The following is a 286,829-nucleotide window of genomic DNA, read 5'->3' as shown; positions in this document are numbered from 1 at the left end:
GAGCCCCCTGCTTCTTCCCAGATCTATCAGCTTTGGGAAGGCAGTGTCCTAAAGCGGGGAAGCTTGGCTGTGGGGCCCCCACTGGTCTCTGGGACCGGGAGGCAGCAGCTATCCAGCTGGCCGACGGCCTTCCCACACACCAGCTCCCTGATCGAGAGCGGGGCTGAGGCTGCCGTCTGAGCTGGGAATCCTAGGGACTCGAGAGGGAAAGGGCCAAGCAGCTTTATGAATCTGCTTAGGGGTTACTCAGGCCCCGCCCACTCATGACATCCCAAGAAGAGGGTGTCTCCCTGGGGAAGGCGGGGTGACATAGGGCCTGAAGTTGTCTGGCAGGCCTGGGGCAAGAGGTGGTGTGGTGGGGGCTGGGGATCCCACAGTGAAGGAAGGTTGTGTGTGTGTGTGTGTGCATGTGTCTGAGTATATTTATGTGTGTGTATACATGGGTGTATTTATGTGTATATGTGTACACGTGTGTATGCATGTGTGTGCACATGCATGTGCCGTGCAAGAGGAAGGGGAAAAGGAAAAAGGAAATGCTCTGTGATTTCCCCTTCCACCTCCCGGTTCTGCCGGAGCCTGGGGCTCCATACCTAACGACAGGGTTTCCTAAAAAACAGACTGGGATGGTGGATGGGGGCAAGCAAACAGAGCAGACTGGGAGATGGGGAAGGCCAGGGGAAGGGCCAGGGATGAAAAGGACCAGTGTGGGGGCAGCTAGGTGGTACAGTGGATAGAGCACCGGCCCTGGAGTCAGGAGGACCTGAGTTCAAATCCAGCCTCAGACACTTGACACTTACTAGCTGTGTGACCCTGGGCAAGTCACTTAACCCCAATTGCCTCACAAAAAAACCCCCCAAAAACCACACACAAAAAAAATCCCAAACTAAAAGGACTATCGGGGGACCCTCTACCACTACCCTGGTCTCCCACCCCAACTTGTCTCAGAGATTCCCAGAGCCTGCCAGACTGTCTGCACCACCAAAGGCCCTGTTGGATGGGATCTTCTCCCAAGAGCAGAGGAACCCTTTTGCTCCACACCAGGCCACCAGGGCAGGCTTGGGGGATAGAGAGTTGGAAAAGAGCTTAGAAGCCAATGAGGACACGAGCACACCACCAAAGGCCAAGGCCCAGTCTGGTCCCTAGAGTGTTCTCTGGTCCTCGGCAAGTCCCTTTCCTTCTCTGGGGCTCATTCCCATCTGGGATGCAGGGAAAATAGCCCCTGGGGTGTCCTTCCCTTGTCTCTGGGCTGGCTAATCACTGGATGAGAGAATGGAAGGGGAGGTACTGGTTCAGACCCTCCCAGGGGTCCTGGCACCACAGGGTCCTGTGTGCACCTCAAAGGGCCGGGTTTGAATGTAGGTACTGCTAGGAGGCTGTGTGCCTCTCTGTGTGTCTCCACTGCCCCCTCCTGGGAAGAGGGAGGAGAGCCAGGTCTGAAGAAAAATACAGAACCATTCAAACGTCAGAGCTGTAAGGACGCTTAGAACACAGCATGTCAGAGCTGGGAGGGTCCTCAGAACAGAGGATGTCAGGGTTGGGAAGGCCCTTAAGAATAAAGCAGAGGGGCAGCTAGGTGGCGCAGTGGATAAAGCACTGGCCCTGGATTCAGGAGGACCTGAGTTTGGATCCAGCCTCAGACATTTGACACTTACTAGCTGTGTGACCCTGGGCAAGTCACTTAACCCCAATTGCCTCAAAAAAAAAAAAAAAAGCCATGCAGGGGCAGCTATATGGCGCAGTGGATAAAGCACTGGCCCTGGATTCAGGAGGACCTGAGTTTGGATCCAGCCTCAGACATTTGACACTTACTAGCTGTGCAACCCTGGGCAGGTCACTTAACCCCCCATTGCCCTGCCCCTCCCCCCAATTAATTAATTAATTTAATTAAAAGAATAAAGCAGAGCATTTTTCCACTCTTGACTTCTTTTTGTCCGAGAAATTTTCATGTGACCTGGTGTACATAGGTATATAGGTAACCTTTTAGTGTTGCCAAATTTTTTATGACTTCCACATTCAGTTACCAGACCCACAGTTTAAGAAGCTTTGAAACAGAGGATTGTCAGAGCTAGGAGGGCCCTTAGAACAGAGGATGTCAGGGCTGGGAGGGCCCTTAGAACAGAGGGTGTCAGAGCTGAGAGAACCTTAGAACCCAGAGCATCCAAGCTGAGACCTTAGAAACTGTGTTGTCCAAACCCCTCCTTTTATAGCTGGGGAAGTTGAGGGTAGGCCTGAGGTAATTGACAGGCTGGACCACACACAGATGGCTCAGGAGCAAATCCCTGACTTACAAGCATCCTCACTTAGCCCTTGGGGGCCCTTAGAGCAACACATAAATGCTATTGTTATTGTCACTATAATTAATGCCCAGGACAGTCAATAGAACTGAAGGTTCCTGGATGCCAGTCCCCCACCCTCCCTCTGCCTCTTCAGGTTCACTATACCAGGTCAAGGGAGGTGTTCTATCTGGGAATTTTATCTCTTGGCCCTGGTGCAGAAGAGGTAAATAAGCCCTTGGTGTGCTTGACCAAGGGGTGGATGGAGGGCCCTGCTGGTGTGCACACAAAGGCCTATTGTCTGAATCAGGAAGAAGACTGGCCCAGCACCCGCCCTGTAGCCCTAAAGACTGGCGTGTAAAGAGAAACTTCAAGTGGGGATCCTGCTCCGTGCTGCAAAGCTTGGCACACAGGTAAGCCCAGGGCACCCCTGGGCACTGCGCCCCACTACCCTGCCGGGAATAAGAATGAGAATAAATGAGCATTGATACAGCTTCATCACATTTGCAAAGAGCCCTACTCATGCTATCTCATTTGATCTCCACAACAAGCCCGGAAGGTCCAGGATGTTATTATCCCCATTTGACAGATGAGGAAACTGAGGCCCACCACCAGGTAAGTGAGTTGCCCAGGGTCACACAGCTAAGTAGGTGTCTGAGGCTAGATTTTTTTTTTTTAGTGAGGCAATTGGGGTTAAGTGACTTGCCCAAGGTCACAGAGCTAGTAAGTGTTAAGTGTCTGAGGCCGGATTTGAACTCAGGTCCTCCTGAATCCAGGGTCGATGCTCTATCCACTGTGCCACCTAGCTGCCCCCTGAGGCTAGATTTAGAGTCAGACCTTTCTGACCATCTCCCAAGTCCATCGCTTTACCACCCACCCTGGCAGCCCTCCCAGGGGAGGATGCCCAAATGCCCGACTTGAGTGTGACCCCTGGTGCAGGTGGGAGGAGGCAGAACAGTAGCAGTCGGCTTGGTACCACATTCCATTCACTAAGTCATGTTTCTGGGCTGTGGCCAGCCGTGCTCCGATATCAGGCACTAACTCAAGAGAGGGAAAAGAAACCAAGGCTTTGGGGGAAATCCCGAGCCTTAGTATGCAAATTTCAGTGGAGGGCTTCTCCTTCTCACTAATCCTAGAAGAACCTTGGGTAATCCATCTGTTCTTCCCTCCGAGGCTCTTCCAATTCCTCCCCACCCACCCCCAAAGTGCTGCATATTTCTTTTGTCCTAGGTATGGCGGAACTCTTCTTCCTCAGTCCAGCCAGCAGGTTGGGAGCTCCTGGAGTCAGTGTCACCATGGTTTTTGCCTTTGTATCTCTAGACCAGCACAAAGTCTGCCATGCTTAGTAAATGACTATTGAATTGAATTGAATGTCTGAGCTGAGAGGGACTTCAGAGCACACGATGTCAGAGCTGGGAGGGCCCCTAGAACACAGGATGGCAGAGCTGAGAGGGACCTCAGAACAGGGAATGTCAGGGCTGGAAGAGGCCTTAGAAAATAGTGTCAGAGTTAGGAGGGGAGGGCCTTTAGAGTGTCAGAATGGGGGGAAACTTTAGAACATAGAATGTCAATGCTAGAAGGACCCTGAGAATCAAAGATGGCAGAACTGACAGGGCCCTTGGAACAGAGTGCAGATGACAGGAAGAATCTTAGAACAGAGAATGTCAAATCAAGGAAAATACTTAGACCATACAACATCAGAGCCAAGAGGGATCTTAGCACACAAACTGTCAGAATTTGGAGGGACTTTATCCCCCACCCTAATTCAACCCCTTCATCTTACATCAGATGAAACTGAGGCCCAAAGAGGAATTGTGACTCGCCAAGATCCCTGGAAAGAGTGCTTTAGCAGAAGTCTCCTCCTCAAATTGTCCCCACTGTAACAATCCTTCCTTGGCTTAGATGCAGTTCATCCTTGGGCAGGTGGAGGATGGGCATGGGGAAGGAGGTAGCCAATATCTCCCAGTCTTTTTCTGAGGTCCCTAACCTCTGCCCTCCAAGTCTCTGCTCACACCTTGTGGGGGTAGAGCCATCAACTCAAAGCTGGAAAGGTGCCTGCAAGGCCTGAACAGGGCTAGTGATGGACCAGGCTTGACTCTGGAGCCTCTTAACTCATCGGTCTAGATGAGGATAGGGCAAAGGGAGGGGCTAGCCAACTGGGAACCCAAAGCCCTGCCTGATGAGTGCCCCCCAGCATCTTGCCTGGCACCTCCCATGGTGGGCAGGCCAGCCAGCACAGAGTAGAGAGCAAAGAGGGCCGGTCAGCAGCTTCCCAAGGATCGGAGCCTCCCCTGAGACAGGCCAATGTCTAACACTGGAGGCAGGTAAAGGGGGCATGGGAAAGGCCAAACTGAGGATGAGGAATATAGACAGAGCTGGAAAGGCTCTTAGAAATCATCTGGCCCAAACTTGTCATTTTTCAGATAGGGAAACTGAGGCCCGAAGAGGGGAATCAACTGGACCTCAATGGAGACCAAGAACCCTAGGAGCCTTGGGGAAGCACAGAGCCCACAGGGACTGTCAAAGACCTGGCACATACTCCTGAGAGGTAGCCATGGATAGCTATTTCCTGCTCAACAGTAGGTCCTCCAGGAAGCTTTCCCAGATTGTAGGCAGGAGGTGATGTTTTATTTCAGTGACCCTAAGCTGTTTGGGCCAAACACAGAAGAGGGATCAGGAATGAATGAATGATAACTGTGAGCCTCCAAAAGCTCTTTTTTTTTTGGGGGGGGGGATCCCTGCAAGGGGAATGGAGGGGAATGGAGAGCAGGGCAAAAAGAACGATGGAGATGGGGCTAGAGGAACCGGGTAGAAACCCACCCTCTGCCGCTTACTTCCCAACAACACTGTGGTCTTCATCTCCCTGGGCCTCAGTTTCCTATCTGTAAATGAGGGGGTTGGACTAGATAAACTTTTAAACTCCCTTTGCGTTTAGTGTTGTAATTTTTTTTTTTTTTTGCGGGGTAATGGGGGTTAAGTGACTTGCCCAGGGTCACACAGCTAGTAAGTGTCAAGTGTCTGAGGCCGGATTTGAACTCAGGTCCTCCTGAATCCAGGGCCGGTGCTTTATCCACTGCGCCACCTAGCCACCCCCTAGCGTTGTAATGTTATGATTTTCCTTTCCATTTTAAAGATGAGGAAACTCATGACCCCAGAGAAGAGAAAGTCTTGATCCAAGGTCACAGAGTGAATTGTTGGCACAGCCCTGGCCTGGCTCCCTGGAAAGCTTCCTCTCCCTCCCTCTCCCCAGAGCACATGGAGGAAAAAGCTGAGCAATGCCCTCTGATGTGTGAGTTGCTTGCCCTGGGCACTGAGCCCAGGGGATTCTCTTCTATCTGTTGAGAGCAGTTTGGGAGGAGCTGCCAAGCCCTGGGGTATTGGACCAGTCTCTAAGAAGAGGCGAGGGATGTGGTTTTGGCTAACCCAGCTCCTCAATTCCTCCCTTCTGCCCTTCTCCCAGGTGGTGCCCACATGGATAAGGATGTATAAGGGAAGGTGAATGGACCACCCCAGGGCACACTGGGCTGTTCTGCCTCTCCTCCTCTGCTTAACTCTCTTCCCCCACTAGGAAGTGGTCTCAGATCAAGGAAAAAGGGTGATCAAGGAAGGAGAGAGAGAAAAGACTTGTAGGGAGCAAATCTGTCAAGATCAGTCAAAGCCTCATCTCAGGTAGGGCTCCTGGCTTTTCTTTTATAGCTTGTGCCCTGCCCTAAAACTCCCATTCATCAGAAATAGATTTTGACAGTTTTAAAGGCCTTTAAAACCCAGAGTGTCAGAACTGGGAGGGCCCTTAAGTGTCAGGATGTCAGAGATGGAAGGGCCCTTAGGACAATGGATGTCGGAGCTTTCCAGCTCTGTAAGTTAAAAACATTATTCTGAAAAGAAATCTGCCCAGAGACCTTTACCAGACGACCAAGTGTTCAGAACACTTCTTTCACCAACCTTCCTCCCGAGGTTTAGGATCTGGGAACCAACAGGGGATGGATTAACTGGGTTCTGGAATGAGGGACTTCGTGCTTGAAATTCCTCATGGAGTAAAGCCGATTTAATGGGACCAGAATCAGCCTCCTTTGGGTCCAGTTCCTGTTGGGTAAATATGTTCCAGCCTCTGATCTCTGCTTTCCATGCATGCCGCTTGGTCCCATGAGTCCAGGGACCTGTGTCCCTCCTAATTCCTCCCCATCCCCACCTCCAGCTGGACCTGGGCCTAGAAACACTTATTGTATCAGGAGGCTTTGTCTTGAAGGTGCCAACATTTCCCCAAGCTACCCCCTCCCGCAGTTTCTATGACATTCCCATTGTAGTGGGGAGCAAGCTGAGTTGGAATTGGAAGACCCAAGTTCAAATCCCACCTTATATGCTTATTATCTACTGTGATGCCAGACAAGTCTCTGGTTGTGTTTTTTTAAAATCCGTAAAATCGGGGTAGGATGCCCCCTGCTTCAGAGTTGTGAGCATTGAATGATCATCTATCATTTAACAAGCCTGTTATTATTTAAACTTTTTTTTTTCTAGTTATGAGCCTCCCCACACTTGGCTCCATCAGTCACCAGAAAACAGAACCCATGGTCCATCAAGAGGCCCATTTGCACAAGCTTGAATTTTGCTGAATGAGGACCTTGGCCAGACCAGCAGGTGCTTAATGGGAAATCACCTTGAACCCAGGGGTTCTGAGTTACAGTGAAAGTAGGGTACTAGGGCATAAATATGAGAGAGAGAAAGGAAGAAGGAAGGGACAAAGAATTTATGTAGAGATATATAGATGTATTATATATATATACACATCCATACATATTGTGTTATGTGTGCATAATATACGCATAAACATTATGTATATACACCATACCATGTATGTCTGCATCTATGTATATACACATACACATGCGTACATAATACACAATGTATATCTAGGCAACACACATGCACATGTATTCATACATGCATATATGTGTGTATCATAGGAATATTAGATAATGTAAAAATAGTGACATATATTTATGAGAATATAAATTGTATTCCTATTTACTATATAAAAAATGGAGACCTTCAGGGAAAATACCACTACTAATTGTTAGGTAGCATCCTCATTCCATAGGTGAAAGCAGTTGAGGTGGAGAAGTTCAATGATTTGCCTCAAGGTCCGCACAGGCAATCAGGAGCCCAGCAGAGACTGGACCCCTGGGTCTGACTTGATGCAGGATGCCATCCATAAGCTGCATGGATTATCCTTTTTTTTTTTTAATTTTATTTTTTTTAGTGAGGCAATTGGGGTTAAGTGACTTGCCCAGGGTCACAGCTAGTAAGTGTTAATTGTCTGAGGCAGGATTTGAACTCACGTACTCCTGACTCCAGGGCCGGTGCTCTATCCACTGCGCCACGGAGCTGCTCCGTGGCTTATCTTTCCATAGGGGATATTGTGAATGCACTCCCTGTCCTGCACACCCTCTGCGGTGATTCACGTAAGACTAGATCACATCCTCAAGGTTCTTCCTTTAGTTGGAAAGCTGGAGTGAGGAGTAAGGAATTCCTAGGAAGCCATGGGGACCCAAACAGGACCTAGAGATCAGAGGTCACAGCTGTCACTTGCTCTGGAATCAGCCAGAACCGTGGCCCTACAATGTGACTCTGTGGGTCATGGGTGGGCTGGTCAGGTCAGATAGATCATTCTCTTCTGGAATCCTTGCTGGTGACCAGTCAAGACCCCTTTCACTCACTCACTCACTCACACCTCAGTTCCTTTAGGGGTCAAAGGGCAGAAGCACTTGGGTTCACCTTTCAGTGGGAGGGTAAGATATCCTCAAGGACAGACCAAGGGACAGGTTTCAGGAGGTCAGTCTGGCCAGAGGAAAAGGCTGTGTCTGTGCCAGGTTGCGCTACAATGACACGGCTGGTATAGTAATGACTTACTTTTCTCACAATCATCTGTGAGGAAAGGATTGTCACGCCCATTTTATAGATGAGGAAACTGGGGTTGGTTGTGGAAGGGTCCACTCAAGATCACCCAAGGTCAGGATAGAAGTCAGTGTGGTGCACAATGCCACGCTGGATTCACAGATCTTGCTTCTGTCACTTACTGTGACCTTGGCTGGGTTTCAGCTTCTCAGAGTTGTAAAGTGAAGGGTTTTCGTATGTACAAAAACCCAAAACACTGGGGCAGCTAGGTGGTGCAGTGGATAAAGCACTGGCCCTGAATTCAGGAGGACCTAAGTTCAAATCCAGCCTCAGACACTTACCAGCTTAACCCCCATTGCACTGCCCCTAACAAAACAAATGTTAATAGGGGCTCTTTTTTGCGGTGAGTTAAAAGAACTGGAAACTAAGGGTGGCCGAACAAATTATGGCACATGAATGTCATGGTAAACTATTGTAAGGAATAAAAAAAAGGGGCGGTTTTTAGAGAAACACTTAAAGACTCACATGGACCAAGACAGAAGGAAGTGAGCAGAACCAGGAAAACAATTTACTCACTAACATTGTAAAGAACAACTGGGAGAGACTCCAGAGCTCTGTTTAAGGGGAAGAGGAGGGTGTAAACGTTTATTAAGCACCCACTATGTGCCCAAGGACCTCAATAAGCTCTTTGTGCTCCCTCACAAGCCTTGGGAGGGGGGGTTATCAACACAATGATTAACCAACAGTCTCGAATACAGGTATCACTACCAGAGCTCCTGATGGAGGTAGGGGCTTCAGAGCCAAACAGAAAATGTTTTGCTTTTTAAAAACAGAATGGTGTTTGCTTGACTATGTACTTTGTTAAAAAAGAGTTTTGTTTTTTCCAGTGAGGGGGAGGTGGAAGAGAAAATGGATTTTTATTGAAAACAAAAAAACACAACAATGTAGAGATTAGATGAGACTGTTTCTGAGGTCTTGGTCTAGTGGCAAGAGGATCCCGATTTACAGAGATCCCTCCTAGCTCTTAATCTATGGGGCTTTTGAAACCCAGGTGCCGGAGTATGAATCCAACACTGTTAGTTGCGTCCTGCTGTTTCCTACTGGCATGCCAGCGCTAAGGCCACAAGCTGGTTTCCCAGACCAGCTTTTACCAGTCCTGAGGGGACTGGAGAGGGCACCATAGGTTTGGTTTAAGTGCACTGATGAATGGCCCCAGAGAGAGCTGGTTCTGTCTTGCTGCAAACGGTTGAACTGGGACAATGGAAGGGCCTTTCGGTGCCCGGTGGAACCAATCATGGTACATGGAGATGGAATACCATAGTGAAGGGAAAAGAGAAAGGGAAAGGCTTATGAGTTAACCCAAAGGAAGGTGAGCAGAACCAGGACAATTTTGTCAATTTTGTCCACATTGTCATTCTTTGTGATTCCATTTGGGGCCTCCTTGGCAAAGAAACCTGGAGTATCAGCCACTCCCTCTTTCAGCTCATTTTATAGATGAGGTAACTGAGGCAAACAGGATAAGTGACTTGTCCAGGGTCACCCAGTCTTTGGAGAACTTCTAGCAAACGTTCTCTGACACTGCCCCTTCCTACCCACTTTTTTCAGCAATCTTCCTATTAGTAAAGCCTCTGAGGGTAATTCGTGACTATCACTTCTCCATTTTTTGGGTCAATCCTGGTCCTACACAGGGAGGACACACTGAGTTTAAGATTCCCTTCATTTCAAAGATGGGAGAAATACTCAAGCTCAAAGAATATGGTAAGAAAACCACTTGACAAAGGTAGTTTTTGAGACCCGAGAATACCATTCTGCAAGATCAAGACAGCCTTGGCATCTCTTCATGCCCACCTCTGCTCCCGGATTGGATGGTGGCACCATGAGCTCCAGAAACTCATTTGAGGAGGGGGTTGCTCTGCTTTAGGCCTACGGTTTAGAGTCATGCAGGTATTTGTACTCCCAGTGCTTAGCACAGTGCAGGGCACATAGTAGGTACCTAATAAACATGTATCTACCAAAAGCTGGCAAGGAAAGACGTCACCTGCCAAAGGCCACAGTCCTTACACTGGGGGCTGATCGTCCTGAGCTTTCCAGCAGGACTTCAAGATACAAGACCTGGCCAAGATAAGGGAAGGAGGGGACGTGGGGGAGGCTGTCTCCTGGGAGAATGCTCTGTGGAAGGCTTTGAGCAGAGCACGGCTTTCTGGCTCTCCATTTCCTCATCTAAAACACGGACCTCTGGGAGGGCTGGACTTGATTTTTTAGGGTTTCTCTCCATTCTGAATCGCACGAAGACTTGATTTCCCTCAGCTGAAGTAAAAGATCTTTTCCAAGCCTATTATTTCTTCACCTACTAAACAGGGAAGCTATAGCTACTCCGGCTACTTCACAGGGTTGTGAAGGGCTACAAAAATAAGAAAGTAGGACTAAGTCATCTGCCCTCTGGTAAGAAGCCTGCCTCCCCCGGTACCCCTTGAGACACTGTCTCCAGTTAACAATGTTCTAAATCACCAGTCTGCTCCAGGTTTCCAATCGGGAGATTTATTTAAACAGATGAATGCAACATGGGCCTCTTCATGTTTGCACTTAGAAGAAGGTGTTGGGCCTCTTGGTAGTGAAGCGTGGCTTGTGCTGGCGCCGCAGGACTCTGTGGGGCAGCGGGAACTTGATTTTGGAGTCCTGCAAACCAGAGAGATGGTTAGAGGCCGCTCTGCCTTGCCTGGCCCAGCCTCCCACCTCTTCAACCAAAATTTAGCAGCACCCTCCTGACCAGGGCCCTGGGGACTGTGATCCCCACACTGGGGTGAGCTCTCATCTTCTAGTTCTCTAGCAGTTTTTAAAGGGTTACAGAGCCTTACATAGTGTTTGGGCTGGGCCCCATCAACCACAAGTCTTCAGCTACACCCCGATTCTGGGAATCCTGGTTTTCTCGTCTATACAGCGAGTGTGATAATACCGACAATGCCTTCCCTCTCACAGGGCCACCATGAGTGTTCAATAGACTCACAGTGAGGAGCAACCTCAGGGAAATGCTCAACAAGACCCTGGAAATCACCTATTGCAAGCAAGAGGTGAGAAAGCTTAGGAACTACACTCTGGCCCCATCTTGCCCATATTGCAGATGAGGCCCGAGTTGGAAGGATCCAGTTCAGGGAAACCGGATATAACCCTAGATTTCACTCACGTGGAACTGCTTGACTGCAGGCCGGCGGCATTTGCTGGGCAGGAATTTCTTCCACTTTCATAATCTGGATGGAGTGGGCCCTGGCACGGTGACGGGCCCCCATATCTCGGTCTGCCAAGATAACCAGAAATGGGTTGAAAATGGGGACTGGGAATTCCCTAACCATCCTCCCACCAGACCAGCATGACATTAATTTTCTAAATGAAAAGGAGACATTCTCATTATATTTTTTGATAATTCCCTTTTAACCAGGTCCTAAAAGTAACCGAACCCTTGGGGGGAAAGAGTGGCGCCAGACCACAAAGATAGCTGTGCTCTGGGCCCCGTCCCAAAGTCAGATCATTTGACTGACTTCCTTATCTGCACTTATTTCTTTTGCCCCATTCCACCACTTGCTAACACACAGGACAGACTGGGTTTGATTTCCAACCTCTCTTATCACAGGGCCCTGTACACAGTAGGCGATTCCAGGGATTCTCAGCTGACCCGCAGGAAGGCTCTTTCCAGTTCTGATTTCATGGAGAAGGATGCTGGAAGCCTGACTGGACCTAACGCTGCCCAGGCCTGTGCCTGACAACCCTGGGATCAGCCCCAAAGAGCCATGGCCTCTTGGGAGTGTAGAACCCACAATTTCACTTTCTGGAGCACTTTCATCAGCTCCAGAAAGGCGACAAGGCCCATTTACTGTCTGCACCCAAGATAAGATCATTGTTAGAGAAAAACAAAGGTCTTTTGGGGTTTGGGTGCAATGTACAGGAGAAAGCCCAAGGTCTGTGCAATCAGCGGCAGCGTTAGAGAAAAGCCCTCAATCTACAGGGTCTAGTGTGAAGGATCTCAAGGGGATGGCACCTTCCTTTTGAGCCCCTCCCAGACATGTAACTGGACAAACCCAGCCTCTCTTCTCTCCATCATCTTACTCAAGGGAAAGCAGTGCTGGTAACCTGTTGGGCGTGGACAGGAGTAACTACTTCTAGATGCCTTCCTGCTATTTGAGGGCAGGGGGCTGCTTAGCGGATATTCCTCCTGCAGGATGTGGAAGGCTCAGAGCAGAACTGTGGGTGAGTGTGATTTATCGTTGGAAGCTGTGTCAGTTAAGCCCGGGTATGACCATTTGGAGGCTGACGTTTCCCCAGTGCACATTTTAAGTCTGTAAAGATAAACCTGTGAGAATGCAAACTATTGCACCCAGCCTGCCCTGACAACTGCCATCACAGATCAACAGTGACTTCATCAGCAGGTGTCCAGGTGAGCAAACACCTTCTGCAGAGACACTGAGTCAAGCACCAGAAGAATGCAGAACAGACACAGGGAAATAAGTCTGAAGCTAGCCCCAACACTTCGGGAAGAGAATGCCTGGGGCCTTTGCTATCCTGGTAGGCTTGTTTGTCCAACCAAAGGGAGGCCATTCGGGCCTCAGTTTCCTCATCAAGAGCTGGTGGTGCTCACCCAAGGGGCTGCCCTAAGAAGTGACCAGGACAAGCTTGAAGCATCCCTCGACTTGTCCCTCACTTTGGGAATCACCCTCCCAATGATCCAGCCACAAAACAATTCCCATCGGCTGGTATTGTCATTAACTTGGAAATCACGGCCTAAACGATAAAAAACAGAACCTGCCAGGTGAGCCAGTGACTGCTGGCACTTTAGAGGTGCCTGCCTTATCGCCTACACCTCAGTTGTCGAGCAATTACCAATTTTCTCCACAAAGGAAGACTTATTAGCAGGCCTGCTCTGAGCATCCACCCAGTGTCACAGATGGGGACACCCACTGGATCACTGAACAGGTGATGGCCCCAGACCTGGCCTCGCCTAAGCATTTCCCTTTAAGGGAAAAAGGTTCCCTTCCTGTTGGCACACAGTAGACAATTATGTTTTTTTTCATTCAACCTGACTGTTCTTGAAAGGCCCCAAACAAGAACCAGACGCTCCAGAAATCTGGGATAAAGCTAACGATAGTCCCAGGACATTTGGGAACATTAACTCTGTCCTTTAGCCTTAGACTTGACCAAGCAGGTCCAGCATTTTTGCAAGGTGCCTCCTTCCTCTCTCTTCAGTAAGTCTTCCTAACTGTGTAGGAGACTCTCTTATGATAAACACCAGCGCAGGCAAGCCTATAGCTTTTTGTGTTAAATGGACAATCTCAAATTGTTCTTTGCACAAATCCTTAAAGAACATGTCAAGGAGAGTGACCTAAGACGACCATGGTGTGACTGCTCTGTGAACTCAGGATTCTCCTCCTCTCCCACAGCACCATGACATGAGAAAAGACCCTGGGCATTCCCTGCCCTGGCTGCTCTGTCCCTCTCCTCCTCCCTGTCTGAAGATGCTTCTAACTGCCAGGGCCTTCCTTTGGGGGTGAGCTGATGTAACTTCCTGGAGCATCAAGGATCACCAAAAGCCCATCCCTTGGCAGAGGCTCCTGTTAAGGCCTCGTTTTCCTTCATATAGGGTGGTCTCCTAGCCTGCCCACCACTACCCAATAAGCCTCAGGAACCAGAAAACAAAACAGCTCAAATACCCTTTTGCATTAAAAAGTTATCAAGTCCCAGGAGCCATCTCTGGATGTAGCAATTCTAAGCTGCAGAAATCTGGTGGGGACCCTGGAATCCTAAGGTCTCAGAAGCACTCCAGGCAAGCATTTTTGTTTTACAGGAGGAAACAGAGGTGCTGGATGTAAAGAATGTCATTCAATAACCCTCAACAGAATAGGAAAGCTCTGCACATAATTTTCCACCCTTCCTGAAAGAGGCTAGTTTACCCTAGAAAAGCTCATTTATTTTCAAATAAGTTGACTAAAGTGTCACTTGGAACCACTGACTTCATTACAGGAATTATACCCTAGGGGAGTTATTAATAAAAAGACAATCCCCATGCACTTCAAAATTGTTTATAGCAGTCTTTTGAGGAAGCTGGCAAAAAAAAAAAATGTAAACAATGTGGTATATGAATGTAATGGGAACATTATTGTGCTGAATGCAGAGAAGCAGGGGAAGATCCATAAGAACTGATTTAGAGGGAAGGAAGCAGAGACAAGAGAACCATGTACACAGTGACTCAAGTGAATGCTGCTGAAAAGAGACAAGTAGTCACCATCGCCCTTCTGCAAAGGTACAAGGCTCAAATCTGCAAATACTGTCATACTTTCCAGAGTAATAATTGTACTGGATTGTTCCCCCCTTTTACATAACATGCCTCTTTGGTAGAGAGGAAGAGGGACCCAGTGGCAAGCAATAATCTAAAAAACATTCATTTATAGAACTGCTGTGAAATGCAGTCAACAAATGATAGGAAACCCCAATCCCCCCCACTGAGGATTTGATTACACTCCCTAGTAACACTAAGTCTTAGTTTCCCCCAAACCAGCCTCTCCTGACTTATGCCACACCTTCTCCCCCAAATCCAGCTGCAAAGATCCCCTGAAATATGGGTCGAGTGGAGTCAATATGGAATATGAATTTTTTCTCAGGGCACTGAGTTCCTCCTCTCCAATACCCACAATACAACTGGTTGCTAGATCCTCTACTGGAATCCTATTTGGCCTCTTCTGCCCCAAATCCTTCTTAATTGAACTAAGACAACTGCCAAATGGCACCCCTGCCCCAAATGTTTTCAGTTCAAGCTAATACCTCCCTAAGTAACAGTGTCTTCAAGGACATCATCTGTCCTCAACCTGCTAATGGAGTCATATAGTGGTCATTTCCTCATTTCCCCTGTGAGAAAAATAACTATTAATGGATTTCTGGGGGGATCCAGATCAGTTTCTCAGCCCCCCCCCCCAGTTCTCTGGGAGAAACCTAAGGGAACAAAAGAAATGGAAATACTCTTTTGTCTAGCCCAGTGAAGGCCGGTTGGGATCAAAACACACCTAGATAATGGACTTTGCTAAGCAACTCGAGGGAGGGTCTTTAAGCTCTCTCCCTGCTTTCTCTACCATGTGGCCTGAGACCATGAGAAGTCAGGGAGATTTGTGGTCAATCCTTTACACTTACCCAAAACTGATACAGCAATAGTAATTATTAAAAAATAAACAAACCAAACCACCTCTTTGCCCAAATCTTTTCTTTCACCTATCATAATTTCCAAGTTTCACCTCAAATGCTACCCCTACCACGAAGATAACTTGGATTATCATTTCATGTCTAACACTGGGCAATTAGGTGGCACAGAGGACAGAGCTCTGGACTTGGGATCAGATCCTGCCTCAGACTTCCTAGCCAAGTCAGCCTGTTACCTGTAAAACGTGGGATAATACCTACCTCTCCTCAGGTTTTTGTGTTGCAAATCCTAAAGCACTACCTAAGTCCTAGTGCTAGCTATGATTACAATCATCATTAGCCTGCGAACTCCTTGGATGAAGAGATTAGATCTGAGTGATCACTATTTCTCCACTTTACTTTTCAAGTATTAAGATTTGCGTATGAGAGCCTAGGCATTTAGCCTGAAGCCTAGATGTAATTATAACCAAATATAAAACCAACTGTACTGGGGCAACTAGGTGGCGCAGTAGATAGAGCACCGGCCCTGGATTCAGGAGGTCCTGAGTTCAAATCCGGCCTCAGACCCGTGACTAGCTGTATGACCCTGGGCAAGTCACTTAACCCCAATTGCCTCACCACCCCCCCAAACCACAAGTACCTAAAAAGCCGAATGTACCTAATTATACAGCCAAATCCACAAAGCCTGTACATATGGATCCATCCACATTTAGAATCTTTGATAGTCCTGGATCCACAGGAGACCTGGTTCTTTAGGGACAATGTCTTCCAAAAGGAAAAGACTCCCACTATCTGATCTTGGATTCATTTAAGTCCCTACCTCCCCCTTCCACCCGAAGAGGTGCAACCTGGCAAGGTGTCAAAGCTCTGCCAAGCCAAGCTAACGTCAGCTCGGTTTGGGTGCCCACTTAGCCTCCCAGTCCCAAAGACGAATGAGCTAAGAATGTCCTTACAGCACTGAGTGACAGCACCAGCAGTGGTCAGATCCCTGTACTCTCTGTACATGTTGTGGGTCCCACTCCTGGAATCGTAGCGCAGCCAGATGCCAAAGTTTTTCACCCGAAGAGGGGTCTTTTCAAAGACCTATCAAATGAAAATGAATAATACAAGAACAAGTCACCAGGAATCTTTAAGCACTGCTCACTTACCCCAGCACCAAACCTTCCCTGGAAGAATGTTCCACGGCAAAGTCAAAATGGGGAACCTGGGAGGGCAGGAGCGCCATCTACAGGGATGAGAAAGATGCTGCAATGGGCCCACCCACCCCACCCCAAGTGTCCCAGGGAGTTCAGGTACCTGTCCACAGTACACAATTTCTCCAGAAGACTTCTTCATCTTTTTCAGTTGGGAAACAAAGTACCAGAATCGGGACTTTGCTACGACATGATTAGGAGCAAAGATGCGCATCCGATAAAGAGGTGGCACTGGACTCTTGGGAGTAGGCAGGCATCTTCCAACTACCTTATACTCTCTCAGCTGAAATGACAGAAAATGCTACGGTGTAAAAGAGTTCCCACAATTGGAAAATCGCCGAGTTTTGGAGTCAAGGGGTTTACTTGCAAGGAATACTGTGGTGCAATGATAAGTGGGCATGTGAGATTCGTAAGATACAAAGACTGAACTAACCCATAAGTGCAAGCTATAGGTCATGACTTTTCCCAAAAGCTGTAGAGAAATTACAGGAGATGGCTTTGGATTTCAACTTTGCCCTTTCCTCCAGGGGAGCTACAGAAACACCAGCCTATGAGATGACACTCTAACATGACCTTCACAAGCTCTTGGCTTTCTCTACCCCTTAACTTCCTAATGGTTTTCTTTTGGGGAAATTAAACCCTAGTGCCTCTTTTCCCATCTTGTCCTATGGGAGCTTGAGTCAAAGTCCAGACCTCTCTGAGACGTACGCCCAGGAACACAGTGAAGGATCAAGGACTAATGTGGGGCTTCAATCCCAAGGGGAGCAGCAGCCCAGCCCAAGAGTGACAAGGGAAAAGATCTCCAGGAGCCTCTTCCTCCCTCGCCTGCTCTGCAGGCTCCACGCGGGGCAGCCATGTTGGCCCGCACCCCAGGAGCCCTCGTGCGCAAGCGCCACGAGAGCCAGGCCGAGGTTCCTGCAGCGCGTGTCGGCCCATCCAGCTCACCACAGGCCAGCTTGTCCGACCGACTGGCCTCCTAGGCAGTCTCCCTTCCCCCCTTTCCCTCTGGACCCGACCCTGGTCCCAGTCCCGGCGCAGAACGCTTACAGTGCCCGAGGCCTTCATGGTGCTGCCGCCTCACTCCCCGCCAACCCGCAAAAGGAAGTAATGCTCTGGCGTGCAGCGTCTCACCACCCTTTCGCTACAGGAAATCCCGCCCTCTCCGGGAGGAATACGAATATCCTTATTCTCATAGGTGAGAAAACCCGCCGCTCAAGACAATTACTCTTTTTATTGGATAAATCTTCGTAGTCCTCTTCTCCCCGCCCCTTTAGAAGAGACTACAATTCCCGTCATGCACCTTCATCCACGAGATTGCAACTATTCCCAGTAGGCAACAGGGCAATTACGGAAGGAAAACCCAGAGATTAATGGACTCCCATCCTCCAATCATCTCCTCTCTCGGCTCCCCCCCCCCCCCCAGCACCGGAAGGAGTGTAGCGCGAGATTGTATGGCATTCTGGGAGTAGTAGTCTTTCTTTCCTATTGCTTACCACACCACACACGTGGCTCTGCCTTCCCGACATGCACTTTCAACTTCCCAGAATTGTAACCCTACTAGGTGTTGTCAAAACTAGTGGGATTCTGTCGATTCCCGTAGACTTGGAGTTCCATGATTAAGACGGGAAAACTAAGGCTCAGGAACGCTACATCCGTTCCATTCTAGTCCACTAAGCAATGTCATTTCCGGATAAAATCTTCCGTTTTTGAGGTGGAACCATTCGACAGTGCCTAGGACTTTGGGGCAGTCATCTCCAGCGAGGCTGGTTCCCAGAATGATGGCTGGAAGCATCACTACTCCCAAGTCCCTTAGCTTCAGGGTCCTGGGCTGTCTCCATCACAGTGTGAAGAGAGATGGCAGTCCAGGTGGTGGTGGTTTGACTAACCTGGCCAATGCTGCCTCCTTTTTCTCCCTCAAAGTGCCCGGCTCCTCCAGCTTGTCTGGCTTGCCTGCCCCTCTAATTGAGTATCATTCCGAGGAGTTTGGACTTTCTCTTGTATATCGACACAGCATTTATTAAACACTAGCTGTATGCCGGGCACTCTGCTAAATTCGAGGGGTGCAAATCCAAACCAAAACAACAACAACAACAAAACCGAGCTGGTTTCTCCTCTCCTGTAGTTCATATTTCTAATAGTGGAAGACAAAAAAGGGGGGGGGGGACAAGGGAGGGAACCCATACAATCTTGTGAGCTGTGAGGAGTCCCGGAAAATGACTAAACAGGGAGGGAAGCATTAGGACTGGACTTTTTTTGGTTCAGGAAACCTTTGAAGAAGGGTTGGAGGAAGAGAGAGACTAGAGGTGGGGACAGTGGTTAGGCTTCCTTCCTTCTCCCACCAACCTGGTCCAGGGCTTGGAACTCTCCTCCCTCTTTGGAGTCACCTGTTAAGAGTCTGGGAGACACATCCAGATATTACGCAGGAGGTCTTCGGCATTCCCTAAAAATGAATGGAGGCTACCCGGCCCCTCCCCCCCCCCCCCGCCCCTAGGGGAAGCAGCCATCTCTTTTCTTTGCTCCTTCTGAGGCTTCTCATGCTCCACCCTCCTTGGGCAGCACCTCTGCCAGACAGTGAGTCTTGTTGTTCATCTGCCACCTGTTTCATTCCTTCAGAAACAAACCGACCCCCAAGCCCACTTCCCGACACTCATCCTCATCTTTCTCAACTCTAGGCTACCTCTGTCCCACTCCAATCCCGCCCATCCCATTTACTGTGCCCTTTGGGATTCCTGTTCTATAGTAAACAATCTTTTGCACCTTTTTCTTGCTCACATTCCTACCCAGTAACCCTCACCAAGACCCCTGGGACTGCTCGGTCCATGGACACTTTTCTCCCTTTCCAAACTGCGCCCTCTAGCGAGCCAATTCAACTCTACACTCTGCTCTTCAATCCCTTTACCCACTCATCCAATTGTCTAGTATTCCTTTCCTAACCTCAGCCCCACGTGGTTACTCCTCTCATTCACCTCCTCAGCTCTTGCTAGCTTGCTGCTAAACAGCCGGAGGAAGCATACAACCTTGCTAATGGGGGGACGTCATAAGTTAATGTTAGATAATTCCAATTCAACAAATTCAATTTAAATCATTCCAAATGGACCCGGATGGCAGCAAAGCTATCTTTTCCTCCCTTTCCTAATCCCCTCAGCTTCTAAACGGTTTGTATTTTCTTCTCTTTACAGGGTGTGTCCTGTATATACAATTAAGATTGTAAGCACCTTAAGATTGTTTCTGGGGACAGCTAGGTGGCGCAGTGGATAAAGAACCAGCCCTGGATTCAGGAGGACCTGAGTTCAAATCCGATCTCAGATACTTAACACCAGCTGTGTGACCCTGGGCAAGTCACTTAACCCTCATTGCCCCGCAAAACAAAAAAATTTAAAAAAAAAAAGATTGTTTCTGGTTTATATGTGTATCCTTGGGGCCTAGCACAATGCTAAGCACATAGTAGGTACTTAAGCAATGCCTGTTGATTGATTGACATAATAATGAACCTTTCACAATCTGGCTTTAGCCCATCTTTCTAGGTTCATTGCTTATTAATTTCCGTTCAGGCACTCTAGAACCCAGCCAAATTTGTCCACTTAATATTCTTGCAAAGCCCCCAATTCAGCCTAACATCCCTGTCTCCCGTGCCTTTTTTTTTTAACAGGCAATGTTTTATTTATTTAATGAAAAATAGCTTATTCTATCATGTGAAAAGGGTGTTCCTGAGTATAATTAGTAATTTATTTGTTATCCTGGTGTAAAAGAAAGCTTAGATTATTTTTTAAAATCTCAGTTCTAGTTCTTTCGATATATTGTATCAAACAACAAAGTATCTACAAATAGCCTGTGGTTCTGTCTGAGGTTAAAAGTGCTAGGTGGCAGAGTGGTATCAGTCCTGGATTCAGGAGGACCTGAGTTCAAATCCAACCTCAGACATTTGACACTTACTAGCTGTGTGACCCTGGACAAGTCACTTAACCCTCATGGCCCCACCAAAGAGAGAGAGAGAGAGAGAGAGAAGAGACAAACGGCAGGTTAGCTCCTTCATCTAATTCAGGACTTCATAGAATGTCCAGAAGCCTGCCGGTGACAGGGCAGGAGGCAGCCAACCTGAACTCCAGTTAATGGCCTGAAGCCTGTGAAAGCTATGAACTCTCTGGGGGAGCTTGAACCCAATCCCATTTCACAGAGCTTGACACATGTGGGTGCTCTGATGAGGGATGCACTGAGAGGCAGAAGTTAGGCAGAAGTGAGGACCTAAAGCCCATGGGACCTTGACACTGATCTGTTGGGGCAGCAGCAGGGGAAAAGCCAGCTTCTGTTGCTCACTACCCAGGAGAACAAGTTTAGGGTTTAAGGGGGAGTACACACCTCTGACAAGGTCAGTTTTACAACCAAGTACATATGCTGGGGGCTTTGTAGGTAACTTGAGCCAAGCAAGATCTCCAACAGTCATAGTGGGGGACAGAGCCAATTCTGGGTTGGAGATTGCATAAGGAAAAAGAGACAGATAGCAGTAAGGCTAACACTCAAATTGGGCCAACAGGAAGTAGGCAAAAGCCAGAGGTTTGGGCAAAAGGCAAGGCCCGGTGCCAGCCAATCCAGCCAGAACCGTAGCAATGTTTAGACTACAGAGGTCCCAGGGTCTACTCACTCCATCTAAGAGTGCAACTGTGGGGCAGCGTCTGGCCCAGCACAGTGTTCCAGTCCAGAAACTGAGGGTCTGAGGGTAGAAATAATGTATAAACAGAAAAAAAAAAACCTTAAACATAATGAAGAAATACTATGGGTTAAGAGAAGTCCAGGAGAGGGGCAGCTAGGTGGCACAGTGGATAGAGCACAGGCCCTGGAGTCAGGAGTACCTGAGTTCAAATCCGGCCTCAGACACTTAACACTTACTAGCTGTGTGACCCTGGGCAAGTCACTTAACCCCAATTGCCTCAGTAAAAAAAAAAAAAAATAGAGAGAAGTCCAGGAGAGGCAGCTAGATGGCGCAGTGGATAAAGCACTGGCCTTGGATTCAGGAGGACCTGAGTTCAAATCCAGCCTCAGACACTTGACACTTAACTAGCTGTGTGACTCTGGGCAAGTCACTTAACCCTCATTGTCCTGCAAAAAAAAAAAAAACCTAAAAAAAAAAAAAAGAGAAGTCCAGGAGGGGGGAAGCTAGGTGGCGCAGTGGATAAAGCACCAGCCTTGGATTCAGGAGTGCCTGAGTTCAAATCCAGCCTCAGACACTTGACACTTACTAGCTGTGTGACCCTGGGCAGGTCACTTGACCCCCATAGCCCCACAAAAAAAAAAAAAAGAGAGAAGCCCAGGAGGTAAACCCAGAAGAGAGCAACATCAAAAGTGTAAGGAAAGCTTCTGAGAAAGAATGGCTTGTCCTGTAAGAGAGGCTGTAATGAATGAGGAAAAACATTTAAATGAGAGCCCTGAAAAATAATCTGGAAGGAGAATAAATGGCTTACAATAGAAGATTAAAATCTTTTCCAAGTTATGAACTCCCTGAAAAACAGAATGGATTAAACAAAACTCAATCCATAAAACAACAAGAAATATAATGATGATAATGATAGGACTTTATGGTTTATAGATCACTTTAAGGTTTATTTATATATATATATATGTCGGGGCAGCTAGGTGGCACAGTGGATAAAGCACTGGCCCTGGATTCAGGAGGACCTGAGTTCAAATCAGGCCTCAGACACTTGACACTTACTAGCTGTGTGACCCTGGGCAAGTCACTTAACCCTCATTGTCCCGACCACAAAAAAGGAATTATCAGACTCTGTTGTAAGGCTTATTATAATATAACTACAGTGATTCATTTAATAATTATAATTTTGTAACTATAAATCCTATCCTTTTTCAATCTGTAGAGTATACATTAATCAATACTATTTACTATAGGCCATACATATGATATATACACATACGTATGTATATACATATTGTGGAAATTTATTTTGATTTGGGGACCCTACCTTTGGGCTGAGATTAAAAAGCCTTAGGACCTCAGGGTCTTTTCTGTGTGGGAGGTGCTGGTGCCCCTCCCCTTCTGCTTCAGCTGAGCCAAAAAGCCCCGTGGGCTGTACAAGACACCAGGTCAGACAGCTGGGAGGGGGCCCCAGCTCCCTCCACCCTGAGAGAATCTACCCCAGAGATCCTGGGCTCGTCCAGGCAGGGCTCTGGCATAGCCTGTGCCAAGGTCCCAGGTGCGCAGCAGGGGGTACAGGCCCCTGGAGCCCTGGGTATGGTACGCACGTGAGGTTCAAGCGCCCCCCCCCCCCAGCCACAGCCCTGGCTGGCGGATTAGTTTGGTGTGTATGGGGGTGAAAAAAGCCCTGAGATTTGAGTGGACAGAAGTAAGATATATAGAGAGACCTGGGAGTTAGATGGCAAGGGAGGCCAGCGGACAAAATTAAGGGGGGCTGATGAGATTAAGAGAGCAGAATGGCTGGAGCACTAAGAGACTAAGGGAAGGAGAAAAAGCTAAGAGCAAGAAGGAATGGTGGCCGAAGGACAAGATTAAGGAGGACTCTGGAGATTAGAGACAGCAAGGGGGCTGACAAGACGAATGGAACAGAGAAGGACACTGGAGCACTAGGAGAGGTCGGTGAGAGAGAAACATAGGAGTTCAGCAGAGGCAATAAGGGGAGGAAAGTTAGAAGCAGGGGGATAGACAAAGTGAAAGGGGCTTGGAGTTAGAAGAAAGGACCTGAGTAGTGAAAGTGGAACATACCCTAAGGCAAGAGGCTCAATGGCCCTTATTGTATTAAAAAAGTTCCAGGTGAAAAAGGTGGGAAGAGCAGGAATGCAGTCAGGTTGTACATTTTATTTCCCTGTATTCTTAATTTTAAATAGTATCTCATAAATAAACTCTGCTTTGATTATTTAGTTAAGAGGCTTCTTAATCCTTTGCTTATCAATTTGGGAGTGGAGCAGTGTGGTGGAACTTTATAAACGGCCCACATTGAAACAGTGGCAGTCAGATAGCCAGCCAGTCAAAAGTCCCCAGATTAGTACCCCAGTCAGATTAGTCCACTCAAATTAGGCCAGCAAGTCAGTCAAAATATTTTTACAATATTCAATCTATATGGTATTCCATATACACATATTCCACATATATAATATATTCACATTCCATATGTGTGTATACATATATACATACACATATGTGTCTATCTCTACCTATCCATCTATCTATCTATCTATCTATCTATCTATCTATCTATCTATCTATCTATCTATCTATCTATCTATCTATCTATCATCTATCTGGAAGCACATTTGCACAAAGCCACATTTATAAGTCTTCTATTAGGATTTTTGTGTATTAGAAGTTCACTCCCAAACCCTGTGGCCACTGCTCTTAGGATGGAAGTCCAAGCTTTTGGGATGGAAGTACAAATCACGCTAGTGTATTGGGTGGTACAGTGGCTAGAGTGCCAGGCTGGGACTTAGGAACACTCATCTTCTTGAGTTCAAATCTGGCCTCAATTACTTACAAGCTGGGTGACCCTGGGAAAGTCACTTAGCACTGTTTGCCTCAGTTTCCTCATCTGTAAAACGAGCTGGAGAAGGAAATGGCAAACATCTCCAGTCTTTTTGCCGAGAAAAGCCCAAATGGGGTCACAGAGAATCAGACAGGACTGAAAATGCCTGAACAACAACACAGTAGTAGCCCAGTGAGATTTGAAGGTCGTTGTAATCAGCTGTTGTATTTAGCCCAGCATTGATGCCCCAAGGAGCAAAGAGTGGCCATCTGGAATTCATGCTGAACTTGGTGCAACCAGTGCTATGTAGGAACTGAACTAAGTCAAACCTACTCTCCTCCAGAGACCAGAATGTTATAAGGAATTTATGTCCTCATTATACTTCTGTTCTTGCTATACAGTGTCCCAAAAGTCTTAGTATAGTTTTTACTGTATACCAAATTGTGTGGCACTAAGACTTTTGGGACACCCTGTATCTTTGAAGTAAATTTCCCTTTATAAAAGATACATGTGTCTGACTCTGGCTGATTGGACCAGTATGTACTTGGAAGGCTGTACCACAGGTCGGGCACAAGTAGTCCAGTTGGAAAGACTGTTCTCTGATCCTGACATAGTGATGTCATTTCGGTCTTCTCTGAAAATGGAGGACAATAACCAACCCTTTGTAAAAGCTTATTGATGGGGGCAGCTAGGTGACCCAGTGGTTAAAGCACCGGCCCTGGATTCAGGAGGACCTGAGTTCAAATCCAGCCTCAGACACTTGACACTTACTAGCTGTGTGACCCTGGACAAGTCACTTAACCTCCATTGCCTGCAAAAAAAAAAAAAAAGCTTATTGATGCTAAGTGGTCAAATAGACCTGGGGTGCTAGACAGAGGTCCCTAACAGTGCAGGGAACACAGCTGGTAGGGATAAGCTCAGTAGAGAAAAGATACCCCCCCCCCAAAAAAAAAACCTTTAGGAAGCCTGAGGGGTTGCAGCCTGGTTCTGTTAAATGAGGCCAAGGGAGATATACTGTACTTGCATCTGGTCTTAAATCACCTCAGACTGTTGGAAAAAATGAAAATGGAATTGGCCCAGAGAGCAAGGTCATAGATTACATAGCTGTTGAGAAGGACAAGTGGGCTTAGAGTCATGTGGTGCATATCATTAAGGGAGGATTCTTTTGCAAAGGGCATGGAGATATTAGAACTCTCCTCTGACCTGCTCTTGGCCTCATTTGGCCTGATCTGGTACATGAAGGAATTAGATCTTGGTCTGGCTAAATCTGCGTCCACACTAACCTGCTGCTCATGAACCCCAATCTGAAGCAGCTGAGTCAAAAACAATTGTGCATCAGCTTTGTGCCAAGTATAGCAAGGAATGTGACATACTCTGTAGGAACAATGAATGACAGGCTAAGACACAAATGTAGTGTGGAGTCTCCACTCAAAATTCTGATAGAGACAGACTTGCTTGAGATTGCCAAAACCTACAAATGTTCTGTGGCATTTAAAAAGTTCGAGAGACATAATTTCTGGGTAATTAGTCTTTTTATTAACAATGCTAGCATTTTAATAAGAGGTCAGTGACACTCTGGAATGTCAAAGACATTCATGGTGGTGGGCTCATGATTTGCCCTTGGAAGAGGGATGTTTCTGAGGGTGGCAATCAACTCTGATTGGTTAACAAGTAATGAGAGAGAATGAATATTCCAAAGTTCTAATGAACTTTGATTGTGTCAGTTATTTCTTTTTTTAATTTTTAAATTAAATTAAATTTTTTTGTGGGGCAATGAGGGTTAAGTGACTTGCCCAGGGTCACACAGCTGGTAAGTGTCAAGTGTCTGAGGCTGAATTTGAACTCAGGTCCTCCTGAATCCAGGGCTGGTGATTTATCCATTGCACCACCTAGCTGTATGTCAGTTACTTCTAAGTTATCCCCAGCCTTGGGTAATCTATTCAAAGAATTTATCCCCACCCAAACCTGAGTAGAGCAAAATGGGCTTCCCCACCTGGGGAACAAGATTATTTTTTGTTTGTTTGTTTGGTTTTTTGTTTTTATTTTTGTTTTGCAGGGGAATGGGGGTTAAGTGACTTGCCCAGGGTCACATAGCTAGTAAGTGTCAAATGTCTGAGGCAGGATTTGAACTCAGGTACTCCTGAATCCAGGGCCGGTGCTTTATCCACTGAGCCACCTAGCCTCCCCCCAGGGAAGAAGATTATTAAGAAAGTTAAGCCAATGTCATTATCAATAATGCCCTTCAAGAGACTGAATTTTGAAAATGAGGACTATAGAAAAAGGGAGAACTCTGGATCTCCCCAAGTTATTGGTTATTAATAATCATTTTTCTCTGTTCTTTATGAGCCTGACTCTGTGATCATGGCAGAAGCTCCTTGTGTAGCTGAGATTTTATTGATGTTGGATTTACAGATAATATGTGTGTGTGTGGGAAGATTGTCATGTCGACATCTTAAATTTTATACTAAGACAAACTCCACATGCTTGCATGACTTAGACGTAAAGGTGATAATCACAAACAAAAAGAGAAGCATAGAAGAAATTATCTTTAATTTTTGTTGTTCAGTTGTATCCTAGTCTTCGTGACCCCATTTGTGGTTTTCTTGGCAAAGATACTGGAGGGGTTTGCCATTTCCTTCTCCAGCTTATTTTATAGTTGAGGAAACTGAGACAAACAGAGTCACACAGTTAGTAAGCAGCTGAGGCCATATTTGAACTCAAGAAGATGAGTCTTCCTGACTCTAGGCCTGGTACTTTATCCACTGTACCACCTAGCTTCCCCAGAGTTCATTAGTAAACAAGAAATGAGAGAATCACTCGAGATCAGTGATTATGTAAAATTAAAAAGGTTTTGCACAAACAAATCTAATGTAGCTAAAAATTAAAAGGGAAAACCAGTAAATGAAAAAAAATATTTGCAACAAGTTTCTTTGATAAAAATATCATATACAAGATATATTTTAAAAACTTATTGATTTTACTCATCATAAACCATTCAAGAAACTCTCTCTCTCTCCTTTCCTAATAATATCCCAATAGATAAAGTGTCCATTTTAGCCCAAACAACCCCATGGTATAAGAACCTCTGTAGCCCTCTTATTAGTCAATCTTGAACAAATCAAATTCTTTTTTTTTAGTGAGGCAATTGGGGTTAAGTGACTTGCCCAGGGTCACACAGCTAGTAAGTGTTAAGTGTCTGAGGCTGGATTTGAACTCAGGTACTCCTGACTCCAGGGCCAGTGCTCTATCCACTGCGCCATATAGCTACCCCTGCAAATCAAATTCTTAAGACTAAGCCATTCCCTGATATCAAAGGATATGATCAGTTTCCAAGAAGAAATCCAAGCTATAAATACCTACCCAAAATGCTCTAAATTGCTAAATTGGAGAAATACAAATGAGCACCTTTGAGGTTCCTCTGCATACATCAGATATACATTCATCTATATACATTCATATGTACATTTGCACACATTCCATCTGCATGCACCAGACTGGTAAAGATGACAAAAGACTTAAGTGACAAATGCTGGTGGTACTGCTGGAAAATGGGCACACTAACGCACTGTTGGTGGGCTTCTGTAATGGTCTAGCCCTTCTAGAAAGCCATTTGGAACTATGTATAAAAAGTTACTAAACTGCATGTATACTTTTGACCCATGTATAACACTATAAATCTTATCTCAAAGAGATCAAAGAATGAGGAAAGGGACCTGCATGTACAAAAAATATTTATAGCAGCTCTTTTCGTGGTAGCCAAAAATTGGAGAAAAAGAAGACACTTCCGTTTGAGGAATGGCTGAACAAATTGTGGTATGTGAATGTAATAGAATATTATTAAGGGGGCAGCTAGGTGGCGCAGTGGATAAAGCACTGGCCCTGGATTCAGAAGGACCTGAGTTCAAATTGACCTCAGACACTTGACACTTACTAGCTGTGTGACGCTGGGCAAGTCACTTAACCCTCATTGCCCTGCAAAAAAACCCCCAAAAAACAAAACCCACAACCCAAACCAAACCAAACCAACAAACAACCCCCCCCCAATAGAATATTATTATACCATAAAAAATTGTAGAATGGACAATTTCAGAGGTTACTGGGAAGAACTCTGTGAACTGATGCAGAGTAAAGTGATTAGAACTAGAAGAAAAAATTATATGTCAACATTGAAGAGAAACAATTTTGAAAGACTTTAGTATTCCAAGGAATGCAATGATAAGCCAAATGTCCAGAAAACTGAACATGAAACATATGAATCACTTTTGGCTAGGGAAGTGATGGGCAGAGAGAATGCAGAGAGAAACATACATTTTGGGTATGGCCAATGTGGGAACTTGTTTTGTTGGACTATATATATTAATGATAAGAGTTTTCTCTTTCTTTGCTTGCTTTCTTTTCTTTCTCTCTCTCTCCTTCTGGAGTATGTGGGAGGGACAGATTATAAATGCATGTAAAATGTGTGTGTGTGTATATATTAACAAAAAAAAAGCTGGTCATAAAAGAGTCAGAGAAAGAGGTGGTAGGTTCATAGCACCAGTTGTTGAGTCTCAATGGAATAATATCTATACCTATTTTTATGCCCATGCCATTACCAAATTTTCCTTTCTTATAGCCAACTTTAAAGGGCCTATCAGATTTTGCCAATGGAGACTTATCAGCCCTTTTCCAACATCTATCCACCTCAGATACCAGCAAAACCTCCCCCAAGGTATGTTGATGATGTTAGTGCTAAGAACAATGTTCTTTTTGAACAGGTTGTTGTTTGTGGAACTAAGCCAGAATCTTCTGTAAGACCTTCCTTAAAAATTACTGATATCTTTGACTCTGTGTTGCCCAAGTTGCCATCTGTCCCAAATACACAACCAACCAAATGTACTGATGCCAACACCTCAGCATCTGAGAATATTGACTTTGATGATCTTTCCCAGAGATTTGAACAAAATGTAGATTTTTTTATCCATTCAATATATTTTTGTGTTTATTCATCTCTCTCTTTCTGTCTCTCTCTCTCCTCCTCCTCTTCCTCCTCCTCCTTCCCTCCCTCTCCCTCTCTCTGTTTATTTATTGGTACACAGCACCAGGATTTGGGAGTGAGAGTCATGAAGATCCCATTTCCTGTATTTACAAATGTTCTTTTCCTCCTAAACTCCCTTGCTGCTATGCCAAATTCTGCCAATTTTCAGCTCTTCATGACTACCAATGGAAATGGAAATCCTACAAGATCAAAACTGGAAATGGCTCATGCCGGGCATGGGGAGCTCCTTAAAATATGCTTTGTCTCCTGTGAGTGAAATGACACGTTTTGTTCTTGGCTGGTTTTTTTTTTTTGTTTGTTTGTTTGTTTTTGTGGGGCAATGAGGGTTAAGTGACTTGCCCAGGGTCACACAGCTAGTAAGTGTCAAGTGTCTGAGGCTGGATTTGAACTCAGGTCCTCCTGAATCCAGGGCTGGTGATTTATCCACTGTGCAACCCAGCTGTCCCTAAGGTGAATATTTCTTTTTCTTTTCTTTTCTTTCTTTTTTTTTTTTTTTTTGTGGTCGGGGCAATGAGGGTTAAGTGACTTGCCCAGGGTCATACAGCTAGTAAGTGTCAAGTGTCTGTAGCTGGATTTGAACTCAAGTCCTCCTGAATCCAAGGCGGGTGCTTTATCCACTGCGCCACTTAGCTGCCCCCCCCCCCTTTTTTTTTTCTTTTTGGTGAGGCAATTGGAGTTAAGTGACTTGCCCATGGTCACATAGCTATTAAGTGTCAAATGTCTGAGGCCGGATTTGAACTCAGGTACTCCTGACTCCAGGGCCGGTGCTCTATCCACTGGGCCACCTAGCTGCCCCCCCTTTTTTTTTTTAAAGGAATATTTCTTATTTTCTCCATATAAAGGATGGGGAGAGGTGAGACTCAGGAAGCTATAGTAATAGGAAGCTTTAGTAATAGTTGCTTGAAGCTGGGCACTTTCATCATCTATATCACTAGCTGTGAAAGGATATTGTATCTGGATCCGGTTACAAAGTTTTTGTGGAAGGCTGATGGACAGCCTCTTAATTCTACTGGATTCTCAGGGAGCCAGCCCTGTAGGATCCTTTACGGCTTTAGTTTGAATACTGTTTTTTCTTCCACTAGAGGGCAGCCTTAGACAGCTCCCTGCATTTCCTATAGCCTGCCCTGTTGGAAGCTGTCTTCATGTCCTTCACCACTGGGATCTGAATGAAGATTTGTAGATGAGACAGAAAATGCCCGTTCAAGGATTCTACCTGCCTCGATACAAACATTACAAACATCCAGTGTGAGCTGGAAATAAAAAGGGTATACATTTTTATTTGAATTCTTTAAGAGTATGTGGAGCCTTGGGGAGGCAGCTAGGTGGCGCAGTGGATAAAGCGTGAGCCCTGGAGTCAGGAGGACCTGAGTTCAAAGCTGGCCTCAGACACTTGACACTTACTAGCTGTGTGACCCTGGGCAAGTCACTTAACCCCCATTTCCTTGCCAAGAAAAAAAAAAGAGTATGTGGAGTCTTCAATAATTTAAATCTTAGATAACTTTGTTGGTGACCACATGAAGATGGTTGGTCTCTGCTTTCCCCAGACTGGAGCTTCTGACATTCTAATTCTTTTTTTTTTTTTTTTTGCAGGGTAATGAGGGTTAAGTGACTTGCCCAGGGTCACACAGCTAGTAAGCGTCAAGTGTCTAAGGCTGGATTTGAACTCAGGTCCTCCTGAATCCAAGGCCAGTGCTTTATCTACTACACCACCTAGCTGCCTCTGACATTCTAATTCTTACGTTCTACTTCATCCTAGTAGCCAGTGCTGCTTTCTCCATGTGGGAGAAAGATGGGACCATTCCCCTTTGTACACAAGATGTGTATTATAAGTTTCAAATAGCGTTTCTTGAGTTTTTGATGGTTTTAGTAATGCCTAAAAAGGGTAGGTTTTAAAAAAAATTTCATTCCTCCTTCCCTATGAAGTATGAGCATTTCATATGTAAACTCTAGAGGAGGTGGAGGGAAGCCTTATAAGCACCCCAGTACAGCATTTGAAAGAATAATCTATGGTCATCTGGCATTTGTCAAATAATTTAAGAGAACTCCATGGAAAAATTATGTCCATATCATTTTTGGGGGGGGCAGGGCAATGAGGGTTAAGTGACTTGCCCAAGGTCATACAGCTAGTAAGTGTCAAGTGTTTGAGGCCAGATTTGAACTCAGGTCCTCCTGAATCCAGGGCCAGTGCTTTATCCACTGCACCACCTGGCTGCCCCCTATCCATATCATTTTGTATGTATCCTCTAAGTATTAATTGTCCCTTGCTTTTTGCCTTTACTCCAAAAACCACTCAAAGAGGTCTCCTCTCTTTTCATAATAAAAACCCAATAGAGTGTCCACTTTGGCTCAAACAGCCCCGTAACAACTGCCATCAGAGATAAAAGACTCCTCACCCCCCTTGTTAGTCAACCTTGAGTAAATCAGGGAATCAGGGAACATTCCAGTCTCCTATGTCATCCCCTTCAGCCTGTTAGTATACTCAAAGATACCAAAGTGTAGATCTAAAAGCAGAGGTATCAGATAACCTTGCTTTCTATTTATTTATTTATTTTGGTGAGGCAATTGAGGTTAAGTGACTTGCCCAGGGTCACACAGCTAGTAAGTGTTAAGTGTCTGAGGCCAGATGTGAACCCAGGTACTCCTGACTCCAGGGCTGGTGCTCTATCCACTGCACCATCTAGCTGCCCCTGTTTGGTTTGTTTTAAAAGAGGAAATAAAAGAGAGGGAAAAAGAAATACTTCAAAGAATAAACGAGGAAGGGGAAGAAATTACTTTTCCCCATAATTGGGGTATACCAGAAGAAGAGTGTACAAAGAGGGAGGAAGGGGTCAGGGAAAGGGAACTAGATCTCATGAACTTTACACTTATGTGAGCTAGACAAATGAGAACTGAACACACAGGTGAGGTGAGAGAAGGGGAAATTCAAGAAGGAAAATAGAGATGGGGAGGAAATAGGCACAAGCAAAACAAATTATAACTGGGGGGTGACACATAAAGGGACTATTAAAGGGAGAGAAAGAAAGTATAAAAATCAGTGATAGAGTTTGGGTTAAGTGAAGAGAGGAGGTGCAGAAGAGAGGAAGCCAACCACTTTGATGATGATTTCATTTTTTTTTTTTTTTTACCTTCTTTGTAAAGAGAGGAATGGAGGACAAAGACAAGAAAAGCTATGAGTATAAGATGGAAGGAAATACATGATAAGCAACCAAATGTGAATGGGATGAACTCACCTATAAAATGGAGGAAGATATCAGAATGGATTAGAAATCAGAATCCAACAAGATGTTACTTAGAGAAAATATACTTGAAATAAAAACTCATACAGAGTTGATTTTTTTCCCCTCAAGAGCTCTATTTTCATTTAATCTAATCTCATTTCATTTTTTAAAAAATCTTTTGCTTCATTTCTTCAATGTACTCTGGAAGTCCTTGTATCCAGACAATTCTCTCCCCCCCCCCATGATCAATCTGAATTTCTTGTGGTGTTTCTCCCTTCTGGATTTACTTTTGGGACTTTTAAAAACTCCCTAGTATTTCTTCACTATATTTAAAATTTTCTTCTGTTTACACTTATCTCCAGGATCAGTGACTGAATTGGTACTTTTGTGCCAGATCTGGATTCCACCTCCAACTGTACTCTTTCATGGGGTAAGCAGGTCCTGACTCTTCCTGTGCCATCCACAGTCCGGATATCACTGCTATTGTGGTTGTTTATGACTTTTTATGACCCCATTTGGGGTTTTCTTGGCAAAGATACTGAAGTAGTTTGCCATTTCCTTCTCCAGCTCATTTTTTTTTTTTTTGCAGGCAATGGGGGTTAAGTGACTTGCCCAGGGTCACACAGCTAGTAAGTGTCAAGTGTCTGAGGCCGGATTTGAACTCAGGTACTCCTGAATTCAGGGCCAGTGCTTTAACCACTGCGCCATCTAGCTGCCCCTCCAGCTCATTTTTTAGATGAGGAAATGGAGACAAACATGGTTAAGTGACTTGCCCAGTGTAACATAGCCAGTAAGTGTCTGAGGCCAGATTTGAATTCCCCAAGATGAGTTTTCCTGACTCCAGACTGGCATTCTATCCACTGCACCACCTAGCTGATTTACCACTGCTATTACCCTTCCACAAATCTGCATGGGGTGTTTGGGACCAGGTCCTGGCTTCTACCTCTACCTCCTGGTGGTCTAATGAAGATATTGCCCTTGACTATACTGTTCTTTCTAGACTATCAACAGCCAGAAGTTCTCTCTTTCCCTCTCTCTCTCTCTGGGTCCTTAACTGGATAACTGGATATCAAGGATCATAATGGTTTCAGGCTTCCTGGGAAGTCCTCTACATCTTTGTATGAGTATCCCAGATGCTCTGCTATCTCATTTCCTGAGCAGTCAACTACTGGGAGCTAGCTGGCCCTAACTTCTTCTGTGTCTCTGAGAAACTACTGACTTTTTGGAACTCCCTGGAAGCATGAATCCACTGCCTGACCCTATTTCTCTGTGCAGAAGCTTACTGAGTCCATCTCTGATTGTGGCTTCTCAAGGCCAAGGCCAAGGTCCTGCTGGCTTGAAGCCTTATTTACATGATATTTGGCTGACTTGGGGCCCCATGGCCCATCCTTGCTCAGGCTTCTGGACATCTTTTGCAGCTCTTGACTATATAGAGGAACTTTCTGGAGTTCCCTTTGGTTTTCTTGATTATTGCCTCAACTGATATTCATTTAAGTTGTCATTGGGATGTTTAGCAGAGGAATTGGTCTTTACTAAGGCCTTTTATGTCACTATCTTTAACCAGAAGTCCCTGAACCTCATCTTTCTTAACAGAAGGCATCATATTTTTATTACTAGAAGATGAGAACATCATTGACTCTTACAGATATGTCAGTTGTGTGTTTACTTACTTTATACAAAGCATTAAAGGTTTGTTTAAAAAGTCCCAGGGGAATAAAGAATGACTCATTGTCAATTTGTTGATTATTCCACTGGGAAGCACCATAATAAACTGTATCCCATCTTTACTGACTATTGCAAAACTTTAATCTTAATTCTGCACTCATGACTATCTTTTCTTTTCTTTTTTTGTGTGTGTGTATGTGTGAGGCAATTGGGGTTAAGTGACTTGCCCAGGATCACACAGCTAGTAAGTGTTAAGTGTTTGAGGTTGGATTTGAACTCAGGTCCTCCTGAATCCAGGGCCAGTGCTTTATCCACTGCACCACCTAGCTGCCCTTCATGACTTTCTTAGTCACATATTCCAAATATATGTAACAGTGACCACTCTGGCTCCAAGTGTTTGAAGACCAAGTCTGTTACAGTTCACTCTTCTCCCAGGGTTCTCTGGTACCCTTAAGGGGTTTTGGGTTTATGGGGCATCCAGGGAGGACTAGCACCTCTGGTGTAAGGGTTGCTGAGCTCTTTTCAGGGCTGCTCATCCACCTTTGCTGTCCACCTTCACCAAACTCTCACCTGTGGCTCCAAGAAGCTGTAGCATGAGCAGTGGCCACACCCCAGTAAACCATCTTGGCAGATGGGTTAAACCAGACTGAGTGTAACCAAGGGGCCTCCAATCCATCAGTGAGTTAAGGGGTTGTTTACCCCAACCACGGGAATATTTCCCCTGGTGGAATGGGTGGATGAGAACAATTTGTTTCAAAAGCCATGAAGGCAGATGAAGCAGGTGCTGTGGAGCCTTAGAACTGTTCAGACATTGTAGACACCAAGGTCATCCATTGCATCTTGAGCCATCACCAGTCATCCTGACTTTTGTCTTGCCACTGGACTTTGATGACTCAGGAAGAGAGAGAGAGGCTGGCCACTTTGTGTAACTCTGCCTCCCTTAAATCCAATTCATTCACATGTCATTGGTTCTCTTAGAAAAGAGGATTTCAGGGACAGCTAGGTAGTGCAGTGGATAGAGCACTGGCCCTGGATTCAGGAGGACCTGAGTTCAAATCCAGCCTCAGACACTTGACACTTACTAGCTATGTGACCCTGGGCAAGTCACTTAACCCCAATTGCCTCACCAAAAAAAAAAAAAAGAAAGAAAAGAGGATTTCAGTTTGTCTAGTCTCTCTGCCATTGACTTAAGCCCCCACCAATGGTGTTCTCCCAATTTTAGAGGTCCTATACACACTAAACAGTCAGATTAGCTTTTACAAAGGCATATTTACATCAAAGGTACAATAATAGATATAAAATATCCCCTCTAATATATACGGGTATAATCCCTCTCCTTACCACCTTGGTCTCTAGGGAGGGAAGGGGAATTAGATTTGCAACTTAGCTTGGTTCCTCTATAGCATCAGGCCTACCAAATTTCCAAATCCAAAGCCCTAGGGCTCAGCTCCTGGCATCTGGGCTTCTCAAGACTTCCCTGTGGGGCTCTCAGTGACATCTAGCCTGGAATCCTGCCTCTTAGACTGGCATGGTTTGAGCCCCCATTGCCAGAGACTCCACTATAGGTGCCTAGAATTGAAAAGAATGAGTGAAGCATACCTAAACCCTAGACCCATTTCTCAGGGCTACAAGAAGTAAAAGGGGTGGAGGGGAGGTAGTCCTTCCCACTATCCAGCTTAGGTCATGGTGTTCATGCTATGGGTAAACAGGACCTGCATCCTTTGGATGCTGCTGGTAAGAGAGCGAGACTGTCCCAGGATGGTAGTTTGCAAAATGCAGCCTGTTCCAGCTAGGCAGCCAGTGGGAAATACTGCCCCCACTCATGAGATAAGGGGATGCCAAACATCTTCCAGAAGCAGGTTCCTGGTGTTTTCTACATGGTGCTTCTACCTTGGGAGATGTGAACATGTATGAAAGACCTTTTATATCTATAACATGGATTCAGGCATTCTGAGGATGCTAGCATGTTTTATATCTATTAATCACATTCTATTAATAAAAATGTACACAGATAACATTGAGTCCTATTACTCCACTGAAAAGCCACTTCTCTGATATCAAAATTTCATTTGGAATTCATAATTTTAAAATTAATACTGTACACTAAGGAGATATAGAGCTTGAAGGTCTTGAGGCCAAGCTGAACTAATGGATGATGGCAATACTTATAAATAGCTCATTCTTCTCCAGGCATGACAAATTGAATATAAGGCTATCAATGAGAAAACTGAGTCTGTGTCTGTTAAGAGACAGACTAGCAGCCTCAAGTCAAAGCCTAACACATTTAGAACAATTCGCACTCATGCAGGGGCAACTAGGTGGTACAGTGGATAGAGCACCAGCCCTAGAGTCAGTAGGATCTGAGTTCAAATCCAGCCACAGATACTCACTGTGTGTCCCTGGACAAGTCATTTAACCCTGATTACCTCTCAAAACAAAACAGTAACAACAACAGAAGTATCCATGCAATACTAGTTTTGACTTATACTTTTGGCCTAGTAAAAAGGTAAAAACTGATTTAGGAGTTGTCCAAATAAAACCTTTACAATGTTATAAAACACAGATCTACCCAATGCAGCTATGGAAAGATTAATACTTCCTTGTCAAAAAGGAAAAACAGTAAGAAATGTTTTCAGAGCACACTATAAACAGGTTAAAAATTTATAGAAACACATCTGGAGCAAAAATACTTCACAAAGGAAAAACAAAGGCTGACAACAGAGATACCACTGGATTTTTCTTTTTTAAAAAATGTAATTTTTAAAAAAAATTTTTTTTCCAATTACATGTAAAGACATTTTTTGAGTTCCAAATTTTTCTCCTACCCTTCCTTCCCTCCCCTCTCCCGAAGCCAGCAAGCAATCTGATATAGGTTATACATTACAATCATGTTAAACATATTTTCGCACTAGTCATGTTGTAAGAGAAGAATCAGAACAAAAGGGAAAAAATGCAAGAAAGAATAAACAACAACAACAACAACAAAAAAGCAACAACAAAAGTGAAATTAGTCTGCTTCAATCTGCATTCAGACTCCATAGTTCTTTTTCTGAATGTGGAGAGCATTTTCCACCATGAGTCTTTTGGCATTGTCTTGGATCATTGTACTTCTGAGAAGAGTTAAGTCTATCACAGCTGAACATAAGACAACGTTGCTGATACTGTGCACAATGTTTTCTTGGTTTTGCTCATTTCACTCAGCATCAATTAATGTAAGTCTCTCCAGGTTTTTCTTTCTTCCTTTCTTGTGGGGCAATGAGGGTTAGGAGACTTGCCCAGGGTCACACAGCTAGTAAGTGTCAAATGCCTTAGTCGGGTTTCGAACTCAGGTCCTCCTGAATACAGGGCCAGTGCTTTATTCACTGTACCACCTAGCTGTCCCCCTCCAGGTTTTTCTGAAATCCATCTGCTTATCATTTCTTACAGCACAATAGTATTTCATTACATTCATATATCACAACTTGTTTAGCCATTCCCCAGTTGATTTCCAATTCTTCACCACCACAAAAAGAACAGCTATAAATATTTTTGTAAATGTAGGTCCTTTCCCCTTTTTTATGATCTCTTTGGGCTATAGACCTAGTAGTGGTACTGCTGGGTCAAAGGGTATGCACAATTTTATAGCCTTTAGGGCATGGTTCCAAATTGCTTTTCAGAATGGTTGGATCAGTTCACAGCTCCACCAACGGTGCATCAATGTTTCAATTTTCCCATATCTTCTCCAACATTTATCATTTTCCTTTTTTTTCAGCCAATCTGAAAAGTGTGAGGTAGTACCTCAGAGTTGTTTTACTTTGTATTTCTCTAATCAGTAGTGATTGAGAACATTTTTTCATATGGTTGTAGATACATTTAATTTCTTCATCTGAAAACTGCCTATTCATATCCTTTGATGGATTTTTCTAATATAACTAAATATGTCTTTTTTCTTTAGAAAAACAGAGGATATCCAAGAGAGAAATCAAAGGATCCATCCCCATGAATCCCACCAATAACATATCAACAAAAATGTTGACCAAATGGCTAAGTCAGATCAATTTGTTTTTGTTTTTGCAGGTCGTGAGGGTTAAGTGACTTGCCCAGGGTCACACAGCTAGTAAATGTCTGAGGTTGGATTTGAACTCAGGTACTCCTGAATCCAAGGCTGGTGCCTAATCCACTATGCCACCTAGCCACCCCCAGATCAATTTGTGTTTAGAAGTAGATAGACTTCTGATATTGATTCAGGCTTAGATCATTGCCACCAAAAATTACAGAAAGTTTATCTTGTTCATTGATATGGATTTTGCAGTGAAATTGCCTGACTATGTAACGTAGCACTGCAAACTGCAAAAATGTAGCATCCACCAGATACTTAGAATGACGTGATAGATGGTCAGAATGATACACCAGAAGCTCACTATTCTTCCTAAACTAACAGACAACAAATTCCCTTGCTACAAATACAAACCCCCAGTATATCCTTGAGAATTTAATAGATAAACTCTACTGGAAGCCAGCTTCCTATAACAAATAGAACTAGTGCCCACAACTGCCCCAACATAACATTGATTCATAAAAATTTAAGAATGAAGTTTTTTAAAAATCGATTTCACTATGCTAAACATTCAAACTGTGAGGAATGACAAATATTCCAGATAGAGAGACCTAATCAAAGAAATTAGAGCCACAGGGAAACAAGACAGAGGATGTGTGATTCTTACCATCTTGTCTCCGACTGGAGTTGTCCCCAAATACTTTTGGTGAGAATACAGCAGATAAAAGTACATCATGATACTCTATTGAATTATAAAAGCCCGCCCTCTGCTTCAGTAGCCAACAGGACATTAAATATCGAAGAACAATAGCAGGTGAGTGACTTGGACCATTTCTCTCCTTACATATACAACCTCATTTGTTCTTCACAGCAACTCCAGGAAGCAAACAAGACAGTTATTTTCAGCCCTCTTTTGGGTGAGGAATCAGGTTCATAGGAATTAGTTGATACAGTGAATGCATCAGAAATGAGATGACATTTGACCAGCACATTCACTGGGATCTCCCAGAACTCTTACATTCCCTGTTCTAAGGTGCCTCTTCTGGTCCTGATTCTACCTTTTCTGCTCTGGAGTTAAAGGACCCAGGGGCAGCTAGGTGATGCAGTAGATAGAGCAGTGGCCCTGATGTTGGGAGGATCTGAGTTCAAATACGACTTCAGACACTTACCAGATGTGTGATCCTGGGCAAGTCACTTAACCCCAATTGCCTTAAACATCCCGGAGCCATCTCCAGCCATCCTGATATATATCTTGCCACTGGACCCATATGGCTCTGGAGGAGAGAGTGAGGTTGGTGACTTTGCATAGCCCTCCCTCACTTCAATCCAATTCACTGCAAGTCATGACATCACCCAGATGTCATAGTCCTCTTCCAGAAGGAAGGACAAACAACGACAAAATAAAGGACCCAGATTCAAATCCAATCTTTGACATTGAATATTTGTGTGACTTTAGGCAAGTCACATAAAATCTCTAAACCTTATCTTTCTCACCTGTAAAATAAGGAAGTAGAAACAGATCGCCTTGAGGTTCCATTCACCTCCGGATCTAAGATCCAGTTATACTTTTTCCCAAGTTCTCAAGTGGCAAAGCAGAATCCCGTGGACTCCCTTGGGTCCATAGTTTTCAGAGTTTTTATATCCATCTTTCTCCTATAATATGTAACTGCAAACCTTCCCTTCTCCTTAGTTTGCTTCTCTCCTCAGTAAATCTCTTCCTCATGGCTTCTCACCCTTTTCTGGAGGAACATTTGATTTGTTTTAATACAGGTGACCAGAGTCATCTTCTCATCTCTATTTTTGTTTTGTTTTGCAGGGTTAAGTGACTTGCCCAGGGTCACACAGCTAGTAAGTGTCAAGTGTCTGAGGCCGGATTTGAACTCAGGTCCTCCTGAATCCAGGGCTGGTGCTTTATCCACTGTGTCACCTAGCTGCTCTGCCCCCCACCCCCCAGAGTCATCTTCTCAAAGCCCATCTTAAATTCCATCTTCTCCAGTGCATATATCTCCCATAGCTTCCTCCCCCAAACCCTCTCCCCAACACTGGACATTCCACAGGGGAGAGTTCCAACTCCATAGATTCCCAATAAAGGTTGTTCATGACTAGCCCCCAATATGTCTTTCCAGTTCCCTGCTCAACTCTGTGCATCTTCTGTTCTGGCCAAATTGGAAGATTCACTTCCTTCTACAGATAGCTCACCTCTACCCCTTTATTCACATAGTTCCCTCTGCCCGGATCATCTTTCTTCTCAAACTGGGAAGCACTAAAATAATAGTGTATTGCCAGCCTTCCTTGGGGTCTCCTTTTCTTCTGCTTCCCATCACAGGGAGCTTAGCCTAACCTGAGCTCCTGGATACTGGCTTCCAGGGTCCAGCTGACTCCTGCCCTTTGATATTCTGCCTCTTATAATGCCCCAGGCCTCTGGAATTGGACAAATAATCTATTCCTTTTTTTTTTCCTGCAGCACCTAGCTTGACCCTTTATATAGAGCACATATCCAATTCCTGTTGATAGAATTCCATCCTAGAAGCCAAGATGCCTTAGTTCTGTTCTTCATTCCATCCCAGACTCACTCTGTCCTTGGGCAAGTACCTTCTCTGTGGGTCTCGGTTTCCCCCTCTGTCATTGAGGAGGTAGGATTAGCCTGTGTGTGGGATGCCTTCCGGCTTTGATGTTCTTGTGGTTCTCTGTGAATTCAGCTTCCTCTCAGACACCATCCCCCACCCCCTGCAGACTTTCTGTAAGGCAGGAAACCAAGTATCTGTGAGGGGGAAGGGGGAGTCCAGCTAGAGATTAAAGAAAAAGAGCCCATGGGGTTGGGGGGGGTTTCTTCTCACTCAATAAGAAAGCATCCACTGATCTATCCACAGCTGCCTGCTCCATAGAGATCAATTCCCTTCCAGGGAGCCTTCAGCCAGGTAGGTGCCCCAGGCCTGCCCTGTTGTGTGGTATAGGCAGGCTCGGGTTAGGGCCCCATGATGGGGATGGGAGGGGATGTTGTGCATAGCCCGGAGCAGGAAGACCCTGAAACCAAAAGCAAAAGTTATTCAGGTGGCAGTGGCTGTCCCTCAGCCTCGTGACCAGAGACTCCAAACCAAAGGGGATTGTAGGGGTCATGGAATTCAGCTCTCATTTTAGGGACGAAGAAACTGAGGTCTGAGAGCTTAAGGGATTTGCTTGATGTAACACAGGTTGGAAGTATCTGAAACAAGGTCCAAACTCACTTCTTCCTGCCTGCAAGTCCGGCCCCCTCCCCTACAATCTGCATTGCCTCAGTTTTACATCGAGTTTCAGGAAAAGGGGAATTCCTTATTCAACCTCACATCACAGTCTGCTCCCTCTGCCTCATTGCCAGCTAGATGGTGAGGTTCATGGGAGCAGGCACTGTGTACCCTAGCTAAACTGGATCTCTGGGGCCGAGCACATGTAAATTGTAGACTCCCTTCCCCTGCCCAAGGCCAGGCCATCTGGAGCATGTCCCGTCTTGTCCACAGTGAGAAGGTAAGAGGGTTGGGCCCCTTTAGTGTGGGGATGGGAGAGCACCTGGCAATACCAGGTACCCTAGGAGGCTTTGCCCCGGCAACTTCAATGATGCCAAACAGGTTGTGTTTCCTTTTCTGTAAAATGAGGGATGGGGCTAGCTGACCTCTCAGCTTCCTTATAGCTCTCGGTATGTGGTCCTCTGACCACAGCCAGTCCCACTCTGTTGACTTCCTACAGTTCAAACTCCTTCATCCTCCTTCTCCTCTCCCCCGCCCCACCCCCACCTATAGCGCTTGCCTCTTATGACCCTCACTGCCTCTCTTTATTCCTCTTTGGCCAGCCTAAAGCCTGGTAGAGTTGAATCCAGATCCTGGAAGCTTTCAATGTCAAGTGCAGGGCTTTAGACCTTGATGGGGAGTGTCATAGGAGGTGTCTGAATGAGCAGGGATCTGATCCCAGCCTCGACTTGACAGACCCAAAGATGTAGACACGGTGTCCCTGGGACAGTGAGTGACTCCTGGGTAGACAGGGGTGAGCACCGAGCTTGGTTCTCTGTGTTCTTGTTGCTTCCCAAATCCTCTGTCTTCTCACTTGCTGCCCAAGTCATCTGCCTGGGATGCTGTCTCCCTGGCCATGTTTTTCTTCCTAGATGTGTTCCTGAGGAGGACAGGGTCACCGTTGGCTCAGAGGAGTAGGGAAACTTAGAACCCTAGGCTCCACTGGCAACACAAAGCCCTGTGGCTGAAAACCTGGGGAGGGGTGCCCACAAAGTGAGAAGGAGGAGCTGTTGGCATACCTCCTGCCCACTGGGCATCACTGCCTCCCTGACTGGAGCTGTCAGAACACCACCTACCTACTGGGCATCACTGCCTCCCTGACTGAGGCTGGGGCAGAGGTTACCACCATGTTCTGCTCTCTCTTCTCCCAGGTTTGAGGCTATCATGGCCCCTCTGGGTGAGGACACGCCCCTGATTGAACAGCGGTCCTATAGCCTATCCTCCAGTGAGGCTGGCTCTCTGCAAGTGCTCCTGTGTCCCCGGAACCCCACATCCCCACAGGTCCTCACCTTCTCTTTTGGGGAATACTCTGCTGAAGAGCTCTGTGTCAAAGCTGCCAAGGCCTGTGGTGAGCAGAGGGTGGAGAATCAAGGTTGGGGGGCTGTTGATTACAAGCTTGGAACAGGATCAGATTTTATGAAAACTGTGATCCCCCTCAGTGAGTCCCCATATTTCTGTTGAGCCCCAATTTCCCTATTGGGTTCCTATCCCTTCAGTGAGACTTCATACCCCTAACTGAGTCTCCATCTCCCCACTGGAGGCTCTATAGGCCTATTCGGCTCCCATCCCCTTTGAGCTGAGGCCCCATCCCCTTCACTGAACTCTTTTCTCAATGAACCCCCATGATCTCACTGAGTCTTCATTCTCCTATTGAGCCCTGTGACTCCATCGAAGTCTTATAACCCTCATTCACGCTTTGTCCCCTCCCTGAGCTCCCATCTTCCTTACTGATGCCCCACCCCCTCACTGAGCCCCACTGAGTGTCCTACCCTTTCCTTGGGCTCTCTATTGCTCTGCAGCATCCCTATCCCATCACTGATGCTGTCCATCTCCCTCTGCCCAGCCCTGTATCCCTCTAAGATCCCCTTGAGCTGGAGGTAGGTCTCCCTTTCCTCTCTCCAGCATCCAGCCTGAGTGGACCAACCCTATGCCTCTTGCAGGGATCCTGCCTGTATGCCATGCTCTCTTTGCCCTGGCCACGGAAGACCTGTCCTGCTGGTTCCCACCCAACCACATCTTCACAGTGGAAGATTCTACCACTCAAATCCTCCTTTACAGGATCCGGTATGGGGGTGGGGTGGGGTGGGGCCAGAACAAATGAAGAGGAAGGGAGCTAGTGAGGGGAGGGGCTATGGTTTCCTCCAGATGTTATCTGCCCAGATGCCTCCATCACACGAGCTTTCCCGAGTTCTGGGTTGTTATCATTCATTTATAGATTATCATCTAGGCCAAAGCATCACCCACGAATTTATTTTTTTTATTCTTTTTTATTCTTTTTTTTTTTTTAGTGAGGCAATTGGGGTTAAGTGACTTGCCCAGGGTCACACAGCTAGTAAGTGTTAAGTGTCTGAGGCTGGATTTGAACTCAGGTACTCCTGACTCCAGGGCCGGTGCTCTATCCACTGTGCCACCTAGCTGCCAATCACCTACTAATTTAAATCATAAGATATGCACTGTCAAGTTGGGGGAGACTCGTAGTCAGAAAATATAATATCATAGCTGAGAGGGCTTTTAGAACACAATATCACAGCTAGGAAGGTCCTTAAAATACAGAATATTGGTGCTGGGAGGGCCCTTAGAACATAGAATGTCAGAGCTGGGAGGGCCCTTAGAACACAGAATGTCAGACCTGGGAAAGCCCTTAGAACACAGAACATAGAGTGTCCCACAGCTCTAGATGAGTCCTTTAAGCCTGGAATGTCTGAATTGGAAGGAACCTTAGGACATAGAATTTCAAAACTGGAAGGTCCTCTAGGGAGCATTAAGCTCCTTCATTTTATAGGCAGAGGCCCAGCGAGGAGAGGAGACTTGTCTAAGGTTATATAGTCTCAGCAAAGTTGAGTCTCTCAAGTCCCAGTGTAAGAGGAAACCTGGAGGGGCAGCTAGATGGTGCAGTGGATAGAGCACTGGCCCTGGATTCAGGAGGACCTGAGTTCAAATCCAGCCTCAGACACTTAACACTTACTAGCTGTGTGACCCTGGGCAAGTCACTTAACCCCAATTGCCTCACTAAAAAAAAAAAAAAAAGAGGGAACCTGGAATGGTGTTTCAGGAGGGACCTGGACACCTCTTCCTTCTCTAGCCCCCAATAAAGGATGTGGCCCCTCTTCTCTCCAAGGTAGGGGTCAGGTGCTCTGCAGGAGGCTGGAGGGGATAACTAGATGACCTTTGCCAGCCCCCTCAGATTGACTGTCCAGACAGAACAGGGCTCCGTCCTGTTCCTCTCTCCCTGCTGTGACTCAGGATTTATCTTGTTCTTCCATCAGCTTCTTTTTTCCAAACTGGTTTGGACTGGAGAAGTGTTACCGCTTTGGGCTGCAGAAGGACAGAGCCAATGCCATCCTCGACTTCCCGGTCCTTGAGTATCTCTTTGCGCAGGTTAGTTCGTTCTCCTCCCCAGGCCCTCCACCCTAGGACAGAAGGCCTCTACAGGCATTTCTCAGCGGAGGAGAGACATTACAACAAGCCATGCAAGCTTCTCCCACATCACCTTGTAGGCCTGGGCACCACTTTATGAGATAGCTCCGTTTTGGGCCAAGATCAGGGCCCAGCCTTTATTAGAGATATAATACTTGCATACGTGGTCTGACTTCTTAGTTCTACTAGGTTGTGACTGACATACTTAAAAGGAGTTCAGGGGGCAGCTAGGTGGTGCAGTGGATGAAGCACTAGCCTGGATTCAGGAAGACCTGAGTTCAAATTCAGCCTCAGACACTTGACACTTACTTGTATGAATCTTGGGCAAGTCACTTAATCCTCATTGCTCCACAAAAAAAAAAAAAAGGAGTTCATATATCAATGGGAAATCTATCAAAGAAAAAAATAAAATATGGGAGCTTGAACAATAACTATGAATCCTCCAGAATTCAGTTGTCTAGAGGTGGACTGAGAAACAAGAAGCCCAGTGGTTGTTATGGGGAAGCATTTGCCCTGATCTCAAGGGCAATGTGTGTACCCAACCCTAGCAGGCAGCCTTCTGAATTGGGCTTAGTCATACCAAGCCAGAGTTGGGTGGAGGAAAGGGTAGGGGGAACAGGAGGTGGAGTAAGACCTAGAAGAATGATGTAGATCACATAAGGGACTAGTAGGTAGCAACGGCAATCTCAAAGGTCATTTTAGGGCAAATCATGGGAAAGAAGCATACTCTACCATATGTCAGCGCCCTGGGACAAAGTCCTGGTTGCCCCACACGCTAATTATGCTTCTGATAGAAGTCTGGAAAGGCTAAAGTATCAGAATGCATTTCTGATGCAAGGACAGTTAGGCTCTTCCGTTTTCCTATCTGTAAAATGGGTGTTACAATAGTTGAAGCACCAACTTCATAAGCTCATTACTTGTTGCAAATCTTAAGAAATGTGAGTAATCATCATCATCATCTATCACAACAGAGCCAAGTCACCACCCTGGGTTCTAGGAAGCTTTTCAGGGCTCCCAGACCTTGATCACATTTTTCTTCCTAGCCCGGTTCCAGCATGCAGGGGAGAAGGAGTTTGTCTGCACCATTCCTTATAGCGCTCGGTGTGTGGTCCTCTGACCACAGCCAGTCCACATCATCAGATGTTACAGGGGATCGATACAGCCTTGGAAGCCAGTTAGGCTGCAGGGCGTGGCTGCCTCAGTGGTCTGGATGGTGGCATGGTTGTTAGAGATGGGTCATAGGGTAATAAGAAGCTTAAAATAAAAATAAGGAAGCTGAGATCATAGAACTCACCAGAGCGGGGGGTCTAGAGCTGAAAGGGGCCTCAGAGGACATCCAGTCCAACCTCCCCATTTCACAGATGAGGAAATAGAGGCCCTGGGAAGGGAATTAATTTGCCCCAAGGTCACATAGAGAAGTAAATGGCTCAGTTGGGGGAGGGGGGTGAGCCCAGGTTCCCTAACTCCAAGTCCAGAATCCTATGTGAAGGGGGAGTTCTTGAGGATATTGATCAGGACGGCTCCTGCCTCTTTCCCCTGTGGAGAGTAAAGGGGCTTCTTTTCGCAGTCCCGAAGTGACTTCATCAGTGGGAGGATGAATCTGACACTGAATCTTAAGGAGCAGGGAGAATGCCTGAGCCTGGCGGTGTTGGACCTGACTCGGATGGCCCGGGAACAGGGCCTGTGCCCCACGGAGATCCTCAGGAGCATCAGGTGAGGCACCCTCCCTCCTCAAGGGAGGCTGAGCCCCAGCCTGCCCTACCTTGTCCAGTCATCCATCCATGCCTCCTTCAAGAGTCAATTAGCCTCATGGGGCAGCTAGGTGGCACAGTGGATAAAGCATTGACCCTGGATTCAGGAGGACCTGGGTTCAAATCAGGCATCAGACACTTGACACTTACTAGCTGTGTGACCTTGGGCAAGTCACTTAACCCTCATTGCTCCCGGGGAAGAAAAGGAGTCCATTAGCCTCTCTCCACTGCTTGCCTGTTCACTGTCCCTCACTTCCCCCCACCTCCCATAAACTCCATAGAGGCTGAAGTAGAATAGAAGATAGAAGGAAGAAGAGATACAGATCCCCAGAGATTGAGGTGAGAGGTATGGTCCCCCATGGTCTTCAGGAAGCCTTTGGGAAAAGATAGGATAGCTGTAATGAATCAATCAACAAACATTTATTAGGCACTTGCTATGTGCCAGATACTTAGGAATACCAAGAAAGGCAAAGACACTGCCCCTGCCCTCAGGGAGCTCACATTTTAATGGGGGAGACAACACGCAAATTAACAAAATATGTACAAGATATATTCAGAATACATGGAAGGAAATCTCAGAGGGACAGCATTAGGAATGAGGGAGAAGGTGGAAGGTGGACCAGAAAGGCCTCCTGCAGAAGGTGCGATCCTGAGTCTTAAAGGAAGCCAGGGGAACTAAGAGGTAGAGGAGTGGAGGGAGAGAATTCCAGACATGGCGCACAGTCAGTGCAAAGCTGTGGAGGTGGGAGATGGAGTGTCATGTGTGAGGAATAGCAAGGAGCCCAGTGTAGCTGAATCATAGAATATGCAGAGGAGCATCAAGTATAATAATATTAGGTGGTACAGCGGATAAAACACTGGCTCTGGATTCAGGAGGACCTAAGTTCAAATCTGGCCTCAGACACTTGACACGTACTAGCTGTGTGACCTTGGACAAGTCACTTAATCTTCATTGCCCCCCCCCCCCATATTAGAAAGGTACAAAAGGACCAAATTATGAAGGAGCTTTATAAAGGACTTTTAAAAAAAAATCTTAGTGGTAATTCAAAGACACTGGACCTGTGTGTGTGTGTACGAGCTTTAGAAAAATCCCCTTGGCTGCTGAGCAGAGGATGGACTGATTTGAGGCAGGGAGACCCACCAGCAGGCTATTGCAGTGGTTCAGGCAGAAGGGGATGAGAGCATATACCAGGGTGGTGGCTATGTAAGTGGAGAGAAGAGTTTGTATAAAAGAGGAATCATAAAAGATTATGATCAGATAAAAGACTTTTGGCGTTTGTGAACATGAATCCTCATGGGCGATGGCAAGGTCAAAGGTGTTTCTGTAGGCAGCTGAGTTGGAATGGGTTCTTGGGAATAGAATGTGTGTGTGTACTCTCTCCTAGGCTGGGTGAGTAAGGGCTTACTTAGTTACTCCCCCTTGCTCTTAGACCCGCAGCATAAGCCCTCCCCAGATGCTTCCTTTGTCCTTGCCTTTGCTTGGGTCTTTCTCTTCAGTCGCTCCCTCAATCCCACCCTCTGCGGGAATGGTCTTCCTTTTGTTATGGGCCCAGAGCACCCCAGATATAGACCTGATACAAGAAGAAAATGGAGAGGAAGAATGACCAAGGCAGCGCCTCTCTCTCTCTCTCTCTCTCTCTCTCTCTCTCTTTCACCAGTTAAACATCTTGGAATGTGGAGGTCTACATTTTCTTTCTCCTTCCTCTGGGAAATCATAAAAATGAGTCACTCGTTCTTTTTTGTTCAGCCCAAGTTCTCAACCAGAGAGAAATCTTTCCAGTCAGTGTTGTATTGAAGTTTAAAACCCAACCCAATCCCCATTTCTGTCTGTCAAGGACACACACACACTGATCAGAGGCGTAATGGTTAACTACACTTATCTTAGAAAACAGGTTTTCAAACAAAAGAGGAATCAGAAAGCAAAGGATGCCTAAGAATGCAGATGGGTGAGAATAGGCACACCTCTCCCAGGGGGAGGAGCAGGAATGGGGGAGGATGGTGAGAAGTCCCCAGCTTGGACCTCAGCAGCTCAAAGACCTCAGCTAGCTCAGGAATTGCTCCATGATTATGACTCAGCGATGGGTCACAAGGTTCCTGTCCTATATCCCAGAAGGGCTGGAGTTTCCATAGACTCTGGTGTGTGTGTGTGTGTGTGTGTGTGTGTGTATGTGTATGTGTGCGTGTGTGTATGTATGTGTGGCTATGCATGTGTGTATGTGCGTATATGCGTGAGTGCGTGAGTACGTGTATGTGGCGGGGGTTGGGGGTATGTATGCAGCTGTTCCCCAACACAGCTGCTGGGGTTGGCGAGGGGTGTGTGTGGAGATTTCACTTCCCTTAGTGGTCCTGGGCTCCTGGGTGAGAGCTTACTCAGCTTGTTTAAGTTACTTTGGCTTATGTTTATGTTTAAGTTACTTTTGGTCATGCCATCAGCCCCTCTGCCTCCTTCCTGGTACTTCATGAGCCAAGTCTGTGTGTCCTTTCCTCTCGCCCTCCTCCTCCCTTAGAAATGAGAGATGATAGATTGTCAGTTCCTGGGGACAATAATTGGAGAGTCAAATCATGTCCTCAGGGGGTGTAGGTTAGGAAAGCTGTGGACTTTCCATGATCTGACAGGCTTCGGCCCCCAACTAACCTGTGTAGAAACTTTTTTTAATAAATATTCGATTTAGGATCATAGATTTAGAGCTGAAAGGGACCTTGGAAGCCATCTTGTCCACCCCTCCCCCCAACTTTACAGATGAGGAAACTATGCTACATGTACTTCTAGGTGCTCAACTTATCTAATGCTTGTGTGTGCACGTGTATGCACATGCAAAACTTCCAGCCCTGGTTCTGAGGTCATTCAGCTTTCCAGGCACAAAATCCTCCTTAAAGAGGATCCCAAGTGCCCGGGTCTTTTGCCTTCTCTGCTTTCCAAATCTCCAGTCCTTCAACCCCAACTCGGAGCGCCCAAACATCCTATCCTTGACTCCTGCACCTGGTCAGCTCTCTAGGTTCAAAGATGTCCCTCTCGGGGCAGCTAGGTGGCGCAGTGGATAGAGCACAGGCCCTGGAGTCAGGAGTACCTGGGTTCAAATCGGGCCTCAGACACTTAACACTTACTAGCTGTGTGATCCTGGGCAAGTCACTTGACCCCAATTGCCTCACTAAAAAAAAAAAATGTCCCTCTCCATCCTGAATCTCCTTTCCCCTCCTTGGGCTGCTACCGCCATGATTGTGTGCTCAGTTGTGTTGTCTTTTATTACCATCAGTTTGTTTTTTTTTTTTTTTTTTAGTGAGGCAATTGGGGTTAAGTGACTTGCCCAGGGTCACACAGCTAGTAAGTGTTAAGTGTCTGAGGCCAGATTTGAACTCAGGTACTCCTGACTCCAGGGCCAGTGCTCTATCCACTGCTCCACCTAGCCGTCCCCATTACCATCATTTTTTGTTTGTTTGTTTGGTTGGTTTTGAGCAGGGCAATGAGGGTTAAGTGACTTGCCTAGGGTCACACAGCTAGTAAGTTTCAAGTGTCTGAGGCTGGATTTGAACTCAGCCTCCTGAATCCAGGGCCAGTGCTCTATCCACTGTGCCACCTAGCTGCCCCTGTTATTACCATCATTATTGTTGCCCATTCCCTCTTTGCCTTGCCTTACCAAGCTTGGTGCTTGGCTAGGGTCTTTATTTATAAGGGGAAAGAGAAATTCAGTCCAGAAATAAGGCTCCAGAGGGAGGGACTTAGAGGCACGAGTCAAAGATTTCTACCAAAGACACGTGGTGAATCCTTAGCTATCTCCCCGTGACTCACAGAGTGGGGACAAGTCTTGCCTGTGCCTAAGATCCCACTTGGATGGTGAGTTCCCTGGCTGGATAATTCCCTGACCTGTTTTGAGGGGGTTTTTTTGTTTTTGTTTTTTTGGCTGGGGCAATGAGGGTTAAGTGACTTGCCCAGGGTCACACAGTTAGTAAGTGTCAAGTGTCTGAGGCCAGATTTGAACTCAGGTCCTCCTGAATCCAGGACCAGTGCTTTATCCACTGTGTCACCTAGCTGCTTCCTAAGTTTTGAGCTTTTAACACAAGCCCTGTGACCCATGAATCTCGGAATAACTTCCTGAAGGCTACGGAGAAACAGAATAAAAGCACGTGCCCCAAATGGCTAGGGTGTGGTGGCAGCTGGATGACTTGCCTCAGTCAGGAAGACCTGGACACAGTCCTGCCTCTTCTACATGCTAGTGGGCTATCCTGGGCAGCTGGCAACCTTTTCGAGCCCCAGGCAATTGTCTGGGATTTTAAGTTGCAGAATAGTTGTCCATTGGCTTTCGGGGGAGGGAGTTTCCAGTCAATTCACAACTGAGCTTCCAGGGAGGAAACCCCTTTTCTACCAAAGAAGATCTATCACTGCTCTGCCGTTGAGGGGCTTAGAAAGATGTCCAGGGGCACTGGGAAACTAAGATGTGCCCAGGATCATGTGGTCAATGTGTGGCAGACGACTGGAACCCAGGTCTTTTTGATTCCGGCTGTGCCATACTCTCACTGTCTCTAAATGTGTATATGTATATGTGCACACACATATACTGTATAATATATACATGCATGTATATTACATGGGTATGTATATATTGTATTATATACAACATATACAATGCATAATATAGGTTTACTATATAATCTGTGTATACAACATACTATATATGACATAATATATTATATATAGCACAAGTTATTTAACACATGATATGGGCACAACACAATATATTATGCATCACATATAATATATAAAGCATGTATGTAGCATGCTATTCATAACATAATTATATAATGTATAATGTATGTATATATGTGTATATTGTATTATACATAACATAAATTATATAATGTATAATATAGAATGTGTATGCTATATCTGTATAGATCCATATGAATATATTATATGCCACATATTCTATAATGTATGATATACAATATATGGTGTATGTATATCTATACTATATGTATATATTGTATTGTATACTCACATCTATATTGTATATATTATATACATGTGTATGCTGTATTATATATAACACATTCTATAATGTATGCTATATAATATGTATAATGTGTAATATACATGTATCTATTATATCTAATATATATTCTCTTATGTATAATGTACAACATGTATATGCGTATGTATGCATATATGTATATATTGCATTATATAACATAGCAATTTATTATATATAACGCAAATGATATAACATGCAATGTGCCTAATGCACAATATGTATATATTGTATTATATATAATATATGATGTATAATGTATATTATATTGTATAATATATATGCATATGTTATACAGTGTACAATCTATAATACATGTAAATGTTATATTATATATATTATACAATATATGTATATGTGTACACACAGGTTTGAAACATATCTACTATGTATGTGAATTTAAAGTAATATTAAAATCTTGGAATCTCCGAGTTGAAAAGGACTTCCCAAAGCATCCAGTCCAACCCAGACCTGACTAGGAAGCCCTTAAAGGACATGTCTCATCTTGTTGGCCTCAGGGATGGGGAAGTCAATATCCCTCTAAGGCAGCCCTTTCCAGGTTGGGAGGGCTCTATCCATTGGGAAGTGTTTGCTTCCCTTAAGCTAAAATGTTCAAGGATCTCCAAGTTAACCTCTGTAGAAATCTTTTACATGTGCATAGCTTAGAATCATGGATATAGAACCAGAATGGACTTTAGTGCTCATCTAGTCGGACCCCCCTCATTTTACAGGTGAGGAAGCTGAGATCAAAGGAAGTTAAGGGACTAGCCCAAGGTCACACAGGTACTAGGCAGGATTTGAACCCAGAGCCAGTGCTCTTTCCAATTTGAAAACAACTAACTCTCTTATTTTGTCCCACGTCTTCTATAGACTTAGTATCCTCCCCCTTTCCTTCAGTCCTGCCTTGTATGTTATGATTTCCAGGCTTTACCTCATCCTAGTCTCTGTCTGCTAGAAGTCTTCCAGTTTGTCAGCATACTCCCTAAAATGGAGAAACTGCAGATGGGGTCTGACAAGGGCAAATGACAGTAGGATCATCCCTTGCTAGGCTTCTTTTGCCTTCCTAACTACAATATCATTCTTTTGCCTTAAAAATTTTTTTTTCAATTAACAAGCATTCTTTTCCTTCCCTCTGCCTCCCTACCCCATTGGAAAAACACGACAAAAAACAAAGGAAATCCAAACCCTTGTAACAAATGCGCATATTCCAACAAAATAAATCCCTGCATTGGCTATATCCAAAAATGTAAGCCATATTTCTGCATCTTAGTCTATCATCTTTGTGTTAGGAGGCAGATGGCATTCTTCATCAATGGCCCTGTGGAATCATGGTTTGTCATTTTTGTTGTTACTATATAAATTGTTCTCCTGATTCTACTCACTTCACTTTGCATCAGGTCATACAGGTCTTCTCAGGTTTCTCTGAAACTATTCCCTTCATCATTCCTTACAGCACAATCGTATTAACATTCTTCCCTGATTTGTGGGCATTTATAGTTTCCAGTTCTTTGCAACTACAAAAAAAAAATAGCTGCTATAAATATTTCTGTACATATGGGTCCTTTTTTCTCCTTTTTAAAATCTCTGTAGTCACCAGTCAATAAGCATTTATTAGGTGTTGTGGATTCAAAAAGAGACAAAAGAAAGTCCCTGCCTGCAGGTAGCTCATAATCTAATGGGGAAGACAAAAGGCAAAGAAATATATACATACAGGTTATATACAGGATGTAGTTGTTCTTCATTTTCAAAGAGGACCAGTGACATCACAGGATGAAGTCTTGACTCATGAGTGAATTGGATTTAAGTGAGGCAGAGCTGTGCAGAGTTGTCAGCTTCCTTCGATGATTCTGGGGGGAGAGACAGAGAGACAGAGACAGACAGACAGAGACAGAGAGAGAGACACAGACAGACAGACAGAGACAGACAGAGACAGAGATGGAGAGAGACAGAGAGAGAGACACACACAGACAGACACAGGCAGAGACAGACAGATACAGAGATGGAGAGAGACAGGGAGACAGAGACAGAGAGAGACAGAGAGACAGACAGACACAGACAGACAGAGACAGAGAGAGAGAGACAGAGACGGAGACAGAGACAGAGAGACTGACAGAGAGAGAGACATACACACACACACACACACACACACACACAGAGGCTATATACAGGATAAATAGGAGATAATTCACAGAGGGAAGGCAGTGGAATTAAGATGGGGTGGGAAAGGCTTCCTACAGAAGATGGGATTTTAGTTGGAACTTAAAAGAGGCCAGGGTGGTCAGTAGACAGACATGAGGAGGGAGAGCATTCTGGGCATGGGGACACAATTCTGCTGGGTCAAAGGGTGTCCAATTAGTGATTGGGGGGGGCACAATTCCAAACTGATATCCAGAATGACCGTACCCATCACAGCTCCACCACCACCCACCCCTTACTGTCTTTGTCACAGGAACTGTTACCTAGCCAGTCCCTTCACACATTGTATCCCTTATGCTCCCCTGGGTTGTGAATGAAAAGGTGCCCTACCTTCCTCTCCTCTAAACTGTCAGCAGTCTGGCTTCTGTCCATTCCATTCTGTCCATTCCTCTCTCCAAAGTTTTCCCATGATCTCTTAGTTGTCACATCCAATGGCCTTTTCTCCATCCTCATTCTCCTTGGTCTCTCGGCAGCCTTGAACACTGTGGATCACTTTCTCCTCCTCAATATTCTCTTCTCTCTAGGTTTTTGGGACACCCCTTTCTCCTGGTTCTCCTCCTACCTCCCTGACTGCTCCTTCTCTAATTCCTCTGCTGGATCCTCCTCCACATGCCACCCTCTAACCATACATATCTCACGGGGCTCTGTCCCAGCCCTCTTCTCTCCCTCTTTATCACTTCACTGGGTGATCTCATTAGTGCCTGTGGATTTAATGACAATCCCTTTGCTCATAATTCTCAGATCTATTTATGCAGTCTTAGCCTCTTTGCTGACCTCCAGTCTCACGTCTCCAACTTGCTATTAGACCTTTTATGGTGGATATCCTGCAGACCTTTGAAACCCAAAGTCCTTAAAAATGGCCTCATTCTCTCTCTCTCTCTCTCTCTCTCTCTCTCTCTCTCTCTCTTTTGTGTGTGAGGCAATTGAGGTTAAGTGACTTGCCCAGGGTCACACAGCTAGTAAATGTTAAGTGTCTGAGGCTGGATTTGAACTCAGGTCCTCCTGAATCCAGGGCCAGTGCTCTGTCCACTGTACCACCTAGCTGCCCCTTCATTCTCTTTCCCTTAAAGCCCTTCTTCTTAACTTTCCCATACCTGTTGTAAGTACCACTATGCTCTTGTTCTCCCAGGCTTGAAACGCACATATCTGTTTCTCTCTCTCTCTCTCTCTCTCCCTCTCAACACCTCACCTCCTAGTATTGAATCCATTACTAAGATCTGTCAATTTTGCTTTTTGGAACATCTGAAATACATCTTTTCTCCTCTGACACCACCACCCCTCTGGTGCAGGCCTTTATCGCTTCACACCTGGATCATCGCTAGAACTGCTGGGGGGGTGGGGCTCGTTTGTCTCAAGTCTCTCCCCCCTCCCCCCTCCCCCCCCCAATCCAGTCCATTTTCTACTCAGCCAGTCAAACGATATTCCTGAAGAACAGTGGGAGAAAGGAAGCCTAAGGTCTAACCATATCATTTCCCTACTCCATAAACTCCACTGATTCCCTGTTACCTCCAGGATCGAAGCAATATAAAATCCTCTATTTGGCGTCAAAAGCCTTCCGTGACCTGGCTCCTTTTCTCCTTTCTAGGCTGACCCTTTACTGCCCTTTTCTACCCTCTGCCCACACTGGCCTCCTTGCCACTTCTCACCCGCGACACTCCATCTCTCAACTTTGTGCCTTTTCAATAGCCATCTGCCATATTTGAATTGTTTTCCTTTGCTCACCTCCACCTGCTGACGTCCCAGGCTTCCTTCAAGACTCAGCTCAAAAGTACCACTGGCTGCAAGAGGCCTTGAAATACCTCCCTCCGTGCTAGTGCCTTTTCTCTGAGATTATCTCTAATTTACTCTCTGTCTCTCCATCTCTGTCTCTGTCTGCCTCTCTCTCTATATATATATGTCTCTCCATCTCTCTGTCTCTGTCTCTCTCTATATATAATCTGTCTCTTTGTCTTCTCTGTCTCTGTGTCTCTGTGTCTGTTTCTGTCTCTCTGTCTCTCTCTCTCTCTATATGTCTCTCCATCTCTCTGTCTCTGTCTCTCTCTATATATAATCTGTCTCTTTGTCTTCTCTGTCTCTCTGTGTCTCTGTGTCTGTTTCTGTCTCTCTGTCTCTCTCTCTATCTATCTATATATCTGTCTCTCCATCTCTCTGTCTCTGTCTCTGTTTCCATATATAACCTGTCTCTTTGTCCTCTCTGTCTCTCTGTGTCTCCGCCTCTGTCTCTGTCTCTCTCTCTGTCTCTCTATCCCTCCCTCCCTCCCTCCTTCTTTCTCTCTCTCCTTCTCTCTATCTCTGTCTCTCTCAGCTTACTGCTGTTCTCCTCTGAGAAAGGGGATCCTGGATTTGAATTATATCTGTCTGCTCCCCTAAATATTACTGATCTAGGGGTACTCAAAGCTTCTAGGTTCGCTGATCACTATCCCTTAAAAGGAAGAGGCAACCCAAGGTGTAACCCTTAGCTTGACTCCTTGCTACCAAATGCTAGTTACATAAATGACTCTCACCAAGAGTGAATAAACAGTGAGCAAACCCCTTTATCTAAGCAAACAGCAAACAGAAATGGAAGAAGTTACACAGATTAAATTATACCAGAAAATATAGAGAGTGCATGAGTTGTCTCTCTGGGAGTCAGGTATCTCAGATCAACCAAAATGGAGGCCCCAGTCTCACCCAAAGGGAAATTCCTTGCAGTTTCTAGGGAGGCAGGCTGGAAACTGAGGACATGTTAAGGATCCAGATTCCTTTACAAGTCTACAAGAGATTCTCTTTCTCCTCCCTGGAGTTAGTCCCAAAGAGAGTCTGGAACCACATGTGTCTCTCAAAGAAGTGAAGCATCTTTCTCCTCCAAGGCTTTCACCCAATCACACAGCATCAAATCAGCTTGTTCTCTACCAATTAGGAGAGTCTCAGGTGAAATGTACCAGGCTGGGCTGGAGACTCAGATTACATATGTGGGAAATTATGCTAGCCAGTAGAGATACAAATAGAAATGCAATACGCTTTCTGCTCTCCTGGAGCTCACATTCTAATTGGGGGATACCAGGCATAGAAGAGGGTTCATCTGGAGGGTTGATGGAAAGGCTGGTGGTCTTTGGTGGGGAAGAAGACAAGTTGCAGGGGCCTTAGGGTGCATTGGCAAGTCAGGTGGCAATGCCCAGGGATCTGGAGGGCATAGTGTCAGGGCAGATGGTAGGGTCTGGTTTTACCAGTTGGTGACTCCCAGGCTCCTCTATGTGGGATGAACAGTGATGTCCATAGGAGGTAGAAGGGAGAAAGCCAGGGTTAGGATCCAGCTAAAAATAGGGGAAGGAGCAAGGAACCCTGGTAGAAAGGGTTAGATCCTGCCTTGCTCTCCCCAACCCCTGCCTCATATGACCCCTGGATATGGGGAAATGTATATATGAGATCAGTCCATGGCTTCTCCTCCCTCAGCTATAAAGCCTGTCTCCCGGGAAGCTTCCGACGCTTGATCCAGAGTCTCAGGTTCATGACTCGGAAACGTTACCGTAAGATGGTCCGCCGAGCCCTGCAAAGACTAGCTTCCTGTCAAGCAGATGTGCACTCCATCATGCTGAAATACCTCATGGACCTGGAGAGACTGAAACCCATCCGGGCTTCAGAGACCTTTGCAGGCCGGGCGCCAGGGGCTGCCTCCGGTCAGGACTCCAACTGTTTCATCCATGTGGCTGGAGACAACGGCATCTCCTGGACCCCAGCGGGCAGTGAGGTGCTGGTGTTGAGTCCCCATTTTCTTTGAGGGTGGAGTGGGGGATGGATAACCCGGATGAGGGGCCCCTCATCTGATCTCCCCTTGCCTTTCTCAATTTTTACTCTGGCCAGAGCCCACAGCCTTTCTGTGATTTCCCTGAGATCGTTGATATTGGCATCAAGCAGGCCTGCAGGGAAGGTCACCTCAGTGAAAACCGGCTGGTCACAGTTACCAAGACTGACAACAGGATCCTGGTGGGTACCCCAGAGGGCAGCGCTCCCCACTGCCTGAACTACAGGGCAGAAGTGGTTGGCTATAAAGTATGGACAGAAATGTAAAGGGGAGGGGACAGTATTATTACTTAGCTCTGCACCTCATTTTCCTTATCTGTAAGATGTCAGGGAAGAAGTTGAACTAGGTGGTCCCTTATGCCCTTTCCAGCCCTGGCATTCTCTGTTGTAAAGTCTCTCTCCACTCTTATATTCTCAGCTAATCTTATAGTACTTATTAAGCACCTACTGTATGTTAGGTACGAGGGCGGACAGTTAGAACATTTGTTTTGAAAACATGAATTTGTTCTAATGTAATTGATATGTTAAGGAATAATTTGAGCATAACATGAAATTTTGAGTTTGCTTATGCTCAGTTTTGTCAACAAGATATAGTTCATGGTTCATGGTTCAACTGTACCCAGCTGAACAGAACAGAAAACACACACACACACACACACACACACACACATGCACATGTAGACATATGCCTCAAATATACCAGTGAGATGACGCCACCTTACAGCAATTTACAATCTATAACCCTTTCCTCACCCACTTCCAGTTTTCGCAAGCAAGCTTAAGCTCTACTTCAAAGTCTATTTATTCTGGTGCAGTAGAAGCTGTGGGTAGATGAGTATGGCTGGTTCAAACCCACTCAGTCCACATTTTCTCCTCCTTACCATCTGCTATCTCTGCCCCTGCTTCCTGGCATTGCTGCCCACCAAGGGCACCCGGAGCCCCGTGGAACTGGGAGTGTAGACAGCATCAGCCCAAGGCTACTGGTATCACCACTATTTGTGTAGTGTTTATGCATTTCTTAATCATTTAATGTATATAATATATACTACCATTCCTATCTTCTTCATGTAGCAGCTAGGTGGCATCATAGTGAATAGAGCCCCAGGTCTGGAGTCAGGAAGACTCATCTTCCTGAGTTCAAATCCAGCCTCAAACACTTCCTAGCTGTGTGACCCCGGGCAAGTCACTTTACCCTGTTTGCTTCAGTTTCCTCATTTGTAAAATAAGCTGGAGAAGGAAATGGCAAACTCCTCCAGTATATCTGGCAAAAAACCTCAACTGGGGTTATGAAGAGTTGGACGTAACTGACTATATTTATGTGTCACTAATGAAGTTTTTAAATATTATGCTCCTAATGCCATTTTCCCCATAAACCCTGTGGTTTTCATTGCTCAATTTCACATAGCAAGACAATTTTTGGGAATTTGTATGTCAAATTAGAACAGAACAGGGCATACAAAGAAAGGCAAAAGACAATCCTGGCTCTTAGGGAGCTCACAGGTTAATCGAGAAAACATGCAAACAGCTATACACAAATGAAGTGAAGTTGGGGACAGTCTCAGAGGGAAGGCACTAAGATTAAGGAGGGCTACTTGGAGAAAGTGAGACTTCAACTGATGCTTGAAGGAGGCCAGAGAAGCCAGGAGGCAGAGATGTAGAGGAAGAGCATCCCGGGCCTGGGAAACAGCCAGTGAAAATGCTGAGTCAGGAGAGGGAGAGTCTTGTTCATGGAACAGCCAGGAGGCTGGTGGCACTGGATCATAGGTTTCATGGAAGGGAATAAGGTGTGAAAAGACTGGAAAGGTAGGAAAGGGCCAGGAGATTTTCAGTTGTTTTTGTTTTGGGTTTTTTTTTGTTTGTTTGTTTTTTGTGAGGCAGTTGGGGTTAAGTGACTTGCCCAGGGTCACACAGCTAGTAAGTGTCAAGTGTCTGAGGCTAGATTTGAACTCAGGTCCTCCTGACTCCAGGGCCTGTGCTTTATCCACTGCGCCACCTAGCTGCCCCACCAGGAGATTTTCTATTTGATCTTGAAAGTAACAGGGAGCCACTGGAGTTTATTGAAGGAGGAGGTCCATCATACCCCTCCCCAGCAGGGATGTGGTCAGAACTGCGATGTAGGAAAATCCCTTTGGTGGCTGAATGGAGAGAGGATGTTCTGAAGTGGGGAGAGTCTTGAGGCATATTTGAAACCTTGGTGGCTGATGAGATCACTAAGCAAAACAGTATAGGGAGGCAAGAGGAGAGGCCCCAGGGCAGAGCCTTTGGGAGACCCCTATTGTTAGCGGAATGGTTGGAGAGCCAAGGAAGGAGTCAGAGAAGGAGCGGTCAGAGAGGTAGGAGGAGAACCAGGAGATCTCAGTATCCTGAAAACCCAGACAGGATTGAGGATCAAGGACAAGAGAGAGTGATCCACAGAGTCAGAGGCTGCAGAGAGGCTGAGGGCAATGAGGACGGAGAAAAGGCCGAGATCATGGGTAACTCTGGAGAGAGCAGTTTTGGTGGGATGATATGGACAGAAGCCGGATTGTAAAGGGTTAAAAGGAGGGTGAGAGGAAAGGAAACAGAGGTATCTGTTATAGAAATCGCCTTCTCCAGCAGTGTAGCCACAAAAGGGAGGAGATGGGCATGGGGGAATGAGGCTTTTGAGGATGGAGGACACACAGGCATGTTTGTAGGTGGTAGGGAAGCAGCTATCAGACAAGGAGAGAGTGAAGATCTGTGAGAGAAAGGAGATGATAGAGGGGGAGAAGACAGGACAGATTTTGTGGCTGTAAGAATATTTTGTTAACTTGCTGGCCTAATTTGGGGACTAATTTGTCTGGACGACTAATCTGGGACTTTTGTCTAACTGGCTATCTGACTGCTATTAATTGAATATGGGCCATTTATAAAGTTTCACCACACTGCTCCACTCCCAAAACTGATAAGCAAAAGATTAAGAAGCCTCTTAACTAAGTAATCAAAGTAGGGGCAGCTAGATGGCGTAGTGGATAGAGCACTGGCCCTGGATTCAGGAGTACCTGAGTTCAGATCCGGCCTCAGACACTTGACACTTACTAGCTGTGTGACCCTGGGCAAGTCACTTAACCCCAATTGCCTTACTAAAAAAAAAAAAATCAAAGCAGTTTATTTATGAGATACTATTTAAACAAAAAAAATACAGGAAAATAAAATGTACAACCTGACTGAGTTCAGGTGCTTCTACCTGCTGCCCCTGGAACTTTTTTAATACAATAAGGGCTGTTGCTGCCTCTTGCCTTAGGGTATGTTCCACTTTCACTGCTCAGTTCCTTTCACTAGATCTCCCTGCTTCTAACTTTCCTCTCCTTACTGCCACCACTGAACCCCTGTGTTTCTCTCTCACCGACCTCTCCTTCCGTTCTCCTAGTGCTCCAGCCTTTCTGCTCTCTTAATCTTGTCAGCCTCCTTTAATCTTGTTCGTGGGCCCCCTGAGTCTAATTCCCAGGTCTATATATATATATATATATATTATCCTTTTCTCCACTCAAATCTCGGGGCTTTTTTTTTTGCCCCCACAGACCCCAAGCTAATCCACCAGTCAGGGCTGCAGCTGGGGCTGGGGGAACGCTTGAGCATCACATGCCTCAGCACGCCCTGGACAAGACCAGGATCTCTGGGATAGATCCGCTCAGGTCAGAGGGAGCTGGGGGCTTTTTTCCCCCCAGCTGTCTGACCTGTGTCTCATACAGCCCACGGGGCTTTTTGGCTCAGCTGAAACGGGGGGGGGGGGGAGGGGCACCAGCACCTCCCACACAGAAGAGACCCTGAGGACCTAAGGCTTTCTAATCTCAGCCCAAAGGCTTTCTAATCTCAGCCCCAAATCAAAATAAATTTCCACATAGCCAAAAGGCTGGTCCAGCTCAGATGTTTTACTTGCTGACCTCCCTTCTGGCTCTGATGCTCTGGGTTCTAAGGGCCCTCCCAACTCTGACATTCTGGGTTCTAAGGGCCCTCCCAGCCCTGACATTCTATGTTCTAAAGGCCCTCCCAGCTCTGACATTCTGTGTTCTAAGGGCCCTCCCAATTCTGACATTCTGGGTTCTAAGGACCCTCCCAGCTCTGACCTTCTGGATTCTAAGGGCCCTCCCAGCTCTGACATTCTGGGTTCTAAGGGCCCTCCCAGCTCTGACCTTCTGGGTTCTAACGTCCTTTCTTTCACTGACATATCTGTAGGAAGTTGAATTTCCAACTCTAAGAGAAGCGCTGTCCTTTATCTCTCTGGTTGATGGCTACTACCGACTCACCACTGATGCCCACCACTACTTCTGCAAAGAAGTGGCCCCACCCCAGCTCTTAGAGAACATCGAGAACCAATGCCATGGTCCAATCACGTGAGGAACAAACACCCCACCCCTTCCCCAATTCTCAACCCTCTCTTGGACAGTAAACACTTCAGGGATTACATAAACCTGTCAAAACCAAAAAAACCCCAAAAAACCCCACCAGGAACAGGCAGCCTCCCCTCTAGCCTAGAGGCATCCATGGGTCCAATGCTTTTGGACATGGAAATGAGGAACAATGACCTTGGGAAGGTCGACAGAGGCAATTACGTGGTCAAGGATGGTCCTGGGGCTTTGCATTTCTGGGTTCCGAAAAGCAGGCAGGGATGACGGTTGTATCACTGAGCTTGAACATGGTGGGGAGGCATGGTAGAGCAGCTAGAGCAGAAAAAATGCAAGTTAAGAAGTATGGGTTACGGGGCAGCTAGGTGGCACAGTGGATAAAGCACTGGCCTTGGATTCAGGAGTACCTGAGTTCAAATCCAGCCTCAGACACTTGACACTTAACTAGCTGTGTGACCCTGGGCAAGTCACTTAACCCTCATTGCCCTGCAAAAAAAAAAACAAAAAAAAAACCAAGAAGTATGGGTTAGAATGCCCTACTCCCATGTCTTTGTGACCTTGGACAAATCATCTCTCCTTTCTGTGCCTCAGTTTCTTCACCTGTAAAATGAGGGGGTTGGACTGCGTGACCTTTAAGATTGCTTCCAGCTTTAAATACTAGGGTCTTATTCTCGGAGGTGTGCAGAAGCAATGGGCTTTGAGCTGGTGAGATAGAGGGTTGGTCTTGGGCCTGGGCTCTAAGAGTCCCGGGGCTGGACAGGAAAATCCTGACCTTCACGCTCTTTCTGTCTCTGACTCTTTCCACCTGTTTTCTCCCCATTTCCCACTGCTTTTCTGCCTCTGTGGGGGTGTTTCTATCTCTGTAGGTCCGAGTTTGCTGTGAACAAGCTGAAGATGGCCGGGTCAGTTCCAGGATCTTATGTCCTTCGGCAAAGCCCCCAGGACTTTGACAACTTCCTTCTCACTGTCTGTATCCAGGTCAGGTCCAACAGTCAGGGCCCACTCTGTCCTTTGGCCCAGCAGGGAAGCTATGACTTGGGGGTGCCAGGGATCTTCTTATCCCTGTATCTTTCTCCACCTTCTCAGCTGTTTGTCCCACCCTGTGGAGCCATAGACAGCAGGCTTTATTGGGCTCACTACGCCCAAAGACATGGGCAGCTAAGTGGTGTGGTGAATAGAGTGCAGGGCCTGCAGTCAGGAAGACTCATCTTTCTGAGTTCAAATCCAGCCTTAGACACTTACTAGCTGGGTGACCCCGGGCAACTCACTTCACCCTGTTTGCCTCAGTTTCTTCATCTGTAGAATGAGCTGGAGAAGGAAATGGCAAACTACTCCAGTAGCTCTGACAAGAAAGCCCCAAATGGGTCATCCTGTAGAGTCAGACATGACTGAACCAACCAGGCAACAAAGCCCACAGACACCTCTCATAAAGGAGGACTTTGGGATCACAGATCTCATCGGCCTCCTGGGGCCCAGAGCCTCTGTCCCCTCTTGGCCAGTGAGCCCTACTAAAGGTCACTTCCTCCTGCCTGCCCTTCCAGACAGCCCTGGGCCCAGACTACAAGGGCTGTTTAATCCACCGGGACCTTTCAGGGAACCTCTTCCTGTCCGGGCTGAACCGGCCCCACAGTACCCTTTGCCAGCTTCTGGCATCCTCCAAGGGCTGCGGGCTCCTTGTGGATGGGACAGCTCTGAGCCTCAGTAGCTGCTGTCCCCCGAGGCCCAAAGGTGAGCAAATCCCTTAGCTCCTGATGGTCCTTGCTTCTCCGAAGTCTGAGGTTGGATTGGGGATGAGGGAGAGGAGGGAAGGGAAATTCACCTCATTTTAATCCCAACCCACAGAAAAGTCCAACTTGATCATAGTAAGGAGGGATTGCAACCAGTTGCCCCCATCGCCAGCCTTAAGCCCAGCCCAGGCCTGGCCTCAGCCCCAGCGCCAACTCAGCCAAATGATGTTCCACAAAATCCCTGCCAACAGCTTGGAGTGGGTAAGCAAAGAGGAGGGACAGGAACTGAGCAGGGCCGAGAAGAAAGCGGTGGAAAGGGTAGGGCGGACTAGTGGCAAGAGCCTTGACCTCTGAGGCTGTCCTGATTCTGTCACTGACTTGAGGAGTGAGTGACTTTGTACAAGTCTCTTCCCAAGCTGAACCTCCGTTTCCTTGTCTGGAAAATGGGAGTAGAAATGCCTTCCCAGGTTTGGGTGTAAGGACCAGATAGTGCCATGTACTCTAGGAAAGTCCTGCATTGAAGTGAGTCCTGTCCCCCCCAACCCCACTGGAGGCAAGCCCTGATCCCTGTTTCCCTCCCTCCGTCCTCCCAGCACGAGAACTTGGGCCACGGCTCCTTCACCAAGATCTACCGTGGGAGCCGCCTGGACAAGGTAGACGGGGAGACCCACAAGGTGGAGGTCTTGCTCAAAGTGATGGACAAGACGCACCAGAACTGCATTGAGGTGAGCGTCCTGGGCCCGGACCCTGCTCCCTCTTCCCCCTCCCACCCCAATGCCCACATCCACACCCACAAAGCGGCCTCTGTAGCCAGCTAGTCAGGGATTCCAGCGCCCCAGCATTCCTCACCCTTTGGGTGGCCAGTGACCTGTCAGGGCGTCTCCTCTGGGCTTCCTGCCAGGCCACACTCTTCCAGGAAGTATGGAAAACAAGGCCAGCATCCCTTTGACCTCCAAAAAGTGTGTGATGCTTGTACAAATGCCAAGGTCAAGGGGCTGCCCTCTGTTCTCACACAGCCTGCAGATCCCCTTCCCCTCCACTCTCTGGGTTATTGGGGAGGACCAAAAATCCCTGGGGGAGGGGAATGAAGGAAAGGCATCCAGATAGAAACAAAGAAGAGGTGGAGGCAGAGGGTCAGCTTGATCTGTCAGGAGGCTGGAGGATAGAATTCAGCCCAGAGGAGGCAGGGAAGAAAACCCCTGGACTCTTGGGGTTACACTTAGGATGGGAGCCTCTTCCTAGAGAGGGGAGAGTTGAGCCTCTTAGGGGGCAGCGGCTTCTTAGGCTTGGAGCAGAGGTGGTGTGAGGGGAGAGTGGTGAGGGGGAGGGGAGGCAAGGAGTGTGGGCGAGGCACCCCCTGCCAGGGGCTGCCAGGCCGGCCTGATGCTGTCTCAGGCCAGGCGCCTGGGACATCAAGCGAGCCATCCCACTCCCGTCAAACACGCTCAGCTCTGGCGATTTCCATGGGGCAGAAATGAGATGAGCTGGAAGCTGCAGTGCTGGAGAGCAGAGTCCCTATCCTGCACAGGTTGGACTAAATGGGTTGTGCAGCCCTTGCAACTGGGACATCAGGAAATCCTGGGCTCTTAGGTTCTCTGTGGGTCACCCCTCATTCATCCACCCTTTTGTCTTCCTTACTTTGGCTCCTAGGAGGAAGCAGAGGAGGGGCGTTGGGAGAAAGAGGACTGGCCTGATCATCCTGCCATTGGTGTTCTAGCCCCAACTCTGCCCTGACTGCTTATATAATCTTGGGCATATTGTTTCTTTCTTCCCTAGTTTCCTCCCTATAAAATGACAGAGCTGGACCAGAGTCTGTGAGGCCCTTTCCAGCTCTGATAGCCTATGTAGGGTTTTTTTGTTTGTTTGTTTGTTTGTTTTGGGGGGGGGCAATGAGGGTTAAGTGACTTGCCCAGGGTCACACAGCTAGGTGTCAAGCATCTGAGGCTGGATTTGAACTCAGGTCCTCCTGAATCCAGGGCCAGCCAGTGCTTTATCCACTGCGCCACCAGCTGCTCCCTGATAGCCTATGTTTTAAGGAAAAGGAAAGATATTGCATGTTCTAAGGGCCCTCCCAGCCCTGACATTCTGTGTTCTAAGGTTCCCTCTAGCTCTGCCATCCTGTATTCTAAGGGCCCTCCCAGCCCTGACACTCTGAGTTCTAAGGGACCTCCCAGCTCTGACATCCTGTGTTCTAAGGGTCCTTGACATTTTACATTCTAAAGTTCCTTCCATCTTTGATGTTCTCTATTCTAGAACTCCACAAGTGGGTGTCTAGAGTCCTCGTTTCACATGATGACTCATCACCCCCACCCTTCTTCTTTCTAAAAGCTCCTTTAAGACTATGCCCCATAAAGTTGGACTTCCAAGTGCATATCTAGACCTACAGAGGACTCAGAGGGCGATCCAGAGCATTACATTTCAGTATCTCCCAGGTTTCTCCAGGGAAGTTCTCTCACCTTAGGTCATGGCCTGATATAGCCTCTCAGCATATAGTCAGTCAACTTAGCTTCTGGGAATAAACATTCCACCCCCACCCACCCACCTTGAGGGCCCACATTCTGGGCTGATGACGGAAGGCCTCATGGATCCATTTCTGCCCAAACCCATGCCCCCTCCTCCCTCCTGATGATGCCTCCTTGCTGGGCCCAGACCCTTGGATCAGAATGGGGGGCAGGGGAAGGAGAGGATGCCTAGGAGGCTGGGGCATGCTTGTTTTCATACCTTCCTCCGTCTCAGTCCTTTCTGGAAGCTGCCAGCATCATGAGTCAAGTGTCCCACCAGCATCTGGTTCTGCTGCACGGTGTCTGCATGGTGGAAGACAGTGAGTATCTGGCCCAGGGCCCTGCCCCTTCCCCCATTCCCCAGCCCAGGGCCCTGTGCCTGCTCCCATTCCCCCAGCCCTGGTCAGAGTTTCTCTGACCCTTCCTTCCCCATCACTCCCTAGCTCTTCCTCCTCATAGCCCTCCCCTCTCCTTTCCCATTCTCTCTGCTCTCCTCTGCCCTCCTTGCTTTCATAACCCCTCTCCAGGTATCATGGTACAGGAGTTTGTGAGGTGGGGGGCCCTCGATACCCACTTACGGAAGTGTGGACCCCTGGTACCTGCCAGTTGGAAACTTCAAGTGGCCAAACAGCTTTCTTATGCTCTCAACTACCTGGTGAGCTTAAGGGGCAGGGGACGGGGGGACGGGGGGACGGGGGGCGGGCAAGCTGTCCCTCAGCCCTGGACATTTGGTGGCTCCCCCTGACACAACCTCTCTCGCTGTGGTGGGCACAGTCCTCCTTGCCCACCCTGGGAAGGAAGCTCCCTCCATTCCCCTCCCCCCAACCCCACCATCTTTGGTTTCCAGCGATGGGCAGTTACTTTATGGGGGTGTCCCTCCCCCAACATATTCATTGTCCTGGTCTTTGCCTCCCACACCTAGGAAGACAAAGGCATCGTCCACGGCAATATCTCCTCCAAGAAGGTCCTCCTAGCGAGGGAGGGGGCTGGGGGGAGCCCCCCCTTCATCAAGCTCAGTGACCCCGGGGTCAGTCCCACTGTGCTGACCAAAGAGAGTGAGTGTTCAGGAGGAGACTGTCCACCTCCGGCCTCTGATTGGCCACAGTCCTAATTCTGGCGTGCATTCAGGGACTGGCGATGGGGAGGTGTGGGGGTGGAGAATGGTTGGCCCCCGGGCACCACTGTGCTCCCCCCAACAATGTTGTCGTGATCCTTCCCCCTTAGTGCTCACTGACCGGATCCCCTGGGTGGCTCCCGAGTGTCTATGGGATGCCAAGCTACTGAGCCTGGAGTCTGACAGGTGGAGCTTTGGGGCGACCCTCTGGGAGATATTCAGTGGGGGCACCATGCCCCTAAGTGCCCTGGAACCCGCCAAGGTGAGGGCAGAGCCACAGGGAGGGAGGGAGGTAGAATGTTTCAGTTCTGATTCCAGCCCTGCTCTCGGTCAATCAGCTCTGGTCTTGGGCATCTCTTCCCCTCCCTCTGCTGCCTCAGTTTTCCCTTATCTAAAAGAAGAGAGGTGGATTCGAAGACAGGTTTTCAGTGCTGACACTTAGTGTTGTCAATATCCATTACTCTGTGCTTTGAAGGTCCCTCCCAGCTCTGATGCTCCTCAATCAATCCATGAAGCTTTATGAAGCTCCACTGTATGCAGACACCGTGCTAAGCAAAGGGAGGACAAAGACAGAAGTCAAATCATCCTTGCCTTTAGGGAGCTTGCATTCCATTAAGGGAGACAACGTGCAAATACTTAATTAGATAAAAAACACATAGAAAACACATCATTCTAGGCAGCTACACTCAGACACTACTAGCTGTGTGATCCTAAGCAAGTCACTTTACTTCTTTTTTTTTCTGATAAAAGTATTTTATTTTTTTCCAGTTACATGTAAAAATAGTTCTCAACATTTGTTTATATAAGCTTTCCAATTTCAGATTTTTCTCCCTTTCTTCCCTCCCTCCCCCCTCCTCTAGACAGCAGCTAATCTGATATAGGTTATATATATACATAATAACATTAAACATATTTCTGCATTAGTCATGTTATAAGAGAAGAATCAGAACAATGAGGAAAAACCTCAAAATAGAAAAGGTCACTTTACTTCTGCCTGCCTCAGTTTCCTCAACTGTAAAATGGGGGTAATAATAATACTTCCCATACAGCATTGCTGTGAGGAACAAATGAGATATTTGTAAAACACTTAGCACAGTGCTTGGCATATAGTGGGTACTTAATAAATGCTTTTTCCCTTCCCCTTTTTCTTCCATAATTTCATTCTAAGGGACCTTTTCTATGTTTTATGTTCTAACATCTATCCCAGCTCTTATACTCTGTGTCCTAACATCCTTTCTAACTCTGACATCCTGGGTTCTAAGGGCCCTACCAGCCCAGACATCCTGGGTTCTAAGGGCCCTCTCAGCTCTGACATCCTGGGTTCTAAGGGCCCTCTCAGCCCTGACATCCTGGGTTCTAAGGGCCCTACCAGCCCAGACATTCTGGGTTCTAAGGGCCCTCCCAGCCTTGACATCCTGGGTTCTAAGGGCCCTACCAGCCCAGACATCCTGGGTTCTAAGGGCCCTCTCAGCTCTGACATCCTGGGTTCTAAGGGCCCTACCAGCCCAGACATTCTGGGTTCTAAGGGCCCTCCCAGCCCTGACATCCTGGGTTCTAAGGGCCTTCTCAGCCCTGACATCCTGGGTTCTAAGGGCCCTACCAGCCCAGACATTCTGGGTTCTAAGGGCCCTCCCAGCCTTGACATCCTGGGTTCTAAGGGCCCTCCCAGTCCAGACATTCTGAGTTCTAAGGGCCCTCCCAACCCAGACATTCTGTACTACAAATATCCTCTTAGCTCTTATATTCTATGTTCTAAGCAGTCTCCCTTCTCTGACATTCTACCTGTGGCCTAAGATGTCCCTACCCCCACCTCTGGTGTCCTGTGCTCTCTAAAAAGCCTCTGATGAGAGTTATCAGTGGTTTAGGAAGCCAAGGTAGGGGCCCTAGCTTGGAGGTCCTGTCTCATCCCTCCCTTGCCCCTTCAGAAACTCCAGTTCTACAAGGAGAAACAGCAGCTGCCAGCCCTGAAATGGACAGAGCTAGCCACCCTGATCGGCCAATGCATGGAGTACAACCCTTACCTGCGGCCTTCCTTCCGGGCAATCATCCGGGATCTCAACAGCCTCATCACCTCAGGTGCCCACCCATGGGGAGCTGGAGGACACCGGACAGGCCCCAGGATGGGAGGGGACACACACAGAGCATCTGGTCAGAGTAGGGTGGGAAACTCAGGCCCAGTTGGACAGAATCAATCAATTAATTGGTGAGCAGTTGTGAATCTGGGGGCATTTGTGAATTAGGGGGCAGCTAGGTGGCACAGTGGATAGAGCACTGGCCCTGGAGTCAAGAGGACCTGAGTTTAAATCTCTTCTCAGACACTTACTAGTTGTATGACCCTGGACAAGTCACTTAACCCCAATTGCCTTATACATCCAGAACCATCTCCAGGCATCCTGATCTATATCTTGCCACTGAACCCAGATGGCTCTGGAGGAGAGAGTGACGTTAGTGACCTTGCACAGCCCTTCCTCACTGAAATCCAATTCAGTTCTAGTCATGACATTTCCAGTCTTGACATCACCCCAATGTCACAGTCCTCTTCAGAAACAAAGGACAAACAACAACAAACAATTTGTGAATCACCTATCAGGTGTCAGGCACTGCTAGGCAATCTGGCAAGGAAGCAGCCTCTACCTCCTGGACCTCCTCTGTTAACTGAAATAAAAAATACGAAGACTTACATTATGTTCCTGGGTGGGGGAGAGGGGCAAGAGTAAACGGTGAAGGACCCTACAGATGAGGACTCTTCCCCAGTGCCTAATGGTGACACTGAGTTACTGAGGACTCAGCCATGGGAACCTGAGTCCTGGCAGATTCTACCAACCCCAAAAGGCTTCAAATATGGGCCCAGGGATTGATTGCCTGGGCCTCCACCATGTGAGGATTGGCCTAGTTAAATGTAGAGGCTCGTGGAAAGGAAACGAGCATTTATTAAGCACTTGCTGTGTACCTGGCACAACGCCATCATAGCTGGGACTTTGATCATAGCAGTGCAAGAAGACCTTCTGGTTAGTGGAGGAAGTACCTCTATAGGAAATCCCACAGCCCTAAAGTAGGTGAGAGCTGGTTCCCAGGGGATTTGGGGTCAAGAGACCTGGGTTTCAAACTCTGTTCTCCTGGGTGACCTTGGACAAGTCACTTGACCTTCTGGGCCTGACTTTGTCTTGGGTTTTTTTGGTTTTGGTTTTTTTGTGAGGCAATTGGGTTTAAGTGATTTGCCCAGGGTCACACAGCTAGTAAGTATCAAGCATATAAGGCTAGATTTGAACTCAGATCCTCCTGAATCCAGGGCCAGTGCCCTATCTACTGTGCCATCTAACTGTCCCTGGGCCTGACTTTGTCTCTGACGCTCCTTTAAGCTCAAAATGCTGTGACCCAGTGAAGTAGGACCAGGGTAGGGATGTCAAAGGGTTTAAAGAAAGAACTCCCCAAACATCAGAGCTCTCCAATAGTGCACCCTGGCTTACAGTGGGGTATGAGTTCCCTATGGGCAGAAGGGCACCAAGTAGGAACTGATATGGAGGGAACAATTCATATTTCAGGTGGGGGGTTGGGATGGGTGACTCTGAGATTTCATCCAGCTCTAAGGTTCTGATCGAATGAGATGAGAGCATTTTGGAAAGTGTTTTGTGGACCTCAAAATGCTATCTAAATATTATAAAAGTATTTTTTCCAATTACATATAAAGATAGTTTTCAACATTTTGTGGTTTTTTTTTTGGTGGGGCAATGTTGGTTAAGTGACTTGTCCAAGGTCACACAGCTAGTAAGTGTCAAGTGTCTGAGGCCAATTTGAACTCAGGTCCTCCTGAATCTAGGGCTAGTGCTTTATCTATTGTACCACCTAGCTGCCCACATTTGTTTGGTTTTTTTGGAAGTGTGTTGTCTTTTTATTTAAAACATTTTTTATTTAAATTTTTTCAATCATAAAAGTATCTTATTATTTTCCAGTTACATGTAAAAATAGTTTTCAACGTTTGTTTTGATAAGATTTTTAGTTCCAAATTTTTCTCCCTCCCTCCCTTCCCTCCTATCCCTCCCCCCTCCCCAAGACAGCAAGCAATCTGATACAGGTTATATATGTACAATCACATTAAACATATTTTTGCCTTAGTCATGTTGTGAAAGAAGAATCAGAACACAAGGGGAAAAATTCAAAAAAGAAAAAAAGAAGCACACAAAAAAAGTAGAAACAGTATGGTTTAATCTGCATTCAGAATCCACAGTTCTTTTTTCTGGATGTGGAGAACATTTTCCATTATGAGTTCTTTGGAATTGTCTTGAGAAGAGCTAAGTCTATCACAGTTGATCATCACACAATGTTGCTGTTTCTGTGGACAATGTTCTCCTGGTTCTGCTCATTCAGCATCAGTCCACTTAAGTTTTTCCATGTTTTTCTGAAATCTGCCTGCTCCTCATTACTTACAGCACAGTAGTATTCCATTCCATTCATATACCACAACTTGTTTAGTCATTCCCCAATTGATGGGCATTCCCTGGATTTACAATTCTTTGCCACCACAAAGAGAGCTGCTATAAATATTTTTGTACATGTGGGTCCTTTTCCCTTTTCTATAATCTCTTTGGGATACAGACCTAGTAGTGGTATTGCTGGGTCAAAGGGTATACACAGTTTTATAGCCTTTTGGGCATATCAACTTTTTTTTTTTTTTTTTGCACGGGGCAATGAGGGTTAAGTGACTTGCCCAGAGTCACACAGCTAATAAGTGTCAAGTCTTTTGAGGCCAGACTTAAACTCAGGTCCTCCTGAATCCAGGGGCTGGTGTTTTACCCACTACGCCACTGAAGTGCCCTGGGACATATCAACTTTTGTTTTCATAAGATTTTTAGTTCCAAATTTTTCTCCCTTCCTCCCTCCCTTCTTCCCTCCCCAAGACAGAAAGCAATCTGATAGAGGTCGTATATGTACAATCACATTAAACACATTTCTACATTAGCGCCATATAAATATGAGTTAATGCTGTTATCATCCTGCTAGATTATGAGCTCCTCTCAGATCTCTCACCTAGCGCCATGGCAGCCCGGGATGGACTCTGGAGCAGCACTCACCTCATGGCTGGCCAGGACCCCACCCTCTTTGAGGAGAGACACCTTAAATATATCTCCCTGCTGGGCAAGGTGAGGCACATAATGGGATAGGGATGATACCTGATTTAGCCTATGCTCTGTCTTCCCTCTAGCTACTGCTTCCTTGGGCAGATACCACAGCGATACCCACAGCTTCCCGGACCTTGCTGCGTGCCCTGCAGCTGAGATTTCTCTTTACCTCCCTGGATAGTTTCACTTAGTAGTGCATCAGACTTTTAGACTGAGGGCTCAGGGTTCGAGATTCTGTTTTGGCAGAAGTTAATAGCTTGGTATAGTAAAAAGGGCAAATGAGGTTCTAGAGTCAGAAGACTTGGGTTTAAATCTGACCTCATGTGTGTCTTAATCTTCCTAGGTCTCAGTTTCCTTAACTGTGATAACTTGTGTGTGTCTTACACTTTCTAGGCCTCAGTTTCCTTACCTGTGAAAAATGATGGGGTGGGACAAATGGCATCTAAGGTCTCCCCACTTGTGGATCCATGATCTTATGAACCCTCTATTAGACTGTAAGCACCTAGAGAGCAGGGCTTGTCTTCTTTCTGTATGTATTCCCATCACTTAAGACATAGGAAGTACTTAAATCCTTTTTCTTTCATTTATTTGTTATCTTTTTTTTTTAATTTTTGCTGGGCAATGAGGGTTAAGTGACTTGCTCAAGGTCATGCAGCTGGTAAGTGTCAAGTGTCTGAGGCCAGATTTGAACGCAGGTCCTCCTAAATCCAAGGCCAGTACTTTATCCACTGCGCCACCTAGCTGCCCCTCATTATGTCTTTTTTAACATTTAAATATGTATATGTGTTGTTTCTCACCTACACTAGGAGATTATTGAGAGCAGGAAATGTTATGTTTTGTTTTGTTTTGTTTATCTCCCTAACACAGTGTCTGCACATTGCTGGCATTTAATAAATATTGGTTGATCTGAACCACAGGGCAACTTCGGCAGTGTGGAATTGTGCCGCTATGACCCACTGGGAGATAACACAGGCGCGCTGGTGGCTGTCAAGCAGCTGCAGAACAGTGGGCCCCAGCAGCTGCGGGACTTCCAGCGAGAAGTGCAGATTCTGAAAGCATTACACAGCGACTTCATCGTCAAATACCGAGGTGTCTGCTATGGCCCTGGTGAGCCCTGCTGGGAAAGGGGGGCCACAATGAGCAAGCAGTGATGCGGTTTTTCATCAGATATGGAGCTAGAAGGCCAGTCTAGCTTTCATTTTAAAAATGAAGAACTAGGGGCAGCTAGGTGGCGCAGTAGATAAAGCACTGGCCCTGGATTCAGGAGGAGCTGAGTTCAAATCTAGCCTCAGACACTTGACACTAGCTGTGTGACCCTGGGCAAGTCACTTAACCCCAGTTGCCTCACCAAAAAAAAAAAAAAGATGCCCAGAGAAGGGAAATTATTCATTCTCTCCAGGTCATGCCTTGGTAGAGTTGGCACTCCCACCCAGGGCTTCTGGTTCCTAATGTAGTGGTCTTTTCAATATATTGCTCTCATCGGGGCTTGAACTCTGGCCGGCCACTTGTCCAAATGTCCCAGAGAAGGTTCACCCAGCAGACAGCAGAGTAGAGCATGTGAGTTTAGAGAGGGACAGCAATTAGCTCAGGGTCACACAGCCCCAACACAAATCAGGAGATGCTGACATCAGGCCCTGTGCTCTCTCTCCCATCCCCCCCATTGACCTCCAAGACCCCTCTCAGTTCCTGATTCTGGGGTTCTCCAATTCTCTGGCCTTGGGGGTGGGGAGTGGGAGGATTACGAGCAGCTATTTTTCCCGCCCAGGCCGACAGAGTCTGCGCCTCGTTATGGAATACCTCCCCAATGGCTGCCTTCGGGACTACCTGCAGCGTCACCGTGCCCACTTAGACCCCTACTTCCTCCTCCTCTATGCTTCCCAGATCTGCAAGGTGCCAGGGCAGAGGGGCTGGGAGGAGAGTCTGTGAGGCAGGACCAGAGAGAGATCCCTGGGTATGGGAGTGGCTCCCATCCTCCTTTGAGTCACACGGGCCTGTACTTGAAGGCCAAGCCAGGAGACAGAGCTAGGGAAGGACATGGGGGGCAGAGGGAAGAACACTTGGGGCCATGGTGTTCCCTCTCCAGAACATACTCACAGGCCTTGACCGGTGGGGTCTGGAAAAGCAGCAGGGTCTGGGTCAAGGGAGAGAGGTTATGATTTAGAAAGGGGGCACAGACTGGCTCTAGAGATTTGGAGTTGGGGCCAGGGCTGCGGAGGGGGGAGGGTCATCACAATCAGCCTTGGGGTCTTCCCTGACCTTCAGCACTTTTTCCAGGGGATGGAGTACCTGGGATCTCAGCGATATGTTCACAGAGACTTAGCCAACAGGAACATCTTGGTGGAGAGTGAGAGTCATGTGAAGATTGGTGACTTTGGCCTGGCCAAACTTCTTCCCCAGGACAAAGAATACTATGTGGTCAGGGAGCCCGGCCAGAGCCCCATCTTCTGGTGGGTTCCTGAGGCCCCTGTCCCCTGCCTCTTGTGCAAGTGGTATAGGGTAGCCTCCTCCTCCCTATCCTTCATTCTGTTCTACTCCCTGGAGAGCCTGGTGTGGTCATGGGAAATGCCTGTAGCAAGTTGAGAGAGAGAGACAGAGAGAGAAAGAGAGACAGAGATATAGAGAGACAGAGACAGCGACAGGGAGACAGAGAAACAGAGATAGAGAGACAGAGAAAGACAAAGAGAGACAGAGAGAATGCATATATGTGTATATGTATGTGTTAACCCTATACTTCTGTCTCTGTGTCCCTCACAATACATTTCTCTTCCTCTCTTTCTCTCTCTGCCCCATTGGTCTTTCCCCAGAAGAAAGGAACAATCACACAATCACACCAAACATCTCCCAAGCACCTACTCTATGTCACAAAACCCTGGGCTCTGAGCTGGGTCCTTGTCCATACAGCATTCCCAGCCTCCTAGGGGCATCCAACACCAATACACAGCATTCAACTCAACAGGCAATTCATGAAGACTTACTTGGTGCCAGGCGCTAAGCAAGGCTGTGCAGAGAGGACTGTGAACTAGAGAGGCACAGGCAAACAACAGTTGGATTCTGAGCTTGAGCAGTCACTTGGGAGGACTGCCTGGAGGAGGAAGCATTGGAATTGTGTTTAAAGAATGGGTAGAAGGGGCAGCTAGGTGGCACAGTGAATAGAGCACTGGCCCTGGATTCAGGAGTACCTGAGTTCAAATCCAGCCTCAGACACTTAACACTTACTAGCTGTGTGACCTTGGGCAAATCACTTAACCCCAATTGCCTCACCAAAAACCAAAACCAAAACCAAAAAAAGAATGGGTAGAAATCCAGGGGGGGGGCGGAGTTTGTAGAGGGGAATAATAATTATAGAAGTAACATTGGTGAGGCTTTAGATGTTACTTCAATGTTTGCAAAGCACTTTACAAATATTATCTCATTTGATTTTCACATTATTATCTGCATTTTGCAGATGGGGAAACTGAGGCTGAAGGCAGTTAAGTGGCTTATCCAAAATCACAGAGACTGAGGCTGGATTTGAAGTTGGGTTTCCCTGACTCCAAGTCCAGCCCTCTGTCCACTAGGCCACCTAGGGGCGATAGCATTTCAAGGAACAAAGAAAGTCTAGATAAAGGTCCAGAGGCAGAGGAGTCATACATAACATAAAGCGAGTAGAATGGAGTAATGTGAGATGAGTCTAGAAAAGGATTACAGATTTAGCACCACAAGGTACCTCTGGGATCACCTGATCCTTTCATTTTACAGATGACAAATCTCAGGCCCAGAGAGGTGTTATTTTGCCCAACTTCACACAAGTTACAGAGTATGAAACAGTCAGAATTTGAACCCAGCTCCTTCTAACCCCAAACCTAGCCCTCCTTCCATGGAGCCACAATTTGCTTCCTGAGGGTGATTGTAGAAGACCTTGAAGGAGCAGGTGGAAGATTTCTAAATTTACCCAGGAGGCAATAGGGAGCCTTGGAAGATTTCTGACCTGGAGTCAGAAGGACCCGAGTTCAAATTCAGCCTCAGACACTTATTGGCTGTGTGACCCTAGGAAAGCCACTTAACCCCGTTGCCTCCAAAGAGGAAGATTTCTGACCCCAAAGAGGGACAGGTGTAGGCATCTGGGAGATGATTCTGGCAGCAGTGTGAAGTGGGGGAAGGGAGATCAGGAGTGGAAAGTTCTGGAAGGAGACCACAGCCTTGGCTCAGGGAGATGGTAATGAGGACCTATGCCAAGGGGGTGGTCTTGGGAAGGGGGAAGATGCATGAAAGAGCTGCTTCTGATAGGGTAGGATTTCTGGTCCCTATTTAGACTTGGAAGAGGCAGAACTCAAAGATAGCACCTGGGGCCCTGGTGGAGCCCTAGATAGAAATGACAGTCAATGGTCTGATTTGGAGGGGGTGGCTGAACATCCGGTGGACATATCTAGTAGGCACCCTGCTGGGGGAGGGCAAGAGGAAGAGGAAGAGACTGGGAGCATTTGATTGTAAGGATTTGACTAGGGTGGGGTAGAAGGATTGTTGAGGGAATCCAAGGGGTCAGCTGAGAGAATAGTTAACAATTTAGCATTCCTATGACTAGAATAAGTCATACTCACATAGAGCTGGAAGGCTTACAAAATGCAAGAGGAGACACCTAACTCTCTTAATTTCCTTTCCTTTTGTCTCCTATCTCTCTTCCCTTTGACAGCAGACCCTGTCCCCTTCTCTTACCTCTCCTCCCATTGCAGAGCCTTAGCTAGCAATTTTGGTACTTGTGGCAGATGGCCTCTGGGATTGAGGATTGGCTTATCTGTGCCGAGGTGGTGGTGGTGGTGGGGGGCTGTTCAGAGATACCACAAAGTAGGAGAAGGAAATATGTGCTCTGGCATGAACAGGAGAGGAAATTTATCCTGGGATAGTGCCATGAATGTTTCCACCCTGCGTCAGAGCCCCAGTGACCCTACCCTTGTTACAATGCTTCTCTCCTTCCTCTCTATACTTCTTTCTGCCTGGTCAGGTATGCCCCAGAGTCCCTCTCAGACAGCATCTTCTCCCGGGAGTCCGACGTCTGGAGTTTTGGCGTGGTCCTCTATGAGCTTTATACCTTCAGTGACAAGGCCCACAGCCCTTCAGAGGTAAGTACCTTTTCTCCTTCCCCACCTCATCCCCTGGCAGGCCAAGAGCCTCTCTGGGCATGGGGCTGCCCACCTCCACCCTAACCTTCCTCCAGCCCTCCTCTAGACCATATTTTGGTCCTTTCCTCTTCCATTTCTCTTCTTTCTTCTCTCCCTGGGGCCCTTTGGCACCGGCCTCTTGTCTGTCCCCTCAAGCTTGTCTCCAGCTCTTCCTTCTCATCTCAGATGTTGGCAAGAGGAAAAGATGCTGGCCTCAGTGTGAGAAAGTCCCTTCTGTGGCTTCAGACCCCAAAGGGCCGTTGGACAAGTCACCGGCTCCCTGGCCTTCTGTGTCCTTGAGTCTAAAATGAGGGGCTTGAAGGAAATGAGCATGACATCCCTTGCAGGACTAAATCTATGATTGTATGAGCTGCCCTTCCATTTACTAGCTGTGTGACCTTGGGCAGGTCACTTAGCCACTCTGTGCTTCACTTCCTTCATTTGTTTGTCTATTTATTTTTTTTTTGGTGAGGCAATTGGGGTTAAGTGACTTGCCCAGGGTCACACAGCTAGACTTCCTTCATTTGTAAAGGGGATATTAATGCCTGCCCTACTTACTTGTGTGCTGTGAGAATCAGATAAAGTCATAGCTATAGATCTGGAGAGAACCTAAGGGGCAAACTAGTCCAACCCTCTCATTTTACAGAAAGACCTGGATTCAAATCCCTCCTCTGACACATACTAGCTGTGTGATCCGGGGCAAGTCACTTAATCCTCAGTTTCCTCATCTGTAAAATGAGCTGGAGAAGGAAATGGCAAACCACTCCGATATCTCTGCCAAGAAAACCCCAAATGGGGTCACGAAGTCAGACACAATTGAAAAATGACTGAACATTAACAACCATCAGTCTATGGTTATAGACAGTCCTTTCTTTCCCATGACTCAGTTTCCCCATCTGTAAAATGAGAGACTGTGGAAACGTGGAAAAGGCACAGGATCTGAATGTAGTCTTTGCTACATGGCTTTGGGCAATTCACATAACCTATATGGGACTCAGTTTCTTTATCTGTAAAATGAAGCTGCTGTACCCCCCCAGGCTATCTTCACCCCACTGTAGGCCTTCTTAGCCTCTCTTTGTCTTATGGACCCCTTTGGTGGTCAGTTTGGTGAAGTCAATGGCCCTCTTCTTCATTCTTCATGCTGTTAAGTAATGAAAAGAAATTCTAAATTTCAGTTAGAGGTTAATGAAAATAAAGATGTCATATTTTCTCCATCCAAGTAGTTCAGGAACCTCCCCCCGCCAATCTCCTCCTGGCCACTGGTTAAGAACTCCGGCTCTCTTCTTATACACGTACAAACACAAACATGCATATACATGTATATATGTACATAGGTGTGTGTATGTGTACATGCACACACGTACATATATATGTATATTTAAAGTACCATTTATGTATGAAAGGCTGGCGCCTTGTGCTAGATGTAGGATGCCCCTTTCCTCAGCTGCTTCCTGCTCATACAGCCAGTCAGGACCCAGAACTTAAGCCCAGATCTCCTGACCTCCCCCCAGTTCCAGGCACTTGCTATCCTCCAAGATGCCACTGTGTCTGTGGCCTCATTCACGTGGACATCCCTTGAAGAGATGCAGCTCAGACCCTGCCTGACCCAGGAGGAGTGGGGAGGGCTATCTGCCCCATGTGTTGGGGGTTCTCCTCTCCTCCTCTTGACATGGCGTGATATGAACGGGGCACCCAGCTGTTCATTAAGGTCACTCCTTGATCTTGGTATCTCTCACTGATGCTTCCCTCTCACCCTGACATTTATGAAGGAAACCAAGGCTTAACTAGGTGACATTCATTTATTCAACAAGCATTTATTTAAGAGGCTGTAGGGGAGATAAGAAGCCAAATAAGTCAAGGCAGTATGGCAAGGAAAAGGGCCCTGCTTTTGGAGTTAGAAACCTTGGGTTCTCTGGAAAGTCCTGTCTCTGCTGCAGGCAATCTGTGCGACCTTGATGGAGTCACCTTCAGTACCTTAGTTCCCCCATATGTAAAATGAAGGTGTTACACAAAATCAGGGGTTCTTAACCTCTTTTTGGAGGGGTGCCATGGACCTCACTGGCATTGTAGTGAAACCTAAAGACCCTTTCTCGGAATGTTTTTATTTATTTATTTATTTTTGGCTGGGCAATGAGGGTTAAGTGACTTGCCCAAGGTCACAGCTAGTAAATGTCAAATGCCTGAGACCGGATTTGAACTCAGGTCCTCCTGAATCCAGAGCTGGTGCTTTATCCACTGTGCCACGTAGCTGCCCCCTCAGAATGTTTTTAAAAGCATCAAATAAGATACATAAGATTACAAGGAAAACCAGTCATTAGGAAACAGTTTTGTTTTTGCAGGGCAATGAGGGTTAAGTGACTTGCCCAGGGTCACACAGCTAGTTAAGTGTCAGGTATCTGGGGCTGGATATGAACTCAGGTCCTCCTGAATCCAAGGCCAGTCCTTTATCCACTGTGCCACCTAGCTGCCCCCAGGAAACAGTTTTGAAGCTGAATGAGGTGGTGTAAACCTGTAATCCTCATTCCTGGAAGGGAGGCTGATGCTGGTGAGCCAGGACTGTGAGTGGTCCCTGGGCTAGAAGGATGGGGGAGATAGAGAGGCCCAAACCCCTCCCCATCTTACAAAGAAATAGTCATCAAAATGTTTTGGTTTTTAAAAAAAAAATGTGTGTGTGTGTGGGGTGAGAGAGAGAGAGAGAGAGAGAGAGAGAGAGAGAGAGAGTGGGGCAATTGAGGTTAAGTGACTTGCCCAGGGTCACACAGCTTGTAAATATCAAGTGTCTGAGGCCGGATTTGAACTTAGATCCTCCAGGCTCCCAGGGGCAGTGCTCTATCACCTGTACCACCTAGCTGCCCCCATCAAAATGCTTTGAAAACAAGTTCATGGGCTCCAGGTTGACCAGTCTCCAAGATGACTTTCAGCTCAAAATTGAAATCCAAATAAATAAATCTCAGAAATAAATCTCTACAACTTTTTTTGGGGGGGGCGGGGCAATGAGGGTAAGTGACTTACCCAGGGTCACATAGCTAGCAAGTGTCAAGTGTCAGAGACCAAATTTGAACTCAGGTCCTCCTGAATCCAGGCCCGGTGCTTTATCCACTGAGCTACCTAGTTGCCCCTTCTGAAATAAATCTCAATGAGATCCTGTCCCCTCCCTGCTCATGGATTTCAAGGCCTCCCAGAGATGGGACTAGACCTGCAAAATCACTCTGTTCCAAATTTGAATATTAGCAAATAGGAGGTGCAGGAATGAGGGAGGGGTGTGTGGGCATCAGAGAAAGCTTCTTGGAGGAAGTGGCCTTGGAGGACAAATGAGATTGTGCTGCTCTGTGGGGAAGGAGGAGAGAGGGGGGGAAGGCTGCCTTCTTAGCCAGCCCTACTCATCTTGTTCTCCCCTGTCTTTTAAAGAAAACCCCTGGGAATTCCCCACCTCCACCCAGAGGTCTCAGCACTGCCCCAGGGGGAGGCCTCAGGATCTTGGCTTGTCTCCAGCCTGAAGCTTGTTCAGGGGCATGAATCTCAGTGTGGGGGAGTGGAATGGGGCTCTGTCTGTCTTTGAGACCTAAGAGCCCCCTCCCCTATATTCATCCATTCTTTCACCCCACCTCAGGGCCAGCCTGAGCCTCCTCTGACTTTTCAGTTGCTGAGAAGATGCCAATCTATATTGGTAGAAGGAGTTTCTTCACTTGGGAGTTTCCTATATGAACTGACAGGTTCTCACCAGATGTGAGACCTTCCCCCCTCCCCCTTGGGCTTCCCCTGAATGGGTATGCTGTCCTTGCCCACCCCCCACCTTCCCCCGGGCCCATCTGTCTAGGTTGTCTCTCCCCCTGAGTGTCTCCTTCCCTCACTCTACCAGGAGTTTTTCCGAATGATGGCTTCTGACCGCCCCATGCCCATCCTCTGTCACCTACTGGAGCTGCTAACAGAGGGCAAGAGGCTGCCCATTCCTCCTGGCTGCCCAGGAGAGGTAAGCTCCAATAGGGGATGGGCTGGAGTAGCTGGGAGAGTGTGAAACAGGGTGAGATTCATCATTGAGGGAAAGCCTGGGGAGGAACTGGGGGTGAGGGATGAGTTCCTCTTAGGGAGGTCTGTCTACAAGGCTAAGCCCACTCTCTTTTCCTTCCCATACAGGTTCGAGAGATCATGAGGAACTGTTGGGCTTACAACCCCAAGGACCGGCCTTCCTTCTGTGCCTTGGGCCCCCGGCTTGATGCTCTGTGGGCTGGGCGCAGAGGGTAGCAGCTGGTGGTGGGACAGGGGCATTGGAGAAAAGCCCCCCATTTAGGAATTGTCAGGCCTGGGTTCAAATCCTGACTTTGCTACAGATTTACTATGCTCCAGTTTCTCCACTGGTCTAGTTGATCCTTAAAGTTCTTTTCTAGCTCTCAAGTTCAATGATCTTAAAAAGACCTCCTTCCCTCTCTCCCTTTCATCTTTTTTTTTTTTTTTTTGGTGAGGCAATTGGGGTTAAGTGACTTGCTCAGGGTCACACAGCCAGTAAGTGTTAAGTGTCTGAAGCCGGATTTGAACTCAGGTCCTCCTGACTCCAGGGCTGTTGCTCTATCCACTGTGCCACCTAGCTGCCCCTCTCCCTTTCATCTTGCTGAAGGACAAGGCTGATTGTCCCTAACTTCCAAATGGAAAAAAGGGACACAGGAACCCAAGATGGAATGGCAATGGAAGATCAGGAAGAAATGGGGAGCACATATGGCTCCTCTTGGGGAGACTCTTTACTCTCTATTGGACCTGCAAGGAAGGGAAGGGGGACCTTCCTTTGTGTAGTCCCAGGCTCCACCCTACCCCACCTACCTTCCTCCAGGGCACTGCCACACCTGAGTCGACTTCCCTAAGTGAAGCAGCTTTGTCAATATTTAAGGAGACTAAAATGACAGTTAAATAGACTATAGAATTACTGGATTATAAAGTCTGGGTTTGCTTTGGAAACACTCCTATTCTGTCCTGGTCTTCTCATTTGTCCTTCATTACTGAAGAGGACCATGACACATGTCATGACTTGCAATGAATTGGATTTAAGTGAGGCAGGGCTGTGCAAAGTTGCCAGCTTCACTCTCTCCTCCAGAGCCATCTGGGTCCAGTGGCAAGATACACATCAGGACGACTGGAGATGGCCCTGGATGTTCAAGGCAATTGGGGTTTGTGGTAGCATGCACTCAACTCTCAAACGATTCAGCTAAAACTTCTGTTTTTTACCACAGGTTAAATGACTTGCCTGGGGTCACACAGCTAGTAAGTGTCAAATGTCTGAGGCCACATTTGAACTCACATCCTTCTGGCTCCCAGGGGCAGTGCTCTATTCACTGCATAGCCTAGCTGCTCTCCAATTCTGTCCACACATGTCTGGGTCATCAGCCCCCCTCACTTACTTGAGTTGATCTCTTGTTGATTGCCTACCACACATCTCCAGAGAATTTTCCGCCAGCCATGCTTGCCTTCAATACAACACCTAATACATTCCAGCCCCTCAAATTCCCTCCATGACTTTCCAGTCATGAGGGTAGATCTCTGTAGCTTGCTCAGGAGCCAAGCTGTTTCGAAGTAAGCTGCCTTGAGAGGTGGCATTCCCCATCAACGCAGGTCTCTTAAATGGCAGACAGACAGATGACAATGATATGTTTGGTAAGTTTTAGAGGACATTCGTTCTGTTAAGAGTTGGATTAAGTGATCTCTCAGGTGCCTCTGAGATCTTGTAAGACTGAAGAACACTTGCTGAGAAAGTCATAGACGGCCCCCTTTTTATATAACAGGGACCTTGCAGAGGGAGGTGTGTGTGTGTGTGTGTGTGTGTGTGTGTGTGTGTATGGGGTAGGGGGTGACTGGAGCCTTGGACTAGGAGAAGTCAGGAAGCTTGGATGTCAGTCCAAACTCCTGTGCTTACTTACTAGCCAAGTGATTTTCAACAGGTTAGTGCCCTTTCCAGAGATAATAAAAACTTGCCTCTTTTCTGGAGAAGGTACATTTTATCTCCTCTCTCCAGGACTTTGCACAGGTTGCCCCCCCTGCCTAGATTGCCCTCCTTTTCACTTGTTCCCCTCAATAAACCTCCAGATGATAGACCCTTGCCCTGCCTGCCTCACAAGGAGGTTATAAACCATGAAGTGCTACAGAAATGAGAGCTAATGACTGTTGTTTTATTCCTAACCTGCTATCTGGGGAGCATGGGCCCCAAGAAGAAGGAGACCCAGCTCCACAGTGCCGGATAGAGAGAGAGGGTCTCGCTCTGTGGTCCTGTGGATGGAAGGCAGTGAGAAAAGAATCCCCTTTCTAGGGATCTGGAGAAGAGACAGGAGGTGGCCATGTGGGGCATTGCCCCCTGTGGGATGTGCACCCCAGGTCTCTCCAGCAGGAGGAAGTACACCCCCCCCTCCCAGGGACTGAAGACAGAAGATACTAAACAAACATTGCCAGAGCCTCTAACAGGTCTGATGGGAGCTGTTCAAAGACCAGTGTGCATTGTGAGCGGATAAAGCCGGTTAAGAAGAAAAGCCTGAGCGAGATATTTCAGAAGGCTTTCTTTACCTTGGGAGGGAGCCACAGATGGAATTTCAATGACTAACAATAAGTGGAAGGTACAAGGGCATACAGCTCTGGAGAGATTCATGGGGGATCTGGAGGGAGGCTCTTTTTCTGCCCTTGCCTGGCTCAGAACCTTGGACACATCCCTTCCCCCAGTTCTATTCATTCCTTCCACCAAGCCACCCGACCCACATTACCCATCTGAAACACAGGAGGGAACATGACCGTCTGCGGTTTCCCAGGTCCCTCCCATGTGTGGGAAAGTACCTGAGGGAGTAGGAGTGTGTGGGGGGGTCATATTTCCAAATGAGATTATACCTGGAAACTTTTTTAGATTTATTTGTTTATTTAGCATTTTGTTTGCAAAAATCACTGTCATATGAAAGCACTTAAGGTAGTAGTTCAGAAATGTGTTGTTGCTTCTCCTGGGGGTTACATTCAAACAGAAACTCCAATGCATGTACAATGGACAGATATCACTCCCTCACCCCCCCCCCCCGAAAAAAAACCCCAAAAAACAACTTTCTGCAGGGTCCTAGTGCTCAGTGCAAGGATACAGAAGGGAGAAATGACAGTCCCATTCTTCAGGGATCTCAGTATTGTTTTTGTTTGTTTTGTTTTTGTTTTTGTAGGGCAACAAGGGTTAAGTGACTTGCCCAGGGTCACACAGCTAATAAGTGTCAAGTGTCTGAGGCCAGATTTGAACTCAAGTCCTTCTGAATCCAGGGCCGGTGCTTTATCCACTGCGCCACCTAGCTGCGCCCTCAGTATTATTATAATAAATGTGTGGACCACCTGGATTTGATGGAGCTGCCTTATTATCCAAAAGGATTTTATGAAACCCTGGATTAATAGGAGCAAAACGCCCTCTAATTGAACTCCCGCCTGAACCTAGATAGTTAGCAGCTAAGTCCCCAAAATAGTAAGTCCCTGTCTTGTAAAAAACATCTGGGCATCTTCATCCTTGCCAAACCCCCTTTCTTAGAAATTGTTAAACTGATTTGTATTACATCATCCATTCTTGTTATAGTATTTGTTTTGAGGTTGATTTGTATCATGCTAATGAAACTGATAACACCTTGTGAACAAAGTGAACAAAGAAACCTTATATACGCTCAGAAAGAGGGAGTCTTCAAGCTCCTTCTTTGAAAGGGGTCTCCGAATGATCCATGCCCGTTTGTTCTTGGGACACATAAACCAGTACTATGTTTTTCCTGTCTGATTTTTCCAGTAGGAGGCATTATGAAAAGAATATTTTCTCTGATCTGGTTTTTTTCTGTAGGAGACAGGCATAAAAAGAAAATTTGACAGAAATGGTGCCTGTGACTCAGATTTGATTGGAAATTGGAAATAGAATTTACCGTGGGACACAGGGCAGGTGCCTTGAAGAGGTTTTCTCCCAAATAAGCTATGGACTCTGACTTTGCAAGGTGAAAATTCCTTTCCAGTTTTCAACTCAAACCTAGAACTCTTTTTTTTTTTTTTCAGTGAGGCAATTGGGATTAAGTGACTTGTCCAGGGTCACACAGCTAATAAGTGAACTCAGGTACTCCTGAATCCAGGGCTGGTGCTCTATCCACTGCGCCACCTAGCTGCCCTCAAACCTAGAACTCTTGCTATTAGATGAGTTATTTTCCCATGAAGAAGCTCCAGAGCTCCCAGTAGAGGATAGCCATCATAAGCTATTTCTCAAAAGTAGGAATTCCTCGGGGTAAAAGCTTGGGACATACACATTTCAAATTATCTCATTTGGCCACGCCCTCTTATAGATCTGTTGTGCAGCAAATGGTTAAGAAACATGGTTCTGACGTGCAAAAAACGGTTGGAATTGAGTAAAGATAATGACAATTTAAATTGGCCTTTTGGAGTTCCTTTGGCCAGTCTAAATTAGGTTAAATCAAGTTAAGTTAAAGAAAAGTTAAAAGGCAAAGAAAGTTATCTCCTTTATCTACTTCTCTCCCTTCTCGTCTTCCCTGACAAGGGAGCATCAGTGGGGGATGGGAGAAGGAGTGAGAAAGGAAGCTTCCAGGAAATAAAAATTGTTTGGGATTGTGTTTCATGTGTATCTATGTGTCTGATGTGAGATTGTGTCTCACGTGTGTCTGATGTGGGATGATTGTCTCTTGTATGTGTTCAAGTTGCTGTTGAAAATGTAATTGTGTGCATGGAATTTAGAAGAAAAGATTTGCTTAATTGTTTGATAAAGCTACCCTCAAGCTGTGGCTAAGTTAAGGAAGTGGAAGAAACTTACTGCTCTGACAGTACCTTCCAAACTAATTAGAAACTTAATGTGGCATTAAAACACTAATGGAAGATGAAGGATTAGGGACAAATGGGGAGGTACCATGCACACTATACTGCAGAGGGGCAGTAGCCAGGTCATGTGATGTCAGCCCCCCACCCTCTTTAGATAGTTGTTAGGGCACTATTATGTCAGTTTTAGATGGTTTAAGCATGTTAAGGGGGCGTGAAGAAGTTTGACTTTGTTTTAAGTAGAAAGATTGAGAATGAAAATTTTGTAGTTTGATGTAAAAGTCAATAGACAACGTTTCAGGGGGCTAGGATCAAAATGGAGGATGCCACACCTAAGTCCTTCTCTTGTTACACAGTTTCTATTAAAAGGGAAAGGAAGAGGGCAACTAGGTGGCACAGTGGATAAAGCACCAGCCCTGAATTCAGGAAGATCTGAATTCAAATCTGGCCTAAGACACTTGACACATATTAGCTGTGTGACTTTGGACAAGTCACTTAACCCTCATTGCCCAGGGGAAAAAAAAAAGGGGAAAGGAGCAATCTGATTAGAACTGTTGCCTAAGTGTAATAGGATTTATTATAGTTAAAATCTGCTATATACTGTCACTTTTATAATCTTTTGTAGTGGAATAGCTGGGGGAAAAAAGGGGAAATATAACATGTTTGGTTCTTGTATGAAATAATACTAAGATGAAATTATCAATTGCAGTTCTATATGATATCATTTGGAAAACAGATCCAGGTATAATTGAATCAATTCTGGTCTCATATTAAGTTAAATTTATTATTATGAAACTATATCGGGGCAGCTAGGTGGCACACTGGCCATGGAGTCAAGAGGACCTGAGTTCAAATCTGGCCTCAGACGCTTGACACTTACTAGCTGTGTGACCCTGCGCAAGTCACTTAACCCCAATTGCCTCACCAAAAAAATGAAAAAAAAATGAAAAAAAAAGAAACTATATCAGGATATTTGTTAATTTTAAGCTGTTACCTCAGTTATGTGATTTGTAATATGTAAAAGATAAGTACCCAACAGTTTAATAGTTCATTGTATTAGAGATATTAGAATGCGAATTCTTAAAATTCTTTTGGGTTATGGATTTAATTGTTAAAAGACTGTTGTATATAGTAATAATGTGTTTGGTTTTTTGTGAAGTGGGCATAGCAAGAACCTTTTAAAATATCCTCATCTGTATTTGAAGGCTTTAAGATCTAGAAATATACTCAGTAAAGTAGAGCGATTCGGTTTTAGCTAAAAGGGAGAAATGAAAAGAAAAGATTTTTATTTAAAAAAAAAAATCAGTCTAACCAATCAACCATGCTATCCTAATAATGACTTTCAGCCTTTGTCTTCAGTTTCCAACTAGTCGTTAGATAATCATCTTCTTAATCACGTCAAACCACCTTTTAGGAGCAATCTCTAGGAAGACATTAAATCTAGTGTTACATAAATATTGGATATGGTAAAGATATTGGTTATTGGTTAATATTCTTATTATATTGTTATGGGGGGAAATGGGGTACAGGGTTTGGGGTAGGGGTTCTTAGGAATTCCTCTTTAAAGAATTATACCCTGGGGCAGTTAGATGGCGCAGTGGATAGAGCACTGGCCCTGGAGTGAAGAGGACCTGAGTTCAAATCCAGCCTCAGACACTTAACACTTACTAGCTGTGTGACCCTGGGCAAGTCACTTAACCCCAACTGCCTCACTAAAAAAAAAAAAAAAAAAAGAATTACACCCTCTTGCACACAAAAGCAGTTAGAATAAGATGGTATCTTGAATATATCCTTGTGCTATCCAAATTGAGAATTATTGAACTCCTGTGAAACAGGGCATACCTTGTCAACATTAAGTCCCTTTACCTGCAGACCACAAAAGCCTTAGGACAGAAAAGCCGCTGCAACAGAAGAAAAAAAGCCAGCATATTTTAACTTTAACTTGTTATATGATAAGTTTCAGGGGTCCTAGACTTAGAGAAAAGGAGGAAACACATTTTTACATAGCAGGGAAATCATCACTATGTGCCTTTCACAAAGGTATTGTAACGATTGGAATGATGCCACCTGCTGGAGAGCTGGAAAGCTCTGCCATGAGGAGAAGGCGCCTGAGGGCAAGCCATGTGGCTTTTCTTTGGTGTCAGGAAGTGATGTTTGCCGGTGGGAGGAAGAAGGGGCGAGGCTGGCTCTCTCACTCTTTTTTGCCAGGACTCTCCTGGAGAGTGGAGCAGGAGAATTGTACCTCCCTGAGAGAGATAAATTAATCTAGGCCTTTCTCTCTTCACCAAATTCTTATTCTCCTTAATAAATACTTAAAAGTCTAAATTCTTGCTAAAGCTTATAATTTATTGGTGACCACTCATTAGATATTTTAGACAGACTAGCTAGAATTTTAGCCCTTTACAGTATTATATGAATTTATAAATTATAATATTTCTCTTTTACAAAAGCAGAGTATTAGGCTGTAGAAATGAAAATGTTACCATAAATCCACAGTTGATTTTATATAAGTCAAAATCTGCCCTAAAGGAAATAACATGGTCTGAATGTATGCTCTTCTATCAGGATTATTATGGTGAGTTAAGACTTAACATGAAAAAGATTTGTTATTTGGCATTAAGAAATCTACTAGCACGGGGCAGCTAGGTGGTGCAGTGGATGAAGCACTGGCCCTGGATTCAGGAGGACCTGAGTTCAAATCCAGCCTCAGACACTTGACACTTAACTAGCTGTGTGACCCTGGGCAAGTCACTTAACCCTCATTGCCCTGCAAAAAAAACCCCACAAAACAAAACAAGAAATCTACTAGCTTTGTGACCCCAAGAAAGTTCTATCAGTCTCAGTTTACTTTTCTGTAAAGGGGATGATAATAGAACTTACCTCCCAGGATTGTTGTGAGGATCACATGATTGTAAAGTGTTTGGCATAGGGCAAATGTTATATAAATGATTTTCTGTGTGAGGTATAGAGCAAAAGCACATGCAACTAAATTAAGAAGACCTGATTGGTAATTAATTGGTTTTGTTTCAACTTTTAAAAATTCCTAATATTTTTTAAAGGTATTGTGTTTCTAAATTTTCTTATAGTGTATAATTTGGTAAACAATCATAGCAGCTATGTTTGAAAAGCAATTTCTCTTATAAACTAGATGTTGTTAGAAAAAAACTGTACTGTTAAAAAGAGAATGAATGGTTTAAGAAGCTGTTGGCCTGCTGACCTGTGTTCTGAAGTACTGTTAACTAAGCTATTTGAGGTTATTGTTTTAGTCAAGTATTTATATAGATTTTTTTTGTGTGAGGCAATTGGGGTTAAGTGACTTGCCCAGAGTCACACAGCTAGTAAGTGTTAAGTGTCTGAGGCTGGATTTGAACTCAGGTCCTCCTGAATCTGGGGCCAGTGCTTTATCCACTATGCCACCTACCTGCCCTTAAAGTTATCATCTATCATTTGTGAAGATTATATACATCTTGAAGTTATATACATTTTGAAGCAACTTAATGTTAACAAACTCCACCACTCCAAAAAGATTAATTTTGATTTAAAGGTGTATGTGAAATTCCCTTAGGGAGGGATGGATGTGTATATGTCAATCTTTTTCTAGGAATTTAAGTAAACTGTCTCGTACTCACTATGTGGATTCTGGAATGCAATCCATTTTCTTGATTCCTGGTGATCTGCAGGAGAGACATTAATTGAACAATGTTATTGGGTCTATTGGAAAAGTCCATAAAGACTCTCTTAAGTCCGGGTGGACAGGACCCTATCAAGTGGTGCTGATGACAACCCCTGCTCCTGAGAACTGAGTCCTGGATACATATCTTACACTTTGAAAAGGGTTGCTGAACTGTATTGAACTGCCCAACCTTGTGAACGTCTTTGGCTCCAGCTCACCCAAAGCCCTAAGCCAAGGACAGCTGCTGCAGACAACTTACCCTGGGTCCCCAAGGACGAGAAATAACTGACATCTAGAGGAGTCTGCATTCCCAAGACTCCAGATGAGGGCTCTGCCCCTTTACCCTCATTCTCTGTGTCTTATCCACCTCGTCAGGTCACTCTATGACTCTTGACCTTGTTGTTGTTTTCTCCTCCGGGTGAAATTGGTTTTGGTGTCTGTTGTTTGATTTGTGTGGGCTTTCTTCACGGCCAGCTCTGCCCACCATTCGACAATGCTCAGTCCCTCTCATGTCACTCCACACATGCTCAGTTCAAAGGGCTATAACCGAGGCAGCTAGGTGGTGCAGTGGATAGAACACTAGCCCTGGATTCAGGAGGACCTGAGTTCAAACCCAGCCTCAGACCCTTGACACTTACTAGCTGTGTGACCCTGGGCAAGTCACGTAACCACAATTGCCTCACTAAAAGAAAAAAAAAATACTGTGAGGCCACAGAGAGAATACCATAGGAGAAAAGGTATCTAAAATAGGGAGAGGAAAATGGTTATATTTATATTGAAAAAAAATGGGTTATCTCCTCATTATCTTAATCTCCTCCTTAAGGAGGTACGTGGGAGGTCATCCTAATTTGGACTTCCTGGGGTCCTAAGACCAACTCCAAGATGGGCACCTTTTTCCTGGAGGTGTGTTTTGGGGGTTTACATGTCATAAGGTGAACCTAAGGACACATATGGCCTTCTCTGCACATGTTCCTAAAGACATGCTTAAACTTGTCAGACCCACGGGGTCTCTATTTTTTGATATCTCTTTACTTAAGATCTGGTTTCTAGCTGTCCTGTCATCTAGGAACATTAATGGCTATTAATGGTTAATGGCCCCTAGTTACTGTCTCTGTTGATGGTGTTGGTTTATAGGCACTTGAACCCTCTTGGTTACAGTTCTGTTGATAAGAACACAAACCTTAGTTTCTCTATTAACCCTTTTAGACACTATTGATCTTAGGTTATCTATTAACCCCCTTTAGCTACAGTTGATAGGTTATCTATTAACCCCTTTTAGAGCTCAGGTCTTAGAGCTCAGATCTTAAGTTGTCTGTTAACCCTTTTTAGATTTCTCCATCAACACTAAGAAGATGTAAACATTTCTGGGAGTACAAGAAGAAAATTGACAGTTGGGGAAGGTAATAAGCATTTTCATTTTTATTTTTTGTGGGGCAATTGGGGTTAAGTGACTTGCCCAGGGTCACACAGCTAGTAAGTGTTAAGTGTCTGAGGCTGGATTTGAACTCAGGTACTCCTGAATCCAGGGCTGGTGCTTTATCCACTTCGCCACCTAGCTGCCCCTAGCAATATGGTTTTAAGAACAACTTCGAGCAACTAAGTAATTTTTACTATTGTACCCAAAGTAACTTCATTGGACCTATGAAGGAAGATGCTATCTGCATCCAGAGAAAGAACTGATAAGTAGAAGTAAGTATAGAATGATTTTAAATATATATGCATATTTATAGCTATCTTGAGGATGGGGGGATGGAAAGAAAAAAGAGGAAAAATAAATTTACACTATAACTTTATTAAATATTTAAAAGGAATAGCAAGTTGAATATAATAGGTTTGCAGTTTCATGTGCAATCATCTTTTAAAAATTTTTACTATGTTATGAAATGCTTATTTTATAAGTTAGAAATAAAATAAATAAAACTCTTTAAAAGAAGGATAAAGACTGAGGAAAGGTCAGCAGATTGGACAATTAAGAGATTATTTAAATCTGTAGGACAGTTAGACCATGCATACACACGCACTTTTTTCTTTTGAATTGGCACTTTTGTAATATATTTAACAGATCATCAACTTCCCACCACCAAAACATCCCCCAAAACTAGAGTTCCTTCTTTTTCCATATTGTGGGTAGTCACCGAAACAGTTGCTGACAAAGCTGAATGAAACACTTTCTTTTAAAAAAAAATAATTTCCCCCCAGTTACATGTAAAGATAAATTTTAGCATTCTTTTTTTAAATGTTGAGTTCCAAATTTTATCTCTCCCTTCCTGACCTTCCCCTTCCCTGAGCCAGTAAGAACTTTTTTTATACATTATACATATTCAGTTATGCAAAACATATTACCATACTAGTCATGTTGTGAAAGAAGACACAGACCAAAAGGGGGAATTTTTTTTTTAATTACTGAAAGTGAAAAGTAGTTTGTTTCAGTCTGTATTCAGACAACATTTCTCTGGAGGTGGATAGCATTTCTTATTATGAGTCCTTTGGAATTGTCTTAGATCATTGTATTACTGAGAAGAGCTAAGTCATTCACAGTTGACCAACATACAGTATGGCTGTTGCTGTGCACAATGTTCTCCTTGTTCTGCTCCCTTCACTTTCCATCAGTTCATTTAAGTCTTCCCAGGGAACAATCTCTTTCAAAAGATAATATGGCTTAGGGGCAGCTAGGTGGCACAGTATGTAAAGTACCGGCGCTGGATTCAGAAGGACCTGAGTTCAAATCCAGGCTCGGACACTTGACACTTACTGTGTGTCCCTGCACAAATCACTTAACCCTCATTGCCCCGGGGGTGGGGGGGAAGATAACATGGCTTAAAGTAAACATTTTTTTTTTCCCAACTAAAGGCAAAATGTCAGTCTATGTATTCTATAGATCACAACAATGGTTTGGACCCACTAAAGAAATGCTAGTGATATCTGACCACTGGGAAAGTGGGTTCAGAGGCTCCTCTTGTTTCTCTGCTTTGGCCTCCTGCCCAGTCTTTTTTTTTTTTTTATTGAGGCAATTGGGGTTAAGTGATTTGCCCAGGGTCACACAGCTAGTAAGTGTTAAGTGTCTGAGGCTGGATTTGAATTCAGGTACTCCTGACTCCAAGGCCAGTGCTCTATCCACTGCACCACCTAGCTGCCCCGCCTCCTGCCCAGTCTTGAAGATGAAATTTGGACTACTGTGAAGTAAGATCAAATGTTACGCAACATGGAAATATGGCTAACATCCCAGTAGAGGTCAAAGGGAAAATGAGACTGATTTTACAAGAAATGACACAGGAATTTGTGCTTGAGAGAGCAAGGGATGACGGTACCTCACAGTGGAAAGAGCCCCTGGGAACCACAGGTTCCAACTCTATTCATCAATCTGTTGAATATGGAACCCCAAATAGTTCAACTTATTCAACAAACATTTCTTAAATTCCTTTTATTTGCAGGGCCTGGGCTCACCCACTCACAAATGAATAAATGAATGATAAAGCATTTATTAGCCACTTACTGTGTTCTGAGCCAGATGCTAAGTGCTGGTATGTCTCTGCCCTCTGGGAGCTCACATTCTAATGAGGGGAGGGGGGAGATTCAACACATATGGGAGATTTTGGCTGTAAGTCACATGGAAAGGTCTCAATGAACCTTAGGATCCAGCGGCAAAGCAGATGGAAATAGATCATCTTTCATATCATTTTCACCTGTTTCTGATGCCAAGGACTTTGGTGGTAAGACCTTGAGGCTTCAGTAGCTATAGCTATGGAGGGGGCCAGGTGCTGTAGCCCCTGCCTATTGGTAGAAGTTGGTTGGTATTGGAGGTGATGGTCAAAGTGGTGGCAGTGACTTGACTTGTTAAATGTCACCACCTGGCTCTCTCTCTCTCTGTCTCTCTGTGTCTCTGTCTGTCTCTCTGTCTCTGTCTCTCTTTCTCTCTGTCTCTTTCTCTGTGTCTCTCTGTCTGTCTGTCTCTGTCTCTCATGCTGTGTTGCTCCAACTATCCTGGCCTGCCTGACTGCAAGTGTCAGTTTGGGGGTTTGATGGAGAAGGCTGGTCCTCTTCTCTGAACCATCCTTCTTTTTTTTTGTGTGTGTGTGTTTTTGTGGGGTGATGGGGGTTAAGTGACTTGCCCAGGGTCACACAGCTAGTAAGTGTCAAGTCTCTGAGGCCGGATTTGAACTCAGGTACTCCTGAATCCAGGGCCGGTTCTTTATCCACTGTACCACCTAGCTGCCCCTTGAACCATCCTTCTTGACCTCTCCAGTACCCGGCACCCAACCCACCCCAGGTTCTCATGACATTGCTCTCTTCTGTTTGCAAAGTATTTTTTATATATTATCTCACCAATTCCCTGCAACAACCCAGTGAGGTAGGGACTATTTTACAGATGAGGAAACTGAGGTGGAAAGAAGTTAAGTGACTTTGTCCAGTGTCACAAAGCTAGTAAGGGTCTGAGGTAGAGATCTGAACTCAGCTTTTCCTGAGTCCAGATCCAGTGTACTATCCACTGAACAATTTTTCTGCCCATAAGAAAAGAAGGTTCTTCTATCTGTCTATCAGCTCTTTTCCAGTCTCTTGCTGGAATGTCATCTCTTTTCCCACACTACTCTTAGATATCTCTGATAATACTGCTCTGGATCCTTTTCTCTCTATGTACCTTTTCTTGGTAGTTTCACCAATTCCCATGGGTTAAGTTATGATCTCAATGCAGATGACACCAAGATAACTTTCCTGAAAGGAAGCAAGGTGTAACTACTGGATGGAAAGTTGGCCTTGGAGCTAGAAGACCTGGGTTCAAATTTTTTCTCTGACACATACTGGCTATGTGACCCTACACAAATCATATAAACTCTCAGTGGTGTCAAACTCAAATAGAAATAATAGCAACTGGCCACATATTGACTTAGGAAACCACAAATTAACATTATCTGTGTTAGATTGTATTTTAATTTATTTTATTATATATTTTGTTATGTATTTATTTTTCTTGCTCAGTTGCCACACCCATTCGTTCATTCATTCACCCATTTATTTACTTATTTACTCATTTATTTATTTGGTTTTTTTATGTTGAGTATTTTCCAATTACATTTTAATCTGCTTCTGGCTTTACTTAGGAGTAGAGTGGACTGCACGAGGCTTGACTTCTCTGTTCTAGGCAATATTCTAGTTTATAAACTGAAAGGAAGTTGAAGACATTAGTTTCCGCACCTAGGAGTATCCCTATTCTAGTGAAATCCCAGGCCCAGCCCCTTTCCCTTTCTGAACTTACTTCCCGATTTCTGTCAAAGATACCATCATCCTTGCAACCACCTTGTTTCCAAACCTTGGAGAGAGAGAGAGAGAGAGAGAGAGAGAGAGAGAGAGAGAGAGAGAGAGAGAGAGAGAGAGAGAGAGAGAGAGAGAGAGAGAGAGAGAGAGAGAGAGAGAGAGAGAGAGAGAGAGAGAGAGAGAGAGAGAGAGAGAGAGAGAGAGAGAGAGAGAGAGAGAGAGAGAGAGAGAGAGAGAGAGAGAGAGAGAGAGAGAGAGAGAGAGAGAGAGAGAGAGAGAGAGAGAGAGAGAGAGAGTCTGATCAGGGACATCATCAACATCCCCTGGGGCTTTGGTTTTAGGGTAGAATTCCCCCCCCCCCCCCCGTGCGCCTCCGCCCCCACAGTATCAGGCTGATCCAGCTTTGGATTTGGAGTTAGGAAACCTGGGTATGAAATCTGCTCCTGCTGCTTCCTCACTGTGAGACCTTGACCAAGTCCCTTCCTCTCTCTCTGAGCCCTGTGTTTTTTTCCACTCATAGAACAAAGGTGGGGTAAAGTGATGCAAAGTGCCCTCTTCATGAGCTTTAGGGATGCTTCACAATTCTAAATCCTACGATTTAAAGGTTTTTCCTTCTGTGAGCCTTACCTAGGAAGGGACCCCAGGGAGAGTACTCAGAATCTGCTCCCAACACCCCAGGGACTGGGTCAGAGGGGTAACTGGGCAAAGAGGAACCATTCCTGAGGGAAAGGCCCCAGGAGGGTAGGTAAAGCTGAGGCTGGACATTCAACTTCCATCCCAGTCTGATAGCTGCCTGCCCCTCGCATCTGACACTTCTCCCGACTATGAGCATTTTCACTGGCTGGCCCCCTTCCCTGGAATTCTGTCCATCCTCATCTTCTCCTGGCTTTGCTGACTTCCTCCAGGTCCCAGCTTATCCCACCTCCTTACAAGAAGGCTTTCCCAGTCCTCCTTAGTCTCCATGACTCCCTCTGAGATTATTTCCGATTTATCCTGTTTGAACATTGCTCTTTCCTCCCATAGACTGAATTTCTTGAGGGCAGAGACTGTTTTAACTTTTTTTTTTTGTATCAATAGGATTTAGCACAGTGCCCAACTCATAGCAGGCACTTAATAAATGTTTGCTGACTGCCTGCTTGGCAGAAGGCATTAAAGCCTACAGGCTCCTGACAAAGGAAGCTTTGATCTGAGTCCTGATCAGAGGTGGGATGGTGGGGGGGAGTGGAAATCTGTTTCCCCTCATTTGCCTTTTTTCTCACCTGCTTGGTCCTCTCCCAGTAACCCATTACAGCCTCAGGGAGATCTGATTCTGGCCTTTGGTGGAGGGAATAGAGCATCCTGAGATTCCAAGGGAAAGGCTAGGAGGCCTGGGAGGTGGGGGTAAGCAGAGGAGTGACTAGCATGAAGACTAGGGAGAGAAGGCCCACTTTGTGAAGGGCACTATGTTCGATGTCCTCAGGCCTTATCACTGGATGTCATGGCCAACCATACTCAATGTTCTGAGCCTCAGCTGGGGAAGGCTGGGAATACTGCCCCTCCCCAAGTGGTTTTTGGCATCTCTCTAGTCACCCTGGCAGGTGGGGGGTTGGGGGGACTGAGACAATGAGAGGATCACAGGTGTGGCCAGGTAGTTAGGGACCTCTCCTTCCTACCCTCCCCCACCCTAGTCAACCACAGGTGGGGCCAATCTCTCTAGCTAAAGATTTGCCTATCTGAGACTGAATTTCCTTTCCCCACACCCCAAGGGCTCCCAAGTAGGCACCACTCAGTCCCATCTCTTTCTGTTTATCTTGGCCAGACAAAGGCTGCTCAGTTTGCAGTGGTCACGCAGTCTGAGAACAAGATATGGTCCCTCCCTTTTATTTTTTGAGGGGAGATGGGGGAGGGGTTCAGGGCTATATTTCTTCTTCAATAGCTCCTTGATCTCTCTAGTATTCTTACATTGTCATTCAGTCATGTTGTGACCCTATTTGGGGTTTCCTTGGCAAAGACACTGGAGTGGTTTTGCCATTTCCTTCTCCAGCTCATTTGACAGATGAGGAAACTGAGGCAAACAGGGTGAAGTGACTTGCCCAGGGTCCAATTCTAGTGTCTGAGGCCATATTTGAACTTAAGTTTTCCTGAAGCCCAATGTTCAATCCACTGTGCCACCTAGGAGTCCTTCTTACATAATACTCTCCTAAATTCTGAACATACTCTACTCCGTTTCCTCCCATCTACCTGGGCACTGTCTTTTTCCATGTATAGAATGTTCTCCCTTCTCATTTCTATCTCCTGTCTTCCCTGGCTTCCTTCAAGTCTCACTTAGAATCCCATTTTCTGCAAGAAGCCTTTTTTTTTTTTTTTTTTTTGGTGAGAATCTGGGGTTAAGTGACTTGCCCAGGGTCACACAGCTAGTAAGTGTTAAGTGTCTGAGGCCAGATTTGAACTCAGGTCCTTCTGGATCCAGGGCCGGTGCTCTATCCACTGCACCACCTAGCTGCCCCAAGAAACCTTTCTTGATCCCCCATAATGCCATTGCCTTCCCTCTGTTAATTATCTTCAATTTATCCTCTATATACTTTATTCTAAAGTAGTTGTTTAGGGGGCAGCTAGATGGTACAGTGGATAAAGCACCGGCCCTAGATTCAGGAGGACCTGAGTTCAAATCCAGCCTCAGACACTTGATGCTTACTAGCTGTATGACCCTGGGCAAGTCACTTAACCCTCATTGCCCTGCCCCCCCTCCCAAATGAAAGTAGTTGTTTCTGTGTTGTTCCTCCTCCCCATCCTCATTCTGACTATGAACTTCCTGAGAACAGGGACTATTTTTTTGCCTTTCTTTGTATCCCCCATGTTTAGTCTGGGACTCAGTATGTGCTCAATAAATGCTTGTGAACATGACATCCCTTGCTTTCACTACATCTCTTGGATGATAACATCATTTCTCTTGTACAGTTGTCAGTGGTGATCTGCTGAATCAGGCTCGTTGTTTCCATGTTATTCTCTCCTCAGAAACCCCTGACTTCCAGGTCCCGGCATTGTGCACACCCTGAAAAATCCATCTGGATTCAAATCTGGCTTCAGATACTTACTGTTTGTCTCAGTTTCCTCATCTGTAAAATGGGGATAATGATAGCACTTGCCTCCCTGGGGGTATTGTGAGGATTTGGTGAGATAATATATAGAAAAGGTGTTTAGCACTGTGCCTGGTACATAGTAGACTATTTATAAATGCTTATTCCCTTCTCTTTCCTCTCAACTGGGCTTTCAGTGCAGCATAGTAAATGCTAACTACACCCTAAATGATTCTCTATCCCCTTCCCTAAAAAAGATCTTTTCCAACCTTCTATTTTCTACTATTCTTTCCTCTAGTTTCCCACACAATACCTCCCCCCACTTCATTGAGTTTACTGAGAGAAGAAACCAATCACCATGAGGTCCCTGGTCTGCCTTTGTCTATCTCTCATAATCCCATGAATGAATGAATGAATGAATGAGTGAGTGAATGAAAAAATGAAAAAATCTTTATTAAGCACTTACTAGCACCAAGTATCATTCAAGGAAGTTCTAGGAAGAAGAGTACAAAAAGCAAAAACAGTTCCTGCACTCAAGGGTCAGAGGCAGAGCTGGAAGGGATGTTAGAAACACATCAAGTTCAAACCCATTTTACAGATGAATTTCTCCATTGGATATAACCAGTGGTTCCACATATGGAACCTACCTACTAAATGAACTTATTGTTAAATTCTAATGGTGGAGACAACACACAAAGGAGAATGGTGTCCAAGGATCTAGATTCTAGTCTCTAGAAAGTTAAGAAGCTGTGGGGGACCCTGGGGCTGTATACTGATCCACTCTACCCATGAACTATAGCAGAGATGATTTGATCAAAATTCATCCCCTAGAGCTGAGGGGATAAAAAGAGAGCATGGTGGGGACAAGGCAGTTATCCAGGCTAAGGAAATGGTCAGAGTACTCTCCCACTCCCCTGTGGTCTTTAATGATCACTCCCTCTCCAGATTCTATTTCCTCCTCTCTTCTCTGGCAGTTGGTACGACTATCAGCCTTTCTCTCCCTATGTCCTATTCTTTTCCCTGTTGCCTGCAATCACTCCCAAGTCTCTGACACCCTTGAATACCCATTATCTCCCCTGGCTACTGTCTAAACCTCTTTCTCCTCTCTCAGTTAAACTTCTAGAAAATTCTGTCTGCTCTCCTTGCTTCTCCTTCCTCTCCTTTCACTCACTTCTGTTTTTTGGGGGAGGGGGGCAATGAGGGTTAAGTGACTTGCCCAGGGTCACACAGCTAGTACGTGTCAAGTGTCTGAGGCCGGATTTGAACTCAGGTCCTCCTGAATCCAGGGCCAGTGCTTTATCCACTATGCCACTTAGCTGCCCTTTTTCCTCAAATTAAAAAAAAATTAAATTCTGAACTTAAACATCAAAAAAGTGAGAATTTTCATATACACAGCAGAACACAAAAACATCATCTATGAAATCATGAGACTCCATTTTGCAACACTTACTTTTTATTAAAAGTATAAAATAAATTCCATAAATTACTTTCAAAATTATCCTGTTTGCATGTACTTCCTTCTGAACTTCTTTCTCTTTTTTGTTTTAAAAAGACTCAATAGTTCTCTGTCTCTGTCTCTGTTTCTCTGTCTCTCTCTGTCTCTGTCTCTGTCTCTGTCTCTGTCTCTCTGTCTCTTTCTCTCTGGCATCACTGATGCTATTCTCCTCCTTCCTCCCCCAAAAAACAAACCTTAAAAAATAAGCATAGGGGCAGCTAGGTGGCACAGTGGATAGAGCACCGGCCCTGGATTCAGGAGGACCTGAGTTCAAATCTGGCCTCAGACACTTGACACCTACTAGCTGTGTGACCCTGGGCAAGTCACTTAACCCCAATTGCCTCACAAAAAAACAAACAAAAATAAGCATAATAGAGTAAGTGGCTAAATTTTTAAAATGAATGTTTCTTTCTGTATGCTGAGTCCATCAGCTCATCCTGTGAGGCCATTAAAATTCTGGAGTGACATTTGTTTATTCTCCCCCCTCCCAGGAATGTTAACAACCCATCATCATCCAGTGCCTTCCAATTGCTCACATAAATTTACTATCCTATGTTTCTCTGCTGTGACCTTTTCATCAGAAATGCTTTAAAGTCCTCTCTTCCATTAAAGATCCATTAAAGATTTCAGGGCAGATTATTTCACTTTTAGAATATTGTATTTGCAAGGGGCAGCTAGGTGGCACAGTGGATAGAGCACCGGCCTTGGAGTCAGGAGGACCTGAGTTCAAATCTGGCTTCAGACACTTGACACTTACTAGCTGTGTGTTCCTGGGCAAGTCACTTAACCCCAATTGCCTCACCCCCCTCCAAAAAAAAGAATATTGTATTTGCAGCTGTCTTCCTATTTATAGTAGAACCAATTTTGTGATTCCAGCTGTGATTCCTCAATGACCAAGCTGTTTTCCAAGTGCCTGCAGGCATTTGTTTGTTTGTTTGTTTGTTTCACTGGGAAGTTTTAGATTCTGTCTATGATATCTCTGGAACTTTTCCTTTGGAAGTTTCTTTCAGGGGATGTTTGGTGGATTCTTTCTATCTTTACCACTTGGGGCAAAATAGATCTGGGGAGTTTTCATTCATGATTTCTTGAAATATAGTGTTCAGGCTTTTAAAAAAAATCATGGTTTTCAGGGAGTCCAATTATTCTTAAATTATCTCTTCTTGGCTTCTTTTCCAGATTGGTTCTTCTTTTTTTTTTTTTAATTTTTTTTAACGGGGCAATGAGTATTAGGTGATTTGCCCAGGGTCACACAGCTAGTAAGTATCAAATGTCTGAGGCTTATTTGAACTCAAATTCCCCTGAATCCAGGACATGTGCTTTATCCAGTGTACCACCTAGCTTCCCCCAGGCTCGTTATTCTTAATATCTGATAAGCTTACTGTATTTTTTTTTCTGTGTTCCTCCATCTTTTGATTTTGTTCTAGTATTTCTTGCTGTCTCCTGGAGTCATTGATTTCTGTTTGATCTATTCTAACTTTCAGGGAGTCTATAACCTGGTTAAAATGTACCCCTTTCTATTCTAAGTTATTTATTCTCCTTCCGATTCTTTCCTCCAGAGTTTTTATATAATTTTCTGGTCTCACTTAATATCTTCTCAGTATACATGTAGTCCCCATGGAATGTTCTTTTTTTCTTCCCCTTTGAGTCTCTGCCTACAGTTGTTATAAGGTTACTTATTTCTTGTAGGTAGGATTTTGGGGCCTCTCTGGTTCTACAATAACTATACTGGTTGTTTTCTTTAGTTTACTTATTGTCCCAACCTTTGTTTTGCCAGGGCAAAGCTCTACGTCCTCATGTACTTTTTGGGCAAAATGTTAAGCTCTGCTTCATATCGACTTAGGTTTCTGCATTGCCCTCTACTTCCCAGGAAGGTTAGATGACTCCCCCTACTCTACCTTTGAGGTTCAGAGCACTAGATATTTAGGGCCCTCTGTCAATGGTATCTCAAGACAATGTGTTAGAGAGCTCAGAACCCTGGGGTGTCTGTCCATCTGAGCTCTGCTATGTCCACACTGGTCACTGGCATGACTGATGGTTTCCAAGGATCCCACTAGGGTTTCCGTCTCCTCTACCACCTCTGGATAGAAAGCCTTTCAACCAATTGTTTCTGGTCTGTCTTTGGTTATGCCTTTGTTGTCTCTTCCTGACTGCATTTGGGGTCTTCTTGTCAAAGATAGTAAAGTGGTTTGCCATTTCCTTCTCTAGCTCATTTTATAGATGAGGGAATTGAGGCAAAAAGGGTGAAGTGACTTGCCCAGGGTCACACAGCTAGTAAGTGTCAAGTGTCTGAGGCCAGTTTTGAAATCTCATTTTCTGGACTGCAGGCTCAGTGTTATGTTCACTTTATCACCTACCTGCTCAAGTTATTCTAGAACTTTGTCCAGTTGTGTTGGAGCTGGTTTTTCTGGATACCCCTTTCCTATTGCCTACAGGTTCCTGGCTGGAGTTTTGTGTGGAAGAAACCACTTACTGTAGTTTCTCATTGGAGTTCTTGATCATTATTCAGCATGGTGTGATTTAGTTTGTTTGTTTGTTGGAGTATAGTATATAGGAGCTGGGTTACCTGTCTCCATGCAGGCAGCCATCTTGGCTAGAAGTCCCTTTCTGGGTTTTTATGACACTTCTCCCCCTCCTACCTGTCTGACCACTCTATCCCAGCCTCCTTTGCTGAATTATCATCCACATCTCACTTTCCAATTGTGAGTATGACCCAAGGCAGTGTCCTAGTCCCTCTTCTCTTCTATCTCTATGTTATTTTCTTTGGTAATCTCATTAGCTCACATGAGTTCAATGGTGATTTCTGTGCCGATGACTCCCAGATCTACATGTATAAGTACTCTAGTCCTGGTCCTCTCTCGAGTAACTAATGAACATTTTGAACTAGATGTCTCATAGGCATCCCAAACTCAACAAAACAGAACAAAACATTTTATTTTCTTCCTAAAGCCATATTTCCTCTGAATTTTCCTATTTCTGTCAAGGTCACCACCATCCTCCCAGTATTGGAAGGTACAAAAACTTGGTGTCATCCTTAACATTTAACCTGTTACCTCAGTTTTTTCATCAGTAAAATGGGGAAAACAGCTACTTTTCACAGGGTTATCGTCAAGATCGAATGAATTAACATATGTAAAGCACTTTGCAAACCTTAAATACCATATAAATTCTATTATTGTTGTTTTGGTGATGATGATGATAACGGCAACTATTATCATTATTATTCCAGAAGTGGGGGCTTACTGATGTGGAGCTTTGAAAATAAATCAGATTTTTTTTCATGTTTTAATCAGTTTTGCTGAGGTTTTTCCCTTTTCTCCCTCTTAACAAAAAAGTCTTTGAATAAGGGATGGTTCCTTGGGAGCAAATTCAGGAGATATTTAAAAATATATATATCAATAAAAAGAGAAGCTGAATGCTATAAAATTCTAATGCCCAAACTTAGCCTCACAGAAGAGAAGACCCTTTTCTCCCCCTTCTTTGCAAAAGTGGAAGACAATAAGTGTGCAAGACTATGTATGGAGCAAACTGCCTCAGTTTACCCAAATAACTTGAGGAGACCACCAAGTCAAGCAGAGACAGATTTATTACATTCCCAAAGGAATGGGCAAGCTCAATGCCCGAGCCGCGCCAGCTAATACATGCCTTGACCTTATATAGGAATGTTGGTCAGAGGGGAAGTCCCCACGCACACTAGGGCGAGTTCACAATCTAACATCCAATCCTGTCTCACCCAGGGTGCGTGTTCAGCTCGTGATCAATGTATGGAGACATGCATACGTGTTCCACGAACAAGGGGGAAAAGGGGAGGGGGAACAAGGTCAAACCAAAGGAAGAGGAAACAGGGGAGTGGCAGTCAGATGTTTCAGATCTCACAGTTCCCACTGACTCCCCTCTCCCGGCCCCTGTCTCTAAAGATATTCAACCTGAATAACAGGAAGAGTCACTCAGGTGCTTCTGCATTGTTCTGTAGTTGTGTTAATTCTAGAAGGATGACAGGGTTAAAATTTATCTTCGGCTATGTTGGGAAGTCAAAGAAATAGAATAAAGAATAAAAGAATAACACATTGTTGGGACCCTCGGGTCAAGGGGATTCTGCTCTGAGAAAAAGAGACATGTCACTTAACATCTGGTCTCAACTCAATTGCTGCATCCTGTGCCGAGCCCCGTCCTTTATTCTTGAGTCCCGAGTATTGAATTGGTGGGCTAACTCCCTGATCCACTGACTGGGGTTCTGACACATGATGGATTGCAGACAAAACTAATATGTAGCTGACAAGTCGGGAGACTGAGCAGAAGTTAAAATACTGTTAATTGGCAATAAAACTTAAAGGAGACAGTGAGAATTTGACAAGCAATAAACTTCTAAACTAACTATATTGGGGCAGGGCTGGGTACCTTCCAGACCCCATTCTCAGAGTTTAATCTGACTCAAATCCATAATCATATCATACAACTGTAAGATTTTTTGATGTGTAGGTTAGTTTTGATCAACTGCTTTTTTTCCCTCTCTTTTTGGTTTTTTACTAATAAGGGATGGCTTTTTGGGAACGGAAAAGGGATGTGTTAGGAAATATAGGTGATACAAAAACAACAGATATCAATTAAAATTTATTTTTAAAAAGTCCCAATACACAGAAGAAAAACAAACAAAAAGTACTGAAAGGGACATAGAGTAACTATTACTACCTTGGAAAATGCAATATACATTCATGAACTATATTTCAAATTTAAAATGTGTAGTTAAATTTTGATGAAATAAAATTTCAAAAGTTTTATGTACAAATAAAACCAGTGCAGCTAAAATTAGAAGAAAAGCAGGTAACTGGAGGGGTGGGGTGGGAATCTTTACAGCAAGTTTCTCTGATAAAGATCTCATATGTAGGGAATAAAGCCAAATGAATAAGATTAAGCACTATGCCTCAACTGATAAATGGTCAAGGGATATTGTTATGGGGGAAATTGGTGGGGTTTTGGGATAGGGGTTTGGATTTGGGGTGGGGGTTCTTAGGAATTCCTCTTTAAAGAATTACACCCTCTAGGGGCGGCTAGGTGGCGCAGTGGATAAAGCACCAACCCTGGATTCAGGAGCACCTGAGTTAAAATCCGGCCTCAGACACTTGACACTTACTAGCTGTGTGACCCTGGGCAAGTCACTTAACCCCCATTGTCCCATGGGGAAAAAAAAAAAAGAATTACACCCTCTTGCACACAAATCCAGTCAGAATAAAATAATAGTTTAGGTGCTAGGAAAAGGAAACCAAGAGAGAAATCTTTGTACTTCTCATGGGGAGAAGGCACAGAGGCATGGCTCTGAGATACCTATCTCCTCAAAAAGGAGACAGGCGGATACTTTTATAGAGGTCCAATGGTGGTCTGATGAGGTGATCCTCTGACTATGGGAAGTTCTCCTATTGGAGGAGGACCATCCCCCACTTGTGGTGGCTGGGGGACCACTAATGTGGGAATTTATTTTACATGACTTCATAGTTGTAATGAGTTTTTTATTTATTTATTCAATAGCTAGATACAGAGAAAATCTGGAACTGCAAATAAAATAAAATTGAATGAAAAAAATGTAAGTTAAAATAAAAACATTTCTGGAATGCATTGTACAAAAAGTTTCTTTGTTATCATTAAAAATGACATTTGGCATGAATGCATATTCTTTTTGTTTGTTTGTTTTTGTATGAATGAATATTCTTTTAAAAAGAACTTTTGAAATGAGAAAACCTAAATTTACCCCATCTCCTCCAGCAGATTGTCCCCTCTATTATATCTATTCTCACTTCTTTTTTTTCCCCAATCTCATTTATTTTCAATCTTTTCTTGTCTACTGGCTGCTTCCCTACTGCCTAAAAGCATGCCCATATTTCTCCAGTCCTGAAAAAAACCCTCTCACTTGATAATGCATTCTCTGATAAATATACAGGCATATGTCAGTCATATTGTGGGTTTGGTTCCAGATAATAAAGTAAATGAGGCAGTAAAATGAGTCACAAAAATTTTTTGATCTCCCAGTACATATAAAAGTTACGTTCCCACTATGCAGTGGTATTTTAAGTATGCAATAAAATTATGTCTTTACCCTTTGACCCAGTAATACCACTCCTAGGTCTGTATCGTAAAGAGATCCTAGAAAAGGGAAAAGGACCCACATGTACAAAAATATTTCTAGCAGTTCTTTTTGTGGTGGCAAAGAATCAGAAATCGAGAGAATGCCCATCAATTGGGGAATGCCTGAACAAGTTGTGGGATATGAATGTAATGGAATACTATTGTGCTGTAACAAATGATGAGCAGGCAGATTTCAGAAAAACCTGAAAGACTTAAGTGGACTGATGCTGAGTGAAATGAGCAGAACCAGGGGAACATTGTACACAGTGAGTTGCTCAATGCAGGGTTGCCACTAACCTCCCATTTATTTATTTTTTTTAACAAAACAATATCTGCAAAACACAATAAAGAAAGATCTGCCTGTACTCCTATATCTCTTCTGCCACTTGTTAACTAAACTCCTTGAGAAGACTATGTACAATAGGTGCTTCCACTTCCTCTCTTCTCATTCTCTTCTAACTCTCTACAATCTGGTTTCCAAGCTCATCATTCAAATGAAACTGCTCTCTACCAAGTTACTAAGGATCTCTCTTTTTTATTTGATTAAATTTTGTTTTCCCAAATTAAATGTAAATACAAATTTTGACATAAAATTTTTTTAAAAAAACTTTGTGTTCCAAATTCTCTTCCTCTCTCCCCTCACCAAGAACTCAAGCAATTCAATATGTTATACATGAGCAATCATACAAAACATTTCCATATTTGACAGGTTGTGAAAGAAAACAGACAAAACCAAAACCAAAGGAACCAACAAAAAAAATTATGCTTCAATCTGCATTCAGACACTATCAGTTCTCTCTCTGTAGATGGACTGCATTTTTCATAGGACCTTCAGAGTTGTCTTGGATCATTGCATTGCTGAAAAATAAGCAAGTTATTCACATCAGATCTTCTTACAGTATTGCTGTTATTTTGTATACAGTACATTTTACTTTGCATCAACTCATGTTGGTCTCTCTGGGTTTTTCTGATAGCATCCTGCCCATCATTTTTTTTTATAGTAAACTACTTTTATATAATAACTTTAAAGAGAGATTTCCTTACAATAAACCTATGAGGTTGATTCTTGGAACAACAGTGATAGAAAACATTTATATAGTACCTTATACCCGACAAAGGATTTTCTTCACAATAGTCCAGCAAAGTAAGTACCATACATTTTTATCACCATCATCAATAAATTCTCATCATCACCAATCCACCCTCATTGTCATCAATCCATCTCCATCTTCATCCAATCATCATCAATCTATCAATCATCAACATTATCATCATTATCTTGCCTCTGCTTCAAATTTTTTTCAGTTACTGTTTCCCTCCATCCTATTTCCTTCCCAATGATATTTACTCTATTTTCTATCTTCTTTCACCCTGTCCCTCCTCAAAAGTGATTTGCTTCTGACTACTCCCTTCCCCAATCTGCCCTCCCTTCTTTCACCCCTCCCTCCTTATCTCCTTCTCCTCCTACTTTCCTACAGGGTTAGATAGATTACTCTACCCAGTTGAGTGTGTATGTTATTCCCTCCTTGAGCCAACTCTAATGAGATTAAGGTTTTTGAGCCAATTCTGATGAGTGTAAGGCTCATTCACTGCCCTGCTCCTTCCCCATATCTCCCCCCACTCCATAAGACCCTTCCTGTTTCTTTCATGTGGGATTTCACCCCATTCTACTTCTCCCTCCCTTCCCCCAGTGCATTCCTCTCACCCCTCAATTTTATGCTAAAGATGTCATCATGGAGAAGCTAGGTGAGTGACACAATGGACAAAGGACCCACCCTGGACCCAGAAGGACCTGAGCCCAAATCTGGTCTCAGATACAACATACTCACCCACTGTGTGACCCCAGGCATGTCACCAAACTCCAACTACCCCACAAAAAAAGATAAACAAAAAATAAATGCTTTACAGATATCATCCCTTCATAATCAATTCCCACCTGTGCCCTTTGTCTAAATTTATTTCTATCATCTGCCCTAATACTGAGAAAATTCTTATGAGTTAGATTATCATCTTCCCATGTAGGAATGTAAACACTTTGATTTTTTAATATCCTTCATGATTTCTTTTTCCTGTTTACTTTTTTATGCTTCTCAAGAGTCTTGTATTTGAAAGTCAAATTTTCTATTCAGTTCAGATCTTTTCATCACGAACCTGAAAATCCTCTTTTTTATTGAAATCCCATTTTTTCCCCCTGAAAGATTATACACAGTTTTGTTGGGTAGGTGATTCTTGGTTGTAATCCCAATTCCTTTGCCCTCTGGAATATCATATTCCATGCCCTCTGTTCCTTTAATGTAGAAGCTGTTAGATCTTGTGCTATCCTGACTGGGGCTCCACAGTACTTGAATTGTTTCTTTTTGGCTGCTTGAAATATTTTCTCCTTGACCTGGGAGCTCTGGAATTTGGCTATAATAATCCTGGGAGTTTTCATTTTGGGATCTCTTTCAGGAGGTGATCGGTGGATTCTTTCCATTTCTATTTTACCTTCTGCTTCTAGAATATCAAGGAAATTTTCCCTGAAAATTTCCTGGAAGATGATGTCTAAATTCTTTCCTTGATCATGGTTTTCAGGTAGTCTAATAATTTTTAAATTATCTCTCCTGGATCAATTTTCCAGGTCATCTGTTTTTCCAAGGAGATATTTCACATTTTTATTCATTTGGATTTGCTTTATTGTGTCCTGATTTCTCACAAAGTTATTATCTTCTATTTGCTCAATCCTGTTTTTTAAGCAATGACTTTCTTCAGAGAGCTTGGCCTGAGACCAAGTAATATTTTTCTTGGAAGCTTTGGATGTAGGAGCCCTGACATTGCTATTTTCTTTTGGGGGGTGCACCTTGATCTTCCTTGTCACTAATGAAACTTTCTATGGTCCACATATTTCTCTGTCTGCTCATCTTGGCCTGTCTTTTACTTGACTTTTAACTCCTTCTTAAAGCGGGGCACTGTTTTCAGGCTTCACTGTCCCAAGCTTCAGGGGGTCCCAGGTGGTACAATTTAAGGAGGGGCAGGTTCTTCACTTGCCTGGCCTGTTCTCTGGTCCATAGATAACCCCAGGCCAACTTGCTAATTAACTAGGCAGCAAAACTTTGTGTGCTGTGGTTGTTAGCTCCAATGAGCCTGCACCCCTCCCCAATGTGGGACACAGCCACTCAAACCTACTTCCTGGTTCTCAGCAGGGGTGAAACACCCAAGTTCCACCTCAGTGCCAGCAGAGACCCCTGTAATCTCCCCCCAGCCAACCGCTCAGTCCTCTCACCAGAACGTGAGCTTAGTTCCAGAAGATGCTGGCACTGCAGCTGATTCAGAGGCTCTGGGGGGTCTCTTTCTCTGGCGAGGTCTGCCTGTGATTGGATCTGTGTCATCAAGACTATGGGGTTGAGCTCCACTCCTGTCTTGGCACAGTGGCTCCCTCCTGCTGACCTTCTTTTGTTTTTGTTTTTTGTTGGTTTTTTTTTTTGCAGGGCAATGAGGGTTAAGTGACTTGCCCAGAGTCACACAGCTAGTAAGTGTCAAGTGTCTGAGGCTGGATTTGAACTCAGGTCCTCCTGAATCCAGGGCTGGTGCTTTATCCACTGTGCCACCTAGCTGCCCCCCTCCCCCCACCCCAGTTACCTTCTAAGCCATCTTTGGCTGGAAAATTATCTCAGCCCACTCTTTTGTGGGGTCATGCTGCTCCAGGAATTGTCCTATGGCATTATATGGAGTTTTTTGGAGCCTACTAAGGATCTCTTAATTGTCAAATCTAATGGCCCTTTCTCCATTTTCTTCCTTCTTGACCTCTCTGTAGCTTTTGGCCCTGTGGATCCCTCTCTCCTTCTTGATATTCTCTTCTCTCTAGGGTTTCAGGACACCCCTCTCTCCTGGTTCTCTTCCTACCTCTCTGACTTAGCATTCTTAGTCTCCTTTGCTGCTTCTTTCCCTAAGTCATGGCCACTAACCATGGATGTCCCCCAGGGCTCTGTCTCTTCTCTTTTCCATTTATACTTTTTAGTGATCTCATCAGCTCCCAGAGATTTTATTGTGATCTCTATGCTGATGGTTCTCAAATCTACTTTTTGTTGTTCAGTTGTTTCAGTCATGTCCCATTCTTTGTGACCCCCTGTGGGGTTTTCTTTTGGGGGGCGGTTCTTGACAAAGATACTAAAAAGAAAAAGAAAAGAAATAATTTTTTTTAAAAAACCAAAAAAAAAAAGCAAAGATACTAAAAATAGTTTGCCATTTCCTTCTCCAGCTCATTTTGCAGATGAGAAAACTGAGGCAAACAGGGTTAAGTGACTTGATCAGGGTCACAGAGCTAGTAAACATTTGAGGTGGGATTTGAATTTAGGTCTTCCTGACTCTGGGGGCAGCTACGTGGCACAAAGGGCCTGGAGTCAGGAATTTTTGTTGTTCAGTCATTTTAAGTAATATCTGACCCTGTGACCCCATTTGGGGTTTTCTTGGCAAAGAGACTGAAATGGTTTGTCATTTCTTTCTCCAGTTCATTTGACAGATGAGGAAACTGAGACAAATAGTGTTAAGTGACTCACACAGGGTCATATAGCTAGTAAGTGTTTGAAGCTAGATTTGAATTTAAGTCTTCCTGACCCCAGGCCTATCCACTAAGCCTCCTAGCTGCCTATGTGATTTTGATAAACAAATAAATTTTAAAAAGTAAAAAGGACAAGGAGATGTGAGATTTAAAATTGGATATACGCAGATTACCTGCTGTCTAGGGGAGGGGGGAGGGAGGGGAGGGAGGGAGGGAGAAAAATCTGAAAGTGTAAAGCATGTATAAACAAAAGTTGAGAACTATCTTTACATGTAACGGAAAAAATAAAATATCTCAAAAAAAAATAAAATAAAATAAAATTGGATATACCAACATTAAACTCCCCCTTTTAACTTTTCCCTCACATTAATTGCCTTTATTCTGAGTTATCAGATGCCAGTTGGCCAAGATGCCATCCAATCACAAGAGGAATACATGCAAAAGCAGACATTGAACTGTCACATGAGGGGAGACATGCATGAAGTCAAGGTATGGCTGAGGGAACGGCTTTTGACAAATGTTGAGGCTGGATTCTCTTGGTTTAATTTTTATTTTCTTTTTCCCCACAATATTGTACAGATGGCTGGAAGTTTTGATTCCACCCATCTCATTCTACACCTGGCTTCTATGCCCCCTCCTATATGCCTGATGCCATGGACATCTCAATCCCATGCATCTGATTAAGTCTGACTCAGTTTCCTCCAATATATTCAGTGGCATGGACATATATTCCATCCACCTATTTTAAGCCTGGCATACTGCATAGCTTGAGCAATAGCTCAAATGTGGGAATGCTGATATCCCATCATTTCTCTGTTCTTTTATGGTAACCTCCATAATTTTCTCAGGTGTCATGATAAATACAGTGTTGGATTTGGCCTTGACACCTGTTACTAATTATATTAGATTTTAAAATTTCTCATAATGGCATGAGGATAATTAGGCAGATGATACAAAAAGTGATGAAACAAAGATAAAAATTATTTTTAGAAATTTATATCATAGCAATTGTCTTCTCAATTTACCCTCCACAAGGGGGGACTATAGTAATATTAAGTTTTAGAGAATGTTTCAATTTTTGTTTTATTGTATGTTTCATGTGTAACAACTAAGATTCTGAATTCCCTTAGACATGTTTTTAAGAACTTTCATTGTTTGATTTGATTATTGACAAAGCTATTTTAAAGTTGTGTTAAGCTCAATTTTGTAGGAAAATTTCCTGGCTGATTACCAGCATCCACACATCAACCACTGAAAAGACTTCCATTCCACAACTACACCTAGAGGACATCTGAGAAAAGACTTTCAGAGACTTTAAATGAACAGTTTTGTTTTGTTGTTGTTTTTTTCTTTTCTCTTTCTGTTATAATATACACCATCTGTTACATGTACTCTCTGCAGAGGCCCTCCCTTTGCAAGACCAATGTCAAAGCGCCAGTTCATGAGGACAAAAAACTGCCCCTCTAGACAAAACTTTCCTGTCTCCCTTTTCTATATTGTTATTAATATATTATTAGTTAGCATAGGATATTATATTCTGTTATTTTTGACTGTTTCATCAAGGAAACACCCCGTTTCTTGAAGAAACAAAGGGGGGCTGTAATGATTGGAATGACGCCACCTGCTGGAGACTTACTGTAGAAAAGCTCTGCCATGAGGTGAAGGTCTCTGAGGGCAAGACCACGTGTCTTTTCTTTGGCATCAGGAAATGACGTTTGCTTGTGGGAGGAAGGAGGGGGAGCGTGGCGCTCTGACTCGCTTGCTTTCCTGAGGAGTCCGGTGGAGAAGGGAGCTAGAAATGTGCTCTCCCTTTAATAGACAGATGAATCTAGGCCTTTCTCTTTCTCTTCACCAAGTTCTTATTCTCCTTAATAAATGCTTAAAAGTCTAACCCTTGCTAAAGTTTATAATTTATTGGCGACCACTCATTAGATATTTTAGACAGACTAGTTAGAATTTTAGCCCCTTACAGAGATAAAGACTAGAGCTGTGATTTCATTGATAAAGGGAACTCTCTTTGAGTCAAATGCCAAGCACTGTGTTAACTAAGTTAAATTAAATTAAGTTAACTAAGGATACACAGAAAGGCTGAAGAAAGTCTCTGCTATCAAGGCGCTGACAGTCTAATGGGAGAGACAACATGTTAACAACTTTGTAAAACAAGATATAAGTAGGACAAATTGGAGATAGAAGGAACTTCAGCATCTCAGTAAGGATGGGCTGATGGAGTGAATCAATCATATTTCTCCCACTTAAAGTATTATTTATTTATTCATTCATTTATCTATTTAGTCATTCATTCATCCATTTATTTATTTATTTGGTGGGGCAATAAGGGTTAAGTGACTTGCCCAGGGTCACACAGCTAGTAAGTGTCATGAGTCTAAGGCTGGATTTGAACTTAGGTTCTCCTGAATCCAGGGCTGGTGCTTTATCCACTGTGCCACCTAGCTGCTTTCCCCACCCCCACCCCCACCCCCCACACTTAAAGTAACTGACAAGATGCCCATACTTTTGTGGCGTAGGAACAGTTCATTGAGTTAATCAATCCGGGGTGTTATCTAGTGGGTCATTCAATAAGTATTTATTAAACACCTATGGTGGAGCTAACATCAGAGATATTATATTTGACCCTAAAAGTGATAGGGAGCTACTCAAGTTTCTTGAGTGATGGGTGGTGATTTGGTAGGATCTGTGCTTTGTGAAAATCCATGGCAGTTAAATTGAGGTTAGATTGAAGTGTGGAATGACTTGTGGCAGGCAGACCAGCCAGCTGATTATTGCAATAGTTGAGGGGTGAAGAGATCAAGGCCAGAATAGTGACTGTGTTAGAGGAAAGAATGGGGGCATTTTTTAAAAATAATAAATAGTTCTTTATTCTTTCAAATGTTGATAATTTTGCCGTGTTCTTTTTTTTTATGTATAAGGTATTTTATTTTTTCCGTTACATGTAAAGATAGTTCTCAACTTTTGTTTATCCAAGCTTTACAATTTCAGATTTTTCTCCCTCCCTCCCCTCCCTCCCCCCTCCCCTAGACAGCAGGTAATCTGATATAGGTTATATCTATATATCTATATACATATAGATATAGATATAGATATATACACACATATATATACACATAATAACATTAATCCTATTTCTGCATTAATCCTGTTACAAGAGAAAAAATCAGAGCAGTGATGCAAAACCTCAAAATAGAAAAAAAAAACACAACAGCACCCAAAATAAAAGAAATAGTATGGTTCAATCAGCATCTATATTCCACAGTTCTTTTTTTTTCTTTTCTTGGATTTGTAGATCCTCTTCTATCATGAGTTCCCTGGAACTCTTCTGTACCATTGCATTGGTGAGAAGAATATAGTCCATCACAGTAGGTCAACACTCAATGTTGATGATACTGTGTACAATGTTCTTCTGGTTCTGCTCATCTCACTCATCATCAGCTCACATAAGACCCTCCAGGTTTCTCTGAACTCCTCCTGCTCATCATTTCTTACAGCACAATAGTATTCCATTGTATTCATATACCACAACTTGTCCAGCCATTCCCCAATTGATGGGCACCCCCTCAACTTCCAATTCCTTGCTACCACGTAAAGAGCAGCTATAAATATTTTTGTACATGTGGGTCACTTTCCTCCTTCCATGATTTCTTTGGGCAAAAGACCTAAAAGTGGAATTGCTGGGTCAAAGGGTATGCACAGCTTTATCGCCCTTTGGGCATAATTCCAAATTGCTCTCCAGAATGGTTGGATCAGCTCACAGCTCCACCAACAATGCATTAGTGTTTCAATTTTCCCACAGCTTCTCCAACATTTATTATCTTCCTTTTTTGTCAGGTGGTACCTCAGAGTTGTTTTAATTTGCATCTCTCTAATCAAAAGTGATTTAGAGCATTTTTTCATATGGGAATAGATAGCTTTGGTTTCTTCATCAGAAAACTGTCTGTTCATATCCTTTGACCATTTCTCAATTGGGGAATGACTTGGATTCTTATAAATTTGATTTAATTCCCTATATATTTTAGAGATGAGGCCTTTATCAGAAGCACTGGCCTCAAAAATTGTTTCCCAGCTTTCTGCCTCCCTTCTAATTTTGGATGCATTGCTTCTGTTTGTACAAAAATTTTTTAATTTAATATAATCAAAATCATCCATTTTGCATTTTATAATATACTCTATCTCTTGTTTGGTCAAAAACTGTTTTACTTTCCAAAGATCTGATAGGTACACTATTCCTTTCTCTCCTAATTTACCTATGGTATCACCTCTTATGTCTAAATCATGTATCCATTTTGACCTTATTTTAGTATAAGGTGTAAGATGTTGGTCTATGCCTAATTTCTGCCATACTATCTTCCAGTTTTCCCAGCAGTTTTTGTCAAATACTGAGTTCCTATCCCAGAAGCTGGAGTCTTTGAGTTTATCAAACACTACATTACTAGTGTCATTTACTACTGCATTTCCTGAGCCTAGCCTATTCCATTGATCTACCACTCTATTTTTTAGCCAGTACCAGATAGTTTTGATGACTACCACTTTATAGTAAAGCTCCAGGTTTGGTACCGCTAACCCACCTTCCTGTGAATTTTTTTTCATTATTTCCCTGGATATTCTTGATTTTTTGTTTATCCAGATGAATTTTGTTATTATTTTTTCTAGCTGTATAAAATAATTTTTAGGTAGTCTGATCGGTATGGCACTGAATAAGTAAATTAATTTAGGCAGTATTGTCATTTTTACTATATTAGCTCTGCCTATCCATGAGCAATTGATATCTTTCCAATTATTTAGATCTGATTTGATTTGTGTGAAGAGTGTTTGGTAGTTGTGTTCATAGAGTTCCTGGGTTTGTCTTGGCAAGTAGACTCCCAAGTATTTTATATTATCTACCGTTACTTTAAATGGAATTTCTCTTTCTATCTCTTGCTGCTGGACTTTGTTGGTCATGTATAGAAATGCTGATGATTTATGTGGATTGATTTTATATCCTGCTACTTTGCTAAAGTTGTTAATTGTTTCAAATAATTTTTGAGTTGATTCTCTAGGATTCTTTAAGTATACCATCATATCATCTGCAAAGAGTGATAGTTTTGTTTCCTCCTTGCCTATTCTAATTCCTTTAATTCCTTTCTCTTCTCTGATTGCTAAAGCTAACATTTCTAGGACAATATTAAATAATAGGGGTGATAGTGGACATCCCTGTTTCACCCCTGATCTTACTGGGAAGGCCTCTAATTTATCTCCATTGCATATAATACTTGCTGATGGCTTTAGGTAGATACTGTTTATTATTCTAAGGAAAGCTCCACCTATTCCTAAACTCTCTAGTGTTTTTATTAGGAATGGGTGCTGTACTTTGTCAAAAGCTTTCTCTGCATCTATTGAGATAATCATATGATTTTGGTTGGTTTTCTTATTGATGTGGTTGATTATGTTAATAGTTTTTCTAATGTTGAACCAGCCCTGCATTCCTGGTATAAATCCCACCTGGTCATAGTGTATTATCCTGGTGATCACTTGCTGTAACCTCCTTGCTAATATCTTATTTAAGATTTTAGCATCAATATTCATTAGGGAAATTGGTCTATAATTTTCTTTCTCTGTTTTTGCTTTGCCTGGTTTTGGTATCACCACCATATTTGTGTCATAAAACGAATTTGGTAGAACTCCTTCTTCACCTATTTTTCCAAATAATTTGTATAATATTGGAATGAATTGTTCTTTAAATGTTTGGTAAAATTCACCCGTAAACCCATCTGGCCCTGGGGATTTTTTCTTAGGGAGTTCATTAATGGCTTATTCAATTTCTTTTTCTAATATGGGTTTATTTAAGGATTTTATTTCTTCTTCCGTTAACCTGGGCAGTTTGTATTTTTGTAAATATTCATCCATTTCATTTAGATTGTCAAATTTATTGGCATACAGTTGGGCAAAATAATTCCTAATTATTGACTTAATTTCCACTTCATTGGTGGTAACATCACCCTTTTCATTTTTGATGCTGGTAATTTGGTTTTCTTCTTTCTTTTTTTTAATCAAATTAACCAATATTTTATCTATTTTATTGGTTTTTTCATAAAACCAGCTCTTAGTTTTATTGATTAATTCTATAGTTTTTTTGCTTTCAATCTTATTAATTTCTCCTTTAATTTTCAGGATCTCTAATTTAGTGTCTAATTGGGGATTTCTAATTTGTTCTTTTTCTAGCTTTTTAAGTTGCATGCCCAATTCATTAATCTCCTCTTTCTCTTTTTTATTCATGTAAGCATTTAGAGCTATAAATTTTCCCCTAAGCATTGCTTTGGCTGCATCCCATAGATTTTGGTATGTTGTCTCATTATTGTCATTCTCTTGGATAAAGTTATTGATTGTTTCTATGATTTCTTGTTTGGCCCATTCATTCTTTAGAATGAAATTATTTAGTTTCCAATTGATTTTCATTCTACTTTTCCCTGGCTCTTTCTCACATGTAATTTTTATTGCATCATGATCTGAGAAGAATGCATTTACTATTTCTGCCTTTCTACATTTGACTATGATGTTTTTGTGCCCTAATACATGGTCAATTTTTGAAAATGTGCCATGTACTGCTGAGAAAAAGGTATATTTCTTTCTATCCCCATTCAATTTTCTCCAGACATCTATCATGTCTAACTTTTCTAGTAATTTATTCACCTCATTCACTTCTTTCTTATTTATTTTTTGGCTAGATTTATCTAATTCTGAGAGGGGGAGATTCAGATCCCCCACTAGTATAGTATTACTGTCTAATTCCTCTTGTAACTCATTTAACTTCTCCTCTAAGAACTTGGATGCTATACCACTTGGCGCATACATATTTAATATTGATATTACTTCATTATCTATAGTACCTTTAAGTAAGATGTAATTTCCTTCCTTATCTCTTTTTTTTTTTTTTTTTTTTTGGTGAGGCAATTGGGGTTAAGTGACTTGCCCAGGGTCACACAGCTAGTAAGTGTTAAGTGTCTGAGGCCAGATTTGAACTCAGGTCCTCCTGAATCCAAGGCCAGTGCTCTATCTACTGCGCCACCTAGCTGCCCCCTTTCCTTATCTCTTTTAATGAGATCTATTTTTGCCTGCACTTTGTCTGAGATAAGGATTGCTACCCCTGCCTTTTTTACTTTAGCTGAGGCATAATATATTCTGCTCTAGTCTTTTACCTTTACTCTGTGTGTATCTCTCTGCTTCAAATGTGTTTCTTGTAAACAGCATATTGTAGGATTCTGTTTTTTAATCCACTCTGCAATTCGCTTCTGTTTTATAGCAGAGTTCATACCATTCACATTCACAGTTATTATTACTGATTGTTTATTCCCCTCCATTCTATTTACCCCCTTTGTACTTTTCCCCCCTTCTTTCACCCTATTCCTCCTCACCGACCTTTTACTTCTTACCCCTGCCTCCCCCGATCTGCCCTCCCTTTTTATCACCCCCCTCTCTTTTCTTTACCCTTTTCTCCCTTGCTTTTGTCCTCCCTTCTATCAGTCCCCCCCTTTCCCTTCCCCTTTTGCTTCCCTAAAGAATGAGTTAAGTTTCTTTATCCCAATGAACGTATATGTTATTCCCTCTTTGAGTCAAATCTAATGAGAATAGGGTTGAAACAATGTTCCCCCCCTCCTTTCTTTCCCTCTATTGTAATAGGTTTTTTTTCCCACCTCTTCATATGATATAATTCATCCCATTCCACCTCCCCTTTCCTCTCCTCCCCATAGACTCCCTTTTTAACCCCTTAATTCTTTTGTATCATCACATCAAAGACAATTTATATTTATACCCTCTATGTAAAGTCCTTCTCTCTGCCCAAATACATTTACAATTCTTAAGAGTTATGAGTATTATTTTCTTGTTTAGGGATATAAACAGTTTAACCTAATAGGGTAACCTTTTTTTTTCCCCCTCTGTTTACCTTTTTAAATTTCTCTTGAGTCTTGTATGTTGAGATCGAATTTTCTATTCAGTTCTGGTCTTTTCAGCAGGAAATATTGAAAGTCCCCAATGTCATTAAATGTCCATCTTTTCCCCTGAAAGAAAATGCACATTTTTGCTGGGTAATAGATTCTCGGCTGCAATCCAAGCTCCTTTGCCTTCTGGAATATCATATTCCAAGCCTTGCGGTCCTTTAATGTTGAAGCTGCCAGGTCCTGAGCAATCCTGACTGTGGCTCCATGATATTTAAATTGCTTTTTTCTGGCTGCTTGGAGTATTTTCTCCTTCACCTGATAATTCTGGAATTTGGCTACAATATTCCTTGGAGTTTTCCTTTTGGGGCCTCTTTCAGGAGGTGATCGGTGTATTCTTTCAATGATGATTTTATCTTCTGATTCTATGATATCAGGGCAGTTCTCCTTAATAATTTCCTGGAATATGGTGTCTAGATTCTTTTTCTGGTCATGGCTTTCAGGCAGTCCAATGATTCTCAAATTGTCTCTCCTCAATCTGTTTTCCAGATCAGTTGTCTTTCCAATGAGGTATTTCACATTTTCTTCTATTTTTTCATTTTTTTTTATTCTGCTTGACTGATTCCTGGTGTCTCATGGATTCCTTATCTTCCAACTGTCCCACTTTAATTTTTAAGGCATTGTTTTCTTCAATGAGATTATGCACCTTTTTTTCCATCTGGCCAAGTGAATTTTTTAAGGCAGTGTTTTCTTCAATGAGATTATGCACATTTTTTTCCATTTGGCCAGGTGAATTTTTTAAGGTATTGTTTTCTTCAGTGAGATTATGTACCTTTTTTTCCATTTGGCCAAATGAATTTTTTAAGGCTTTGTTTTCTTCAGTGAAATTATGTGCTTCCTTTTCCAAGCTGCTGATTCTTTTTTCATAGTTTTCTTGTTTTGCTTTCATTTCTCTCCCCATTTTTTCTTCTACCTCTCACAATTGATTTTTAAAATCCTTTTTGAGCTCTTCCAGGAAGGCTTTTTGTTCTTGAGACCAATTCACCTTCCCTCGTGAGGCTTCAGATGTAGGCAATTTGAGGCTATTGTCCTCATCTGAGTTTGTGTTGGCTTCTTCCCTATTGATGCAGAAGCTCTCAATGGAGAGGGCTCTTTTTTGCTTCTTACTCATTATTGCAGCTTATTTATTTATTTTTTAAGTTGAGGTCTGCTCTGGGGGCACCAGGGTCCCTGTTTTGGGCTTCTTGTGCAGGGGTATAGGTGCTGTGTGACCGGGTTTTTACTCTGAGGCCTTTATGGTGTGTGGAGATCCCCCACCCTGCACTTCCTGTCTGATTGTGCTTGGCCAGCCAGGCGCCAGACCCCGGCATCTGCTCCCACCTGACCCGTTCGTGGCCCTCTTGGCCGGTGCAGGTAGGTTTTTCCACTGTCCTTCTTGGCCACCAGATTTTTGAACCAGGTTCCAGGGGCCTCAGTTGTTCGGCTGTGGCCCACAGCTCCTGCTGACTTGCCCCAACCCCCTCGGCGCTGGGTTGCTGCCCTGCGCTGGGCTTCCCTTTTGCCCGAGTCAGACCGACCTTTTCCTGAAGTCTTCTAAATTATCTCTGGTTGGAGGACTGTGTCTCTCTGTCTCTTTGCAGGTTCTGTAGTTTCAGAATCCGTCCAGAGGCTTGATTTAATGTTTGTTTTGAGGGAACAGAAGGAGAGCTCAGGCAGCTTGCTGCTTCCTCTCTGCCATCTTGAGGTGGAACCGGGGCATTTTTAAGTAATGTTGCAAAGGTAAAATGGGCAGGCCTTGTCAACAGATTGGAGATGGGGCAAGAGGGAGGGTCAGAGATAATAAGGCATTGAGGATGACTCCCAGGTTGTGAGCCTCAGGGACTGGGAGGGTGATGGTGTCCTCAGCTATAATAGGGAAGTTTAGAAGGGGGAGAAGGTTTGGGGTGAAAGATAATTAACTCAGTTTGGAACATATTGGGTTTAAAAAGTCTATTGGATTTCAAGAGGTGGAGATGTCTGATGGAAATTTGGAGATGTAAGACAAGGGCAGCAGAGAGGTTAGGGATGGATAAGTAGATTTGAGGTCCAGCTAGGTAGGGCAGTGGATAGAGCATTGGTTTCTATGCTTATTCAGTTTCTTCATCTGTGAAATGGGAGGAATAATAAAGCATCTTCTTCTCCGAATCAAACTTGATAATCTTTGAAAAAGGACTGGCACAAAAATCAAAAGAAAAACTAACTAATTATTAAAAAGAAAAAAGAAAAACAACTAGCACATATAAAATGTTGTTTTTTTCTTTAAGATGTTTTTCTTCCTTAGTGGTTTTCCTTTGTTATAAGGGAATGTCTAAATGTTAGAGCAGCAATCCAGAAATGACTAATGTAAAAAGACATCAACAGAATAATGGAAAAGATCAAAATAATATTTCTAAAGGACCTTTCATAAGACTCAAAAGGATTCAATGTGTGGATTTTTTCCCCCTGAGAGAGAGAATAGAATCTATAAACTATAGAGCAGTAACCTTGACTTTAATTCCTAGAAACCTCCAACAATTTTTTTATTACAAGGAAGGTTAATAAACATCTGGAAACTGAAGCAGAGCTTCCAGGAAGGCAGCTATCTTTATCAAGAACAGATCATGCCAAGCTAATAGGGTTCTTTTTTTTGTCACAGGGTTACTGCTAGGTCAGGGAAATGAAGTCAAGAAGAATTTATATAAGATTCAAAAAATTATTGGTAAATATATTTCTATATCACCTTTATTTTCAAATATGTTGTGATTGTTATTCAGTCATTTCAGTCATATCTTACTCTCCATGACTCCATTTGGGGTTTTCTTGGCAAAGATACTAGAGTGGTTTTCCTTCTCCAGCTCATTTGACAGATGAGGAAACTGAGGCAAACAGGGATAGGTGCCTAGCCCAGGGTCACACAGCTAGTAAGTGTCCAAGGCCAGATTTAAAGTCAGGTCCTCTTGACTCTAGAGCCAGTGCTCTACCCACTGCATCTCTTACCTGTGCAAGATGGAGAGATGGGTCCAAATGATAGTCACCTGTGTGGAAGTATATTAAAAAGCTTCCTTTTTGGTTTTTTGAGAAATTTCAGAAATACCATTTCTCCCATCTACAACCCTCTCCAGACTTTTCCCTTTAGGAACAAAAGCCATGGCTTTCCTTTGAAATGGAAGAAGGTTGATAACCAAAGTTGACCTTTGTCTAATGAGGTCATTGCCACCCCAAGTCCATCAGCCTTGGCACCAGGACCCTCCTAAGGGTAATATTCTCTTTTGCTTTCAAAGTTAAGATACTGTTCAAAGCTAGGAACACTTCAGTTCTTAAGGGTTGTGCTTCAGAAAGGAACCGAGTGGTGACTATCCTGATACATTAACCCAAATCTGGATTGTAGCATTTTTTTTTCTTGTTGAGAATTCCTATTTTACCTCCTATTCTCTCTCTCTCTCTCTCTCTCTCTCTCTCTCTCTCTCTCTCTCTCTCTCTCTCTCTCTCTTTTTGGTGAGGCAATTGGGGTTAAGTGACTTGCCCAGAGTCACACAGCTAGTAAGTGTCAAGTGTCTGAAGCCAGATTTGAACTCAGGTCCTCCTGAATCCAGGGCCAGTGCTTTATCTGCTGTGGCACCTAGCTGTCCCACCTCCTATTCTCTTAGGACAGAGAAGGCATGTAAAAGGGCAAGGTGGGGTGAGGGTAGGGGGCCAGAATGTACCAGATTGGACATCTCTTTCTTTCCAAGCTAGAAATTAATTATAGATTAACTTTGGAATTTGTAGCAGACATGAGCCTAAATCACAGAGCATAGTATTAGTATTATTTTTTCTTTGACACCCAGGGCCTTTATATATGGCTTCATGGTCCCAAATCCCACTATCTACCAGCTCCTAGATGGCACAATAAAATAGACCTCTCAGCATAGGATCAGAAAGACCTGGGTTCAAATCCGGCCTCAGATACTAGCTGAGTAACCCTGGACGGGTTGCTTAATCTCTGATTGACTCAATTTTCTTCACTGTCAAAGGGGGATAATAGTAATACCTACCTTCTGGGTTGTTGTGAGCTTCAAATGAGATCATGTATAAATTTTTTTAGAACCCATTTTTTTAAACTTGGCATTATTCAGTCCCCCATTAGGAGGATGAGATTACACTAAGGAACCTCAGAATTCTTTTTTTATAAGATGGACTCCAAAACAGAAACGAATCCATACAAAAGTTGACAGATCAACCTCAGTTGTAACAAAAGGTTCAGGGATGATATACATCTCTGGATGGTGGTGGGGTCTGGGATGAAGGGAGAAATACTGCCTTGAGGGGCACTCTTGTTTCTGGGGTTCTTGGGCTTTCCTTCTTAGTCCTGGAAGTTGATTGGCAGTTGACATCAATATCAGACACCATGTCCATGGGGGATGCTTCCCTGGATGACAGTTGTGGGGCCTGCACTGGAAGATGAGAGTGGTTTGAAGGGCTCTGCTGTTCTCTGGGACTCTTGTCCTTCCACTGTGGTTGGTTGGCAGTTGGCTCCATCTCCTGAGAGGGTGTTTCCCTCCACGGGGGTTGTGGGGTCTGACTGGGGAACCAGAACTGGTGGTCTGGGGTGTTCTGCTGTTTCTAGGACTCATGGGCTTACCTGCCTTTCCAAGACAGCTGGTTGACAATTGATGGTGACAACAGTGGTGGTGTCGGCACATATACTTTTCTTCAATTTTCCTTCCACTATAGTTATTTTTGGACATCATGTCTCCAGGGAGACAACCAAAGTATCATCTTTGATTCCTCACTCCCACTTACCCTTCATCTAATCAATGGCCAAGTCCTGTTGTTTCTCCCTTTATCATCATTGCATAGCTTCCCTTCTCTCCTCTGACCCCAATGCTGCTTTGTTCAGGCCCTCATCACCTTACACCCAGACTACTGCCAGACATTGCTGCTTGGCCTCCCTGCCTGAAATCTCTTCCCACACATCATCCTCATCCTCATTCTCCTCCTCTTCCTCCCCACCGTCATCACCATAGATAACACTTACATCTGTGCAAACTTTAAGGTTTGCAAAGTGCTTTACAAATATCTCTTAGCCACATGTTACAGATGAGGAAACTGAGGCAGACAGAAGTTTAAGTGACTTGCCCAGGGTCATTCAGCTACCAAGTGTCTGAAGTAAAATTTGAACTCAAGTCTTCCTAATTCCAGGTTCAGCCCTCAATCTATCCTCTACTCAGTTGTTGAATTGGTCATCGTAAAATGCAGATCTGATCATATCAGACCACCACCCTCACCCCCCCGTTCAATAAACTCCAATGACTCCCTACTACTTCCAGGGGCAAATAGAAAATTCTCTGGTTTAGAAAGATCTTCATTACCTGGACACTTCCTACTGTCCCCCCCCCCCACCTCGTCTTTTTATACCTTGCTTCCCTCCCTGAATGCTGCAATCCAGTGACACTGCCCTCCTTGTTATTCCTGAACCCACTATTCCATCCCCTCTGCCTGGAGCATCCTTCTCTCTTTCTAGCTCCCTTGACTTCCTTCAAGTATCAGCTATAGTTCCATGTCCTATAGGAAGTCTTTCCCTCTTCCCTTCTTTTCTTTTGAGGCAACTGAGATAAAGTTACTTGTACAGGGTCACACGGCTAGTAAGTGTCTTAGGCTGAATTTGAACTCAGGTCTTATTGACTTCAGGGCCACTGTTCTATGTCCTGTGCTACCTAGAGGCCCCCTCTTAATCTTAGTTCCTTCTTTCTGAATCTACTCCCAATTTACTCTCCCATCAATATCTACAGACAAGAGTTTGTATGTAGTTCTCTACACGTTATCTCCCTCGCTCTCTTAGGAAGTCCTCAAGAGCAGGGATTGCTTTTTGTTCTTGTCATGTTGTGTTGGATTGTGGGTTTTGTTTTTTTTTTGTTTTGTTGGCCTTCCTTTGTATTCCCCGCACTTAGCACAGAGCCTGGTATATAGTAAGCACTTAATAAATGCTTGCTGACCAGCTGTGTTACTCTGGCTGCCATTTAGGAAGAATGTTGATACCCTGGAAAGTGTCCAGAGGAAGATGATCAAGGTGATGACAGGCCCCAAACCGATGCGTAATGAGAATGGGCAGCAGGAGAGCCAAGGCTGGATGAGCCCTTGCTGGGGCCATTTAGATATGGGCCAGCTTGGCCAGCCTCTGAGGTCTCTTCCATCTCTTGTCAAGCATGGGCATCGTGTGTTCTTTTCCCTTCCCTTTGATCCAGCCTTCGGCTCCCTGTGGACTTCTGATCTCCCTTCCAGAATCTCCCTGCCTTATTCTGTATCTCCCTTCACTTGGGCCTCTCGGGCCCCGCAACCACATTGGCCTTCTCCTTGGCCCCTAAGGTGCTCCCTGTTCCTGCTTCCCAGGCATTGAGTCCAATCAGATCTCCCAGAAATGCCCCCCAGGGACTCTGCAGCTGCAGGGGATGAGGAGGGGGAAGCCTGGGGGAGGACTATAAGAGCAGGGAGCTACCCTCCAGCCATCTCATTTGAGGAGGGATCCACCATCACCCTCTTTCCATCCTGTGCCCAGGCCATGTCTCTTCTTCTGCCCCTGTTCCTGCTCCTGCTCCTGCCGGCCTGGGGATGTGCCAGGGAGGAACCCCAGAAACTTTGTGCCCACAACTTCATCAGGGCCCTTGTCCGGGCCTGTGGCAGCCCCCGCTGGACCCTCCCTGATGGAAGGCAGGGCACCAGTGGTGACCGTAAGTCCTCAGGACAGGGGAAGGGTGGGAAACTGAGCCTCCTGTTACTGTCTCTTCTCCCACAGGGCCCCATTTCTCTTAGCTCATGTATCTGCATATGTTTTTCTTTAAGTTGATTGATGAGTATGTCTCCAGTCTATACATACCTGTTTTCATCTATTTCTGTTTCTCCCTCTGTCAATCTACAATTCATTACTATGTCCCCTGAGCCTAGGATGGGAGGTAAGTACTGTGGGATAATGGAAAGAGGGGCTGATTTGGACTACCATGATCTGGGCTCACTTTCCAACTCTGCTTCTCATAGTACCATAGATTTAGACTTGACTGGGACCATCTAGTCCAGGGCTTCTTACCCCTTTTTGGTTTTTGTTGTTGTTGTTTGTTAGTTTGTTTTTTGGGGTTTTTTGTTTTTGTTTTTGTTTTTGTTTTTTTGCAGGGCAGTGAGGGTTAAGTGACTTGCCCAGGGTCACACAGCTAATAAGTGTCAAGTGTCTGAGGTCGGATTTGAACTCAAGTACTCCTGAATCCCAGGCTGGTGCTTTATCTACTGCGCCACCTAGCTGCCCTCTTACTCTCTTTTGTGTCCCAGGTCCCTCTGACAGACTGTCAAACAAAGCCCAGGCAACCCCTCTCAGAATCATGCCTAAATGTTCATTGAAGGGAATGCCAGATTTCAGTTATAGGTTAGTGAAAATAATGATGCAATTTTTCCCTCATAGAAGTATACTAATTCTCCTGGAATCTAGCCAGGTCTGTGAACCCCAAGTTAAGAATGCCTGATTCGGGAGGCAGCTAGGTGGCGCAGTGGATAAAGCACCGGCCCTGGAGTCAGGAGTACCTGAGTTCAAATCCGGCCTCAGACACTTGACACTTACTAGCTGTGTGACCCTGGGCAAGTTACTTAACCCCCATTGTCCCACACACAAAAAAAATGAGGAAACTGTGCATTCCCCCCCCTCCCCCAAGTGAATCTATTTGCTCAAGTTTACACAGCTTATGGTAGATCCGACATTTGAACCCAGATCTTTGAACTCCAAATCCAGTGCTCTTTCTGGGAAACTGAGCAAGGAGGGTCCCTCTGCTATCCCTGAGCCCCAGTGTTATGCCTTCACAATGCCAATACTGTCTGTTACAATTGCCCCCTGGTAAGCTCCTCCCCCTTCCCCAAATGGAGAAGGGTAGTGCTTGGAGGAGTGGAGGGAGAAGAGGAAGCCTCACCTCCATCCCAGGGCTATTTAACAGGGATGCTGAATGGGAAGATCCTGGAGACTCATAGGAAGAGGAGGGAGGGAGAGGTTAATAATAATAACAAAGACCAGGGGCAGCTAGGTGGCGCTGTGGATAAGGCACCAGCCCTGGATTCAGGAGGACCTGAGTTCAAATCCGACCTCAGACGCTTGACACTTACTAGCTGTGTGACCCTGGGCAAGTCACTTAACCCTAATTGCCTCACCAAAATAATAATAATAATAATAATAATAATAATAATAATAATAATAATAACAACAACAACAATAATAACAATAACAACAAAGACTGATTTGGGACTTTGAAATGCAGTTTTTTTTCTCATTTGAAGAAGCTCACAATAGCTCTGTAAGGAGGCAGTGAAAGTTTTACTAGCCCCATTGAACAGAATAAGGACGCTAGATAACAGCAAGGGGAAGAGTCAGGAAGAGCAGAGTTCAAATCTGACCTCAGACATTTAATAGCTATGTGACCCAGGGCAAGTCACTTAAGCCTCTGTCTGCCTGAGTTTCTTCCTCTACAAAATGGGAATGACAATAGCGCTTACCTCCTAGGGTTGCTGTGATGATCAAATGAGATCATATTTGTAGCACACTTCACAAAGCTTAAAGGATTAAGTAAATGCTGACTATTATTGTAGATTATAATTATTAATAGCAATACAATCGAATAATAATTACTAATATAATTATATTACCAAAACATCATTAATATTGACAACAACCCAGAATATTATTGATAATAATTGATAATATCGAGTATAAAGGGACCTTAGAGATGATCCAGCCCAACCTCTTCATTTTACAGAGGGAAACTTAGGCCCCAAAAGATGATTGGCTTGCCCAAACTCACTCATGTATGTCAAGGGCAGGATCTGATTCCAGAAGCAATGTTCTTCTCTACTGTATCCCACTGTACTCTGTCTCATACTGCATTTCAGAGAGGTTAAGCAATTTGCCTATAGTCACACAGCCAGTAGGTATCTGAGGTGTTTATGTGCTTCTGTGTCCCTTATGAATGAGCCTCAGTTAGGGGTGGCACCGAAGTGGGGACGGGGAGGTAGCAGCCAACACATTTTGCTGACTTGCCTGGGACTGGTCTTGTCCGGTGCCCTCTCCCTACCCTTCCCTCAGGAGAAATACTTCAGTGGCTGCAGAACAGACCCTTCTGGGGACTGGCACCAGATGTCAATGTGGACGAGAACATGGACGTGGGACTAATGCTGAGGCCTGGCCTGGTTGCAGGTGTGGAGGGGCCAGAGCCTCTCTTTGGCACCCAGAGGGCCCAACGCTGGCGAAGAACCCTCAGTCCTGCCAAACATTGTTGTAGCAATGGCTGCACCAAGCAAGACCTGCTGGCTTTCTGTCCCCATTAGTTTCCCCAGAAAGGGAAACTGAGGCCCAGAGAGGTCCGCTAACTTCTCCAAGTACTGCCAAGAAGATCAAGAGAACGAAGAGCCTGGGGTGTACCCTGGTCTGTGTAGTGCCTCAGCCCTAACCTCTGTTACCCCTGGGAGTAACGTTTGAGCTCATGTCTGTGGTCTCCAGGGGACCCCAGGTCTCCCTGGAGCAATCAGAGGGGGCTGGACTAGAAAGGGTCTGGGGGAAAAAAAGAAAACCAGGCAAGGCTGTTACCTCTGTTAACCCTGAGCTCCGATATCGTGACTTCAAATGTTCTCACTTTGTCCTCTGTGGTTGTCTGCAGGAAAAAAAGAAAGAAAAAAAGCAACAACTGACAAAGGTCTCTGTTTGTGGCGTGTTGGGGGATGGGCTGGAGACCTTGGCTGAAGTCATTCCCAGTGGGAAGCAATAGTTGGTTGTTTCCTGACAGAGTCCCGGGAGAAAAAGAACCTTTTAAATGATTGCTGCTAATCACCCTGGACTGGAGACTATGGGAAAGTTATTGCCTCCATTTTGTAGATAAGGCAATGGAAAAGAAATAGCAAACACCCTGGATTGTGGTAGAGCCCTTTTAGTCTAAGGTCCTTCTGATAAGGAAAGTGTATCTCAGGAAAAAGGGAGAGTTCAATACCACGAGTCTCTAAAGTGGTATTCCAAGCCAAGCCTGCTGGGTTCTTTTTCCTATATTAGGTTGCCTTTGTGGACTTCCAGGCCTCTGTACACAGCTAAGGCCTCCGTGGCCCAGAAACCCATTGCCTGCCAGCTCTGAGGTGGCACAGTGGACGGAGCTATAGGGCTAATCAGGAAGACCGGAGTTCAGATCCATACCATTACTAGTTATGTGACCCTGAGCAAGCCACATTTTAATGTCTCTGTCCACCTCAGTTTCCTCAACTGTGAAATGGGGATAAGAATAGCACCCACCTCCCAAGATTGCTGTGAGGGTCAAATGAGATATTTGTAAAGTGCTTAGCACAGTGCCTGGCATAAGGTAAGTGTTGAATAAATGTTGGTTTCCTTCTTGTCTGCCTGCCTTTTCCACATTGCCACACTCTCTCCCCCTCCAGGATCAACTCCCAATTCATCCTAGAATGAGGAAGGGGTAGACACCAGGCACAGAAAGGTGGGAAGGGAAACCCAGAAACCTAGAGGGGGCAGAAAAGGCAGACTCTGAGCCCCCTCCCCATCTTCTTTTGAGCAAGGACAAGCTGAGAAGGCAGAGATAGCTGAAACCGTACCTGGTAAGTTTCTATAGCTATCAAAACAAAGTAACAGATATCTGGCTCCATTCAGTTTCACCTCTGTCTTAAGTCCTGTTCCTTCCCCTTTAGCTTTGGGGTGGGGAAGAGAGGTGAAGATAAAGACTCAATTCTCTCTCAGAACCTTGGCCTTGTAGCCACTAATAGGTGTGGAGCAGGAAGGGTCCAATCTTTTCATTTTACACATAAGGGACCTCAGGTCTAGAGTCACAAAATGGCCTTTCCCAAAGCCACATAGGATATGTGGAAGTGGCATAAGCAGACTCATCATAGAAGGAAGAGTGCTGCAGTTTGGTTGGAGTCTAGTGTAATCTGAGATATGGAGCAGCTGGGTGTGCAGTGGTTAGAGCACAGGGCCTGGAGTCAGAGAGACCTGAGTTCAAATCTGACCTCAGACACTTACTAGTTGGGTTCCCCTGGATAAGCTACTTAATTCTATTTGCCTCAGTTTCCTCATCTGTCAGATGAGCCAGAGAAGGAAATAGCAAACTATTCCAGTATCTCTGCCAAGAAAACCCCAGTTGGGGTCACAGAGAGTCAGACACAAATGAAATACCTGAACAACAATAACAATCTGAGATATGGCTAGAGTGGCAGGGAGCACCAGACTTGGGGAAGCTTGAATGTTCGGCATTTCAACAAGACTAGGTGGATGTATGCACAAAGAAAGATCTTTTGTGTGTTGTATGAAAGGTGATGGGGAGGTGGGGTATAGAAGAAGCTATGCATTATTAGCTGTGTGACCCTGGGCAAGTCACTTAACCCTCATTGCCTTGCCCCCCCCCAAAAAAAAAGAACTGTGCTTTCTAAATTCAGATCTGCCTTATGGAAATAGCAGTTCTGAAAAAAAGAAGCTCTGCAGTGCTTCAGGTATAAGTTAGTGAAGGTCTGTACTGAACAGCGGGAAGGTGGCAGGGAGAGTGAGGAGGGGAGAGAGGTGGCATCAAAAGGGCCCTGGAAATGACTGAGAAAGAAATGTGGGGGATGGAAGAAACAGAGACGGTCCCAAGGGAGCCCAGAACATGCATCCAAGACCAGCTGGGGGTGACCAGAAAGCTCCCTACACCCTACCTTTTGACCTCTCTCCCTCCAAGAAATGGAGGGATTCCTGGGATTCCTGCTGCCTTAGCTTTCTGTCATGTTCTCAATTCAGAATTAGGGTTAGGGAACCCCACCCACCCATCCATTGCTGCTGTTGAAATCCTGGCCATTCCACAAGGCCCACCTCTTCTCTGATACCTCCCTTGACTTCCCCCATCCAGAAGTTTGGGATTATATATTAAGCACAGGACACAGAGTCCCAAGACCCGAGTTCAAATTTCAGCTATGTTCAGCTATTTACCACCTGTGAGATCTTGATCAGCTCTTTTCTGAGGTTCATTTTCTTTTCTTTTTTTTTTTGGTAAGGCAATTGGGGTTAAGTGACTTGCCCAGGATCACACAGCTAGTGAGTGTTAAGTGTCTGAGGCTGGATTTGAACTCAGGTCCTCCTGACTCCAGGCCCTGTGCTCTATCCACTGCGCCACCCAGCTGCCCCTGAGGTTCATTTTTCAATGGTAGAATGTGGGGTTGGATTATTGTTCAATCATTTCAGTCATGTCTAACTCTTCATGACCCCATTTGGGGTTTTCTTTGCAAAGACACCAGAGGGGTTCGCCATTTCCTTCTCTGGCTCATTTGACAGATGAGGAAAACTGAGGCAATAGGGTGAAGTGACTTGCCCAGGGTCACACAGCTAGTAAGTGTCTGAGGCCAGATTTGAACTCAGGAAGATGAGTCTTCCTGACTCCAGGCCTGTTGCTCTATGAATTGTGGTGCCCCTTAGTTGTCTTTACGATCACTTTCAGCTCTAAGTGCTGTGGTTTTAAGATGATTGTTCCCTGGCCCAGCCATCTCATGTCCCTTTCCCTCCTTGGAAGACTCTCCAGGGGTACAGTGGGAGTCCAACTACTGTCTCAGTGCATCTTCAACAACTTCCCTTGGAGCCTCCATGGAAACGGGGCCTGGGTCACATTCACAGATCACAGATGGGGAGAGACACAGGTGCAGGGCTTTGGCCAATCATTTTATTGGGGAAGGCATGGAGTAGTCAAGGCCCTGACATTGTTCCCCCCCCTCCCAGTACCCAGGTCCCAAGAAGTTAGCAGGATTCAGTGGACAGTGCCCTGGACCTGAATTTAAGTCTTGAGATTTTACTGTTGTTGAGTCATTTTCAGTCATGTCCCATTCTCTGTAACCCTGTTTGGGGTTTTCTTGGCAAAGATACTGGAGTGGTTTGCCATTTCCTTCTCCGGCTCATTTGACAGATGAGGAAACTGAAGCAAATAGGGTGAAGTGACTTGCCCAGGGTCACACAGCTAGTAAGTGTTTGATGCCAGATTTGAACTGAGGTCCTCCTGACTCCAGGACTGATGCTCTATCCATTGCACCACCCAGGGCAACCGCTCCCTCAGTATGGACCTATTTTCCCATCTCTAAAATGGGAAGGTTGTAAAAGATTAGATTGTAAACTCCTTGACAAGTCTAGGGGCCAGCTTTTGACTCTTTGTATCCCCCATGCTTAGCACAGGGCATGACAGGAGCTTAATAAATGTCTTGTTCCAGACTAGATGGGCATCAAAGGTCATATCTATCTCTATCTTTCCTTATCTCTATCTCTAATCTCAGATGTATCCTGCGAGAAGGGGGAAGTCGACACTCTAGCTTTATAGTGTCTAGCGGATCTAGATCTGGGAGGGAACACAGGGTCATTTAATCAAACCTCCCTCATTTCTTTGGGGGGGGGCATGCAATGAGGGTTAAGTGACTTGCCCAGGGTCACACAGCTAGTAAGTGTCAAGTGTCTGAGGCCAGATTTGAACTTAGTGCCTCCTGAATCCAGGGCCAATGCTCTACCCACTGTGCCACCTAGCTGCCCCCAAAACCTCCTTCATTTCACAAATGAGAATTTTTAAGCCCAGGGAAGTTAATCCATCTGCCTAATGTCATCCAGTACTAAGCCTTAGCAGCAGGATCTTAAGCTGGGTCCCCCAGCTCTGGAGGTATTGCTCTCCCCACCATCCTGTGCTGCCTATTGCATATCAGGCCATACTGTGTGGCTACAGATCCTATGACCTTGGCCTCCCTTGACCCCAGGCAAGTAGCTTGTCATTGGAGACTATGTGCTTCCTTGGAAACGAGAACTCTTGGTTAGAAAGGGGCTCCTCCTTCCTTCTCTGGGGCAGGTTAGAGTTCTGCATGATACCCTGAGGAAGGGATGGGGAATATGATGGACCAGAGGGAAAACCAGAGAGGATCATAGGGTTTAGACCTACTAAAGCCTCAATAGTACATCTAGTCCAAACTCACTCATTTTGCAGATGAAAAAACAAGCTTTGAGAAGGGAGGGAATGCCTCATCAAAGGATAGTGAAAGGAATACTGGAATTAGAGTGAGGGGACCAGGGTTTGCTCCAGGCCCTGCTAATTTACTACCTGTATGAATTCAGCCTGGGCATTTTTTAGCTAGGTAATATACAGTGGATAGAGATCTGGACCTGGAGTCAGGAAGACCTGAATTCAAATCTGACCTCAAATCCCTACTAGCTATGTTCCCCATGGCAAGTCACTAAGCGGTTCTGTGCCTCAGTTTCCCCATCTATAAAATGAGGATAATATTAGTACCAACCTCCCAGAGTTGCAAGGATAACACAAGATAATCTTTTAAAGGAGCCTGACATATCACAGTTACTTAAGAAATTCTTAGTCCTTCCTTCATCGGATCTCCCATGGCCCACGTTTTTTAGGAAGGGGTTGGCTTCTGAGGTCTTTTCCACCTTTGGAAGTAGGATCCCATGACCTTGGGCAAATGACTCCATCAGCCTTCTCATAAAATGAAGAAGTCAGACCAGATAACTTCAAAAGCTCCCATTCACTCTAAAATTCTAATCATGATCTCAGGTTAAATATAGCCTGTCCAAAGTCAGATCAAGCAGACACTTTTATCCTCACCAGGTCTTCTCACTCCAAATCTGTTCCACAGTTAGGGCCAACAGCTAATCTATCTTGATTTAAACACCCCGGGCTGTCAGAAGGTCTCCTCCCAACCCTGCCCTTTCCTAACCTTCCAGTTTTCTTAAACTTTATCCCTCCCCACTCACTCTCTGATCCTTTCTTGTAAACAATCCTCCATCTCCCGGCTCCAAGCATTTGCTTTTGCCCTGGCTGTCCACCCATGACTTGAACGCCCTCCCTCCTCACTTCTGCCTCTTAGTCCCACTGGTGGCTTCTTCTTCTTTTTGTTTTTTTGTGGGGCAGTGAGGGTTAAGTGACTTGCCCACGGTCACACAGCTAGTGTCAAGTGTTTGAGGCTGGATTTGAAATCAGGTCCTCCTGATTCCAGAGCCGGTGCTTTATTCACTGCTCTACCTAGCTGCTCTTCCCCGCCCCCCGCCCCCCCCCTCCCCGGGCTTCTTTTAACACTGAGCTTGAAACCTACCTTCGGGAAGAGGCCTTTCTCACTCCATCTCGGCCCCCCCCCCCCCCCCCCCCCCGCCATACTAGTGTACCTAGTGATTTATGTCATACCGTATTCGACTGTGAGGTCCTTGAAGGCAAGGGCATTTTTTTCTTCTTTCTTTGTATTCCCAACATTCAGCACCATGGTTAGCACTTAGAAAGTGCTTAATAAATGTTGGTTGGCTGACTTCAAGGGGGGGGGGGGTCACGGGTGGGGGAGGGGGAGAAGAAGAGCAGCACTTCACAGATGGAGTCAAGATTTCCTAGGGATTTAGTTTACGGAAGAGCGGAGAGGGCTGCCTTCATATTCATCTCCAATCCAGATCCCTGAGCTGTAGTTTGGAAGACTGGTCTCAGATACTTCCTAGCTGGGTGACCCTGGGAAAGTCACTCAACTGCTGCCTGCCTCAGTTTCCTCAGCTATAAAATGGGGGTAACAGTGGCATTCATTTCCCAGGGTTATCGTGAGATGACATTTTTCACTGGTTTAGTACAATGCCTGACACATAGTGGATAGATGCCTGTTTCCCTTCTTCCTTCCTTTCATGGGGCAGAGAACATAGAAAACTCACTTCCCTCCTTCAAGTTGATAATCTTAGCCTCTATTGCACCCTGTCAAACCGTGGCCCTGTGCCCTGGTCCCAGCCCTCATCTCATCTCATCCTCACAGCAGCCTAGAGAACTAAAGGCAGATTGAGGAAATCGAGGTGGGGGATAGGGAAGGGACTCACCCAATGTCCTTCCAGCTGGGGGTGCCACAGAGACTCAATGTTTCCTCTCCCCCCAATGAAAATTCACATTTCTATGGCTTCCAAAGTGTGTTCCTCACAACAACCCTGTGAGGTAGGTAGTGTTTGGTGCTCCCCCCATTTTACAAAGGAAGAAGCTGAAGTTCAGATTAGGGGAAGTGATTTGGCTAAGGTCACACAGCTGGCTTTGTCCTGTGTAGTGTCCATCTCTTCAGGGTCCTCTCACCCAGTCTGACCCTCCGGTTCCCTGGACCAACCCTCAGTTCCTCGAGGTCTGTAATACTGACTTGCTACATTCCAGACTTGGCTTCTGGAGGGCATCCCACATCAGTAGCATCTCATAGGGCAAGAAACGATGGACCAGGAGCAGGTCCTGGTAGAAGCAGGGGTTGAAGGATCCTATGCGGGATGACGGTGATTTCACACCAACCAGCCTAATACCTATATGCTTGGCTGGTGCCAGCCCTTCCCGTTCCAGGCACATTCCCAGATAGACATCATCAATCGGGAACAGAGGTATCACGTGGGAGGCACGCCGGATGGCACGAGTCGTGAATCGGGACATCAGGATGCCACCACCTCCACAATAGGGGGGGTACCTATTTTCCTTCATCACCAGCTCCGATACAAAGTACTTGCTCCATGGTACACGGATTGGCCCTACGTTGCTGATGACGTGGCCTACAAACAGGTGCTTGTCTGCTTCTTTACCCTGCAGATATACCACCATGTTGTTCGTGTGGGCAAAGACGTCATCATCACCATTGAAGATGAAGGAGGCATCAGGGCAATGGACAGCCTGCCACTCCAGAAACAGCACCTGGCATGGGAAGCAGAGAAAGAGGTAGAATGCTGAGCCCTCCTGTGGGCATGGTACTCACCTGTTTACAGTCTCTGAGACATCTTCCCATTTCTAACCTCGCCAGTTCTTAATACCAGCCCTCTTAGGGAGGCTGGGGAGGGACTCCCTCCCCATTTTGCTGAGGCCTGGACAGGACGAACAGAATCCTATCTAGGAATCTGAGGGTTTCAAAGCCAGGAGGGACCTTTGACAATATCTACCTAGCATTTCCCAAACTCATTCGGTATTAGAACATCTTGGCGCTTGAAACATCCAGATGAGACCATCCATGCTAACCTAGAGAGAAAAAGGCTTCAACCATGATCCCTCTAATTAGGTGGGGGATGAATGCTGGAGAAAAATCGAAATTAAACTGAACTTAATACTGAAAACTGGCCTATGTAGTAAGTATTTTTGAGACATCTTCCCTGTGTGTTTCATTTTTTTAAAAAATCTATATCATGGTATAATAGACATTAGATTTGAAGACAGAAGACCTGGGCTCCAATCCCTCCACAGATGCTGGCTAGCTGGGAGACTACCTTACTAGGAAGGGTACTTCCTTTCTAGTCTTACTAGAAAGACTAGCTTTTACTAGCTAGGTTAAATCACTTAAGTTGGCAGGGCTTCAGTGTTCTAGTCTATTAAAATAGGGATAAAAATTCTCATCCAAGTTTTAAAGTGTGATAGAATTATGAGTTATTATCAAATGGTCTCTAATTGAACATGGGATGTCAGAGGTGGGAGGACACCAGGCACTGTGCTTGGCAATGGGGACAAAAGTGAGAGTCCCTGCCCTCAAGGACCTTACATTCCACTGGGGAGGGGGATGAGGATATTCACAGAAAAGTAAACATGGGATAAATGCAAAATAAATCCAAAGTGATGGGGGAAAGGGGAGGACCTCTTAAAGAAGGTGGCACTTAACTCTGATGTGCCAAGGTCCCTCCCAAACAGTGTTTTGCATCTCCTCCCCCCCAACTCTGGCATCTTATATCCTTAGGTCCCTCCAGTTCTGACACCCTGGGCTCAAGGGTCCCTGTTAGCCCTGACGTGTTACTATCTTGTGGTTCTGTGAACTTGCTAGCTGAAATTTTAGAAAAGTCTCTCTGGCATTACTATTTCAAACAGTAGGGCTCAATGACACCCAATGTGAGAAGCAAAACCCTAGTCCAGTGCTCTCATTTCAGAGGGGACACCAGACACCAGAGGGCCCTTGACTTGCCCAAGGTCACACAGTAAATTGGAGACAAGTGGATTCAGGATAGCACCCCATGGTTCTTGCCCTCCTTCACCACACTGCCAAGAGGAAGAGATTGCTGTTATCAGTAGAGAAGGCCAATGCTCACTGGGGATGTTGGGGAGGAGTTGGAGAAAGAGGCTTCAGGCTGTGGGAATGTCCAGGTTTCAGGGCTGCTTTTGACTTTCTAAAAGGACAGTGGGTCCAGGTGGTGGAGTTTGAGATTGGAAAGGAGCAAGGAACCTGCCATCTCCTCTCCCTCTCCCTTCCATCCCGGGTTTGCCACTCACCTGCTTCAGGGTCAGATTGAAGAAAGTGTCATGGAAATCCCACTGGAGAATGTCACCATGGGCCTGGGCCTCCATGGCCAGGAGCTTGTCCACTTTTTGAGCCTCCTGCTCATCTGGTTCAGTGCCTACCAAGAAGAGCCGGCAGATGGTGGCTCCCTTGACCTGTCGCTCCTGCCCCCATGTCCGACGAATGAGATCCCGCCTCTCATAGTTCTTAGGTGATGACTTGATGGCCAGGAGGAGGAAGACAGCCCCAGAGGACCCTGTACACTTATTTGGGGGGGTCTTCTGAAGGATCGGAAAATCCCGGCAATGTTTGTAAAGGAGGAAGTTCTGAATATGCTTGGGCTGGGCTGAGAAGCCAGATGTGTTGAGTGCAGAGGCATTGGCAAAGCAGGGTACCAGAGGACGTTCAGGCAGGGCTTGGGGCTTGGACTCCTGGACCCTTTGCTGCTGCTGGAACTCTGGAACCATTTGGTGCTGGGGCTCAGAGGTCCTCTCTTCCTGCCAATGAGTCATATAGGGGAGTTCTGAGGCCCGGTAATGGAAGAGGAAAAAAAGGGCCCCAGCAGCCAAGGCCAGGAGGATCAATACCTGGGTGCATGCTTTCTTCGGCCGTCGCATTATTGCCTGGGATAAAAGAGAGGAGGGCAGGCCCAGTAAGAGAAAACCTTAGGCTTTGGGGAGGAATGTGTGCCCTGAACTTATGTGTGGCCTTGGGCAAGTCACTTCTCTCTGGGCCTTGGTTTCTGCGTCTGTAAAATGAGGAGGCTGGATAAATGATCTGTTAATTTCAAATCCGTGTCCTGTGTTCTAAAGGTCCTTTAATTCTGAAAGCGTTCTAAGGGCCCTCCCAGCTCTGAGGTTCTAAAGGCGCTTCTGAACCTGGTATTCTGTGACCTGAGGTCCTTCTCAGCTCTCATATCCTACGGTCTAAGGGTCCTCTCAAGTTTTACTAACTTGAAATTACGGGAAAATTTAAGTAATATAAAAAAGTACCAATAACAATTTATTTTTTAAAATGAAGGCATAACTTGAAGTTAGCTTCCCTATAACTTTTTTTTTTTTGGGGGGGGTGCCTCTGGTTCTGTTTTCTTGGGTCAAAGAGCATGCGTCAGCTACTTCTGTCTTTTAGATAGGTGTGTGGGTTTTTTTTAAAGTAATAAACATTGGGGGCAGCTAGGTGGCTCAGTGGATAGAGCACTGGCCCTGGATTCAGGAGGACCTGAGTTCAAATCCAGCCTCGGACACTTAACACTTACTAGCTGTGTGACCCTGGGTAAGACACTTAACCCTCAATTGCCTCACCAAAAAAAAAAAAAAGTAATAAACATTTTTATTTATAGTTTTGAGTTCCAATTTTTATCCCTCCTTCTCTCCCTCCCCTTTTCCCCTCCCTGAGGTGGTAAGCAATCAAATATGGGTTATACATGTGTAATCATGTAAAACATTACCATATTAGCCATTTTGTATAAGAAAACTTGAATAAAAGAAAATAAATGAAAGAAAGTGAAAAAATAGCATGCTTCAGTCTGTGTTCAATCAAAATTTTTTCTTTGGAGGTGGATAGTATGTTTCATCAATAGTCCTTTGGGATTGTCTTGGATCTTTGTATTGTTGAGAATAGTTAGGTCATTCACAGTCCTTCATCAAACAATATTGCTTTCTCTGTGCACAATGTTTTCTTGGTTCTGCTCACTTCACTATACATCAGTTCATACAAGTCTTTCCAGGCTTTTCTGAAATCATCCTGCTTGTCATTTCTTATAGCACAATAATATTCCATCACCATTGTATTACATGTGGGTTTTTAAAAAATTCATTTTAATTTTTTTCCAATCCAAATTCTCCCCCCCATCACATACACACACCTTCCATACTCATTGAGAAAGCAAGAAAAACAAAGACCATTACAACCATGTAGTCATGTAAAACAAATCCCCACATTAGCCATTTCAAAAGAAAGAAAGAAAGAAGGAAAGAAAGAAAGAAAAGAAAGAAAAAGAAAGGAGACAGAAAGAAAGGAAGAGAGGAAGAAAGAAGAAGGAAGAATGAAAGAAGGAAGGAAAGAAGGGAGAGAGGAGGGAAAGAAGTAAGGAAGGAAAGAAAAAAGGGCTTGGGTCTGCTCTGAGGCCATGTTAGCTTTCTAAGTGGAGGTGAGCAGCATGCTTCAGTATCAGTCCTTTGGAATCATGGTGGGTCATTGTGTTTAATTAGCGTTCCTAAGTCTTTCAAAGTTGATTATATTTCTTATAATTTTATACATAGTAATAATTATTACTAATAACATTTGTATTACTTATAATATGGTTGTTAGTCTTTAAATGTTCTTCTGGTTCCCTTTAGATATTTGAAAACATATGGAGTCAGATGATCTGAGATTGAATTCCTAGCTCAGTTGTGACCAACCACAGGCAAGTCTCTACCTCTGTGGGTCTCAGTTTCCTTATCCATTAAAGTAAAGGTGTTGGTGTGGTAGAACCACACTCCTATGATCTGCTGCCCCCCCCCCCCCAGTCCTCTCTTCTCCCAGGGTAAACGCTCAAGATTCCTACCCCCAATCCTCCTGCTGCAAACCTGACCTGGTCACCATCTTGGTTGCCCTCTGATCCTATTCACCTTTGCCATTGTTCCTCTGAAAATACAGCTCCTAAATTAGACAGTGTTTTTCAGGTATTTCTGCCCAGGGTAGAAACCAGCAGAACAGCTTTCTTCTGTCATTCTGTAATTCAGCCTAAAGCTACATTAGCTTTGTGGTATCAGGGGTAAGGTTCACTTGTCAGCCCATGTAACATTGTGGTCAATACCCCACACGTTCTTTATCACATGAAGTTCTGGTTTCCTTAAGTAATCCCTATCTCATACTTGTGTGCCTGGATTTCAGAACACAAGTACTCACTCTAAAAGGAGAAGCCAGTTCCCTCAGAATCCTCTGGGGCAGTTGTATCCCATGCCTCTGAAGGACCATGAGGGGAGGTTCAGGAGAGGTTGCCATAGGGTTGCCATAGTAGAAAAATGTCCTCTGGGGAGGAAGCAAGCCGTGCTCCTCCCCCCATTAGATGCTAGCCCCCTGCAGCAAAGGTCCATTCCTCCTATGATAGTTATAGCTCTGGCCACCCTGAGTCCTGATTGGATTAGGGACACTCCTCTGCCTCACCCCTGTGCAATTTCAGTCTTTTGCAAACCATTATTCTCACCTTATATATTCTTTTTTTTGGGGGGGGGGTGAGACAATTGGGGTTAAGTGACTTGCCCAGGGTCACATAACTAGTAAATGTCAAGTGTCTGAGGCCGGATTTGAACTCAGGTCCTCCTGACTCCAGGGCAGGTGCTCTATCCACTGCGCCACCTAGCTGTCCCACACCTTATATATTCTTGCACTTGTTCACTGGCTTCATGTTTCTCCCCAACTGGAGCTCAACCTTCTTGGGGACACAGAGCAGATCTTTTCCTTAGTCTATCTGCCCTGCTTCTCTACTCCGCCCATCCAGGCCATAATTAATGATTTTCACTTGATTATATGGTTCCTGTAGTCATTTCAAGTATGTGAGAACTATCTCCACCCATGAGGAGCAAAACTTTTCTATAATCTAAGGTCTTAAAGATTTGCCTGAAGCTCAGAGAAGTATGCTGACTTGTTTGTTTATTTTCAGTAATGTCTGACTCTTCGTGACCCAATTTGGGGGTTTCTTGGCAAAGATACTGGAGTGGTTTGTCATTTCCTTCTCTACCTTATTTTACAGATGAGGAAACTGAGGCAAATAGGGTTAAAGGACTTCCCCAGGGTCACACAGCTAGGAAGTGTCTGAGGCCAGATTTGAACTCTAATCTTCCTGACTTCAGGCTTGGTTCTCTATCCACTGTACCACCTAGCTGTCCAAGATGACTTGAATAGCTAGTAAGTGTCCAGAGGCAGGATCTGGGTCTTGACTCCAAGTTGAACAACTCTTTCTATCTTGTTTTGCTGTCTATCTAGTATAGAAGAGAATGTCAGAGCTAGTAAGGACCTCAGAGCTCACTAAATCCAAACTCAACCTGGTGCATACCGTGGATCCTGGGTATCATGACTAAATGAACTTTGAGGTGCCTACCAGCTCTGACGTTATCTGTTCTTTGCTAGCTCTGATAGCCTGTGGTCCACCGCATGCTCCAGGAAGAGGCAGGATTTGAAACCAGGTCCTCTGGCTCTAAACCCAGCACTCTTGCTACTGTCCACTTGCCTTTTAGGGAGGAGGCAGCTGACTTTGGGAGTATGTCCCATTGGTGATTGTCTCAGGCACAGAAACAAACATAGCCTTGTTTGTTTTCCAGGGAGGTCAAAACTCAGAATGAGTTGAGAGTTGAAGAAAGTGCTGAAGTCCCCTTTTGTTGTTGTTGTTATTATTCAGTTATTGTTCAGTTCTGTCTACACATCATGACTCCATGTGGGGTTTTCTTGGCAAAGATACTAAAGTACGTTGCCATTTCTTTCTCCAGCTGATATTTTTTACAGATGAGGAAACTGAAGCAAATAGGGTTAAGTGACTTGCCCCAGGTTACAAAGCTATAAGTGTCTTAGGATGGATTTGAATTCAAGTCTTCCTGACTTCAGGCCCGGCTCTATCCAATGCTGAAGTACACAGGAAGCTTTTCTTTTTCTTTGATGTTTTCCACAACAAAGTTAAAGACCAAGTCAAGTCAACAAGCCAATAAACATTTATGAAACTCCTACTTAGGCAGGGCACAGTGCTAAATTCGGGGGTTACAAAGAAAGACAAAAAAACAGTCCCTGCCCACAAGTAGCTTCCAGTCTAATGGAGGAGATAATATGCAAACAAGATAGAGACCAGATAAATTGGAGATAATCAGTAGCTGGAGGGCACTAGTACTAAGGGTGGGGGAGGGGGGGTTGTGAAAGAGTTCTTGCCATTGAAATTTTAGATGTGACTTAAAGGAAGCCAGGTTATCTATATTCAAAGTACAGGTTAATTTTGTTCCCAGGAGAGAAGGGGAAGCTGATCAAAGAATGCCTCAGTTCATTACAGGTTATAAGGGACAATGAAATATTGCTTAAAAGAACCCAAACCCCAGAGAGAAAAGAGGTTTTCATCCTGGACAGGAGAAAAGGGGAAAGGGAAAAGGGAGGAAGAGTTTGAGTAGAAAAATGATCTCAAGGAACTGGCGAGAGAGGGAGAAATTATACTGTCGGTAAGAAGGATCCACTTGTACTCCAAGGAATAAAATAGACTGACAAGTATTGTTACATGAGAGATTATCCAGTAGAAGTCAGAGGAAGAATAAAACAGTCATGCAGGCTGGTGACACCCTGATGACTGACAGCACAAGAAAACAATCTGTCAGCCCCCTGACAACAGGTACCTAAGAAATGACAGAACCTCCCAAGGCTTGTGGAAATAACTACCACAAGGGGAGTCCTCCAGGTGCAATTCCCAAAGATTAAATTCTTCTAGGGGAAGTTAGCCCCAGGGAAGTAGGGCGCTGTCAAGAATGGAAAGTTCCAGTATAGAGGAAAAACAGGAATTATCTGGGGAGACCAATGCAGATACATGGAGAGGATTACTAGCCAACTTTGATTTTTAAGAGATGTGTTTATTCCCCAATTGATAAATGGTCAAAGGATATGAATAGGCAGTTTTCGGATGAAGAAATTAAAGATATCTATAATCAAAGGGAAAAATGTTCTAAATCATTATTGATTAGAAAAATGCAGATTAAAACAACACTGAGGTACCACCTCACAACTATCAGATTGGCTAATATGACAAAAAAGGAAAATGATGAATGTTGGAGAAGATGTGGGAAAATTGGAACACTTATGCATTGCTGGTGGAGTTGTGAACTGATCCAACCATTATGGAGAGCAATTTGGAACTATTCCCAAAGGGCTATAAAACTGTATATACCCTTTGACCCAGCAATACCACTACTAGGTCTGTATCCCAAAGAGATCATAAAAAAAGGGAAAAGGACCCACATGTACAAAAATATTTATAACATTTCTTTTTGTGGTGGCAAAATGGATGCTCATCAATTGGGGAATGGCTGAACAAGTTGTGGTATATGAATGGAATGGAATATTATTTTGCTATAAGCAATGATGAGCAAGCAGGTTTAAAAAAAAACCTGGAAAACTTAAGTAGACTGAAACTGAGTGAAGTGAGCAGAACCAGGGGAACATCTTTATTTTAATTAATTAATTAATTCATTCATTCATTCATTTAGTCATTTATTTGTGAGGCAATGAGGGTTAAGTGACTTGCCCAAGGTCACACAGCTAGTAATGTGTCAAGTGACTGAGGCCGGATTTGAACTCAAGTCCTCCTGAATCCAAGGCCCCTGCTTTATCCACTGTGCCACCTAGCTGCCCCCACCGGGGGACCATTGTACACAGTAACAGCAACATTGTATGATGATCAACTGTGATAGACTTAGCTCTTCTCAGCAACACAATGATCCAAGACAATTCCAAAAGACTTATGATGGAAAATGCTCTCCACATTCAGAAATGGAATCTGAATGCAGATCAAAGCATACTATTTTTGCTTTTTTTGTTGTTTTTTCTTTCCCCTGGTTTTTCCCTTTTGTTCTGATTTTTATTCCACAACATGACTAATGTGGAACATGATCGTGCATGTATAACCTATATCAGATTGCTTGCTGTCTTGGGGAGGGGGGAGGGAAGGGAGAAAAATATGGAACTCAAAATCTTACAAAAATGAACATTAAAAACTATCTTTACATGTAATTAGGAAAAATAAAATACTATTGGGGTGGGGGGAGAAAGGAATGATCTGATCCTTGCTTCCCTTCACTAATGAGAAAGTATTCATCTTTGGATTCCTACTGATGTGCTTCCAAATTCATGGAAAGATTGTAGTATAACTTGATAAACCTAAGAAAATGAAAAAAAAAAAGAGCTGTGTATCAAAGATAGAAGCAAAGGCTTCTTCTCTTCTTACTCCTCCAACCTTTGCAAACCAACTGGTGACTCATCTTCCTGAGTTCAAATTTGGCCTCAGACACTTACTTGCTGTGTGACTCTGGGCAAATCACTTAACCTTGTTGGCCTGTTTCTTCATCTGTAAATTGAGCTGGAAAAGGAAATGGTAGCCCCCTCTAGTATCTTTGCCAAGAAAACCCCCAAATGGGGTTTGACATTGCTGACTGCTAGTATATGTAAAGTGTTTTACAAACCTTTGAGCACCATATAAATGCTACCTCCTAGTATTGTGGTCATCATCAGTCCTGTATGCTCTTTCCTTTCTAGGTTTTGTTGTGGTCGTTATTAGTCCTATAAGCTTTTTCCTTTCTAGGGTTTCCTTTCTTGATTATCTATATATCTGATGATTCTTTGCTGGAACATCATCTAAATCTTACTTCTTAATTGTGGGTGTGACTCAGTGTCTCCATTTTTTTAATGCTCTCTACTTTTTCCCATGATGATCTATCTCCCATGATTTAACTGTCTCTATACAGATGACTCCCCTGTATCCCTCTTGCTTTCTAATTCCCCACATCCCCATCATCTTATTGAGTAATCCCAACCAACTCTCCCATAGATATCTCAAGTCGAAGAGTTCAAACAAGAACTCATTATATTTCCTTGCTTGTGGTATGAGTGGCATCTGTTTTAGGTAGGCTAGACTGGTCCTGTAAGGGGGTGTGGAGGTCAGTTGGCTTCCTTGCCATTGGAAGCATAAAATCCAGCCGATATGAAGTTGGTGTGGAAGGTCTTACCAGAGTTCCTTCCAGATTGAATGTCATTAGCTGCCATGGAGAATGCAAAGACAGAAGGGAATAACCCTCTTTTTTTTTTTTTTTTTTTAGTGAGGCAATTGGGGTTAAGTGACTTGCCCAGGGTCACACAGCTAGTAAGTGTTAAGTGTCTGAGGCCGGATTTGAACTCAGGTACTCCTGACTCCAGGGCTGGTGCTCTATCCACTGTGCCATCTAGCTTCCCCCAGGAATAACCCTCTTTTTGTGAATTAGTATCTTTTTTTTTTTTGGCAGGGCAATGAGGGTTAAGTGACTTGCCCAGGGTCACACAGCTAGTAAGTTTCAAGTGTCTGAGGCCGGATTTGAAATCAGGTCCTCCTGAATCCAGGGCCGGTGCTTTATCCACTGCACCACCTAGCTACCCCATGAATTAGTATCTTTTTAATCTTAGGAATTTTATCCTTTTATTCCCCTGTCATCAGTAAAGTTATTCTTATTGCATTTTATGGGCCAGGAGTACTTTATGACATTCTCAGCCTGCTCCAGAATATTTGGCACAGTTGACAGGATTGTTTGCTATGGCTTCATGTTAAAGTCATGTTTTTTAAATGTGGGTGGGTGGGGATATGGAACAAGTAGTCTCAGATGATTTGCTGGCCAGATACAACAGTGTAGCATCCTGTGACCACCATGCTTTCTGAGATATGCAGGGAACTCTCTCAGTGGGATAACGACAAGCTCCCATTCTTTTTGTAGCGTTAGTGCCAAGGGTGCTTAAATAATTTCAAAAGGAAAAGTGGAAACAGACAAACCAAGTTCTCCCTGATAGCTTTTTAAAAGCTGGGTCACCAACCAAAGGAAAATGAAGAAAAAGTGTCCTTGTATAATAAGCAATTAGAGTGAGAGGTAATTTTAATCTTTTAATCTTTCCAAACTGTGTCTTGAAGGTGGGGGCTATGGTTCAGCCAATGGATCTGGTTATAACATTGATGAAAAGAGCAGAGATAATTGGGGACAATGGACTACTGATGGGAAGTATCTCTTGACCCAGAAGTTTCTCCAGAGGAGGTATTAGAAAATCTGCCAAGATTAGGACGTTGAGGAGAAAGAACAGGCGACAAAGGGGTCAATTTAGAGGTGTAAACTAGGGGTTGCCCTTTGTCCCTTTTCAGATGAATTTTGCATATGGTGAATTTTGCATAAGTGGCCTCACAGAGATGAAGTCTCTGTATATCCAGTTCCCCGATGGAGGATACTAAGTTAGGAGGTGAAATTTTTAAAAGAGAAGGGTTTGGTGAACTGGATTTATACCTTTTTCCCCCAAATCAGTCTCAATCAGTCTCTCCCTCTCCCTCTCCTTTTCTCTCTCCCTCTCCCTTTCTCTCTCCCTCTGTCTCTCTCTCTCTCTCACACACATACACACATACACCCATAGACACTCCTACTTCAAGTGCAATGAGATCCTATCTTTTGAGGAAGCTGGATCTAAATTGTATGACCCATTCCCAACAGACCATGATCAATTAGTTGAAGTCAGAGAAGGCATGATGGCTGCCACCATATTAGTCCTTAGCTGAGGCTAAGGATATTCTTTCCCATAAGGAGATTTTGGTATATCTTTTGAATCACGGGGTAGACAAGATGACCGATGTTAGTAAAAATCCTATCTGATATTTGGGAGATACAGTAAGGATTCTCCAGCAAAATTGAGGACATCTCTGAAAGCCTCTGCTTTTTTTTTTTTTTTCCTGTTCACTATCCCATCTGATCATTTCTCCTGGTCATTTGAACTCACCCAAGTCTTTGCATTCAGATTTGAGAAACTTTTGGAATGAGCCTCCCTAAGTTAAGGACCAAGATTCCTCTAAGGCTCAGGTTATTCTGAACTGAAGGACCACAGGGGACCAAGGACTATATATGCTTGAGTCACTGTGGTTTGGGAAGGGGAAAGGGAGAAATCACCAAATAATGAAGGAGCTCTTAGATCTTAGCAGCACCATCATGCAAGGGAACTCTCCACAGTTTTGTCCCAGTTTCCACTGGGTTTGGGGGTCAAGGCCAAAGAGAAAGGGTCAGAGGGAAAGAACCTCCTTGCTCATATGGAGTTGGTTGGAAGACTTTCTGTTTGTTCCTCAGTTGGAATAGGTACCGCTAACCAGGGGAAGTATATTGTGGACGTAGGTGTTAAGACTTGTGCCTACATGGACATTTACAATAGTTTCTATGCCTGCTCTTAAAACTCTTGGGCTAAATAGATGCCCTGGGAGTTGCCTGAACCATCCTGCACAGTTAAATATTAATTATGTGAAGGAAGGTGTGTGTGAATATGAAAGATATTTCTTCACCAGTGATGGAAATGAAGAAGGCTAGAGTACTTTGTTATCTGTATTCCCCGTTTGATAACCCTGTGTGGCTAATGGAAAAGGCAGACTTGAAACCAATTTAAATAAGGTTCTTTTGCTAAGTGTTTCAGCTCTTACTGACCATGTCAGGTTGGTCAACCAGGAAGTCCTGAGCCTGTGCCAGTAATAAGGGGTTAGTGATTTTCCCATTGCCTTCTCCATCCTCATAGCCAATTAGGAAAAAATTACTTTTACCTGAAAAGGAGTTCAATATCCTATCCTTACTCTTTCTCAAGGTTCTTTAGGGGCAGCTAGGTGGCACAGTGGATAAAGCACTGGCCTTGGATTCAGGTGTACCTGAGTTCAAATCTGGCCTCAGACACTTGCACTTACTAGCTGTGTGACCCTGGGCAAACCACTTAACCAAAAACAAAAACAAAAAAACAAGTTATGAGGTAGCTAGGTGGCGCAGTGGATAAGGCACTGGCCCTGGATTCAGGAGTACTTGAGTTCAAATCCTGCCTCAGACACTTGACACTTACTAGCTGTGTGACCCTGGGCAAGTCACTTAACCCCCATTGCCCCGCCCCGCTAAAAAAGTCATCTTGTCAAGGTTCTTTGAATCCACGCTCATACTGCCAGTTTGGTTGGCAGAGACCTGAAGGAGGCCACCCTTCCTGAGGGTACTAGCACCCACTTTTATACTAAAGATGTAATGTTGACTGGGCCAGCTTAGGTAGCACCATAGTGCTTAGAGCACCAGGCCTGAAGTCAGGAAGACTCATCCTCCTGAGTTTAAATCCGACCTCAGATATTTACCAGCTGTGTGACCCTGGGCGAGTCACTTCACCCTGTTTGCCTCAGTTTCCTCATTTGTCAAATGAGCTGGAAAGGGAACGGCAAACTACTCCAGTATCTTTGCCAAACAAAAAACAAACAACCCCCCCAAACTCCAAATGGGGTCACAGTCAGACACGACTGAAAAATGACTCAACAAGAAAAAGTTGGAAATCTTAAAAAAAAACAAAAACTATACATAGGATGTCTATTAAAAATAACTGGTTCCTCACATGTCATTTATTCTATCAAATTTATAGAATTCAGTCTTTTTTTTTTAATTAGTGAGGCAATTGAGGTTAAGTGACTTGCCCAAGGTCACACAGCTAGTAAGTGTTAAGTGTCTGAGGTCGGATTTGAACTCAGGTCCTCCTGATTCCAGGGCCGGTCCTCTATCCACTGCGCCACCTAGCTGCCCCTAGAATTCAGTCTTAAACAAAATCCTCCCCTCTCTCCTCATCTTCATTGTCTACACTGATTAGGCAAAAGATATTGAATTTGCCCTCAGAATTTTGAATCATCTTAGAAATGGGATTTTTATCAGTGTGGTGAACATAATGTGAGCTGAATTCATACAAGATGGATTTTTCTTGACCCTATTTTGGAACTAAAGAATGTTATCCATATCATCTGTGCTGTGGACCTACTATTCTTCATGCTACTTCTGGCCATATTTGTTGACTGTACATCAGCCAACCTACTGCCAACTTCATCACCCCTTCTGTATGACTTGGCATTTTAATGATGCTGTATTGTTCTAAGGTTGTTATTAATTGTATCAAGCTCTTCCTCCAATGCTGTTCTAGGATTCCAATGTCTATTCCAATGTCTATTCTAGGATCGTTTTGTTTTGTTTTCTGGGTTAATCATATTAGGATTGTTTTAAGATTATTTTTTAGTACCAGAAAGAGGTAGGATGTAGTAGGAGTGGCATCTCTTTATGTTGGTTGGTTTCTCCCTTTAAAGAGGGCAGAGAGGCTGTTTGGGGAGTTGCATATGAAGTTTTACTAGAGTCCTCTAACTGCTTAGGGAGAGTTGGCATGGGGTTTTACTATAGTTTTTCCTGCCCTTCAGGGAACGTCTTCCTGACCTAGCATGGCTAATTGCCGCAGTAAATGCAGACGGTTAGGGGAGTAGCTATTGTTATTTGAACTACTATCTTTTTTTTTTTTTTTTGCAAGGCAATGAGGGTTAAGTGACTTGCCCAGGGTCACAGAGCTAGTAAATGTCAAGTGTTTGAGCTCAGGTCCTCCTAAATCCAGGGCCAGTACTTTATCCACTGTGCCACCTAGCTGCCCCCTAGTATCTTTTTTTAAAAATAAAAGCATTTTATTATTTTCCAGTTACATGTAAAAATAGTTTTCAACATTCGTTTATATAAGATTTCCAATTTCAAATTTTTCTCCCTCCCTCCCCGCTCCCCTATACAGCAGGTAATCTGATATAGGTTATATATACATAATAATATTAAACATATTTCTGCATTGGTCATGTTATAAGAGAAGAATTAGAACAAAAAGAAAAAAAAAAAACCTCAAAACAGAAAACCAACAGCACCAGAAATAGTATGGTCCAATCAGCATCCATATTCCACAGTTCCTTTTTTTTTTTCTGGATTTGGAGAGCCTTTTCCATCATGAGTCCTTTGGAACTTTCTTGTACCCTTGGATTGGTGAGAAGAATCTAGTCTATCACAGTTGATCAACACATAATGTTGATGATACTGCATATGATGTTCTTCTGGTTCTGCTCATCTCACTCATCATCAGTTCATGCAAGTCCTTCCAGGTTTCTCTGAACTCCTCCTGCTCATCGTTTCTTACAGCCCAATAGAATTCCATTACATTCATATACCACAACTTGTTCAGCCATTCCCCAATTGATGGACATGCCCTCAATGTCCAATTCCTTGCCACCACAAAAAGAGCAGCTATAAATATTTTTGTACATGTGGGTCCTTCACTTTTTTATGATTTCTTTGGGAAAAAGACCCAAAAGTGGTATTGCTGGGTCAAAGGGTATGCACTGCTTTATAGCCCTTTGGGCATAATTCCAAATTGCTCTCCAGAATGGTTGGATCAGTTCACAGGTCCACCAACAATGCATTAGTGTTCCAATTTTTCCACAGCTTCTCCAACATTTATTATTTTCCTTTTTTGTCATATTAGCCAATCTGATAGGTGTCAGATGGTACTTCAGAGTTTTTAATTTGCATCTCTCTAATCACTAGTGATTTAGAGCATATTTTCATATGGCAATAGATAGCTTTGATTTCTTCATCAGAAAACTGTCTGTTCATATCCTTTGACCATTTCTCAATTGAGGAATGACTTGGATTCTTATAAATTTGATTTAGTTCCCTATATATTTTAGAAATGAGGCCTTTAGGGCAGCTAGGTGGCACAGTGGATAGAGCACCAGCCCTGGAGTCAGGAGTACCTGAGTTCAAATCCGGCCTCAGTCATTTAACACTTACTAGCTGTGTGACCCCGGGCAAGTCACTTAACCCCAATTGTCTCACACACAAAAAAAATAAAATAAAAAGAAATGAGGCCTTTATCAGAAGTATTGGCCATAAAAATTGTTTCCCAACTTTCTGCATCCCTTCTAATTTTGGATGCATTGCTTCTGTTTGTACAAAACGTTTTTAATTTAATATAATCAAAATCATCCATTTTGCATTTTGCATTTCATAATCCTAGTATCTTTTTAATTTTAGGAGTTATGTCCTTTAAAATTTTTTAAACTGTCTTTGGAAAGACTTACATGCTGAGTGAAGTGAGAAGATCCAGGAGAACATTATACACAGTTAACAGCAACATGGTGTGATGATCAACCATGATAGACTTAGTTCTTCTCAGCAATACAATGATCCAAGACAGCTCCAAAAGATTCATGATGGAAAATGCTCTCCACATCTAGAAAAAGAACTGTGGAGTCTGAATGCAGATTGAAGCATACTATTTCCATTTTTTGTTGCTTCTTTTTCTTTGTTTCTTCTTTCTTATGGTTTTTCCCCTTTTCTGATTCTTTTTTCACAATATGATTAATGTGGAAATATGTTTAACATGATTGTACATATATAACCTATATCAGACTGCTTGCTGTCTTGGGGAGGGGGGAGGGAAGAGAGGAAGGTAGATAAATTTGGAACTCAAAGTCTTAAAAAAATGAATGTTGAAAACTATCTTTATATGTATTTAGAAAAAAATAAAATAAAATACCATTTTTAAAAACCTGTATTTTATGGTCCAGAATTACCCTATTTCATTCTATCCATGAGCCTGAATTACTGGATTGGTTTGAATTAGGCCTAGCCCAGAGTACCCCTACTACCCACCCCTCTTCTGAACTTCCCTCTTTCTGCCGAGGGCACCATCATCCTCCTAACTGAGCCAAGTTCACAACCTCAGCATAATCTTGACTCCATTCTCTTCTCCCTTTGTGTGCAGTTCCCAAATCTTGTCATTTTTCTCCCCATAGCTTCTCTTGTATATATATCCCCTTCTATCCAATCACTTGGCCACTACTGTGGTTCAGGCATTTATTGTTTATTAACTGGATGACTGCAAGAGTCTACTCATTGCAAAGAATTAATTGTTATTTGAGGTTTTTATGCCTTGGTGCACACTGGCCCGGAGCTCAGCAAACCGCACAGTGTTCCACCCACTGGTTGTAGCCGTTGCCATGGTGCTGGCATCTCATATCATCACCACTTGCCAACGCCTACATTTTGCCTGGCAAAATTATAATGATTGGAAGTCTAGTGGCGAGCCACTTAGCTAACACTCCCCAGTTAAAAATTGGTCCCCACATCATCATGGTCCCTGACATTAGTCTCTCACTATTCCAGTCCATCCCTCACATAGCTATAACAGGGAATTCCCTAAAGCACCTACTATGTGCTGTCATGGTGCTAGGCTCCAGAGATACAAAGAAAGACCAAAAAACCATCCCTGCCTTCAAGGAACTTCCAGTCTAATGGGAAAGACAACATGCAATCAACCATGAACATATACACACATGTAATCTATATTATACATGTATATAACCATGAACAAATGAGACATACATACACATGTAATCTATGATTTACGTGTATACACACATAGACACACAAGTGTCTATGTGTGTATATACTACATCTGAGACTAATATATATTTCATATAGATTTTTATATGAAGCCTATATCTTCATATATACTTGTTATATATGACATATATACTATACATGGCAAATATTGCTATATGTGACACAAATATACTACATGTCCAATATATGTGCTACATATGACAAATATATACACTATATAATAATGGCAAATATCTAAATACTGAAAATATCAAAGTTAATATTACCTCTCATTTCTTTTTTTTTCCTAACCTTTCATTTCTTCTGTATTGATTCTACAATGTAACTGATTTTGTGCTGTCAGTTTTGTAATTGGGTCTGCATCCCCTTGGCTACATCAAGAATTGAGCACAGGAATTCACTTTGAGTTAGTTTAAAGTTATAATTAATGGGGAAAGTTGTTAATACCTTTAGCTTCTGGGAAAATACCAAAAAACCTGGTATTACCTTTAAGTCTTGAAGCTAGCTCTAAGAAATAAACTGTCCCTGAACTGTCCTTGCACCGTTAGAGAAAGGCCTATCTTTCTAACAAATCTTTCTAGGAACAAGGGAGTCCTTAACTCAGCTCCATTAACAAGGATAAGTCCCATAAATCAATCAAGCATCTCTCTATGACAGAAAGGGGAGGTTACTAGTCCCATGGTAGTGTTAGCCCCTTTTCTTGATGTAAGCAATCAATGTTGTCCCAACTCCCATGATGCTGTCTACCCTATAACCAATTGTACTGTCTTCCCTAACTACCCAACTCTCCCCCAAAATATATGAAGGCTAAAGACAATTCCAAAGAACTCATGATGGAAAATGTTCTTCACATCCAGAAAAAAGAACTGTGGATTCTGAATGCAGATTGGACCATACTGTTTCTACTTTTTTTTTTCTTTTTTGAGGTTTTCCCATTTTGTTCTGATTCTTCTTTCACAACATGACTAATGCAGAAATATGTTTAATGTGATTGTACACATATAACCTATATCAAATTGCTTTCTGTCTTGGGGAGGAGAGAGGGAAGAGAGGGAGGGAGAAAAATTTGGAACTAAAAATCTTATGAAAACAAATGTTTAAAACTATCTTTATGTGTAATTGGAAAATAATAAAACATATTTATGAGAAAAAAAATATATATGAAGGCTAGTGAGCCCTGCCTGGGAGTCTTTGAGAGACACCATTGATCCAATATATTGGTTTCTGCTAACCTAATTGATAAATTGATCATGCTGAGACCATTGCCTCTCAGTTTTACCTTAATTTTCTAATGTAACACACAATATATGACACACATATCTATAGCATAGTTTTATATATGTATATACGTGTACATATAAACATATACATACACGTGTGTATATGTGCATGTGCACACACACATACACTCACATACATGATGTAAATAAAAAGCAAATGTCTAGCCATGTTACTCCCATTCTCAATAAACTCCAATGGCTCCCTATTGCCTCTAGGATTTGATGGATTTAATAACCTGGCTGCGACCTACATTTCCAGTTTTATTATTCATTATCTTGTTTATTCTAGAATTCTGCCAAAGTGCCCTTTTTGCTGCTCACCACATATAATGTTTTCCTCTTTCATTTCTGTGTCTTTGCACTGGTCTAGATGAATGTATTTCTGCCTCTTAAAAATTCCTTGTTTTGGGGTAGCTAGATGGTGAAGTGGTTAAAGCACCGGCCCTGGATTCAGGAGTACCTGAGTTCAAATCCAGCCTCAGACACTTGACACTTACTAGCTGTGTGACCCTAGGCAAGTCACTTAACTCTCATTGTCCAGCAAATAATAATAATAATAATAATAATAATTCCTTGTTTCTTTTAAAAGTCAGCTCAAGGGTCACCTTATATACTGATGTCCCCCTAGCTTTAAGTGCTCTCCTCATCTGAATTACCTTGAATGTATATAGTCCCATATCCTGTAATACAATATATACTCCTTGAGGGAAGGGATTGCCATTGTTGTCTTTGTATTCCCAGTTCCTGGCATATAGTAAGTGCTCAATAAGGATTCTCCTTCCCTCCCTCTCTCCTTCCTTCCATTCTTCTCTCCTTCCTTCCCTCCCTCCTCCCTCTCTCCCTCTCTCTCTTCCTTCCTTCGTTCCTTCCTTCCATCCATCCATTCATAGAATCACAAACAGAGCAAGAAGAGACCAAGGACATCCCTTATTTTATGCATCAGGCCATTTGAGGCTTACAGAGGGAAAACAGCAGTCAAACTTTCTTTCCACAGCCCTTATCTCCTTGGCCTTTCTCCTCCAAGAGAAACTTCAGATACCCTGATAAGGTTCCACTTCCTCCCTAGCCATCGACCCCCAAACTAGGGAGGTCCTGCAGTCAATACTTCAGGTCCTAGGCTTCCTCTACCCTGAACTCCAGCTTTTCTCCTTCCCTCACAGACACTTTATCTCAAAGAGGACCCAGCCAACATTACCTCTACAATATATCTGGAGCCTAGAGCCCTGGCAGGCTGAACTCCCTGATGCCTACAACTTGTATTTTTTACCGTCTTGCCTCCAACCTAAGTCCTCTTTTCAGCCCAACCCCCTCTCAACCTCCCAACTGCGTCTTAAAAAGTATGAGTAAGCAGTGTGAGCGAAGGTCTCATCCTTGTTCCCCCAGGGCTGAAACCCGGGTCTTTTGCTCAGTCACTCCTCCGGCTTCCTTCCTGGCAGCCTCAGGTCTAGGCAGACTCTCCCACTTGCTCTTCTGCCCATGACCTTGACCAAGCTTAGAATTCCTGCTGCCCCCATATCCTAATGACATTATCCTCATTCTCCAAGTCCCGGTGTGAACATAATCTCCAACAAGGTTTTGGTGTGGGATAGAGAGTGCTGGGTTTGGAGTCAGATTCAAGCTCTTCCAGATGATTCCCAACTGTGGGCCCTTCTCTGGAACTGATTTCCTCATCTGTAAAATGAGGGGGTTGGACTCAGGGCATATGCATTTTCGGACATGGCCAAGGTTGGAATTTGTTTTGCTTGAATATGCTTTTTTGTTATATGGGTTGTTTTTCTTTTTCTTAGTGGTGGGGAAAAGGTAGGAGGGAGAGATAAGTTTTGCTCATTTACTTTTTTTTTTTGGACAGGGCAATGAGGGTTAAGTGACTTGCCCAGGGTCACACAGTTAGTAAGTGTCAAGTGTCTTGAGACCAAATTTGAACTCAGGTCCTCCAGAATCCAGGGCCGGTGCTCTATCCACTGCGCCACCTAACTTCCCCATTAATCATTTACTTTTAAAAAATTAACATTTTTATTTAAAGTTTTGAGTTTCCAATTCTATCCTTCTTTCTTTCCCTCCGTCCTCTCTCTCTTCCCTGAAGTAGTAAACAGTCAGATCTGTATGTGTACAGTTATTTAAATATTTCTATATTATACATGTACAATTATGTAAAATATTTCTATGTTTGTCATTTTGCATAAGAAAACTCAAATAAAAGAAAAAAATGAAAGTGAAAAACAGCATGCTTCAGTCTATATTCAATCGATATCAGTTTTCTCTTGAGGCAGATAGTATGCTTCATCATTAGTCTTTTGGGATTGTCTTGGATCATTGTATTGCTAAGAATAATTAAGTCATTCACAGTTCTTCATCAAACAATATTGCTATTACTGTTTACAAAGTTCTGTTCACTTCACTATATGTCAGTTCATATAAGTCTTTCCAGGTTTTTTCTGAAATCATGCTGCTTGTCATATTCCATTATAATCATATACCACAGCTTGTTTAACCATTCCCCAACTGATGGGCATACCTTTGATTTACTTTTAAAAAAAAAAAGCAAGAGATGAATGGAGAGGAAGGGTAAAGTCAAAATCCCTCTGGCTTTCTGGACTTGGGGGTCTGGCTCTTCAGATTGGATCCTTCCCAGGGCCCCTTCTCCAGGAAGAAAGAACAGCAGGGGAGCCAAAGAGGTGGCAGAGAAAGGCAGACCGGCTATTTTTTCTTTCCCTTTCCCTACCCCTCCAATTCCTAGATCGAGGAAAAAGAGAAGGAAGAGAACCACACCCTACCTAGGGAGGTTGCTGGGAGATCTGCAACAATCAGGATAGGGTATGGTCAGGGTGGGGAGGACAGCATCAGTGAGAGATGAGGAAGAAGGGCTGGGAAGAATAACAGGTTCATAGAGAAGCTTGCCCCCAAATGAGAATTCTGTTATCCCCACCAAATTGTCTTTCAACCTTTGCTTGGCTACTTCCAGGGAAGGGGAAACAACAACTTCTGAGGCAGCTCCCTCTACTCTGGAAGAACCCTATTTGGTAAGCAGCCCCCCCCCCAAGCTTAAAGTTGTACCATTCCAATTTCCCATGCAACACTTTCTTTCTGTCAAGGGCACCTCCATCTTTCCAGATATCCACATTTACAACCCCAGCTCTCCATTCTTTCTCACCCATCATCACATCCTCTTTTCTCTTTGTACATAATTATGGCCTTCATCACCATACTCTTGGACTACAGTAATAGCTTCCTAAATGCTCTCCCAACCCTGAGTCTCTCCTCACTCTTATCTATCCTGCACACAGCTGTTGAACTAATATTGCTTTTCTTTTTTCTTTCTTTCTTTCTTTCTTTCTTTCTTTCTTTCTTTCTTTCTTTCTTTCTTTCTTTCTTTCTTTTTTTCTTTCTTTTTTTGCAGGGCAATGAGGGTTAAGTGACTTGCCCAGGGTCACACAACTAGTAAGTGTCAAGTGTCTGAGGCCGGATTTGAACTCAGTTTCTCCTGACTCCAGGGCCAGTGCTCTATCTACTGTGCCACCTAACTGTCCCTAATAGTGTTTTTCAAAAAAGATTTCCTTTTTAAAAATTATATTAATACATATTTATGTCATTAAAAAAACATTTTCCTAACATAGTACAATAGAAAAGATGATTGCACATAAAACTGCAAATCTACTATGTACAACTTGCTATTCCTTTCCAATGGACAAAACTATAATGTAAATTCCTTTTTTTCTCCATGCCCCTAGAGATGGCTACCATTAGAAACACAAGCACATATAATGATTCTAGACACACTGCTACTTATTGATTCTTTCTCTGGCTGCAGATAGCTTCTTTCTTCATATGTCCTTTAGAGTTAATTTGGGTATTTATAATGGTTAAAATATTTTATTCACTCAAAGTCATTCCTAAAACAATATTGCTGTTAACTGTATACAGTGTTCTCTTGGTTCTGTAAACTGATATTCCTAAAGTGCAGATCATTCAAACTATGTCACCCATCTGCTTAGTGAACATCAGTGGCTCCCACTTGTCTCTAGGAGAAAATATACATTCCTCTCTTTGACTTTTGAATCCTGTCACAGTCTGACTCCAGTCCATCTGTCATGTCTTATTTAAATTTTAATTTTTTTAAGTAACAAGCATTTTTAAAAATTAATCTCTCCCTTCAACTGAGAAAAACAATTTTAAAAAAATCTTCCTGACATTCCAACAAAACAAATTCCTACATTGGCCATGTCTGAAAACATCTGTTTCTTTTTGCCTTTTAAGTTTACCACCTTGCTGGCAGGAGACAAGTGCATGTTTCATCTTTATTCTTTTGCACTCCTGTTTGATCATTGCATTGATCAAAGTTCTCAAGTCTGTTGAAGTTGTTTTTCTCTATCATTATCATTGTAGAAGTTGTTCTCCTAGTTCTACTTATTTCCCTTTGCATCAGTTCCTAGAGGTCTTCTCAGTTTTCTTTGAAATTGTCCATTTCATATGGCACAAGAAAATTGTTACATTCCTATACTACCCTTTGGTTAGCCCTTTCCAGGTTTATTGAAAATCCTCTCCCATCATGCATTCTGCCATATTGGCTGACTAGACTCCACCTCCCATCTCTGCACCTTGGTACAGGCTGGCCACACTTGGAGGGCTCTTCCTCTTCACCTGGGCACCTTGGAATGCCTAATTTCCTTTAAGACTTAGCCCAAGTGAAGCTTTTTCTGATCCACCCCATCTGTGAGTGCCCTCCTTCCAGGTGGTACTTCGAGGTGCTGATAAATGTTTATCAACCAGCTTGGGGATGTGGGGTGTGGGGGGAGGGAGGTATGGAGGAGACAGTTTAAGCTTAACGTGTATTTACATTTTCTCCATCATTTTCTTAAATATAGACAATCAATAAAATGCTAGATTTGTAGCCCTGGAGGGTTTCTGAGGTGTAAATGCTCACAGTGAAAACTCAACAATGGGTTTCCTGATGGTTTGAGCAAGCTCCCAGCCTTCCTCCCCAAACCACCTTGTATTCACTCTGTATAAGTTCCACATACTTATGTAGGTGTGTTTCATCTCCAACAGAACGGAAGCCCTTGAGACAAGGGTTATTTCACTTTTGTGTTTTAATACAGTGCTTGGGCTTTAATAGGCATTTTTTTTTTGGTGGAGCAATGAGGGCTAAGTGACTTGCCCAGGGTCACACAGCTAGTAAGTGTCAAATGTCTGAGGTCAGATTTGAACTCAGGTCCTCCTGAATCCAGGGCTTTCATAGGCATTTAATAAATGCTCTTGGAACGGAATTAAGATTACAGCTATGCCTTCCACATTGCTGGGGCTAGGGATGTGGCCCCCACGATCTATAAAATACACCTGAAATTTTTTGCCCCCCATCTTTGTACCAGAGAGGTCTGAATTATTATGGTATTAAAAGATAAAATATGTTGAGATCATATAATACTATACATATGTTTTAGGCATTTCTGAGTTTCTAAACTTTTTCTGTACCTTGGAGCTATGTGTTACCTGCCAATTTAATATTCATGCCCAAATGCTTGGCACCTCAGCAGCATTTCCTGAATATTTGTTGCATGACTCATCTCTGCATTTACCCAAGACTAATACAAATGTTACACAGTGCAGAGCCAGAGCACAGATCCTTTGGTCACTCTACAGGGGACCACCTTCCATGATGATCCATAAAAATCACAGATTTAGAACCAAAAGAGATGTCAGAGGTCACTTAATCCAGCCACCTCATTTCACAGAGAAGAAACTCGAAGGCCAGAGAGGATAAGTGATTTGTCCAAAGTTGTATAAATGGAAGAAGCAGAATTTGAACTCAGATCCCGAGCCTAAATCCAAGATTCTTTTCACTACACCAAAGCTTCCTGAACTATGGTTCGTGACCCCACAAGGGGTCATGTAACTATGTGGGGGTTGCAAAAAATCTGGCAACAGTAAAAGGTTATATATCCCTATTCTATATACCTATATACCCAGGGCCACATAAAAATTTATTGGGCAAAAAGGGGTCATGAGTGGAAAAAGTTTAAGAAGTATAGCCTTGCGCTATAGCATGCTACCTCCTTATCGAAAGAGGAACTTCTCTTTAGCCCCATCGTTCAGCCACTTTCAAATTCTCCCAATTGTACTCTTGTCTGTAGGCATCTAGGTTAACCAGTGGATGATCAAGCTCTGGGCTTGGAGTCAGGAAGACTCAGATACTTCCTAGCTGTGTGACTTTGGACAAGGCACTTAACCTGTGTCTCATTTTCCTCAACTGTAAAATGGAGATAATAATAACACCTAACTCCTAGGGTTGTTGTGAGGATCAAAAAAGATAATATCTGAAAAGTTACTTAGTACAGTGTCTGGCACATAGTGGGCACTTTATACGCGTTAGCTATCAGTATCGTCATCACCATCTTCGTTGCTGTTGTTTTTTAGTCCACATCTTCTCTCCATTTTCCCCACTTTGTCCAACACTTTGCTGCCATTTTCATCAACTCTACCTGCAGCATTCTCTGGCCTTCTGGTCATTAACCCAGTCAAAAGGGAAAATAAGGCTAGTCAGATACAACTTGCTCTCAGGGAGTCATCCATTTAACCTCCATGCTGCTGTTGATTTCCTCTCCAGAGGCTCACCAAGCACCTCTTTAAGTAGCCTTTCTAGAATCTCCACAGGAATCTAAATCTAAGTCAACCCCACTGGCTGACAGCATGCAAACTCCATTCTCTTCTCTTTCTTTGGAAATTGGAACAATATGCTCCCTTTCTCCAGCTGAACAGCAGGTGTCCTGCTCATTACCATCTACCAAAGATCCTTGACAACTGTTGAGTGAGTCAAAAAGTCAAGTCAACGATCTCTTCCCATGGACTAGGTAGCACAATAAGCACTGGGGATACAAAGAAAGTCAAAACAACAACAATAACAACAACCACCCAGTTCCTGCTCTCTAGTAGCTTACAATCTAATGGGGGTGGGGGGTTGTGCAGTCCCATCTATCAGTCATTTCAGGATTCTGGCATGTAGTCTACCTGCACAGGTGGATTTTTGTCTCCCATTAACTCTCTTCCCCAAACCTCATTTTAAGAAGGGAGCCAGGGGCAGTTAGGTGGCTCAGTGGATAAAGCACCAGCCCTGGATTCAGGAGGACCTGAGTTCAAATCTGACCTCAGACATTTGACACTTACTAGCTGTGTGACCCTGGGCAAGTCACTTAACCCTCATTGCCCAACCAAAAAAAAAATTAAATTAAAAAAAAAAAAAGGGAGCCGGGGGCGGGGAGGGGGGGGGCAGCTAGATGGTGCAGTGGTAAAGCACTGGCCCTGGATTCAGGAGGACCTGAGTTCAAATCCAGTCTCAGATACTTGACACTTACTAGCTGTGTGACCCTGGGCAAGTCACTTAACCCTCATTGCCCTACAAAAAAATAAATACATACATACATACATAAATTTGGGGCAGCTAGGTGGCACAGTGGATAAAGCACCAGCCCTGGAGTCAGGAGTACCTGGGTTCGGATCCAGCCTCAGACACTTAACACTTACTAGCTGTGTGACCCTGGGCAAGTCACTTGATCCCAATTGCCTCATTTAAAAAATAAATGAAAAAATAAATTGATAATTAAAAGAAGGGAGCCCAGGTCAGCCATCTTTATATTTCCCAGGTGGCTACACTTCTTTGAACTCCTCCATTACGTTCCCATATCAGGTAGAAATCTAGCTTTTTCATCCCATGTGCTCACTCTCTTCCTATATTAAAGTGTGTTTCTTTCTGTTTGTTTGTTTTTTGAGGCAATCTGGGTTAAGTGACTTGTCCAGGATCACGCAGCTAATAAGTATCAAGTGTCTGAGGCCGGATTTGAACTCAAGTCCTCCTGACTCTAGAGCTGGTGCTCTATACACTGTGACACCTAGCTGCTCAGTGTTCGTTTCTTAAGGTCAGGGGCTGAGCTGTTTTTAATAGTATCATACCTATCCCTTAGCATAAGCCCTTGCACACAGTAGGCAGTTAATGTGTCCACTGAATTATTTCACCTTGGAAATCAACTATCCCCAAGGAGGACGAATCAAAGTTAGCTGTCTGAATGACCTTGGGCAAAGCCCTTCCTCACTTGGGGCTGACTCAGTTTCATCCTCAGAAAAATAAGGCTACGAGTCCCCTGCCCTGCTTTGCCTCTATCTTAGGGTTCTAGGGAGAATCTTAAGAGAGGATGGGAGTGGAGCCTTTGTAGAGTGTGAGGAATATAAGCTACTATCACTTATTCTTCTCCTCCAGAGAGATGCTTTCCCATTCTAAGCCTCCCTCTCTTTCCTAGACCCGAGTGACCTGAGAAAATGTTGCCCTCCCAGCTCTGACTTCTCACGGGGCAGCTGGGTACACATGACTGGATTCCACCAGGGTTTGGGGAAGATGAAGCTAGATGTCAATTGTGCCAACAAGCCTAAATGATTAACAACTCCCTCTTATCCTGAGGAAGAGATATTGAGGTCACCAGCCCACTTTAGACAAAGCCATCGAGAACCCCAACTTGCAATCCTGGTTTCACCCTGGCAGGTCATTCCACCCTGACAGCCTGGCAGTATGTCTTAAAAGACTTTTAAAACTCACAGACCTGAGCAACCCCTTCCTGGTTCTGGGCTGGGTCTATAGGAAAGGAAATATTCAACTGTGAATACATATAAAGGGAGGCCTTGGCCCCGGGCCAGGGTTGGGTGTAGATCTGGCCCTGTGCCAAGGCTGGGCACACCCTCACTTATTCATCGAATAGCACTCCATGTGCCCACATCTAGACAATCTCTGGAATTCAACCCCTTTAAACTTCTCCATCATGATCAGTAGGAGGGATGGTTCTTTGAAAAGCAATGGTAGGGGGCAGCTAGGTGGAGCAGTGGATAAAGCACCAGCCCTGGATTCAGGAGGACCCGAGTTCAAATCTGGCCTCAGACAATTGACACTTACTAGCTGTGTGACCCTGGGCAAGTCACTTAACCCTCATTGCCCTGCAAAAAGAAAGAAAGAAAAGAAAAGAAAAGAAAAGCAATGGTGCCCAGATAACCAGGGTACAACCTCAGCCCAGAACCTTGGAAGCCACTCTCTTCTCTTTTGAGTGTAATTCAAAGGAAGAGTTCTAGGCTAACAGTCCAGAATTCTCCTGGGGCCCTAGTGCCATTGATGCCCTGGGCAGAAGGGCCTGGGGTCAGATCCTCAGAGTGACCGATCTCTCAGGCCCTTCAGCTCTGACATCACTTTTGATAGCATCTTTTCCCCTGCTTCCAATACAAGATGCTTGTAGGAAAGCCCTTTCCCCTCTCTGAGTCTCAACTTCCTCATCTGTAAAATGAGGGAATTGGACTAGATTGGGGGTTCTTAACTTAGAACCTCTAGACTTACTTTTGAAATTTGATAACAGTTCCAATATAATTAATTTCTTTTATAATCATTTACAATAAAAATAATAAGGTCCAGGACCCTCCAAAAAAGGTTAACCACTGACCTAGATGATCCATGTAGTCTTTTAGCTCTGGAATTATAGCATGTAACTCTGATGGTGGTGGTTTCCAATAAGCTATTGTAAAAGGTGCAACTCATTAAATGACCAATCATGCAAAATCAATTTAGGTTCATAGAAACACAGACCTAAAGCAGAAGGGGATCTCTTCAGCCTTGGAATCCAACCTCCTCATTTTATAGATGGGGAAACTGGGTCCTGGAGAATGAAGTGATTTGCCCAAGGTCATCATCAGAGGCAGGATTGGAACCCAGGTTTGCTGACTCAGTGCTTTCTGCTGTACTCCACAACTGCCTCTTGTATAAACCCTCTGTATACCCACTACTGTCTTATGTGCAGGAGAACTCTTTTTGAATAGATGTAGACTCTGTTATAGTTTATTTCAATTCATTTAAAAGTGTTAATTCAGAATAGCATTGTATCAATGGATGATGGTGATGATTATATGTTATAATGATGATGTAGCACATTAAGGTTTGCAAAGCAATTTACAAATATTATCTCATTTGAACACCCTGTGAGGAAGGTGATTTTATTTTATTTTATTTTATCTATCTATCTATCTATCTATCTATCTATCTATCTATCTATCTATCTATCTATTTACTTTTTCGGGGGCAATGGGGGTTAAGTGACTTGCCCAGGGTCACACAGCTAGTAAGTGTCAAGTGCCTGAGGCTGGATTTGAACTCAGGCCCTCCTGAATCCAGGGCAGGTGCTTTATCTACTACGCCACCTAGCTGCCAGAAGGTGCTTTTGTTATCCTCACTTTACAATGAGGCAAACAGAGATTAAGTGACTTGCCCAGGGTCACACAACTAGTAAGTACCTGAAGATGGATTTGAACTCAGGTCTTTCTGACCCAGACTCCAGTGCTGTAATTACTGTATCACCTGGCTGCCTTGAGGTGGCAATGAGACAGCTTAATCATTTTTTCAGTCCTGTCCAGCTCTTGTCCTTGTGACCCCTTTTGGGGTTTTCTTGGCAAAGATACTGGAGTGATTTACCATTTCCTTCCCCATTTCATTTGACAGATAAGGAAACTGAGGCAAACAGGGTTTATGTGACTTGCCCAGGGTCACAGCTAATAAGTGTCTGAGGCCAGCTTTGAACTCAAGAAGGGGAGTCTTCCTGATTCTAGGCCCCATGCTCTATCCATTTTGATACCTAGCTATACCTGGCAATACGATCATGATAATACAAAGACAACTGGGTGAAGGTCCAAGACATTTTGACTTTAAAAAGTTGTCCCAATTTAAACGACTAACTAATTATACCTACATTTGATCAAAATCCAAAGACTGTCATTTCACAGCTAAGTCCTCCAAAAGGGGGGAATGTAATATGTTGTGTATACCAAGTTTAAATGAGTTCGCACAGTAAAAATTTTTTGGAATAATGGCTTTTGCTGTGTATTTTATTCCCATTAATAAAACCCGATTCATTTGTGGAAAAGAGGCTGTTAAACTCCTTTCTTATTGGCCTGGGAGAAATAACTAACAAGGCAGTTTGGAGGGGAGGAAGTTTTGGACCTAGAGGTTCCTCATTATTTTCTGAACCCCAATATTATGGCGAGCCACATATTTAACTCTCCACATATTAAATTTGGCCCCTACAAAGTCAATTAGTCAATAAGTATTTGCTAGGAACCTACTATGTGCAAGACACTGGGTTAATCTCTGGGGATACAAAGAAAGGCAAGAAAAAGTCTTTGATCTTAAGGAGCTCACAGTCTAATGGGAAAGACACTATGCAAACAATGACATACAAACAAGATATTGAGGGGTAAATTGGAGATAATGAACAAAGGGAGAGCACTAGCATGGGGGTGGGGGGGTGATCAGGAAAGGCTTCTTGCAACTTGAAGGAAGCCAGGAAGTGGAGATGAAGAGGAAGACCGTTCCAGGCAGGGGGGAGAGAGCCTGTGTTTCTAGATTGCAGAGAATCCAGTGGGGAGTAAGTTGTAAAAAGACCGGAAAGGTAGGGGGCGTGGAGAGAGGGGCCAGGTTATAAAAGGAGGATTTTACATCTGATCAGAGAGATGATAGGGAGCCACCTGAATCCGTTGAATGGGCCTGGGGAGAGGGGAAACCTGGTCAGATCTACATGTTAGGACGATGAATTTTACAGCTGAGTAGAGAACGGAGTGAAGTGGGGAGAAACCAGAGGCTGGGAAACCAGCCAGCCAGTTAGTACAATAGACAGGCATAAGGTGATGAGGACCCACACCAGAGTAGCCCCATTGTCACAAGAGAGAGATGTTATGAAAGTCAAATGGACGGTCCTCGGTAATGGAGTGGATGTGGTGTATGTGGGGGGTGGGGAGGGGATGAGGAGTGAAGGATAAAACCGAAGTTTCAAGACCAAGTGGCAGAGGATGATGGTGCCTTAGATATCAATGAGGAAGTTACTAAGTTGGGGTGGGGGGTAGGACGGTCGGTTTTCCAGCTTTTAAAAGACTGGAAACCACTGATTTAGGTCATTTAAAGATTTCTCCTGCCTCTAACATTTATCTTTTCAGTCGCGTGTAGTCAACAGGTGCAGAGTCTGGCTTATCCCCAAGGTACCTCTCTCCGATGTCCTCTGAGTGTCCTTCCCACATTCTCCCTTCCAGTCAAACTAGCCTGCTGCCTGCCCACTGAGGACCTGGCACTTCCTAGCCATCCTGTGCCTGTGCCTGTAATGCACTGTCTCCTCATCTCTCCTGAGAAAGAATCCCTAGCTTTCTTCCAAACACTCTTGAGCTACCAGGATGCCTCCAAAGTTATTCATTCTCATCCCTCTGTCTCTGTCTGTCTGTTTCTCTCTCGCCTTTATTTATTTTACACTTTTTATATACTTGGGATTTTCTATATTTGTATCCTTATAGTATTCCCCCAAGCCAGTCAACAAACATTTATTAAGAACCTACAATGTGCCGGAGTTGGAGTTACACTCTATGGAAGGAAACAAAATACAAATAAATTTATACATTGGATGTGGGGAGTCATTTTAGGCCCTGGCGCCTGGGGAAACCAGGAAATGCCTCCTCATGCAGAAGGTGGGATCTGAGCCGAGCCTTGGAAAGAAGACAGGAGATGAGGAGCGCATCCCCCCCACCCCCTCCCGGTGCATTCCCCACACCTACACAGGCCCTAATGCACAACTGACAAACATTTCTGGAGCAGATCGGCTGGGTCCCTTCCTATTCTCAGAAGTCTCTGTTCCCAAAGTCCTCCTTGTGCTTTGAAATTCTGTCCTCCTGCTCCCACATTCTATGCCCTCCAAAGCTGGGGTGAAAGAGGGCTACAGTATGGGACCCCCTTCCCTGGGGGGGAAGTAAGCAGAGAAAGCAGAAGCTGTTGGGGGGGACTGGGTTGAAGTTGATGTGCTTTAAGAGAAAGCCCTCGGCACCCTCAGCTGAGGATTTTGAACCCAAACTGGATGCCCAGTTTTATCCCAGGCTCTCAGACCCAAGCCCCATCCTGGTCAATGAGTGAAGGGGTTCATGGGTTCATGGAGGGGGTTTAATGGCTGAAGTCCTGGGACTGGCTCAGCTCTTAGCTCTCCCAGATTTTTGATTCCTAGGACTCTACCCGGAAACTTTCAACATAAAAAAAGGGGATAAGAGGAAGGAATTTCGTTTAGGGAATCTCAAACAGCTGACAAAGCCCCAAATTTGGAACTGGCCCTTCTGGTCCCTGCCCCGAGGGTCAGGGGGGAAAATTCTGGTTAACACAGACAGCCCCCATCCCCAGAGAGCAGGCTCTTTGTCCCTCAGGGCTGATTCAGAACCTCCCAGGGCACCAAAGAGATGGTGGAGGAGGTGGGGAAAGGCTGGAGCTTCTCCCCAAGATTCTCCTCTCCTGGAGGTCCAGGAAGTCAGCCCCCCTCCCTCACTGTCCCTGGTGAACCCCCCTCCCCTTGCAGGGGGCTGGGTGATCTCAGGACCCCTCCTCAAAGCACTCACCACTGAGCAACCCTGCCCCTTCAGCAGGCAGCTCTTCCCCTTGAAACTGGCTCCGACCTTCTAGCTACAGGTCCTTTCAGCCCCAGAGTGTTTCCCCTTAGTCCGAGGAAGCTAGGTTTCACCTGATCCCAGAATTGGCCACCTCCCTTCTTCCCCCGCCCAGTTCAAGCCCCTCCCCCAAGCTGAGCCAAGATTCCCTGGGCTAAGGCGATGCTCCGTGCTTAGCTGGGAGCCTCGAAGGTCCAGGTAGTTCCTCTTCCCCCCCCCCCCCATACTTCTCTTATCTCTCTTTGTCTTCACACTCAAAGGTTCTTCCCCCATTTCCCAGGGTTCGAGTTGCAAAGAGCCCTGGACTAGGAGGCAGAAGACCTAGTTTGAGTCCCCTGCTCTATCACTAGATCACATTTCAGCAAGTCGCTGCCTCTTTCTGCGTCTGTTTCCCCATCTGTCAAGTGGGGGCTTCGGACTAGTCTCTAAGATTCCCCTCTCTGTATCCCCCCCCCCCAATTCTGATATTCTTTGTTCTGAGATCCCTCCCGGCTCTAACATTCTGTATTCTAAGCCGCCCCACCCCCACCCCCCGACATTCTATATTTCTAATATCTCTCTCAGAGCTAACATTCTACGCTCTAAGGTCCCTTCCCGGCTGGCGGCTCTGCCCCGTAGGCGTCCACATCCTCTCTCTCTGTAATCCTAATCTTACCCCTCCTCCAACACTTGGGGCCTCTCCTAGTTTTGGGGGGGGAGGGGGAAAGGGGAAGTGGCCCCTTCCTTTTGAGATGCAGATTAGTCTTGGCTCTCAAAGACAATTAACACCTCTAGGCTACTTTCTCTCTCTACTTCCAGAGACTTTTACCAAGCCCTCATATCCTCTCTGGGCTTCCTCTAACTGCACCGGGAAGGCCCGGAAGAGGGTATTCCTCCCCACTGGAAAATCTAAAATCAGCAAACTGGAACTTCGGGAGGGGAAGGAGGAACTTGTCCCAGAGCACGTGGGATCCATCAGCAACAAAGCCTAGACTAGGCTCCAGCCTCCCAGTCCAGTTCTCTGTCCCCAAACTTAACCAGCCTGCAGCACCATGCTTCTTAACATTTTTTGGTACCCTGGACCTTTCTGGCAGTGAAGCCTATGGGCCCCTTAAGTAATCGAAGGACATGCTCAGTTTCCATTAGAGGTCAGTGAAAATAAAGCTGTATTTCCTGCCCCCTCCATCTAAGTTCATGGAGCTTCTCACATCTTCCTATTAGTCTCAAGCACCCCCAGATCAAGATAGCCAAGGGCATCCTGGGAAGCAGTGGAGATGCCTAAGTTCAAGAACCAAGAAAGTATAACTGAGTCAGGGCCAGGCACAGCACCCCAGGAACAGGAAAAGGTTGGTTAAATGACTCAGTGTAGACGTCTGAGGAAGTGTGCAAAGATGAGTAGACCCCACACCCCCGAAAGCGAAGACAAGGATACCACCTCATAGAATAAACACTGTCTTACTTTGCCTGGGCTTCTAAGTGACTTCTGCTGCTCTTCATTATGGTGTGCAAATATGTGTTGAAATACGCATACAAAACCTCCCATGTTCTAGAATGTGACGTGTACCTTGTAAATATAGACATATTTAACTTGAATATGATTGATTATGTTCAAACATACCGTGATGTTAATTAGGAATTAGTGTAAAGAGGCTGACTGTCCCAGCTGTGACTCGATGCACCCATTCTTCCTGGTCCCCAGACATAGACAAAAACCTTTGTGGTCAAGGAGTCTGCCATTCGGACCAATGACATCATTCACAGTCAGCCTCTTCCGGTATCGGTGGCATCAGGCAAGAAGGCTCGCCTTCTTCCACAAATCTTTGCCACTGAAGTTTCTGACAAGGGTTAGGGTTAGCGTCTGAGGAGGAGGAAAGAGTAGCTAGAGAAACGGAGACAGCTTTAAGTGGGCCAGATACCAGGAACAGAGGCTGCATTTCTAAGAATGAACCTTGTAAGGGTGGGGTAGGACCAGGAATTCAGAAAAAAGAAAAAGTCATGATTTTTACAAGTGCCAAAGATAATGTTAAAAAAAAAAAAAGGGAAGAAGAAGAAGAAGAAAGAAAGAAAGGGAATTAGGGGAAAGAGCCCTGGGACAGGAGCCCAGAGAGCAGGGGCCCCAAAGTACAGAACCTTGGGCCTGTGCCCAGTGCCACGCCACCTATTTTCCAAATTCTTTCCAATTCAGGTTTTCCATGTCATAGCATCATAAATTTAGATCTGGAAGGGGACTCATAGAAGCAGCTTGGAGAGAGGGCTAGACTTGGGGGCACAAAAAACTGAGCAGGATGGAAGTCCACCTCTGCCACCCACTGGTAAAGTAAGTGACCATCAGCCTTCTCTTCTGCAAAATGGGATAATCAGCAAGGCAAGGAGGAATTTCACAGGAGATAGTCTGTGTGGGACACCTGGCAAACTTTACAGCGAAAAGGTTGGCAGCTACAAGGAGCAGAGCTCTGGCCAGCTTGGACAGCTCCATGCTCTGCATTTGAAAGACTCCCCTTGTCCTGACATCCAGGGTTCTATAAGGGCCCCACCAGCCCTGACATCCTGGGTTCTAAGCACCCTCCCAGCCCTGACATTTTGGGTTTATACACTGCCATTTGTTGGTCTTGCGAGCTTATCCTTGCTAAATTCCCTCCAATGTAGAGCCTGGACTGGTCTCCACATTTAATGACTCACAGAGTAGCCAAGCTGAGCCCCCTCCCTCTTACCTGGCCTCCCTTTTCCCCAACTGAGAAGAGGCCCAGAGCACAAGAAGTTTTATTAGAAAATAGAGTGTTTATTCAAATGACATAAAACCCCAGGGGCTGGGCTGGCCTTGGGCTGAGGAGGAGGAGTATGGGAGGGGAGGGGAAGCCCAGGGGAAGGAAACCTGTGAGGCTCAGCCCAGGATGGGGAACTTTGGGCCCCCACTCTCCAATTCCCAACCCTCCCAGTCCACACTACCCCCTCCCCCACCCCCCAGAGACCTGGGGCCACTCAGTGTCTGTTTAAAATCAACCGGATCCAAAATTGGGGCTAAGGGGTGGGGGGAGGAGGCTCGGGCCCCACCGTGGAAGCCAAAGTGCAAATCCAAGCCCAGGCTGGCTTGGTCCGACTCAGAAGCCAGCGAGATAGGTCCCTGTGGAACAAGACCTTGGTTAGGGGGAGGGAAATGGCTTGGACTTCCTTTTTGAATTTTGTGTTCTTGGTAGGTTTCCGGTTCCTTCCCTGCCCATTCCTTCCCCAGGCAGTCTCTGAGGCCCTCTTGTATCCTGAACCCCTTCTCCAATCCCGCCCCACTCCCTACCCCTCCATTGCCTCCAGGTAGCAGCATTTCAGACCCTTTCTTGGGGACCCGAGGGGCTGGGCCACACAGGAGCTTTGATGATGCAGGAAGAAGGCCTGGGGGAAAAGCAGGGGGAGAAGGGCCCCCTCCCAGCTCTGGTACCTGTGGCAAACCTCCTCTTCACCAGAGACATGCGGTACCCACTGCCCACAAGCTCGACATCCACTCCAGACAGGGTGCTGCCCTCACTGGTGAAGTGGGCGGCCACCGGGCCAGGCATGCTGGGCCCTGACAGAGGTTCCCAGCTGGCAGAGAGATGGCCTTGGCCTAGGGGAGCAAAGCAGCTAGATGCTGGTCTAGCCTGACCCTGGCAACCAGGGCATGCCCTATGATGCCCTTCTAGGCCTGAGGAGGGAGCCACATAGAACCATTGGGCCCACAGACTCCCATTCCCCCAGTGTCCTCATCAGCCACAGAGAGCACCCGGCTGACTCCCCACCCCATCACCCTAGGGTCCCAGAGTGGAGGCAGCGGGGGGGGGGGGTCAGCCAATGACTCAATCCCTGGGATAAAGGTGAGGGAGGGATTCTCCCTACTCACATGTTCCTCGAGCGCTCTGTCTGGATGTCTGCCACACTGGCATCAGCGCCCACTTGGCATAAACCTTCTGGGCATGTACCTACTTATATGTCTCTCCCACTAGAATGTGAGCTGGTATCTTCCTTTGTATACCCACTGTTTAGCAGAGTGCCTGGCACATAGTAGGCATTTAGAAATGCTTGTTGGATATATTATTGGTGGATAAGCCAACCAAATCCCACATTCTACCCCAGGTAGCATGTGACATCCTTGGGGACAGGGATTGAACCCCTTTTTCATTCTTATATCTAAGAGTACTTAGCCCAGTGCCTTGAGTACAGTGTACATTTAATAATTGTGTTCTGGGTTCTAAGAGCCATCCCAGTCCTGACACTCTGTGTTCTAGGTCCCTCCCAGCTCTGATACTCTCTGTTCTAAGGACCCTCCTAGCTCTGATATTCTGTGTTCTAGGTCCCTCCCAGCTCTGACATTCTGCGTTCTAGGTCCTTCCCAGCTCTGACATACTATGCTCTAAGGGCCCTCCCAGCTCTGAGGTTTATGTTTTAGGGTTGTGTAGGGGAGGATTCTGGAGTGAGGGGACAGAAGATGCAGGGGATTAGTGATGGGTCTACACAGGCTAGGAAGCTCAGGGGAAGCTCATCCTTCCTCCCCACTCCAAGAGTCCAGGCTCACCCCCTTCCTCTGACACATCTGGGAGTCTCCACAAGAGTCTCTTCTCCTCCAGGTTCCTATGGGTAGAAAAGGGTGAAGACCTCAGCTGAGTCTCCCAGCCTGGGCCCGGCCCCTATGTCATCCCATTCCCACCAGGACTCAGATGCTGACCCTGGGTCCCTAGACCTTGGCGAGTTTGAGCTTCTGCACTCTCCAGCCATTTCTAACCAATCCACACTAGCCACCTCCTCTCCTCCCCCCTATCCCCTGCCCCTGGCTCTCCTCTATAAGGGGTCTGTCTTGCCTGCTTATATTTCTGTCCCCCAAACCCAGCACATAGTAAATGCTTAATGAAATGCTTTTGTATTCAAACATTTGGACTGCTAACTGGTGCAGGGGAGAGAGCACTGGGCCTGGAATCAGGAAGACCCAAGTTCAAATCTGGCTTCAAATGCTAGCTGTGTGACCCTGGACAACCCTGTTTGCCTCAGTTTCCTCATCTGTCAAATGAGCTGGAGAAAGAAATGGCAAACCACTCCAGTATCTTCACCAAGAAAACCCCATTTGGGGTCCCAAAGAATTGGACACAATTCATCGACAAAACAACATTGAAACATTCATTCACTCAACAGGCCCTTCTTGGGCCCCAGTTCTGGTCCAGGGAACCCCCTGTTTCCTTCTAAGCTCACATGCTACCTCCTGAGGTCTTTCCCCAGATGCTAATTCCACCCTCAATTACCTTATATTTATTTTGTTTGTTTGTTTGGTTTTGGTTTTTGCAGGGCAATGAGGGTTAAGTGACTTGCCCAAGGTCACACAGCTAGTAAGTATCAAGTGTCTGAAGTCAGACTTGAACTCAGGTCCTCCTGAATCCAGGGCCGGTGCTTTATCCCCTGCACCACCTAGCTGCCCCCCCCCCCATTTATTTTGAAAGCAATCTGTTCACAGTAGATTGTGTAGCTACTCCCACGTGTATGTGTGGCTTCCCTGGATAGCCCACAAGCTTCCTAAGGGCCAGGACTGTTTGTCTCTAGTACCTGGGCAGGGCCCACCGTGTCCTGCTACTTTAAATGGGCCCCAGGATCCCAGAATATAAGAAGGTCTCCTGTGCCTACCACTCAGTAGGAAACCCAGGGAAGCCAGGGAAGGGCTCACCAGCTGGCAGCGGGCTGCAGACGGACATTCGTGACGGGCTCCTCAACAGGCAGCAGGATCTGGACGTTGGTGAGCGGGGTGGGCAGGGCCATGGCGCTTGGGCAGTAACTATACTCCACTGAGACTTGGGTCAGGGCACGGCCACACTGCCAGTGGGCACTGAGCTGCAGAGGAGCCGACTGGGCCCCAGGCTTGGAGAACTGGGCAGGGAAGCGGGCAGCAGCTCAGGTCTTGTTTCCTGAGCGCCGCCTCCCCCGCATTTGTCCAGTGTGTTTGCTGAGAGTCTCCTCTCCACCAAGATCCCATCTGGCTCTATATGTGATCACTACTGTCTGTGCCAGAGCAATGAGAGCTTCCTGTTCTGTCCTGCCCACCTGGGTACCCAAGGAGAGCCCCTATCCCCAGCCCCATCCATACATCCAGGCCTGAGATCATCCAGCCTGGGCGTCCGTCTGTGGGATTCCTCTCCCCCATTCACATTACAGCTGAGATGCTCCCCCATTTCCAGGCCTCACCTGGTACCTAAGCAGCACCACGTTGTAGTATGAGGCTGCTGGGGTCTGTTCCGCCTGGCGTTGCAGATGCCCCGTCAGGGCAGACATATTCAGCCAAAAGTCCTTGGTGGCTGGATCACTCTGGGAAGGGTCACTGGGGAGTAGAGTTAGGGCTGGTTGGCCCTGTTCCCCCCTTAGGCCAAAGTTTGGCTCTTTCCTTTCCTGCCACCCCCGCCCCAGTCAAGATCCAGGATTCCCTTGCCTCCCCCAGCCCCCAGAATGCTCCTAGCTCTTGTCATCCAGGCTGCATCTCATGAGCCAACTGGACCCCTGTTCATGCACCCAGGGTACCCATGGCATTCTGGCTGGGACAGCTGCCCCAGCCTCCTCCACACCTGAAGAGCAGGTCAGCATTGGGCTGGAAGTGTTCTATGACAGCCGTGCGGACCAGACGGAAGCTGAGCACAGGCAGGGGCATCGTGCCGCTGAACACCCTCACGATCCCCGCGGGGAAGGACATGGTCAGCTCGCCAGTCACCTTCACCATGCAGCTGTGGAGCACAGAGCTCAGAGGGGGCACCTGGGCCCTGCCCCTCCCCACCTCCACCCCTTTGCTTGAGCCTCACCTCCAGAGAAAAGAGTAGCTATGGCACAATGGAGAGAGGGTTGGACATGGAGTTGGGAAGACCTGAGTTCAAATCCTGCCTAAGGCACTCACTAGCTTTGTGACTCTGGGCGCAACCTCTCTCAGTGCTTGTTGTGAGGACCAAATGAGAGAATACATGTAGCCCTTTGTACACTTGACAGGCTTGCTAAATGCTCAAGGTTATTGTTATGATGATGATGATTGCATTTTACATAGTCTATTGTTTTAGTGCATTATTTTATTTAGTATTATCCTTCTACTTATGATATATTTAAAGGTGCAAATTATGTTATAAAATACACCTACATCTTTTATATAAATAAAATGTCGTATATTAATCCGTAAACAAATCTATAGATTGACTAAAGTAAATAGATTCAATAAATCTACAATTCATCAAACATGTTATAACAATATAGGATCCTATATTATATATTATTTGATATTTCATATAATATGTAATTATATAGGATTTTATATATTATAATAAAATAGAATCTGTATTCGATTACATAGAATATGTAAAATATAAAAATCATGTAAATATTTATATTGTTCTTGTTATTTTATAAATTTTTATTAATAGACTATATTTTATATCATTTTCTTTTGCTGTGACCTGTGATTTTATCGGTGTGGGGAGATCCTAGTATGGAAACTCCCTCCCCTTCCCCCCCACCCCCTACCTACCCCAGATGCAAACCCAGGACTTATATGGCATTTCCAGCCTTTGATATTTGCCCAGACCATTGAGAGGTGTGGTCACTGAGCCAGCCATTTTCGAGGCCAAATGTGAAATCAGGACTTCCTCCCACGATAGCACCCAAGCTCTCTTAGGAACATCCTAGGCCAGCACTGCATTTGATAGCACCCTATCATCTGCAATGGACTTTCCCATCCATGAACTCACTTGAGCCTCAGAATTCTGAAGAGGGAAAGGCCAGGAGGCCAGCAAGGACTATATTTCTATTTTACAGAGAGGGAAACAGAGGCCTGGATAGGGGAAGAGACCCACCCAAGGTTGGACAGTGAGTTAGTTTAGGGGACCTCAATTCCCATTCTGCTTCTATCCCTAATGCCAAGCCCCAGTCTCATTCCACTTGACCACCCAGTGGCCTAGGGGATTTTGTAAGGGGCAGGCCTACGGTGGCCTGAGGGGCAAGTGGAATAAGTGATGGAAACTTGATCAGACCTGACTCCCCTCTTTTCCCCTCAATCCCCTCCACTCCAGTTTGTGGCCTACCTGGGGGCATCCTGGCCTCGGAAATAGGCATGGATATACTCCGTGAAGGCTGTGGCTACAGGCAGGGCATCCTGGGAGCCTAGCACCACAGGGCTCGGGCCCCTGGAGATCCCTGCAGTGGGGAGAAGGACAAGGCGGGATCAGTTCTCAGCCCCAGGGGGGCCATTCCTGCCCCTCAAAGAGCTGTGCCAGAGGATAAAATAACAGAGTCAGGAGAACCCTTAGGGATAATCAAATCCAGCCTCATTTTACAGATAGGGAAACTGAGGCGCAGAGAGGTTAATTGACCAAGGACACGTGGCTAACATGCAAATTGGAAGCCTGGTCTTCTGATGTTAAGTGCAGTCAGTCAAGCAGTGTGGGCATGCACAAGACAGGCCCTGCCCAAGAGGAGGTTCCAATCTAATAAGCATCTGCGTGCTCTCTCTCAGGACCTGAAGGCCGAAGTCAGGGTGTCTCCTGTTTCCCAGCCTGGAGCCCTCTCCTTTGTGGGGTTTACACAAGCTCAGACCCTCCCCTCCACCCCCTACCCCGTCCTCTCTACGAGGACCCCAAGACATACCGAGGCCCGACTGGGAGAAGCCGCTGCTCCTCTCTGGAAGGCTGCTGGGGACGGAGGAACTCAGTGGGGAGGGACTCAAGGAACGGGACTGGAAGCAAAGTCAGTGGAGACCATGGGAGCTGGTCAGAGGTCAAGTCTGATCCTTTTCACTAGGTAAACTGAGGCCCAGAGAGGGGGGCTGGGAGCTGGGATTCTCTACCTCAGACAATGCAGGTGGTGGTGAGAACACCCAGTGGGCAATGCCCGGTGCCCACCTCCCCTTATGCTGCCCCTCATGCCACTTCCCTTTCCTCTATCCCACCCCCCATTCTAGCCATCCAGAGTCCCCACTTTCCTGTTCTGGGAGCCGGCATAGCTCAGACCTATGAGTGTCCAGGTACTACAGGAAATAAAGCATATGCCAACCAATCAGCCAGCCCTAGACACCCAGGGGACTGTGCTACCCTTACCAGGTCTCCATTGCTCCGGGTGAGGGCACTAGGCGTCTTCCTGCTATGTCCTCTTCTGGTTAGTGCTGCCTGTCCTTCCCGGGGCCCTGCATCAGGTAGAGCGGGCACCAGGTCTGGGAATCATGGGATGAGAGATGGTAAGAACAATAATAACAACAACAACAACAACAATAAAAATAGCTAACGTAATACATATCATCTTGTAAGGTTTGCAAAGTACTCTATGTGCATGTACATATATACACATATGTACACATACATTTGTATGTGTAAGTGCACAGATTCATAGGGTGGGCATAAAGTCACAATGGGCTTTTTTGTTTGTTTTGGGTTTTTGTTGGTTTTTTTTTTAGTGAGGCAATTGGGGTTAAGTGACTTGCCCAGGGTCACAGGGTTAGTAAGTGTTAAGTGTCTGGGGCCAGATTTGAACTCAGGTACTCCTGACTCCAGGGCTGGTGCTCTATCCACTGCGCCACCTAGCTGCCCCAAGTCACAATGTTTTAATAACTTTTTTATCATTATTTTAAAAAAATTTTTGCCATTTATGAGATTTGATTTTTCATACATAGTGTGAATTCATTTCCCATATATACTGCATATGATGCTCTGGTTTTATAAATTAAAACCAAAAAAAATAAAGGAGTCATTAAATAGCAAAACCCCTTTCTGACTTTTGGCCCACCCTGTACACACACATACACACACACAGAGTAGGTGCAGGGCTGACAGGGGCTAAATGACTTGCCCAGGGTCACACAACCTGAAGTGTTTGTGGTAAGATTTGAACTCAGGCCTGACTGTGTACAGTGCTCTAGATACTGTGCCACAAGATACAAGTTAACAGTGATCTGAATTTCTAATAACACTTCAAAGTTTACAAAGTGTTTTCCTCACAATAGTTCCCTTCAGGGTGTGTAAAGATTATGCTCTCAATTTTACAGATCAGGAAACTGAGGGTCAGAATAAGGAAGGGACATGCCCTGGGTTGCAGATGGAGTCACTGGTCAGGCCAGGACAGAGCCTTGTCCTCCGGTGTCTCAGGGTGGGCTTCTCTCCTCTGCCTCACATTGCCCAGCCTACCCCCATACCCCCAGGAAGCTTGGAAGGGAAGGGGAAAGGGAAGGGGGACTCAGCTTCCCGGAGCTGTAGTGGGCTGGAGGAAAGTGGATTTGCCTTTGATTGCTCTATCACTGGGGAGTAGCTAAGTAGAGGCGAGCCCTTCTGGGAAGACTGAAGAGGGGTATCCTGCGTAGCGTAGGAGGTCGGTCTAGACCTTTGACTCTCCTATCACTGGCATCCCCTGAACCTGGGAGACCCACAAATCTGAGCAACCAGAGAGGGACAGAGGAGGTGGCCCAGACTCACCATCACTTGCCCAGGGGGCAGAGGTGGGCTCAGATCCCGGAGGCCCCCCGGGCGCAGTCCAGGCAGGGCAGGTGTGGGGCCGGGCTGGTGGGGAACTGGGAGGCCTCCTGGCGCCAGGGGGGCTCTGGGGTGTGGCCGGTCGGGGAACCCAGGAGTCTGGAGAGGGGCCAGGGGCTGGGTGCGATGGGGAGTCCAGACCCGAGTCCTCCACATTCTCTGGGGATGAGGAGGAGAAGGGAGATGGGCTAGAGGTAAGGCCGTAGCTGCCGGACCCTGGAGAAGGTGACGAGGAGAGGAAAAAAAGGGGGTCAAACAGGTGGGGGGCCCAGCTCCACAGCCCCACGTCTTCGAAGGGGCCTTCCCCCCACTGTCACCTAGGAAGTCTTCTGGTTCCAAGGCTGACTCCAGAGGAGGCCCAAAGAGGGCCTTGGACAGCTGCACATCTGCCTGGGGTTTTTCTGCACATCTGGAGATGGGGGAGGGGGAGAGTTTATAGCAAGATCCCATATTCCAAAGGCGGGGGGGGGGGGGGAAGGAAGTAAACAAAGGGGGAAGGGGTGGGGCTCTTGGGGAAAAGATCCTGGAGCACAGGGCAGGAAGTCTGAGGGTGGGGGCACATAGATGCACCCTGACTTCTTGTACCCCTTCCCCTCCCTGGCAGCCATACTTACCGGATGGCTCTGGAGGCCGAGTGAGGCCTCAGTGGTTTCCCTGACATCTCCCCTGTAAGAGACCCCACATCTCAGTTTAAGCTCACCACCCTCTCCTACCAAGACAATCCGCCCATCCGGGGTCCCCAAAGGTCCCTCTTCCCACTCAGTCCAGCCACTCCATCCTATGGAATCCCCAGGGAGAGGCCAGCCGTGGCCAGGGAGGAGAGGGCTGGGAGTCCCTGTAAGGAGCTGGGGCTCCAGAAGGAGGCTGAGACCAAGGCCCAGTCAAAGCCCAGCTCCCACCCCAGCCGGGCAACAACAAGAGCTGGCACTTACGGGAGAAATGGCGTTTCATGGTGCCCTGTGAACAGAACAGGGGGGGCAGGGGCGTGAATACTCAGAAAGTCCCCCCAGTGTATATCCATCCATCTGTCCCACCCTACAACCAACAGTGCTCTCTCGGGCCACGATGATGATGACCTCTGACCTCCCACTGCCCAGCTCCTCACCCCGGGGCCTGGTGGCAGGATCAGATTGCCTGCTGTTGCCTTGAGCTGTGCTGCAGCAGCCTCTGGGTCCCGGGACTGGCTGGGAGGTGGGGCGGGCTTGATTTGCACAAAGAACTTTCGGGGCTCCTCATCTTCATCATAGTCAGAGTCACTGGATGAGCAGAAGCGTGAGTTCTCCCGCTCTGGTGCTCAAAGGGTCAAGGAGGCAAGTAAAGGACTGTAATGCTCCCAACACTCCCTCCTGCCCCCACATCTCCTGCCTCAACTATAGGTATCCCCAGCATCCCCAGCAACGAATAGACTGAACGGAGCCTCTAATCCCACAGATGGCTTAGTAACAATTTCTATATAGTGGTGGACAATGGAGATAGAATCAGAAGACTGGGTTCTAATCTTGAATCTTGGGCCTCAGTTTACTCATCTGTAAAATGAGGGATTTGGCGTAGATGAGGTCCCTTCTTGCTCCAAATCTACAATACCACATATGTTTCTGAGGGACCCCTGACAGCAAAGGCCATATCTCTCCCCATAGAAGCAACTTCATTTCTGTCTGTCTCACCTGTATGATAATAGCACCTATTTTTCAGGGGTGGCCAAATGAAATGCTTTTTGTAAAGTACTTAGCTTGTAGTCAGAATTTTTCTTTCTTTTTTCTTTCTTTCTTTTCTTTTTTATTTTTGGCAGGGCAGTAAGGGTTAAGTGACTTGCCCAGGGTCACACAGCTAGTGTCAAATATCTGAGGCTGGATTTGAACTCAGGTTCTCCTGAATCTAAGGCCAGTGCTTTATCCACAGCGCCACCTAGCTGCCCCTCGTAGTAGGAATTTAATGAATGCTTGTTTCTTTCCTTCCTTTCCCCTCCTTTCCTTCCCCCTCCCTCCCTCCTTCCCTTCCTTTCTTCCTCCCTCTCTTCCTCACTTCCTTCCTTCTTTCCTTCTTTCCTTCCTACCTTCCTTCTTCCCTTCCTTCCTTTCTTCCTCCCTCTCATCTCCCTCTTTCCCTCCCTCCCATCTCCCTCTTTCCCTCCCTTCCCTTCCTTCCTTTCGTGTTCCCTTAGGAATATGTTTCTACCTACACACTGGAGGCTTCCCACAGATGGTCCCATGCCTTTTCCTCACACAAGTGCCTCCCTGAAGGTAGCACTCATGCCACCATCATCATTAATTATTATAGGGGAAAGGGATTGGACCTATGATCTCACTGACATAGGGAACTCCGGGATGATTTCCTTCCCTCTATCAATTCAAGTCTGTCCCTTCCACTTACTCAGAGCCCCAAGAAATGAAGTGACTTGCCCAAGGTCATACAGACAGTGTGTGCCAGAAACAGGCCTTGAAGCCAGGCCTTCCTGATTCTAGACCCACTCTGCCAGGCTGCTTCTGACGCGGTTCTTGATTATTCCTGTTTCCAAAGCCAACTCAACAAAGCTCTCCAAGACTCTCAGTCACCGAGAGGGTGCTGATGTGCACTGGCAGAAGGAGTGTCCTTACTTGGGAATTCTCTGAGCCCATTAAATCAAAAGCCTAGGCCTATTATTATTCATAATTATTATCTCATCCTCTCCTTGGGCCAGCCCCCAGCAGCAGCCTGGCTGCCATTCCCCAGGATGACCACAAGGTGGCAACCACTCACCACTTTCCAGGCCTGAATTCTGAACTTCTCTAGCCAGGACCAGGGCAGAGGGCACAGGGTCATGAGCTAGGGCCCCAGGCTGGCTGGGAATGGGGAGGGGGTGCTCCTCAGACCCCACCCCCCTGGATTATGGATGGAAGGATATTGTTCTGGTTGACATCTGGCCGGACAGTGAAGCCTTCCTCATCCACTACAGGGCAGGTCTGGGGGAACAGGTGTATCAGGGGCACTGGGAAAGGGGGTGGTCCCCTATTCCATGCCCCCTCAAAGACACCAGCCCCCCTGGAAGGGAAGGAACCCCGAGACAGTGGGAAGAGCCCAGGCGCTCCCATCCTCCCCTCTCAGGGTGAGCTCTCTCCTCACTCCCAACACTGTCTCCCACATGTCTGTACCGGCTGTGCCCTATACCCGGGAGGCTGCCTCCTCACCTCTGCTTCCCGGCTCCCCTGGCTCCCTTTAAGACCCAACGGCAAGAGGCCCTTGGCCAACGCCTTCACCTATCCTCATACCCTACTGCACAGCTTGCATGCCCCTTGGCATCTACACAGTGTTTTACACATTCAAATGTAGCTTCCTGAGGGCAGGGACTGAATCTGCCTGTTTGTTTGCCTTTCTCTCCCCACCCTGTGGCACGGTGCCCGGCTTAGAGGTTAATAGATGTTTGTTGACCAATTATGACTGACTGGTTCCGGACTTTGCCAGCGACCCACGGGTTGATTTGGGGGAAGTCCCTTCCCTTCTCCGGTCTCAGTCTCCTGTCCCAACTCCCTCTCCCTTCCTCCACCCCCCAGAGAAAAAAGAGGATCTCTGAATGGTCTCGGAGGTCAGTTACTTCAAGATGGGCCACGCTGTGTCCTCTGACTAGGGGTAGGAGTCAGCCTTCTTCAGCCTCCCTCAGTACCCAGCCTGGGGCCCCATCTAGCAAGAGGACTGGCAGGTCTCAGGCTCGTTGAGAGCAGAACTCTCTTGGCTCCTACTCACCACTGATTCAGCCTCTGGGGAGTCCCTGGAGGAAGAAGATCCCAAACAATCAGAGGCTCCCTGGAGCCCCGTCCTTGCTCGTCTCCCGTCCCTTAGACCCTTAGACCCTCAGCTCCTCCGTGCTCAGCATGGCCCTCCCAGCTCCCAAGGAGCTTGTCTCTCACCTCATGAACCCCTCTCCCCATCCCAGGGTCTCTCAGGCCCATCCGCATTCCCTTCTCCTGTACTTCGCCTCCTAGGACCAAGAAGCCCAACTCCCTCAACCCTGACCCTTGGGCCCCTCATCATCCGCTCTCTCCAGTCTGCTCCAAGTCGGGATCACCCAGAAATGGGAAGAAGGCCCAGGGCCCATCCTGGGGCGGGCCCAAGGCTTTCCAAAGGGCTAGGTAAGTCTTACGATGGGCGATGTTCACGCTCCCTCCGGCTCAGCCCGGGGATTCGGAAGGGCCTGCTCCCACCACTGCCTCGGAGGCGTCTTCCACCTGTGTATTGGGGAGGGGGGAAGAGGGAGGGAAGGGAGGGGATGGACAAGGGCATTGAGCCCTGAGGGAAGGGGCCATAGAATCTGGCTGCTCCCTGAATTTGGATGGGGGGAAGACAGACAAGGAGAAAGGAAGGCCCCCCACTCCCACCGCCATGCCACATCCTCCTTTCCCTTTGTCCAATTCCAGGGGTTCTGGGATCTGACCAGACCCTAGGACAGGAGTAAAGGGCTGGGGGTGGGGGGCCCAGGCAGGGCCTCCAGGGGCCCCCACACGTACTTGCCTTCCGGAAGGGCCATAGAGCTGTACTCCTCAAAGTCTACGACACCTGAAAAAGAAGACAATTGAGAGACTCTCTAAGGCATTCTTTTCCCCCTAGGCTCTCCTGCCCTCTCCTGCCATCTCAATGTGTTGAAATCCTACCTTTAGGAGCCATCTCAAATGCCCCCTGCATCTCTCAGAATCAGATTTTCAGAGCACATTCAGACGCAGAGATCACTGAATACAATGCCTCCCCATTTCATAGACAAGGAAACTGAGGCCCAAAGAAAGGAAGTGACTTGGCCAAGGTCATGCAATGGTAGCGGCAGGGAGAGAAACTAGGTCTGCTAATTCTCAGTTCATAGATTTAGAGCTATTTAGATTTAAAGTTCATCCAAGTCTACCTCACCCTCGTTTTACAAATGAGGAAACTGAGGCTCAAGAGGTTAAGTGACTTATTCAAAGTCACAGGGGTAGTTAATGGATTTGAACCCAGGTTCTCTGACCTCAAATTCGGTGCTGTTTCTACTTTCCCTGCTATAGTACCTCACTATCCCCTCTGACCTTTTAATTTAATTTTTTTTGGGTGGGGCAATGAGGGGTAAGTGACTTGCCCAGGGTCACACAGCTAGTGAGTGTCAACTGTCTGAGGCCAGATTTGAACTCAGGTCCTCCTGAATCCAGGGCCAGTGCTTTATCCACTGTGCTACCTAGCTGCCCCCCCCTTTTAACTTTTAAAGTAGATGCCTTTATCCTGAGCTTTGAAAGAAAATTAATACCTAGCTACAGTTTTGCCTTCATAGAACTCTCTCCTTCCTCATGGCATGCTTCCTGTGGCTCCTCATGGCACAGAAGTGACCCACAAAGTCTGGCAGGTTCTACCAAGTTAGCAAGACCCAGCCACCAACTATGCCTCCATCCCCAGGAGGTAGGCCATTAGATCAATCTTTGGCCATGGCATCCCATGAAACAAAGAAAAAATACAAACTAGGCCTCTGTCCTGTGTGGGTCCCTTTCACTCCTGAGGCGACAGTCACCAAGTAGAGAAAACAGATGGAGTGGGCAGAGGATGCTAAGAATCATGGCCTTGAGACCACTTATGAACCTTGATTTAGTGCCTGGCTCCCGAAACGTGAAACCTTGTCCAGTGACAGATAGATTGACTATAGGAAACAAACCCTAGGAACGCTGATCTTCCCCATGTACGTGAGACTAGAGTTGAAAAGAAGTTTCAGCTAAAGGATAAGACAGCTTCTGGGCTCTGCTCAGAGAGGCTGATAGAAAGGAATTGGCAAAGACGCTTCAGTGGGTGTCCATAGGCGACAAAAGAAACCTTGTTTCATAGGATGCTCAGTCATTTTCCTTGAAAAGAATTGTAAAGCACACGCCAACAATTATTACAAAGGCTGTAGAGAGAAATTCCACAAAAAGTCTGAGATCCTTCAAGCCAAGTCAATGACCTGATCACCAAGCATTAATTAACCTTAGTACTTGGTGAATTCAGTATGACAGTAGGTAAGGGAGAGGATGTGGGTGAAAATATGTTGGAAGAGGTAGCCTAAGAAATTAAAGTGTCCAAAGGCTGGTTGACTATTCAAAAGCCTCCCATCTGAATCACAGAATCTGAGCATTGATAGAGACCACAGCAGCTATTTAGGTCAACCCATACACAGAGGAATCCCTACTGTAACATCACTAATAAATGATTGTCAGGCACCTGCACGTAGACCTCCAAGGAAGGGGCACCCACTGCCTCCCAAGGTAGCTAAGTTTTATTTTTGGAGAGCTCTAATCACCAAGAAACTTTCTCAAGTCTTAAATAGACTCTTTCAAAGTCTACCCACTCTCCTGGTTCTGCCCCCTTGGGACCAAATGGAACAAGTCAACTTCTCCTTCATATGACAGTCTTTCTTTCTTTTTCTTTTTTGTTTTTGTGTTTTTTCTTTTTTGGTGGGGCAATGAGGGTTAAGTGACTTGCCCAGGGTCACATAGCTAGTATCAAGTATCTGAGGCCGGATTTGAACTCAGGTCCTCCTGAATTCAGAGCCAGTGCTTTAACCACTGTGCCACCTAGCTGCCCCTTTCTTTTTCTTTTTAATGACAGACTTTCAAATACCAAAAACCAGCTCTCATGTCACACCTCCCAATGCCCATGCCTCTTCTCCAAGCTAAACACCCCCACTTCCTTTAACTCATTTTCATGGGATTTGGGACTCAAAGCCCTTTATCATCCTATTTGCACTTTGATCATTCTTCAGCCAATGTCCTTCTTAAACAGTAGTCTCCACACTAGGAAGGTGACCATGACACTCCCACCATTCTGGTGCATGCCTGGACTATTGCAGTACCTAATTTGATCATGGGTCTCCCTGCCTCAGGTCTCTGTCTAATCTAACCTCCACTCCGCTGTCACATCTGATTATGTCACCTATGACTCTCAATAAACTTCAATGGCTCCCCATCACCTCTAGGATCAAATATAAAATCCCAAGTTTGGCATTCAAAGCAACCCATCCCTTTCCACTTTTCCAGTCTTATTAGACCTTAGACTCTCCTCCTCCATGTTCTCTGTGACACTGGCCTCCCGGCTGTTCCTCACATAAGATATTCCATGTCCCTACTCCAAATATTTGCACTGGCCCGTGCCCCATGCCTGCCCTCCTTCTGCCTTCTGGCTTTCCTGGATTCCCTCAAGTCCCAACTAGAATCCCACCTTCTACTTAAGACCTTTTCTGATCCCTTTCAATGCTGGTGCTTCTCTTTGTTGATTATTTCTAATTTATTTTGTCTGTGTCTTGTTTGTACATAATTATTTGCACATTGAGTAGCTAGGTGGCACCATAATGTAGAGAGTACCAGACCTGGAGTCAGGAAGATTCTTCTTCCTGAGTTCAAATCTGGCCTCAGGGGTAGCTAGGTGGCGCAGTGGATAAAGCACCGGCCCTGGATTCAGGAGGACCTGAGTTCGAATCTGACCTCAGACACTTGACACTAGCTGTGTGACCCTGGGCGAGTCACTTAACCCCCATTGCCCTGCAAAAAAAAAAAAAAAAAAAAAAAAGAAAAAGAAAGAAAGAAAGAAAAAGAAAAAAGAAGATTCAAATCTGGCCTCAGACACACAGGTTGTGTGACCCTGGGCAAATCACTTAACCCTGTTTCCCTCAGTTTCCTCATCTGTAAAATGAGCTGAATAAGGAAACAGCAAACCCCTGCAGGATCTTTGCCAAGAAAACCCCATTTGGGGTCATGAAGAGACACAACTGAAAACAACCAATCAAAGTGCAGGATATGCTTTCTGCCTTTCTTTATATTGTCAGAACTTAGTACAGTGCTCAACACATAACAAAGGCTTAATAAATATTGTTGAGTGCCTGGGAAATGGGATAGCACTTTTGATGATTCCCAAAGAGCTCCCCAATACAAAAACCCAACTGAGAGTCTTTTGTGACACCTGAAAGTCATGAGTCACAGTACACCACCACCGCCTCCGAACTGGAACAGCAGGTGATTCAAAAGCAATGGAAATATCCCAAGGCCCTAGGATTATGGGTACAGAGTGAGAAGGGCTCTCAGAGAGCATTCATTTTACAGATGAGAAAACTGAGGTACAGAGAATGAAAATGAGTTTCTCATAGGTTGCAGGTAATAGACTCCTATGATTCAAACCTAGAAGTCAGGTGAGTATGAATTGATCGCAGTCCACTGGCAGCAATGATTTGTACATGAAAGGTGGTAGAATTGGTAGGATCAGGGGGCAGCTAGGTGGCGCAGTGGATAGAGCACCGGCCCTGGTGTCAGGAGAACCTGAGTTCAAATCTGGCCTCAGACATTTGACACTTACTAGCTGTGTGACCCTGGGCAAGTCACTTAACCCTAATTGCCTCACAAAAAAAAAAAAAAAAGGAAGAATTGGTAGGATCGGCAAAGGAGGTGGACCAATGATATGGTAAGGGCAAAGGGTAACAGACAGAGAGCTTTACTGTCCTATGGGTATCCAGGAAACATCAAAAAGACCCATAGAGGCTCCTATGCATTAAGTCATTCTCTCTGGAGGATTATGGGGTGGGGCAGGTGGGGCATGGAGAATAATAACCCCAAATGTGAGAGCATGGAGGGGTTAGATTAGTACCAGTAGAGGAGATGCCTGCTCTGATGGCATTGTATAGCCATGGGAATACTGGGGTATGAAGTCAGAGTGGTGAAACGGAAAAGAATACCCTGGCTCTGCCACTTTATTACCCTGGGCAAATCAGTTCACTTCTCTGGCCCTCAGTTTCCTCATCTGTAAAATAAAGGGTTTGGTTTGGAATGCCTCTGAGGTCCCTCCTAATTCTAAATCGATGACCCTAGGATCTCGGTAAAGAACTCAACAACTTATTCCCATCCCAAATCTTATTCACACACCTTAATTAGGATATTCCCTTGTAACTCGTCCCACTTCTCTTAATTGATAGTCAATGAAGCCTCCTTCTGTTACAGTCACAAATCATCTCTCTCCCCCTTGGAGCTCCCACAGTGCTCTCTGCCTCCCTGATGTCTTTGTCATTTAGCATTCTAGTAATTTGTGCCTGTGCTCTAGCCCCCTACTAGGCAGCGAACTGACTGTGCGAGGGTGGGAGATGGGTGTCTTATTTATTCTTGGCTCTCCCACAAGGCTCTGCCCTGAGTAGGCGCTCGATAAATGTTTGTTGTTTTTGGTCTTATATCCCCAGTGTCTCGTAAATAACAGGCATTTAATAACTGTTTATGGAGCTGAATGGTGGAACGGATAAAGGAATTAATAGCAGCTCCCATTTTGAAATTACTGGAAGAGTTACAAAAGCATTTTCCTTAGAATAGACCTCAAGAGGAGTCAGGGGAAGTATTTATATCCTCAGGGAGGAGAATTATTATCCATAGCCCTGAAGAGGGGATGGCACCATTGTCTTCTGCCTTTGGTCAAAAGCCATAATTGAAGCTAGGTGAACTCGAGATCCTAGGAGACCAAAATGACTTCATGGATATCGCCGAGACTCAGGAGTCTGAGGCAGATGTCTCTGGATGGATAAGGACTGGATGTGTGATTTCTTTGCAATGAGGGACTCCTAAATGAGAAAACTCCCTCTACCCATGCAAGCTGGGCACCTTCTCGGGAACTTGTAATCTGAGAGGTGTCTAGAGCACTAAGAGAGTAAGTGCATTGTTCAAGGTCACTCAGCCAATATATGTCAAAGGTTAAACTTGAACCCAGGTCTTCCTGGTTCCAAGGCCAGCTACAGAGCTAGCCATTACGCCAAGCCGGCTCACTCTGGAGGGATAGATCTTATTCAAAAGAAATAGGCTGTAGAGAAAGGGAAATAGAATAGCATGGCATGTTAAGAAGACAGAGCCATGGAAAGAAATAAAGGAATCAGAGAAGAAAAACCATGGCAAATAGCATCTGAGTGAACATCAGTGGAGGGAAAAAAAGAAGGCATGTTCTCATTGGAGTATACCACAGGCCATGTGAACAGAGAGAGGAAATATATGAGATCATAAGCCTGGCACAGTATTTAAATTTACTTCAGTTATCAAGATAAGCATTAGTGCTAGCTCTCTCTCTCTCTCTCTCTCTCTCTCTCTCTCTCCATGTGTGTATGTGTGTCTCTTCCTCCCTCTGTCCCTCTCTCTCTTTGCCACAAGTGGAAGAACTAATAATATTTTTTTTCCAGGGCAATGAAGGTTAAGTGACTTGCCCAGGGTCACACAGCTAGTAAGTGTCAAGTGTCTGAGGCTGGATTTGAACTCATGTCCTTCTGAATCCAGGGCCGGTGCTTCATCCACTGTGCCACCTAGCTGCCCAGAGCTAATAAAATCTTGACTGGAGGTATCTAGGTTATCCAGCATGTAGGTAATGTCAAGAAGACCTAAATTCAAATCTTGCCTCAGCCCCTTACTAGTTGTGTGACTCTAAGCAATACACTTAACCACTGCCTGCCTCAGTTTCTTCAACTGTAAGATGGATCATAACAGCACCTACATCACAGTGTTATGAGGATCAAATGAAATAATATTTGTAAAGTGCTTACCACAATTCTTGGAACATAGTAGGCACTTAATAAATGTTTGTTTCCTTACCTTAGTAATGCTACTTTCATACTTCAAAAATATAGGAATCAAACAGACAAGAAATTATATTTTGGATCTGATCTTTGCCAACAGAGAGAAACTAGTTCCTGGAGTCAAAGTTATAAGATAAGAATGTGTGTGTGTGTGTGTGTGTGTGTGTGTGTGTGTGTGTGTGTAGGGAGAGAACACTCCACTTTAAAATCTATGATAGAAGAGAAGTCGAACACAATCTGAATAATTAATCTGGGCAGTAAATGAGCCTAACACTCATCAGAATTGGCTCAAAGACCTCAATCTCATTAGAATTGGCTCAAGGAGGGAATAACATACACACTCAATTGGGTGGAGTAATCTCTCTAACCATGCAGGAAAATAGGAGGGGAAGGGGATAAAGAGAGAGGGGCAAAAGAAGAAAGGGCAGATTGGGGGAGGGGACAGACTGAAGCAAATCCCTTTTGAAGAGGGATAGGATGAAAGAAGATGGATAATAGAATAAATATCATGGGGAAGGGAATAGGATGGAAGGGAAACAGTTAAGAGTAATCATGAAAAAGAGAAAAGGGGGGGGGGAAATTGTACAAAAAATGTTTATAGCAATTCTTTGTGGTGGCTAAGAATTGAGAATCAAGGGAATGTCCATCAATTGAGAAATGATGGAAGAAGCTGTGCTATATGATTGTGGTGGAATGATCTTGTGCTATAGGAAATGACAAACAGGATGATCCCAGAAAAACCTGGAAAGACTCATGAACTGATGTATAGTGAAGTGAGCAGAGCTGAGAGGACATTGTGCATAGTGACAGCAGTATTGTTCGATGAGCAATTATGAATGACTTAACTACTCTCAGCAATGCAATGATCCAAGACAATCCCAAGGGACTAATGAGGAAGCTTACTATCCACCCCCATAGAAAGAACTGATAAAAAGAACACTTGTGGATTGTACATATATAACCTGGTTGCAGTCTTGAGCGGGGAGGAAAGGGAGGGAGGGAGAAAAATTTGGAACTCTAAATTTTATGAAAATGAATGTTGGGGCAGCTAGGTGGCACAGTGGCTAGAGCACCGGCCCTGGAGTCAGGAGTACCTGAGTTCAAATCCGGCCTCAGACACTTAACACTTACTAGCTGTGTGACCCTGGGCAAGTCACTTAACCCCAATTGCCTCACTAAAAAAAAAAAAAGAAAAAAAAAGAAAATGAATGTTGAAAACTACCCTTACGTGTAACTGGAAAAAATAAAACATTCATATATCATAAAGGAAAAGTTAATGAGTTACAGGAAATAGACAATAAAATTATGCTAGTGGGGGACCTTAACATTCTCTTCTCAGAACTAGATAAATCTAACCAAGAAATAAACAAAAAAGAAGTTAACAAGATGAAGAGAATTTTAGAAAAGTTAAATATGATAGACCTTTGGAGAAAACAATAGGAATAGAAGGGAATATACTTTTTTTTTTCTCAGCAGTATCTGGCACCTAAAACTGACCATGTATTAGGGCATAAAAATCTCAAAACCAAATGCAGAAAAGCAGAAGTATCAAATGCATCCTTTTCAGATCACAATGCAATAATAACATTTAATGAAGGGCTACAGAAACATAGATTGAAAATTAATTGGAAACTAAATAATTTAATGCTAAAGAATGAGTAGGTCAAAGAACGAATCATAGAAACAACAAATAATTTAATTAAAGAAAATTACAACAATTAGAAAACATAACAGATATCTTTATATACTTTTCTTTTTTTGGGGGGAAGGGCAACGAGGGTTAAGTGACTTGCTCAGGGTCACACAGCTAGTAAGTGTCAAGTGTCTGAGGCCGGATTTCAACTCAGGTCCTCCTGAATCCAAGGCTGGTGCTTTATCCACTGCACCACCTAGCTGCTCCCATCTATATACTTCTATATGAGATTTTATATCTCCAAATGCTTATATCAATAAACTGGAGGAAGAACAGATCAATGAATTGGGGATACAATGAAAAAATAGAAAGAGAACAAATGAAAAATCCCCAGTTAAACACAAAATTGGAAATCCCCAAAATCAAAAGAGAGATTAACAAAATTGACAGTAAGAATAACAATAAAAACTAGGAGCTGGGTTTTTTTGGGAAAACCCAGTAAAATAGATAACCATTGGTTAATTTGATTTTTAAAAAAGAAAGAAGAAAACCAGATTACCAGTAGCGACATGAAAAGGGTGAATTCACCAATGGTGAGGAAATTAAAGCAATTATTAGGAGTTATTTTGCCCAACTATATGTCAATAAACCTAACAATCTAAGTGAATTGAATGAATATTTATAAAAATACAAATTGTCCAGATTAACAGAAGAGGAAGTTAAATACTTAAATAATCCTTTCTTAGAAAAAGAAATTGAACAAGCCATTAATGAGCACCATAAGAAAAAAATCCTGGGGACTGGATGGATTTACAAGTGAATTCTACCAAAACCTTAAAGAACAATTAATTTCAATACTATGTAAATTATCTGGGAAAACAGGCAAAGGAGTCCTACCAAATTCCTTTTATGATACAAATATGTGCTGATACCTAAACCAGGAAGAGCAAAAACAGAGAAAGAAAACTATAGACTATTTTCCCTAATGAATATTGCTGCAAAAATTTTCAATAAAAGACTACCAAGGAGATTATAGCAACATATTACAGAGAACATACACTATGAGCAGGTGGGATTGATACCAGGAATGCAGGACTGATTAAGTATTTGGAAAACCATTAACATAATTAACCATATCAATAACAAAACCAACCCCAAAAATCAAGACTATCTCAATAGATGCAGAAAAAGCCTTTGACAAAATATAACACTCATTCCTATTAAAAACTCTATAAAGAATAGGAATAAATGGAGCTTTACTTAAAATGATAAGTAGTATTTATCTAAACCAGCATCAAGTATTATCTGTATAGGGATAAGCTAGAAGCCTTCACAATAAGATTAGGGATGAAGCAAGAATGACGATTAATACTACTATTATTCAATATTGTACTAGAAATGCTAGTATTAGCAGAAAGAGGAGAAAAAGAAATTGAAGGATGTAGAATAGACACTGAGGAAACAAAACTGTCACTCTTTGCAGGTGATATGATGGTATACTTGGAGAATTACAGAAAAACTAGCTGAAATAATTAACAACAAATAATTAGCAAAGTTTCAAGATATAAAATAAACCCACATAAATCATCAGCATTTCTATATATAACCAACAAAGTTCGGCAGCTAGAGATAGAAAGAGAAATTCCATTTAAATTAACCGTAGACAATATTAAATACTTGGAAGTCTACCTGCTAAGAGAAGCTAAAGAACTATACAAACACAGTTACAAAACATTTTTCACAACAATAAAGTCATATCTAAATAACTGGAAAAATACTAATTGCTCACAGGTGGGCCAAGACAATATAATAAAATTGACAATTCTAGCAAAATTAACATACTTATTCAGTGCCATACCAAAATACCAAAAATTTATTTCATAGAGCTCAAAAAAGTAATAAAATTCATCTAAAAGAAAAAATATCAAGAATATCAAGGGAATCAATAAAAAATGAAGGAAGGTGACCTAGATGTACCAGATCTCAAATTGTATTGCAATGCAATCATCATTAAAACTATCTGGTACTGGCTAAGACATAGAGTGATGGACCAGTAGAACAGATTAGGTATAAAATACACAGTAAGAAATGACCACAGTAATCTTTTGTTTGATAAACACAAAGATCCAGACTTTTGAGACAAGAACTCCCTATAGGACAAAAAACTGCTAGGAAAGCTGGAAAAAAAGCTTCTTAGAAACTAGGTATAGAACAATGCCTCACACCATATACCAAGATAAGGTCAAAATGGGTAGATAACTCAGACATAAAGGGTGATACCTTTAAACAAATTAGGAGAGCATGGAATAGCATTACTTGTCAGATCTATGAACAAGGGAAGAATTTATTACCAAACAAGAAATAGATAGCATTACAGGAAATAAAATGGATAATTTTGATTACATTAAATTTAAAAGGGGTTGTACAAATAAAACCAATGCAGCCAATATTAGAAGGAAAGCAGAAAACTGGGGAAAATTTTTTATAGCAAATTTCACTGATAAAGACATCGTCTCTGAAGTATATAGAGAACCAAAACAAATTTATAACGATATGAGTCATTTCCCAATCAATTAAAGGTCAAAGGATATGAATGGGCAGCTTTCAGATAAAGAAATCAAATGTACCTATAGTTATATAAAAAAAGCTCCAAGTCATGACTGATTAATGCAAAGTAAAACTTCTCTGAAGTACCATCTTACACCTATCAGATTGGCTAATATGACAAAAAGAAAAGAAAAGAAAGAAAGGAAGGAAAGAAGGAAGGAAGGAAGGAAGGAAGAAAGAAAGAAAGAAAGAAAGAAAGAAAAAAAGAAAGAAAGAAAGAAAGAAAGAAAGAAAGAAAGAAAGAAAGAAAGAAAATGACAAATGTTGGAGGGGTTGTGGGAAAATTAAGACACTAATTGGTGGAGCTGTGAACTGATCCAATCATTCTGGAGAGCAATTTGGAACTATGGCCAAAGGACCATAAAACTATGCTGCTAGGTTGATATCCCAAAGACATAAAACTATCTCTGTGTGTGTGCGCACGCACGTGTAGGATCTATTTGTACAAAAATATTTATAGCAGCTCTTTTTGTAGTGGCAAAGAATTGGACTATGAGGGGATGCTCAAGTTGTAGTATATGATTGTGATGAAATACTATTGTGCTAATAAGAAATATTGAGCAGGATACTTTTAGGAAAAAACCTGGAAAGACTTACTTGAACTGATACAAAGTGAAATAAGCAGAACCAGGATAACATTGTACACAATAACAGCATTCTAAAGGCCCTCCAAGTTCTGACATTCTGTGTTCTAAAAGCCTTGCTAACTCATTCTGGGTTCTAATGGACTTCCCAGCTCTGACATCCTATGTTGTTCTTTTTTTTTTTCTTTTAAAGTGAGGCAATTGGGGTTAAGTGACTTGCCCAGGGTCACACAACTAGTAAGTGTTAAGTGTCTGAGGCTGGATTTGAACTCAGGTCCTCCTGACTCCAGGGCTGGTGCTCTATCCACTGTGCCACCTAGCTACCCCCATCCTATGTTGTTCTAAGGCCCTTTTCTGCTTTGACATTCTATGTTCTGTGACCTTCCTGTTTTGAAAATTCTTTGATTTGAAGTCCTATCTCCTCCAGGAAGCTTTTCGAGGTCATTTAGCAAGCATTCATCTTTTCATATTGCCCAATGGTTCTGCTGCTCCAACACTTTGCAAATTTCAAGCTTGACCTGAACAGAGAGCCACAACCAGCAGGAAACCACTCACCTGGCTTTTCCCGGCCCGTTCCCTTATTCTCAGCAAACTTCCTCACCAGGGTTTCCACGCTGACGTTCTCCACATTCTGCTTGAACTCTTCATGAACCTGGGGATACCGAAGGGGATGGGGGAAAGGAGGAGGAGAACTGGTAGATTGGACCCAGTGGGGCCCAAATGTGGCAGTCCTTTCAGAGGGGGCATCATTCAGTCTGGGCCCCTTTCCCTAAGCTGAGACCACATCCTCTCCTCCTAACTGAGCTCCTTCTCATTTACTTCCTCTTTTGAGGACTGTCTGTCCCCTAAGACACATGGGATGTTGGAGTTTGCTCCTCCCTCCAGGGCTTGGCCTCACCTGCCCAATCTGCACATGTGTGTCCTCCACAGAGTGAGCATATGCTCCCAGGATCCCCTTCATGTGTCGAAGGTGGGTCTCCTCGATAGCCTGGAAGCGCTGCCCACACACAGGAGAAAGGTCACATGGTACCTGCTAGGCCGAGACCATCTTACCCCTTTCCTCTCAGTAAATACCCCCAGGCCCTGAACTGAAGCCAAAATAGTCTCCTGTGGACCACGGGGATCATATTTCCAACAGCCAGCTCTTACCATGTCTGTAGCCAACCTCAAATGCTTTCTGTGGCTCTCCAAAGCCCACAAGAGGAAGGCTTGGCATTCAAGGCTCTCATAGGTTAGCCCCAAGCTCCCACTCCAGCCCTGTCTCCCCATACCCCAGCTCCATGTATTCTACACCAGAGTCAAGCTAGAAGATTCAACACGTCCAATACCCCAAATCACACACTTTCTAGGCAACGCGATTTTATGTAAACCCTTCCGTAGGCCTAGAAATGCCCTTGCTCCCTCTATCTCTGCAGACAGAATCCTAAGGGTCCTTCCAGGCCACTCCTCATTCCTACATCCTACAGGGAGTTCTCCCAGTGAGATCACAGGCTGCCAGGCTGGAAGGGCTTTTAGGGATGAGAGGTAAAGGGAGTGGGTTTGGGGTCGGAAGCCCTGGGTTTGAGACGTGGCCCTGGTTCTTTTTCTTTTTTCTTTTTTTTTTTTTTGCAGGGCAATTAGGGTTAAGTGACTTGCCATGGGTCACATAGCTAGTAAGTGTCAAGTGTCTGAGGCGGGATTTGAACTCAGGTCCTCCTGAATCCAGGGCCAGTGCTTAATCCCCTGTACCACCTAGCTGCCCCCTCGGCCCTGGTTCTTATTAGCTGCATGAGCATGGACAAGTCTCTTCATTTCTCTGGGCTTATTTCCTCATCTATCAAATGACAAGCTTGGAGTAGATCATCCCTGCCAGCTCCAAATTCTAGGATGCCAAGGAAGCGAAGCTGCCCTGAATTCCCATAGTATTCAGTTTAGCCTTTTAGGATGGTTCCCTCTACTTTAGAATATGAACTACAGCGGCAGCTAGGTGGCGCAGTAGATAAGGCACCGGCCCTAGATTCAGGAGGACCTGAGTTCAAATCCAGCCTCAGACCCTTGACACTTACTAGCTGTGTGACCCTGGGCAAGTCACTTAACCCCAATTGCCTCACCAAAAAAAAAAAAAAAAAAGAATATGAACTGCAGGGTCTTGGAGTCTATGTGTTTCCCCTCCTAAGCTGAGAGATCTGAGAGGGCAGGCTCTCCTCCTCTTCCCAACACAGCCCAGCCTGGACCCCATCTCTGGATGTTTCCTGAATGAGTGGGGGGAAAAGAGGCCAGGGCTAGGTCACGCTGGAGCTCTCACTGACAACCATCACAAGGAAGTAACCCAGAGGGTGGACATCTGCCAAAAATGTCTATGGTCCTAGAGGGAAACCTATGGTCATCAGCTATTTGGTGCCAGAGTTCACTCCCTGGAGGGCACCGCACAGCCTCCCTCTTTTGTGTTCCCATACCAGGGCCGACTCCAACATCTTCCTCTCGAAATCAGCTCGGGCTGTATTGTACTTCTCCACACAGCGACGTAGGGTCTCAGCTGCCTTCTTTGTCTTTCCCTCTACCTAGGGCGGGGCACAAGGAAAATTATTATTAATACCAATGACGCTTTTTAAAAAAAATCCTTTTCCTTTTTACTTATTTTTAAATGTATTTTTTGTTAGAATCTTACCATTGTTTTTGTTTGTTTTGTTGCAGGGCAATGAGAGTTAAGTGACTTGCCCAGGATCACACAGCTAATAAGTGTCAAGTGTCTGAGGCCAGATTCGAATCAGGACCTCCTGAATCCAGGGCCAGTGCTTTATCCACTGCACCACATAGCTTCCCTAGAATCTTACCATTGTTAAATATCACTACTGAGGATCTGCTATCCAAGATATATAAGGAATTAACATAAATATCTAAAACCCACAGCCAAGAGGCAGCCAAATAGTGCAATACCTGCACTTGGAATCAGGAAATCTGAGTTCAAATCCAGAATCAGACACTCACTAGCCATGTGAATCTGGGCAAGTTATTTAGCCTCCGTGTGCCTTAGTTTCTTCAACTCTTTTTTTTTTTTTTTTGGTGAGGCAATTGGGGTTAAGTGACTTGCCCAGGGTCACACAGCTAGTAAATGTTACGTGTCTGAAGCCGGAATTGAACTCAGGTCCTCCTGAATCCAGGGCCGGTGCTTTATCCACTGCGCCATCTAGCTGCCCCTTTTCTTCAACTCTTAATGGAGATAACAATAGAACCCTACGTACAAGAGTTGTTGTGAGGATCAAATGAGATGATATTTGTAAAAGTGTTTAGCACAATGCCTAACACATATTAAGTGCTATAGAAAAGCTAATTGCCTTCCCCCTTCTCATTCCCAATGGATGTTGTCAAAGAATATGAGCAAATAACCTCCTAAAGAAGAATTGCAAACAATTAACAACAATATGAAAGACTGCTCCAAATCACTGATGAGGAAACAAATCAATATAACTCTGAGGTCCCACCTCACACCCAACAAACTGGCAAAGATGATAAAATATAGATGTGGTCAAGGTTAGAAGGGCTATGGAAAGACAGGCGTACTAATATACTGTTGATGGAGCTGTGAATTGGTTCAACCATTCTGTAAAACAATTTGGAATTATGTTAAGAACATCACTAGGGGCAGCTGGATGGCGCAGTGGATAGAGTGCTGGCCCTGGAGTCAAGAGTACCTGAGTTCAAGTTCGGCCGCAGACACTTAACCCTTACTAGCTGTGTGACCCTGGGCAAGTCACTTAACCCCAATTGCCTCACTAAAAAAAAAAAAAAAAAAGAACATCACTAAATTGTCCATACTCTTTGACCTAGAAGTCATACTGCTAGGCATAACCCAAGGATGTCAAAGACAGAAGAAAAATTCCTATATGTATCAAAAATATCAGAGAAGCATTTTTTTGTTTGGTAATGAAGAATTGGAAGTAAAGTAGATGCCCTGCTATTGGGAAATGGTGGTAGCAACCCATAGTTTAAGAAGCTTTGACACAAAAACCACAAAAAAACAAAACAAACCAAACAAAAAAAGAAGCTTTGGTCTAATCTATGTCTCTCCATCTTCTCCATGAGGATCTCATGTGATGCTTTAATCAAAAGCTTTGCTAAAGTCTAGTTAAACTATAAACCTAACTTTCCCCTCACCCACTAGTTTAGTAATCCTGTCAAAAAATGAAACAAGGTTAGTCTTGCATGACCTGTTCTTGACAAAGCCAGCATGCTAGCTCTTTGTAACTACTACTTCAATTTCTCAACATCCACCATCTTTCTCTCTAAAAATCTACTCTACAATTTTCTACAATTTTGAAGCCAAATTCACTAGCCTGTGGTCTGCAGATTCTATTCTTTTTCCTTTTTTGAAAAGTGGGACAACACTTGCCCTTCCCATATCTTGTGGTGCCTCTCCTATTTTCTATGTTCTTTCAAATATCACTGGAAATGCTTTTGACAAAATATCTGCTCATTTTTTCAGGGCCCAAGAAAGTAATTCATCCTTACAGTTGTGGTACATGAATGTAATGGAATATCACTTTGTTATAAGAAACAATGAATGCCAAGAATTCAGAGATGCATGGGAATGGCTACAAACTGATACAGAGTAAAGAAAGCAAAACCAAGAAACAACTGACACAATGACAATAGCAATGGGGAAAAACAACAAAGAATCCAAACTGAACACTGTAATTATGAGAAAATGCTCTCCATACCCTTCTTTGCAGAGACAGGGGCCCGGGGGTGTGGATTATCACAGAGACTGTCAGACCCATCTAAAGGGTTGGTTGGTTTGGTTGAACTTTTTTTTCCTCTTTTTATATTTTTTTAATGACTGGTGACTCATTGGGGAGGTATGAATTCAGAAATGAAGGTGATGGGAAAAATAAGAGTCTAACACATTTTTAAACATCATTGAACTTCAGTACAATTGGCATAAAGTACATGAAAGGGGGTAGAATGCAATAAGCCTAGAAAGAGTAGATGGGGGAGAGGAGATTTAAAAAGAAAAAGAAAAAGGAGGAGGAGGAGGAGGAGGAGAGAAGAAGAAGAAGAAGAAGAAGAAGAAGAAGAAGAAGAAGAAGAAGAAGAAGAAGAAGAAGAAGAAGAAGAAGAAAGGAGAATGCATGAAAGGGAAGAAGGGGATACAGGCATGCAAGGCAGTGTTGTCATTACCATGTTAAAGGGGATATATATTTAAAATAAAAACTGTACATGGCATATTTGGGGTTTCAATCCTCTTTCTGTCCTTTGAACTTGGTGACTATCAAGTTCATCTTTTTTAAAAGGTTTTGTTTTATTTAAGACTAGAAGTAGGGGCAGCTAGGTGGCGCAGTGGATAGAGCACCGGCCCTGGAGTCAGGAGGACCTGAGTTCAAATCCAGCCTCAGACACTTAACACTTACTAGCTGTGTGACCTTAGGCAAGTCACTTAACCCCAATTGCCTCACAAACCAAAACAAAACAAAAAGAAAAAGACTAGAACTAGACTGTGGAAGGCCTTAAATGCCAGGCTGAGGACTCTGCATTTTCTCTCAATCAATCAGTATTTATTAAGCACCTACTATGTGTCAGGCATTGGGCAATCGGGAGCCACTGAAGATTTTTGAGCAGAGGAGTAACAAAATCAGACCTGTGCATTAGGAAGATTAGTTTTGAAGCTGCATGAAGGATAGATGTACAAGAGAGGAAAGAATGGAGCTGGGGAGACCAGTTAGGAGGTCATTACAATTGTCCAAGCAAAAAGTGATATGGAGGCAAGCTAGGGTTGTGGTGATGTGAGTGGAGATTAGTGGGAATAGAATTGGAGAAACACTATGGAGGCCGATTTAACAGGACTCAGACGTGGGATGCCAGGGAGAGAAAAGTATCAATGGTGGCCAAGGTTTCCAACCTGGATGACAAGGAAGATGCGAGTGCTATTGAAGGAAATAGGGATATTTAGAGAAAGGGCAGCTCAAAGAGGGAAGAATAGTCATGTTTTGGAGCTGCTGAGTTTAAGATGTTGGCAGGACACCCAGGCAGATGTCTAGCAGATAGCTGGAGACAGAGGGTGGGACTTCTGGTGGAGAAATTCGAGCTAGATACAGAAACTTGGGCATCATCTGTGTGGAGGCGATAGTTGAACATATGGGAGTTGAGTGTAGATCAAGATAAATGGCTTAGGAAAAGGCCAGAGTCATAGTGGTTATCCACAGTCATGGGACGTGAGGAAGAGAATGGAAAGGGGACCTCAAGAAGACCCAGTCAGACTGGGAGAAGAACAACCAAGAGAATCGTTGTCAACTGGCTTCTGTCCTTCATTCTCAAAGAGGACCAAACTAACATCACTACATTGGAGTCAAGATACAGTGTATCTGACTATGGCTGATCAGACTAATAGGAGCTCGGAAGACTCTACCAAAGGTCAGGCACAAATAGCCCATGTGAACATATGGGGTGGAGGTGGCTCTACCTTTGGGCATCTCTGCAATTCTGCTGCACTCATAGAGCACAGCACCTTTTTGACTGATGCAGGCACACTGTGTTGGGAGGCCTTTTGCCAGCAATCTATTCCAAAGTTCTTCAGAGATAACTTGAGAGTGTCCTTGTATTACTTCTTTTGACCTCTGTGTGAAGGCTTGCCTTGCATGAGTTCTCTGTAAAACAGTCTTTTAGGTAAATGTATGTTTGGCATTCGAACATGACCAGCCTATAGCAGCACCGTGCCAGGAAACAGAATCGTTGCCATGTGAATTGTCTTAGGAAGACTCTGAAGATCACCTGACAAGATCAGGTACCCAGCGATGAGATCCTTCCTTGAGCTCAAATGCCAAGCGTTCAGACTCTTGCAGAGAGCACAACCAAGAGGAATCAAAAGCCACCGAAGGAAAGAGGGCCCAGGAGAAAAGGGCAAAAGCTGCAGATGGTTCAAGAAGGATGAAGACTAAGAAAAGTCCAATGGCTGAAGCAATGCATTAGCTATTGGTGACCTCTGGGAAAAAAGGTGTCAGTAGAGCTGTGAGGGTGGGACTTCATAGAGCCTAGGGTCAAGGAATGAAGGAGTGATGAGGAAGTAAAGGATAACTTGTTCTTTCCAAAAGCCTAGCAATCAGAGGAAGAGACATGGGGTGATAACTGGAAGGAACAGTAGGGGCAAGATAAGAATTTTTTTTTTTGCAGGGCAATGAGGGTTAAGTGACTTGCCCAGGGTCCCACAGCTAGTAAGTGTCAAGTGTCTGAGGCCTGGTTTGAACTCAGGTCCTCCTGACTCCAGGGCCAGTGCTCTATCCATTGTACCACCTAGGTGCCCCCATCTAGCCATTTTTTGAAGACCTCTATTGAAGATGACCCAGCCCTACCCCCAACCATGGCATCCCATTCCACCTCTGATTAGCTCTAACTGTAAGGAAGGTGGACTGACAGAAAACCTAAACTCACCTCTCCTTGGGGCCAAACAATCAAGCTAATCTCTCCTCCATATGACATCCCTTCAAATACTTGAAGGTGGCTACCATGTCAATCCTCCCCGAGTGTTCTCTTTTTCTAGGATAAACATTTTTGGGCACTCAATGTGGTGACTTTATTGATGCTATACAATGAGAGACTCTATGCATTTCCACCCTACTACAGGGGTGCTTTGGGCAAGGATATCAATGGGATCCACATAGGTTAGGGATGTGGGCTCCCGGTGGGGAACTCCTTTTTTGCCTTCAACTAATGCTTCTAAGACATGAGTTCATCATCTTCCACCACTGTGGCTACTCTGCTTAGGACACTCTTCGGCTCCTCAATGTCCTTTCTAAAATATGGTGCCTAGCACTGAATGAAATATTTCACGTTACCTGGCCAGGTCAGAGACTAGCCAGACTATCACATCTCTTGTCCTGTATTCTCTGCCTCTCTGAATGTGGCCTAACAACATGTTGCCTATATCACACTGTAGACTCATATTGAATTGTTGTTGTTGTTGTTGTTTAGTTGTTTTGGTTGTGTCTGGCCCTCTTTTACCCCATTTGGGATTTTATTAATTTTTCTTTTGCAAGGCAATGGGGGTTAAGTGACTTGCCCAGGGTCACACAGCCCATTTGGGATTTTCTCTTTCTCTCTCTCTTTCTTTCTTTCTTTCTTTCTTTCTTTCTTTCTTTCTTTCTTTCTTTCTTTCTTTCCTTCCTTCCTTCTCTCTTTCTTTCTTTCTTTCTTTCCTTCCTTCCCTCTCTCTCTCTCTCTCTCTCTCTCTCTCTCTCTCTCTCTCTCTCTCTCTCTCTCTCTTTGTGGAGCAATGAGGGTTAAGTGACTTGCCCAGGGTCACACAGCTAGTAAGTGTTAAGTGTCTGAAGCCAGATTTGAACTCAGGTACTCCTGACTCCAGGGCCGGTGCTCCATCCACTGCGCCACCTAGCTGCTCCTTTCTTTTTTTTTTTCAGGGCAATGGGGGTTAAGTGACTTGCCCAGGTCACACAGCCCATTTGGGATTTTCTTTCTTCCTTCCTTCCTTTCTTTCTCTCTCTCTCTCTCTCTTTCTCTCTTTCCCTTTTTTTTTTTCAGGGCAATGGGGGTTAAGTGACTTGCCCAGGTCACACAGCCCATTTGGGATTTTCTTTCTTTCTTCCTTCCTTTCTTTCTCTCTCTCTCCCTTTTTTTTTTTTTTTTTGCAGGGCAATGGGGGTTAAGTGACTTGCCCAGTGTCACACAGCCTATTTGGGATTTTCTTGGCTACAATACTGGAGCTCTTTGCCATTTCCTTCTCCAGCTCATTTTACAGATGAGGAAACTGAGGCAAACAGGGTGAAGTGACTTGCCCAGAGTTTCACAGCTGGTAAGCGTGTGAGGCCAGATTCAACCTCCTAAAAACGAGTCTTCCTTCAGACTCAATCTACTGCACCACCTAGATTTCCCACATTGAACTTGGAATCCCCAGCTCTTTTGCAGGTGACCTAATGTCGAGTCAGCCTTCTTAATTTTGTACTTGTAAATTTGACTTTGTTTAAACTTAGGCATAAAATACATTTATCTCTATTAAATTCTATCTTATGTCGCAGCCTGTTGCAGTCTTTTTGGCTCTAGACTCAGTTATCTGATGTTTTAGCACGGTATCATTTGTAAATTGTATAAACATGATATAATGTCCTTGTCTTTATCCCAGACTTTGGTGAAAGACAAACCCTTGGGGTCTCTGCTAAAGACCACCTTCCAAGCTGACATGAAGCTATGTATGACAAGTATTTAGTACCAGTTCTGAATCCTCCCAAATCATGACGGGATTTTGTTCATAAGAAAAGCATGTGAGATTCAAACGCTTTGCTAAAATCGAGCTAAACTGTGTCAATGGTATTCCATTTGTCTATCAGTGTAATAACCTAGACAGATAAAACAGAGAATGACGGAAGTCTGACAAGGCCTGCTCTCGATAAAACCTCACTCCTACTTGGGGACCTTGCTTCCCTCCCTAGATATCCACTAGCCAGCTCCTTCATAATCTGTTCTCCAATTTTGCCCCAAATCAAAGAGAAGCTCACTGGCCTATAGTTTGCAAGTATTCCCTCTTCTTTTCGGAAAATAGAAACATTTGTCCTTCTGCAGTCCTGTAGCATCTCCTTCATTCTCCGGGCTCAGCAATCCCATTGGCTAGTTCTTTCAATTCCCAGGGAGAGAGTGAGTCTGGACCTGGTGACCTCATGGTGTTGTGGAAAGAGTTCCAAGTCAGAAGGCCCAGGACTGGATATCAGCTCGACTGCTTACCTCCAGTGTGACCTTGGGCAAGTTCCCACAACTCAGTTTGCTCACTTTTAAAGTTGGGGGGGGGGGCGGCTAGGTGGAGCAGTGAATAAAGCACCGGCCCTGGATTCAGGAGGACCTCAGTTCAAATCTGGCCTCAGACACTTAACACTTACTAGCTGTGTGACCCTGGGCAAGTCACTTAACCCCCATTGCCCTGCAAAAAAATTAAAAATTAAAAAAAAAATAAAGTGATGGGGGAGGGCAGCTAGATGGTACAGTAGATAAAGCCCGGCCCTGGATTCAGGAGGACCTGAGTTCAAATCTGGCCTCAAACACTTGACACTTACTAGCTGTGTGACTCTCAGCAAGTCACTTAACCCTGACTGCCCCATTAAAAAAAATGGGGGGGGGGCATCTAGATGGCGCAGTGCATAGAGCACTGGCCCTGGAGTCAGGAGTACCTGAGTTCAAATCCAACCTCAGACACTTAACATTTACTAGCTGTGTGACCCTGGGCAAGTCACTTAACCCCAATTGCCTCACTAAAAAAAAAAAAAAATGAGGGGGCTGGGCTAGATGGTTTCTCAGGTCATGGATGAGTTCTAACATCACATTAAAATCCCCTGATCACAGGACTCCCTGACCCTAAGGATCTCAATATCCCCTATCCCTAATCTCCTAAACCTATCCCTCAATCTCCCTGACCCCAAAGATCACCAGATCCCATGTTCCCCAGCCCTAAATCTCCTGATTCTATAAATCCCTATCCCTGAATTAATAAATAAAAAGACAAATAAACAAACAAGAAAATAAATAAATTGGTAGATGGGTGAATAATTAAATAAATAAATCCCCTATAAATCCCTATTTCTGACCCTTAAGCCAAGAATTTAGGAGCTAGATGATCTTTTACAATCTTCCCCTTTTGTCTTGAGCATCATTATCCGTCCCCATTATCCATCACTGGTCCATCTTTTCCAATCCAAAAGATCATTCTTCTGGGCTGAGAAATCAAAGTCGATCCCCTCTATCTTTACTCTGTTATCAGCATCCCATCCCTTCCAGGAAGCAACCCTAACTCTCCTTTGAAGCTTCTTCTCTACCCTCAATATAACTTCAAAAACCTTTTCCTCCCTATTCTTTCCTCTTCTCCCACTATTCTTATCAGACGGTGCCCTGCTCCTGTAGTCCTCCTCAGTCATCTGACCTTGCTCCTATCTTCTGTACATTTCTTTTATAAAAATCTCAATTGGTTGGCAAGTTTCCCTTGTGTCTGCTTCAGACTCTTTAGACAACTCCCCCTTTTCTTCCTCATTAGTATTGTTTCTCTTTTTGTGTTTAGAATATCACTCTTGAGAACTTCCTATCCTTCTTGTGCTAAAATCCCTGTGTGGGATTTTAATCTTATCCTTTTTTTTTAATGGTTTGTTTTATTGTTTTTTTTCCCCTCAAATTAGCTTCTCTCTCTCTCTCTCTCTCTCTCTCTCTCTCTCTCTCTCTCTCTCTCTCTCTCTCTTTTTGGTCAGGCAATTGGGGTTAAGTGACTTGCCCAGGGTCACACAGCTAGTGTCAAGTGTCTGAGGCTGGATTTGAACTCAGGTCCTCCTGAATCCAGGGCTGGTGCTCTATCCACTGCACCACCTAGCTGCCCCTAGTCTTATCCTTTTAATAAAAAGGATTTTGTGTGTGTCTCATAGACCCCCTGAGCAGTCCAGTGAAGCCTAATACTACCATGGTTTGCTGCTCAATTTCAGGGAGAGGTTAATGAAAGTAAATATGTTATTTTTCCCCATCTAAGTTCATGGAGCCCCTGAAATCCATCCACAGACCCCAGATTAAGAAGTCTGTTCTAAATCCTTGGAAATCAAAGGGTTTAAAGGGGTTCCATCCTCTCTCTAAACCCTTTGAAATATTCTCTTCCCAAATCTGTGGTACAGGTCAGATTATACCTAGCTCCCCTTCCTTATTATAGATCCTAAACCAGAGGGCCCACTTTCCCTTAGGGTGCCCTAACAGTCTCCACTTTTTGAAGGATTAAATGACCATTAAGGCAAGTTAAGAAATTATTCATTACACTGCTTTGAAAAGAGAAAGCTCCAGGGACAGCTAGGTGGCGCAGTAGATAGAGTACCAGCCCTGGATTCAGAAGGACCTGAGTTCAAATCCAGCCTCAGACACTTAACACTTACTAGCTGTGTGACCCTGGGCAAGTCACTTAACCCCAACTGCCTCATCAAAAAAAAAAAAAGAAAAAAGAAAGCTCCAGGTGATGTCCAGATACTGTACTGAAGTCTCCAACTCTACTGGAACATATCCCTGTACCCTGGTTTATTGTTGATTTCTTCAATCTCCTGTCTCATTCCTTTCTCCCCAGGTAGCTTGTGGTATACTTTGATGGCAACATTCTTTCCATTTCTACCTCTGTTGATCTTCCGCAGAATGCTCTCAACCATACTTAACCCCACTCTAGTCCCTGGATCGCTTCATACAAGTGTATTTTCTTGTTTGTTTGGTTTTTGGTTTGGGGGTGGGTTTTTTTGGCCAGGCAATGAGGGTTAAGTGACTTGCCCAGGGTCACACAGCTAGTAAGTGTCAAGTGTCTGAGGCTGGATTTGAACTCAGGTCCTCCTGACTCCAGGGCCGGTGCTCTATCCACTGCGCCACCTAGCTGCCCCCAGTGTATTTTCTTAATACATAAGACTATTCTGCTTCCACAAGCTTTTTACTAATCCTGTTTCTTTTGAGAAGAAACGTCTTCCAGCCAAGGGTCTCAGTCTTTCTTCCAAGCTTCAGTTAATACCGAGGAGGCCAAAAGTGCTTCCTTTTAGCATCTTGTGAATTTGCTTGTAGAGATCTGAGGCCGTGCATCTTACTTCATGCACCTTCCTTGGATTGATTCTGTGAATTTCTGCATGTCTCTGCTGCAATTCTCATTTCTACAATGTAACCAACTCTCTATGGGATGGAACTTGGTAAGAAGAACTAGGCAGTTTTCTCTCTTCTCCTTTGTTATCTGGATTAGGTTTGCTAGACTCCGGGAAAATACATTCTTGCCACCACTGGCATTTGATCCTGGCTGGGAGGCCATCATTTCTGTATTTTAAGCTGAGGTCCGGAAACCCAAATCCTACTTTCCCATACCAGCTTCTTAAGTCAAGAGTTCTTAATCTTTGTGTGTGTGTGTGTGTGGGGGTATATGTCATAGCCCTCATTGGTGGTCTGGTGTGGTGAAGCCCATGAACCCTTTTTTGGGAATAAGGCTTTCAAAGGCATTAAATAGTCTTACAAAGAAAACCAAAGATATTAAAACATAGTTATCAAAATATTTTTTCAAAACACATTTATGGGCCCCAGGTTAGGAACACTTTTCTTTTAACAACGTGTTCACTTTCCAAATCTGCCTTTCTCTTCCTAAAGCCCTTGCCTCCCATTGTCAGCAGTGACAAAAACCTCACCTATGCCCCTAAGACACTTACTGGAGACTTCGTAACCCTTGGCGAAGCTTTCTAGATTCCTCCTGTACCAGTGTCAGTCACCAGAAAAGTCATTGTTACAAGATGGCTAAGTCTTAGGAGCTTGTCCTTCATATCCTGGGCTTACACCCCAGAAGATGGCTTGTTGACAGGTAGAAAATCTGCCATATAAATCAGATTGTCTGTCAGCGGTGCACAATTAGTCAGACTAATTTCCAGGAAGCCTGGGCCATGTGAATTTGGGACTTCCTAGAGCATCTCAGGAAGAGTCAGAGAAGAGGGTAGGCATGACCAGCATCAAGCTGCAGGGATTCCAAGACAGAAGGCAAAGCCTTTTTGAAATGGTTAACTTTGGGGCAGCTAGATGGCACAGTGGATAAAGCACCGGCCCTGGATTCAGGAGTACCTGAGCTCAAATCCGGCCTCAGACATTTAACACTAGCTGTGTGATCCTGGGCAAGTCACTTAGCCCCAATTGCCTCACCACCCCCCCCAAGGGAAAAAAAAAGAGTTTGGGGCAGCTAGATGGCACAGTAGATAGAGCACCAGCCCTGGAGTCAGGAGTACCTGAGTTCAAATCCGGCCTCAGACACTTAACACACACTTACTAGCTGTGTGACCCTGGGCAAGTCACTTAACCCCAATTGCCTCACTAAAAAAAAAAAAAAATTAAAATGAAATGGTTGACTTTGGGGCCAGAAGAATGAAAGGAGGAAAGTAAGGTCAAGAAGGATAGATGGGGAGCAGAACCCACAAAAGGACAGGGTGAGATCATTTTCCTGCCAAAGAAGGCTTAGAAGGTCAGCAGGAAAGGTCTGTTGTACCAGGGTGAGGGTGGAGTGCAGCTCCAGCCCCAGCCCCAGAAAATCAGGCCTCCAGAGCCTTAGCTGAGGCAGTGGCTACTTCTGGAATTCAGCTCACAGACCAGTGAGGGGTTCTAGTGGTTGGCCAGGCGGAGATTGCAGGGGTCTCTGCTGGCACTGAGGCAGAACTCTGTTGTGTTGCCGGTGCTTGGAACCAGGAAGCAGTCTTGAGTGGCGGCCCAGGTTAGGAGAGGGGTGTAGGTACAACGGAGCTTGCAACCACTGTGAAACAGAATTCTGTTCCCAGGTTAAAGAGCAAGCTGGCCTGTGGTTATTACAGACCAGAGAACAGGTCATGAGAGTGCAGAATGTTCCTCTCCTTAAATCGTACCACCTAGGACCCCCTGAAGCTTGAGACAGTGTGCCCTGTAAGCAGTGCCCCACTTTAAGAAGGAGTTAAAAGTCAAGAAATAGGCTGGCAAAATGAGCAGACAGAAAAAAATGTGGACACTAGAAAGTTTCTCTGGTGACAAGGAAGATCAAAATACACCCTCAGAAGAAGATAACAAAGTCAAAGCTCCTGCATGCAAAGCTTCCAAGAAAAATATGAATTGGTCTCAGGCCATGGAAGTGCTCAAAAAGGACTCTGAAGATAAGGTAAGAGGCAGAGTAAAAAATGGAAAGAGAAATGAGTGATGCAGGAGGGTCATGGGGAAAAAAGTCAACAGCTTGAAAAGCCAAATGGAAAAGAAGATACAAAAGTTCTCTGAAGAAAATAATTGCTTAAGAATTAGGATTGAGCAAATGGAAGCTAATGACTTTATGAGAAATCAAGACACAATAAAGCAAATCCAAATGAATGAAAAAAATAGAGGTCAATGTGAAATATCTCCTTGGAAAAACAGCTGACCTGGAAAATAAATCCAGGAGAAATAATCTGAAAATTATTGGACTACCTGTAAGCCATGATAAAAACAAAAAGAGAGCTTAGACATCATCTTCCAAGAGATTGTCAGGGAAATTGCTCTGATATTTAAGAAGGATAGATGGGGAAGGAACACTGTTCAATTGTTTCAGTCATGTCTGACTCTCTGTGACCCCATTTGGAGGTTTTCTTGGCAAAGCTACTGGGAGTGCTTTGCCATTTCCTTCTCCAGCTCATTTTACATGTGAGGAAACTGAGGCAAAAAGGGTTAAGTGACTTTCCTAGGGTCATACAGCTAGTAAGTGCCTGAGGCTGGATTTGAACTCATGAAGAGGAACCTTCTTGATTCTAAGTCTAGTGTTCTATCCACTGCGCACTACCCACCTGCCTTATAAGGGTGGGGGAATGAGGAAGATCTAAGGAACTAGAGATCCCAATGAGGACAAAGAATGCACTCAGGGATGAAGCAGGGGAAGAGGTGATCAGAGAGTCAAGGGAAGTCAACTAGCATTTATTAAGCACTTACTGTGTACTAAGCACTGTGCTAAGCACTGAAAGAAGAGAGGACCATAAGAATTCAGGCTGGAACCCCTCCTTTTAAACAAATGAGTAAAATTAGACCCAGAGTGGAAGGGACTTGCCCAATGTCCCAAAGTCATAGTGTAAGGACTTGAATCCAGGTCCTCTGACTTCAAGTCAGGGCAGAGGGACTAGATTTGTTTTGCTCAACCCCAGAAGGCCCTTGTGCCCTTTCAAGATATTTCATGGTTCATAAAGCCCCTTTCAGTTTATAAAGCACTTTCACATCCATCTTCTTATTTGACCTTCATAATTATCCAAGCAAGAGAGAAGTACTTGTTGCCCATTTTGCAGATGGGAAAACTGAAGCTTGGAGAAGTGAAAACAATTACCCAGGGTCACACGGCAAGTTAGTAGACTCTCCTAACTCACTTTTCTGACTCTTCCTGTGGATGTCACTAGAGATGGCGAGGTGCCTTAGGTCAGGCCAAGGCTCCGGGGCCAACCTGCCTCTGCCCAGGCACCCATGACCACCTTACCTTATCAATCTCCTTCTGATTGGTGCCTTCCTTCCTCAGCCGCTCAAGTTCCAGACACCTGCTGACGTAGCTCTCCCTGGACTTGGGCAGGAGCTGGGAGACCCCATGTAGTGCCTGCACAGCTTCTAGGGTACCCACCGCTTCCTCCTTACACTGTGGAAAGAGTGGTTAGGGAAGAGAATTAGGGAGCCTCTCCTTCCCAAGGAATTCCTTCCAATAGCTCGTGGGTTATCTCCACCCAGGCCCCTGGGCTGCCTCTACTCTGAGGATGAGCTGGAGAGAGGCCAGAGAAGAGGGTACAGCCTCCTGGACATCGTGCCATGTCAGGGGGTCTGCTCTTCAGACTTGGGCATAATAGGACAAGGACAGGAGGGCATGATCACTCCGAAGGCAACAGGAGTTTGTTCTGTGTTTCTACTGTCCAAGTCTGCTTAGAGCAGGGGCTTTCTGCTTAATCGAAGGATCATTCGTGTCAACATCAATTTAAAATTGAAAGGGAACTTAGTGGTTATTACCCAAAGCCCTCATTTGACTGATGAGGAAACAGGCCCAGAAAAGTGAAGGGATTTGCTCAGAACCACTCAGCAAGTCACCATCTCAGGCAGGATTCGAACCCAGGGAGAACACCCTAATCATGAGAGGCATTACAGTATGGAGCAGGCTTCCTCCAGAGCATGTCCCAAAGATCCAGAGACAGAGGCCACTTGTAACATCTCCCTTCAGGTATGTATTGGACTGGATAAGCAGCCTTTGGAGGGTTTCCACCAGCCTGGGGCACCTAGGAGTCTAGCTGAGAATGTGCCAGTTCATCTCAGCCAATTGTCTGGAGGGTGGGAGAGCTGGGAGTAGGAATGTCAGGGAGGGATGAGGGTGGCCCTGTGGGCACCTTCTTGTGGGCTTTGCTCTGTTCCTCCCCGTAACGGGCCACGTCCTTGATGAGGTCATTCAGCTTCTTGGTCAGCTCCATGTGACACAGTGCCAGCTTGTCTGAGGACACTCGAAACACCTCCCAAAGCGGGGCAAACGTCCTGTGGGTACCAACCAGTAGTCACGTAGTGCTGGGCATACTCACATAAGGTTCCTCTCATCTTCACATGTGCATGTGCATGTGCACAAGCATGCACATGCGCACGCACACACACACACACACACACACACCATATCAATCCCCTTCTAGATAAAGAAGGATATGCTCATGATCTCTGAGGTTCACATGACAAGCAAAGCCAATCAGAAACATCTGCCCAAACTGGTAGGTTTACTTACTGGCTGGACAGATGTTAACGTGTGATGAGCTTTTTTTTTTATCCCCCCAGGGATGAAGAATGTTTCAAGCACAAAATGCCCTCATTCCCCTTCCCCAAGGGGCCTGTGCCAAGCCACCAATGGAGTCGGATTCCCTCACTTCTTTCCCAGCTCTCACCCACCCCACTCCCCAGCTCACCCCATGGGAGTCCCATTGCCAGCCATCTTAGCCAGCTTCGCCATGGCCTTGGAGTATGTCTCTTCCACAGTGGCCCTGGAGTGACAGAAAAGATCAAGGATTTGGTGGGTGGAAAGGCCAGTGGGGGGAATGAAGCTGGAGGGTTAGGGGGAACGGTGACCCTCTTTTTCTTCCCTTGCTCGGTGCTTGGCAACAGCATGGGAAGGGAAAGGGAAAGGATGGGTCTGGAGGTGGAGGGCCTGAGTGTGGGGAGAATAAGGAGGGTGGGGAGAGAGTTACCTTTCTCGGATAAAATCAGCCAGTTCCTTGGTAGAGACCTGCCCCTGCTTCATGCTGTGATAGAGCACGTCAAAACCGTGATTCTTCTCCCCCTGGAGAATGGGAGCGAATGGTCTGTCTGAGAATCATCTCAGGTGCCCTCCATCTTCAATATCTCTGTTCTCAGGGGCAGCTAGGTGGCACAGTGGATAGAGCACCAGCCCTGGATTCAGGAGGACCTGAGTTCAAATCCGGTCTCAGACACTTTACACTTGCTAGCTGTGTGACCCTGGGAAAGTTACTTAACCCCAATTGCCCCGCCAAAAAAAAAAAAAAAAATCTCTGTTCTCTGCTCTGAGAGTCCTCCAAACTCAGACATTTCATGTTCTAAGGGACCTCCCAGTTTGAACGTTTTGTGTTAGGGGCCCTCCTAGCTTAGACATTCTCTGTTCTGTGTTCTAAGGTCCAAGTCTGCCCTTCTGGGAGTTGATGTTTCTATAAGAGCTTGCAGGAGAAACTGAGGCCCAATACTGGGTTAGGTATTCAAGGCTCTTCAGTGACAGAGTAATGAATTTGATCATTAGAGCTAGAACAGACCTTAGAACATGGAATGTTAAAACTGGGAGGTAGAACACAGAATGTCTGGGAGGGTCCCTAGAACACAGAATGAAAGGGCTGGGAGGGCCCTTAGCACACAGAGTGTCAGAATTGGGAGGGGCCTTAAAAATCGTCTGGGACACTTTATTTTCTAGACAGACCCAGAACAGGAAATGGATTTGCCCAAAGTCACAAAGAGAGTCAGAAGCAGAGGGGAAATCAGAACCTAGGTACTAAATTCACCTTCCCTTTGCCCAGGTCTTCTTAAACTTTTTCCAGTCACGACCCTTTTCCTTTTTTTTTTTTTTTTTGAGGCAATTGGGGTTAAGTGACTTGCCCAAGGTCATACAGCTAGTAAGTGTCAAGTATCTGAGGCCAGATTTGAACTCAGGTCCTCCTGACTCCAAGGCCGGTGATCTATCCACTGCACCACCTAGCTGCCCCCCACTAGCTGCCCCACGACCCTTTTTCACCTGAGAAATTTCTATACAACCCTGGGTAGGTGGGTATATAAAATAGATACACATAACCTTTGACCGTTGCCAGGTTTTTCACGACCCCCACATTCAGTCATGTGACTCCATATGGGATCAAGACCCACAGTTTAAGAAGTTTTACCCTAGATGACACAGCCTTGGCTGTCAGCGAGGAACCTCACACCTCACCCATCCCTGTGCTGTGATGATAATAACATCTATCATTATTATCATGATAACTGGTATTTCTAGAGTATTTTAAGGATTGCAAAGTGCTCTCATTTGATCCTCACAATAACCCATGAGATGGGTGTAATGATTATGCCCATTTAAAAGAGAAGAAAATCAAGGCACAGGGAGGTTAGGTGATTCCTCACCCAGGCTTCTTTTTTTTTTTGTGAGGCAATTGGGGTTAAGTGACTTGCCCAGGGTCACACAGCTAATAAGTGTTAAGTGTCTGAGGCCAGATTTGAACTTAGGTACTCCTGACTCCAGGGCTTGTGCTCTATCCACTGTGCCACCTAGCTGCCCCTCGCCCAGGGTTCTATAGCTCATATATGTCCGAGGTAGGATCTGGGTTAAGATGGATTAGATGAGCTCCTGGGTTCCTTTCTAGACCCAGCTCCTATGATGACATGAATTCTGGCAGGAGTAAAGTCCGATTAGGATTGGGGTCCTTGGCAGAGGAGGCAGAATGAGGAGAGCCTTGGCAGGCCTGGGAGCAGGGGATGGAAGCAGCTCCCAGGGCTGGGGTGTGGTAGGGGCTGGGGGTGGAGTGGACAGATGGCCCGGAGTCTAGAAGGGGAAACAGGGAGAGCTGGGGATGGAGGCTGACTGGGGTGGGGTGGGGGTGGCGGGCTGCCTGTCAGGCACCTGCTAGAACAGAGCCCGTTCACATCAACCCCTGTGACTCCAGCCCCCAGCGTTCTGCCTGGCATGTCACACAAAACAGCTTTTCTTTTTGCTGCTTGGCTCCGGCCAAGTCCCCCAGGCTTGGCCTGTGCCAGGCGGGCATACAAAGGCCCTGGGGGGTCTGCCCAGTGGCATGGCTGAGTCCCCCCAAATTCAGAAGCACAGGATCCCAGGATGGCAAAGTCAGAAGGGACCTCAGCAGCCATCCAATCCCAAGTGTGCCCTGACCGATGGCCAGCTGGCCAGCCTTTGCCTGGAGAGAGCCACCAGCAGCTCCTACAGGAAGATTCTCTTGCCCACACTGGCCTCCTGGCTTCCGGCTCTTCCCTTGGGAGGATCCCAGCACATCTAACTCTTCCACAGCGGTCGATTGCTTGAAGACACCAGCTCTTCATCTTTTCTTTCTCCAGACTAAACACTGCCAGCTCTTTTCACTGATCTGCCTACAGTCTGAGCTGAAAGCCCTTCCTCAGACGCGCTGGTCAATCAACAAGCACTTATGAATCGCCTGTTGTGGACCAAGCACCTTTCTGGCTTATCCAGATCCTCCCTAAACTGAGGCACCTAGGAAGGGACAGGATATCCCAGCTGTGGTCTGACTAGGGCTGAGGATGGAGACACCACTCTTACCACACTGAGATACCTTCCACTGACACCTTCCAATGTCACTGCTTGATTCAATTCATTCGGTAAGCTTTGATTAACCAATTGAGCAGTCTATAAGCATTTATTAGACGCCTACTAGACACGGACACAATTATCAGAATTTCCCCCAATATTTTTTTGGAAAAGTTGCCGTAAGAGTCCAAGGTTGGGAGGCAGCTAGATGGCGCAGGGGTAAAGCACTAGCCCTGGATTCAGGAGTACCCGAGTTCAAAGCTGGCCTCAGACACTTGACACTTACTAGCTGGGCAAGTCACTTAACCCTCATTGCCCTGCAAAAAAAAAAAAAAAAAAGAGTCCAAGGCTGGCTTGGGCCTCAGGAAGACACAAAGAAATACTAACTCCCTTTACTCTTGTGTTCCATGGGAATGGGTACCATTGGTCAAACCTTCTGGGGCTACAGACTTACACAGTTCCCCCACAACCTGTCCCTCCTTACTGCCATGCCTGTCCCTGCCAGGGGCCCCACCATCCTGCCTATCATCAAGGCTAGAAACCACCTGCTCACATTCAATTAGGCTCTAAATCCTCTTCTTTCTCCAGAATACTCCTCCTATTCATCTTCTATCTCAGTCTCATGCCCTATCTGACTCACGTGTGTGTGTGTGTGTGTGTGTGTGTGTGTGTGTGTGTGTGAGACAATTGGGGTTAAGTGACTTGCCCAGGGTCACACAGCTAGTAAGTGTCAAGTGTCTGAGGTCGGATTTGAACTCAGCTCCTCCTGAATCCAGGACCAGTGCTCTATCCACTGCATCACCTAGCTGTCCCCTCATGCTCTCATCTCTGGACAATTGCAGCAATCTCTTTTCTTGTGTGCAGTCAATGAATCTCCAGGCCCTCCCTCTAGATCCACCTTCCTAAAGTCCACGTCTGATCAAATCTCTCGCGAGTTCAAACACTTCCCATGGGTCTCTGTGGCCCACAGAAGGAAGTTCAACCTCAAGCCTGGCATTCAATGCCCTTTGGAGTTACCCCCAATTTCCATCTCCATCTTCTGAGCCTCATTCCTCCCTTCACACACCCTAAGCTCCCCACCCCCTAAACATGCCCTTTGCTTTTGTGCTTATCTACGATTCTCTGAGGTGGAAGATCCTCTTCCATCTCAGTGACAAGACTTTACTGGTCCTTCTCACCCTGCAAGACCCCCACCCCGTGCCTTTGCCCCATCAGTCCAGTCCTGGATCAGCGAGTTCTTCCCAGAGCATCTGTTTTCAAGGAAGTCGCCAAGCCGGCCGCCCTCACCCTTTTCCTCCTGGCTCTGATCTGGACTTCTCTGCCAGGCCCTGGCAAGGGTACCCTCTAGCCCCCTCCTCCCCTTCTTTCAGATCTCTTTTATGAGCTGTCATCCCCATTGGGATGTGAACTCTTGAAAGGCAGGGACTGCGCTTGGTTTTTAAACTGTTTTTTCTTTTATTTCTATTTTCAGGGCTTAGCAAGGTACCTGGCCCACAGTAAGTGATGACCCAATAAGGACTCCAAAGGCCAGATCAGGGCACATCTCCTCTGGGCTGCTTCCTCTGCCCTCTCCAGCCAACAGTAACCTCTCCTTTCTCTGAGCCCCCACAGAAGTCATTGTTTATTCAGTCCATGGGGCTCTTAGCACATCATGTCTCATACTATTAGTCATCTTTCCATATGTGAGGACCCATATTTCTTGTGAGCCTGTAAAGAGGGAAGGAAGGGGAGAGGAGAGGGGAGGGGAGAGGAGAGAGGAAGGGAGGGGAGAGGGGAGGGGAGGGGAGGGGAGGGGAGAAGGGAGGCTACAGTAGGTAGTGGAAAGATTTCTTGGCTAGGAATAGTAGGAAGACTTGGATCCTAGAGCTTCCCTAGACATGAAATGGCTGTGAGTCTTTGGGTAAGTCCCTAACTCTCTGGACTTGTTTTCTCTTTAAAACTAGGGTAGTAGAACAAGTGGTTTCCAAGGACCTTCCCAGCTCTGACCTTCTGTGTCTAAGGGCCCTCCCAGCTCTGACATCCTGTGTTCTAAGGTTCCTCCCAGTTCTAACACTCTGGGTTTCAAAGGCCCTTCCAGCTCTGACACTGCATGTTCTAAGGACCCTTCCAGCTCTGATATCTTGTGTTCTGAGGTTCCTCCCAGTTCTAACACTCTGGGTTCCAAAGGCCCTTCCAGCTCTGACATTGCATGTTCTAAGGGCCCTGCCAGCTCTGACATCCTGTGTTCTAAGGTTCCTCCCAGTTCTAACACTCTGGGTTCCAAAGGCCCTTCCAGCTCTGACATTGCATGTTCTAAGGGCCCTGCCAGCTCTGACATTCTCTAGCTCCATTCAGCTCTTTCTCTCCCATGGAACCTCATGAAGCACTCTGGCCACAGCAGGACTTGGTGAGCTGGGTCTTGGAAGCATCCAGCCTGCCAGACTTTCTTCTTGGTGTGCTCCCCTTTCTTGTGTGACCTAGATGGTCCCCACTGCAAAATGCTCACCGGGTGGTGGCCACCCTGACCAAGAGGGCCACAGGATTCTTAGACACCTGCTGGCACAGGCCCCAGCAAGGCCCCCTGACATGAGCCCTGTCTGGCATCTGTCTCTTGCCTCGAGGTCCAGCTTTGGTGGGCAGCAGTGACAGGAGTCACAAACTGGGCACTGGGCTCCTTCTAGGCGTGGCCTAGGGGCCCTGCAATCCAGTGATGCCAAAGGGGACAGGACTGAGAACGGGCCTCAGGGATAGGAGAGAAGACCCTTTGTTTGAAGTGACCCATGGAATATCACAAGAGGAAGACAGCCTGAGCGACTAAAAAGCCCTACCCCCTTATTTTACAGATGAGTAAACTGAGGTGCAGAGAGAGGGAGGGACTTGCCCAAGGTCACACAGTCAGTGGCTGACCCTGGCTTAGAACCGGGCCTCCTGACTCCCAATCCTGCATATCCCAGCCTGAGTCTCTGGATTCTCTCAAAGCCTGTCTCTTCCAGGAGGCCCCAGGCTGCTGAGGAATGGGACCCCTAGTTAGAGAAAGTATTGTGGCTTGCCAAGAGCCCTGGGGGTCTCCAGAACCAGGAGAGCTGACCTTCACCAGGACCTTTGGGACATCCTTTCCTCTCTCCAGGATCTCAAAGCCCCATCTCACTTGTGGCAGAAGGAAGGGCAAGGGGGCGCATGGATGATTTCTCCTCCATTGCCAGGGAGGCTCCAGACCCTGTGGTAGGGCAGGACATGGAGGAGAGGGAGTATGGCCCCTTTAAGGAAGGGGACCCTGGCCCCAGGCTCTAAGTGGAGGTTGAGAAGCTGAGCTGCCTTTTCCTGGCTCTGTTGCCAGGGGCAACCAGTTACTCAGCAACCCAGGTCTCCCTGTGGCAGAGCCAGTGGGGCTTGTAGAAAAGGCTAAAGCCCACCCCCAGCCTCTATTTCCCATTTCTCCCTATCTTCCCCAAGGGAAATTCAGTTCTTAAGGTTCTAAGGAGTCCCATGGCCTCAAAGACACATGGGAAGAGGGGGAGTCAGTTAGGGGAAAAGATAGAGATGGGAAGACAAAGGGAAAAAAAATCCCCCATCATTTCTGGGTCAGGGATGTTCTGGAAGTCCCCTCGGCCCAGAGCACTTCCTGACACGTCAGGAGAGCAGCCAAGTTATGGGGTGACCAGGGGGACAGAGACCTCATCTCTAACCCTGGGAACTATAGCCAAGGCCCTGAAGCCTGCTCAGAGGGTCTCCTTCCCCACTGGTATTTCACTGTAGGAGATTCAGTAAGAAGACATTGAGCAATCTGTTACCAGGGGCCGTCCTCTAGGAAGTCTTCCTTGAGTAAACCTGCCCACCATTTTGGACGTTGTCCTTAGCCCAACCCCACCTCTGTCAACCCAAGTCCAGGGCCATGTCTCCTCTTCCAACTGGGAGTTCTTAAAGGGTAGGGGCCTCATGTCTTCCTCATCCTCTCTCCCTGGGGATTGAGAACTGGAAGACAACTTATAGATTATTTAGTACAAGCCCTCCATCTTGCAGAAGTTCAGAGAGAGAGGGTTGCCCAAAGGATGATAGGTAGGAAATGTCAGAGGTGGGATTAGAACCCAGCTCTAAAATCTCTTTCCAGGGCAACCCCCCTACTCCCCAAGACTCCAAGGACAGCATCCCAGGCTGCTCCTCTCCTCCTAATTCAGTTCTCTCCCTCTGTTAGGGAGGGCTCACTCAGGAGAGAGTGAATGGCGCAACCCTGGGTGTCACCTGTCATCCCACTGATGCCCATTTGCACACATACACACCCCAACTGGAATGAAAACTCGGTCTCCACAAGTGCCCCTCTCCCCTTGCAAAACAAGAGGCTTTACTTACCCAAAAGTACTCCCCGAAATAGGACATTGTGGTGGTTGGCCAGTGTCCCGAAGACCCTTCCTGTGGTCACTCACTCTAGAGGAAACCAGCTCCAGCGAATCCCTGCTGCAGCCCCCCGGCTTCAGCCCCTGGAGGAGGGGGGAGAATCCCAGGCTGGTTTTCTTCCCTCATCCCTAAGGGCAGAGGAGAAGGGAGGGACCCAATGAGGAACTGAAAGTTGGGAGGAGAAAGGGGTTGGTGAATATGGTTTCTTCCCCGCCCCAGCTCCTGGTAGCTGCTTGGAGGAGAGAGACAGTGGCTGGGCAGGTCAGAAGGTAGAGGGCCGGAGGGAGGCCTCTGGGGCCAGGGCCTGGCTCAGACATCTGGGCCATCTCGGTCTGAGGGCCCGTAAGTCTCGGCCAGAGTAGTGATTCGCAGGCAGGGTCTTCAAGGAGGAGAGGACTGCAAGGCTACATCGCCAGGCTTGTACCCCAGGGAGGGGGCGGAAAAACCCCCCAACTCCTCGATGTCCAGTTGAGCAAGCCAACAATTACTTATGAAGCGTGACGTGCCATTTCTTACTCGGCAGGCAACATGCCAAGTACTAGAGGTTCAGGAGGGTACTTCCCAACTCTGTGGCTAACTTACACTTGGCCACTGAGGAAGCTCCTTCCCTCTCTGGGCTTCAGTTTCTCCATCTGTGAAATGGGGGAGGGGTACTGGACCGGCTAGTGGGAGGGGGGGGCAATAATCAGTGTTCTCTGTGCTAAGGGCCTTTCTGGGGTGGGGGTGGGGGCAGTGTTGTTGTTCTTGGCAAACGTGCCCCCAGCCAGGGCCCTGGTGACTGTTACAAGAGCCGGGGAGTGATTCATAATGCATGAGGCGGTGGAAGTGGGCACTTGTAGCAGCTGGGGAGCGCTGGCTCCTTCTCTGCTGAGACGAGATGCTGTAACTAACCAGAACCAGAGACAGGCGCCCTGGCAAGCGGCAGGGGAGCTGGATAGGAGGTGGCGGCTGGGCAGCAGAAGCTGGAAGCTGGGGGAGATAGATGGAGGACCAGCACAGGTCCTGGCTGCGTGACCCCAAGCAGGGCACTGCCCCATCCGGGTCTTCATCTCAATTGTAAAGGGGCAGGTTGAACCGGGGTGGGGGAGGGGGGAGAGGAGTAAGGGGGGGGTTGTTTTGTTTTGGTTTTTGTTAGGGCAATGAGTATTAAGTGACTTGCCTAGGGTCACACAGCTAGTAAGTGTCAAGTGTCTGAGGTTGGATTTGAACTCAGGTCCTCCTGAATCCAGGCCCAGCTGCCCCAAGTAAGCGTTTTTATAACACCTACTATGTGACAGGTACTCTTCTAAGCACTTGACAAATCCCAATCGAATTCTGGAGGCAGACAGAGATGAAGTGAATTACACAGGGTCACCCAGCTAGTGTCTGAAGCCTTACTTGAACTCAGGTCTTCCTGACTCCAGGCCCAGTACTCTATCCACTGTGACACCAGTTGCCTCTAAGCAGATGATTTATTAGAAAGGTCCTTCTAGTTTTGACAGTCCTCGTTCAAGTTCTAAGGATCACAGTAGCTCTGACAGTCTATATTCTGTGTTCTAAGGACCCTCCCAGCTCTGACATTCCACGCTCTAAGGGCCTTCCCAGTCCTGACATTCCGTGTCCTAAGGGCCCTCCCAGCCCTGAATTCCATGTTCTAAGGACCTTCCCAGTTCTGACATGCTGTGTTCTGAGCTTGTTCCCTGCCTCTTTGTTCTGTGAATTTCCAAGTCTGGCCTGGGCAGTGTGCAGACAGCAGAGAAGGGGTCCCAATCTAAATTGGAATCATTGGTGATGTTCAGGCATAGTATGGAGGGCAGGAGAAAGGAGTAGGGGTGGGGTGGAGGTCAAAGGTCTGCTTCCGCAGAGCCAGCCAAAGGAGAGATGCCCCAGAGCCCCCCTGACAGGAGCTGTCAGCAGCCTCACCCACCACCCCTTGCCTACGAGTCTGGGGGCCGCCTCCTTTCACTTCCCACAGCCTCACTCTTCACACTAAGGTCGGCTTGCCTGTCTTAGGTACCTTCCACCACCACCCCCAGACCAGGAAGAGAAACCATTTCCTCTTGAAACCCCAGGATCAGGGAGTGCCCAGGGGACATACTCCTTCCATGTGGCTGCTCAGTTCTGTCCTGCTAAGGAGATAGGCGGAAGGAGGGGGTACTGGGGGCAATGCTGTGGCCACCGGGACTCACCCAGGACCGCTGGATCAGGTGCCCTGTAGCATTCTCCATCCTCAGACTTCCAAGGTGGGGGGACACCAAGGAGAAGGGGCAGGAACTTGATGAATGCCCCCGAGGAGACGTAAAAACTGAGACAGGAGCAATGGGGCCTTAGTTCAGCTCACTTCCGCCCGCACAAGAGACTCTTGTGTGGGGCCTGACACCTGGGTGCTGGGGCCCTGGCAGGAAGGAGGCCAGACAGGGGAGCGAGAAGGTTCCTGCCCCACCTCCCTCTCTGCACACCCACAGCTGCTCCTGGGTGTGTGTGTGGGACAGATTATACCCACCACCCCAAAAAGGAACAGCTGGGGCAGGTGAGGCAGAGCACTGGGTTCTAATTCTAGCTTTTGCCACCAACTACCGGGTGATCTTGGGGAAGTCCTTTCCCTCTCTTGGCCTCAGTTTTGTCATCTGTAAAATTAGGACACTGGACTATTCTTTCTAATGCTAAACTACAATCCAGTGAAGAGCCCAGAGGGCCGGCTTCCCAAGTATCCAGGTTCAGGATGAGTGAGATTAAAGCATTGTCCTGGGGATGTGGGCAGCATTGCCCCCAGTACCCCCTCCTTCCCACTTTCTGAGAGAGAAAACATCATCCAAGGGCAGTTTTTGGTTTTAACGACAATAATTCCCATTTCTATAGGACTTCAAGGTTCTCAAAGCTCTTCCCAGTAAGCAGGGCAAGCATTATTATGCCCATTTTGGTGATGAGGAAACTAGGGCTTAGGGAAGCGAAATGACTTCTCCAGGGTTGACCAACTTCTAAACAGTGGGATCGGGATCTGAACCCATGTTCCCAGCTTCAAGTCCGATGCTCTTTCCGCGACACCTCTAAAAAGCCAGGGTCTCTCTTCCCACTCTAACCCTGGCCGTGTCCCCTTGGGTGGCACCAGCATCTCTCTAGCTAGTGGGATGACCCCAAGGTAAGGATGAGTCTTGTAACTGGGTAGCTCTCCTCTTCAGCCACAGAGAAGTCAGCCAGCCTGCAGTGGTGGGACACAGGGACCTGGGTTCTAGTCCCAAGATCCTACATCTCGAGCTGCGAGGGAACCAGCACTTATTGAGCTCCTTCTATATGCTGGGTAGTATGCCAGGACCTTACAACTATTATCTCATTTGATCCTCACAACAACCCTGCAAAGCAGAGAACTGAGGCAGGCACTGGTAAAGTGACCTGCCGGAGTTCACAGCTAGTAAGTGTCTAAGGCTGGATTTGAACTCAGGTCTTCCTGACTCCAGGCCCTGGGCACTATGCACTGGGCCACCTCCCTCTCTCAGAGGTCATCTAGTCCTCACTTTCCAGAGGACATTGCGGCCCAGAGGCGTTACCCACGCTCACACAGAGCCTGGGCTCCAAGTTCAGCCCTCTCTCCACAGCACCAGGACTCTCTATCCTGGCTCTGTCCCTGACTGTCTGACCTTGGGTAACCCCACCCCCCTTCCCTCAACTGTAAAATGGGGATAATAATCCCGGCCTGGCCTCTCTCCCAGGGCGACTTAGAGTCTCCAGTGAGACGATGGATGATGGAAAGTGATTTGTCATCCTAGGGTGCAGCCTCAGTGGGAACCAGGATCATCATTAAGCTCCTCTTATGCATAGAGGACTCTAGAGGAGTCAGACTCAGGAGCCAGCTTCCCTTCCTGGTCTGATCATAGGCTTGAGAGAAGACTTGAAAGGGAATCCAGGGCAGCCTTATGTCTGACCTGAATCCCTCATGCTTCCGATGAAGCTTGGGTCTTCTCTCCAGGAACATAACTTCCCCAGGGTCCTGGTGAAGGAAAGGCCCATATGCTGCAGCCTCTCTTTCCCAAGCCTGGGGTGGAGGGGACCAGAGGCATCTGGGAAAGTCCCAGAGAGCATTCTGCCCCCAATGGGAACTAGCTCAGCAGAACTGAGCAAGAGGGTTCGCTCTGGCTGGACCTCTGAGTCAGGGAGTTCACAGCTCCTCCCAGGAGGAAGGAGCTTGGTAGGGGCCCAGCAGGGCCTGGGGAGAGAGATGGCCATGGGATCTACTCTGCCCATCCCTCCTGGGGACAACACTGGTCCTGAGGAGGGAGGATTTACACTGAACCTGTCTGCCACAGACACAGTTATTTCCATGTTGTGAGTTCACTGACAGCAGGGCCTGTGTTTTTGCCCTTCTCTGCACCCCCCCCCCCTTAACACATAGTAAGTCCTTAATAAATAAATGCTTGTTAAGTTGTGGTATATGAATATAATGGAATACTATTGAGCTGTAAGAAATGATGAGCAGGCAGATTTCAGAAAAACCTGGAAAGACTTAAGTGGACTGATGTTGAGTGAAGTGAGCAGAACCAGGGGAACATTGTACACAGTAATAGCAACATTGTGTAATGATCAACTGTGATGGACTTAGCTCTTTTCAGTAGTGCAATGATCCAAAGAACATTTCCAAAGAACTCATGATGGAAAATGTTCTCCACATCCAGAAAAAAGGAAATGTGGATTCTGAATGCAGATTGAACCATACTGTTTCTACTTTTTGGTTGTTTTTTTTTTCTTTTTTGAGGTTTTTTCCTTTTGTTCTGATTCTTCTTTCACAACATGACTAATGCAGAAATATGTTTCTATTTTTTTTTTTGGTGAGGCAATTGGGGTTAAGTGACTTGCCCAGGGTCACACAGCTAGTAAGTGTCAAGTGTCTGAGGCCGGATTTGAACTCAGGTACTCCTGACTCCAGGGCCAGTGGTCTATCCACTGCGACACCCAGCTGCCCCCCAGAAATATGTTTAGTGTGATTGTACATATATAACCTATATCAGATTGCTTTCTGTCTTGGGGAGGGAGGAGGGAAGAGAGGGATAAAAATTTGGAACTAAAATATGAAAACAAATGTTGAAAACTATTTATGTAATTGCAAAATAATAAAATATTTTTATAATAAAAAAATAAACGCTGGTTAACAGATACAGGAAAGAGAAGGGCAGGGTTTACAGAACACAGAACATCAGAACTAAGCGGGCCTTGGGAACACTGACCACAAGTGTCAGGGCTGGAAAGGACTTTAGAATATAGAACCCCGGGGGGGGGGCACTAGGTGTCGCAGTGGATAAAGCACTGGCCTTGGATTCAGGAGGACCTGAGTTCAAATCCAGCCTCAGACACTTGACACTAGCTGTGTGACCCTGGGCAAGTCACTTAACCCTCATTGCCCCACAAAAAAAAAAAAAAAGAATATAGAACACGGGTCAAAACTAGGACCGTGAGACACAGAACACCCAAGCTAAAGTCCTCCCCAAAACGGAGACTCCAAGAATAACTCAGAGGGGCAAGAAGGGGCTCATGGACCACAGGTCATGGGCCCTAGCATTTTTCAACTGTGTCACTTCACCTGCTGAGCTCAGTTTCCTTATCTGTAAAATGGGAATCATCACACTGGCAGTGAAAGCAAAGTGTGACAACAAGACAATTATGGAAACATGCCCATTCCTTAATAACCTTTATAACTTATATCCAATTGCTTACCATCTTAGGGAGGGGGTGTTAAGGGAGGGAGGGAGATTATTTGGAACTCAAAAATTTTTTAAATGAATGTTAAAAATTGTCTTTACATGTAATTGGAAAAAAATAAAATACTATTAAAACGACAGTGAAGTGAGAAGAACCAGCAAAGCCATAGAGTCAAGCTGCCTTGTGCACTGAGACTTTGGGGACGCCCTGTATACAATGTTTTTTTTGTTGTTGTTGTTTGTTTTGGGGCGGGGCAATGAGGATTAAGTGACTTGCCCAGGGTCACACAGCTAGTAAGTGTCAAGTGTCTGATGCTGGATTTGAACTCAGGAACTCCTGAATGCAGGGCTGGTGCTCTATCCACTGCGCCACCTAGCTGCCCCCCCTGTATACAATGTTAACAACGAGGACTGCAACGATGTAAGATCAGAGGTTTAGGACCTTGGAAGCCATCTCAGCCAAGACCCTAGGGAAGTTAAGTGACTTGCCCAAGGTCACACGATTATTAGCAAATATCCAACAGGGGATTTGAACCCAGATCCTTCGATTCCTGAGCCAATGTCCCTTCTATGGGAACATTAAAGGACAATAATAATGATCAGAACAGCCCCTTATATAATTATAAGGAGCAAGCTTGAACCTGAAAAAGACCTAGAAGAATATGCCTTTCTTTCTTCATTGTAGAATTGGGGGACTGTGAGTGTAGAAAACTACCTGTACTGTCAGTCTTGACCGATGCCCTGGTTAGTTTTGCTGACTTTTGGTTTGCGGGTGTTTTTTGTTTGTTTGTTTGTTTTATTAGAGAGCTGCCTTCAAAGCCAGGAGGAAGCAAGTTCAAATCCAGCACCTGACATATACTGACGTGACCTGGGTAAGGCATTTAACTGATCAATTCTGGAGGCAATTCTCCAGGACTAATTTGTAGGGAAAAAAAATTTTTTTCAAGGTGCTCACCTGCACTGGTGGAAGAAGTTTCCTCCCAAGGGAGTTCCCTATACCAAAGCTTCCTAAACTGTGGGTCAAGACCCCATATGGGGTTGCATAACTGAATGTGGAGGTCTTGAAAAAAAATGGCAACAGTCAAAGGTTACATACATCTATTTTACATACCTATATACCCAGGGTGGAGCCAAAATTTCTCCAGCATAAAGGGGTCTTGAGTGGAAAAAGTTTAAGAAGCCCTGCCCTATGCCAAATCAGATCACTGGTTCGGTGCCTAGCTCTCTTCTTTGTTATAAGGGATGGCTCACTGGGTGGAGGAAGGAGGAGGAGCATATTGGGAAATGAAATTATGTACAAACAAGAGATAAATATTCAAATTTTAAAAGGCAAAGCAAAAAAAAAAGTTGCTCAGTCTCTTTTACTGTGTTATGATACAGAAACTCCTCTGTAAATGTTAAAGGCTATAGAAAGCCAGGTAAGGGTTACTGGATTCCTCAGGATCTCTCCGCCCCCCCCCCCCTGCAGGGACTTTGGGAAGGGGTAAAGCCAGAGAGTAGTGGCCAGCAGAGGACATCCAGGCAAGGGACCCCTAAGGGCAGAAGCCTTGATCTCTCAAAGAGGAAGGGCTTAACAAATGCTTATTGATTGTCCCCCCTGCCCCTGCCCCCGAATTCTGATCGGGGATCTGCAGAAGCGGTTTACTCCAAGGGGGTGTTATCAGGAAAAAGGGAAAAACTTCATGTAATAAGCTGTTTGGGAAGGGGGACAATTGTACCTCCCAGCCCCAGAAGAGTTTATGCCCCTTCCCGAGGAGGTCACAGGAGGAGATGGGTCAGAATAGATCTCCAAGATCCCGGAAAAGTCACAACTGCCGAGGATTTCCCTCACTAGCCACTCCCGCTTAGCGATTCTATGTTTGCCAGGCTGAGGTCCCCAGAACTGAACCAGAAATGGGGCAAGCCTCTTCCACTGCCCTGAGCAATGACCCAGAGCCAGGTAGCCTGGGATTTGTCTGGCCCAACCATTCCCAGGGATAGCGATGCTCACTGTCAGGTGGGAGGGAGGCAGGAGCTATCCAGCTTTGCTGGATCAGGAAAACAGCGACGCGATGGGGGAGGTGCATGCCAACCACACCCAGAGGCCAAACCTGCTCCCAGGCGTGGGTACACAGCCTCCCCAAGGCACAGGTCTGGTATGTGGGTCAGGAAACACCCTATAGGGATAAGGATGCCGGCCAGCCTGTTCCCCCTCCCACCACCCAGGTCGGGTTAGGCAAGGCTTGCAATCTCTCTTGCCTCATCTGCCAGTCATAGACTATGTGGGCCCTTAGAATGTCACAACTGGCCTGGGATCTGAGAACATGGAATATCGGAGTTGGAAGGGACCTCAGAACACAGAATATCACCACTGGGAGAGACCTTAGAACACAGACTGTCAAAGCTGGGAGAGATCTTAGAACACAGATTGTCACATTGGAGAGAGACTTTCAAATATGGAATGTCAGTGCCAAGAAGGGCCTTAGAACACAGAAGGGACTTTAGAACAGAGGATGTCAGAGCTGGGAGGGCCCTTAGAACAGAGGATGTCAGAGCTGGGAGGGCCCTTAGAACAGAGAATGTAAAAGCTGGGAGGGCTAGCCCTCTTCTACCCACTTCATTTTACAGAGACTGACAGCTCACATTTTTCTTGTGTTTTAAGATTTATAAAACACTATTCTCAAAACAGCTTTAAAGTGTCAGTAGCTGAAATATATATCACAGACTTATTAGAATTCGAAGGGCCCTCAGAGATCATTTGTCCAATGCCTTCATTTCAGAAAAGTAAACAGACCCAAAGAGATGACCAAAGTCATTCCGACAGTGAGATGATCACCTCTCTTTGACAGATGGTTAAGTTCAGGCCCATCTTCCCCAGTTCAAATCTGGCCTCAAACACTTACTAGCTGTGTGACCCTGGGCAAATCACTTTACCCTGTTTGCTTCAGAAATGAGCTGAAGAAGGAAATGGCAAGAAAACCCCAAAATGGGGTCACGGAGGGTTAGACACAACTGACCAACAACAACAGCAAGCTCAGGACCAGAGAAGGGAAGAATTTGCCCAAGGTCACACAACTCCTAGGATATACCAGTGCCAGGCTTCAAATCTAACAGTCTTTAACAGACAATGCTTTTTATAAGTATTGACCTCATAGCAATTTATTATTAGTGCCAGCATTATGAACACTATTTTACAGATAAGGAAATTGAGGCTCAGATAGGGGAAGTTACACATCCAAGCAGGAGGGGACTTGGGGCTAGAACCCAAGTCTCTGGAGCCAGAGCTTGGAGGTGAAGGTGGAGGAGAAGAAATACTATGTTTGTGGAACCTGTCAAGGCCAGAGCCTGGGAAGCCCTCCATCACCTCCCAACTCAGAGTGAGAAGGGGTGATTCTCAGGAGAAGGCAGAGGTACCAAACACAACTGCTGTCTATAGGAGCTGGATGGAGGTGTTGTATAGCACACTCCAAATCTGAAACCCTAATCAGCCTAGCTATCCCCTCCCTGAACTTGGCCTCAAACCAGATGCTCACTGCCTGGCCCATCCTGGGAGAAAGGCAGGTTCTTGGGAGAAGGATTTGCTGCGCGCGCACACACACACACACACACACACACACACACACACACACACACACACACACACACACACACACCATCGCACCCTCCTCCTCCTCCTCTTCTTCCTCCTCCTCCTTTCCCCCAGAGCTGGTGGGTAGAGCTGCCAAGTCAGTGAACAGAATAAGATTTGATTTTTATTATAATCCCTGGAGCAGATGCTCTGCTGAAGCTGCCACACAGCGGACGGGGACCCCGTGCCAGTCTACCAAGCCCTCGGCCCCAGCGAGGATGCCCCCAGCCGCAAGGGCAGGGAGCGGCTCAGCCAGTAACATCACAGTTCAGGTGGACCCCGCTCCCCAGGCCTGGGAAGACTCACTCTCACACACATAGCCAAAGATAGGGGTGCACCAAAGGCAGCCAGCTTTGGGCCTCCACACTGCCCCAGGTTCCGTTCCATAATACACTCCTCCCCCATGCCCGCTCCGGGGGCTCATTGGCTCCGGGTCTACGGTGTGCCCAGGCCCCATTGTCTCCTTGAGCAGGAGGGCAGACTGGTGATCAAGCCTTTGCCCATCAGTCTAGCCCCTTCCCGGGCGGGGATCTGGGGTGGGAGTGAGGAGGATGGATACAGGAGGGGTGGGGTTGGCCCTCTTTATAGTGATGGCTGCTCCCAAGAAGGGAATGGGAAGCTATTGTTGGGGGGATGGAAGGAGAAGGGGCTTCAGGGATTAGGAGATAGAGAATTGGGGCGATGCTTCAGATCGCGGGGAGGGGGACACCGCTGGGGGAAGGGGCGCGGGCACAAGCACAGGGAGAGGGAGGGCGAGAGGTCACGGCCGGGGCGGAGGGGGCTTGTTCAGGGGAGAAGGCGCTTCTGAAGGGGATGAAGGGAGGGGGCGCTGCCGCAGGAGGACGAGCCGCTTCTCCCAAAGACGGGGATGGGGAGGGGTCCGGAACAGAGGGCACCAGAGGCAGCGGGGTTACGGGGACCACGGGCACGGGGGGCGGCTCGTCCTCCGCACCGCTCGTCGTAGGAGCTGAGATCTCGGAGAGGGAAGGCGCCCGGACGCCCTCCAGACCCGTGGGGGCAGCGCGGCCACTCACCTCCCTGCGGCCCTCGCGGCGTCCTTTTCCAGCGGGCGCAGCCACCTGCGGCTCCCGGCCCGCCGACGCCGACACTGACACCCGAGCGCGCTAGGCACCGGAGCCCCGCCCCTCTCCTGGTTCCACCCACCAGTGGGCGGAGACAGAGCAGCCCCCCCCGCCCCACCTTCCACCCCGACGTGCGAGCAGACGACCCAGCTCTGGAGGGGGCGGAGCTACCCGACACTCCCCCGCGATTGGTACGTTTTGAGCGGTGGATCTCGTAGCCTCATCTTCTGATTGGCTGGGCTCAGAAAGGCGGTCTATCTCCCTTGGAGACACTGGAAACAATTTGCATACCTTAAAGAGACTGCTCTAAAAAAATGCCCTCCTGCCAGCCCCTTCCCCCAAATTTGAGATTGTGAGAATTAAGGCTAAATCTAGGAAAGGGAATAGCCATCTCTCCCGCTCCATACCCCGGACCAGAGGTCCAGAGGGACTCTCCAACGCCCCAGCACTCTTCAGTGCCATTCACCCCACAAGAAAAACCTTTTCCCCTCTCTACCCTCTACAAGGAAAACCTGCATAGAGAATTAAGGTTCTAGCATCTGAATTTCCCAAGTCGCTCTTCCATAATGGAACAGCTGCCTCCTACGGCAGACAGCAACCCCTCCCAGAAGCTATTATAATGAAGGCTGGATGACCTCATCAGGGATGCTGAGAGTAGAGAGAACTTCTGCATTGGGGCGGGAGGGGGATAGGGTGGTCTGAACTTGATGACTCTGAGATTCCAGGAGCCAGCATCCGTCCCCAGGGAAGACATCGTGACCCAGCAGAAAGGACCTTCGACCAGAATTTTGGAGTCCTGAGTTCAAGTCTCAGTCCTTGACTTGCTGTGTGCTCATGTGCAAGTCTCTTACCTTCTCTGGGCCTGTCTCCCCGTTTTCAAAAGGAAGTTCCTTCAAGATCTGATACGTCGCGGGGCGGGGGGGGGGGGTTGGTAGCTAGGTGGTGCAGTGGATGAAGCACCGGCCCTGGATTCAGGAAGACCTGAGTTCAAATCCGACCTCAGACCCTTGACACTTACTAGCCGTGTGACCCCGGGCAAGTCACTTAACCCCAAATGCCTCACCAAAAAAAAAAAAAAAGATCTGATACGCTGGGGGTTTTAATTTTTATTTTTGTGGGTCAGTGAGGGTTAAGTGACTTGCCCAGGGTCACACAGTGTCAAGTGTCGGAGGCTGGATTTGAACTCAGGTATTCCTCAATCCAGGACCAGTGCTTTATCCACTACTCCACCTACCTGCCCACGGATTTTGTTTTAAGGGTCCTTCTCTATTCGAAGCCAGTGAGAGTAGTTCCCAAACTTGTTTGTTTTTGTTTTTGTTTTTTTTTTTTTAGTGAGGCAATTGGGGTTAAGTGACTTGCCCAGGGTCACACAGCTAGTAAGTGTTAAGTGTCTGAGGTCGGATTTGAACTCAGGTACTCCTGACTCCAGGGTCGGTGCTCTAGCCACTGCGCCATCTAGCTGCCCCCCAAACTTGTTAATAGTGAGATCAGCTATTTTAACCTCCAAGAATGCCAGCTAGGTGGCACAATGCTGGACTGGGGGGGGGTTCAAAAAGATCTGGGTTCAAACCCTTACTAGCAGTGTGACCCTGGGCAATGCCAAAACTAACCTGTTTGGCTAAGTTTCCTCGTCTTTGTAAACCGGTAATGGTGCATGCATTTCAGGGTTGTCAGGAGGATGAGGTCATCGTTTGCAACGTGTTGAAGTTGTATCTTGTTCTGGTCCCTTCAACTACCCACCTAGTTAGTATAGTAAGTTTCTAAGTAGCTAGTATAAGATAACAATAGTAGTAAGATTGCAAGGGGGAACCTTGAAGTCGCTTGCAAACTGTCCCATAAATTAAGGGAGCTTCAATTACTTGCAAACTGTCTCACTGATGAACAGAACCAGAAGAACATTGTACACAGTATCATCAACATTATGTGTTGATCAACTGTGATGGACTTGACTCTTCTCAGCAATACAATGGTCCAAAATAGTTCCAAAGGACTCATGATGGAAAATGCTGTCCAAATCCAGAAAACAAAAACAAAAACAAAAACCTGTGGCATCTAGATGCAGATTGAACCATGCTATTTCTATTTTTTTTTTTGTTTTTCTTAAGGTTTTTCCTTTGTTCTGATTCTTCTTTCACAGAACGACTAATGCAGAAATATGTTTAATGTGATTGTACATATATAACCTATATCAGATTGCTTCCTGTTTTGGGGAGGGGGAAGGGAGAGGAGGGAGGGAGAAAAATTTGAAACCAGAAATCTTATAAAAACAAATGTTGAAACTATCTTTACATGTAACTGGAAAATAATAAAATACTTTATGGAAAAAAACTGTTTCATAAATGAGGGGTGTATGGGAGTCACTGCTAACTGCTTCGTAAATTAACTAAAGCTACATCCTGGAAGCCAGCTAGGCCTGAATGCAATGGCCCTTCGGTTCTGCTAGTTGCCCTTGGTCTGTAAACTTCAGTTAAGCTACAAACACACGGTAAGCTGAATGTGTTGCTGATTGATTACATGGAGACAATGTGGATGCTGATGAACTAGGCCTAAATTGCATGGATATTAGTCCATCCCCCCAAAAACCCTATAAAATGGGACCCCAAACCCCTGCTCCCTAGAATTGCCCCAAGTGCAACCTACCTGAGTGCCCCCAACCACAACCCAAGGTTACATAAGTGACTCTCTGTGCCCCTCTCAGTCCCCAGGCTCTTTCCTACTGGTCTACCTCCCTCCACACCCCATGTCTTGTCCCCACACCATTTGCCTCTTTACTCTCCATGCCCGGATGATTTATTCCCCACTTGCTGCCATCATGGTATTTTTTGGTGAGTATCAAAAAAACTGGGCATGCCTCCTTGACCCAAAGGGAAACTCATCGGCCCCATTCCTTCAGTCAAGCACCCAAAACTACAACTACACTACTCACAGTCACACCTAACATCTACCATAAACAAGCATGGTGAGGTGAATTCATTGCCAGAAAGCAAGGGTGGGCACCTGAATCTTGGGTCCCCCTTAGGAGACAGACCCCCTCCACCCTTATTTGGGTCATAATAAATCAATTAACAATCCCGTGAATTAATGAACAATTTATGCTATATAAACACTGCTGTTATTTTTTAAAACATCTGAGTATGATCCAACTATTAGCGACAGTTGGTTGAGAAAATAGATAACTAGATATAAACCTGCCCTGGGATAGTGTCCAGGTCCATAGAATGGGAGATACTTCCCTCTCACCTCTGACATACTGTGTTCTTAGGCTCCTCATAAGTGTGACATCCTGTGTTCTAAGGGCCCTCCCAGCTCTGACATCCTCTGTTCTAAGGGTCCTCCCAGCTCTGACATCCTGTGTTCTAAGGGCCCTCCCAGCTCTGACATCCTGTGTTCTAAGGGCCCTCCCAGCTCTGACATCCTGTGTTCTAAGGGTCCTCCCAGCTCTGACATCCTCTGTTCTAAAGGCCCTCCTACTTCTGACATCCTGTTCTAAGGGCCTTTCCGGGTCTAACGTTCTGTAACTTGTGTGTGTCACTCTGACTCTCCGTCTCATGGCCAAAGGTTTGAGGAGGTAGGGAGAGCCTGGCAGGGGGAACTCATGAAGCATCCCACCGGTCCACACCTGAACAAGAACACTTGTGCCAACATTCAGTCGTACAGTCTTTGTTGGGGGTGAGAAAGTCAGCTGGCCGGCCTCAGTTTACCTCATCTGCAGCTTCCCACTCTGGCTTGGCCCCTGGCATCTTCCCCATCACAGCAGCCTTTCAAACACCAAAGCGGATCACCTCCCTCCCTAAAGCTTTCCCAAGCTAAGCCTCCCCACTCTCTCCATCTGACCCTTCCACAGTGGCATCTCAAGGTCCTCCATCCTGGTCACCCTCCCCATTTTATCAATGCCTACTCTAAAATACGGTGCCTAGACCCAAACACTCCACCGCAGATGTAGTCCAACCAGGGCAGACCAGAGCATTTCCAACTAGGATTTTATGATTCAATCTTTCTGTGAGCTTATGGTCTCTCATTTTACAGACAAGGAAGCTGAGGCCCAGAGAGCTGAAGAGACTTAGCCAAATGGCAGACCCAGAATTTGAACCCAGGGCCTCTTATCCCAACCAAATTCAGCGCTCTCCCCTGGGCCTTCACCTGAAGGCCAGCTCCCAGAACCGCTTAGGGGATCAGAACAGATAAACTTCAAAATCCAGGCAGGTCCTTCTCCATGTCGGGCCGCACCTCCCAGGCTCCTGGGCCTGGCCCCTCCTCGTTTATTTTTAGCTCGGAGCCCCAGATATGACGGCGACCAGGCAGCTGTCAGGATTCCTGAGCAGTTCGGAACAATTTCTCCCCCTGCCTCCCCCAGGGCCTGGAAGAGGCCCACCTAGGGCCCCAGCTACTGAAACAAAGCAACACAGACAGAAATACACAGAGAAATAAGGCTGGGGGACCAGGGAGAGAACAAAGTAATGGGGGCTGTGACCAATATCTTCTGGACGCCACAGGGTCAGGGAAGCAGGCACGTTTTGTGTGACTCCAGACGGCAGAATTGGAGCCAATGGTGAGAACAGGGAGGCAATTAGGTTAGAGCTTGGAGGCTTCTTAGAGACTAAGTGGTCCAGCACCCTCTTTAGAAATGGGGAGACTGAGGCCCAGAAAGGGGCAGGGACTTGCCAAGGTCACTGAGCAAGTAGTAGCAGAGCCAAGACTGGAATTCGGGTTTCCCGAATCCCAGGCTTTCAACTCTACCAAGATGGAACCAAGAAATCCCAGTCTAGTCCTGGCTTGGCCCTTCTTCCTTCTTGTGACTTTGGCTAAGTCTCTTTCTCTCTTCATAACTCGGTTTTCTCACCTGCAAAATGGGGACAATATTCTACTCCAAAGGCCTATTCCATTCTCCCCTCTGGGAACATACAGATTGTGGCAGCGTGCCCTGTTTTCTGTTGGGTTGTCATAGCAACCCCCTCCAATACCAACCTGGCATCTGGTGGGGCCGTTGCTTCCTTGAGGGTTCCCACTCTCTCCATCCTCCATGTAACCTTGCCGTACTTTTGGGTTGTGAGGCAGAGAGCACCCCTGGAAGGAAGCTCCCCAGACTTAGGCCAGGACCCTAACCAGGTCATGTTGCTAGAGTCCGGCTCAGCACAGTCAGTCCCTTCCCCAAAGAAATCAATCACCTTATGCTTAGGGAGGACAGGAGGTCTGGTGGACAGAAGCCTGGCTCTGGATTCCAGTGCCATCTCTAATGCCCATTGCCTGGAGGACCCTGGAATAAATCAGTTCACTTCTCTGGGCCTCAGTTCCTCCTAAGTGAGGATACCACCGTTCCTCTCACAGGGCTGCTGGGAGGGTCTGACCACATAGAGCCAATAAAGCATTTTATGAACCCTGAAAAAAAAGCCCTATGGAAATGTAGCTATTAGTAGTAGAAGTAATGGTGATGGTCTTATTGATGATAATAATGATCACCACCTCTGGGCCTGTTTCCTCATCCAGAAAAGGGCAGGGGTTGGCCTAGATGGTGTGTGAGGTCCCTTCGGGCTTTAAACTTAGAATCCTGGGATCAAATATCAGTTATGCCCCGACTACCTGTGTGACTGTGAGTAAGTCACAACCTCTGTGACAGTTAAATGACCTAACTTGTCTTCTCTTCTTTAAAATAAGGAGGTTGGGGGAGGGCAGCTAGGTGGCACAGTGGATAAGGCACTAGCCCTGAATTCAGGAGGACCTGAGTTCAAATCTGAACTCATATACTTGACACTTACTAGCTGTGTGACCCTGGGCAAGTCACTTAACCCTCATTACCCCACCAAAAAAGAAATAAAAGGAAGGAAGGAAGGAAGGAAGGATGGAAGGAGAAAAAAAAGAAAATAAGGAGGTTGGGCCACACCATTTCGACGTTTCTCCCAGTTCTAAATCCTGATTTTGAAGTCAGAGGGGAAAGAGAGGGGGTATGGGTTTGTTATGAGGCGAGGGGGAGAGGAGGGGAGGGAAGGAGAATGGAGGATGGCCCAAGTTAGGGATGGTGGGGGGATGAAAGAACTCAGAGATGAATTGGAGTTGGGGGAGAACTAGACCTTCCCCTGCCCCCCTCACTTCTACCCAGAGGCAGACACTCCACCTCCTCACCCACTGTGCCTAGGGGCAAAGCCTGCCACTCACTCCCCTGATTTCTATGCCCAAAGATTTAACTTTGACTCTGACCTTTTCTCCTAGGCTCCAGGTCTGCATCTTTATGGTCCCTTTCAACTCTGAGGCAGCTAGGGGACACAGAAGATAGAGCACTGGACCTGGAGTCAGGAAGAACCGAGTTCAAATCCAGACACTTAACTAGCTGTGTGACCCTGAGCAAGTCACTATCTGTTTGCCTCCGTTTCCTCATATGTAAAATGGGGATAATAATAACAGCACCTACCTCGCAGGGTTGTTGTGAAGATCAAATGAGATGCGAATTGCAAAGTGTTTTTGCAAACCTTAAACAATTAACCTAAACGCACATAGTAGCTACCATCAGCATCAATATTATTGCTATCATTAGTATCAGAAATCTAAGAACCCATAATGAGCTTTCAAAATCAGTCTCACTAGCTCCAGTTCTAGGGGTCATCTAGTTCCAACAGATGAAGAAACTGAGGGCCCAAGTGGCTCAGTATCCTCACACAGTGCCACACTCCAAACCCAGGCCCCCCAACCCCCCAGATCTATTGTCCCATCTGGTTCCTTCCTCTCCAATCTGCTGCTGCTGTTTCTGTTTCTGCCACTGCCCTTTGCCGTGTCTCCCGGGCCTGCAATTGGGGATAGGGGAGGTGGGGTTCTGGTTGTCCCCTCTCTCTGCCCCTTCCATACAATTCTCAGGCCCCACCCCGACCCCATCCACTTTCCCTAACACACATCGCTCACACCTGCCCCCCTCCCCTCTTTTCCCATGGCCCCGACTGGGGCACAGACTTCCATCGCCCCAAATCCTGCCTGGCTCCTGCCTCCCTTCACTCCTTGCCTCCAACCCATCCTCTCTACAGCTGCATAAATGACTTTTCTCACAGATGTTGTTTAATTCCTCCTCCTCCCCACTCCACAACATTCATCAGCTTCCTAATGCAGCACTCTATGCTTTACCCAAGCCCGACCACCAGCAGTCAGTCAACAATTACCAAGAGCCACCTACGTGGCTGCCACATGCGTGCCTCAATGTACCACAAACTTCTCCTTTTGAGCCTCTGCTTATGATGATTCTTATGCCTGCAATGTCCTCTTACCCCCTTCATTGATTTGATTTCCCCCTATCCTTTACAGACCAACTGAAATGCCACCTCCTCCAGGAAGCCTCCCCTGATTTCCTGGTCCAGAATCCCCAAATTTGAGAGGGAGAGGGGACCTCAGGGAACCCCTAGGCTAACGGAGCTCCAAAGGTGTACCCACTACAACACAACGGAGAAGGGGAGGGAAGGAGGCCATGTGGGCGAAGCTCATGTGGGGTCCTCCCTTGCTTGGAGGCCCTCCTGAAGCAGGCCCCTGTACCACGAGGCAGCTCTGATGGTTAGGAAGCTCAGCTTGATCTCAAGCCCACATGGGCCTCCTGGCAATGCCCAGCCTTGGTTCCCTGCTCCTGGTTCTGTCCTATGGGGCCAAGGGCACCCCATTCCAGAAGACTCTTCCCCTTTAGACCTTGCACACAACCTCGGCCCTGTGTGTCCCCATCCTGAATTATTTTACATGCAAGTGATTGATGTCTCTTGTCTTATCTCATGACTCGGGTAAGACCCCCTGGAAGCCTGGGGCCTTGTCCTGTTGACACTTTATATTTCTGTGGTGCCTCGCACAGCACACACCCAGCACTTAAAAGTTTGTTGTATGACAGTGCATGGTTGTTCCCAGCTCAGAGTCTATGATCCACACTGCAAGGTCTCTTCTAGGCATCGAATTCTATGTCCTAAGGGTCCTCCCAGCCCTGATGTCCAATGTTATCAAGTCCCTGCCCAATAACATTCTGTACCTTAAGGAACCTCCTATCTCTGACTAGTGTTCTAAGGGCCCTCCCAGCTCTGACATCCTGTGTTCTAAGGGCCCTCCCAGCTCTGACATCCTGTGTTCTAAGGGCCCTCCCAGCTCTGACATCCTGTGTTCTAAGGGCCCTCCCAGCTCTGACATCCTGTGTTCTAAGGGCCCTCCCAGCTCTGACATCCTGTGTTCTAGGGGCCCTCCCAGCTCTGACATACTGTGTTCTAGGGGCCCCCCCAGCTCTGACATCCGTATTCTAAGGGCCCTCCCAGCTCTGACATCCTGTGTTCTAAGGGCCCTCCCAGCTCTGACATCCTGTGTTCTAAGGGCCCTCCCAGCTCTGACATTCTATATTCTCGTGCTCCTCCTGGATCTGACCTAGGCCTCTCCCTCCCCAAGCACCTAGTCCCCAGACTTGGCCTTCGCCCCTCACGGCCCCACCTCTCTACAGTCCCCAGAAAGGAGCCAGGACAGGCTGAGGGTGGAGCAGGAAGTGAAGCTCCTTTTAATGCTGTGTCAGTGAAGTTGGGCAGACAGACAACCTGGATATGTGAGGGAATTGGTGGGGGGCTGGGGGGGTGGGTGGGGTAGGAGGTCCTGAGGCCCCTCCTAAAGTCTGGGACCTGACCTCCAATTCCCTTTGCCCACCCCCAGGGAGAGGGTAGTTGGGCTATGTCTCTGGCCCAAGGCTCAGTGGTGCCTGGATGTGTGTGTGCGCACACGTGTGCCAGGATGTATCTGTGCACACATGAGCATCCAGGTGTGTGACTCTATGTGTGCCCATGTATGTACACACACATGTGCTGGTGAGGGTCAGAGGTGGCCAGGGAAGGGCTAGAACTCCACCTTGCAGGCGGGGAAGGTCTCGTCCTGCATGGCCACGGTACTGTTGCTGCCAAGCACGGTGATGCCGAGGTCCTGCTGTCGCCCATGCGTCTCCTGGTACCACTCATGCATGGCCAGGGAGTCGAACGTAGGGATGAGGGTCACCTAGAGACAGAGAGAGGGCCTGAGGGGCATGCCCTGGCACGGGGGGCCTCTCAAACAGAGGCCCCGGGAGCCAAAGGAGGACCAGGGGAAAGACAGTGAATGTTCTCCTCACTGCCAGCAACACAGTGTAGACACATCCCACTGCTGGGCCAGGGGAGGGAAGTCGGATCATCCTCAAGCACCAAGACTGGGACTTACTTCCTGGCTTGGTCATTTCTTTCCCTACCCAACTCTCTCCCATCTACTTCTCCTGGCATTCAAGGCTTCCATATAAATCCCAAACTTCTCTCATCACCTTTCTGTCTCTAACCTTGGGCTCAAATCTTAGTGCAGGTGGCCTCCAGGGACCACAGTGAATCCATCCCAAGCTCATTCGGGGCTGCACATCTCTTTGTTGGTTCTGTTTTCCCATTCTGCCCAGAGGGGCCTCCACCTGTACCCAAATCTCATGTATCCTTCAAAGTCCTCCTCCTGGAAGCCTTCCTTGATTGCCCCTCACCTCTAAATACCAGAGGCAGTATTCTGCAAAATTACCCCAATCCAATCTCTCCCTAGCTATTTTTGCAAACACAAATCTGGGGGGGCGGGGTACAGCAGGAAAAGAGCCCGGGCCTGGAATTCTCAGCGGGAGGTTTTAGAACAGGAAGAGATTGGAGAGAACATCAAGGCCCATAGTTTCAAGCTCTTGGGGCTCCCATCCTTCTGTTCTCTGCCATGAGCAACGGTGGCATCAAATTCCAAAGGAAATATGTATGTATATACACGTGTATACACACATGCACACAACACGTACACATGTGCACGCACACAGGGGCTGTGGATCCCTGGTAAAGAACTCCTCCTTCCTTGGGATTTGACATAAATGTGAGTTATCACGGTCATCACCACCACTGGCCCATAAGCACCCTGAAGACCAGGCCAAAGGTCTTCCCTGGAGCATCCCTGCCTCCCCGCCCCTGTTTCAGGCCAGCCCAAGAGCAGGCACAGGAAGCCCCTCCATGCCCACCTGGAGACCTGCTTCCCAGCATTCCTTCCCGGACAGCAGCGCATCCAAGATGCCCCTCATGGCCTCCTCTTTGCCCTGGTCATGGCCACTGATCACATAGCAGAGGGCTCGAACTCTCCGGAAAAACTCCTCATCCACAGAGCGGGCACTGGCCCCACCTGGCAGATAAGCCAGGTCCAGGTAGATGGGGGGTCCCGGGGGGACGGTACAACTGCCTGCTCGGCCTGGAATTGACCCTGCGGAAAGAGAACTGATCCATGGTGACCCTGATTCATTGGATGCTCCCTGCTCCCTCCCACTCAGGGCTACCACCTTCCCCAGGGTGAGGAGTCTGGGTTCCAGGCTCACGGGGGGGGGGGGGGGGTGAACCCAGGCCACCGATCTGAGCACAGGGGTCGGGGGCGCTGCTGCCGGAAGGGCCGGCCCTCTCTCTGGGCCATCCTGAGGCTCCTGCCTGAAGGCCCCTCCCATCTACCCTCCCAGAACAGCAGAGGCCACTGGCGGGACCACCCCCAGGACCTTTTCCTCCCACAGCCTTTGGCACAGGGTCCAGCCCCATCCTGATAGCTCCCTATGGTTCGTGGGCTGACACATGGCTCCTGGTCTGTCCTGTTGGTGACCGAGGCCCATCCACAGCCTGTCCAAGCCCCCAGGAGCTCTAGAAACAAGTACCCCCTGTTCTTTAAGGGGATTCCCATTCCGGGGGCCCTCTCCTTCTCATCCTAGCCTCCTCCCCACCTCAAAGAGTAGGTACTCACCTGATACACCTCGGGGACCCGTCTTGGCCCCAGCACTGCTCACGCCACGCCCGGTCAAGCTTGCCTTGGCATCAGTGCTCAGTCGGGGCCCTCTGTCCGTGGGTCCACTTCTGGTACTGCTAAGGGTGTGGCTAAGAGGCCCCTTGGCTTTGGGGTCTGACCCAGGGGCAGCCTTGGCAGGCCCCGGGCTAGGGCCTGTCCGGGAGGGAGCCTTGCGGGAGGAGGCCCGGCTGGCAGTTTCGCGGCGTTTGAGATGGTCGGCGGGGAGTGTCTCAGGATCCACCATGCAGATGCCTGGCTGGGCGGGCAGGGGGGGTGGGTCTTTCATGGGGGCAGGCAGGGGATCCCTGGCAGGGCCATAGTTCTCCGTGTCCTCCTCCTCCGAGTCCGGGGCCAGCGAGGGCCCATCTTCTGCCGTGGGTGGGGGGTCTGAGTCCGAGAGGGTGGGCAGTGACTCGCTCACCGAAGTGGGTGGGGTCTCCTCAGGGCGACCTGAGCTCCCTCGGTGCCCGTGGGCCAGCTCCTGGGAGCGGGCACTGCTGTCATTGGAGATGTCCCGGGGGCTGGGTAGGCCTCCAGGAGAAAGGGCTGACTTGGGGTGCTCGAACTCGCAGGGGGACACCAGGCACAGGTCCACATCATGGGGCGAGGCCGAGCGTGGTGCCCGCATGGCTGGCGCCCTTAGTGGGAGGCTCAGCCCCACCTTGCTGGGCTCCACATCACCCGCTGCCACTGTGGGGGGCAGCACCTGCTCAAAGGAGACTGACAAGGACTCATCCACCTCTGTGGAGTGTGGGGAGCCCACCTCTGCTGGCAGTGAGGGCGTGGTGACCGTGGGAGAGACGTCAGGGGCAGCCTCACGGAAGGGGCTCAGGGCCAGCCGCTCCGCGCCCTCTGGGGGCCTCCGGGGGCCGGCAGGGGAGGGTGTGGGGGCCACTGAGCTGGCTGGAGACATCAGCTCCAGGGTCTTCTCCTCTGAGCTGCCGCCACCTCCTCCATCCTCACCAGCTTCCCCAACGTGGTTCATCAGCCCCTCCAAAGGAGGAGTCAAGCCCAGGCCCAGCTCCAGGCTTTGCTCGCCAGGGGGTGTCTTGGCCAGGGGGGACGGGGAGCCTGGGGTGGAAGAGGGACAGCCGTCGGTACAGCGGAAGACGGATGGGCTCTCGCCTTCTGGGGCAGAGTCACCCCCAGGGCCCGGGGTCCGGGCTGCTTCCCTGCTTTTGGAAGTGCCTGACTTGGAGGTTCCAGGATCCTTCAGGGGTGCCCGAGTGTGGCTCTTGTCAGGACCCTTGGGGGTGGGGTGGATGTTGCTCCTCCGGATGCTCCCGGGGCGGGAGGGCAGGGGCTGCTCAGCCACTGCCGAGGTCGTCCGGCGACTGGCCGTCCTGGTGACCCCCGCTTTCTTATCTTCTGCTCTGGAGTCCTTCTTGAGGGAGTCGGCCTTGAGCTTCCCCTCTGCCCGGGGTTCTTTCTTGGGGGCCCCCTCCTCTTTCCGGCTGATCTTCTTCTCTTCTTTACGCACTGGGGCCTCCCCCCGAACTCCATCTTTCTTAGTTGGGAGGCTCCGCTCCTTGCCAGGCTTGGGAACTTCCTCCCCCGGGCCCCGGGGCCTTTCTCTGGCAGTGGCTGGTTTGGCCTCCTTCCTCTCAGTCCTGGCTGGTCGGGCGCCATCAGTCAGGCTGCTCCTGGAGACAGAGCGCAGGCTTTCCTTGCTCTCTGCCCGGCCTGGGCCTGGCGCCGGGGCCTCCAGGTCCTGGGGGGTCACCACCGGCTGTCGGAGAAAAGTCAGGTGCTGCAGTTTGGCCAGCCCCTCGAGGAGCCGGCTCTGCGGGGTGCAGCCGGGGAAAAGGACACGCACGATCTTCTCTGTGGGGCTGGCAGGGTGCCATACCAGCAGGGCACAGGCTGAGGCCGCCAGGCTTGGCAGGGCAGACTCCCGGCCAGTACCAGCCCGTGGTGGGTGAAGCACATACATGTCCAGCCGGCCCACGCCCATCTTCAGGAACAACACCATGGGCTCAGAGGGCACCGGGCCTCGGCACAGGGGCGTGGGCATGATGCCCAGCCGCTCCAGGTAGCCCAGGGCCAAGCCGGCCTCGTCATCCCCCCACACGGGTCGCCGCTCCCCAGTGTTGAGGAAGACCACGCCCAGGTCAGGGGAAATGAGGTGCCGGAGCCAGTCTTCACTCCCTCGCCCGCCTCCAGAGACCACTCCCGCAGCCTCCTCATCCCGCTCTGCCAGCTTCCTCCGGAGAAGGCTGTTGATGCCTGGCAGGCTGTCGGCCCGGGTCGCCAGCACCGCGTCCACACGGTCCAGGTGCCTCACCAGCTTCCAAAAGCTGGATCGGGCACTAGAGCCGCCATTCACCAGCACGGTGAACCCATTGACGGCAAAAAAGGCAGCGTCGCCCAGTCCACCGGGGAAGACGTAGCAGCAAGGCCGAGAGATCTTTAGGAATCCTGCCGTGGAGGGGGGCTCCAGCAGGTCAAAGGGCGAGGGAGGCTCCAGGGACTCGGCCACATACTCCAGGAACTCTCGAAGCCCTTCCGACTCCGGCCGGCGCCCGGGGGGATTCAGTTGGAGCTGTACAAAGTCTTGGAGGCCAGACCCATCCAATCCAGGGTATGCCCACTCCCCAAAGTCAGGGCAGGTGATGGTGAGTGTTGGAAGGGCCGAGGAAGGTGCAGAGCTCCGGAGGTCCTCAATCTAGGGGAAGGGGGCGAGTATGAGGCTGCATCTGGAGGAGGGGCTGAGACCCTCTGCCAGGACCTCGCTGCATCTGGAGCAACGTGGGAACCCTAGATTCAAATCCTGACTCAGCCCCTCTTTCACCAAAGGACCTCAGACAGGTCACTTAAAAACCAGAGCACTTCAGGGCTAGCAAAACCCTGACGGTGTGAAGATCACTGGCCTCAGAGAGGGAAGTGAGAGGCCCAAGACCACATGGCCAGAAGAGGCTTATGCTCCTTCCCTGACCAAGGGCCAGAAGAGTCCAGGGCACAACTGTTCTGAATGAGGAATTCGGGTACACAGGACTCAGAGACTTAGGAGGAGCCCTGGTGGCCCATGGGATCCTGCTTCTTTTCCCTCTTTGTTTGTTCCCAAATCTTCCATCCCCTCCTCCCCCAGCCCCGGCCTGGGAGGTTCTGTCTGATTGTCTAATTACCCCCACACCCACCCAGGCCTTCTATCCAAGGCCCCATCCCTCCCCTTCTCCCCATTGGGTGAGACCACAGGCCTGCTAGGCTCTCAGGAGGATAGAGGAACATGAAGCCCAGAAAAGGGACCAGTCCCAGCAAGGGGTGGGCCCACATGGGCCCGTCCAGCCCTCCTCTGGCAGTGACTCTCTGGTCACAACTAGAGGGGAGGAGGAGCAGAGTGGGAAGCCTCCTGCCCCCCCATGACCCCCACCCACCCCCGCTCCTCGCACTCCCCCCAGCCAGGGGCCAAGGTCGGCTCACCTCTTTATCCGACAGGATCTGGAAGAAGTGCCGGGGGGAGAAGCCGCCCGTTTGCAGCAGGAGCTCCCCCGTCTCTTCCACGTAGGGACCAGCCAGCACCAGCAGCTTATGATAGGAAGGCTCCAGGAGCAGGTTACGCAGCTGGGGCAGGGTCAGCACAGGGAGGACAAGTGAGTCAGCACATGCCCACTAGGGCCCTCCTACCCTCTGAAACTCCATGGCTCTCCCTGCTCTGATGTTCCACGCTCCATGGGCGGAGATGATCAGACATGCTCCAGGGAAGGAAGGGGGTCAAAGGGACTGAGATGGGAATGAAGTTGGCATCATGGGGTCCCTCCTCTCCTCTCCTCCTTGCCCCTGGTGCTAGAGCATCCCCTCTGCGACTACTCTCTACACACACTGCCTAGATCTCATATACCCCAGCTTTCCCCATGTTGTCTCCCCTGGGGGGTGAGCTCTTGGAGGGCAGGGTCCCTTCTTTCTTTGTAGCCCTAGTGTTTGGCACAGAGACGATGCTTAATAAAGCCTTACTGACTGCCAATTGATGGGAAACTGGCACGTTTAGGAACAGGGAGGGGAAGAGAAAGTTGGAGGAGGCAGGGGGACAAATCTTCCCAGCGCCAGCCCCCTCTCATGGACAGGAACTCCTAGAGGTTAGCCCTCCCAACTCGCTACAGGCCCCACTCCAGTGCCTACCTCATCGACTAGGGACTTGTCTGAAGGGTTCAGCAGCACCAAGGTTTCTAGTTCTTCTCCCCGGTGGTGGAGGCTCCTTTGACCTGGAATTATAGAACACAGGATGTCAGAACTGGGAGGGTCCTTAGAACACAGAATGTTAGAGTTGGGAGGGCCCTTAGAACACATTGAGCTAGAGAGGGGGGATGTCTTAGAACACAGAATGACTGAACTGGGAGGGACCTTAGAACACACAATGTTAGACCTGAGAGGACCCTTAGAACTCGGGATGCCAAATCAGGAAGGTCCCTTAGAACACAGAATGTTAGAGCTGGGAGGGTCTTTAGAATGCAGGATATCAGAGCTGAGAGGACCCTTAGAACCCAGGATGCCAAATCAGGGAGGGCTGCTGGAACACAGCATCAAGGACGGGGAGGGACCTCAGGACACAGGATGTCTGTGACTTGAGTGTCACTAGTCGGAGGGTGAGACTCAGACCCTTGTAGGGAGGGGAAGGGGCGGAAGACAGGGCCATTATCCCCCTCCCCTTCCCCCAAATCACCTCCAACTGAAGCTGGATTTGTCCCCCAGCCAGCTGGCCTGCAGATTCAGGACAGGAAGCTGGGGCTCAACAAGACAATGCAAGAGACGACACTTCCTTCCCACTGGCTAGGAAAGGGAGAGCAGGCCTGTTTCTCCCTGCCTCTACCTGGCCATGGGATCAAGGACCGGGGGCCCATCCTCACTGGGCAGGGGCAATGGTATGGGGCCAGGGGTGGAAGGAGTCTCCACAGTTGCCTTATCTCTTTCTCTCTTTCTCTCTTTCTCTCTTTCTCTCTTTCTCTCTTTCTCTCTTTCTTTCTTTCTTTCTTTCTTTCTTTCTTTCTTTCTTTCTTTCTTTCTTTCTTTCTTTCTTTCTTTCTTTCTTTCTTTCTTTTTGGTGAGGCAACTGGGGTTAAGTGACTTGCCCAGTAAGTGTTAAGTGTCTGAGGCTGGATTTGAACTCAGGTACTCCTGACTCCAGGGCCAGTGCTCTATCTACTGCGCCACCTAGCTGCCCCTACACAGTCACGTTATCTCAAGGCCGGGCCTTCTGTCTAGTCACTGAGGGTGTGAGGCAAAGAGCCAGGTTCTCCTGCCTCTCCCATGGCCAAGTCCATGCCAGACACCCACTCAGCAAACACTCCGGCAGCTCTCGGCAACTACTCTTCCCCCTCCTTCACCACCCACTCCAGATATCAAGGGAGGAAAGGGAGAGCTAAGTGCCAGCCACAGGGCATCCAGGTCTCAGGGCTTTGGTGTTCCCAGCTGCTCTGGGATCAGTGCAGGGACCAGTGCCTGGGGCCTGGAAAACTTGGTTACATCATCACTAGCCAGGCCAGCTGCCCTCTGATGCCCCTCAGGGCCGGCTACCAGGGCCTTCTGAGGGGCAGAAATCCTGATGAGATAGGCTATTGTGAGGGAAGACTGAAGGGACAGGTGCCCCGGTCCCTGGGGCGCTGATGGGGGAGTCAAAGGAGAGGGAGGAGAAAAGCTCTGACGTCAGCTCTGCCTCTGGTCTCTTGGGGCCCTGCCTCCCAGCTCCCTCCCCTCTCTGTGTAAGGGACGGGAAAGAGTGGGCAGAGGCTCAGACACAGGATCACAGCTGAGAGGGAGGCCACCTAGTCCAGCCCCCTCATAGGAGGCCCACAAAAGCCAACTGACCTCTCCCAGGTCCCACAGGGATGAATGAATGAAGCAACAAGCCAATGATGGACCAGGCTCCAAGAACACAAAAAGGGGAGAGAGTGCCCCAGCCTCAAGGAGTTTACATTCTAGGCAGGGACCAATCATGCACACGTCTGGGTATACTATGTGCCACGGGGCACATAACCTTGGGGACAAAGGCCCCAGCAGCTGGGGAGAGGCTCCTGTAGAAGGAAGGGACTAAACAGTCTCCGAGGAGAGGCAGAGCATTCCAATCAACGGATAAATATCAATTAAGTTCCTACTATGTGCCAGGCACCTCCCCAAATGCTAGGGATACAAAAAGAGGTTAAAAGACAGTCCCTGGGGGCAGCTAGGTGGTGCAGTGGATAGAGCACCAGCCCTGGATTCAGGAGTACCTGAGTTCAAATGTGGCTTCAGACACTTGACACTTACTAGCTGTGTGACCCTGGGCACGTCACTTAACCCTCATTTCCCCACAAAACAAAACAAAAACAAAAATAAACTTGGAGGTTTGCTAGTGTTCACAGGTACATGTGAAGTCAGGTAGTGGAGAGGGAGGCCTGGGCTTGGAGTTCAAATCCCTGCTTCTGACACTTCCCAGCTGTGTGACCCCCGGGGCTTCTTGGAGCCTCACCTAGAAAATGGCAAGGTAATAAACCCCACAGCACCTAAACCACAGCAGGATCATAACTCTCGAATGAGAAACCATGTGCAAAGCATTTTGTACATCTTCAAATACCATGCAAAGGTCACAATTTACAGACAAGGACATCGAGGCCCAGGAAAGGTGACTGGTTAGTCACACAGGGAGGAAGTAGAATCAGGCTCAAACTCTAGTCCTCCCATTGCACGCTTGCTGTTGTTGTTGCTTTTCCCATAGCCATCATATTGAAGACTCCAACTAACCCTGTGCAAGGTTTTTCATTCCCAGGGAAACTACCATCTGGGGTCCCCACCTCCATCCATCCGCCCACCCGGGCCCAGCAGGATACCTGATCTGACATCATCCTGACCCAAGAGGAACCTCTCGCTGCCTAAAATGATTCACAGGGACTTTTTGTTATTCTGGCACAGGTACTTCCTGCCTGTGTGACCTTCCCAGATGCCTTACCCTCTCTGGTCCTCTGCTCCTTCCTCTATCAGGCTTCCTAAACAGATCATCTAATTCTTCCTCCACAGGACAAACTTGCAAATACCTTCGAACAGTCTGGCTGTGCAGTAGCCCCTGACCTTGCCCCTTAGCCCCCTGGGCTAAACCCTCTTAGTTCCTTCAGCTGATTCTCAAATAACTAGGACCAGAAGCCCTTTGCCATCCTGCCTGTCCTCTCTGGTATCATCTCCAAACTATTCATCTCCTTCCTAAAGTGTGGCACTCACAACTGAATTTGTTGTACAGATTCTGCCCTCTAACAGGGCCAAGGGTCGAAGCTGAAGTATTCACAGCCTAAGAGGAGTGAGGCCAGAAACCCAAAGAGGAGAGCAGGGAAGTTAGGGTTTGTGGCCCCTAATATGCGCGCACACATAGACACCCACACACATGCTCATGTGGTTGAGTTCTCTTTCTCTCTAAGGGTCACCTCTCTTTAAAGGACACACACACACACACACACACACACACACACACACACACACACCCGCCGCCGTCTCTGCCTCTATCTCTCTGTATCTCTGTCTCTGTCTGTCTGTGTCTCTCTCTTTAAGGGTCTCTCTCTCTCTTTCTCTCTCCATCTCTCTCTACCTCTGTCTCATCCCAGAACCCAGTCCTAGGCCCTCACCTTTCACAATGCTGGAGAACGTGGCTGAGTGACGGGACACAAATATTTTCAGCTGCTCATCCAGGTTACAAATTCCCGGGTCGACGTCCCAAGACCGGATCCCTGTTGTGGAGAGGAGACAGAATGTTACTCTGGCTGCCCTTCCTAGAATGCCCTCTTCGGCATCTCCAAGAGGCCAGTCTGGAGGACTCTCAGAAACAAATCTTACTGAAAGATGAATTCCAGGCCTCTTCCTATCCCTAATACACAAGAAAACTTCAAATCCTCTTCTCGTCTAAGGGGGCAAGGTGGCCCATTAAAGCTAGAACATCAGCGCTGGAGATGAGGAAGTATATGCTTTAGAACAAAGAATATCAGAGCTGGACTGGCCTCTTGGCCAACAATATTCATGACTACTGGTGGAGATGTGAATTGGCCCCACCATCCAGGAAAGCAATCTGTAATTATTCCAAGGAAGCCAGGCTAAGAAAGTGTCCCTCCCCTTTGACCCAGACATTCCACTGCTAGGCAAGTACCCCATGGAGGTCAATGTATTCAAAGAAAGGTCCCAGACACACCAAAGGACTGACAGAGGCCCTTTTTTGTAGGAGCATAGAGACAGCCATCACTTGGGGAATGACTTATACAAACTGTTGTAGGTGAATGTGATGAATATCACTACGCAGTAAGACATGAATATGAAGAATACAGAGCGGGGAAGTAACCAGAGCGGGGAAACGGCACAAAGACTACAACAATAGGAATGGAAAGAATCAAACTTCTGAAAGTGAATGCTCAGAAATGATAATGCCCAAGCTTGGCCTCAAAGGGGAGATAGGAGCAGCACCTCCCTTTTTTGCAGAGGTGGACTTTGGGTGTGGAACACTACAGATAATGCCTGACTTTTTTTTTTTATCAGTTTTGCTAAACTGTTGTTTAGCACCACCACCATCCCTCCCTCCTCCCAGTCCTCTTTTTTTTTTTTTAAGCAACAAACATTTATTTTATTTTTTCCAGTTACATGTAAGGGTAGTTTTCAACATTAATTTTCATAAGATTTAAGGTTCCAATTTTTTCTCCCTCTCTTCCTCCCTTTCCTCCCCCCTCCACAAGATCACAACCAGGTTATATATGTACAATCCACAAGTGTTCTTTTTATCAGTTCTTTCTATAGGGGTGCATAGTAAGCTTCCTCATTAGTTCCTTGGGATTGTCTTGGATCATTGCACTGCTGAGAGTAGTTAAGTCATTCACAATTGTTCATTGAACAATACTGCTGTCGCTATGCACAATGTCCTCCTAGCTCTGCTCACTTCACTATACATCGATGTTCATTAGTCTTTCCAGGTTTTGGGGGGATCATCCTGTTTGTCATTTCCTGTAGCACAAGACCATTCCACTACAATCATATAGCACAGCTTTTTCCATCATTCCCAGTCCTCTTTTGAAAGACATGTTAGGGAACTAGGTGGGAGGAGTGAGGAATACATCGGGAAATGTAAGAGATGGAAAACCAAAAGATATCAGTAATTTTTTTTTTTTAAACTGAGAATGTCAGAACTGGGAGCAATCCAGTTGATCCAATCTCATTTTACAGGAAGAGAAACTGAGGCCCGGAAAGGAAGGCCTTGCTCAATTACATCATTAGGTGTAGAGACAAAAATGGATAGCTACCTCATGCAGAGAATTCTTCCTCCCCACAATCCCCAACCCTTGGAATCTCTGATGAAGGCTCACCCTCACAGCCCACATCCCCAGGCTTCTGGGTCTATATCCATCTATGTTTCATCTTCTCCTGCTATAGGAGGCCACAGAGCCAGGAACAAGATTGCTGCATTTCCTCCCCCACCAAACATATGGAGATAGGCTAGGCTGCTGCTGAGTTCTCTTACCCTGGAGACTGGGATAAAGGGCCCAGTTCTTTATGTATTCATGCTCCTCTCATAATTGACATTCTCTGTTCTAAGGGCCCTCCTGTCTCTGCCATCCTGGGTTCTAAGGCCCCCTCAGCTGGGTTCTAAGGTCCTTCCAGCTCTGCCATCCTAAGTTCTGAGGCCCTTCCAGCTGTGACATTCTAGGTTCTAAGGCCCTCCCAGCTCTGACATCTTGGGTTCTAAGGGTCCTCCTAGCTCTGACATTCCAGGTTCTAAGGTCCCTCCTAGCTCTGACATTCTAAGTTCTAAGGGCCCTCCCAGCTCTGACCTTCTGTGTTCTAAGACTCTTCCCTCTCTGGAATTCTTTCAGGATCACATGAACACCTTCATCTACTCTGTCAGAGACACTCGTCTTGCTCATTCTAATGTATGCTCCTTGAGAGCAGGGCTTTTCTCTGCATGCCCAGCACCAAGTTCAGCATTCTGTAAGCACAAACTAAATGCTTAGAGACCAAGGACCCTCCCAACCCAGACTGTCTGTACTTAACAATTTAATTCTTCCAAGAACGTGTCTACAAGGACATGGGCACAGCACAAGAGAGAGACAGAGATGAAAAACTGCTGCCCAGGCCCCCGAAGGTCAGGGTGTAACAAGGCAGATTGACTGCGGGGGCAAACGTATTCCAAAGGACTTCTTAGCACAAGCTATGCTTATTCTTCAGCCCCTTCTCGGCCCTCTGTTCTGCACCCGGGAAGCAGCATCCACAGCTGCCTTCCACCTTACAGCTGTGACTCACTGAGGGAGCCAGTGCCAAACCCCCCATAGGGCAAGGCAAGGCAAGGCAGGGCAGGGCAGGGCAGGGTCTGGTCTCCTCCAGCTCCACCCCAGCAATTAGTATTGTGGGTAGCCTTAGGAAATGGATTCTCAGGTGTGGTTTCTCCTGTGCCAGGGCCAAGCTTCCCTCCCACCCTATGGAAGAGCCTCTGACCCTGGTCTCTTGGAGGTGGGCAGGGTTGGTTTTTTTCTTCTTCCTTTCTTCACAATCAGTCGGTTAGTTTTGTTACCAGAGGCGGAACCTTCCAAATATTACCTCATTTGTGAAGGGTCAAGGTCAGGACTCCCCTCCCCACCCCCAATCAAGGGAAGGCATCAATCCCTCCTTCCATAAAACAATATTCCTAGGGTGTTTTCCAGCTGATGAAGCTCTTTCATCTGTTCCTCACATGGGCTCTAAGAGAGTCCAAGGACTATAGTGGAGACAGGTCCAGAGACCAGACTTGCTAGTCTGGGGCAGACCCATGCCCATTTTACAGACGGGGAAGCTCTGGTGGTCACAAGGCTATTAAGTGCTCAACGATGGGGGTCTACCTCTGCAATACAAGGGAGCTGAACTAAATGCCCTTTAAGGTCTCATCCCTGCTCAAAACCTAGGGTCCAAACCCCAAAGTTTTGAATCCCTAACTATGAACTCTCCATGAGAAGAAAGACTGATTTTTGGCCTTTATTTGTATCACCAGCCAGACACATGGGAGACTCTTGGAGCAGCTTTTTAATCACTGCCAACAAACGTTCAAGCACCTACCCTATGCCATGCACTGTGTGAAGCATGGGGAATACAAAAAGGCAAAAAACTGCCTCTGCACGCGTGGAAACCCAATGTTGCTTCCCTATACAGAATGTCAGAATTGAGAAGGGGAAACTGAGGCCCACAAAGAGGAAGCTGGGTTTTGAGGTGCCGCACAGGAGATAGTGGTATTGCTGGGACTAGGACCCAGCTTTCCCGATTCCTCCATCCCAGGGCACCTCCCTCCCAGCCTCCTCCCAAATAACGGAACTACGGCCTCCTTCCTTCCCCAGCTGCCCAGGCAGGCTAGAGGAAAAGCCCGGCCAGGCCCAGCCCAGCCTGGCCCAACCGACCCCACCTTCGCTCCTTAGGGGCCCCGGGGGCCAGGAAGGGGAGCGGCCTCTAGGGTACAGGGGAGGTGGGTGGAGTGACCTCCAAGAACGCCCAAGGGGATCTCCAAGCGCACTGGGGCACCACCCCCCTCCCCGAGCCCCGCGCCCCGCCCCCGGATTTCCAAGCGTGCCCACGAGGAACTCCCAAGCAAGACCTCCAGGAGGATCCCCAAGCGCAAACCCCCAGGAGGAGGATTTCCAAGTGCGCCTAAGAAGACCTCCATGTGCACCCCACCCCCAAGAGGAGGCTCTCCATGTGCACCCTACCCCCAAGCTGTCCAAGCGCAAACTGCCCCGAAGGGGGGGTCTCCAAACGCAACCCCCCCCCCAAGCGGGGGTCTCCAAGCTCACCCCCCCCGCAGTTTCCAAGAGCATCCTCCCCCAGGAGGAGGATCTCCAAACGCATCCCTCCACCCCCCCAGAAGGAGGGTCTCCAAGCGCACCCCACCCCAGGAGGATCTCCAAGCGCCCAGTGAATGCAGCCTGGCCGGGCTGGGCCGGGCTCACCTCTCTCTAGCTGGGCCAGTACCGGGCGGAGCAGGCCCGGCCGGGCGCACTCGCCACCCACGATGACCAGCAGCGAGCAGCGGCTTCCGCCCGCCGGGGCTGGGGGCTGGGGCTCGGGCTGGGGCTGCAGCCGCCCCGGGATCGCCGGCCCCGCCACCGCCGCCGCCGCCATCTTCAGCCCCGGGGCCGTGACGTCCGGAGCAGACTATCTCTCCGTCCCCCCCCCACTTACCCCTCCCGCCGGTCCGAGCCCGCCCTAAGTGCTCCCCCCGGCCCCCTCGCCGCCCCGCCCAGTGATGTCATCGGTAGCCAACCAGCGGAGCGTCAGGGGTGGGGAAAGACTTAGGCTCCGCCCCTTCCTTAAAGGGGCCTCTAGATGGGTGGAGGGTCTTGGATGGATAGAGCTGGATAGATTGGTGGGGTCCGGAGGGGACCTGGGAAAGGGAGGAGCAAGGCCCTTCCTCCTGTAAGTTAGGCTGGGCTTTTTCTGCCGTTCTCCCCTCCTTGCATCCCCTCCCCCCAGTGCCTTTGTCTCATAATAATTATAGTTGTACAACTATTATGTGTATAGAGATATATACAAATGTATTACATCACATTACATTCAAGTGTATATTATTTGTTGTATCTTATATTAAATGAAATCATATTTGTAAAGTACTTTGCCAACATGAAAGAATTATATAAATGCTAGCCATTATTGCCAGATCTATTACATTACATCGTGTTATATGATTATAACATTATCATATAATGATATTATATCATGTTACATGATGTCACGTTGCATTGTATCACATTACATTATATAATTACAAATATTACTATACTATACTGTATTATATTATTATTATTATGCCTTTCTTTGTATCCCCAATGCCTGGCATAGAGTAATTACCTAATAAATGCTTATTGTTAGTGGATAGAGTGCTGGACCTAGAGCTGTAAATCAAGATTTATGTCATGTTATATTTAACCAGACCTGTGATATTACTGACAAGGAAACTCTGTCTTCCAATTCTAATAGACTACTGCTCTGCATTTTATGGTCGTAGGTACCAGAGTACCCTGAGAGATCAAATGACTTACCCATGATGTTCACACAGTCAATATGTATCAAAGACAGGCTTTGACTCTAGATTTTCCTAACTCTGAGACTGCCTCTTTACCTCCTAACCCATGCCGCTTCCCTAATTATACTCCACACATAATATGTCTATATATAATAAATATTATAATATAAATAATTATAATAAAATAAATAAATATTTTAATTATACTTACTCTCTTAATAATGCTTTAATCCATTAGATTGTGAGCTCTTTGAGGGCAAGGACTGTCTTTGCTTCTTTTTTATCCCCAGTGTTTAGCACAGTTGGTCATAAATAAATGGTTTTTTTAAACTGATTATTGATTATGAAACACTTCCTCAACAACTTTTTTTTTTAAAGAAACGGAGGACTGGAGAGGTAAAATGACATAGAATTTAGAGCCAGAAAGGAGTTTGGGAATAACATAATATTGGAAAGTAAGTTGAATTTGAAGTCAGAAATCGCTGAATTAAAATCCCTTTCATGACCCTGCTCCCGCATAAGCCTCACTTTTCCTGAAGTAGCTAGGTGACACAGTCAATAAAGTGCCCGATCTGGAGTCAAGAAGACCTGAATTCAAATTCAGCTTTAGTCACTTGCTAGTTGTATGACCCTGGGAGTCACTTTAACCGGTTTGCCTCAGTTTCCTCCTCGGTAAAATGGGGATAATAACAACACCTACCTCCCTGGGTCATTGTGAGGATCAGATGTGATAATATTCGTACAGTGCCTGGCACATAGAAAGTGCTTAATAAATTATTCTTTCCGGGGGCAACTAGGTGGTGCAGTGGATAAAGCACTAGACCTGGATTCAGGAGGACCCGAGTTCAAATCCGACCTCAGACACTTGACACTTACTAGCTGTGTGACTCTAGGCAAGTTACTTAACCCTCATTGCCCGGCAAAAAAAAAAAAAAAAAGATTCTTTCCTTCCTTCCTCTGAGGGGGAGGGGAAGGGAGAGGGAGGACATAAAACAGAGCTTACATCCAAATAGAGGAATCCAATACATTTAGGGGATTGGTGGTCAGGGAGGGAATCTGGGAACAAGAGCTAAAATCACTGGAGCCAAACAGCAGGGCAGGGCAAAATGCCAGCTCTGGGGAGGCCCTGATTTCCTGGTGGATGACATGAGATAATGTGTGTGGAGCACTTTGCAAACTTTACAAGCCCATATACACGTCAGTTGTTCCTGCCTTCGAATGAAAGAAGCTGGAGACTTGGAATCAGAAGAACTCTATTGGAATGGAGGCCTTAACACTTACCGGCCACGCAGGGCAGACTTCAGGCACCAGGGGACTTGGAGATGGAGGACCTAGGGTCAGCAACCGGGTCTCTTGTTACCAGCATCATGATAGAGGGCAGAGCTAACCTTTCACTGGGGAAGGTTTCCTCATCTCTAAAAGGGAAGCATTGTTAATTATTACCATTGCCATCCTAAGTAATCCCTCCCCTCTTTCCCGTAAGCTCCCACATATTCCCTTACTGTATAAAATCTCACATCATTGTTTTCTTTTTGTGAATGTTAGCCACCATCACTGGCATTTGCTTTGGAGTGTATTATGAAAAGAAAGTCATGTGTAATAGGAACAAAAGCTTGTGCTGTTGTTTGCCCTTCCCTGGGCGTGAATTGGATGGAAGTGAGGCAGAGTCGCGCCAAGTCGTCAGCCTTGCTCTCTTCCAGAGTCATCAAAGAGCAGTAGCAAGACAAAAATCAAGAGGATTGGTGATAGCCCCGATGCAGTGGTTGACCTTGGCAACTTCTAAGTCCTAAGCACTCCAAAGAATACAGCTGCCTTCATGGCCCTTGGAAGAAATTGTTCCCATCCACCCACTCCTCCAGGGGAAGTTTTCACATGCTTGGGATATGCATCCCCCTAACTCACTGACAAGTTGGTTACCCTCGACCTGGTTTAGTCCCTCTGCCGAGAAGGTTTTACTGAGGTGTGCACACTGTGCAGTCTACAGCTTCTCAGAGCCACAGGTGAGAGAGTTTGGGTGAGAAGTAGACACCAAAGGTGGATGAGCAGCCCTGAAAAGAGCTCAGCAAACCCTCAGCCCAGAGGTTCGAGTCCTCCCTGAACACTCCTTACACCCCAGAGTTGTGCTAGTGGCGCCAGAGAGAAAGGAGATTAAAAAAGAATTACACCTATGTGAATACAAAAGATGTTATATAGCAATAAAATAATTCCAAAGTCTTATATTATTAATATTAATGCAGCAACAACTATACCCCATTCTAAATTGTAAGCAGTGAAGTTTATTGTGTGAGCAAGAACCCTTTGGACTATAATTTTAATTTGATCTCCAATTGAATCCAAATAAAAGCATTTATATCACTAAATCAATAATCAAAAATTCCACTAGCTGCCAACAAGAAATGATGGCTATGGGGCAGCTAGATGGCGCAGTGGATAGAGCACCGGCCTTGGATTCAGGAGGATCTGAGTTCAAATCCAGCCTCAGGCACTTAACACTTACTAGCTGTGTGACCCTGGGCAAGTCACTTAACCCCAATTGCCCCACCAAAAAAAAAAAAAAAAAGAAAGAAATGATGGCTAGCACCTCCAGATGAGATCGTTAATCCCAGGTACATAGAGGTTTTGGGAAAGGTTGAAAGGATGATCTTATGAAGGTAATGATGGGATCCTCCACTCAGTTTTCCCATTATGCTTTATTTTCCTATCTGTTGAACATATGCACAGTCTTTTAAAAATTTTTTTATAAAAGTATTTATTTTATTATTTTCCAGTTACACGGAAGGATAGTTTTCAACATTTGTTTTCATAGGATTTTTAGTTCCAAATTTTTCTCCCACTCTCCCTTCCTTTCCCCCTTCCTCAAATGGAAAGAAATAGGTTATATATGTACAATCACATTAAACATATTTCTGCATTAGTCATGTTGTGAAAGAAGAATCAGAGCACAAGGGAAAAACCTCACAAAATGAAGGGAAAAAACCCAGCTCAAAAGTAGGAACAGTATGGTTCAATCTGCATTCAGAATCCACAGTTCTTTTTTCTGGATGTAAAGAACATTTTTCTATCAGTTCTTTGAGATTATTGTGTTCAAGGCTCCCCCTAACCTCAGTGGTTGTCATTGGTACTTTATTGTCTAGGTAAGCCTAACATTAGATCTTGGCCCCTAATTGCCTCTTCTTGTGTTTCTTTTCTTTTCTTTTCTTTCTTTTGAGCACAGGTGACTAGACAGCAATGATGAGAGATGGATTGGGGGCAGTGGTTCCCTCAAGGCTTTGGGGGTGCCTGGGTTTCTCAATTGAAGCTGACTGACAGCAGGATGAGCCTTTCACAATTATACCCTTCTTGAAGAAAATGAACAGGAGAAGCAAAAGCCATTCCCTAGCTTACAAAGAGATATGGACCTTGAGGAAGTTGTTTGGACAAATAAAGGGGAAATAGCTGTTTAGTAGTCCCGCTATTTCATGTTTTACCCTCCCAGAAGAAGATAAGAGGAGTTAAGGACTGCTGTATCATGTGTGAAGTCTGTAAATTTATGCTTATATGTCTTTTGTGTTCTTAACATAACTTTTGTGGTGAAGGAAATAAATACCTGTCCTATACCTGATTTACACAGAAATTTTCTATTCTCATTTGTGGAAACCCTAGGCTTAAGTTTTAAGCAATTTGCCTCAGGGCTCTAGTGTGGGGACATCGCCAGAAATAAGAAAGACTGACTCTTTAGAAGTCAGGCTCTTAATACAGTATATGTGAGCCCAGGACATTTCCCAGACCTCCTGAGAATAATATTAGGAGATATCAATGTCCCTTTGTTGTGGAATTGGGGTGGTTTGACATAACCCCCACATTTCTTCACCAACACTCTGTGCAGCAGACCTAGGGCAATTTGAATTAACTTTGTCCCTAGGTAGACTGATCTGGGACTTAACTGTGGTCCCTTACAGCAAGGAGGATATAACAAAGAAAAATTTTTACAACCTTGATTGAGAGATCCTTAGGCACCTCCCCCTCCCCCCCAACTCCCTTGAGGATGACTTTTAATCTCTGGCTGTGGCTTTTATCTCTCTCTCTCTCTCTCTTTTTTAACCTTCCTGTGAACTGCTTTTTACTGCTTTGGGATCTAATTTTACATGGGGGTTTCTGAATCTGTTTTTAATTAAAAGAATTATTCTCAGGCCTCCAAAGTAGTACCGCAACTGGGACATTTTCAGAGATGGACCCTCATGAAGGATGCCTTCAATTCATAGATCTTGCTCATAAAGACTTTGTATAGATGGGATAGTAGGTGTAAAAATCATTGGTGATTGTTTTGGTCACCTAATTTCAGTATTGATAGGGCCCGGAATTTTTTCTTTGCCTGTGACCTCTTCTCTTCCTTCAGATACCATGTGAACTGGTCCCTCGACACCCTCAAAATTGTGCTGTCACTGCCCCCATGAATCTCCTCTGTGTATGTTTAATATGATCTTACTGGTTTTCCTGTTCTCTGTATTGCCACATCTATCTTCTTTGTGAGCATATCTGGAACTGGGATTTTATTGGCCAAGAGGAAGGGTTCCACCATCTTTGACAGAAAAAAAAAACAATTGGTTCTAGTGATTTTTGTGAATCTTTTGCATTGTTCTTATGGTTTTTTAAAGTATTTTATTATTTTTCCAGTTACCCTACTAGCTTTTTTTTTTGGTAGGGCGACGAGGGTTAAGTGACTTGCCCAGGGTCACACAGCTATTAAGTGTCAAGTGTCTGAGGTCATATTTGAACTCAAGTCCTCCTGAATCCAGGGCTGGTGCTTTTATCCACTACGCCACCTAGCTGCCCCCTGTTCTTATGGTCTTAACTCTCCTTCGACTTTCATTCTTGAATCCCCTTGGGATGACACATAGTAGGTGCTTGGCATATAGTAGGTCATCCTTTTTTAAGGAGGGAAGATTGAATACTTAATCCATAATAATTTAAGCTCCTGTTTCCATGGTTACTTTAAATGTTCCCTCACAACAACCCTGTCAGGTGGGTCATTCAGGCCCCATCATCCCCATTTTACCGATGAGATCAGAGGTGAAAAGGCTTGCCTAAGGTCACACAGCTAGCACCAGGGTCTTCCTGACTCCAAGTCTCCCCTATACCAACAGCAGGAAGGCACCTTTGGAAAGAGAATTTCATGGCTGGAAGGGACCCTCAGAGATTACCTGGCTTAAAGTCCCTCATTTGATCCCTGACCCCTATCACAATGCTTGACACAATAGTAGTCACTTAATAATTGCTTCTTGATTAGTGGATTTTTTTTGATTGGTGGATTTTTACAGAGGACAAAACTAAGTCCTGAGGAGGGGAAGGAACTTCTTCAAGGTCATTTGCAGAACCAGCCAGTGGAAAAACCCCAGCAGGTTAGGAGCTTCTTGGCTGTTCTTGAAGAAGTAGGAAGTAGCCTGCATTTTTCCCATCTTACAAGTCCCACATCAAATACTATTTCTTCCAGGAAGCCTTCCTTGATTGTTACTCACTACCTCACTGCCACTTTTTTTTTCTCGGTACCTCCATTCCTGGGACCCTTATTGTTCTTGCCTCAATTTCACTGTCCCTCCACCTCAAAAGAGCAAAAGTTGAGGAATGAGGTAGGGAGAGCAAGTCAAACTTTCAAGGATGAACAGGGCAGCTGGGGTACATTCCCAGCTTATTAAGGAACTGAATAAGAGGGAACAAATTAGGAAAGCCCCTGGTTTGTTTGGAGTACAGAGCACCTCCAGGACCAGGGTGAGGTGTCTGGACCTTGGTATTTGTGGGACAAGGGCTTTCTTTTTCTTTTTTCTTTTTTTCTTTTTCTTTTTCTTTTTTTTTGCGGGGCAATGGGGGTTAAATGACTTGCCCAGGGTCACTCAGCAAGTAAGTAACAAGATTTGAACTCAGATCCTATGAATCCAAGACTGATGCTTTATCCACTGTGCCACCTAGCTGCTCCCCTAGGGACGAGGATTTTCAACACGCATAGAGAAGAGATTGGTCAGGGCACTGTCAGCCTGGCAACAGACAGGTTGTTAACGGCTGGAAGGGAGCCAGACCAGAGCCCTTCTAGCTAGGCCCTCACTTCCATCCGGCCAGTAACAGTCACAAGTCCCTCTCCCTGCCCATCTGGCGACTTCTGCATTTTGCAGACAAATAGAAACAACTCGGGGCCTCAGGGTGCAGAAGCCAGCAAGGTCCAGGCCCAGCTGAATCCTACCTCTTCAGGGTCTGCTACCACCTTCCCCCCAGCTTGTCAGGCTAGGCTTGGAGCTTTGGCCCTGCCCTCAGCCCCCTTCTGGTCTGAAGCGCAGAATCACTCTAACTTTGGGAGATCTGGGAAGACTTTCTTCTTACCCAAACTCCCACCCCTAGTCTAGGTCCATCACAGCTATGCCAATATTCCTCTCACTTGGGGCTGCCCACTTTCCTGTATTTAAAGGCCCAGGGATTGATCTAGACTGGTTTGGACACAGGGAAATGCTGGCACAGGCACCAGCAAGCCTCCATAGGGGTGAAAGGGTCTCCCTGGCCATTGATCCATCCCTACAGCCTCAGTCCCACACCAAACTCTGGATCAAACCTGACCTTCCCAAGGGGAATAGAAGTAGAAGGAAGACCCAACCACTCACTAGCTCAGTATCAAAGCAGGAAAGGGATGCCCTTTAGAACACAGAATGGCAGAGCTGGGGACAGAGGACGGGGGTGTCTTGGAACATCAAACACAGACAGAGCTGGAAGGGACCTTTAAACATAAGCAATAACGAAAGGCTTTTTTTTTTTTTTTTGGTGGGGCAATGAGGGTTAAGTGACTTGCCCAGGGTCACACAGCTAGTGTCAAGTGTCTGAGGCCGGACTTGAACTCAGGTCCTCCTGACTCCAGGGCCGGTGCTCTATCCACTGTGCCACCTAGCTGCCCCCTATATTTTCATATTCTGACAAACGTATTATGCGAAATGTTTTCTTTAAAAAAAAACAGCTTCAAATAGCCTAGAAAGGAAAATTAAAAATCAAAGGACAAAAGCTTCCAAATGCTATTTACTTTGGCTACAGTTAAGAGAATACAACAGCTACCTCCCTTCCACGCCTTAGCTTGTATCAGGGGAACTAGGAAATGAGTAGAGGACATGTGAATGGAAAGCAACTCCCCTGCATCAGGGACAGATAGATGGGTAAAGGGAAGTCTTGTGGACTGGGCTTGTGAAGTTCACTGAGCCATCTGTTTTATGTACCTTCTTTTGGTCCAGGTTATCTTTACTTCACCATCGTCTGAATAACTCGTCTGCTGTAGAGTTTTTCTCCTCTGTTCTTTCAGGGGCAGCACTGAGTCTGGAGTCTTGGAAGATCAGAATTCAAATCTAGCCTCAGATACATATCAGCTGTGTGACTCTGGGCAAGTCATTTCACTTTTGCCTACCTCAGTTTCCCCATCTGTAAAATGGAGATAATAATAGCATCTACCTCCCAGGGTTGTTGTGAGGATCAAATATGAAAATACTCATATAGTACATAGCACTATATACATGTTAGTTAATGTTATTATTATTCCATTGTCATGGCCTTGAACCATTCTTCAGCTCCATGCTTAGATGGTCCAGAATGGAGTCCTGGAAGATACTGAACACCAACTCTCCATCCGTTCCCAGTGCTTCTCCACATATTCACGACTTCTCTGCAGAAATTCCTTCTAGCCCAAAAAAACCCACTTGAACTTGGAGGATTCTGAGTAATATCTGCCCACCTATTGATGGACACCAAGTCTCCATGGCAATGACTGGGGGAGTTTGGGAATCTCTGCCAAAACAAGGTCTACAGAAGTTAGAAAGGATAAATATGAGGAATTTAGAGAAATGTGGGAAGATATATATGAACTGATGTAAAGTGAAGAAAGCCAGAACAATGGACAAAATAACCGAAATTATGCAAATGAAAAGAACTATAAAGGAAGTCTGAGTAATTATAACACAAAATGTTGGTCCCAGGTCATAAATAACAGAACGGGCTGATAACAATAGCATCTTTTTGGGGGGACATGGCAATGAGGGTTAAGTGACTTGCCCAGGGTCACACAGCTAGTAAGTGTCAAGTGCCTGAGGTTGGATTTGAACTCAGGTCCTCCTGAATCCAGGGCCAGTGTTTTATATATATATATATATATATATATATATATATATATATATATATATATATATATACAACTGGATCCTCTTACCAACCTGGGGAAGTAGGTGCTGTTACTATCCCCATTTTACAAATGAGGAAATTGAGGGTAAGGTCAATTAAGTGACTTGCCGTAGCTACTATGTGCCTGATACAAGTTTTGACCTCAGGTCTTCTTAACACTTAAATCCATCTATGGGACCCACTGTCCTACCTAGCTGCCCCCCCCCTCTTGAAAAAAGAGCCAGAGGACAGGGATAGAATGTCCCCTACATCATCATCATGGTCACAAATGAGGGTTCAATTTGAGGGTGAGTTGGGTATTCCTAGAAATGACTGTTTTGCAAACAAAGGAATCAATGAAACTTTCTTTGTTTAAAAAAAACCCTGCTAATCATCAAGTTTGGAGAGAGAGAACAGGAAGGGTGGGGAAGACCACAAACTCCCTTCTAACAAGGCTCTTCTCTCCCTTCCACTGCTGGGCGCCTTGCTTATATAGCCAGATAACGCTGCTATGAAGCTGTTTGTTCCTGGGAATCCAGACAAAAAGGGAGGAAGGCTTATAAATGTGCAACTAACCTTAGGCACCAGACTCTTCCTTCCTCTCAAAGTCCTGGGGACAGTGAGACATTCATTCCTTTCTCAATCTGTGTTCTACAAATCAGTTCCTTGGCAAAGTTTTATTTGCCAGAAAAAACTCATACTATCAAATAAACCTTGAAATGTCCCTCCTTGTAGCCCGCATCCCCCCAGAAAAGAGCTGGATTCAATTCTCAGTCCCTTGAGACAAAGAGGAGCAAGGAGCCATAAAGGGTAGGGGCAGACAGAAAACAGTGAGGGGAAGTAATTGAATAAAAGGGCAACGAGCAATATAGAAATTAGTTCCTGAAGGTATAAATAACTAGAGTTCAGTGAAAGGGGCTTTAAAGGATGCAAAATTTGCAGGGCACTGAATGCAGCTGTACTCACAAGAGACAGAAGAAACAACAAACAGAGTTTAGCATCTAGTTTAGACAGGATAATCAGGGTAGCAAGGTGGTTCAGTGGATAGAGTCTAGGGCTTAGAGTTAGGAAGACCCTTCTTCATGAGTTCAAATCTAGCCTCAAGATACTTAATAGCTTTGTGACCCTGGGCAAGTCACTTACCCCTGTTTGCCTCAGTTACCTCGTCTGTAAAATGAGCTAGAGAAGGAAATAGTAAACTACTCCAGTATCTTTGCCAAGAAAACCCCAAAGGGGGTCATGAAGAGTCCAACATGACTGAACAATAACAACAACAAAGAAAGGATAATTAGTTAAAACAGGAAGTTATCAGAAGGCAATCTTTCAATTATATGTTGCTGTTTTCCCTATCTTGTGCAATGGTGGGCATCATAGCGTCTCTGTCTGGAGGGCATTCTTCATGCCCCTTGCTCCAGGATTGGCTTATGATATTTGTTCCAGGCACAACAATTCCTCCTTGCAGGTGCTAATTCCAGTTCTCCCTTTGATTTTGTCAATTAGGAATTGTCTTAAATGAAAAGTCAGAAGAGGCCTTAGAGGTCATTCAGACCAATGTCAAACTCAAATAGAAATGGGGGCCGCTAAAACATACATAAAGAACCCCAACAGCCACATGCTGGCTTAGAAAACCATTTTTTAAAAAATACATCAGTGGGGGTAGCTAGGTGGCACAGTGGATAAAGCACCAGCCCTGGATTCAGAAAGACCTGAGTTCAAATCTGGTCTCAGACACTTGACACGTACTAGCTGTGTGACCTTGGGCAAGTCACTTAACCCTCATTGCCAGGCAAAAAAACAAAAACAAACAAAAGAAAATACATCAGTGACACACCAACATATTTAAAATAAAGTAAGGACTATGTTTTAATCTGGTTCAGGCTACAGTGAGTGTTGCATGAGGCCTGAGCATGCTTGTCACCTCTGATTTAGACCACCCTCGTTTTACACATGAGGAAACTGAGGCTCAGCTTGATTTTTTTTTTTACGTGAATTCCCCAAGGTCAAAGAGGTTCTATGTAGCAGAGGCAGGATCTAATCTCATCTTCTGAGTTCATCCTCTTTCTTTTTAGAGATTAGGAAACTGAGGCCCTCAGAGGTGGCAGCTCGCCCAGGGGTCATAGAGCTAGTAAGTGACAGAACCGAGCTTGTTCTGTAGTTTAAAAGGGGGAAAAACCCTCGAACAAAATGAACTGCTCTGTTTGGGAAATATCTCGTTGTTTGTCTATAAATAACAGTCTAGTGAGATGGATTAATTTAGGTTTGATCACATCTGATTTTCATATCTTAGAGCCATGTGAGGGAACTGAAATTGTTGTCTGGAGACTGTGTTTACATACCACTGTGTACTGGAGTTGGAGTCAGAGCACTTGGGACAGTAAGTTAGTAGTGTGACCTTGGGTAAGTCATTTATCCTTGATTAACCTCAATTTTCTCATTTGTAAAGTGGGAAGATTGAATTAGATGATCTCTAAGGGCCCTTCATACTTTAGATCTTGTGATCTCTAAGGCCTTTTTTGGTTCTTTCTTCTATAGTCCTAGATGTCTAGCTATATATTTTTGGAGGAAATCAGGGGTAAGTGACTTACCCAGGGTCACATAGCTAGTGGGGCCTTATTTGAACTCGGGTCCTCCTGACTCCAGGGATGGTGCTCTAACCATTTCCCCACCCAGCTGCCCCTGTCCTACATGCTTTAATGCCTTTGTGGGAGAAGGAAATTGGGTCCCCAGAAGATGATTTGAATAAGGGCTCTGAAATTCTGAGTGTGTGTGTGGGGGGGGGGAGGGGGGACGGAATGTGGGAGTTGGTCCCTGTGGGATCCCAAGATGGTTTTAAGGAGAGCTGGAGGCCAGAGAATAATAACAATAATACAGATTCACCATCATTTGTGAGATGCTTCTGCAGCCATTTTCCCAATGGATGCTCTCAATACAATTGCTGCGGGAAAGAGGCCAGGATTATCCCCATTTTCTAGAGGGTCCCCAGAGAGGGGCAGAGCAGGCCTTGCTCACTCATCCATCCACAGCCTGGGCTAGGACCCAGGATGGATACCCTTCATGCTCCCCTCAGAGGCCTCTCTTTCCCCAAGGGAGAGATATGATCATCATAACTATTCAGGTCCCAATCCATAAGCTTTAAAGAGCTGGGCCTCCAAAGGATTACATTGTTGGTAGGAGCAGGTGGGGTCTGCGGTACACATGATTATAGATTATTGTTGTTTTGTTTTGTTTTTGCTGGGCAGTGAGGGCTAAGTGACTTGCCCAGGGTCACACAGCTAGTGTCAAGTGTCTGAGGCCGTATTTGAACTCAGGTCTTCCTGAATCCAGGGCTGGTGCTTTATCCACTTCACCACCTAGCTGCCCCCTACAAATGATTATAGATGCCTTTAGAGGTCATCCAGCCCAATGCCCTCACTTTACAGATGAGTAAACTTCGGTTCAGTCATTGGCCCCAGGTCACACGGAAGTAATTGGCAGAATCAGAATCAGGACCTAAGTCCAGCGCTCTCTTCGATTTTGTTGGTGTCCCCACTCCACGGTCCATCTACAGCGAGTGTCCTGGAAGCCCTGCAGAGTCAGGAGATGGACGGAGAAACGTGCAGCCCCCCTGCTGGGGATGCGATTCTAAGCCCAAGGGGCTCCCGAGGATCAGGAATGAGTCAACAATTGAACTTCGACTTCTGCTGTTCACCTAGGGACTTTTTGCCGGACCAGCTTGCCCCACCAGGGCTGCGTGGAGTTGATGCTGGCTGAAAGGATGCGCAACTTAGGTGGCTGGGGCTGGAGAGGCAGCGGACCGCGAAGCCCCAGGCCGAGATTTATGAATATGCAAATATGAACAAGCCTAGCCATCAACCTTCCTTCTTCCAATCCATTACTCTGCGGGGTAGGAAGGAGGAAAGATCCCAGGTTACCGATTGGCGGGACGCTCTTGAATATGAAAACTGATTTCCCCTCTCTGAACCTTCCTTCCCCTGAACTCGCCCCAATCAGCGCATCCTGGATAGTCTCTGGGAGAGTTGTGAAGGGGAGGAAACCCGGGTGGCTTTCGGCTCACTGATTGGCTGAGTGTCATGAATATGTAATTAGATACTTTCCATCTTTTCCACCTTCCGTCCTTTAGCTTTCAGGCCGCAGAGCGAATGCACGTGTCATAACCAGCGCACCAGTGTTGTGACGGGCTATTGCATTAGAGACCTCTCGGGGTACCCCTAGAACCTAGCCTCGTCTGCGAGAGAATGATGGGGAGTCTGTCTTAGCTTAGATAAACTACTCGGTTAAAGTCTGGGGAATTGGCTGGAAACTAATGAACGTGCAGACAGGCTAGATGAATACATACACGACTTAGATATGCTGGGAACTCATGAATATGCAAATATCCCCCCAACCCTCCAGGCTACAGGGAAGGGGGGGGGGAGGTTGTAGAAAAGGAAGGGGTGAGAGGGAGGAGCGAACACTCGGACTTCAAGAACGGTCCTTGATTGGGTGGGAGCTCGTGAATATGCAATAACATAACGGCGCCGTACTAGCGCGGGAGGTTGGTCGGTGTTAGGAATGGATGCAGGCGTGGCTCTTACAGGGTGGGGGAGGGGAGGCGAGCTTGCGAGCCTGCGCGCGCTTATTTCCAGCCCGTGCTCTCGGTCCACTGTAGCCTGGCTCCCAGACCCTCAGGAAACCTCTTGGTTGGGATGAGGCAGGGGGCAGGGAAGGAGGTCACCCCCCTTTCCTTCCCCGTGCCTCAGTTTCCTCCTTTGTCAAATGAGTGGGTTAGACTGGATGCGCTCCTAAGGGCCCCTACCAACCCCATTGGTCCCAAGTGGGAGGGGAGGGGCTTCTGTCGCGTCTGCAGCTGCCGAAGACCCGTCCTGCCCATGAGGCTTAATTTGGGGGGAGGGGAGGAAAAGGTGGAGGTCCTCTTGCCAAAGAAAACCCGGTAGCTGTGTCCAGCTGTGAATACTGAGGTGCCTCTGAGAGTGCGAACGCCCGAAAGCCGGGGATAGTCAAGTCAACCCTGTACCCTTGGGGTGGGGAGACGTTTCATGCCACCCCCTTTCCCCCTTTCCTAGTAGTCCCTGAAACTGTAAATATAAGCCCCCCTTCCCCCTCACCCATTACACATTTACACAAGCAGTTTAAGAGAAAGTGTAGGAAACACCTCCTGGACCAGCCGATCCCGCCCCCTTGGCCCCTCCCCAAAACAGGCATCAATAGGTCTGGAAGAAATCTAACTAACCGCCTTAATTTTACAGTCAAGGAAGCTTAAGCCTCGGGAGGTGAGTCGAGTCTCGGAGGAAGGATTTGAACTGGGGGTCCTCTGACTTCAGACCTCTGCTCTTCCCTACTAAGCCATAGGAAGCCTTTGATCCTTTTAATATAGAATATTGGTAAAGCGCTCAGCCCAGCGTCTGGCACATAGTAACCACTTAATAAATGCTTGTTGCCGTGCATTTTATTGTTAATCCTCCTCCTCCTCCTCTTCCTTCCCCCCCCCCTTTGAGATTTACAAAAAGGTCTTCCTCACCTTAACCACCCAGTGATATGGGTGGTTTGGGTGTTTGGTTGTTTTTTTTTTTTTAAGTGAGGCAATTGGGGTTAAGTGACTTGCCCAGGGTCACACAGCTAGTAAGTGTTAAGTGTCTGAGGCCGGATTTGAATTCAGGTACTCCTGACTCCAGGGCTGGTGCTCTATCCACTGTGCCATCTAGCTGCCCCCTGGTTTTGGTTTTTAAATTTTTTTTATCAGACGTGAGTTTTAATTGGTGTCAGGAATTCACTGTGAAAAGAGCTTCTTCAACCAGTACACTTGTGCCTTCTCTGAAAGTTAGGGTCCTAAGGAGCTGCTGGAGACACTGAGAGGTCCTGACTTGCCGAGAGTTAGTGGCTATGGGGGCCTGATGCAGGAGCTGAACTTGGTTCATTTTATCTTGGAGGCTGGATCTCTTCCCACAAGGACAGGCTGCATTTCAGTAAAGTTATAACAGATGAGGAAACTGAGGCATAGAGCAGCACCTAGTAAGTGGAAGAGCTGAGATTCAAACTCATGCCACAGGATCAAACCCAAGACATAGAATTTGTATCTGGAAGGGACCTTACAATTCATTTAAGTAAATTCCTTTGTTTTACAGTTAAGGTAATTCACTCCAAGGCTAGATCCTCTCTCCCCTAGTCCAGGCTGCCTCTCTCAAAGTGCAAGGATTGTCTTCCCCATTTTGAAGAGGAAGGAACATAGGTTAAGTCCTAGGTCCCAAGTAGTAGTAGTAGTAGTCGTCGTCATAATAGTAGTCATCTGCAAAATGAACTGGAGAAGGAAATGGCAAACTCCTCAAGTATCTTTGCCAAGAAAACTCCAAATGGGGTCACCAAGAGTTGGACACAACTAGAAGGCCCAAACAACAACAAAAATGTGCCAGGCACTATGTTAAGCATTTTTATGATTATGTCATTTGATCCTCAAAACAACCCTTTTAGGTAGGAGCTTTTATTAATCTCCATTTTACAGATGAAGAAACTGAACAAACAAGGGTTAAGTGACTTGTCCAGGGTCACACAGCTAGTAAGTGTCTGAGTTCAGATTTGAAAGTCTGGTCTCTGGTCACTCTGCCTAGCAAGCTGCAACAAATGGCTTCCCTTAAAAAGGTTTCCTGGGCCTTCTTACCTCCCACATCTCAGGTGCCTGGAAATGCCTCCTATCCAAAGATGCTATCTTAGGGAGAAGGTAGCTTGCCTTCCCTCTGCAGGAACTGAAATTGTCCTTTCAGTCCTGGATTATGAGAAGCTGTGGGGCACAGTGGGAAGAGCACTGAATTTGAAGAGAGCAGACCCCAGTTCCCAATCTTGGTTTTGCATTTTTCTGCTTGTGTGACTTTGAGTAATCTTTCTGGGTCTCAGTTTCCTCATGTGTCAAATTTTCCTGGGGGTGGGGGTAGTTGGGAAGGGAGGGGTCCTCATAGTTCTAACTCACATCCTCTGTTTCTAAGTTTGACTTTAATTAATTATTATTATTTTTTTTTTCGGGGCAATGGGGATTAAGTGACTTGCCCAGGGTCACACAGCTATTAAGTGTCAAGTGTCTGAGGCTGGATTTGAACTCAGGGCCTCCTGAATCCAGGGCCAGCGTTTTATCCACTGTGCCATCTAGCTGCCCCTAAGTATGACTTTAGAACACAGAGTTGGAAAGGTTGTCTGGTCCACCTCTGATATCTGACCAAGTAGGGAAACTCAGGCCCAGATAGAGGGTATCCTTCCCCATTCATTCCCCCTGAATTATACTTAATCATGTGTCTGTTGAATCCTGCTCATGTGATGTAAGTCCCCTGAAGGTGGGGAATGCTCACTTTTCCCCCCTTGCATTGTAGACATTTAATAAATGTATTAAAATGAACAAGGCTCCCTTGTTTATTAATGGCAGAGTTGGTATGGGAACCCATGTGCCCTGGACCTTCATGCAGGGCTTCATCCTTTCAGTTTCTAAATGAGGGATGGGTCTTGGGTTGTGAAATCTTCTGATCGAAACTTCAAGATGCCTTCCCATGCTGAAATAAATTACCCTCGTGGTTTTTAAAAGTACAGTTCTATTCTGGGAAGGGATTAGGAAGACTATTTAGCTGGTGACTATGTGTACAGAATGTTTGGAAAATTCCCAGGATTTTATGTGATTCTTCTGTGAGATCTTGTCTTTCGCAGGTTGAATGTGATACTCTGTAAAAAACAAAAACAGAAACAAAAACCAAACAAAAGGAAAAACCAGGTCTGATTTTCTTCTATAACATTACGTGGACTTGAAATGATCTTTGAGTTTATGACCTTTGAACTTGTCCCTTGGCCAGGATCTTTTATCTGGAATGAATGAAAAGGAATTTATTAAGTACTTACTTTGTGCCCAGCACTGTGCTAAGCACTGGTGATGAAAATACAAAGAAAGCAAGAGAGACCCTGCCTTCAAGAAGCTTACATTCTTTTTTATTGCCTTTTTTTGGGGGGGGGGGGTGGGACAGGGCCATGAGGGTTAAGCAATTTGTCCAGGGTCACACAGCTAGTAAGTGTAAAATGTCTGAGGTCTGATTTGAACTCAGGTCCTCCTGAATCCAGGACTGGTGCTTTATCCACTGCGCCACCTAGCTGCGTCCACCATCTCCATCTTGACTTTTGTCCTGCCACTGGACTTTGATGACTCCGGAGGAGAGAGTGAGGCTGATAACTTTATGTAGCTCTGCCTCACTTAAATCCAATTCACAAGCAAGTGAAGACATCACCCCATATCGTCATTGGTCCTCTTTGAAAACAAAGGATGAACAACAACATGTGTGTTTTCTTGCAGCACCTCCAACATTTGTCATTTTCCTTTTCTGTGATTTTTTTTTTTTGCTAATCTGATGAGTATGAGCTAGAACCTCAGAATTACTTTAATGTGTTTTTCTCTAATTAGTAGATATTTGGAGCACTTTTTTTTGGGGGGGGTGAGGCAATGAGGGTTAAGTGACTTGCCCAGGGTCACACAGCTAGTAAGTGTCAAGTATCTGAGGTCAAATTTGAACTCAGGTCCTCCTGAATCCAGGGCTGAAGCTTTATCCACTGTGCCACCTAGCTGCCCGTGGAGGACTTTTTAATATGATTTCTTCATAGCTTGGGTTTCCTCCTTTGAAAACTATTCATTCCTATCTTTTGACCATTTATCAACTGAGGAATGGGATCTTGTTCTTATAAATTTGAATCAACTTTTTATTTATATTGAAAATGAGACCTTTATCAGAGAAACTTGCCACAAAGATTCCCTCCCCCCCCCCACTTAAGAGTCTCCTTTCCAATTTCAACCAATTTGAACTCATGGGGTGAGGGAGCCCAGACCCTCAAACAATTTAGTATTTGTCAGTCCAAGTCACCAACATCCTGGTGGTTCTGGGAGTTAGTGTCACAACTACTAGTGAGGTAATAAATGAGTGCTTTTAATGTTAAGGTGACTAGCAAATACATAAATGTTTGTAGAACTGAGCTGTGGGGCAGCTAGGTGGTGCAGTGGATAGAGCACTGGCCCTGCAGTCAGGAGGACCTGAGTTCAAATCCGACCTCAGACACTTAACGCTTACTAGCTGTGTGACCCTGGGCAAGTCATTTAACCCCAATTGCCTCACCAAAAAAAACCAAAAAAAACAAAAAAACCCCAACCAAACAAAAACAAAAACAAACAAACAAAAAAGAACTGAGCTGTGAAATGAGTTATGTGGCATTGGAATGGACTGACTGGCCACCTTTCAAGGATGTTCCAGAAATGATTCCTGTATGGGAGTAGGGATTGGATCAGATGTCATCTAAAATTCCTGCCCTAGAATCCTTGAATTTCAGAGCCGATGGACCCTTAGACTATAGGATCATAGAATTTGAGAGTTCTAAGAGACTCTTGGAGATTATCCAGGCCATTCCCTTCATTCTATAGAGTAGAAAAAGGCCTACAAGGTCACATAGCACTTCAATGACAGAGCCAAACCCTAAAAGTCTGCAGATCTGTAACTATCTAGGAGATTAGTTTTGAAAGCATAATGATTCTGGGGGGCTCCTGAAGCTCTGCTGTCCAGCTGCCCTTTGGGGTTGGGGGTCGGGGTCTTCCCATTTTGGGGAAGGATCACAGAATCTAGAGATGAGAGGGAACCTCAGAGATCATCTGACTTAACTCCTCCATGAAATCTAGAGGCCCAGAGAGGGCAATCTTCCTCAACATTGAATTAACTAGTAAGAAACAGAGAGAATTTGCACTCTGATTCTCTGACTCCAAATCCAGAATTATTTTATGCCTCCCTTCCCCTCTGTCTACATTTATTATTGACATAAAAGAAAGCTGGGTGGCCCAGACCTGAGTTCAAATCCAACCTCATGAACTTACTGGCTGAGTGCCTAATGAGTTGTATTTATTTTTCACTGTACAGTATTTGGAAAGAGAATTAAACAATCCTAATGACAAAAGGGGGGCAAGTCACTTTAATTTGTCTGTCTCAGTTTCCTAATCCGTAAAATGGGATGATAATAACAGCATCTACCTACCTTGTTTGTTGTGAGGATAAAATAAAATAATAATTATAAAGTGCTTTGCTAACCCTTAAAGTACTATATGAATACTAGCTAGTAGTAGTAGCAGCAGCAGCAGCAGCAGCAGTAATAGTAGTAGTAGTCTACTGGACTAATCGTGGCCATCTGCCCAGTTGGGAGAATTTAGCTCACCATGAACTTAACTTAATAGTTTGTGTTTTTCAGCTGGGAAGGCGCAGGAAGGGGAAATGTGAATTTTTTACCTTTTGAATCTCCCTTTATAGTCTCGGAGCATCCCTGGAGGAGGATTTAGGAGACTTTCTGCCACAGCTGCCAAAGTGGCTGTTTAACCTTTGGCAAAAATCGTTCCCTTTCCCTGACTTAGTTTTTTCCATCTGTGAAATGAGGAGGCTGGACTAGAAGTATGCCAAAACCCCTTCCAGCTCTGAAATCTTGGGTTCCATCTTTGGTTCTAAACCTGATTTTCTCTGTTCCAAAGTGATTTTCCACCATATTATTCCAAGGTACTCCTGGCTTTAATTATCTGTGTCCTTTTTATATATGTATGTATGTATCTATCATCTATCTACCTACCTATCTAATCTATCATTTATCTATCTCTAAAATATCTAATCTATCTATCTAATCCATCCACCCATCTAATCTATCTACCTATCTAAATATCATCTACCTATCTATTCTATCTCTCTCTATCTATGTATCATCTATCTAATCTATCATATATTTCTATCTAAGGTATCTAATCTATCTAATCCATCCATCCATCTAATCTATCTACCTATCTATCATCTACCTATCTATACATCCATCTATCTATCTAATCTATCTATATCTATCTATCTATCTAGTTTGAGAATTAAAAGGATTGTATTGTAATTAAAATCAAGGTAGCAACACATCAACAGACTGAAAACTGAAGATCAGCCTGTGTCCTTTTAAGGTTGCTTCCAGGTCTTACTCTCTATAAGATTTTATTACTAGATATTTATCTCTTGATTGAGGACTTTTGATTAATCAATACCCAAGCAGTTTCTGCCAGGATTGTCGTTGTCAAGTTGTTTCAGTTGTGTCCAAACTCCTCGTGACTCCATTTGGGATTTTCTTGCAAAGACACCAGAGTGGTCTGCCATTTCCTTCTCCAGCTCAATCTGACAGATGACAAAACCAAGGCAAACAGAAGGGGTAAGGGACTTGTGCAGGGTCACACAGCTAGTAAGTGTCTGAGTCTGGATTTGAACTCAGGAAGATGATGAGTCTTCCTGATTCCAAGTCTCCTAGCTGTATTCCTCTGCTATGATTGGAGAACCAGAAAAGAAAGGGTAAAGGGGAGATGGGAGAGGGCGAAACAGGGAAGGGCACCCAAATATCTTGCTTTATAATTATTTTTTAAAAATTCAATGAACCTTTATTAATCACCTATTATGTGCAGGGATCTATGGATACGGAAAGACAAAAATGAAATCGTCCCTGTCCTCAAGAAGCTTACATTTTCCTAGGGATGAAACACATACATAGATAAATAATACAAAACCATCTCAAGAGCTAGAGATCATTATGAACAGGGGGAGATCTGAAAGAGCATTAAGTAGGAGGGAGCACTTTTTTTTTTTTGGCTTGTTTATATATTTTTAAATGTTTTTAATTTTTTACAGGGCAATGAGGGTTAAGTGACTTGCCCAGGGTCACACAGCTAGTAAGTGTCATTTTGTCTGAGGTCGGATTTGAATTCAGATCTTCCTGAATCCAGGGCTGGTGCTTTATCCACTGTGCCACCTAGCTGCCCCTTGTTTATATATTTAAAAAAATATTTTTTTAACTTTAATAATGAGACAAATAGAAGCCATTATATTGACCCCAGCTTTTTTTTTTTCTGTTTGCAAATGCCACTCTTTCTAGAACATTTTGGGTTTACAGAAATGAAATGTAGGATCCTGCCAAAAAGCCCAGTATTCTCTAAGGGGAGACCAAGAGAGCCATCCCAGCGATGGTTTGTCTCTGGTTTGCTTTGTTTCTGGCTCTTTGGCGCCACCCAGTGGCAGCATTGGGACCTGCCTTTAAATATTTTGCAATGGAACCACAAGGGGAAAAATTCTATTAAAATCATTCGTTTTAGGGCTAGAAAGGACCTTATAAATTATCTAGTCCTGGGGGCAGCTAGGTGGTGCAGTGGATAAAGCAATGGCCTTGGATTCAGGAGGATCTGAGTCAAATCCAGCTTCAGACACTTGACACTTAACTAGCTGTGTGACCCTGGGCAAGTCACTTAACCCTCATTGCCCTGCAAAAGCAACAACAACAAAAATCCAAAAAAGTATTAAATTATCTAATCCAATGATAGAATATTAGAGTTTGGGAGTGGCATTTGCACAGAGAATGTCAGAGCTGTAAGGGATTTTAGAGCTGATCTAATCCAATCCTCTTATTTTTCAGAAAAGGAAACAGAGTCCCAGAGTAGGAAAATGATTTATTTCTTCTTCTATGAAATTGGGATTACAATAATTCTTGTATTACCCAACCCACAGGGTTGTTTGTGGGTTTCAAGGTGGGCAGTGTAAATAAAGGCTTTGTAATATCAAAAAAAGTCAGTACTATTACTGGCATTATTAATGGATTATGGTGACCTCTTGACTCATTTGCCCTGGTATCATTTTTTTTTGATGGGGAAATGAAGGTTAAGTGACTTGCCCAGGATTACACAGCTAGTAAAGTAAGTGTCAAGTATCTGAAACCAGATTTGAACTCAGGTCCTCCAGAATCCAGAGCTTGTGCTTTATCTATTATGCCACCTAGCTGCCCCCACCCTGGTACCATTTTAAATATTTAGTCTATCCCTTATTTTTTTACATATAAGGTATTTTATTTTATCCGTTACATGTAAAGATAGTTCTCAACTTTTGTTTATACAAGCTTTACAATTTCAGATTTTTCTCCCTCCCTCCCCTCCCTACCCCCTCCCCTAGACAGCAGGTAATCTGATATAGGTTATATCTATGTATCTATATACATATAGATACATAGATATATATCTATACACACATATATATATACACATAATAACATTAATCCTATTTCTGCATTAATCCTGTTATAAGGGAAAAAATCAGAGCAGTAATGCAAAACCTCTGTAACGATTGGAATGACGCCACCTGCTGGAGACTTACTGTAGAAGAGTTCCACCCATGAAGCGAAGGTCTTTGAGGGCAAGACCGGGAGTCTTTTCTTTGGCGTCAGGAAGTGACGCAGGCTAGTGGGAGGAGGAAGGAAGAGACTGGCGCTCGGTCTCACGCTCTTTCCTGGGGACTCTGGCAGAGAAGGGAGCTAAAAATGTGCTCTCCCTTTAATAGATAGGAATCTAGGCCTTTCTCTCTCTCTTTATCAAATTCTTATTCTCCTTAATAAACGCTTAAAAGTCTAACTCTTGCTAAAGCTTATAATTTATTGGCGACCACTCATTAGATATTTTAGACAGACTAGCTAGAATTTTAGCCCTTAACACCTCAAAATAGAAAAAAAAAACACAACAGCACCCAAAACAAAAGAAATAGTATGGTTCAATCAGCATCTATACTCCACAGTTCTTTTTTTTTTTTTTCCTTGGATTTGGAGATCCTCTTCTATCATGAGTTCCCTGGAACTCTTCTGTACCATTGCATTGGTGAGAAGAATATAGTCCATCACAGTAGGTCAACACTCAATGTTGATGATACTGTGTACAATGTTCTTCTGGTTCTGCTCATCTCACTCATCATCAGCTCACATAAGACCCTCCAGGTTTCTCTGAACTCCTCCTGCTCATCATTTCTTACAGCACAATAGTATTCCATTGTATTCATATACCACAACTTGTCCAGCCATTCCCCAATTGATGGACACCCCCTCAACTTCCAATTCCTTGCCACCACGTAAAGAGCAGCTATAAATATTTTTGTACATGTGGGTCCCTTTCCCCTTTCCATGATTTCTTTGGGAAAAAGACCTAAAAGTGGAATTGCTGGGTCAAAGGGTATGCACAGCTTTATCGCCCTTTGGGCATAATTCCAAATTGCTCTCCAGAATGGTTGGATCAGTTCACAGCTCCACCAACAATGAATTAGTGTTCCAATTTTCCCACAGCTTCTCCAACATTTATTATCTTCCTTTTTTGTCATTTTAGCCAATCTGATAGGTGTCAGGTGGTACCTCAGAGTTGTTTTAATTTGCATCTCTCTAATCATTAGAGATTTAGAGCATTTTTTCATATGGGAATAGATAGCTTTGGTTTCTTCATCAGAAAACTGCCTGTTCATATCCTTTGACCATTTCTCAATTGGGGAATGACTTGGATTCTTATAAATTTGATTTATTTCCCTATATATTTTAGAAATGAGGCCTTTATCAGAAGTACTGGCCTCAAAAATTGTTTCCCAGCTTTCTGCCTCCCGTCTAATTTTGGATGCATTGCTTCTGTTTGTACAGAAATTTTTAAATTTAATATAATCAAAATCACCCATTTTGCATTTTATAATATACTCTATCTCTTGTTTGGTCAAAAACTGTTTTCCTTTCCAAAGATCTGATAGGTAGACTATTCCTTTCTCTCCTAATTTACCTATGGTATCACCTCTTAAGTCTAAATCATGTATCCATTTTGACCTTATTTTAGTATAAGGTGTAAGATGTTGGTCTATGCCTAATTTCTGCCATACTATCTTCCAGTTTTCCCAGCAGTTTTTGTCAAATACTGAGTTCCTATCCCAGAAGCTGGAGTCTTTGGGTTTATCAAACACTACATTACTGGTGTCATTTACTACTGCATTTCCTGAGCCTAGCCTATTCCATTGATCTACCACTCTATTTTTCAGCCAGTACCAGATAGTTTTGATGACTGCCGCTTTATAGTAAAGCTCCAGGTTTGGTACCACTGACCCACCTTCCTGTGAATTTTTTTTTCATTATTTCCCTGGATATTCTTGATTTTTTTAGTCTATCCCTTATTGATGAAGCTTTTAACACTGACACCCCACTTATTGTCAATCCTTTTTAAAAGTTTTAAACATTTTCATTTAAATACCTTTTATCTTGATATCATGACTACAAACTTTCCCTCCACCTTTAGACTGAACACTACCTGTTGCAAAGAAAAACAATTCAACAAAAAACATTTTATACCTAATTGTCATTTGGTGTAGTGGTACCCCGCTTTCTGTCATGAAGGAGGAGGAATATTTTTATTATTTTTTCTCCAGGACCTTTATTGTTTGTGGGTTTTTTTCCCCATTGCTGAGTTCAATTTCCTTCTGGTGATTTCCTCATTTATACTGTCATCATTGTCACTGTGTGTATTTTCTTGGTACTGCTTACATCAGTTCTTAGAAATCACATCCTTTCTTCCTTCTTTCCTTAACTTCCTTTCTTCCTTCCTTCCTTCCTTCCTTTCCTTCTTTGTTTCTTCTTCCTCCTCCTCCACTACAACATTCCATTCTATTCATTTAGCAAGGAATAGCCATTCCCCAGTTAAAGGACACTCACCCTATTTCCAGTTCTATAGTATTACAGAGAGTACTGCTATGAATATTTTGGTATGCCTTGGATTTCTATTTATGACTTCCTTAGGGCTATACACCCTTTAATGCAATTGTTTGGTCAAAGGGTATGGACAGTTTAGTCACTTTTCTTGCATAACTCCAAATTGGAATCCAGAGAGTTGAACCACTGATCCAGCTAAACCCACAGTGCTTTAGCATGCTGGTCTTTCCACAGTCCCTGCAGCATTTACTAGTCCCCTCCTTTTGCCAATCTGCATAGAGTGAAGTGAAACTTTGGATCTAATTTAATTTTCATTCTTTTCACTATTACTTATTTGGAAACAATTTTTCACATGGTCAAAAGGTTTAAAAGCTATTTCCTTTGACCACTTGGCTGTTAAAGATGATGTAAATTCTTTTTTTGTTTTGTTTTGTTTTGTGGGTTTTTTTACCATATAAATATTTTATTTTATTATTTTCCAGTTACATTTAGAGATAGTTTTCTACATTTGTTTTTATAAGATTTCTAGTTTCAAATTTTTCTCCCTCCCTCCCCTTCCTCCCTGCTCCCCAAGACAGCAAGTAATCTGATATAGGTTATATATGTACAAGATGATGTAAATTCTTAACTAATTGTTGATTGGCAGTAGAAAGAATGTTAGAGTCAGAAGACCTGGCTTCCCATCCTAGCTCTGACATGTGACTTGATTGGTGATATTGGAGAAAAGAACTTAACTTTTTTTTTTTTTTTGGTGAGGCAATTGGGGTTTAGTGACTTGCCCAGGGTCACACAGCTAGTAAGTGTTAAGTGTCTGAGGTCGGATTTGAACTCAGGTACTCCTGACTCCAGGGCTGGTGCTTTATCCACTGCGCCATCTAGCTGCCCCAGAACTTAACTTTTTGAGAATTCAGTTTCCTCATCTATAACATAAATATAACATAATCTCTGCCCAGCTTTTCTCATGTGGATGTTGTGAAAAATTTTATGAGGTAATTTGGTGTTTTTAATCATAAAAGTATTTTTATTATTTTTCAGTTACATGTAGAGATAGTTTTCAACATTTGGTTTTATAAGATTTCTAGTTTCAATTTTTTCTCCCTCCCTTCCCTCCTCCTTCCCCAAGACAGGAAGCAATCTAATATAGGTTATATATGTACAATCACATTAAACCTATTTCTGCATTAGTCATGCTATGAAAGAAGAATCAGAATGAAAAGGGAAAACCTCAGAAAAGAAAAACAAACAAAAATAGAAATAGTATGGTTCAATCTGCATCTAGATTCCACAGTTAATGTGTGGTCACCTTAAATTAGAAGCTTTAGCACCAGTCTTTGGGCATTAAGCATTTATTAAAGCATACTAGGTCTTAGTAAAAAAAAAAAAAAGTAGAACACATGGAGTTAAGAAAAGGCATAGAGTTCCATCCTGGTCTGGTTCTTCCTCAAGTCCTCCACCATGAGCCTGCTTCAACCATGCACTGCCCCTCAGACTGAGTGTGGAAGCTTTTTATAGGCGGTCCTTACACACTGCTTCAAGTTGATTGGTAGATGTCATCCAAATCCATTGGTTTACTGGACTTGAAGGTGGTCTCGTGTTGAGTTCAAAGTCCTTGGCTTCTGAGAACAATACCTTTTTTTTTTTTAAGTGAGGCAATTGGGGTTAAGTGACTTGCCCAGGGTCACACAGCTAGTAAGTGTTATGTGTCTGAGGCCGGATTTGCACTCAGGTACTCCTGACTCCAGGGCCGGTGCTCTATCCACTGTGCCATCTAGCTGCCCCTAGAACAATACCTTCTTAAGGGCCAGCTGGGTGTGGTTACAATTTAATTAACTTGAAGTAGGCTAATCAGCAAAATCAATCACTCTCACTCACTTCAATCAGTTTAGATTAATCTCCAGGTGGGCCTTTGAGTCTCCGCCAAATCCCATTATTTTCTCACAGTTATATATGTACAATCACATTAAACCTATTTCTGCATTAGCCATGCTGTGAAAGAAGAATCAGAAAAGGAAAAACCTCAAAAAAGAAAAACAAACAAAAAAATAGAAATAGTATGGTTCAATCTGCATCTAGATTCCACAGTTCTTTTTTTCTGGATTTGGAGAGCATTTTCCATCATAAGTCCTTTGGAACTATCTTGGACCATTGTATTGCTGAGAAGAGTCAAGTCTATCACAGTTGATCAACACACAATGTTTTTGATACTGTGTACAATGTTCTCATGGTTCTGCTCATCTTGCTCAGCATCAGTTCATGTAAGTCCTTCCAGGGTTTCTCTGAAATCTGCCTGCACATCGTTTCTTACAGCACAATAGTATTCTATTACTTTCATATACCACAACTTGTTCAGCCATTCCCCAATTGATGTGCATCCCATCAATTTCCAATTCCTTGCCATATGAGGTTATTTGTTAAGCATCTACTATGTGCCAGGCAAGATGCTAAGTGCTGGGACTATAAAGAAAGGCAAAATATAATCCTCCCCTTTGAGGAGCTCCCAGTCTATCAGGGGAAATAACACGTGAACCAATATGTACAATAATAATTGCTAACATCTTTTTTTTTTTTTGCAGGGCAATGAGGGTTAAGTGACTTGTCCAGGGTCACATAGTTGGTAAGTGTCAAGTGTCTGAGGCCAGATTTGAATTCAGGTCCTCCTGAATTCAGGGCCAGTGCTTTATCCACTGTGCCACCTAGCTGCCCCCAATTGCTAATATTTTTTTTTCAAACAAGAAAGTTGCGAGGATTTATTGTACAGGTGTGCTACACTAAGCCACAATGAACAATCAGTCCGGAATGATAGGAGTCCCACGGCACAAAATCAAGAAGTAGGTAGGTGGCATGTCCTTTTGTCAGGGAAGTGTCAAATGGGGATCAGAGTCCTTTGTCAGATGGTAGAGCTAGCAGCATAGTGCTTCGTAGGGAGATGAAGTTTCCAGATGATTTCTGCCTTCCCAAGAATGTCACCAAGGGTCATTCCATCTCTGCTCCTGTGGCCTCAGTGCTCAGCACGGTCTGATTACTTGGACCTCTGCCTCATCTTTCTCCTCTTGTGTTTCAGCCTACGCATTCACTTCTTCCTCCACTTGGCTCTCTAGGCGCAGCAGAAATTGACAAGATGGCGCTAAGAAGAAGAGACCTAACATTTTTATAATGCTTCCTATGTGCTAGACATTGTGCTAAGGACTTTACAATTATTATCTCATTTGATCCTCACAACAACCCTGTGAAGTAGTGCTGTTATTATTCTCATTTTACAAATGAGGAAACTGAGGCAGACAGAGGTGAAGTGGCCTGCCCAGGTTCACAAAACTAGTGTCTAAGGCTGGATTTGAACTTGGGTCTTCCTGACTCCAGGCCCTGTGCACTATGCACTGGGCCACCTCCCTGTCTCAGAGGTCATCCTCCAGAGGAGGACACTGAGGCTCAGAGGCATTACCCATGGTCACACAGAGCCTGGGCTCCAAGTTCAGCCCTCTCTCCACAGCACCAGGAGTCTCTACCCTGGCTCTGTCCCTGTCTGACCTTGGGTGACCCCCACCCCCCTTCACTCATCTGTAAAATGGGGATAATAACCCCAGCCTGGCCTCTCTCCCAGGGCAACTTAGAGTCTCTAATGAGACGATGGATGATGGAAAGTGTTTAGCCATCCTAGCATGCAGCCTCATTGGGAACCAGGATTATCATTAAGCTCCTCTTATGCATAGAGGACTCTGGAGGAGTCAGACTCAGGAGCCAGCTTCCCTTCCTGGTCGGATCATAGGCTTAAGAGAAGACTTGAAAGGGAATCCAGGGAAGCCTTATGTCTGACCTGAATTCCTCACTTAACCCTGTTTGCCTCTAAAAAAGGAGGAAGAGGAGGAGGAGGAGGAGGAGGAGGAGAAAAGGAAGAGGAAGAGGAGGAGGACATGAAAGAAGAAGAAGAAGAAGTCACAGTTCAGGTTTGCAAAGTGCTTTTCCTCTCTGAGTTAGTTGGAAAGCATTATTATCCCCATTTTACAGAGGAGGAAACCGAGGCACAGTCCAGCTTTGAACCCAGGTTCTCTCAATTTCAGATCAGTAGTGCATCATGCTGGGATCTTTTCTGGTTCTAGCCACATTTATTGGACTGATTCTTCTAATCCTAACACCCTTAATTAGCTCTGCCCGTGAACTGAGAACCAAGAATAATGAGCATTGTCCCCATTGATGTGGAAGTTTATAAAGCATGTTCCTTATACGAGCTGGGAGGAACCCACAAGTCATACATAACACCACAGAGGTTGCCAAGGCCAGACAAAGGACATGACTACCCAGGGAGGGGCAGAGTCCAGCATAAAGCAACACACACAAGGTTGTCTGTGGCTGCCCCTGAGCTTTGTATTGAAGGACCTGAAATACCACTTTGTCCTATGAAAGACTTGTCATGAGATGTGTTTTGTTATAGCCTGAGCTTGTCTTGGATTCCATCCAGTGGGGCTTAGTTACTAGAAGAATCTGTTCTAAGTCTTCCTTAGGACAAGGTTCCCTCAGCCCCCAAGATATTGTGAAAGCCAGACTCTAGTGAATCACGCTCCCTTTCTTCTATCCTATTTCCACCCCCAGCCCTGCCTTCATAGAGCTTGTCTGAAATTCAGATTGATTGGTGTGAATATTCTCTTCCAAGTTAAAAGAGCTATGTAGGGGGGGCAGCTAGGTGGTACAGTGGATAGAGCACCGGCCTTCAATTCAGGAGGACCCGAGTTCAAATCCGGCCTCAGACACTTGACACTTAGCTGTGTGACCCTGGGCAAGTCACTTAACCCTCATTGCCCCGCCCTCCCCCAAAAAACTATGCAGATTTAGGGGATTATTTTTCTTATTAATCGTCTAACTATTCTCTATTTCTACTTTCTGTGGTTAGTTCCGTACATGGTTCTTGATTTGTCCTCTCTGGCTAAACATTACTTCTTTTTTTTTTTTTTTTTTTTGCGGGGCAATGGGGGTTAAGTGACTTGCCCAGGGTCACACAGCTAGTAAGTGTCAAGTGTCTGAGGCTGGATTTGAACTCAGGTACTCCTGAATCCAAGGCCGATGCTTTATCCACTGCACCACCTAGCTGCCCCATTACTTCTTTTTAAAAAAAATTTAATCATAAAAGCATTTTATTTTTTTCCAGTTACATGTAAAAATAGTATTCAACATTTGTTTTCATAATATTTTTAGTTCCAATTTTTCTCCCACACTTCCTTCCCTCCCTCCTCCCCAAGACATAAAGCAATCTGATATTGGCTATATCAAACATCACTTCACCATTTCCTGGGCTGGACTTCCCAATCTTAATCTTGTAACAAGTGTTCACCGGCATAGTGAATTTGGATAACCTTTCCCTACTGTGCCTGCAGATGTGAGGCTGATCATGGTAACCCCATGGTCCCTTGTGTTAGGAGATCTGAGACATTATGAAGATTTCCTTTGATCTTGGACCACATTTGGGTTACTCCTTTCAAGTTTTATGTCTTTTTCTTTTTTCTTTTTTTGGCAGAGCAATGAGGGTTAAGTGATTTGCCCAGAGTCACACAGCTAGTAAATGTCAAGTGTCTGAGGTCGGATTTGAACTCAGGCCCTCCTGAATCCAGGGCCGGTGCTTTATCTACTGCACCACCTAGCTGCCCCTCAAGTTTTATGTCTAGGAGCATCCTCTCCCCTCCCAGGGCCCAGCCAACACTTCCTAAATTTTAATGCATAGCTTCCAGCTCCGAAACAAGCTCCCACTAGTGTCTCTCTAGTCAGGGACACCCTGCCTTCTTCCACCCACATTATCTCCTTTAATCATCATGTAAAGCAACCTTAGCTCACATTAACTTGACCCAGTGCTGCTTCCTTCTCCCTGGCTCTCCAAATGAGGAGCAATGGTAACTGATCAGACCAGTTTCCTGCTTCAGAGAGGAAGGCTCTGCTGCCCTCAGATCCCATTCTTCCTCTTCGGAGAAAGCCCACCTCCGTCTTAACGTTCACACCACAGCTTAAGACACTTTCTCCTTGTTGGCGAGGGACCTTGGCATCACAGCCTCGGCACTAGCTTGGGCACCCAGAAACCTGAGCTCAGCCTAACCTTTTTTGGACCCCAGCTGTGTCGTCTGTCGAATGAGAGTCAGCCCGGATGGTCTTAAGGTCCCTTCCAGACCTTAAGCCATCCTCTTTCCTAGGGGTCCTTGGCACCCTACTACCTCTCCCAGTTGGGATTTCTGTTTCATTTGCTCAGCTTTGTTATTCTGCGATTTTTTTTTTTTTAGGAAATGGGGGTTAAGTGACTTGCCCGGGGTTACACAGCTAGCAAGTGTCAAGTGTCTGAGGTTGGATTTGAACTCAGGTCCTCCTGAATCCAGGGCTGGTGCTTTAGCCACTGTGCCATCTAGCTGCCCCTATTCTGCGATTTTAAGAAATCATTTCAAGAAGGGGCAGTGCTGCTCCCTTTCTCTTTCTGGGCCTCTTTGCTCCTGATTCTGTATTTTTTCCCTACCCTGGTAGTTATCTGTTTCTGTAAATGCATCAGCTGCTGATTTTTCTGTTTGTGTTTTACCAACACCCCCTACCCCGGAAGCTTCACCTACAAAGAATAACTGTTAGCAATTTTGTCCATCTGGATCATTATTTATAAGTGAGTTTCTGAACATGGTACCTTGGGATTCTGGGTTTCTGTGCCTTGGGCATAGGGAGGGACTGCATCTGTGATTTTATTGGCATGAGGGACTCTTGGATAAGGAAACTCCCTGTGCTAATGCAGGTCATTAGTACCTTCTCTAACACTTTGTGCGTTGCTGGTGACTGGCCCACTCGGGCATCAAGTATTTATTAATTGCCTGCTGTGTTTCAGGCCCCGTGCTAAGCCTTAAGGATACAAAGAAAGGCAAAAGACAATTGCTGCTCTCGGGGGACTTACAGTCTAATGAAGGGGGAGGAGAAACAAGCAAACAAACAGGACACACACACACAGGGTAATTTAGAGGCAGCTGGGGTGGCCTCATAGTGCAGAGAGCATGGAGCCTGGATTCAGAAAGACCTGGGGTCAAATCTGTCTTCTTCATCCACTTCCTATCTGTGTGATCGCTGGGCAAGTCATTTCTCCTCTGCCTGTCTCAGTTTCCTCATCTGTAACATGACTTCATCTATAAAATGAGCTGTAAAACCTCCCAGGGTTGTTGTGAAGATAAAATGTGATAATATTTGTAAAGCATTTGAAAAACCTTAAAGTGTTATATAAATGTAAAGCACTTTATTGTCAACTGTTAGAACCAACAGAGAGAAGGCACTAGCATTAAGGAGGAATCAGAAAAGACATTTGTGTGTGTGTGTGTGTGTGTGTGTGTGTGTGTGTGTTTTGCTGGGCAATGAGGGTTAAGTGACTTGCCCAGGGTCACACAGCTAGTAAGTGTCAGGCGTCTGAGGCTGGATTTGAACTCAGGTCCTCCTGAATCCAGGGCTAGTGCTTTATTTACTGTACTACCTATCTACCCCCCAGAAAAGGCATTTTGTAGAAGGTAGGATATTAGCTGGGACTTTAAGAAGATCAATTTGACAGCTTAGGGGAGGATGGATTCAAATGGAAGAGGCTTGAGGTAAGGAGACCAACCAGTAGGTAGGACAAGAGTCCAGGCATAAAGTCATGAGAGCCCAAATCAGGGTAGTAGCAGTGGTAGAGGAAAGAAAGGGGCATCAGAGGGCTATAAAATGGTACATTCCCTTTGAACCAGCAATACCACTAGTAGGCCTGTATCCCAAAAAGATCAAAAACAAAGGAAAATGATCCATATGTACAAAAATATTTATATCAGGGAGCGGCTAGGTGGCGCAGTGGATAAAACACCAGCCCTGGATTCAGGAGGACATGAGTTCAAGTCTGGCCTCAGACACTTGGCAGCCGTGTGACCTTGGGCAAGTCATTTAACCCTCATTGCCCTGGGAAAAAGAAAGAAAGGAAGAAATAAAGAAAGAAACATAATGAGTCCAGTTTTGGACCTGTTGAGTTTATGATGTCTACTGGACTTCTAGCTTGAGATGTATGGAAAGTGTTTGGAGACTAGAAGTTGGCAGAGAGTTTGGGGCAGGATAGGTAGATTTGAGACTCCCCAGCATAGAGATGTCATTAAAATCTTGGGAGCCACTGAGATGCCCCAAGTGAAGTAGGCTAAAGGGAGAAGAGAAGAGAATGAATTCTATTGACTCTCCACCAGCCCCCTTGGTTAAATTCCAGGAGACTGGCTAGGATGGGGGAGAGAATGCTCTCATGAGTTATGTCCACTGTTTTCCTGCTCAGACCTGGGAAGGAAGCAGAGAACAATGCCCTAATGCCTTTTCAGAGGTTGGCTCGTCAATGTCCTTCCAGTATCTGCATAACTGGGGAAGGGGAAACCTCAGAGAATTTCTGAAAGTGGTGATAACCCCTGATATCTCCGGCAACTGTCTACTTACCTGTCTTTGTCATTGTTATCTACTGGATAAGTAGATCAAAGAATCTAAACCCAGGAGGCAGAGATAAAGAGGAAGAACATTGAAGGCATAGCTAAAATGGCCAGAGTTGGGTGATGGAAAGTCACTTTATCCTCACAACCATTCTGGAAATGGGGTGCTATTATTATTACCATTTTACATTTGAGGAAACTGAGGCAAGTAGAAGTGAAGTAACTCGCCCAGGATCACGTAAGCTAATAAGTGTCTGAGGCTGGATTTGAACTCAGGTCTTCCCAATTCCAGGCCCGGAGCTCTGTGCATTCTGTCAGCATTATCTGGAAAAGGAAAATGCTTTGTAAACCATTTAGAACTAAAGAGGAAACCAGAAGAGGAATTATATTGAGATGTTACAAAGGTAAAAGTCGACAGGACTGGTAGTTGTTGTTGTTATTGGGTTGTTGTTTTTTTGTTTGTTTTTGCGGGGCAATGGGAGGTTAAGTGACTTGCCCAGGGTCACACAGCTAGTAAGTGTCAAGTGTCTGAGGCCAGATTTGAACTCAGGCCCTCCTGAATCCAGGGCCGGTACTTTATCCACTGCACCACCTAGCTGCCCCTGTTGTTGTTACTGTTAACAACAATGGTAAGGTCCCTTCCAGCTGTGATAAGCTGTCTCTTAGCCCTGTCCTTTATAACTCATGTACTTTAGGAATGCTGGAGCATCCAGGCCTTGTCTCCATTGGTTCTCCCAGGATTTGGAAGCTCTTCACTTGTCAGTAAGTCGACTGCCCCTTGGTTACAGGCAAGCCGAGCATTGTGGAGAGAGCAGATCATCCGCCCCTCTTTCTCTACCCAGTACCCCCAATTGACTCAGTGCACCACGACAAGGGGCAAAGAGCCAACAGAAGTGTTGGGAATGCCAGGGATCCAGTGATCCAATGGCATGACAGTTGTAAATGCTTAGCACAGTGCCTGGCACGTTGTGGTGCCACGTCAATGCTTATTCTATTCTACTTCCATCCCCCTACCCCTCCCAGGGCAGGGGCATTCTGATTTTCATGTGGCTGACTGCACCAGAGACTTTGGCTGTGTTAACCTTGATTCTGAATGGGAGCCCCAGCTGGATTTGGGGCCTGGCCGGCAGGTTACCATTTAGTAACAATCACAAATGAGACAGACAGACAGACACAGAGAGTAAAAGGGGGAGAGACAGACACAGAGACAAAGACAGAGTGAAAGAGGAAGAGAGAGAAATGAGAGAAAGAGGGGAGTCAGAGAGTAAGAGGGGTGGGAGAGGGGGCAGCTAGGTGGCATAGTGGATAAAGCACCAGCCCTGGATTCAGGAGGACCTGAGTTCAAATCTGACCTCAGACACTTGACACTTACTAGCTGTGTGACCCTGGGCAAGTCACAACCCCCATTGCCCTGCAAAAAAAAAGAAAGAAAAAAAGGGGGCAGTTAGGTGGTATAGTGGATAAAGCACCAGTCCTGGAGTCAGGAGGACCTGAGTTCAAATGCAGCCTCAGACACTTGACACTTACTAGCTGTGTGACCCTGGGCAAGTCACTTAACCTTCATTGCCCTGAAAAAAAAAAGGCAAAAAAAAAAAAAAACCACAAAGAGGGGAGGGAGAGAGAAGAGGAGACAGAGAGAGGAAGAGGAAGAAAGAGAAATGAGAGAGAGGAAGAAGACAGATAGAGATCGAGAGACACTGAGAGAGATGGAGGGAGGGAGGGAGAGACATAAACACAGAGACAGAGAAAGAGTGTGTGTGTGTGTGTGTGTGAGAGAGAGAGAGAGAAGGAGAGGGAGAGAGGGAGAGAGGGAGAGAAAGAAATGAGAGAGGAAGAGAAGAGACAGATGGATAGAGACAGAGAGAGATTGAGAGAGACAGAGGGAGGAAGAGAGAAACAGAGACAGACAGAGAGAGTGAAAGAGGAAGAGGGGAGACAGAGGGGGACTAAGAGAGATGGAGGGAGAGAGAGAGAGAGGGAGAGGGAGAGGAGAGAGAGAAAGACAGAGAGAGAGACACACACACACACACACAGAGAAAGAGAGAGAGAGAGAGAGAGAGAGAGAGAGAGAGAGAGAGAGAGAGAGAGAGAGAGAGAGAGAGATTCTTGTTGCATGGAGGCCCTGTGCTGGCTGACTTGGTGACCACAGAAGGGGCTGGCCTGACTGTCTGCCATTTCTCCAGAGATTAGGGGCAGTCTGGTGTCCTCTTGGAGCACTGGACTTGATGTCAGAAAGCCTGGGCTTGGGTCCTAGTTCTGAAAGTTTCTAGTTGTAGGCATGGCTAAGTCCCCTTCCCTGCTCCAGGACTCGGTTTCTCCCTCTGTAAAATGGAGCTCATAAGCTCTTCCCTGCCTCCCTCTCGGAGTTATTGTAATGTATAAATGAGAGAATGGGTGGGAAGTGCTTCACAGGTAGATGGGAAGAGCTGTCCAAATGTAGCCTCACGGTTTGGGGTCCAGCTGGTCTCTTCTGGACTTGCAGAGCCCATGTCTGCGGGCTCCGCAGCTCAGGGTAAACCTAGGCTCTTAGTTGTGCCAGGGATGTACCAGAACCCCTGGGGTGGAGACAGTGCTTTGGGGGCTGTGTTCTTGCTTTTGTCTTTTTTGTGGGTTAGGGAATGAGTGGTCATTCCATCTTCAACTTTGGATCCTCTGCTAGGGAAGGTCTGTTCTACTTAAAGGGGAGGGCCCCTCCCCCAGAGAAAGAAATCATTTCCTCAAAAGCCCAGAGAGCTTAAGGGAATTGCCTCAGCACATTAACTTGCCATAGGGACACTTGATTTGGTCCCAGGAGAGCCCGGATAGTCTCTTCTTTCCCCTCCCTCACCCCCTTCCTTTATATTTATGAGATAATCCATGTTCTTCCATTCACTTCTCATGACTTTTGACAACTATAGGTGTTTAGTGTCCTCATTTGTAAAAAGAAAAAAAAGTAAAAATTGTGTCTAAAGCCCTAGTTCTGACATTCTATATCATAAGGCCCATTTTAGTCTGGAATCTTAAGAGTCTGACTCAGCTACTCTACTATGGATGTGCTGGTAAATGTTTAACAACCAGCTATTTAACAATTGGGCAGCAAGGTGGCACAGGAGATAGAGTGCTGGGCTTGGAGTCAGGAAGACTGGAGCTCAAATCTGGCCTCAGGCACTTACTAGCTGGATGGCTGGGTGAGTCATTTAACCCTGTTTGCCTTTAAAATGAGTTGGAGGGTGGGGCAGCTAGGTGGCGCAGTGGATAGAGCACCGGCCCTGGAGTCAGGAGGACCTGAGTTAAAATCCGGCCTCAGACACTTGACACTAGCTGTGTGACCCTGGGCAAGTCACTTAACCCTCATTGCCCCGCAAAAAATAAAAACAAATAAACACCAAAAAACAAAAAAATAATTAAAAATTTAAAAATGAGTTGGAGAAGGAACCACCAGTATCTTTGCAAAGAAAACCTTAAATGGGGTCACAAACTGAACAACAAATTAAAAAAAAAAAAGAGGGCATGAAATACACACTTTTAAGTCTGGACAGTCAAAAAAACAGTAAATCAAGCCCTGATTTGGAATGTCTGCCTATTTCAGAGGGGTCAGTGCTCACACTGAAAATTGAATAGGCTGGTGAGAGGGCTTGAGCTGGCTCCCACACACTGCTCTTTATTCCCACCTCTTACATAAGGTCACTGAAGAAAGTCATCTCTCCCTGGGCCTCAAGGATGGACTCTTGCCATCCTTGACCAGGAAGCATGAGATCGCTGGTTTGTGAGAGGTAATGGAAGGGTACAATGGGAAGGAGACCTGGGCTTGTAGGAAGGCCTGGGTTTCAGGCCTGGATTCCCACATTAACTTGCTAACCGTAGGCTCCCCGTCCTAGAGGTTTTCAGGCAGAGGCTTGGGTAAGTTCAAATGGGGATTCCCTTAGTGTCTGGGTTAGGCTAGATGGCATGGAAGCCCCTTCCATGTCTTACATTCTCTGATGCTGTGATTCTGTC

At 45.7% G+C, this 286,829-nt stretch overlaps 7 protein-coding genes, 1 non-coding gene and 1 pseudogene across 8 annotated transcripts in view; 3 read left to right on the top strand and 6 right to left on the bottom strand.

Moving 5' to 3' along the window:
- Window positions 1–188, bottom strand: part of SLC5A5 (solute carrier family 5 member 5) — a 20,522-nt gene extending 20,334 nt beyond the window's left edge. Inside the window, 1 exon segment of the mRNA XM_043975971.1 lies at window positions 1–188. This exon segment is cut by the window's left edge and continues 459 nt beyond it. The gene's annotated coding sequence lies outside the window, so the exon portion shown is untranslated.
- Window positions 189–10,681: 10,493 nt separating this feature from the next.
- On the bottom strand, window positions 10,682–17,731 carry RPL18A (ribosomal protein L18a). The gene is given in 6 exon segments (XM_043997016.1): window positions 10,682–10,841; window positions 11,347–11,382; window positions 11,384–11,457; window positions 16,292–16,421; window positions 16,635–16,814; window positions 17,579–17,731. Coding segments are annotated over 6 exon segments (531 nt in total). The 5' UTR covers window positions 17,597–17,731; the 3' UTR covers window positions 10,682–10,748.
- LOC122737765 lies at window positions 11,960–12,096 on the bottom strand. Its single transcript, XR_006354542.1, has one exon. It is a non-coding gene; the product is annotated as a small nucleolar RNA SNORA68 (small nucleolar RNA).
- A 6,822-nt stretch (window positions 17,732–24,553) lies between the features above and the next one.
- On the top strand, window positions 24,554–26,471 carry LOC122744808 (annotated as a pseudogene).
- A 15,922-nt stretch (window positions 26,472–42,393) lies between these two features.
- JAK3 (Janus kinase 3) lies at window positions 42,394–82,267 on the top strand. The gene is made up of 23 exons (XM_043976471.1): window positions 42,394–42,577; window positions 43,170–43,293; window positions 44,496–44,607; window positions 46,214–46,359; window positions 57,050–57,344; window positions 57,458–57,580; window positions 61,592–61,749; window positions 62,628–62,739; window positions 63,303–63,489; window positions 63,604–63,749; window positions 64,082–64,213; window positions 66,225–66,309; window positions 66,517–66,644; window positions 66,912–67,044; window positions 67,214–67,365; window positions 69,029–69,179; window positions 72,102–72,241; window positions 73,138–73,327; window positions 73,986–74,110; window positions 74,495–74,667; window positions 77,199–77,316; window positions 81,215–81,325; window positions 81,490–82,267. Exons 1-23 carry the CDS (start codon window positions 42,394–42,396, stop codon window positions 81,595–81,597), a joined length of 3,333 nt encoding a protein of 1,110 aa, XP_043832406.1. The 3' UTR covers window positions 81,598–82,267.
- Window positions 82,268–124,748: 42,481 nt separating this feature from the next.
- On the top strand, window positions 124,749–127,540 carry INSL3 (insulin like 3). Its single transcript, XM_043980545.1, has 2 exons — window positions 124,749–124,917; window positions 127,299–127,540. The coding sequence occupies exons 1-2, from the start codon at window positions 124,749–124,751 to the stop codon at window positions 127,538–127,540; spliced, it is 411 nt and encodes a 136-aa protein (XP_043836480.1).
- Window positions 127,541–134,317: 6,777 nt separating this feature from the next.
- Window positions 134,318–166,224, bottom strand: B3GNT3 (UDP-GlcNAc:betaGal beta-1,3-N-acetylglucosaminyltransferase 3). The gene is made up of 3 exons (XM_043979619.1): window positions 166,137–166,224; window positions 136,441–137,070; window positions 134,318–134,889 (listed from the first exon to the last, which is right to left on the bottom strand). Exons 2-3 carry the CDS (start codon window positions 137,062–137,064, stop codon window positions 134,329–134,331), a joined length of 1,185 nt encoding a protein of 394 aa, XP_043835554.1. The 5' UTR covers window positions 137,065–137,070; window positions 166,137–166,224; the 3' UTR covers window positions 134,318–134,328.
- A 2,703-nt stretch (window positions 166,225–168,927) lies between these two features.
- Window positions 168,928–227,050, bottom strand: FCHO1 (FCH and mu domain containing endocytic adaptor 1). Its single transcript, XM_043976636.1, has 27 exons — window positions 226,941–227,050; window positions 216,589–216,761; window positions 209,681–209,772; window positions 209,402–209,476; window positions 208,844–208,985; window positions 207,958–208,110; window positions 194,453–194,557; window positions 192,916–193,014; window positions 192,573–192,669; window positions 181,136–181,180; window positions 180,768–180,852; window positions 180,371–180,395; window positions 179,535–179,592; window positions 177,759–177,943; window positions 177,586–177,610; window positions 177,268–177,319; window positions 176,971–177,062; window positions 176,597–176,869; window positions 175,232–175,344; window positions 174,783–174,870; window positions 174,221–174,332; window positions 172,727–172,882; window positions 172,353–172,485; window positions 171,838–172,037; window positions 170,704–170,759; window positions 169,594–169,758; window positions 168,928–169,284 (listed from the first exon to the last, which is right to left on the bottom strand). The coding sequence occupies exons 2-27, from the start codon at window positions 216,613–216,615 to the stop codon at window positions 169,262–169,264; spliced, it is 2,676 nt and encodes an 891-aa protein (XP_043832571.1). The 5' UTR covers window positions 216,616–216,761; window positions 226,941–227,050; the 3' UTR covers window positions 168,928–169,261.
- Window positions 227,051–235,454: 8,404 nt separating this feature from the next.
- On the bottom strand, window positions 235,455–249,874 carry MAP1S (microtubule associated protein 1S). The gene is made up of 7 exons (XM_043975877.1): window positions 249,668–249,874; window positions 245,351–245,452; window positions 241,887–241,969; window positions 241,191–241,331; window positions 237,729–240,435; window positions 236,971–237,206; window positions 235,455–235,964 (listed from the first exon to the last, which is right to left on the bottom strand). Exons 1-7 carry the CDS (start codon window positions 249,837–249,839, stop codon window positions 235,809–235,811), a joined length of 3,597 nt encoding a protein of 1,198 aa, XP_043831812.1. The 5' UTR covers window positions 249,840–249,874; the 3' UTR covers window positions 235,455–235,808.
- Window positions 249,875–286,829: the final 36,955 nt, after the last annotated feature.

The sequence above is a fragment of the Dromiciops gliroides genome, chromosome 1, assembly GCF_019393635.1.
Source record: "Dromiciops gliroides isolate mDroGli1 chromosome 1, mDroGli1.pri, whole genome shotgun sequence".
Classification (NCBI taxonomy): Eukaryota; Metazoa; Chordata; class Mammalia; order Microbiotheria; family Microbiotheriidae; genus Dromiciops; species Dromiciops gliroides.
Note: the sequence above shows the minus strand (reverse complement) of the source record. Positions and strands in the feature narration are given on the sequence as shown.

Bases quoted from the DNA above. Each gene is read 5' to 3' on its own strand.
- JAK3 (XM_043976471.1), top strand. From the start codon at position 42,394: ATGGCCCCTCTGGGTGAGGACACGCCCCTGATTGAACAGCGGTCCTAT. The intron at 44,608-46,213 runs GTTAGTTCGTTC...TTCTTTTCGCAG, and splicing joins TTGAGTATCTCTTTGCGCAG to TCCCGAAGTGACTTCATCAG. The intron at 64,214-66,224 runs GTGAGCGTCCTG...CCTCCGTCTCAG, and splicing joins CGCACCAGAACTGCATTGAG to TCCTTTCTGGAAGCTGCCAG.
- INSL3 (XM_043980545.1), top strand. From the start codon at position 124,749: ATGTCTCTTCTTCTGCCCCTGTTCCTGCTCCTGCTCCTGCCGGCCTGG. The intron at 124,918-127,298 runs GTAAGTCCTCAG...CCCTTCCCTCAG, and splicing joins GCAGGGCACCAGTGGTGACC to GAGAAATACTTCAGTGGCTG.
- B3GNT3 (XM_043979619.1), bottom strand. From the start codon at position 137,064: ATGCGACGGCCGAAGAAAGCATGCACCCAGGTATTGATCCTCCTGGCC. The intron at 134,890-136,440 runs GTGAGTGGCAAA...TTCCCATGCCAG, and splicing joins TCAATCTGACCCTGAAGCAG to GTGCTGTTTCTGGAGTGGCA.
- FCHO1 (XM_043976636.1), bottom strand. From the start codon at position 216,615: ATGTCCTATTTCGGGGAGTACTTTTGG. The intron at 194,558-207,957 runs GTAAGGTGGTCA...GCCCCGCCCTAG, and splicing joins ATCAGAAGGAGATTGATAAG to GTAGAGGGAAAGACAAAGAA. The intron at 169,285-169,593 runs GTACCAGAGCTG...CTTGTTCCACAG, and splicing joins GAAGAGGAGGTTTGCCACAG to GGACCTATCTCGCTGGCTTC.
- MAP1S (XM_043975877.1), bottom strand. From the start codon at position 249,839: ATGGCGGCGGCGGCGGTGGCGGGGCCGGCGATCCCGGGGCGGCTGCAG. The intron at 241,332-241,886 runs GTAGGCACTGGA...ACCCTGCCCCAG, and splicing joins ACAAGTCCCTAGTCGATGAG to CTGCGTAACCTGCTCCTGGA. The intron at 240,436-241,190 runs GTGAGCCGACCT...CCCTTCCCCTAG, and splicing joins AGATCCTGTCGGATAAAGAG to ATTGAGGACCTCCGGAGCTC.